Source organism: Rissa tridactyla, chromosome 2, assembly GCF_028500815.1.
Source record: "Rissa tridactyla isolate bRisTri1 chromosome 2, bRisTri1.patW.cur.20221130, whole genome shotgun sequence".
NCBI classification, from domain to species: Eukaryota; Metazoa; Chordata; class Aves; order Charadriiformes; family Laridae; genus Rissa; species Rissa tridactyla.
In genome coordinates this window covers 127,376,587-127,664,944 of record NC_071467.1, presented here as the reverse complement: position 1 = coordinate 127,664,944, position 288,358 = coordinate 127,376,587, and the positions used below count along the sequence as shown (strand labels likewise).

General features: G+C 40.2%; 6 protein-coding genes across 16 annotated transcripts; 3 read left to right on the top strand and 3 right to left on the bottom strand.

Moving 5' to 3' along the window:
• Window positions 1–55,887: 55,887 nt before the first annotated feature.
• On the bottom strand, window positions 55,888–69,027 carry EFHB (EF-hand domain family member B). Its single transcript, XM_054192397.1, is given in 13 exon segments — window positions 55,888–56,052; window positions 59,004–59,185; window positions 59,730–59,911; window positions 60,276–60,508; window positions 61,302–61,456; window positions 62,911–62,978; window positions 63,884–63,967; window positions 64,346–64,475; window positions 66,489–66,599; window positions 67,220–67,400; window positions 67,504–67,647; window positions 68,561–68,623; window positions 68,962–69,027. Coding segments are annotated over 13 exon segments (1,764 nt in total).
• Window positions 69,028–77,121: 8,094 nt separating this feature from the next.
• Window positions 77,122–95,399, top strand: RAB5A (RAB5A, member RAS oncogene family). 6 transcript variants are annotated; one of them, XM_054191260.1, is made up of 7 exons: window positions 77,135–77,217; window positions 80,101–80,127; window positions 84,284–84,534; window positions 88,223–88,374; window positions 89,339–89,461; window positions 90,809–90,902; window positions 91,412–93,416. In XM_054191260.1, exons 3-7 carry the CDS (start codon window positions 84,372–84,374, stop codon window positions 91,477–91,479), a joined length of 600 nt encoding a protein of 199 aa, XP_054047235.1. In that variant the 5' UTR covers window positions 77,135–77,217; window positions 80,101–80,127; window positions 84,284–84,371; the 3' UTR covers window positions 91,480–93,416. The 6 variants fall into 6 exon arrangements, with proteins under 6 accessions (XP_054047232.1, XP_054047235.1, XP_054047236.1 ...); XM_054191261.1 differs by having other exon boundaries at window positions 77,136–77,217; window positions 91,415–93,416; XM_054191256.1 differs by lacking the exon at window positions 91,412–93,416 and adding an exon at window positions 93,909–95,399 and having other exon boundaries at window positions 77,141–77,217.
• A 137-nt stretch (window positions 95,400–95,536) lies between these two features.
• Window positions 95,537–112,399, bottom strand: PP2D1 (protein phosphatase 2C like domain containing 1). The gene is given in 5 exon segments (XM_054191263.1): window positions 95,537–96,791; window positions 100,342–101,366; window positions 109,801–109,815; window positions 109,817–109,949; window positions 111,447–112,399. Coding segments are annotated over 4 exon segments (2,292 nt in total). The 5' UTR covers window positions 109,867–109,949; window positions 111,447–112,399; the 3' UTR covers window positions 95,537–95,589.
• A 247-nt stretch (window positions 112,400–112,646) lies between these two features.
• On the top strand, window positions 112,647–158,021 carry KAT2B (lysine acetyltransferase 2B). Of its 5 annotated transcripts, none has more exons than XM_054190284.1 (18): window positions 112,647–112,868; window positions 121,536–121,662; window positions 126,218–126,363; window positions 126,864–126,953; window positions 128,700–128,881; window positions 131,185–131,376; window positions 133,911–134,017; window positions 135,786–135,911; window positions 138,258–138,394; window positions 139,799–140,007; window positions 143,048–143,174; window positions 146,660–146,770; window positions 148,423–148,566; window positions 151,384–151,498; window positions 152,253–152,289; window positions 152,633–152,696; window positions 152,794–152,878; window positions 155,983–158,021. In XM_054190284.1, exons 1-18 carry the CDS (start codon window positions 112,647–112,649, stop codon window positions 156,174–156,176), a joined length of 2,415 nt encoding a protein of 804 aa, XP_054046259.1. In that variant the 3' UTR covers window positions 156,177–158,021. The 5 variants fall into 5 exon arrangements, with proteins under 5 accessions (XP_054046259.1, XP_054046260.1, XP_054046262.1 ...); XM_054190285.1 differs by having other exon boundaries at window positions 112,730–112,868; window positions 126,195–126,363; XM_054190287.1 differs by having other exon boundaries at window positions 112,730–112,868; window positions 126,195–126,363; window positions 152,768–152,878; window positions 155,983–156,172.
• A 1,228-nt stretch (window positions 158,022–159,249) lies between these two features.
• SGO1 (shugoshin 1) lies at window positions 159,250–164,622 on the bottom strand. Of its 2 annotated transcripts, none has more exons than XM_054190290.1 (9): window positions 164,498–164,622; window positions 163,757–163,899; window positions 163,480–163,676; window positions 163,035–163,139; window positions 162,479–162,543; window positions 162,167–162,318; window positions 160,707–161,573; window positions 160,050–160,221; window positions 159,250–159,808 (listed from the first exon to the last, which is right to left on the bottom strand). In XM_054190290.1, the coding sequence occupies exons 2-9, from the start codon at window positions 163,890–163,892 to the stop codon at window positions 159,667–159,669; spliced, it is 1,836 nt and encodes a 611-aa protein (XP_054046265.1). In that variant the 5' UTR covers window positions 163,893–163,899; window positions 164,498–164,622; the 3' UTR covers window positions 159,250–159,666. The 2 variants fall into 2 exon arrangements, with proteins under 2 accessions (XP_054046265.1, XP_054046264.1); XM_054190289.1 differs by lacking the exon at window positions 164,498–164,622 and adding an exon at window positions 164,037–164,107.
• On the top strand, window positions 164,131–164,925 carry LOC128905105 (translation initiation factor IF-2-like). Its single transcript, XM_054190588.1, has 2 exons — window positions 164,131–164,192; window positions 164,307–164,925. The coding sequence occupies exons 1-2, from the start codon at window positions 164,131–164,133 to the stop codon at window positions 164,923–164,925; spliced, it is 681 nt and encodes a 226-aa protein (XP_054046563.1).
• The last annotated feature ends 123,433 nt before the right edge of the window (window positions 164,926–288,358 follow it).

Here is a 288,358-nt window from a genome sequence, read left to right as displayed (position 1 = left end):
ACTTCTGCAAATTCAGGTAGATGGCACCCAGAAGGTTAGCTTCTACATGGTATACTTAAACCTTTTTACGTGGCCATCCATGGCATATTCTGCATGCATGTAAATTGAGGATAATTTCATATTATATTTTGGCAAAGGGGTTTTTCCTCAGCCTGTTAACAGCTTGGGTTGTAAGTCTTGACAGGCAAATATGCCTCTCCAGACTACAATGAAGGCAGTGTCACTTCATGAACCTAATTTCTGTAAGATGCACTTAATCATACACTGGACACCTGACATCCCAAGGGTATATTAGCAGATATATTCACAAAGAGACTGCAAGAGTAAAGCAAATTTGCTCCCTACATTGGTGATTTTAAAAAACAGCCAATATTACTGTGATGGTTTTATTTTTAAGAAAATCCATAAAGGAACAGCCCATTTTATCATGGAAGTATATACATACAATTAAATAATAAGAATAAAAACAGGAACCCCCTCTCTCTTCCACACAGACATGAAACACTAGAATCTCATCAAGATCTGGAAAAGTTTGGGGAGGAAATAGACTCCCAATTTATCATGATGAATAAAGTAGTTCTGAAAAGACAATGAAGCTTCTATTCTTTCAGCTAGGGAAAAAAAAAATAAAAAATCACACATAACACCTCTTTTGAATGACATACTTCCTCCTGAACCATTTGCATATTTTTCTATTGAATTACAAAAGACTTAAAAGCAAAATTAATGTGCTTCACTGTGAATGCCAAGAACACAATTACAGCCCATCAAAAGCTGCACAAAAGGAGGACAGAAGTGATGTGCACAGTAATGCAAGAACTTTTTATTTTTTTTTAAGACTTTCTTGTAGAAATAGATCCAGCTGAGCACAGAGCTAGGGGTTATATCTTTTTTATTAGTGTTCTAGCCAGCTGTGCTGTATATTCTTACACTGTGTTTACTAGCCTGACTTTCAAAGAGATCTTACATCATATAAAGTGGCCCAATAGGGACACAGAGAAGCGGAGAGCAGCAATCTCTTCTTTAGCCTATCCAGCCTGAAGCAACTATTTCTTTACTTGACATTCCTTTAAAAAAAACATTACAGCCTAAATGCCTTGCCTTCTGTGGATTTTTAGGCTAGCAATACTTTGAGCAGCACTGTATAAACTTGTTCAAGACACCACGCAACTGTAATAGTTCAGGAAAAAGTCATAGAGATTTGACAGTATATTATGTGTATAAGGGCTTCCCACTACTTTGCTGAGGAAGCAACACATTATAAGCTCAGTACAGACAGTCATTCTGTCCACTCGCAGGCTGTGCGTGTGGTATACAGCACCTATGTCCCTAATAACATGCACCCATGTATGTGTACCCACAGAATAATTATTTATTCTTATGTGTAACAGTTACTAATTCACTCCAGAGATAGATAAAGGATATTTTTTTCCATGCTTTTTTTTTTTTAAACAGAGGGACCTGATCCAGCATGGACTCTATAGCAACAGAGTTGTTCACTCTGGGAACCTAGAAGAGTGGGAGAAAGAAAAACACCAGCTTTCTCGTTCCTGTAGGCAAGGGTTTAGGATGCCATTATTACTCTTATTACTGAAAAGCTCATACAGACAACATTAATAGACAGATTCCTACTACCTCAATGCTTTCTTTTATGCCCAACCTGTAAATCGCTGCTGTTGACTTTTATATGCTATGTTAGTATTGATTTGACAAATATTTCTCCAACTGCTTGAAGCCTCTATTGAATCCACAAAGTGTCTCTCACATGACTTATTTGGGGGAAAGGTGTTTGAAAAAAATCTTTTACACAAAATTGAGAGTTCATCATCAGCCAGCCCTCCCTTTACTTAACACAAGGATCTTTTCTTAAATATTGGATCAAATTTCCACTCTGAGCCAGGAAAACTCATCAATTCAGTACATGAAAATTCTGGAATCCTTACAGCTCTTGCTCCAACAGGATCCAGTTGGCACTATTGGAACTATCCTCTGACTGACCAGTATCACACAATCACTTGACAACCTTCATACAGAGGAAGCTCTTCCTAACTTTTCCTCAATTTTTCCCATATGGGTGGATCACAGTAGGGATAATATTTGTCTCCCATTTACCAAGCACCTGACCTCATTTACTATGGTGGTTGTTAAAGATAAAAAGCAAGTCAAAGAACTTGCTGAAAATCACACCTGTTACTGGTCTGAAGTTCTCAACCATTTTTCCTTGTCCCCACATTCGAAAGGGAGATATAATGCCATACGTGTAGGTCATGTTCAGTTCTTTATCTTTATAAAGCATAGCAAAGATTAAACTGAATTCTCTTCTGTCATTGAGCATTATTTAGACTTTTTTTTTTTCTTTACAGGCTAGCACCATGTGATTTGCAATTTTTGCATAAGCTCTGAGTTTCACTGCTGGAAGATCTCTCACGTTGATCTTCAACCCAGTAGCATGAACTGAGACTCCCTGTCTATGAGTAACGTATTCCTCTGTTCACTTCCAAAAAGATTTGGGGGGGCTTTAAATAGTGGGGGATTTGGGGGCCGGGGGGGGGGGGTTGTTGGTTGTTTTTGCCAACATAAATGAAAAGTTTATTGAAAAATTCTGAACAGATAAGATTATTGGGAATACAACACCACTTTTACTTACAACATTTTAAAATGAGTCAATTAAAAGCGAAAGAAATTTGGAGACAAAAATCCATTAAATGCAGACTCATTTTCCATTACTTTCCTAATAGTTAAAACTCTCACTTGGGTCCCCAAAGTTCATGTTTTATTTAGAATAAGCATTTGAAAATTAATTTTCTGCTCTCAGAAGAACTTTCTGTCCTGATTTGGCTTTAAGGTATTTTTGCGGTGGTTCTCTTTCAACATCATGTTTTGAATTTGTTCTTTTCTGTGAAATTATTAAATACTTACAGACCTGTATTCAGTATGTTCCCAATGGCCACTAGGCATCCTATTTCTGTGGCCATTCATAGAGCCATAGAAAGCTACAACTTCAGACAAAAGTCTATCATATCAGTGAAGATATTCTGCAATATGCTTGCTGACGGCAAAAAAGATTCGTGATACTCTTTGGGTTTTGTAAATTACAACTGAGCAAGACGTTATGTAAATCAGAAAAGGCTAAAATAACTTTAACCAAACTTTCCTTGTCAAAATTTCAGGATCAGACTGTAACCTGTCATTCAAATATCTAACCAGTATTAAGAGGAGAGTCAATATGTAGTTATTAAAAGAAAAAGGAAATATGGTTCCCGTAATAAAAGGATTTGGCAATCTTCAAGACTTTTCTAGGCTTTACCCTATGAATTAGGAAAGATTTCAGTCATCACAGCAAGATGAGATATTCATCAGCACAATAACAGGTAAATTCTTGTGGTGCATGACATCAAAAAGTAATAGAGGATGATGAAAACTGCTCAAAATGGTAAAAACCACATCTTCTGCTCTTAATAGGTGTTTAGCTATGTTAGACTGACAGTTAAGTCCATTGCTACACACTACAATAGCCATTGTTTCTATTTTCCAAGCCACTGAAAAAAAACAAAAAAAGCACCATTATCCTTTTCTGATTGCTGCAGCATTAAATATTTGATTAAAGAAAAGCCTTTCCAAAGCCCTAGCAATGACTTTGTTAAAATGCTGGATAGCTTCATTATCCTTGCTATGAAAACTTCAATTCTTAAGTCCCTATGCTCTGGAGCATTTACATAAATAAATAAATAAAACCTGAACGCTGAAGGGCTTTGGGGGTGGGAGGGGGGGGGGTGTGAGTGGTTTGTATTTTGCTTTGAGAGTATGAGAATAATATATACTGCTTATTAGGAGAAAAAACGCAAAGAGAATCTTTTAAATCAAGGCTGAAAAATTAATAATAAGGATACAACTTCTACCCTAGAAGGAGCTTCAAAATACAAATTCTGCTGAGCCATTTCATTAGTTTTATGCAAACCCTTTACCAATAAAACTGCAAAGCATTAAAGGATGCTGTATTCTTTCACAAAAAAGACAGACACATTAGCTCCTTCCCAGAAACATATAGAACTGTTTTTTAATGGCCAAATCTTTGTATAGTGTAGATTAGAACAGATTATTTACAGTGCCTTGAAGTCTGACACACATTGAAATACATGATTTACCCCAAAAAGCGTGTGATCCATTCAACATAATTCCTAAAATAAGAGGCTAGAAATTTATGTTCTTTATAAAAAATAAGATTGTTTTTTTGAACATAAAATTCTGCCAGCACAATTTTTTTTCAGGAAGCAAAAACCGAAATATATATACACACACACACAGAGTTGTTAAGATTGCTGTGAATACATTCTCTTTTTACGTTAGGATTTTCACCAGTCCTATGCTCAGTATGTTGTTTCCTAGTTACTGAAAACATATTCCTCTCCATCATGCCATAAGTCAAAATCAAGCATACAATAAACTTTTCCAAGAGCAGTTTAACACTTTTTACAGAAAAATACAAGCTGGAAAAGTGAAGTTGTGTGTTTCAGGTAGATGATAAAATAAAAATCAAGACATTTACCCAGTTCATTCTGTTCCACTCCCACACAGCACATACAGAGTTGAACAAACTACATGGAATATTGTGGTATCCCAAAACTGCATACACCTAGGAAATTGTACGTTGCCATCCCAGGACTCTGGAAGAATAACTGACATTTAAATACTGAAGTACATAGACACACGGCTCTAAAAAGAGTTATGGTTAAACCATTGCTTTAATGCCATTTAATCCATTTCTATCAAAATAAGATCAGAAGCATTTGAGCCATATTCAAACCTACTCATCCAGGGCTCCAATATGAGTGAATAGCAAAGCAGACTTATTCTGGGATCAAAGGTCTGATTTGCTAGCACCAGACTCAGGCGTGCTGTATGATATCACTGGAGACAGACTTCCCATCTGTGCCAATCCCACTCCATCTTATTTTTCTCTACTCACTGTAAAGTCACAAGTAGCCATGGAAAGGCAGAGCTGGCACTGACTGGTGGGCTGGAGTCCCGGCCACAAGGCACTATCAGCACCTCCACATTTCTCTCCAGAGGAAGCTTTACAATTCCTTGCTGGGATCCAGCTCCTACTGCAGGAACATCTCATCTCTTCCCAGGTAGTAACTAAATGAAATACATGTGTGATCCACCATGGGGAAAGTTGTGATCTCACCACTACCCAGAATTCAGTACTTTTATATGATCACTTAAAAAAAGAACAAAAACAAACACACCACATATACAAAAAAAAAAAAGGAAAAAAAAAATCAAACCAAACTAAAAAACCCCAAACAAACCACAAAACCAGTGGGCAGGCTACTAGAAATTACAGATTTCAGAAAATATTAAGGAAGACAAAATAAAAGGATGGCAATTAAATGACTTCCATTTTGTGATAAAACACTCTGTAACTATATTCTAATTTTTTTCCACCTATGAACTGAACTGCGTAGTTTTTAATATATAAATTCTAGTCCTTCCAAGAGAACGAGTGGACAGTATCAGGCCTGGCAGCCTGAACTAATTTTGATCTTCATCTCTATGGCAGTTTCAAAATCGTATTTGCTACAAAAATAACAGAGAGAAACAGTCCCGCTTCTATGGAAACTATAGAAGGCAAGGAATTTTATAGAAGTAAAATACACTAAGTAAATTAAAAAGTATTTTCCAGTTATTAAGACTTTCAATTTTTCAGAGATTAGTGTTCATGTCTATCATTTATATTGACTATTCCAGTAACTTTTCTCAATAAAAGTCATTAGTTCAACAAATAAAAAAGGAAGCAACTTCAACATTAACTCATTTCAACCTTTTTATTTTTAGCGCAGCTTGACAAGTTGAGTATTTCTTCCCCTCGCTTCTGCTTCATTGGCCTGAAAAGGGGAATGGATGATATGATGCACAACTGCCAAAACACACATAGCAGAACACATTTGTTCCCAGCTGGGTATGAGGCTCTTATTACCTACCACTGTCCCCCTCACCTCCCCCCCCCCAGCTAATCCAGCATTTAGTCTAAATTCAACAGTCAGAAAGAGGTCCGTTTATGAGATAGATGTATTGTTCATGCAGGTGGTACACAAGGAAACCCAACTTGAGCAAGGGATGATTTATTCCAGGAGTCTCAATAAATTAGGGGAATTCCCCAACCTCAACATTTAAATGTTCTGCCACATGGATGCCAAAATAAAGCTATTGTAATACTGTTTAACTTTTAGGATAGTTGTGGGTTGGAAGAGGATGTACATGTAAGCTTCTTTCTTTGTGACCTCTAATCCCCTGCTTGACATCTGTGGTCGGAAGGAAAGGACGAGAGGAGAAAGAGGATGGAATTGTCCTCAGAGTCTTCATTCCCAGAGGCACACTGCTGCCTGAGGCACCTGGATCCCACTCATCCCGTGAAACAAATAGCTCCCTTCTTCCCCCTCTCACCCTGACACAGATCCCACAAGCAGAGCATCTCCCTGCTCTGTCACTTCGCTGTGGTGGTAGGGAGAGGACTACTGGCTGGGCAGGAAACAGGAGGAAGAGGGAAAAGAGGGCGAACAGAGCTCATCTCCAGCTCTTTTCCCTTTGCCTCTCCCTATGGCCAGGGCAGAAGTTTGTGTCTTGTAAAAACGCATTGCCCAGGTACGTAACAGCTCAGAGTAGAACACGAGACTGAAAAGGGCAGAACACCACATAAATACTACAGTAATACTGATGCTTAGTAATGTTTACAGTGTGTGACTCCACAGACATTAGAATTCTGATATGACCGTGTTACACAAATATCATTTAGTATTGCTATAAGCTATACCATATTCTGCCTTTGTGAAGGAGTCTGCAGTGATAATCTCTCTGTACAGTTTTGCTCAACTGTCAAAATGAGCCTTGATGATTAAGTGGACTTTTTTTCCACTTCTGTACCCATTTCTGCACTTGCTTTTGTGTCCTCTTTGACTGTATCAGACAAGCTTTGTTCCTGGTCACTTAGTAGCAATCACTTCACCCGCACACTTTGACTATTTAATAGACCTAACCTGAAGCTGGCTCCTCCTACCTTTCTTTCCTTTGGCTTCTCTTTCTCAGCTTCTCCAATACTCCTTTCCATAGTCATTTATCTTTTTTTTTTCCCCCTCTTTCCAAGCAGTTTGGGTTTTATTCTTTCCCTTAGGAAATTACCTCTTTTCCTCTCCAGGCTCCATTTATTAGGCTTGACTACCTGGTTGTAGTGTGAAGAGTACGTGAGTGATGAAGAGCTGCCAGCTCCCCTCATAGCTTGTGTTCACACGACACCACCACAATCCACCCCTTCCCAGCACTCATATCTAACTGTGTGACACTGAGGAATCCTGGGCACCTATGGATCCCTCATGACAACACAACTGTAGCTTTTATCTTTCTGTTTGAAAGCAGAAAGTTTGAATAATGTTAAATCAAGAAAAATTAATTCAGTGATACTTACGTAAATACGTAAGCAGTCGGAAGCTGAAGGGAACAGAAGTAAAGGCATCCTGAATTGAAGGGTCTAGTGAACACACATTGTTCTCTTTTCTCCCTACAGGCTCCATACATTATTCTCTGCATCAGACAGACACATACTCATTGCAAACAGTGGTCCAATATTTCGTATTCTTATTATTTGGTTAATGTGGAGGTCTAGATTTTCTTTACTTCATTAGTACTCAACTTCAGTCCCAGGACAAACTTAAGGTTCCATTTCTACCAGATTTTTAGTTTATGTTATACATTGTATATCTACAACATTACACATTTCTAGAGCATACATCAATATATTATCCAACATTCACGTACCTATCTCTGCAATCCTCTCAAATTCTAGATCTTCCTGGTTTACAGAAAATGAACGAAGGAGATCAACTTTTCCTCCCATTTATAGAAAATCAGTTTAAGCGGTTTGTTCTAGGTTCCACTGCCAGCACCCCAAGACACATACCCTCTTACAGTCCTGAGACCTTGACTTAAAACAAGCATGGTGATATACCACCATGCTACAGAGTCACTGACCTGATCCACTGGGGCAGCTTACAGCACCCTCTGCTCTCACAGAAAGAAGGGACCAAGTATCATGTAATACAATCTTTCCTAGAATACTGTTTCCTGTAATCATCATCTTATTCTCGTGTGATTAAAACATTTACCAACTTCACACAAAGTTTACAAGTAACTTCTGTTTTAGCTGGCTCTGCTAAACACTTTCCCAGACTTACAACAAGCAAGAAAAAGGCCCTCTAAAAACCCTCCTTCATTAGATCACCCTCTAAATAGTTATATTCAGCCCAACAAATCAAGATGGAGACTTTTGGGAAAATTACCTTGAGGTTTCATTGTGAACTTCAGTATTTCCTACCTTCTGAGACATTACTACATACTCTTTCCTCCTAATAAGAAAAATGCTGTTGCTACAAACACGAAATACAACGTATTTCTAGACATGTCATGCAATTTGTCAATTAATCATTAATATTGACGTGGAGTAAACGATTAAGAGCCCTGAAAAATTACAGCAAACACAGTTGCTTTGTCTCCCTTTCAAACTGTATCTCGAAGGACTTGTATGCCAATAAGATTGAAATTGTGCTTTGCTCAGCTACTCTTAAGTTGTCCTCTGGCTTCAGAGGCTGTTCTTTGTTCAACTGCTATCTTTACTAATTTTTCGTGCCTCTCTGAGAATGCGTGTGCAGGAACAATTTTCCTCCACGGAAACGTAAACATTCCAGATGACCTTGCCACTAAGAAGCAGCCTTTTGATTTCCTCTACTGTTGATGAATATCAGTAACAAAGTTTAAGAATATATTAGGTTAATACTACGTTTAGACTAATTAAGAGACAGAAAAGATCCCATACTCTGCTACATTCACAGGGTCAAGATCAGTTTCCTTACACTGTCATACCACACTGCATCGCCACCCAGCATGTTGCACTTTAAAACAAGAAAAGATCAATTTCTTTGAGTCTTGTCTTCTCAGCATGCCAACTTGTCTCAATTCAGCTTTAAGACACAATCCTCTTGCTCATTGTAAGGTGCACCTGAACCACAGCACTTCCATAACCCCAATGAAGATACCTAACAGATACCTCATGATAACATGGAACAGGAATACCACCTACAAAAAAAAAAAAATCTGATGTATCTGACAACAATTTACTTATGGGATACAAAACTGCTGCACTTCTAGTGGCTGTGCCATGAAAATTTTCAAGTCTAAACCTCTATCAGAAAGCATAATTGCCAAATGTCTAACCTTCAATAATTTCCTCTTTTCACTTTAGCTTTGTGTTTTCCATCAAACACCCTACGTAATGACAGACCATCAATTAAAATAGTCCTCAAAACTATCAACAATTAACGTATCTAGCAAAGCAGCCAGAAATCTCCTTTTTTTTTTTTTTGGATGAATCTATGGTGAGGAAGAACAAATTCAGACTAGTACTTCAATAAATTTGAGCACTGTCAACCATTTGGATCAAGAACTTTCCACTCCGTGTGTCAGCTCCTGCATTACAGATACCGAAACTTCATGGGGGATGTGTAAAGTGGAAAAGGAACATGTGGATCTAGGTGTTATCAGACAGCTTCAAAGGTAATTTTCATACTTCATCGGCAGTTACAGTTGTAAAATAGCTCCTCCACCATTCTCTAGACCATTGATGTATTACTGATGCAGCAACCCAAATGCTGCAAAATTGACTGCAGTGTAGAATGCTGACCTACTATGTTTTATACTAATTTATCACAATGGGCATAATAAAAGGTATCATGTTGTTAAGAATAATTCACACCGCTACAGTAATTAAACCAAACACAGCAAAAAGACAAACATGAGCATTAACCTGGCTGAACAGGAAGAGGAAAAAATATGGATTATATTTTGTAACCAAACAAATATGCAAACATGCAGGTCAGGTAAGAGGAGAGAATTGGGGAAGAAAAATGCCAAATGTTTTCCTTTAAATCCAAAAGCAATTTTTTTTTCACTGAAGCCAAACTGAACCATTTTCATCGTACAATGTTTCAGAAATTATCAAGTTCCTAGCAGATGACCAAACCACCAGGTTAGGGGTTGAAAGGGTATGGCAGACCTGCAGAAATATTCGGATTATACAACCCCCCAAGACGTCAGTTTGGCCTCTTCTATTTATTTTTTCAAGGGACTGAAATAGTTTGAGACCTGGTCTTTTGCAGCAGCATTTCGGGGTGGGATACCTTCAAGTTATTTTAGAGACAGTCTGTAGTGACTTCGTCCCTCTGCCTCTTTCCTTTATTAGGGTCTTTGAATGAAGAGGAGAGCAGCTTAGTGTTAAATTTAGCTTTCTTTACATCTTCCAAGACCTCTGAAAGCAAGACGACACCTAGCAAACAAGAGACACCACAGTTCCTATCAAACTTTTTTGTTAGTTTATATGGTTGCCCGAGAGCACTAGAAGCTTCCAACTTAAAGTTCTCTTCAATCACCACTATGAATGCTGTAAGGTGTTCCTCCTCCAAAGCCATGGGGACTAGCAGAGGAAATGGGAGGGCTTTGAGACAGAGCCATTCCCCATGGACACCCTGAAATGCTGGAATTGTAAACCGAACGTATAAAACTCAGAAGGTTTAGTCTGTCACATAGTACCTTTAAAAAAAGGATTCAAGAGTACTGACAGAGGAAGCTTGACCATGACATTGCCTATTTTCCCCTGCTTGCATGTAGTGAAAGAGTTCTTATTTCTAACACCCTTACTATATCAACATTCACACAAAAAACTTCACTTAAAAAAAAAAGCCACAAAAACTCTATAGAGTACAGAAGAATAGCTGCCACTGTGCACATTATCAGCACAAGAATTTCTTCTTCCATTCAGTGCATTATGCTCCTGACATAGACTTTCTATAGATTCCACTCCGATAGTCTCTCTTTACAGTTATCTTGTCATCACTGCTGAACCTGCATTTCCCAGCATCTTGACTTGGTATTTACTTCCTTTTGGGATTTTTTTTTTTTTTGAAGCAATAGCTTTTTTTTTCCTCTTTTTCTTTTTTTTAATCTTGTGTGTCAAGTAGCTTTGCCTCACAGGAGTCTATCCACACGTAACCAGAGGCATGAAGAGCTTTATGGCACACAATTTTCAATCATGATTAAACCAGGATACGCAACAGAATACGCAAACAATAGATAACGCTAAACTTGCTTAGGTGCTTTGAAAGGTGAAAAGCCTTCAACCACTTAAAGAGATGTTGGCATTGGCTCATGCTCAAGCGATTTTGTACCACTCTACAATTCTGAAACAGTATTACAAGCTACTGTTCATTTTCAGGTAGTAAGGCGTTCTCTTTTCTCCAGAGGCATATTTTTGGAATTAATACGTAACAACAAAGCATTAATACCTGAATCTGTGTGATTCTACAGTAGGATTATGTTTCAGTGAATCATAGACCTTATTAAAATTTAATAGTTTTCTGCAATACAAAATTAATATCATAACAGGGATCCGATTCTGGTTGCAAAATATTTTTATAACCGTTTAAAAAAAAAAAAAGACGTCAACTAGTTTAAAAAGACAACAGAAGGACATTCACAAAACCTTAAAAGTTTCTAATATCACCAACTTGATGAATCGCAATGTCATACTGACATCAGGATGAAAAATCATGCATAATTTTCTTTTTTTGTCACAGTTGAGGAATCCCTGATACTTAACCCAGAACTATTTAGATTGTAAATTAAGACACTTATGGATAGACAACCATTTTAGAAAACAGTTTATCCATCAAAAAACACAGATTGTTGATTCAGAGTTATTTGCAAGAATAATTATCAAGTCCAGTTCAGGAATAATTTTGGTTGAATGGAAATGCAGTGCTGTGGAGATGCCTTCTCATATTCTTTCATTCAGCATTTACAAAATTCACTGAATTAAACTGGGAAATTGATTCACATCTCTATTAACAGGCACATATTTTTGCCATGAAACACACAGTATTCCTGTGCTGAACTTTCTCTAGCTCATTTTGTATGAAATATTTAGCAAACCCAGGAAGAAAATAGGGTTTTAATCCCCATTTAAATGAGTAAATTGGCATTTCGGTCTCTGTTCTACTCAGACAACAAAAAACATGTGAACCAAACTGATCCGTTTCTGATCTTGAATGTCCTTCAATATTGCCTATAAGGGAGAGTACAACACCATTAGCACCATCACAATATGAATCTACTCCTTGCATTTTATTTAAATCTCACAGAACTAATTTTGTTTCATGAGAAAATTGAACAATTTGACTTTCAAGTTTAGGTATGCAGGAGGATTTCCTCGGCCTATTTCACATACACACAGAGCTGCTGAGTGTGGTGCAATCCTGGGGACAACCATGACTCAGAGACTTTATTCTATTAAAGGGTAGCTGAGTAATTTGGCTGAAAACAAACTGAATTCTGCAAGAGTTTCTCCTTATGAGTTGTTATTTATAAAGAAAATAAGGCAAGTTCTGAGAATTAATCTCCTTCTATCCAGGCACACATAAACCCTTGACCTCCATCAAGCATTCTCCCTCTTCAAGCAGCCCACACTGAGGCTTGTTTGATCCAGTGATCATGAAAGCCCTAGAATATGAAGATAAATGCAAACACTGAAGAAAAAAAAAATGCTGCATAAACTGTTAAAAAAACCTGCAATAGCTTTCTTCCTGTACAACATTCCCTTTGCCCTGAAAATTTGCTGGGCACAGTTCAGAGTGAGCAGCAACCAAAGATAACACAAATATCTCTGCTGGTGCTTTTAAGGATGGCATTCAAGTCAGAACACCCTAACAAATGGTGCCAGAAACTGCTGTCCTACTTATTCTGACAACCTCTAGCTTGCAAAAGCCCTTTAATGAGAGAAAACTGTCAAAAATGTGGCCACTTTATATAAAGGTCAGAGGTGAACATGTAAATACTCTATCTCATCATTAGAGAAGCATTATGATGGCTTTGATCATTTCTGACAGAGTCTGGATTTGTGTCAGGTATACTGATTTAGGTGTAGAGTCACACACAAAGACAAGAAGCAGGACAGGGGCTGGTGGAGGTCATTACTTCTCCTTAGGTGGAGTTGTGCCCTATGGCTCAAACGCTCCCAAACGAGCGGGTTGTTGGACAGATGCTAATGAACTGGAGGTGGCAGAATGGTGTGATATAACAGGCAAGGAAGGATGAGCAGTACCAAAGGAGATAAGACAGCAGCAGGAGGGAAGAAATTCAAGTGACAAGCAGAGAAGAGAGAGGGGACAAGTTCTGAACTCTGACCATGACCACAGATGAGGGAAAAACGCAAGCAGCAATAGAAAAAAGAAACAACATGAAGGCTAGCTTTGTCTAAGCATAAGAGGAGGCAGAATCCAGAAATTAAAAAGTGGAAAAGGAGGAATTAGAGGAATTATTGCCTACCTCTGGGGAAGAAATAAGAGCAGAGGATAAGCAAATGGAGAAAAACTAGGATGCGTGAAAAGAAAAACCAGTGTGCTATTCCCTGGCCCGGGGCCGAGAAGAAGAGGTACTGCGAGTAGTGTTCCACAGGCAAAGTAGGACATCATGAGCAAATGAAAAATTCCTTCAGCTGCAGAACACATGCTGGAAACCCTGGCAAAGAGACAGGGGTTAACCTGAAGTTAAATGTTGTCCACAAAATATTTACGTGAGCACACTACAATTTCCAGGAAAAGTCCCCTTCAAAGCATTCCTAGAAGGAAATAAAATCCGAGCAGTATTTTTTGCAGCGCTGTTGCAGATGGGAATTAAATAGAAAAAGAACTTGTCTCCAAAATCTTGTTTGTTAATTACTTGCAACCTGCTTGATGAGGAATAGGTAAAATATAAAGGGGGAAGAGGTTCCTTCATTCCAATTAAAAGATTGTAATTTGAGGACAAAGGGATATTTTGTTCTTATGGAGATCTACCTCAGTCATACTGATAGCTTTCAAACAATACAAAACTGCTTCTATCCTCTTAAAATTTAAAGTTCATACATAACAAAAAAATAAGTCCAAACCTTAGCTTGAGAGGTAAAATACAATTTAAACCTACCTGCAAGCAGAATAGATACAGAAAAGTTATAGATTGAATAATTTCAACTCTGATCTTTAATTCAAACCAACAGACTACAGACAAAATTAGAAAGTTGTGAATAAGAGAGAAAAAAGAAAAAAATCCTTAAGTACACACTTCATTTCAAAGACTCTTAAAGCGTTCTTCAGCAAGTTTGGAAAGTCATTCAAGTGACTTCTCTATTAGAAACCTCAGTATTGAAAAAGTGGATTTAATTTTTCTGTGACTGACAAGACCACAAGTTCTTCACTGGCCCATGCATCACCTAGCACAAAAATAAGTTAGCTGTAACCATACAACAGATATTTCTGAGATTCTGATGCCGCAGTTCATTAGACACGTCATAAAGGACTTTGCTTGCTTGAGTGTTGAATTCCAGTTCCCTCTCCATCAAGAAGGTATGAGTTTGCCTCTACAGAAAGCTGGGTTTTCTGTGGAGTTACTAGAAGCTTGCACATTTATTTGTAAAGACTTAAGTAGCCCCTTTTTCTCATGCAGTGCAAGAGTCTCATCCGCTGACCTTCTCTAGCTCTGGCTAATGAGGTAGGGCAGGACAGTCATGAGACAGAGCTGCAGTGAGCTTGGCAGGGGGAGGGGGACAAAAGGTGCCCCCCCCAGGGCCTCCTCAAATAAAGGGAGCAACAGGCAATGCTAAAAGAACTTGCAGAACAAGGGCTTTCAAGGGTTAGGTAAACAGGAGGGAGGGGGTCCTTGAAGAAAGTTAGGACGCACGATGCATTGGAGAGGAAGGTAACACATTGGGCACTGGGTTTTGGGATGCCTGTGGGAAGCAGAGTCCCAGATCTACTCCAGAGGGAGGGAAAATAGGAAAGTGAAGAGGCTGTCTGAAAGCGTTCAAAAGATAAACTGCCAGACAAATCGCATAGCCTGTAAGCTCCAGATCAATCAGAGTGTTTTGCTCAAACATGTGCAATATTGATTCTTAACCATAAGAATATTTGATTCTTCTAAGCCAAGGAACTGAAACGGATACATAATATATCCTGTCTGTATCCAAAGCAACAGGCTGCAATGCATAAAGTCCCTTGTTCCATGAAGTCTGCAAGTGGGTATTCTGCAAATTATATCCGGTCTTATATAGACTTTTGTCGGGTCTGCCAGCGGAAAAGTACAAGTATGCAAGAAACTCGAGGGCATGCCGACCTTGCAGACCTGAGACAAATAACTCTGAGGAGTCAGGGAACAGCTGGCCTTGCAGGTCCGAGACAAATAACCTTGAGGAAGTAAGGAGTAAGCAACAAGTTATAACTGTAGCTTCTAGCACATAGCAAAACTGTAGCTTCTAGCATGTAGCGAAACCGCAAGTAGGAGGGATTATTGTAATGAAACATTTAGAGCTAAGCCAATCAGAAATGATAGAATTTATGTAACTGTTAAGTAGCTGTATAAAAGGCTTTCCGACGCATCTAATAAACTGACATTTTGCTTGCATCAAGCAGCGTCCTGTCTCTCAATCGCAGCAAATTGATGACCCCAACGTGATGGGGTGGTGAACCACCTAGCTGAGCGGCTTGCTGCGAGTCCCACGGAACATTGAATGAGCTGCTGAAAGGAAGCAGGAACTGGCCAGGAATCCCTCTGGATTTAAGAGGTGAGCTGTGGGAAACATGGGGAATCAGATGTCCCCCGCAGAGAGAGACGTATATGAGGTTATGAAAACGCTCCTCCGGAAACATAAAAAAGATATTTCCGGGCAGGACTTAAAGATTATGCTTAAGTGGGTACAAATGAAGATCCCCACTGTTACGGCCTCCAGTATTTTTACCCGGGAACTTTGGGACGATGTGGGGGTAAAGTTGTGGGACTCAGCGACGTCAGTGAACGCCGAGGCTCAGCGTTTGCTTCCATGGTGGAGAAGTATCTTTGAGGCTATTAAGGCACAGGAAAGGGGCTATAAAGACTCTCCAGATACTAAGGGGGAACCTCCACCAGCTCAGCCTTTGCTTCCCCCTCCGCTACCTCCGCGACGCGCTAAGTCGCCCGGACCCTTAAAGGTCTGTGCCGCAGGCTACCCTCCTGAGGAAGATCCGCTTGACCCGGGGCCCGTTGATCCTGATAAAGAGCCTGACTTGTACCCCCCTGACCCTCATGATACGTGGGCGAATATTAGACGTCAAGCTTTAAAAGAAGGTGACTTGGAAATAGCGCGAACGATAGTCGCCCCTGTTATTTATCAAGGCCGGGGAGCGCAGTGGGAGGCTTTGTCCTTCCCTGTGATTAAAGAGCTGCGCCGTACCGTCACAGAACACGGGCTCTCTTCCCCATATTTTGCGAGCCTGCTGTCTTCTGTCTTTGATACGTACGTTATGACTCCCCATGATTTAAAATCGCTAGCGCAATTGTTATTAACCCCTTCCCAGTATTCCCTCTGGGAGTCGCATTGGAGGGGGGGCCTTCAAACTCTCCTCAACAGCTACGTGGGTCATAATAATGCTGCTCTTGCCGCACTGACCATGGAGCACCTTATGGGTACGGGTCAGCACTCTGATCCAGCGGCACAGGCTCGAGATTGTCCACGAGAGGCCCTGGAAGCGATCCGCGAAGAAGCAAAAAAGGCTTTACTCAAAATACCCGATTCCCGTAAACCTCAAAAGGCATTCACCTCTATTACACAGGAACCTCGGGAGCCGTACATGCAATTCATTGATAGACTTAAGCAAGCTTTAGAACGCCAAATAGATAATACCGAAGCTCGAGAAATTTTGCTATTAAAATTAGCAGTTGAAAATGCTAACGCCGACTGTAAAAAATTACTTAAATCTCTCCCTAACCCAGCTCCGACTTTGGTTGAAATGGTAGAGGCTTGTAATCGTATTGGTACTGTAGACCATAAATTTGAAGCGATGGCAGCTGCTTTCGCAGCTATGAGAGGCATGTCTGGGGGAGGAAATTGCTACGGTTGTGGTAAACCAGGCCATATCAAACGAAATTGTCCCGCTTCTAATGGGGGAGCTAAAGCCCAAGCCCCTGGGATCTGTCCCCGATGCAGTAAGGGGCGTCATTATGCTAATCAATGTCGTTCTAAGTATAATTTGCAAGGGCAGCCGATACAGGGAAACCGCTTGCGGAGCGCGGGGCAGCGACGCGCACAGACACAAGTATCATCGCCGGTGAATCGAGCCATGCAGATGGGTGTGACCCCGCCACAAGTCTTCGCCCAGCAACAGCCGGTAGCGCCGGATTGGACCTGGCAACCTCACACGCAGTAACGTTGCTTGATTCCTCTGTTCATTTATTAGCAACTAATGTTTCAGGTCCTTTACCCCCGAAAACACAAGGGCTACTATTAGGGAGATCATCGGTTACCTTAGCCGGACTTTTTGTATTGCCTGGAGTAATTGATGCGGATACCGTTGGGGAAATTAAAATCATGGCCTGGACCCCATTTCCCCCTTGCACAGTACCCAATTTTTTACCCAATTTTTAGGAGGGGCCATTGGGGTGCACGACACCTTAAAACTGACTTGGAAAACTCAGACGCCCATTTGGGTAGATCAATGGCCCCTACCACTCGAAAAGCTTCGCGCTCTCCAAGAACTGGTTACGGAACAATTAGCAAAAGGACATATAGTACCTACTACTAGTCCTTGGAATTCACCTGTCTTTGTTATTAAGAAGCAATCTGGCAAGTGGCGCCTGCTCCATGATCTCAGAAAAATCAATGATGCTATGGTAGATATGGGAGCTCTGCAGCCAGGGCTCCCTTCTCCAACTACGATCCCCCGCAATTGGCATCTCACCGTTATTGACCTTAAGGATTGCTTTTTTAATATTCCACTACACCCTGATGACGCTGCCAAATTTGCTTTTTCAGTCCCAAGTGTCAATATGCAAGCCCCTGTGCAACGATATCAGTGGGTTGTACTGCCACAGGGAATGAAAAATAGTCCGACAATTTGTCAATGGTATGTCGCTAAGGTACTTAGCCCTGTCAGGGTTGCGTTGCCTCAAGTTCTGTTATATCATTATATGGATGATATCTTGATGGCTGCGCCTCACCTTGAGCTCATGGAAAAGGCCGTAGCCCTTGTCACGGCCGCTGTCAATTCGGCAGGCCTCTGTATTGCGCCCAAAAAAGTCCAGAAAATGCCCCCTTGGACCTACTTGTGTTGCCGCATCAGGACCCAGACGATAGTTCCCCAACCTGTGCATATACAGGCGGACATTAAAAATTTGCACGATGTTCAAAAATTATTAGGGACCATTACTTGGGTCCGACCCTTGCTAGGAATCTCCAATTCAGACTTAAGCCCTTTGTTTGAACTCCTCAAGGGAGATTCCGATTTACGCTCCCCTCGTCGACTGGGTCCTGAAGCCGCTGCCTCATTACAAAAAGTAGCGGAAGCCATCGCCTTACGGCAAGCACACTGCTGTGCGCCTGAATTGCCCTTCAATTTAATTATTTTGAACCCTGCACGTCAGCCATATGCTTTGATTTTTCAATGGGACCCTAACAGTCCTGATCCCTTATTAATCATTGAGTGGGTCTTTTTACCCAACCAGTCCACCAAAACAATTTGGATGCAACATGAAATGTTTGCTTCCTTGATAATTAAAGCACGGCAGCGCTTGCTTGCCCTGTCAGGGATGGACTTTGTTTCTATCTGTTTACCTGTAACTAATATGTACCTACAATGGTTATTCCAACAGTCTGATGCTTTCGTGTTTGCCTTAACAGATTATTCGGGTCAACTAACCTCACATCCTCCGTCCCACAAGCTTCTACATGCTCATTTTAACTTAATATCCATACCAAAGAGATGTCACCAGCCCCTCCAAGGCCTTACTGTGTTCACTGATGGGTCTGGAAAAACACACAAGTCGGTGATTGTCTGGTGGGATGACCGCTCTCAACAATGGGAGTTGGACGTTGAGACAGTCTCCGGGTCCCCTCAAATCGTAGAGCTTGCCGCTGTTGTTCGAGCTTTTCGTAAGTGGTCTACACCACTGAATCTTATTACTGATTCTGCTTATGTTGCAGGCGTCGTCGAACGGGCAGAGGCCTCGGTGCTGCGTCATACTTCGCATGCTGATTTGTTTGCTTTGTTGCAGGAACTTGTTTTCCTTTTAACCTCTCGAACACATCCCTATTTTGTTTTACGTGTTAGGTCGCACACCTCTTTACCTGGGTTTATTGCAGAGGGCAATCGATGGGCCAATATGCTCACTCTGCCGGTACAAGTTTTACCTGACCGTATTGCGCAAGCTAAGCTTAGTCATTCCTTTTTCCATCAGAATGCAGGGGGCCTCAAACGCCAGTTTGGCCTCACTTCTCAGCAAGCAGCGAACATTATCGCTGTCTGCCCTGATTGTCAAAAACATTCCTTTCCTACGGCCCCAGGCGGGGTTAATCCCAGAGGCTTACAAAGCCTGCAATTATGGCAGACGGATGTCACACACTATCCAGAATTTGGGAGATTAAAATACGTCCATTCCTCTATTGACACCTTTTCAGGCGCTCTATTTGCCTCCTGCCACGTGGGGGAGGCGGCAAAAGATGTTCGCAGGCATCTGCTGCGTGCTTTTGCTACCTTAGGCATCCCTGCACAAATCAAAACAGACAATGGCCCTGCTTATATCTCGGCTGCACTTAAAACCTTTTTTATCTCTTGGGGGAATCACTCACATCACTGGGATCCTGCATTCCCCTACGGGCCAGTCCCTGATTGAACGCTCTCATCAGTCTTTAAAGCGCTTGTTAGAGCAACAGAAGGGGGGAGTAGGGACAGCCACCCCTGAAGAACGTCTACAGAAAGCCCTGTATGTTTTTAACTTTTTAAATTGTTCTTTAATAGATAACAACCCTCCGATCGTTCGCCACTTTAACACAAACACTTCTTTCGAAGCCAGTGTAAAAGCTCCAGTCCTGATCCGCGACCCTGAGACAGGTAAGGTCTTGGGGCCATACCCCCTTGTCACATGGGGCAGAGGCTATGCTTGTGTTTCCACAGAACGAGGCCCCAGGTGGATCCCAGCGAAGAGCGTGCGACCTTTCCGTGAACCCCTACCACAGTCGGGCGGCCACAACACCAATCCACAGCTAGATCATTCCCCTGAACAGCATACCGGAGAACATTCGGAGGACTGATGCAGTGCTTTTATGGACAATAGAGCAGAGACTTGCTACTGGCCCACGGACATGGCTGTGAGGACTTTGACGGAATGTGCTGCATGGACTTAGAGGACCACTCTTCTTCGATACATAAGCAAATTACACAACTCCTCGCGCATTCACAAAAGGTGCAATCTGATACGGACTTCTTTGGATTGGGTGCTTTGGGTGATTGGTTTGGGCTAAACAGCTGGCTTAGGAGCCTGGCACAATCTGCTGTACTCATATTAGTTATTATATTGGTAGGCCTTTTGATTCTAAGCTGCGTTCTTTCCTGTGTCAGGTCTATGGTGACTAAAGTTGTTCGACATACATGGTTTATTCAAAACGGCGATATTCCAAAGATTTACGATAGTGTTAGTTCTGTCCAGCTCACTGAGTATGATGACCTTTAAACCCGCGCCTCAGTTCTGCCTTTAAAGAAACAAAAAGGGGGGAGATGTCGGGTCTGCCAGCGGAAAAGTACAAGTATGCAAGAAACTCGAGGGCATGCCGACCTTGCAGACCTGAGACAAATAACTCTGAGGAGTCAGGGAACAGCTGGCCTTGCAGGTCCCAGACAAATAACCTTGAGGAAGTAGGGAGTAAGCAACAAGTTATAACTGTAGCTTCTAGCACATAGCAAAACTGTAGCTTCTAGCATGTAGCGAAACCGCAAGTAGGAGGGATTATTGTAATGAAACATTTAGAGCTAAGCCAATCAGAATTGATAGAATTTATGTAACTGTTAAGTAGCTGTATAAAAGGCTTTCCGACGCGTCTAATAAACTGACATTTTGCTTGCATCAAGCAGCGTCCCGTCTCTCAATCGCGGCAGACTTTGACCCGTGAAGCTCATGATGACATAAGAGAGGTCATTATAAATTTTCAGAAAGACAAATGAAGCTCACAGGAAGGAAGAGATTTTCCTAACATCACAGAGCTGCTGTGTGGCAAGAAACCAAAATTTTCTGCATTTGAGCCAAGTACTCTGCTTTGAAACCATACAGCTCAACAAGAATAGGATTCCTTTGTTGTTTAGACAGTCCCAGCCTTACATTAAGTCACTTATACCCATCACACGGCTCCCGTGGCTTCCAGATTAGAAGTTGTGAACGTAAATCAAAATTTTGCCGAGTGCATTATTTCTATAAGTGAACCATAATTTGTTTCAAAGGTTAAGCACGAAGGGGTTTTGCTATGGATTCACAGCCTTAGGAGACCACTTTCTCCACAGTGCATTTCTCGGTACAGAATGACTATTACAGGGTTACGTGTAGTCCCTTCACTGCTTCAGTAAGGCCTTCCCCTGCCTATCAACAGCTCCCAGAAAAGAACACGTTTATTTACACACATATTTAGAAAAGAGACCCAAAATGGAACCTACAGAACTCTTTGAAGTGTCACAAGTACTACAGATGTACTTTTCTGTCCAATCTGCTGCTTTAACTCATGTCTTTAAGTATCCATCCCGCCCCGCCTCTCCTCTCAAACAGCCTCGAGAACATAAATGGAAAGCATGCCGAATCCACTCTTGGCATAGCTCCACAGTCCATTGGAAGTGCACCAGGGATGAATCTAACCCCTGCCTTTAGTGTGACAGAGTGCTTAACTGCATTCATCTTGGTAAACTTCCAATTAAATTATAATGAATGCTGTTAGAAAGTGTGTGTTTGGTTGGGGGTGTTATTTCTTTTGTTCCTTTTTAATAAAAGCACTCTAAATATTCATTACCACCCACACCGCCACTCTATTCTCACAGCAAAAAGAAAGAAATTGCTTGGATAATTTCGATAGGCAGCTATCCACATTGCTGAACTGTCATTTAATCTAAAGCAATGCTAATAAATTTTTTCAACGAATGATGCCGTTTCAAACAAGTCATGCTATGGGAAATAACGAGCACATAATGGTGGACCTGGTAAGCAGTTAAATCTAATTACATTATTGATGTCTAGTATCAATTAAATTATTGGTGCTTATTCTGGGGGTTACAGAGTTGGTGAAACTCAGCCCATGAGAGACAGCACCACTTATTTGCTTTGTCATAGCAGTGTCCTATCTCCCTATTAGGAATGTCAACAAATCCCTACAGTTTATTAGGAGCTGTAAAATTAGCAGGTAAAACAAGGATTAGAAAGCTGAACAGATGACTTATCCAACTTTTTATTTTCCAATCTGAGAAAAGAGCTAGGGATAACGAAAAGAAACAGAGATCAAACAAATCAGCATTTACCGGCTCTCTGCGAAGCCCACAGGAGAGCAACACCTTTAATCCTAGGGAACTGCCATTGGCAAAGGGGGGTAGGAAATATCCTACCGCACATTTGCAAAGATGAGCTGCCTTTGTTGCAGAAAAACCTTTGACTACAAATAGGCTCCCCAGGATCCTGATCTTAGGACACAGAGTCTTTTCAGGGCTTGACTCTTTACTGAGACAGCTGAGGCTTGTGTTGCAGTGCCAGAAAAGAGATTGAAATGCAGTGTGTACTGAGAGGTGGAATGGGATTCAGATAGTTGCTAACAGGGGGCAGGAACAGTCCTGTACAGTTTGTGCCTCCCACGATTTTCATTTTGGCTCCTTGTGGCTGCAAGGAAACACCAGTTTCACTGGCTACGTTGGGAAAATTTCTGAACAGTAAAAAAAAAAAAAAAATTCTTTCAAATGGCAACTAGGGCACTCTTCTCACTGTCCTTACATGGGCTAGGACAGCCAAATTCTATTCGTCACGGTTTAACCCCAGCCAACAACTAGAACCACAGAGCCACTCACTCACACACACCCCTTCTCCCCAGAAGTGTGGGGAGAAGGGGGGCAAAGGGAGGGAAAAAAAAAATCATGGGGTTGAGATCAAAAAAGTTTAACAGAAACAATAACAGAAAAGGAAAAAACAACAATAATAATTAAAAATAATGACGACTTGGGTCACTCTCACAGCCCGGTGAATTGGCACCTTCCTGAGCAGTGATCACAGATTCCCACCCCCCAGCTAACCCCCATTTATATACCGAGCATGACATCTATGGTGTGGAATATTTGATTGGTCATTCCATCATCCTGTCTATGCTTCTATGGGAAGCTGAAGAAAGTCCTTGAAGAGTATAAATGTCACGTAACAACAACTAAAACCAACGGGTATTTATTGACATTCCTTTCACGGCAATCACTAGAGAGTTAACTCTCTTCCAGCTGAAACCAGGACACTATTTAAAACAGTTCTCTGGATTTGCTGAAAATTAAAAAAACAAAAAACAAAAACAAAACAAACAAAACCAAAAAACAACACAACAACCAACAAAAAACCCCACACCAACCCCCCCCAAAACACACATTAAAACAAAATGTGTAAGTTAACTCAGCCCATCTAACAGATGGCAGTGGGCCTAACCCCGCCTGCCTGATGTTCACTGCCTGAGGGGTCTATGGATGTCAGCAGAAAGCCAGGTTTCTTTCCATCTTCCTCTGAAAAACTTCAATCTGCCCCATTCAGGCAGTTCGTTTTGTTCATTGACCAAATATGGGAACACGCAGGCAGTGACCCCATTCCTCTTGTGATGTTCTAACAGGTTTCTATCCTAAGGAAACAAGGAAGTGATGCCTGCCTCCAGCCAGGTGCTAAGCTGTTAGCTATTATTCCCATACCTGCTGCTCGCTTTTTGCATGAGAGCCTGGAGGGCAGAGCACTCGCCCAGGAAAGCCCCAGCTCCAGCCCTCAAACGCCAGTGAGACTGACGGGATGGAGCCCCTGCCTCCCACAGGCATCCTCCCCACTTCTTTCACGAACCTGCAAGAGACGCCCACCGCAGCTCCACGGTTAGCACCCCTCGGACAGGTACAAGAGATGAGAGGAATTGTTGACCTATTGGTAAGATTTTTCTTGTTGTTTTTGTTTTCAAACCCAGGTGTGGTCCAATGTAAAATACATACCCGTTCCTGGAAGCTGTCTCTGAAATCCCAGTCCTGCTCCCTCCCAGCCCAGAATCTTAGATGCCAAGCACCTGGAAATGTTATCAGGAGAAGGCCAGGCAGGCAGAGGCAGCTTCATCCTGATGGCAGCATCCTCACCAGCAGACCTCCATCCTACTCAGCCAGAAAGGGGAGCAGGATGAGACCACTGGTGCTGCCTGTGCTCGTACTGAGCACTCTGAATGCCTGTCCGCAATCTGTGTGACCACCACAGACACGTGTGTTTGTGCCTGTTGGGAATACATCTTTCGCCTTGCTGCTGGTTGGATCTGGGGACAAGGAGGCTCAGACCGCTGGAACCAGCATCGCATATTTTCCTTTAACGCTTTCCAGACCTTACAAAAGGCAGCCTACAAGGACAAACACCCAAAGTACTTTACAAGTCACACTGGGAGATGCGTGCCACACATTTCATCCATTTCTTTTCTTTCCTGTTGACATCTACTGCTTTTTCCTCCCCAGCAAACAAGTCTTAGCACTTTTAGCCCAGACCTCAGCAACGTGCTTCCCCGTCCTACCAGACCTGCTGCACTACTCGATGCTTGCCGGTGGCTGAGTAGGACTCTGACAACAAGGATACGCTCCCTTCTTTACTTATTTTCTTTTCTTTTTTTTAACCCTCTCCATACAAGTGATTTTTCTGGAGGCAAGTTCAACTGTGAGTCTTGGAATTTCGTTAGGAAGCACGGGTTTATATAACATAGTTTTAAGACTAATATTTTAATACCTTTTACAATACTTCTTAAGAGCAAGGTTTACAGAAAGCTGAGCGATTCTAATCACAGTCTCTACAGAGCACAGGAAGTTACTCCGGTCTTTACTTAGCTCAAAGAGGCTAAACTATGATTAGTTACATCACAGAAAAACAAAGTTGTAATTTAACTGTTCATTCATTACATCACACTTATAATTAGTCACTGCATTTTGGCATAAATTCCAGGCATGAAGAAACCTTGCAGTACCTAAATAAAGCACTAGAAGCAAGCTTTTAAAGAGTTGTAGCATTTACCGGTTGAGAGCAGAGTACAATTAAAAAGTAGGAGAGAGGAAATTTTAAATGGAAATTATGTTGTACATGAATGCTTCTGGACCACTCTGTATTCATTGCTCAGGTCTTTCCTCTCCAGTAACCTTATCTATCGGAACGTCTCATTGAGCTTCATCTGTTCACACAGGGGAGCGAACTTAAGAGCCATGAGGCATCTCCAATCACTCATGTAACATAACTGTATAGATCAACTATTTAGAAAAAAAAAAATGTTTGAACATGCATCTAACTCCTCTGAAGAAGAGAGATCAAGAGGAACTTTCCTCAGTATATAATTTAGATTCTACCACTTTGGGGGGAGGGGGGCAGCGGGGCAGAGGAGAAAAATAAATCACACCCTTAGCTTTAAAGGAAAATAATCTTCCTGGACAATGCAGACTTCCAGGACCAGGATCCCTTAAAGGAACACCACCCTTCTCAAACAAACAAAAACCAATAAAAAAAAAAAACAAACAACAAAAAAGAAAAAACCCACACCCAACAAAAAAAACAAAACAAGCAAACAAAAAAAACCCATACACAAAACCAAACCATCAAAAATAAAACAAACAACTGCAGCCACTGTCCCCACACTTCCTGGGTATAACAACCTCAGCTGGAGGACCAGGAATCAACAGCTGACCTGTTCTTTTTCAAGCTTCAAAACTGAGCCACTGATGGCAGACTATTTTTCAGGAGTAAGCCTGAGGGCTCAGAGTTACCCTTTTATTTTGGCCATTCTTTCTATGGCTTGTTTTCCAAAGACATCTTTCAAGATGACTTCTGTAGAAGGAATGTCGAAAAATAACATCCTGGTAATATTCCCTCAGACCTTAGTTGCATTAATGCAGGCCTCCAGAGCTCAGCATCCTAGCAGAGTTCATAGATCCCCTACTACGCCAGCGTAGGAGGTCATGAAGCCCACCCTCAGGTCCCTCCAAGCCTGGATTCTCAGTAGAGGTTCAATGACCAGAGCCACAGCAAAATGTGAGAGAAGCAGCATTCTTTAGTAAGAGAACTTATTAGCTCTAGCAGCAATTTCTTAACATCTACAATACTTCGTGACAACAGGGAGCTGCAGTCTGAGAACCTTAACCTCCCCCCTAAAACCACCTTGAAATCACAGAATGGTGTGGGTTGGAAGGGACTTAAAGATCATCTAGTTCCAACCCCCCTGCCATGGGCAGGGACACCTTTCACTAGACCAGGCTGCTCAAAGCCCCATCCAGCCTGGCCTTGAACACTTCCAGGGATGGGGCAGCCACAACTTCCCTGGGCAACCTGTTCCAGTGCCTTACCACCCTCAGAGTGATTTTTTTTTCCTGATATCTAATCTAAATCTATCTTGCTTCAGTTCAAAACCATACCCCTTGTCCTATTGCTCCACTCCCTGATAAAGATTCCCTCCCCATCTTTCCTGTAGGCCCACTTTAAGCACTGGAAGGCCGCTATAAGGTCTCCCTGGAGCCTTCTCTTCTCCAGGCTGAACAACGCCAACTCTCAAAAGTACTCTTAAAGTACAGAGAACAAAAGGCAGATAAAAATCATTCTAGTTATAAATATCATAAGAGTAATTATGAATCAGTCGCAAGCCTTTCAATGCCTGAATTATTTTTTTCAGATGAGACAGGAAGCCACATCTGAAGCGATAACAGCCACATTCACAACTGGAAGAAAAATAGTTGGAAAACAAGCCTATTGTACTGCTGATTTTGTAGCTACTCATCCATATCCCACTTCAATGAGTTATTAAAATTAGCCAGACCATTCTCAGCTACTGGAAAAGCATGGTTTAAGCTAGGAACACATGTAATTGCAACACAGAAGAAATTTTTATGGCCCTGGGTTTAGTTTGAGCAGCTGGAGTTTCAACAGTCCATCTTTCCTCTAGAAGTTCCAGATCTTTTACCCATCATGAGGACACTACTGAGTCAATCTTGGGCAAAAGTGATAGATTTAAAGGTTAGCTTTCACAAAAAAAAAAAAGAAACACCAAAACAAAACCAAAAACCATGCAGGCAGCAAATCTTTTTTTTCTTCTTTAAACACATGAAACACACATATAATGTCACTCAAAATCCTGAGCAAGTGGATATTTAAAGCCATTCTAATGAAAGAAAATAAAAATAAGTGTCAGCCAACAGAAAATATCTATTTTGCCTTTTAGGTGCACTTGATGCTTTGCTTCACCTTCTGCACAAATTCTGAATAAGCCATCAAAAGGCAAGGATCATTTCCTTTAAGCACCAGCTCTTTCCTGTTGGCAGCAGTTCCGATCTACAGGATTTCAGAGAGTTTCTTTTACGCAGGTGTGGATTTACTGAGGAAGACGATAGACCAGCCCCCTTCCCTCACCCCTACTTGGTGGTCCCGCTCGGTGCTGTGCGCGGATGCTTCTGTGCCACAGTCAAACCAAAGCCATCCTCGCCTGACTCATTTCATCCAAAGTCAAAAGCAGCCGTACACCTTTCACAGAATGACTAAAACACCCCGCCGGAGGGTAACAGAGCGATACCTCCGTATCCTTAACAGCTAAATCCACCCTGGACATCTGAAGCAATAACTTAACCGATTGCCACGGAGTTCTCACATTTATCCTCACAACAGGTTTGGCCTCTGGTATTTGTTTAAGACCTGAGCTGCAAGAACTCCTGTATATATTTAATCTACCTCAACGTCATGTAGGTATGAATCACCTCCTCAGTATCTCCTGCTCTTTATGCCCTTCTTTTTTAAATATTAAAAAAAAAAACAAAAAACACGAAAAATAAAAAAATAAAAAACCCACAAACAAAAAAAAAACCCCAAACCAAAAAACACACACACACACAAAAATAAAACAAAAACTTCATACTGAATGTTTGGCTTTTTTAGAAAGCATCTTTGGAAAGGAAGCTGATGTTCTGACGATTTTTCTCAATTAAACATCTACTATGTAACTGCGTGCAGGAGGGCTTATGGTCCTCTTAAGCAGTTACCGTGAAAGTTTCTAATTCAGGTTTGTAGCACATTTCTGATATTCACATGTAGTAAAACACCATTTAGGTTTGCAGGTTTAGTTCAGGAAAAAGGAGAGCAGAGGCCTGATGAAATCGGGCCCTTTTTACAAGAAACAGAAGAAGGAAAAAAAAAATTACCAATCTTGTTAAAGCAGTTGAAAAAGGCAGAGATTTGCCTTTAAGTCCGTTTTTTTTTTTTTTGTTTTGGGGTTTGGTTTGTTGGGGTTTTTCCTTGGAAAAGTGACATGGGTCTATTTTTCTAGGACGCTGCATGTTAGGGTAGCCCTGTCATCTGCCGCATCCTGCCTGCCAATCGTCTCTCCTGCCTTACAGAACAGCTGCTCGCCAGTAGCAGCTCCCATTTGGTCCACTGGGCTGTCACCCACCACAAACTGTCACCTGTCATTTTGTCACAGCAGGAGCTGGCACTAGCGCCGGTACGTGCTGCATTCTCGCTTACTGCAGGCGCAGGTTAGAAGGGGAGACAGCGATGGACGCTGCAGCTGCTCTTGCTACCATCTGATGGCCACAGTAGCTTTATAGGTGACAGACCCAGCTGACGAAGCACAGCCTTCTTCACGGCAGTGGAAGGCCTTGGGGTCGTCTTCTTCAGCCAGGTCTTCTCCAGGCAGCAGAACCCTTTGGAAGCGTTCAGGCGGTTTCGTGTTGCTCTGACCACTGGTAGCTGCAATTTATTTCCACGTAATAGTTTATAGCAATACTTCTGGAGATACTAATGATAACAGTAATCACAAATAGTCAACCGAAGATGCATTAAATCAAGTACAAGCAATACCAGCATTTTCCACATCAGCTCTTCTGGGAAAAAAAGATTACAGAAGAAGCTTCTATTTGTTTTCTGTAAAACCAATGTTTTAATCTTTGCAGTTTGTCACCTGCGCTTCACGTTATAATAAAGCAAGTATTTTCAAGGCAGGTTAAACCATGCCTTGTGATGTTCGCATTTTTTGCAAGCTGTCTATATTTTAAGCTGACTCTTGTGGCTCAGTTGTATAACCTGGCTCCATATCTCAGAAATATATAATTAAACTTCACTGATCTCTGTGAAAGCTTAAAACACCAATGCCCAGTTGAAGGTGTTTATGGACATTATATACTGAATAAATCTGGATACATAATGTATTTATTATCCAAAAGTAACTCTTACTTCTCTGAAGTACAAGGTAAGACAATCTTGTTCACCCTTTCTCCTGCAATTTTTGGAAAAGCTCAGCCATATCTGATCTATTTAAGAGCTGTACAAAAGTTTATTTGTATTGTTTTCAGAAAATAATCCCTACCTCCCTCACACCTCTCTCCAGAGGAAGATGTTTATGTACAGGCATTTCCTACATGCAATTCATTCATAAAATATATATATACATGTAACAGAGCCCAAATTCCTCCATTTTCAGGGGAAAAAAAGGCACGCTACAATTTATTTTTCCTTAGTTCCAAGGTGCTTTCCAGATAGCTCTTACCCCCAAAGGCATTCTCAAAAATCTTTTCTGAGGACCGTTTCTACAGTTTGTTTGACTGTACACTTCATTTTCTGCAGCTTCTCTGTGTCACTTATCACCAAAACGAAACACGCATAGGTCTGTTTCTGGCCAGGATTTCAGTCCCCTGTGTTTGACAATATATTTAGAACAAAATGAAACCACTAAAAAAGGGTTTAACGGCTTCTGAAAAGTCCTAACACCTACCACCTCGGGTGAGGCTTTACCCAGTCCCCAGAGAACTGATGCAGCTGATCCAACATGCATCAGCTGACATACATTTTTCAAGAAGTTTCTTTCAGGCACTCCCATTTAGGATACTACCAACCTTCTTCACATGGCTTTTGATGGATTATCATTATTTGGCAGCCTGAAAGTAATAACCACTCAAAAACCAATTTTGAGACAAGACTGAGAATCTGGAAGAAAATTTAAAAAAAACAGAACAAAAAAACAAACCCACAACACACAGACTGGAAGGACTGACAGGTAAATTATAACTGAGACATTTCCCCTCAAACAATGAGTCAACAGTCTCAGTAAGCATGCAGCTTTTCTTTCTCCACAAAGTTATTTTTCGCTCATTCTCCGAGATGGAGAAATGCTATATTTACTATGGCTTCAGTATTTCTGAAAGCTTTTGTACCTCTTAGCATAAATATAACCAAATAAATTAGATCTCCAATTTGCCAGCAGCATATATCAATTTTTGTTGTTGTTTGACAAAAGTCACAAGAAAATAATAGGTTTTGCTCAAAAGGATCAGTTAAAGGCTCTGAAGGTTGGGTTTTTTTTTTTGGGGGGGGGGGATGTTGCTTGTTTTCAAGTCTTTCTAAACACAATAAAAGTTTTTTAAGAAGGTAGTGTTGAATTTTCAGAGGCAGATGAAACACGTGGTGGCAGCTGAAGGTTTTGGAAAGCAAGTAACACTTGCTTCCTTTCTCATTGCTTCTGCGGGAAGGTTGCGTGTGACAATTTCCCAAGGGCTGACAAGCTCCAGAGACAGATGGTCCCACTGAATCTGCAAGGACTGACAAACCCAGGCCACGAGGTTCTGCTCAACGTGTTAAGAGGCCACTAGCGCATACGAGCATCAGCACGGCGATGTGCAAACCAGACCATGTGGAGACGAAGCCACCCGGATCCCTACAGACCTGCCGGAACCGAGGACTCTTTGAGCAGCTGCCTGGCAGCCCCTGGGGCACCAGCACACCACTCCGCACCTCAGCATCCAGCTGGGGCTGGCCCATCAGCTGTGGCTCCACCAAGGGTACTATGAGTGAACGTGTGAGTGAGCTACACGAACAAATAAGTGCATGCTTTGTTTGAAGTTACGTACTAATGACCGTCTAATGAATAAAGGCATTCTAAATAATGCTGGTGATCTGCATCTTACACGCACACACTAGGGAAAAGGCAGTTCACACCGCATACAGTAATAAAACATTGACGTCTTTATAAGGAGAAAATGATCATGTATTTGCCACTGATGATTTTATAAACACATTTACAGACTTATTTACCTAGAGACCTCTATGTTAATGTAGCACATGTATTTAGTATCCAAAAATACTTTCTTAAGCAATGATTACTGCTGATCTGCATTCTAAAACCTCACTGCTTTCAAGTACTCTGCACTCTCCCTTTCACTAACACACAGTACCTGGTTTTGCCATTTTCTTTTTTCCCCCCACTTTAAGCCAGCAATGACTTTATGCTTCCACAACACAACTCCCATTCAAGAAAAACTGGACCAAGTCCAAATTCAGGGAACTCCATTAGAAAATATCTGCATAACTGGATACTTCCACATTTACAGTTATTTTCATATGCATTGACATCATTCTAATTTGTTTCATATCTGCTATCTGATTGTAGGCTGCTTTAAGGAAATTTACACTGTATCTAAGCCCTGTGTCATACGTAAATCTAAGTGAAGACCGTCTTATTTAGCACTTCCAATCTAATTCAAAAGAAAATACAACAGGCAACCTGCTTTCCATAGCACCATGCTGACTGGCATTACCTTTGCTAACATTACTGTCTGATTGCATCCTGTATCCGTCTCAATCATCTTGCCTGGTGTCAGTGTCCAGGCAACCAGCCCAGTTACCTAGGTTATTTTGTCTATTCTGTTAAAGTGTTGAAGCGACCTTAGCTTTTCTTCCCATTTCCTGGAACTCCCCCGGACTTGCAAGGTTCTTATTAAAAAGAAAATCACAACCAATATTAATTTTTGTAGTAGTTCTTAGTAGAATTTCTTTGTGAACGTTCAGAAAAACATTAATAGTAGTGGCTTAAAAGCTTCCAAAGCCCTGTGAAGATCTGTTTGGTATACATTAACATGCATCTACTCTTCCCACTGATTAGTAGAAATATGAATATTACAGATGCAGAAAATTGGTAAATATGGTTGTGGTAGCTTATTGTGTTATTATCTGCAGCTGTTCATCCCATACTTTGCTCCTTGCAGTTACTGACCTCATAGCAGGAGTGAAAAAACAGAATAAGCACTCAGGCCCCAGCTGTCCCAGTTTGTAGTATATTTTCTTAGCCAGAGACGCACAGTCAACATCAATTTACACCGAAGTGCCTCCTCTTTCACCGAGGAGGGCATGGGCATTGCTGAAGGAACGCACTTAAATACTGTAGCTGCTTACTTTGTCAGACATTTGTAAGAGGTCTAGGCAGAGAAACGGTGCTTTGAAACTACCAGCTGCTAAATATGGTCAAAGAGGGTTTTTTGCCCCCTTTTGCTCTCTGGAAGTTGTCCTATATGTCACCTGTTCAGAGCTGGATGTTTTGTTCTCTTAGGTTTCTTTTACAGGAGAAGTTATCAGTGAAACAGTGTTTATTTTCTACTATGAAAATTAAAGTCTGTGTTTTGACTTTAATGAAGTATACTTCAAAATATTAAGAAAAATTCTGGGATTATTTTTTTGTCCTATATTGGCTTAAGGAAGTAACACGAGAAAGTCAAAATGCAGAACTCTTATAAAGAATCTAGATAACTTCATAACACTTAACAGCTATTTGTACAAATCTAAGTTAGAGTGGAGAAGAGTATACTGAGGTTTTTTTTATATCTGCCTCTTTATTTAAAAAAAAAGAACTACAAACAAAAGTGGATCGATTTAATTTCAAAAGGGGCTGTCCAAGTAACAAAAGCCTTTATGATAAAGAAAAAAATATTACTGGCAGCATAGTAAAGCAAACAAAGGCAACTGGAATTCTTCAACACCTTACTCAAAGACTTAACTGGTGATATACTCCAAGAGAAGAAGTACTTAGAAGGATGTCAGTTTTGTCTCCTATTCTTACTCAAACCATTTAATACAAGTAAAAGATTGCATAGTTCTACCAGAGATCTCATTTTTCCACAAAGGACTCCATATTCAACCTTGCCTGTACAGGTGAAATGTGTATTAAAAAAAAAAACCCAAAACACAACACACAAATAAAAAAAAACCCAAAAGCCATTCTTCTGACTTGGAAAAGAACGTCACTAAGCAAATGCTACTGCTTGCATATACTTTAGTTTCAACTGCGTTTTTTTTGTAAAAAATTTGTGGCAGGCTGCCAAAGACTATTTTTTTCTGCTCATAAAAGTTATTTTTTCAGTGACAGATAAAACCACATGAAAGAAAGGAAAATTAATGTAAACTAGAGATAGACCTTCACACTCTGACTCTAGTATTTTGTGATTTCTAGCACCTCTATTCTCTTGGACAAGAGGTGGACTTAGCAGCATTAGGCTTACAGCTGGACTCAATGATTGAAAAAGGTCTTTTCCAACATAAATGATTCTACACCTACCCTCCTGAGGCTCCTGAACAAACCACAAGACTTCTCAAAAATAACTTCTGCATGATATACCTGCTGACCTCCACCCTTACCACACACCTACAATCCTCAAAGAGAACACAGGTACCCGTCCACATCACCGAAAAGAAGGCACAGCCACCAGGGCATGGCCACCACTTCAATACACTGCAAGCTCTTCAAGGAAGCTCCCTCTTCCAATAGCTCTCTAAAGTTCCTAAAGCACTTTGAGGGCCATACAAGCCAAACAAAAAGTACTTTTGTAGCAGATAAATTTAAATGCTCTAAATGAATATTAGAAAGGTTGTCTTGAGAAATGATTGTACGTGTCTAAGGCAAAGTAGATATTAGAAGAAATACAAAATACTACTCTAAATCTCTTTAACATTGCAGCAAATTATTTTATTTCCTCTCCTTTCTTCAAAAGCAAAGATTTAAACAGGTATTGACTAACATATTCTGTGACTTTAAATCATATACCATGGTGCGTGAATCGTAATGATAATTTAGTGGCTTAAGTGTTGATCTAAGTAATGTTCTACTGATTTCTGAATATGTCAGAGGGGAGACAAACTGAGATTATTCAGTTTCTCCTCACTTCCTCAATAGCAGATTATTGCATTGCAGTTGCTCTTTTCTTTGTTAGCAGCTTCAAAACACAAAACTGATTTGTAATTTGCACCAGATCAGTTCATTCTTTTACTACACCGATCTTTAGACGTATGTAGGAAAATGGAGAAAAGGAACAATTTCAGTTCCTTGAAGTATTGCTGATCAACCACCTGGTTAGTCTGAAAACCCCACAGAGAGTTGATAATTTTTTTCAAGGTATATAGTTTTCAGATATCAACACGATGCAGTATAGAACGTAAACATTTCTCAGTATTTTTGCAGCAACATTTTAATTACTGAAAAGCCTTTGAAGCGTTAGGCAGATTTTATTCCCTGAGCATGAGTGTAAGAAGACTGTTTCAATACTTACCTCGTCAGTATTTCTCATTTGTACAATAAAAGAGGATTGCTCAGTAATTTGAACTCCAAGGTGTACTTCAGAAGAAGTTTTTCTTCAGAAGGACTCCCCGGATTACCACCCACTACTCCATGTAACCTTACACGTCACTGGGGGAATGAAGGTCTAGGAAGATTTAGGAGACAGATATCAGCACCTTTGACTCCAGTCTCCGAAGAGAGAATAAATACTTCAAGGAATGTCAGAAGTTCAGTTAGTATTTTAATAGCGACGATTAAACTATCAAAGACATATCTAATTAAAAAAAAAGCACACGTCACAATCCTGTTTAAGCAGTGCATTAGTCCGTAACACTGCTTCCCAGCTGTACAATCTCCTGCATTTTAGAGGAGCAGCACCTTTTGCTAGCTTTTTATTTAGCAAACTTTGGTTACTTTTATCAGAGCTAATTTTCTAAGAGACCAAAGTGCTAGGGGAAAAATACAGCAGTCACGGTGTTCTCTTCACGGCGTCATTCATGCAGGAAACGTTTCTGAAACACGAGGGTCAGCCCCTAGGCACTGAATTGGGTACAAAGACACAGTCCAGAGGTTTAGGAGCCATTGTGCATAACTAACATCTGTAGAACCTGTAGAGAGGACACAGGGAGCATTCCTTGATGGGCAAGGTGCAGCAGCCCTGCCCTCAGAGCAGATTTCTTTGCATGAAGCGACGGCTGCCTGTCTTTCCCGTGCACCTATGTGCAATGAAAGGGGAATAAGCCATTTCATCCTGTTCTCTTCTGCCTCAGGGGACACAAAGGAAGAACTGTCAAATCACAAGTTCTATTGCAGCAGGACAATGCCATTTTTCCTCTGAAGTAGCAAATAAAAACTAGCAATAGCCAAAAATTAAGAACATAATTCAACAAAACAGAATTAGAAGAAAGGTTTTCTAATATTTTTCTTCTGAGCAGGAAAAAAAATAATCAGAATACAAAAATATACAGTTACAGTTATTCGTTTGAGGAAGCTTGTTATAAGAACAGATACAACACTTCAGACTGAATATTTAGGAACCAGTTTCATTCTTTCCTACCCACCTCCCTCCCCCCCTGCTTTTTCGGGGAGGAGGCACAAAAGAACAAAAAATAACTTTTCTATAGTTTTCTTAGCTAGAGAAGCCAAGAATAATACTATTTTTTCGTTTAGACTGAAAGAGGGAAAAATACTCAGTACATGTGAATTTAAAACCTAAGGCAGTTAGTGACATTAGCAAAAACATTTACTCTTGGTGAAAAATGTCTGGTGTTACAAGGACAAAATTAAAATAATTAAGGAACATTCCAGCTGCATTTCTGCAGCCTCATCTACAGAATGCTCTGCAATCCCCTTTTATTCATGTATTTACCATTTCCTCATCATTACTAGCTAAAAAAGAAGTCTGAGCACCTTCTGTTCTGTATACAATTATTCATAGCAAGTTCACTGTTTTCCTGATATGAATGTTTTCAACAGTTTATAAAAAGCCAATGTGGCCATTTGGTTCAAGAATTATAGTCCATTTTCTTAAGCTGAATAACCAGTACTCAAATCTCCTAAACACAGGCACTAAATAGTGAGTTGTCATGCATCCTCCATCTCTAAGGATAGCACTGACAATCACAAACAGTCATCATTCTGTAGAGCTGAATTCCTCATCCAGGATACCACTGAGGACAGCAGTATTGTCAGATTTCGCACCAATCAAGCCATAATAAGCATTTGCACCATGCCTTTGTTTTAAGCTAGGTTTAAAGATTAGCCCTGCTCTCATCTTTTTCACAACTTCCTTAAATCATTTAGCTTAAGATAGTTTACAGCCTGTTTATAACCAGCGTCACTACAAGCAGAAGCAAATTCTTGACATGGGAGAGCACTGAAGCGCAGAAGACTTGTAACCCAGCAGTTGTCACATACCTAAGGTGGATGTCTTATAGATTACAACCGGCATTGTGCTTTTCCATACCAGAAAGTATAGGGCCAATAACTTCTAGTTTGTTATTTGGCTGTCTTCCACCAAGGTACACAAGTCTTTCCTAGAGAGGAAATCCAGAGCAAGGCGACGATGAAGCGACACCACCAACCCTGTACTGCACTTCACTGACAAGTTACTCCTACTGCCCTGTGCCACCTGGAAAGGTAGCTTGCTTCGCTTTCACATGAACAGAAAGCAGCTAACTTTCAGGTACGCACACTAGGAATACCTGTGTAGGTAGTTAAAGCAGAACGCTTGCATATTCCAAGTCCACATAACCTTTGTGATCTGTATATGGTGACTGTTTTATCTAAAGAGGGGCCTTCTCAGCATGGGTCTGAACATCATAAAATAATTCGCACATCTATGAAAATACAAAGCAGATAGAAAAGCGTATGAAATCCAGATGGCAGTGGTTCGCACTGGCACTGAGGAACAAGGTTGTAGACAATGGGTTGCATTGAGAAGAGAGTTTCAGAAACATTGACAGCAAACAAACAAAACTTCTGAGGAGAACAAAAAAATTTTGATAAAGTCTGTTTTGGTGTTTGCTAGGGCAGCTTCTTGGGTCCCAGGGGGAAAGGAGAAACAAAGAAGTACAAACCTTAAGTTGCATGCCGTTACCTCACTTGTACATCCCAGTTTCAAGGCTTATTTGCCCAATTTGAAAAAAGATCATGGTGTATTTTATAAAAACATCAATAAACATTCCTAGGAATTAGGAAAAGTAGTTCCAGCCTCTAGCTATACAGTATATTCCAGTAACCCTTTCAAGTATTTCTTTAAAGCCATAAGAAATAGAAAAGCTTTTATTTAAAGAAAAAGAAAAAGGGAAGAAGTAAAATTTTCATTTAACGCTGGGACTGCAGCTCGAACCAAAGCAAACAAACCACAGAGATACCACAAGAATTAGCAACGCTGAGAAGACCATCACATACCTCTTTTCATTCCATCTCAACATGAAATCATCGCACCACTAGCTGGGATCCCACCACAAAACGGCCAAATCAGCAGACCAAGGGAAAGCGGAGAGCTGGTTCTGCCACACCACACAGATCGGAAGTTCTCCACCCTTTCCCCCACAGAAACAGAATACCAGTAGACATTAGCAGCAACACCTGAATATGATCCCAACCTAATTGTGCAGTGGATGAAACAAGAGGGGCATGGGGGGATAAAAGCTTTTTTTTTTCTTGTATTCATTTTCTTATCTGAGTGTTATTTTCAGTTAATGCAGCAGCTGTGACTCTTCGCAGGTGAAAGACATTACCATATTCCCTTTCAGGCTGAGGGCAGGCTATTGAAACCCTGACACAGTGTCCCAGTGCAATTAAAGCATGCTTATCTGGCAGAATGAACAAAAGAGACTGGAGGGAAATATGGGGGTTTAGAGAAGAGAAAGTAAGATTGGTCTAGAAGAGCAGAAGTATGCGATAATTTCTATTAATCAGACAGGTTGCTTTACAAAAAGACTAAGAAGTCATGCTTTGAAAGTGACCGTTAACTGTAAAAGCACACTAAATAAGCAGTTTTACTTTCCTTTTAGAGTCCTCATCCACCAAAACTGGCCCAACGCTGCCCATTCTTGATCACCATTTCCCTGAACAGGTATACGGAAGAGCGGCACAGCTAGAATATTTTGTGCTCCTTTCACTGTTAGCTCCAGTAAGATATAATTTGTGTGGAAAAGGGAGGACTGAATCAGTTTCTCCACTCCTGCATCTATGCTTTCCTTCTTTCCTGTTTCACTAATACATTTCGCACACAATATAATCTCTCTTTGTATTGTATTACACCGTCACAAGTAATAACTGAACACCATTTTCACTAAGGAAGACACTGTTTCATGGGAAAAAAGACAGTCGTCTCCCAAATTGCCCTCTGAGTCCAGACAAATTTTATGAGAAGGTTATGTATTTATAAATGTAAAGATATATTTACGTGGATATAATAAAAGCCTAAAAATAAAAATCAGTCTTATTACACAAGATTATGCTGAAAATTACTGCTTCATATACATTGTTAGTTTTTGTTCTGTATTTCCTATATTTATTAAATTTGAGTAACTAGAATATAAACTCAGTATACCTTAGCATATTTGAAGTACTATAAGTTTTCCATTTACTTTAAAGGTTTTTTTCACCTCTTGAACATGCATCAACTCCAGACATATAGACCAATAAACTTATTTTTGTTAAGGCTTTAAAACAAGGGGGTAAGTACAGTAAATACAGCTTTGTTTATTATTTAAAATTGCAAAGACTTAGCAGTAACAGCTGTCTTTAAGAATACAAAAAAGCATACTTACAGAGAATATATTTCCTGACAATTTCACTTTATCTAGCAAATAGTGAATGTGTAATTCAGGCACAAAACCATGTGGTATTTGAATTAAAGCACATAGTTTTGACAGTGAAAGAAATAAGAAGAGTATAATAAAAATGGAGGTTAGACACAGCATTAAGTATTGCAGCTAGCCCTTATTTAACTATGGATTTCTAAAAGAAACTTAGAAAAAGTTGATTAGAAAGCTACAAATAAAGAAGCATCACTGCAGTTACGTGTAAAACAAAATGCGTATTAAAGAAATTAAAATAGAAATAGCTTCCTAAGGTTGTCTCAGGAACAGCATTTACACCTGTGGATTAATACTAATCTTAGTCCACTGCATCTGTTGATGCTGCTTGCTGTGTTTGGGTAGTTAAAACCTAAAGGAAATGCACTGCAGAGATCTCAACAGCAGATGTTGCTTAAAAGTTTTTTAATGGAGATGAAACAAGCAAAACAAAATCCAGCAGCTTTCACTGGGTTTCTGGGGTTTCTTTATTTTTTTCTTTGGGGAAATTAGCCACAAATCATTTTGAAAAATAATCATTTTCTCCCTCTTTTTCTTGGGCACAGATGTCTGGGTTATTCAATTTTTATTGTCTGTCAAATCACATACAAAATATGCATTAGGGTATTAGACAAAGCAGATGCATTCTTCACAAAGCAACGTCAATGAGGGCCTCACATGTCCCATAGTTTAACCACTCCCACGACAGAAGCATTGGTCACTCAGCAGTCCCTACAAAAGCACGAGCTCAATTACTTAATTACTTCATTATTTTGGTATGCAGTTTAAGCACTCAAATCCAACATATTTTATTCAACTTCATCATTGTGTTTAGTCCAAAAGCCACAGTAAGTAGGGAGAAATGTATTCAGCACCATCTGCAATTAAGTTCCACTTGACTCAAACTAATAACACCATACACTTAAAATTATATTTTCTCGCATTTCAGCCCAATACCAGTTGCACTTAGTTACACAAATACTTATTTCAGTCTATACATAGGGTCTGTTTTTTCTTGTATTAGTTATTTACTGTTGTATCTATGTGGAGATTCTTCTGCTTTATACCCATGAGAAGTGATGTTAGAGTTAGAGGTCGATGCTCAATGGCAGAACTGTCATAGCCCATAGAATCAACTATTCAAAATGATCCTTAACAAACTGGCAGAGCTTGATTCAGCATTATCAGAATCAGGAAGCCCGGGCAACGAAAGAATCATTTCTGCCCTATCCTGCTTCAGTTTGAAAGGCTGAAGTAGCTGGAAGCAGCAGGTAACAGAAGTAATGATAACTCACAGCAAAGAGTTTAAATTATCTTCGCCAACCTGCATACACACGCACACACACACAAAAACCCGCTGTCACAAGCAGAGAAGAGGAAACATTCTGAAACTGGAAATTTCAGATCAGTACCCTACTATTATTGTAACTTACAACTGGTATTTGTCTTCACTAAACCATATAAAACATCACTCTATTTTGTTCCTTGGTGCTGAAAGTATATACTAATAGTAACGTCAGCTCTGGCAATGAGATAATTATTTCTAAGTTTTTTTTCCTTTGCAGAGGACATACGCATATATCTACTAATTTTTGAAGAAATACCTCACATGAATGTCCTGTACTTTAAAATTTGTCTAAAGAAAACAGTGCCAGAACTCGGCAAATGTTTCAGGGTCACGTGTCTAATTTAACTTTACTTTTCCAAAATCAGCATTAATCACAGAGGTAGATAATAAGAGCTGGAAAATACTGCTTTTTGAAGAAGTGGTTGGCATCATCTCTCACTCTTATTTTCCCCTGAATTTGGGCATTTCTGGTTATTGGGAGCAAGGATTTGCTGCCCCATGTAGCTTAGTAGGCGACTGGAAGTCTCTTAGCACTTTTGAAGTAGGCCTCTTGACTCGCGCCGATTTGGGGATTTAACTGAAAGCATCAATGTAAACATCTGTGAAAGGCAGCAGCTTCCAGCTCTGACCAGCTCTACTGTATGCAACTCAAAACTCTACCTATCCTCACAGTTTTTGAACCCTGTACTACCTGTAGTTTTATGTTAAGACAACATAGTTCAGATCCCAACCTTTTTCGGAACTGACTTTGTCACTTGACTTTCACCACCATCCGTGTCTACCCACAGACAGAGGAAGGTCCAGTTCCCTCCTCAAGGATCTCTCAGCATACGTGACACACACATAGGGTCAGATGCAGCCCACGGAGCACAGGTCTATTTATTAAACTACTTCAGGTACCTTTAAAACATTTCACTGCTGAAAAACAACAGGTGTATTTGCATCTTAAGGAAAAAAGAAAGGATCTAAGTATAGAGAGGGATTTAAGTATAGGGAAGGAATCCATTTGGTACACAGCAAGATAGGTTTTGTGTCAAGAATATGATGGGGAAAGGCACAAAAATAGTAGTGGGAGTAGTTACAGCACTAGACAACGGGCTAACACAAGTAAAGGCAGGAGTAAAAGGAAACAAGGACCAGAGAGGGCAAACTACCAGACTGGGTTAGCCTCACTGACGACACGGTACACTTAAACCTCATGGAAAAGATCAAAGGATTTAGAGATAGACATGAAAAAGAACAATGGGTCATTGTTCAACGTACAGTCATTGTACTATGATTTTATTTGCATCATTTTAAGTGGAACGAAGAGGTGAGGAGATGATACGGTGGAAGATAAAGGAGATTAGGTTAAAGCAGTCAGGGAAGAAGGGCTTTACATTACTTTCAGAGGACGAAAGAAAGGACTGTGATGCAAGATGGACTCAAGGAAAGAAAAGTCTTTAGTAAAACAGTAAGACTGTGGTCCCGGGAGAGAAAGCAAAGTGAAATTACAAGAGCAGTTTGAGAGGGAAGACTTACAAAGAGGAGCCTTCACCATGAGACCATAGTAGGAACTTCAGGACAGGTGTCAGGAATGAGAGTTTGCAGAAAAAGGGAAGAACTAAAATTCAGCATCAATTTGGAGTTTTGAGATTATAGTCAGAGATGAAAGACTTGGCAGTAAATGAACCCAACTTTCACAAAGCAGCGAAAGACATAATTTTTGCTAGTTGCAATAAAATAATTGCCATTTAATCTAATCAGTTATACTTAGGAAAGCATCTGAAATAATTTTCAACTACCCTAAGAAAACAGTGGGTAGCCCTTAATTAAACAACTTCATTTCCACATACGAGCCCACACATTGAACAAAGTAGGGAACACAGCTCAAGTGACTTGCACAATGGTCTGACCACAAACCATTTGTCCCCAGACTAATATGCAGTGTCAGCCTGTCAGCAACTTCTGTGTCACCACCGTCACCCTCTGCAGTGTTGCCGGCGGCAAGAGCTCTTGCTAATATGGAGAATTCTTTGCAAGGGCTGCAATGTTTTGCTGCTGGGTGGCACCGGAGAGGATACGCTTTTGCAAGCAAAGCATGATTCCCATTCAAGCCTAAGGGGCGATTCAATCCGAGTCAAAACACTCTCACAGTTGTAGTTGCTCTTTCAGCTGGAATTTCAGAATTTTCACCAACCGGTAAGAAAATGTTAAGAAAAAAATAAAACATCAGGCAACCTGACAACATCAGGACTAGGACTTAATTTTCCCCTATATGAATCAGGAAAAGTAACACCCAAGTGGAGAATTGAGATGTTGGCTCAATTTCTTTGTCATTAGACAAGAGTGTCATAATCAGTCTTGGACTTGCTTCCTATTCACTTCTTTTAAAGCAGAAGTTAAATTCAGGAACGCTGTAACGAAGTTAAGAGTATGAATCACTGGAAGATTATGGGTAAAGTTATATGAAGATATATTACTTTGCTTCTAATGTCTCCTGCCTGTGAGTGCCTACATTTCTAGTTACTCTGGGAGGAACTTTAATGGCCTTCACATTTAGAAAATGCTGATAGCCTATCCTTTGAAATACCAGACCTCCTAAAAGTAATTCCAGTGGTCCCAGAAAAAAATAGAAAGTGAGCTATAACTCCAGTACTTAAAAAGAAAAAAAAGAAATTAGTCCTATTGAACACAGGAAAGTTTTCATATTTCCTTTCCCCATCTCTGTGACCTTACAGAAAGATGTCTATTGGCTTAGAGTTTAGGTTTTTATTTGAAAAAGAAGTTTATCAGATGAGGATTTAAGAGAAAAAAATTATATACTGTCAGGTTTTGCTTAATACAGGAACAATTTCATTGATTTTCAGCTCAATTTGTTTTGGCTTCATTTTGCTTTCTACAGAGGAAGACTGATAGGTTTTAGTATCGCTCAAACTCAAGAGCTGGAAATGTGACATTCCCCAGCTCTGCTCCCCTGCTCTGCAACAGCTCCTGGGGGCAGATATTTAGAGTGAATCCGTTACTGGGTGAATTGGAGTATATTTTACTCCAAGTAAATTTAGCATTGAGAGGATATGAGAATCAAACATAAAACGCATTACCAGTAAGTGTTTCAGCAACAGAGTAACTAATTCACTGCTGAAACCCCATACTTAAGCATTCCATGTCCAAATGCTTAATTCAAAACATGTTTGTTACCAGGGGTATCGGTAGTAAAATATGAAAAGCCATTTAAAAAATTTTAAAGCAATTTTTCCATCCTTTTAGTCCAAGAGTATTTCATATTATCAAAGCTTTAACAAAAAAAACCAACACCAAAACAAAACAAAATCCACACTTTTTTGGCCTTTTGATAGATGAAAACCTGTATATTAACAGCCAGGACACGAATATTTCTCTAATACATGCACTCACTAATGCCCGTAATTGTTAAGTTATTGTAAATTGTTATTGCAATACTACCATAAAATATCCTGTGGCTTTGGAGATCCTTGAAGGATTTTTCCTTTCTCCCATTTTAATTGTCATTCACCATGGCTGCCACGTACACCTAATCACAAACTTACCATTAAAGGGATAAGAATTTTTTACATCACTTTCCGTTATTCAGTGATAAAATGTGATTTTTCCTGAAGATCTCTGTGGTATAAACTAAGGCAACTACAGATACAGACACGCTAATCCTCAAAAACAAAAACGTGCAGCCTTTCAGCACCTAAAGGGGGCCTATAGGAGAGATGGGGAGGGACTCTTTATCAAGGAGTGCAGCGATAGGACAAGGGGTAACGGTTTTAAACTGAAAGAGGGGAGATTTAGATTAGCTATTAGGAAGAAATTCTGTGAAGGTGGTGAGGCACTGGAACAGGTTGCCCAGAGAAGCTGTGGATGCCCCATCCCTGGAGGTGTTCAAGGTCAGGCTGGATGGGGCTTTGAGCAGCCTGGGCTAGTGGGAGGTGTCCCTGCCCGGGGCAGGGGGGTTGGAACTAGATGATCTTTAAGGTCCTTTCCAACCCGAACCATTCTGTGATTCTGTGATTCCCAGCTTCATCTGCATAAACATTTTCTCGTTGGTTTAATACTTAACTGAACTCGACTGAAAACCTGTTACCTGCTCGAGTGTTGAAACCGAGTCATACAAACACTACAAAAAACCCCCATGATTAATAATAATAGAGACGTGTGGTGGGGAGGAGAGTACGACAAGGTATTTATCTACACCCTACAAGACTCCGGAATTAGTGAATTTCGTTTTTCTCGCAGAACACGGTTACCGGGACCAGAACAAACCCACAGAATTACACATCCCAAAATTAACCTTCCCCCTTAAAATCCCGCACGGAGGAAGGGCCGCCATGTACCCCGTGCTCCGGCACAGGCGACACCCGCCACCGGCACCAGCCACTCTGGGAAAGCCCGTGGGAAACACCCGGCCCCGCCGCCGTCACCCTCGCGCCGCGGAAGCCCTCCTGTGACGTGGGCGGTGGCGCCCGCGCGCGGCCCCGCCCCCCTCCGCGCGCCCGCCAGCCCGCGCGCGCGCTTCCCCCCCCCTGCGGAAATGCTAGAGCGCCCCCTGCCGATGGAGCGGCGCCACCGCTGCGGAGGGAGCCTTCGACGGGGCCGGGGGGGGGTGGGGGGGAATATCTTAAAAAAAAAAATAAAAAAAAAAGATCTTACCTTTTTTGTAAAAGCAACAGCAGCGGATAAATTAATTTAGACTTTTAAATTTTATCTCAGAGACAAGGATTTCTTTCCTCGCTGTCTACTGCCGCCTGGTAAAAATAAATAGCTTTAAATCACATGAATCACAGAATGGTAGGGGTTGGAAGGGACCTCTGGAGATCATCTAGTCCAGCCCCCTGCCAGAGCAGGGTCACCTACAGCAGGTTGCACAGGAACACGTCCAGGCGGGTTTGGAATGTCTCCAGAGATGGAGACTCCACCACCTCTCTGGGCAGCCTGTGCCAGTGCTCTGCCACCCGCAAAGTAAAGAAGTTCCTCCTCATGTTTAGGTGGAACTTCTGTGCTCCAGTTTGTGCCCGTTACCTCTTGTCCTGTCGCTGGGCACCACTGAAAAGAGCCTGGCCCCATCCTCCTGACACCCACCCTTTAAGTATTTATAAGCACTGATGAGATCGTCTCTTCTCCAGGCTAAACGGACCCAGGTCTGTCAGCCTTGCCTCATTAAGAGAGGTGCTCCAGTCCCTTGATCATCTTCACAGCTCTCCACTGGACTGTATCCAGTAGTTCCCTCTCTTTCTTGAACTGGGGAGCCCAGAACTGGATGCAGAATTCCAGAATCATTAACAGCAAATGTTGAGCCAACACTGTGCTACAAACAAGGCCTTTGGTTAAAAAAAAAAAAAAAAAGTAGTAAACAAAACTCACAAGTAAATTCATTTTGAGGAAAACTACTCTCTTCCACATAGTAATCAAATGTATATATACATGGAAGGAACAAGAAGGCTAGGGACTAAAAAAGGTAAATTAAGTGCTGAATCTCGAAACATCTCACCAAGCTCAAGTGCTGAACTGATGTTATCAAAGTGGTTCTAAACCTCCCCTTTGTCTTTGAAAAGGGAGAAACATGTTTGAAAAAACCGAAGTGCCACACAAGCGTACATCTTTTCTTCTGTTTTATATAAAAGAACCTTTAAGCAAGCTGGTGCTTCCATAAACTGTCTACAGTTAAGCAACAGGAATAAAGATTTTGTGCTTAATATCACCAACTACCCTATCTCATAGATGTGTATCTCAATCATCACATTTATAGTTAAAATGAAATATATTCTGGAATGCTAGATGAAAACATTCTGGACAGCTCACAATTCCAGAACAACATTACTGACTTGGAATCCTAGAATTAAGGATGTGAATGACGCCTAGAAACTCAAACAAATGGGCTGCTTTTCAGAAATGCGGAGAGTGCTGTTGCAGCTCTCGCTGCTGCCGGGCAAATGGAGTTGAAGCAATACAACATGTCCTCCCACTTGTATGAAACACTACAAAATATTTAAGGCGAGTGTATTTTCCACATCACCCCACCAGCAGTCACTCACTAATGTCAAAATTACTGATATTTCCACGGTTTCAGTGGAATTAAAGAGTATAATAAAATATCATATTTCTATTGCACGGCTAACAACTTAGTGAAGAACAATGATTTATGAGCATATTTCTATAGTCATTCAAAATAAAGAATCAGCAGAATAAATTATTCTAGTTTATAATGAGCGATATATATAAGAAGTACTGTGGGTCTTGTCAGTGTTTCTTCAGCATGTCAAGAAAAAGAGTAAGAATGGAATTAGGAGACAGTCATCATTTTATTGCTTTTACTTGCCTTTTTCTAACTCATTAGGTGACTGACAGAAAGAAATCCCCTGTATAGAAAATTCTAATGTGATTTAATAAGGGGGGGGGGGAGAGAAAAACACATTCTGTAGAAATTTCTTTGCCCCCACTCTTTTTGCTCCTTCCCTCATTTCCTCCACAAAATAATAATTTGCCTAACAGGGAATGTTTCCTCCCACAGCTCTTGGGATAATAAAGCACTGTCTGAATATCTCATGCGCCCTCTGTATTAGAAATGAGCCCTTTCTATTTGAAAAGGGCTACACAAAAAAAAAAATTAAAAAAAGGGAAAAAAAAACCCACCAAAAAACAAACCCCCAAAAACCTAGGACTTGCTTTTAAGTTTGAAAGCTTACGGGTAACTGAAGTTGTTGTTAAATTTATTTCATTGTTATGTAAGCAATAACCCATTTATAATCTCTAGATAGTTCTAAACTCTGATGTTTATTTTCTGTTTCACTACAGGAATTTATATATAATTAGACTTACAGTCCTAAAAAGTGTAGCTGGACATGAAACAAATATGATACAGCGTATAACCATCCTGTATAAAAGTCTTTCCATAAAAGGTGCTGCATATTGCACACGCTGGGGAGCCAGGCACACATTGTGCTGGCAAACTGCTGTTGTACAATCCAATACACAACCTTTCTCTCAACATTTCAAATCATCTTCTAATACTGAAGAATGACAGCGACTCTACAGACAGGTACAATACGTCTTTTCTCACAAACGTTCTGCTGTATTTCAAGAAAGACTCTGGACTTTCAGGCATTTCCCTTTAGAGAATCACAGCTTTCTTCCATGTAGGCTCTTTTGCAGAAGCGGGTGGAGCTGACTGAAAAGTCCCTCCAGACTTTTGTTCTTCTTATCAAAGAAAAACAAACAAACAAAGTCATTTTGATGCAAGTTTTTCTTCTCTGTGAAAAGAAAAATTGTGACTTTTCGTATGTTACTCATTTCTAATTTCCCCACTTTCTCCAATTTTCTTCGTATCGTGTTTGTTCTACTTGCTTCAGTGGAATAATGAAAAAAGAGGAGAGGCTGTGTTTTTGTACCTTCCCTTTTTTGTACTTAAGAAGGGAATAATCCACAGAAGCTGTGTAACAGCATACAAAACATTAATTTCTTTTCCTTTCATTCCAAACAGGGTCTTTTTCCCCCACCATTTCTGTTAACTGGTTAACCATAGGCAGAACTTGACATGACATTTGACATCTCTCAAGCCCCAGGGCCCAAATCTCTTCAGTTCATGCAAAGCTCTTTTCAGGATAGCACTCTGCTTCCCTAATTCTCCAGTGGAGAAGCAGTAGAAAGGGAAACAATCACCGCTCATCCGAACCATTCCTAGTTTTATGAACAAATGTTTGCCATGCAGCCTTTTATTCAACAATCTCTCGGCTCTTCTTGTTCTCAAATAATAAGACCAATAATGGCGACACCAGAGCATTGTTAGCGCGTCTCTGACCACCTGCAAACACTATTAGGCTGCGTGTTCCTACTGTCCTCAATATTATCCCTCAGTAAATCGTCTGAACTGAAAAGCTGACAAACACAATAAATGGTGGGAAATAGCTTGAAGCAAAAAAATGAGTCAGTAATGAAGTACTAGCACTTTCTGTGACAACGTAGTCAGGCTACTGCTATTGTTTCCAGCAGTAAAAAAAAAAAAAAAAAGGTTTTAAGAAACAATACCTATTATTCAAGTGAGAAATACTTGTTATGATATTTAAGCTTTTGGTCCCAATCTTATCCCTCTGTTACTGGTATTAAGTTTCATGTCAAAGCAAGTTTAGAGGTGAACTGTGTACTAACTTAAGCAAGGATATATTAAACTTTGATGATGGTTTAACAAGGGTTAACTGATGGTTTAACAAGGGTTAACTGGTTTACTTAACCACCTGTGTGATTAAATTAGAAAAGAAAACCAGGTCTGTGACAGACAATTATGTGCCTGCATGTATTCAGTCTCCAGTAGACAGCTGCACAGCTAAAACGCGTTTCGCATTTGTCCTAAAAAATGGCAATATGAGTCTTTGTTTCCCCCCCTGTAGCATAAGGACAAAAGCATACTTAAAAAAATAAATAAAAAAATACGCCTATGCATCGTGTTACTATTTTAACTGTAATTTAAGTCCAGTTCAAATGAGGTAATTAATCATTAGCTTGTTTCTTCCTCAGAAGTTCTTTGTGCTGCTTCGCATTCTAAAGAGAGTGCAAATAAGGACTTCAAAGGAGGTGGTTATTGAGAGATCAGAAGCCTGGAATCCGTTCACATTTGGCTTTCAGCAGTACTGTACTCTGAGTGCTGTTTTGTTACCCATATAAATCCACCGGAATAAGACGACCAGTAAGTACAGAAATAGCATTATTCTACACTCCCGCTGCGACTGAACAGCAAAAAGAACACTGGCAGATAGCATTAGCTTTGGCCCTAGATCAAGAGACCTGGCATTTAAGAAAGCTAACAGATTGAACCTGATTTTTATTTTCACAGGGTTAGCACGAGCTCGTGCACTAATCTAGGCCTATTATAGATGTAAGAGGTAGCTGGATCCCTTTGCTGAATTTATGCAGAGGAAGAATTACATCTCAGTACAATAAACATTTCTCACTAGCAGCTTAACAATTTACCTTGCTATATGTACCATGGCGGCAGTGAAACAGAGTATTTATTAAAGCAAAACCAGTTTAATCTTAGGCTTCATCTTCCATCCAACACCTCCAAAGCATTTTATGAAAGAAAACAATAGACTGTCCCGGTGTATAAACTGAACCAAAATTCTGTTCTCACGACAACATGCAAACTGGACTCAAATCCACTTGACTCGGTGTATTTATTAAGAGCAAAGCAGGTCATGGGGGACTACGTTTGCATTAAGCATATAGCTATGTATCACAAGGTTGTTGCACTCAGCAGTGCCTTACTGACTTGGGCGGTGCCGGCTGCCCTGTAATTGCACAAAACAGCTTTGAAACTACCCCCTCCTCTGTGTTTGAAATACAGTAATCATTCCTAATACTGTTATTAGGGGAAATAAACTGACGGCACAGAGAAGGCTCCTGTCTGCTTTTTTTTTTTTTTTTTTTTAAAATCCATGTTCTCTGTATCTCAGAAAACGTGCTGCAGAATCAGAAAAACTTCAGAGAAAAGTAACATACCAAAGAACACTTCGGAATTATTTCTATACACGCAATCCCCAGGCAAGCAGTCCCTGGCCAGCATTTAGGAGGGATGCGGTAAAGGTCTATAAATATCTGTATCACTGACAGTGCCTAGAAATTGATTTATTTATCTTCCATCATATTAAGCCATCAGAAAGAAGGTTTAAAACAAGCAAAGGAGGTAGTTTTTCTGTTCAGCTTATTGCTAAAGCTATGGAACTCCTTGTCAAAAGACGTTGTAGAGGACAGAGTATCACAAAGTGTCAAGGGCAGCCTGGGTAAGTTCCTGAAGAGAAATGTGTTTAAGATCATTGAATATAAGGAAAACGCATGCTTTTCAGAAGGGTTCAAGTGGTTGAAGCACTGGGAGGCTGCTAGGAAGCACCATCATAATGTTTGCCCTGATCTGCTATTTCTCCCTAATCACATTTTTGGCCAGTGTCGGATGGGACACTGGGCTAGGCAGAATCTTTGGGTTGCCCTGCACAGATACTCTTTACATTCTTATTTTATATTCATTGCTCACTAGCAAAAAATATAGCCCTAAATTCTGTTATGCATTCAGCCTTGTCGCTCGCTGGGGGGGGGACGCACCTTTAGTGTAGTATTCACATGGGATGGCATATGTTTCTATAATCTGTTGAAAACTGCTAGGAAAACAAAATCACCCCATGGTTAACTGGTACCATTTGAAAACCCTTCAGCTCTTATTTCAGTCCTTTGTTCCACCTCAGATTCAAAGAAATACTTGACATTTTCTAGAATCTGCAGAAAATTTCAAGGCTCACAGAAAAGCTATTTCTAGAAGTATGTGTTCTTAAGCTACTCCGTCTGCTTTTGATCTGATTTTGTGGTAGAATCTTATCTAGTAAGTATACACCACACACAACATAATTATTATTATTTTTAAGATGCAGAATGTATGATCCCTATTACTCGAGGAAGAGATACTTCACAAAAGCCACATGAATAAAATCTGCCAGTGATACTCGGACGCTTCTCTTTTTTTCAGATTAGGCCTTAGTTTTGCCATTTCCATTTACATCTAGGCACTGGAATGAGGAGTGAGCTTTGAAAACATGCAGAATACACCAAAGACTTACTATTTAGGTATTATAGAATTTACCACCTAATCTCCGAGAGCATAATTTCAGAACGCAGCTGCACATACTTGCGTCCCAAGGAATATATATTTTCCATGGTTATGACATTTGGAAGTCAGGAATGCAGAGCCGGGGTGCACAAGTTCTCTGTCTACTCCAGCCTGCTCAGAGAGGTTGTGCACATTTGGCAGACATCAAGCAGCACCTACCTTGGCAAATCAGAACACAGCAAAGACTGTTTTAACCACCTTTCCCTTTGCAGATTAATCCCGATCAAAGATGCCAAAATCCTTCCTACAGGTTTGCATAATCTATATTGGCGTTTTCAAAACTAATATAGTAATTAAGAGTAAGAAAAGAGTAATTAAGAAATATAGACCCTATCCCAACTGCGCAACCACGTAGCCTTTAGTGTTTCTTTGGCATGCCTAAACTCGTGCCCATCTGCTAGAACAGCATTCTGGCCATTCAGCACGGTGAAACCACGCAGGCAGATGGTGCCCAGTGATAGACTGTCAAATGCAAATAACCCGTTTCCAAAAAAATACCTCCTAATGGCAAACACCAACTAATTAGGGTGTATAAACCATTCCAAAAACATCCTACCTATTTATATCTGTTGGCAAGATGGAGTCTTAAATCATATTTCTGGGCACTTTGCCCCAATACCTCCTTTTCTGCTTAGACATCCATTTGAAGTATTATTCTTAGTATAAAAGGTTATTAACATTCTATTTAGCACCCAAGTAATTACATACAGTTGTTTAAAAACCAAACCCACCAACCAAGCCAAACTGGCCATTCACTGCTAAGAATGAGTTCCAGGACGAGGAAATTTACTTGAGTCAGGTAAATCACTGAAAACCAGCAATTCTTAATTTACTGAAAACAAAAAATACTTAATCTTTTTAAGACATGTATTAAAGTTATGTAGTAATAATATCAAGGCAAGGTCTACATTTGTTTGTACATACATTTCTGTGGAAGACAGTGGGCTGGATCTTCCAGCGTCTCAAACATAAGTCATTGCACAGACGGTTTTTTCCATTGGATAACAGTAGAAAGAATAATGGAGTCCAACATCTGCTTTACATAGCACAAGTCACTGCCAAGTGAGTCATATTAGTTGTGCACTTCTCTGTGCTAATATTCACCTTCTAAAGACTGAGAGACAGAAATATAGAATGAATAACAAAGAATTTTGCCCATTCAAATCTTCAGCCTTATCTTTTACAGGTGTTTTCAGGTATTGAAAGTCAGTATCCCTGGCATGGCTTTTGGGGAGACGAAAACACCGGCCTCTACCTCTGTAGAAAGGAAGACCTCTCCACTCTGTCCCTGGAAACTGATGTATCTGCTCTAAGATGAACTTAAGAGGAGTTCAATTCATTTGACAGAACCAATTAAAAATGCATCATTATTAAATATGCTATTCTTTGGAATAATCATAGTGAAAAAGGGGTTAATGGAGAAATAGTGCACAAATAACACGCTGTGTCTTTTATCCAGTATCTATTTTTATGTAAATTCAATGAAGAAAATTTGGCCCAAAATGTCTACAACTCACTGGTTTTTACCAAAATACTTACCTTTACCAGGATTTGCTGTTTATTAGTATCTTGGTTTTGTCCAAATTGGCCAATGGCCAGCGACAGATGCTCCCCTCCGACCTCTCGTTCATGGAGAGGAGGAGGAGAGATAAAGAGATTTATGAGTTTAGAAGAAACTAAACTACTTTAATGAAATATTAATAATAAAATAAAAAGGAAAATAATGAAATAGATACAGTATATACAAAACCGTATTAAGCTCCCAGGATGACGTCACCGGCAGGCACTGGGGAAGTCCCAGCTGGACTCAGCGATGGGTGGGAACTGGATTCCAGAGTTGGAGTCAGGAACACAGGGATCGGGATCAAAGGCAGATGAACAGGCGGACATCAGCCACTGAAGGAAGAGAGTTGACCCTTTGATCCCTCAGCTTTTATACTGAGCATGGGGTAGATGGGATGGAATACCCCTGTTGGTCAGTTTTGGGTCACCTGTCCCGTCCGCTCCTCCCTGCAGGTGGGACCCCTCTGCGCTTCTCCGCTTCCAGCCCTCTAACGGGGCAGATAACAGAATTAGCTGACCTTGGTTGTTATAGCAATAAGTATAAGCAAGAGCCTCACTGCTACCATTCCTTGTCACAAACTGTTGGTCTTATCACTCTGAACGAACTGTTTTCGGCACAACATGCTGTTAATTTCAGAGAGTTAGAAGAGGCCTAGCTAAGAAATAAAATTACTGAACAGAAAATTGATTCTGTTTTATCTCAAACCAGGACAATTAGTTTTGTCCACAAAGTCTCAGTCAACGTATTTACAATGTCTGTGATTTGGTAACATAACTGTTGACAGATAAATTCACTCAAGTGCTAAATTTGTATGTTTGCTCCTAGAACACATGGCTTTTCTGTCATAGTGGAGGTTGTTTTGCTAACCTTTTTTCTGGAAAACTTTGCCTAAGGTATGACCCAAAGGTTAGCAAAAGGTAGTCTCTGTCCTGGTTAAATGAACTAGATAAAGAAAATCATGCTGCAATATAGAAGAAAGCAAACTTTTTATTTTCTTTCAATTGGAATATATTAAGGGAACCATAAAAATCACAGAACACAACTTGCAGCTCTAAAGCCTATAAATATGTCATTGAATTCACATGTGTTGGGAAGTCAAACAGAAATGAAATAGAAAAATCTGTACCAAAACTCTGTGGGCATAAAGCATTTAACAAAAGAAAATAAAAGGATTGGGAAACTCCCCAGAAGTAACTAACTGTGTCACAGCAATTCAATCTTTCAGGGGCCTCCTGTGTATATTGTGATTAAAAACAAGCATCTACAAGTAGAATTTAGAGCTCTGTTCAGTGATTAATCCTATAAAGCTTCAGAAGGGGTAAGTGTAGGTAAAAACCACTTCCAGTTAATTTCAAACCCAAGCTGAAAAGGAAACCTGTAGTCTGCGGTTAGAAACATACTGGCAAAAAACTAAACCGTCTTCTTTATTCTGGATTTATTTAGCAGACTGCCCAAGAACAATGTGAATTCCATTGCACTGACAAAGGAGAAGATTATACTGAAAGTAGAGGAATGAAAGTGGGTATCTTTACACTAGGTTCAAAAAATAGAGTACACAGAATTTCCAGCAGCTGAACAAACACAACAGATCTCATATATATATACATACACATACACACATATATACATACACACAGAGATTTGTTTGGGGTTTTTTTTCATTTTTCCCTGAAGTGAGTTTAAATCTTTCATCTAAAACTTTCTATTGAAGGAGAAAAACAGTATATTTTTTTATTCTAAATTAGTATTTTTTAAAGCAATTCTGTCTGATGCTTTTGGAAGCACACTGCAACGAAGGTAAAGGATTCTTCCCTCCCACCTTATATGAGCAGAAGAGGAGCGTTAGAGAATTTCACTGGAGGTAGTAAAATCCTGACATAATAAATTAAATTGAAATTACGAGCACATTCATCTTTCTGTTATGATTTCACTTGGGACAGTCACAGTCTGGTCCCTGCATGCTTCCCAGTGCGTGCACAGAGTTCCAGAAGGATGGGAAGGCAAGGCAACAACAGCATAGAACAACTTTCGTTCACAGCAGGAAGGAAGCTGCCTTCATCAAGCAGCATTTCCACCACCTGCTCCCTGGAGATACCAGAAAGCAAACTCTTTCTACTTGATGTAAGACAGCTACTATTAACGCCACAACAATAATGCACAAAAGGGTCTGGCTTGTGAATCTCATGTAAATTACATGTTCCTAGAACACTGGCAAAAGAGGAATCTTAACAATCACGTGAGTAAACCGTTACAATGAAATTTTAAGCTGGCATTACACATGCATGCCTAGTATTTCAGATATATAGAACCTTGACTTACACTCTAGAACTCAGTAAAACTTTTGGCTGGCAACATCCTCCAAATCTTACTAAGGTATTTAAAGCACCAATAGATGACAAAGTGATATACTTCCTGAAATCCTGTATGTTAAGATTACATTGGGCAAGGATTTTTCTTTTCAACTAATTTGAAAAAGTCTAATAGTAATCATTCGCACTGTCAATACCGAAAAATTTCCATTTGTTTTGCACCAAGCTCAGTACTGTACCTGAAGAGTGAACATTCCAATCCATTCAAAGTTGCAGATTTTAGTATTACTTGCTTTCCATTGTTTATTCTTATAGGACTTCATATATATTCATTGATATTTCCAATTAATATATTGGTTTTCATTTATGAAGATCCCTCTTCCCAAGAAATTGCATTGGTCACAGGTAAACAGTTAGCTCCCTGAAACCCCTCCCAAACTTCTCTGACTCCCTAGCCTGTGTTTTTATGTAATGTGCACGTACACCTCTAAAAATCAATTCTTTTTTCTTCCTTGTGAAAGCTAAATACTGCCACCTAATAGCCATAAGCTTGCATAAAGAATATGAGCCCTCTGCCACACAATTGGGCATTTATTTTTGCACTTCTTAATCCATTGGTTCTTATGGAGTCTATATCATGACAAGACTTTAGATCCCACACCCATGACTATGTAGTTTCCTTAGGATCTTACTGTAAAGCACTTTCTCACACAAATTTTTAAACATGTTAAATAACTTACCACAAGCAGATCTCTATTAGCTACCATTTTGTTGTCAAGATGCCATTCTGTGATATTAATCTTTAAGAGGCCTTGCATATCTGAAACATTTATCTTAAGTACTTTCAAAAGTGTCCTTCCTTTTATAAGAGAAAAAAAAAATTAAAAATGCAAAATGTGTCCATGTTCAAAGTATTATTATTTAGACTCAGAAACACTGTAAAAAACATAAAATACAGAATATGAGATAAGTATTTGCATTCTATTTACAAACATGTTGTATCCTCTTCTCTTCCTATGGATATCAGCGCCTTCTACCTGCAAGGATAGCAGTAAGATTCATATATATGTGGTGAACCCACTATTCAGAAAGACAATAAACGGTGAATTCCAGTTCTGTAAACACACGTTATGGAAGATGTTTATTGTATTCAGCATCCGAATTATGACTGATGTCAACTTAAATAAATGCAATGCCCAGACTAAAATTAGCAACTGGTTTTGGTGTGTGATCCATGTATCTCATCCAGTACACTCCTGATGCTTTCCACACAAACCTCTTCTTTCTGATGTTTTGAACAGGCTTCCTTCCATATCTCTTCAAACCTTTCATCTGAAATGTTCACACCAATGTTGCGGAGAATTTGTGCAATCTACAAAATAATACAATTCATGAAATTCTGGTCAGCATTTTCTTTAAACTGTATAATCTGGCTTTTAACACGTATTAGCAGTCTCTATATGCCAAAGAATATTTTCCCACTCTTTAATAAAATCTACAGACCACATCCTGCATCCTTAACCAAAAAGGTTCCTATTTAAGTAAATCTGCGTCTTGTTGGGATGAAAGCTATGATGTACAAAATTGTCTTCAGTTAATAAAGTAATGTTGATGCAACTTCCACATTTGAAAAATCAAACACAGATGATTCAGGGAAAAGTAAATATTTTTGAAAAGCCCTAAGTCCTGTTTAGCCACTGTATTTTTACTGTTTGTAGTTATTGACATAAATCAGATTATTGTCTGCATTTCACAGCAAGAATACTATAACCAAGACCTTCAATTGGTATAGATAAACAGTTGAAGTGACTAAAATGAAATGTTTCACATCAACTCTGGGTCTTGCGATAGTTTTATACCAAAGTAATCCAACAGAAATATTTTTTTTTCCTGTATTTTCTCACTTGGATGCTTCCTACTGCATGCCTCATTACACTGACCTGTTGACCCATTCGAGGAAGGTGGCTTTAGAAGAATATTGACATGACTCGTGCTTTTGTTAGTATTAGCAAACATTTGGCTTCTTCAATTGTATCATCTGTGTGTGCACGTGTGCTATATTTATGCTCTGGAAATTTTATGCATGCTTGCTTTGTCATCTTTCTCTAAAACTGTCTTTTGTACAAATATAGGCCTGATTCACAGTACAGCAAATCTGCAACTTCATTTTAGCCAATAAATCTGTGGCAGTTTATGCCAGCTGAAATTACAGGAGGAAAAAGCGTGGACTAAATTTTGTTTCTTTAAGCATAGGTGTTTTTTCAGTGCAATCAATAATATTACTCATGAGGAAAAGAAACCAGATTTGATCTAATGTCTTCAACAAGCTAGTGAAATTTAAAAGTTAAACTAAAAGCAATATTCCATTACAGCATACCACTGCAGGGACCACAAAGGACTGCATGCTCTCGTAACTCGGCTTCACCATATTAAAATACAACTCGGTCCTGGCTCATCAACAGCCTTAAAACAATCACTGACTAAAGCACAGACTATCAAGTGTGCAGACAGGGTTAAACTGACCCTTACCTATTATCAACATGATAAAGTTGAATATAAATTACATACTATTACTCAGTTACATAACTTTTATTCTCTTCATAGACTAGGATGAATTCCAGTGAAGAAAATAGCAGGCCCTAGAACTATTTTGTTCTTTTGTAACATGAAGAGTCTCCTCATGAAACTGCTTTATAGTCAGAATTCACATTCATGTCTACAGGCCTATACAAAAACTGTTAGTATTAAATGACTCTGGGCTTTCATATAATAATTTCACTATCTATTACATGTTTGAAAATATTAATGCTCCATATCAAAATAAATCAGAGACCACCACTAAAATACTGAAACAGTCCATTTCATGTGTGTAGGGTGATTTAACACGCTCGGAGCTGGTTCTATATTGAACCCTGTATAGCCTGTATGGTCTACAATGGAGTATGCCATTTCAGGCCACATTATAACTTCAGAAAAAAGTTCTATCTAGCGCTTGACAGGTATAATGGGCTTCTCAATGAAGCATGAATTCTATTTACTGTTAGCTATATTCTGCATGCATGGATTTCCTGCTTCGGAGCTAGATTATAAAATGGTAAATGCTCATGTACACAACATTCTGACAAGCCGTTTTATGGATATGTATAGAACATGACACCACACCTTTTACATCCCCAGTCACTAATTAGCAACATCCTTTTCTGTAAAATATATACTCAAATTCCTGATCCGCTTTCAAATGTGACTGAATATTTAATATAATGGCTAGTAGAGAGGGAGAGATTGTTAAGATTTTTCTCGTTTTAGATTGGAATTTCACATTTTGTAACAATTGTCTCATAAATTGTATGTCAGGCAATGAAGTTATCTCTTAACATTTTTTTCATTAGAAAATGCATACAAATGTAGGAGCAAAAGAGTAAACAATACTGAAGAAGAAGCAAAGTTGTTTTAGTATTTATGTGGGAGGTACTCCGGGCTGTGAGACCACAGAGTGGCAGCAGCGCCCAGAGATACCAGGTAGAAAAATCATGGAGTCCACTAGTAAGTCCCTATAGTCTCACTTCCTGTCTTTCTCTTCAGAAACATGAGATGGCACAGCATTGGTGTGTGATTCCCTATATTCTCTATCACTGTACAAGTCCTTTCTAGATCCAAGCCTACAACCGTCACTCAGCAGAGCACTTATAAGGTATATTCAAGCAGTTTGATGAATTTGCCACTAGCAAAATTCGCAAGTTCGTTTGAGGACAGACACCTTGGGTAAAATTTTCTACTGAACATCCCTCTGTGATAGAAACTAGTTTGACACACCTGTAAAAATATTCTTAGGGGGGCTTTTAAAGACATTTACTCATAGAATCATAGAATACCCAGGTAGGAAGAGATCTCTGGAGACCATCCATCCAACCACATAATCAAAGCAGGGCTAACTTTACCATTAAACCATGTTGCTTGGGATCTTGCTCAGAAATTTGAGTATGTGCAAGGATAGAAATTTCACAACTGCCTTACTCTTCTCACATTACAGAAACAATGAATCATAGACTTAAGCCCTAGGTTAATTACCAACCCTTGTTTGACACAGCATTAAAGTATGTGAGTAGCAAAACCTGACATACTTACTTATATTACTTATCGAAGTTGGACTTCAATAAAATTAATATCTATCACCTTTATGAATAATTATGAATGTGAAGAGTACGTATTTTTCAGATAGTTGAATGGATGTAAAGAAAGATGGTAATGTTGCAACAACAAATTTTACAACCTGTTTATTTGATAATATGACTTTCCACTCCATTCTGCAGAAACGCACTATACCTCTGCCTTTGGTCTTTTTTCAAAAAAGTCTCTTTCATACACTCCCTTTTGACTGAAGACAGAAGGGAACAACAATGCATAAGCATTTCCCTCATCACCATAATTAGTTCTGTCACTGATGCGGCGAATTCGAGGAGCAGGAATATCTGAACGAATAGTTGGAACACCACACACTGGATAATCTGTGGAAATCAATCAACAGGTAGCATGGAAAAGACAGAATGTAAGATAGTGACAGGGAGGATAAAACATTTTGTGTGAAATGAGAACAAATTTGATACTTATCTCACATAGATTCAATAAGAATTTATATAATTTTATTCCTCATCTCTTTTTTTCATATTTTTAGAATTCCTAGCTTCAGCTACATCATGAAGCATGACAACAGGAAATCTTGCAGTAATATTCCAGTATTTGTCCAGTACTTCCAGCTAAAAACATTTTAGGTGATTCCAAGAAGATATTGTTCTCCTAAAATTACTAGCATAATTTCTAAAAGACATCTAAATTAACTTTCATGTTTTGAACTGATTAACCATGCCAAACATCCAAGCCATGCCAACTTCAAAGCCACGCCAACTTCAAAGCCACAATCCTAAACAAATTTGGATTAGATAAATTAATTCACTATTGTACATTAATAGAACCCATAGCAATACTTTTTAAACTTGTTCCAGATTTTGTCTTAAATAATGCTCAGAAGTGAGTACAGTCCACTGTACTTACAGGTTGTTGGGAGACCACCTACTACAGCATTGTACTGAGAAGAAGATGTTTGATAATTTGCAAATACACAATCTCTTGATCTTGTAAGTGTTTTTGGTGTCTTTTCTGAGCTTCCCGGTTCTTTTAACACAAGATCTTCCTGCTTCAGCAGTGGCTCATCATTTATCTTTGTGTCTTCAGACCTAACAGGAGCACCTCGATTTTTCCATATAAACAAAAGTTATGGTACAGCCAGGATTTATAATCAGCACATTATAGACTAAGAGGTAAAAAACATTGCTTGAATCCTTGAAAAACTATAAAGTAGATAAGATAGGATAATTAATCCTATGATTCTACAAGATTTTTTACTTTCTCCTGATTTATGGGACATTCTCAACATGCAACACAGAACTCCAGGGTTCTGAAATACATTTGTATCTGAGGCTCTGCTGTTGGCAGGTGAGGACTAAATCAACTCTCTAAATCCTACCCTTCTAAAGGAGCACCTAGTCTACACTAGCAACGTCCTTTCAATAACTGTTCTAAGTATAAGATTATTTCCACAATTTCCCAGTATTAAGCTATCTACCTTTTGTAATTATTTTTTCTTCAAATTCTTTAACAGCCATTTTGTCTTTCCAGTTGAGAAATTTTGCAAACTCCAGATAATTAATCTGACCATCTTTATCCAAATCACAATAGTCAAACAAGGAATCCAGGAGTTCATCATCTAGATTCAGATTAAGCTGAAAACAGGACTTTCGCAGGTCATCCTTGTCTATCATTCCATCACCATTCTATTATAAATAAAACAAAACAGTTGCTATAACAGCCATTATAAAAAGACTCTACCAAAAGGAACACATACCCATATGTGTTTAGATGTAAAGATATATATATCTGTTATATAGATACAGATATAGTGCCAGGCACACCATTCAGAAGAGTAACATTGCTGAGTACAAAAAGAAATCCTTAGTAATTTAGAAATTAAAAATCTGAATATAAAAGTGTCAATAAATAATTTTGAACAAGTAATACAGTGATTTAAGATTAAAAGAAAGTCAGTGTGACAGGGTATTGTGACCAGATAACAATCTAACCATAAATGTTGAGGCAAAGCCAAGATTTCTTTTGAAAGTGAGCCATCAATCATTGCAACTAATGTTATATATGAAATGTCAATTAGAGAGAAAACCAAAAAAGATATGAATTCTGATGCTTGGTGACTCAGTCAAAAAGTACAGCTTGGAAGAAAATATGAATGTAATCCCTTCAACTGTATTTCTTTTAAGAAGAAACACCAAATTTTGAAGTGCAAAAAATACTAAGATTGTTCCTGCTCACAAGTCCCTAGCTTGCTGTTAATTTGCATACTCCAAACACTGTTGTGAAAGGCTACAAGTATTGTTGTGTTTAATTCCATAGCGTATCACAGTATATTAAACATACAATAACTATGAAGTTACCTCTTGTTCATAGTCTTCATCTATATTTGCCTTGCTATGCTTGTGTTTCTTCATGTCTGCATCTCCATAGCACAGGAGCACTAATGTCACACATTCCTTTACATTTTTTCAAAGCACTAACCTTATCATAATGCCTGAATGCTTCTAGTAACATGTCAAAATTCTCATAGTTAGCTTTCTTCAAACTTTGCCGAACTGCAGCCAAGATAGCTCTCTCTCGGTCTTTACCACGGAGGAACTCACATGGAACCTGGCAGTGAAGAAGATCACCAACTCCTATAATAATAAACACTTTCTCAATTGGTTGCGCATATACAGAAAACAGACATTTTAAAAATTGGTTTACAGTCTTAAGGAAAAGGAGAATTTCAGTTTTGAGATGCTGAATTTCAGCAGTACTGAACATCTGATACGGCCATTTCATTAAAAGATCAAATGGTCCACATGATGATTTCTCTACTCACATGCACTTAATACTAGAAATTTTGAAACATCTTAATATAGCTTCACAAATCCATCCACTGCTTCCAAAAGCTTCTGACAGCAGTAAGAGTTACTTGTTGTCCAGATAGTTGAGAGCCAAAGAACATATATTATTAATCTATCACTTCCAGTCTGTCATATTTCAGGATACTTACAAGAACCAATGGAAAAGTCAATGTAATATTTCAGATAATTATATACCATTGATTTCTAGAAAGACAATGTACTATTTTTGTGTTACTCTTCCCATTTTTTACGTTACCTAACTTCATTAGTATTTGTAAACACTTTGGCACACCGAGCTATGGTCTTCATCCACATCTCCAAGACACCAAGGTCACTTTCTAGAGTGCAAGTTCATTCACAGTCCAGCAACAAGTAGCAGTACCTTATCTAATACCCTTCTAACAGCAATGTAAAAGCATTATTTTTTACTTGTTAAGAATGAATTTTTTTTGTTCAGTTCCTTCTGCCATTCCTTATAGGACAAGCATACCTACACATTTAAAATATTTAACTTGATTACCCTACATAGTAAAGCACATAAAAAAGCTTATGCAGAATTTGAACAAGCATTTTGTGGTCTTGACTAATTAAATAACTTTGAGCCACTTATATTTTTTGCTGCCTAACTATGCACTGTATTTCCCAGTCATTAAACATAATATTAAAACACCACCAATCCCAATATTGGCTATTTGAGTTGACTAGTTTTCAAAATTTTGTCATAATGAGAATTTATAATTTCTTAATTTTATTCTGTTTTCTGTCTCTCTGCTACCTTCAAAAACTTATTATTCTTATTTGTTTCTTGTTATTTTTACTCTTTTTATGTAAGTGCTGGAAAAAGCATTGAGAGAAAAGACACATAAATTATTTAAATAGCCATTTCAACCCTGTCACTTAGATGTCAATGTAAGTTTCTGCCATTTCCCATTTTGTTTACATTCAGACACAGAGGCTTTAATAAAAAAAAAAAACAAAAAAACCCAAAGAAACAAAAAAAACCCCAAACCCCATGAACATCCAAAACCTAAAGTTTTTTTATTTCTGAAATTCTTTTTTTTTTCCTCCAACAAGCAATTTCAATTATTCTCAAATTTTTCCTCCAAAAATTTTACGTCACTGTTAGAGTTTTATATTTTGCCTCCAAGATTTTAGGAAAATTATACACTACACAACCAACAGTGATTACTTCAGCATAGTTTCATCAACAAGATAAGATTTTATTCTGCCCCTGAACTTACCATATTCATCTGGACGCAGTAACATGCCAAATGTATGGCCTGGGGGAACATTCATAGTTTCTGCTATACTGTCAATAAGAACATTTCTTTGTTAATTGTCAAATAGTTTATTAATAGCCAAAATAATCCCTATGCTAAAATAATATGAGATTATCTGTTATATAACTAGGGATGATACACACCGTTCACCTGAAATTTGTTTATCAGTATTTTGCTTCAAAGTTGCCATTCCAGAAAAGCATCCCTTTATAAACCAGTTTTGAACATTTGCTGTTCTTAATATAACACAACCAAATGTAAACATTAACTTTTTGAACATTTATAGTTATTAAAAGGAAAACAGTCCATGCTAAAATATTTTTTTTTCTAAGACAATGACAGAAATGAGTGAGAAAAGTCCTTATAATATACCAGTCAAATAATAGGAATGCTTAGGACAAACCAGATCTCCAACTGAAAGTGTCTCCAAATTTTTGGCTAAAGTGGAAAAATTGAATCACATCTCACATGCTTTTTCACATGTAATTTTGTGTCTACCAAAAACAGCAACCAAGCCAATATCCACCTGGAAAACTTGGCCCAGTTGTATTTACTAGAAAATTAAGATGCTGTTGGTGACACTAAAGAACTGTTTGTTTCTTTCTTAATTTGAAAAAGATGCAATGCTATTTTTATCTTTATGTTTAACAATTAAAACTGTAGTCATTATCTGGTGCAAGCGTGATCAATTCAGATATAGACCAGTCAAACAGTAAGACTTAACTTCATCACATAGAAACAACACAGCCCTCATTAGTAACTTGCATAGTTATCAGCCTAATTAGGGCAAGTAGAAAGTCCCTTTCTGCAAGTGAATGCTGCAGTGGAAGTATTGAGCACACAGTTATAATTTTTACCCAAGACAGAAAAAGATACTGGAGACTCGGCAAATGTGAGTGAATTTTCTTCTTGGAAGGTATCTTTATTTACTTACGGGTCAAGGACTTTTCCAAGCTGAGGTTGAAATTTTTCCTTGAATTCATCACTTCGCTTTGATACAATTTTTGCTGCTCTCTTCCTACAAATTATGAAAATAACTCTCACATGTATTTGCTTAACAATATTCAACACTTTTTCAATAATATTCAAAAACATTTTTATATGTTAGAACGGAACAGCAACTTCTCTGCAAGACAAACACAAATTTAGTAATTGGAAAATCAATTTAATATTTAAAATCAAAGATGTTTTTACGTAACGCTAAAGACATGCCAAGTGCTGTTATACTATGATAGAACTGATTTGGATAAACTATATTCAAAATTACTCCTTGCATTTTCTATTCAGTTCAGTACAGCTAAGGATGGGATTTGGAGATGTAAAATTATCTTCAAATATGAAGACTCTTCTTGAGAACTCACACCACTAATTAACTAGCTCACTCATTGCAACTTACGATTCCAGATCACAGAGCCAATTTAAGGATTGGGATACACTTCGCCCATCTTTAAAGTGAGGGGTTTCTATTCCATAAACAAAAGACTTGCTGAAGTTTGGCGAGTCATACTTCCTATCTATTGCTTCCCCTGTGGAAAAAGTAATTGTTTCAACCTGTATAAAACACCTCAGGAAGTATCTTAATTCTTAAAACAAAACAATGAAGAAACAAAAGCAAATAACTAATTAACAATTCTGTTCAATTAAAGAGAACTAATTTGCATTACCCGTGTTTAGAAGTAGTTAGGAATAATCTCATTATCAACAATGAAGATAAAAGGCAAAATAAAAAGCAAAAACTGCCTCAGTGGTAAAATAGTTGGATGCCTTTTTATGTCTGACTAAAGACAAGCACAACAGAATTAATGAAAAAAAAACCAGATAGCCTAAATAGTGAGGGTCGGGCAAACAGATCACTTCATAATGTCTGTACCTGAGCAGAGAAGTGTACCGTTTAATTTACTATTTTGAAAAAAAAAAGCTAAAAGGAAAAAAAAATGGTTTTGAGGTGCTGCACTTTGAGATATACCCTTGCTATGTTGATGTCAGTGGAAATTTTGTCACTGACTTCACTGTAAACAAGATATTACCATACTTGTTCATGAATTTATTAATCCAGTCTTGCCTGTAAAATTAAGTTTCACATATAAGAATATCCACATAAGTACTCTATGTAAGTGAGCTGCAAGCACATATTTCTTGTCACAGAAAAAAAATGCCATTTTGTTTCTTCCTACTATTTTCAATTACCTTTTGAAAAGAACGGTAATTAGAACTTTCAAAAAATATTTTTCTCTGCATGCTTTCTAATAAAGGCTTCCTCTAGCTGTATGGCAGCATGGAACATTTATGTTATTGTTCAAAAATGGGACACACAGTTGACTTTTTTTTTTTCCTGCCTGTCTGGTTTTGGCCTGCCCTCTCCATGATCTTGTGGATGGAAGTTACCAAAGGAGACAGAAACAGATAATGAGTAATTCCACTAAAACACCTAATAAAGGTGGGGAAAAGGGGAAATAAAATGACAAGTTTATACCAATTTATACCAATAGTTTAAATTTGTATCAATAGTACTTGTAGTAGAATTTCTCAGTCAGAGAATACAGTAGTGTAATTTCACTTCCACGTAAATGCCTCCATGTAAAATTTACATTATTATAACTCATATATCTGTATTGAAGTTTCTTATCTGTTTGGCCTACACCTACAAAACTGTTGGTACTAGCACAATGGGCAATTTTATCATAATACTAATCTTATAGAGCGGCAATGTAAGTCTCTCAGCCTGTGGAAATGATAGAACAGGGAAAAATAGAAGTGTCTGCAAAAGTAATACATGTATTTCATTTCAGAGTGCTATTTGTCACTGTTCCTGTGCAGACCTATGAGATAAAGGGTAACCATCCCTGAGCAGACCACTTCACACAAGTACAGTCCCCAGAAGCTGAAGCAGACGAGGCACAGCCCACTGGCAGGGCAGAGACAGAGGCTGTGGGACAGACTCACGGGCAGGATGCTACAGGCTGAGGAACCTGCATTCCAGAGACCCAGTCAGCAGCCTGAAATTCTTTGTAACCAGAGCTTGATGCTGAGCTCCTCATTAGAATGTCTAGCTGCACTGAAATTATGTTTGGATACTGATAAAAGGGACAAACTTAGAGGTGAAAGCACTGGAATGAGCTGGGCTCAGTCTGTGGCTTTAAGCCTGATACTGCTCTCATTGGCATAAACACCACCAAACTCGATAAGCAACCAGGGCACCTATGAGTTTCTAGTTTCCTGGAAATACTTTGCTTTTCAAATAGCAGCCAACAAAAATCAGGCTTCCAACGCCTTCATTAAGTTATTATACTGCCTAATACACCCACCATGAAGTGATCTACAGTTCTAGAAACAGGTCATGCTCTCTCAATTGCATATGAGGGTTTTTTTCACATCATTACTTTTAAAAAGAATTTACATTATACTAATACAGTAGTAAAAAATAATAGTTTATATCTCAAAAAATAGCATACAATATGTGTTGAAGACACAAAGCAGAATAATTACCTTTATTTATACTAGAACTTTTCATCCGGTTTCTTATCAGCCCTTGAACTTACCCACATAATAATCATTGTGTGACACGATGTACAGATCGTGTCCTTCTCTGGAGTCTTTATCCACTTCCTCAAACGTTTTTGGTGGATTTATGAGCTCTCCAGCTGATGCATCTGCAAAGTAAGGAATAAATATATGGTTGGGGGAGGTAAGGGGGGGTGGGTATTTTGTTTGGTTGTTTCCTAATTTTAAACAATATCTTGTTAGAGAAGGTGCTACTACTGTGGAAGAATGATACTTTTTACCACATTTCTAGTCAATCTATAGGAATCTTACAGCATAATGACATAAGACTAGGGGGAAAAAATAAATCACAGAAACTGAGATGAACATAACTGTTGCAAGAGAGCTACATGGTCAACACGTATGTGATTTGCTCCAATCTATGGAGGGAAGACTCACAGGTCAAGGTAATATCTTTCATTAGACCTATTAGAATAGTTGGGAAAAGGAAGGTTAAGTTATCAGCTACCTGAACAGTTCTCCAGGAAAATCTACAAAGACAGATCTGGAACAGAGCCAAAAGCCCTACTAGTTACCAAACATTCTCAGTTGCTTGTTTGTTCACTGTAACTCAAAAATACTAGTACATTTTTATGCCTTTCAGTAACTGGTATAATAATAATTTTTCTATTAAGCCAGAATTGTTGGAAGCACAGGATATGTGCTAGGTACTAAATTGCAGATTATCTTGTATTTAGAAGAAGAATGTTTTATCACTAGATTTTCCTACCTTGAATGACTTTTGTTCCAAATGTAGTATTAATTATATCCAAGCCCTCAGGTAACATAGAAGATTGATCACGTGATCTGCCCAAGGGTGCTTGACGATTACTAAAGTAGATTGCTTCTTTTTTGTTTTGTACGTTTTGTTGAAAAACAGTTTCAGGAATTGGATTTATCAATGAAGCTGCCTAAAGACATCACAAACAACACAAGAGGCAGGAAAAACAGCAAATTTTAAGACATTCTTAAGCTGTCCATTCTTAAACAAAAGTAAACGAGTCACATTCTTACACTGAGTGAAGAACGTGACTCTATGCCATGGGTTAAGTGAGCTGCAATGTCAGGATCATCTGCTCTGCCGTAGAATATTCTTTCAACACCAGGAGGTGGATTTGTTGTATTTCGAAACTTTCGCACGGTAGTTGGAGTAATGGGCTATATATAAGGCAAAGCAAAAACAATTTTACATCAGATATGCACAAAATATTAATGAAAAGAAAACATACTGCAGCCATTTCAGTGTGATTCCACAGAGGTAAGAACAAAACATGAGGACGTTTTAGGGCTGTAACACACGTACATGCTGATATTCTGAGCATTAGGTCAACATAGCCCAGCCTAAATTTTATCAAACCAGCAACAGAAGTAACGAGAAAGTTGCTAAGTTTCAACTTAGCAACTTTCTCTGGTTCCATCTTTGAGATGGATAACAGCTTCTTCAAGTATACTTCGTGAAAAGTAGATGTTTATCAACTTCAGAAACCTTTAACCTCACAACAATTCCACCATCAATGAAGCAATTTCGGAAATTATTTTAACCAGTCTGGTGTGTTTTTAATTACCCATTTAAAGGGAGAGCTGCTATTTAAGGGATCCATTTGTGTTTCAGTGCCCTCTGATTCTTCAGGGGCATGGGGAAGGGACAGTGGGATGCACAATCCTGAGGTGCATCCTTGATAAGGAAGAAGGGCCTCCATCAGAAGTAATAACAATTCCTAATAATAATCACTGTAATTGTATTATATGAGAAAAACTGTCCAAAACAATTCTATTTAGTCCCATCTAAGCAGGCATAGTTAATTTTGCAAAACATGCAGAGTGAAAAATAACTGCCAGAAGCGTTTTACAGTCCTACCAGCTATTCTTTATGATTCCCTGTGACAAAAACTTAACATTGGGGAAAAAATTGATTTCTAAAGAGAAGGGATGTAGAAAAAATGACCAAGGTTTCACAGATTTTTTTTTTTTTGTTATTTTTTAGGACCTGTCTCAAAGTACTATCACTAACTATCACTAATGGGCAATTATTACAAAAGTTTCACAAGGAGAGTCTGAAAAACCAACTCACCCTGGGTGACACCTCAGTGAGGCAACTTGCAGCCGTCTCGCCAGTGGGAAGCAACTTTCCAGCCTAAATAATACAATCAAAAAATAAGGCATAACTTAACCCATTGTACTAATAAGCACAACCAGTCAAACTGGGATCTTACACCTTTTAAGAGATGTTGTCTAATTGCTCCCCGTTTTGATAAAAGGGGAAAGAAAAGGAGCCAAAGGGCTTTTTGTGGGGAGAGCAGGAGGGACCGCAGGGAGGTAGGCCCGCAGGGAGGTAGGCCCGCCGGCCCCACAGGCTGCCGCTGCTCCAGCCTCTGCCTTCAGCCCGCGGCGACATCCCGGCCGCTGAGAGGTGCAGAGAGCGGGCGAGCGGCTCCGGGGCAGCGGTGGGACCCCTTCGGCAGTGACACTCACGGCCGACAGCTCGGGAAACCTGTCGGTGAACTTCCCCTCGTAGACGGGCCGGAGCTGCTCCGCCATGGCGGCAGGGGGCCGCGGCGGCCGTTTGCCCCGCTCGCTTGGTAACGGCGGCAGAGGCAGCAACGGGAGCAGCCGCCCTCACAGCCAGCCCGCCATCGCCCTCGCACCCGGCATCCACCGCCCTCCTCCCTCACAGCCAGCCTGCCATCGCCCTCGCACCCGGCACCCACCGCCCTCCTCCCTCACAGCCAGCCCGCCATCGCCCTCGCACCCGGCACCCACCGCCCTCCTCCCTCACAGCCAGCCAGCCCGCCATCGCCCTCGCACCCGGCACCCATCCCCAAGCTCCCACCCCTAGAGAAATTGCATTTAGGCTATTTTGTAACCACCATGATCTAAGAAAATAATAAAGGTTCAACAGCATGTGTACGGTTCTTAGACCAATTGTCTAAAGTCCTTTAAAATCCACCAGATTTAAGGCAGGTGGGTTGAGTCATTCTTTGGGTTTGAAAGAAGGTCTTACACGTGGTCAGAAGTCTGGTCGAACTTTAAATCTTTACTAATTGTTCTAATAAAAAATACAGCCCCTTTCACAATTGTCATGTGTATAAACATTAACAAAATATCTTATACTGAGATTTCCTCCAGAGAAAACAGCAACTCCCCTCTAGGCAGCCACACAGACGTGGGTGACAGAAGCCTGTCAGCGCTACCCATATTCCAGGACACGTGAACGCTCTTACTGTTTGTCTTAAATGAGTCAACACATCGTATATCTAAACCACTGTATTTGCCTTTCAGAAACAGATGCGGATTTTTTCAGAAAAGCAAGGTGGGTAAGACTGAACAAGTTTCACCCCTGTTTAAAAGCCCCTCAGCTCTCACAAAGACTTCTCCTCTCAGGTGACATTTAGTCAATGCTCCCCTTCTTCCCAGCAAAACATCTAAATTTAATCACATCCTGCTCCATTCTCTATACTCCTATGCCACCAAAACCAATTTTACATAAACATACAGACCTTAATTGTAATTAATTAACAAACATTACCAGCTGTTGCCATTTTATTCTCAGCTCCAACATTTGTTTGATAAGGATTTAAAATGAAGGAAGCTAAATTAAAACTGAATTCTCTGTGACTCTTCCCTACAAATGGAAGATGAGAGGCTCGGGCAGCGATAGCTCTCTGATGACACGGCCACCAGGCAGTAAGGATGCCTGACTCCCTGCTCCGGCTGCTGCAGGCATCGACGGTGCATGTCAGTACTATCATCAGCAAGCTTCACACGCCTGAACGTAGATTCATCTTCTCCAGGTAACATATGTTATCTTCAGCTATTATCTAGCTGTGGCACTTGCTGGTGTCCTTTTTCAAAAGTAGGTGTGGTTTTCTGCTGCAGACATGGCTGTACAACACCACTAATACAGAACATCCACAACCACTTGGGAACTAAAGAAGCTCTCGTTAACTCTTAACATGTTCAGTTCATTCATACTTCAGTCATATTTGTTGTTACTTGAAGTTTAGAGTGCTCCTGCCAAATAAAGCAATAATTGTTGGTAGTTTAATAAATAAAATTATCAGTTACGTCTTGCCTTGTGATCTGTCTGGTGCAATTTCCATCTAGTAAAGGCTAAATTGTGGTTTCAACAAAACTGCAAGTGTTAGAAATCAGGGATGGATTTGATCTGATGGAGAGGAGTAACTGGGTAAAGATAAAGCTGGCAAAAGAGGGATCTATTTATACTGAGGAAGAACAAAGTATAGTATCACCAAAATTATATGTTAATACTAGGGCACAGGAAACTGGGACTTGAATTTTTGTTTTTGTGTTTATTGTATTTCTAGCTGGCTATCTACCTGTGCTGAAGGTAATACCATTTTTGAACATTCTGTTAGTTATGATTTATTATATTTTTACATTGTTTCTTTCTCCAGTAGGTGGCTGCACTTGCTAAATGGAAGAATACACTGACCACTGACAGAGTGTGTTGTGTCAAAAGTAGAAAAATAGGATTTAGCCATGTAAAAAGTATGCCTACTGCAGAAGCAAGTAGAGCAGAAGCCCTCAGCCTTCTCTGTTTTGCCTCTCTTTTTTTTTTCAGCAGAGATGCAGGTCCCTGTGAATCGATTTGAAACCTGCTAACAATATACATGGCTTCTCATAACTATCTTTCACACACCACTTGGAAGCAGACCCTAAACCTCCTCAGACCAAAAACCTGCTCTTAGAAATGCTCTCATTTGCTAGCCTCTTCGAGGGAAATGCCTCACTGTCTGCTTTCCACAAGAGATGCATCCAGGTGCCAGAGAAAGCAGGAAAACATTTTAGGAGCTGCTTCTATCATAAATTACTATTGCAGGGTGGATACTGTAGAAAACTTGCTAGTAAAAAGGTAGAGAAGAATGCACCTCTCTCATCTATATAAAAAATACTCTACCATTAAGCTGTAAAAATGGCATCCATATTTTGATGCCCTACCTGAGAAAAAAGATATTCTTTAAAATGTAAATCCTGAACTCATAGAAACGAAACTAAAATAGTAGTAGATGAATCTGGAAAGATTTTGCCTTCATATGAATTGCATTAAAAGTAGATAGGATTCAGACTGGTAAAAGCCAGGCTCAGTGCATTCTCAGCATGTTATGGATAGACACGTGATACGATAAAGGGGAGTAAAAGCTAGAGTTCCTTACCTCTGTTCTCTAGGTATTTTTGTAAGCCCACAGTGCAGATACAAAATGTGAACTCAAAGTTCCATGTAGGTATATCCAACAAAAGAGCTGCCCCTTATCCCTACATTTCTGCTCATTTTAGGAATCGGTGTCATATTTATTCCTCCTTAGATTCCAAGTTAGTTGGTGTAAAGGAAGAACATTGGTAGGGTAGGAAGGATCTATAAATTTTAAAGATAAGCCGATGAATTAACAACAACAAAAAAATCCAACTCTATTTTAGGAAAAAACGATCAAGACTTTCTTGACTACAGCATGAATTTGTCATCTCCTATGTTAAAAAATCAGATCTCTAGAGAAATCTGTTTTGGAAAAGTTGAGCAAAATACTGCCTTCTACAGCAGTACTTTTTTACTAAACAGTGCTGTCATTTGAAAGTTACCACTATTTGCTGACATCCAATTCCCACAATATAGTGCCTTTTTCTGTCTTGTTCAGGCTAAAACTGAGGAATAGAAACTTCCTAAAACCCTGCATTTTACTTTCTTTATGAAGGACAAAGATCCCATGTTCTGCAACACAGTTCTCATTCTGACTATGGTGCTGGCATAGATGGCAGTAAAAGCACTAAGTCTGTAAATTCCTTAAGGTCTCTGAAGGCCAGAGAACTTGATGTAAAATGCTGCAAATTTTGTAAAACTCCTAAAGGGTGTTAGCTATGCTGATACACTTTGCTCTTGTTATTGCCTGGTTACTTTCATGTTTTTTATTCAACTCATTAATGGATAGAAAATTACTGCTTTCTATGTGCTGCATACAGTCTATATGCTATGATATGACCAAACCAATGGATGTACAGAGAAAATGTACACAAGGAGAGATAGAAGAAAGACACAAAAAGGGATATTATAGCAGATGGGCACATAAAAAAAAATATTGGGAAGTTCAAACAGAATAAAGAGATTCTGCGCATCCTCTAAAGTCAGCTTCCATTTATTATGACACATCTAGAGTCAGATTTAAACACAAAAAGACTGAACAGAGCATATTATTAAACTCTGCAGAGAGAAATGCTGAAATAGAAATCCATCTGGTGAAATCATGACCCACTAACAAATATTTTTTGTTAACATCATCCAACACAGTTTCAATTCTGGTATTTGACATATGACCCAAGATGACATAAAATATGAAAAGATGATCACTGATAGGGCTATCCGGGTGATTTCAGAGCTTTTCTTAAACAGCTCGTTGCCCAGACTACCACAGAAGGAACCCTTCTTCACCACTAACATTCACAGAGACCTGTCAAGCACAAAATACAGTAACTGGAACTCGCTCATTTGATTACTGCCACACGCTCTTCTGCCTCTATTTCACACATTCACAGTCAACTTTTGCTGTTTGATGACCCTGTATGCCAGCGTCAACGAGCTATAAACAACTTGGGAGTTTCACAAAGTAAAGGAGATACACTCTTGCTCTGTGTTGCAATCAGGGTGCTGGTTAGCCAGTAGGAATCCCATGCATGTAACCCACGCTTTCTAGCAGCACACCAGTGTCCTAGCTCGGCTGTTGTAGCATCTGAGTCTCAGAATGTATCCATCACATGAGCCGAACCTGCATACTTAACAGACAAAAGCATGTGAGATTTGCCTTCATGCTAGTACTTTCACCAAAATGGCCTACTGTGACATAACTTAAGTCTGCTCAATGGATTTTGAAGAGAAAAAAATCTCTCATGTGAAAGTAATGCATTCTTTAATACTTTTGCCCCCTTTTTATTAGCACAACTATATCACATGAATATAATCCCTGCATCAAATATTCCATTCAGCCTTGAATTTCAGATACATTTGATAATCTGTTTTATTATCTAATTATTCTGATTTTAGAAAGTATTTATTTATTTTTTTATTTATATTAGAAGTACAGAATATCTGATCCCTACATACGGAATGTTACAGTTCTCCATTTCTGAACATCGCTGCATTATGTTTTGTATTTTCTCTTATTCTTCCTGTGCAAACTGAGCGTGTGGTTTCACATTACGTCTAACCAAAGCTTACTGACAAAGAGGTGGTTCTTGGCTCTTTGTCTTCTCTGAACTCATACTCCTTTACTCTCATCTGCACCAGATCTAGTCATCCTGCAACCACAGATGAGTTGGTTCGGTCAGCTGAGCCACCACAAAATTATGTCTTTTGGTGAATAGTTTTTGCATGGCATCAGTGGTCGATGCAGCTCACTCTGCAGCTGCAGGGTATCACGACTTACTTAAGAGGTGCAAGCTTGCAGCTGGGAATGGAAATGGACTAGGATCATACCTTTCCTCTGTGGCTCTTCATTTGAGTCGATTAAGTGAAACATGAAATGCCATGTATGACACCAGCGTTTAATCTCTAAACTGAATTTAAGTTCAAGTCATTCTAAAGATTCACCGTGTAATGTTTTTATTTTTTTCATCCAAAATGGTCCATGTATGTATTGGGTCTGGCTGGGATGGAGTTAATTTTCTTCATAGCAGCCTGTATGGTGCTGTGTTTTGGATTTGTGACTAAATCAGTGTTGATAACACAGCAATACTTCAGCTACTGCTGAACAGTCCTTGCACAGGATCAAGGCTTGTTCTTTTTCCCCACTTTGCCATCGCCCCCACCCAGGAGATATGCTGGGGGTCGGCAAGGTGGGCAAGAAACTTGGGAGAGGAACACAGTCAGGACAGCTCACCTGGCAAAGGGATATTCCATATCCCATAGCATCATGCTCAGCAATAAAAACTGGAGGTAGAGCAAGAAAGAGCTGGCTTCCAAGACGGCTGCTGCTTGGAGACTGGTTGGACATTGGTCTGTTTGTGGGAGGTGGTAAGTGATTCCCTTCATATTGCCTTTCCCCCCTCCTCTTTTCTTCATCTATTAAACTGTCTTTATCTTGACCCACAAGTGTTCTTGCTTTTGTTCTTCCTATTCTATTCTCTGTCCCACTGCAGGGAGGTGAGCGAGCGAGCGAGCAAGCAAGCAAGCAAACAGCTGCCAGGTTGGTTGGATGCTGGCTGGTGCTTGGATGTATGCTTATAATGTATATAGTAAAAAAAATCTGTTTATCAGGATTCTGATGTTTTTTTCTCAGCAAATCCTGCAGTCCAGTTGAACATCCTGAAACCAGTCAGAGGGCTATGGCAAATAAGCAGTGCATTACAGCAGGATTACCTGATTTAAAGGGCAACTCTTGGAAATATTCTGAAAGGCGGTCTTTACTGTAAGCTTCAGCAAACTCACAGCTCAGAAAACTTGCATACTTTCAGACACGTTTCTCAGGAGCTAGTCTGGCATTCTACATCACTGGTGAACTCAAAGTGTTCTTCTCTTATTTTAAGTTACATATTGGTCTTACAAAAAGCATTTATGTAAGTGATTAGCTTTTACTTAGTAAATAAGAATGGTGAAATCATTACTCTGAGAACAATCTGCTAACAATGGAAAAGTACATAGACAAGAAAAAAGAACAGTCTGATTTTATTCCATTCAGTTCAGTAATTTTTAAAGTATTGATGTGTCCGTACTAGGGAAGGGAAAAAAAGACAAAGGAAAACACAAAAGCAGACAGATATAAGAACTGTTGATTTCTCTCTCATTCTACAAGGCCATCAGCTATAGTATTTTACAAGTAATGAGATATTTCTAAAGCTGCACTATAGAGATGATAAAAAAAAAAGGCTGTGACATAATTCATTATACCTGTCTTTCATTTCTCGGCATACTTCTAAAGGAGCAGCAACAACAGGAGAAGATAAACCTGCATTGGCTGGAGGATTGACTGGACAACACTAACGTCATATATTTTTTGAATGAATGGCATAATGGAGCCTCAGCTCTAGTGTAACACTGGCTTTCCCTCTCAATTTTTGCTTCAGTTAAATACATGTGGTTGAACTAAAGCATATTTTGAGAAGACAGAAACATCAAATCTTGATTCAGTATTTCCAGTGATGGAGTATCTAAACAATCTTTGTTAAATTGTACCAATCACTAAATACCATTATTGATAAACACATTAAATGTCTTTACCAGCTCTGTTTATTATTTCCTTCAAATGCCAACGATTAGACCTTGTTAAATCTGCTAGACTGAAGAAACACTTACCATCACTGTTTTGTTTTCTATAGAGCCCACTTATAGTCCGCGACCAAGTGATCCTTACCCTTCTCTCTGACAAGGTCAGAAGGTCTTTGCATCTTCCACTATGAGGCAAGTTTTCCAATCTTTTAACTGTTCGTAAAGGCCATCTCTGAATTATCATCATTTTTTTCAGCATTATTACTCAGTTATTGACATAAAAAAGGCACACAGGATGACAAAAGTCTTCAGAAAATACACCAGTAATAAAGAAAACCAACGATGTACATCCAACAGTCTCTATAGCAAGGTGTGTTATTTAATATCTGCATGTATTAAGTCAGATTGTTTGTATCCACCTACTAAGTCATCCCAGAGACTCTTCTCCTTGACATTGAGGAGAGTCATAGAACCATAGAAGGGTTCGGGTTGGAAGGGACTTAAAGACCACCTAGTTCCAACCCCCCTGCCATAGGCAGGGATGCCTCCCACTAGACCAGGCTGCTCAAAGCCCCATCCAGCCTGGCCTTTAACACTTCCAGGGATGGGGCATCCACAGCTTCTCCGGGCAACCTGTTCCGGTGTCTCACCGCCCTCAGTGTCCTGTCACTACACTCTTTAGGTACTGAAAGGCCACTATAAAGTCTCCCCGGAGCCTTCTCTTCTCCATACTGAACAACCCCAACTCTCTCAGCCTGGCTCCATAGCAGAGGTGCTCCACCCCTCTGAGCATCTTCGTGACCCTCCTTCTGGACCTGCTCCAACAGGTCCGTGTCTTATGTTTGCAGGCGGGAGGTGCGGGACGCCCGGCGGATTAAACGGCCCAAAGCTCCCACACCCCGCTGAGGGGCCGCCTTTGTAGTCGCTTCTCGGCTACAAAACACCGCCAGACAAGCGGGGCCGGGGCTCCCCTCACCTCCCTCAGGCTCTGCGTCGCGCGCGCCGCCTCGCGCCTCTCCCTGAGGCCCCCGCGCGGGCTGGCACGTGGCGCCCGTTGCGGAGATGGGGGGTGGGTAGGGAAGGAGTTCTAGGGCGCCCCCCCGCGTTGCCATGGTAACGGCCGGGCCCGCGGGGAAGGGGCGGGGGGGAGAGGAAACAAAAGGAAGGGGGAGAAGGTGGGAAATAAGTCACGTGACGTGCGGGCGAACCGGAAGCGCATGCCGCGTGCGGGCCGTGACGTGGCGGCGGTGGCGGAAGTACGTGTTGTGTGAGTGAGTGTGTGTGTGTTTTGGTCGGGGCAGAGGCGGCGGCGGAAGTCGGCGGCGGGCTGGGTGAGGCACGGCTGCGCCCCCGCCCCTCGCCCCCACCCCTCGCCCTCGCCCGCGCCCCGCCGAGGAGCCGCCCCCACCCCCTTACCCCCCCCCCCCCCCCACCTCCTTCGGCCCACCCGCCGGACGGACGGACAGGCGTCGCTCCGCCGCCCGGCTCCCCCTTCTTCCCCGCCGCCGCGGCCCAGACAGGTGAGGAGGCGGTGGCCGGGTGGGGGGCCGCGCTGGCGGAGCAGGGGGGGGCCCGTCGGCGGTGAGGAGGCCGGGGGGGGCCCGTCGGCGGTGAGGAGGCCGGGGGGAGGTGGGCGTCTGTTGTTCGAGGCTCCCGCCGGCGACCGCCTCCTCTGCCCGCGCTGCCGGGCCTTGCGGGGACAGTGGGCCGCCCGGCGTGCGGGCAGGAGAGGCTGGTCTCTCTCTTCCCGTCTCAAAATGGCGCCCCCGATTTTCCCACTTCCCCTTATTCCTGGGCCTGGAAGGGAGCCGCGGGGGAGGGGAGGTGGTGGTGGTGGCGGCGGCGGCGGCGATTGGAGGGGCTGGGCCCGGGACCGCAGCGAGACGGAGGGAACGGCGATCCTCCCTGTGTGCGGGCTCTCCTGCAGTGGGTTATCGCTGCCCGAGCCCAGCTGCAAAGGCAGGGTTGGTCCCTTCGAGTTGCTTGTGAGGTATGGAAGGGGAGGTTGGGAGATGGATCCCTCGCTTTCCCTTTCACTTGCGGCTGGAGGAGGGACGGCGAATAAGGTGGGAAGTAAAATACTTGGACAACACGTCGCCATCCGGGGGATCACGACAGGCGTAGTATACTGAGTATGCTCTACGTGAGACTTAATTGGAACTAAACATAAAGCTAGAGTATGGTGGAGAAGCAAGCCTGTGCTCTCTTACATTTTAGAGGAGAGCTGAATTGTTTAAGAGCTATCAAAGTGTTGCAAGTAGTAGGGCCATTTCTACCTTATGCCTCTTTCAGAGCCTGGGGATGGAAAAGAGAGGCTGAACAGCTGATTAAGCAGCTAAAATTAATCAGCTTCTTCCACATCACACTCAAACCAAGTAAAAAACATGGCATCTTTGTTTTTTCCAATTTGATAGTGACTTTTCAGAGTTGTGGGCAGGCTAGATTGGCATTTGTGTATTGTTATCCTGTAATAAAAAATGTCAGGAAAAAGGCTGAAGTGAGGTGTCTAAAGACAATGATAGTACAGTCATCATCACTTACATTTCCTGTAGGTAAACCAGTTTATCTGAAAGCAATTGGTACTACACATCATTCATGTGAGCTTATGAGACGGCTATTATCTTTAATTGAAAGGCTATGAATATTTTGCAGTGACTGTTGATTCACTTGTTCAACTTAGTCTTATTATGTTTCAGTATAAACTGGCTTACATGTGGTAAGTGTTTTGAGAGTTGTACATGTCACTGTCTTGAACACTGCAGTAAGATGCCACGCTAATTCTGCCAGACCTATAAGGGAATAACAAAAATGTCAGTTAGTAGGAGTGCCTAATAAAGAAGGCTTTTTAGATACAGCTTTTTAAAACATTCAAGATAGTCCTGCATAAATAAATTTCAAGTAGATAACGATTGCAACCTCAACATTAGTCGATATGTCTCTGTTCATGAAGTGTGAAAAAGTTCATTAGAAATTACTACAATAATAAGTGTATTCATGGTAAGAAGCATTGTCATTTGTTTTGAAATATAAAAGTGGTGGAATGTTCCAGTTTTAAATTTACCATGAATTTTTGTTGTGGTCTTTCTTTGGTAATGCACTTAACAGCATTAATTGTAGGAGCAGTGTTAGCTGTCTTAATCTCTTTAGTAGGCTGGCTTTTGTCACTAGTGTTATTTTGATACTTCTGTATTAGCTTTCTTGTAGTTCAAAATAGGCACAGATCTGAATGCTTACATGACTGAATTATGTCATTACATGGTGAGTTTGTAGTTGTTTAGGACTGGTTTTATTTTGTACACAGACTCAATAAAATTTGTGTGGTGATCTATTAAAATACTTATGACTTTCATAAATAAAACTCATTAAAAAATACTATACTAATATGATATACTATACTATATTATACTGCTAATACTAGCAGAATATAAATTTCTCTTCTGAAGTGGTGAGAATACCCAGCATCTGATAAATTACCTGGTAGGATTAGCTGGAGTACTGTTCTAATAATATGCTCCAAACTTTGTTGTTCTGGCATTTCAGCATGGAGCTGCTGTCCCTTTGGGGGATATTCATGAGAAGAGTGAAAGTTCCTACTTACCAGAAGGACCTATGTATTTGTAGTGCCCAAGACTGCAGTGGGCCTTGCCTTTTAACATATGATGGAGTTCTCACATTAAACTCCATGAAAGTAAGAAAATCTCCCTCATTTCTATCCATATGAAGCCATCCATCTAAGAAACTTTGATAGTATTTTCCTCAGCAGATTTTTATACAAGTAATTCCCTTACATAATATCAGTTGAAGAGCTTGGTTCAAGTCAAACATTTGTGTACTTGCTTTTGTGTAGATGAATGAAAATGCCTTTTCAAGGTGTTTTTTGTCCTTCACATGTTCCAAACTTATCAATAGATTGCAAATTTTACTTAGCATACGAAACTGGGGTGGGGGGTGCATTAGTGGATGTTTTTCTGAAGATTTTCACTGGAGCTAAGGGTAGGAAATAGGCAAGGTTGCTAAGCCCTTGAAGTAAGTGTCCAGAATTGTCTTGAAACTGATTTGTCAAAAACTTGAATTTGCAGTGTATGTGTGTAGGGTACTGAATGTAGCATTCTTGTCTTCTGTGTGGTGCTTTTTTATGGTTCTCAAGGCTAGTATTTTACAGGTAACTTAAGGAACTGGAGAGTGAATGAGGCCTGAGGCCTGGAGCATGTGTGGGGTCTGTAGCATTGACGTCTACTTTTAAATCCTGTGAGGCACTGTGTTCAACACACAACTGTGAAAAGAAGAGGCCAAAAACATTCTGTAATGGTTGTGTCAGACTGTAGTACTGCTTCTCTTCTGATTAAGAATTTTTTTTCTGTTTTCATGTTTGTATGCTGGCATCTTGTGAACTTACTGAACAGTTTCAATATCATCTGGAACTTCAAAAGGTGATGATTTCCATGTACACTTATAGAAGGTGTTGCTGGCTTTTTTAGTATAGCAAAATCATCTGGATGTGCTCTATGAGTTTTCCAGTCTTGTATGGTTTTTTTATCCTGAGCTGTTAAAAAGTGGGTGGTATGGCTGTGTCAGGTTTTATTATTAAATTATTAGATATATTGATATCACTATTGAATGAATGATGTTTGCAGTATGTTTCTGGGACTCGATGGCCTTCCTCGCAGGTACCGCGATCTCTATCAGCTTGACAGCTGGTTATTTTTGTACATGGTATCTGAGTCTCTAGAATGATTTCGGGGGGGGGGAGGTGATGTTATAAAGGTGTAAACAACTTTGAAGTTCTGTGATAACTGCAGCTTCTGTAGCTTGGGCATCTATTAAAATTGAATTAGGTATTTTTCTTGACAACCTGTTTCAGCTCTGGGTCCTGAAGTAATTTTGCAAGGGGTAGTAATTACTGGTTTGTGAGTGATATAAATCTGAATAACTAAAAGCTGTAAATGGCCAGTTGAAACAAATAGGTATTATGCAAGTTAAATCAATCTTGCCTTTTTTTTTTCTATCGTGCCTCCTTTTGCTTTCAATATGGGATGGGAAGCAAATAAGTAGTCATAGCGAGTAACCAGTGTAGTGGGTTGAATTCCTCGCAGTGTGTCATCTAGAAATCACTTGCTCCAAAGAGTACTAACTCACGTGGTCATTAGATGTAGCCCCTCTGTCCTTATTAGTGCTGCAGAGTATAGAAGAACATGGGATAAATTAAGAGTCAAGGGTTTTTAATTATTTCATGGTTATCCAAACACAATAGAACGCTACAGCAAACAGATGCGTTTCATTTTAAAACAGAAATAACTTAATTGTCTTCATTACTTTTCCAAAGGAAAAGATAAACAAATGGCTAACAGTATTCTGAGCTACCTGTATTTTGGCTATGCCTTGCTGTTTTCTCTCTTGTAGTATAATCAGGGAGAGATTAACTGTGTCACTGGTCTGTTTTTATCGAAATTGCTCTGCGACTTCTGAAGTGTATTTCAGCAGCATGAGTTGGGAGGGAGGAGTCTTGCTTGAGAACCAGCACACCAGCTATGCGTAAATTGTTTTATGCTGTAAGGATGAAAGGTCTGGTGTTCTTAAAATAACTGGATCCATTCCTGTGTTCTAAAATATTCAACCAAAATTAATTTAATAAGTAAGAATTTTAATATGTAATTATCATAGTACTTAATAATAATGGTGGTGGGATATGCAGGGGCTTTTTTGCTTCATAAAAACATTCACAGAATCATAGAATCATTTAGGTTGGAAAAGACCCTTGGGACCATCGAGTCCAACCATCAACTCCATTCTACAAAGTTCTCCCTTACACCATATCCCCTAACACCACATCTAAACGACTCTTAAACACATTCAGGAATGGTGACTCCACCACCTCCCTGGGCAGCCTATTCCAGTGTCTGACCACTCTTTCTGTGAAGAATTTTTTCCTAATGTCCAGCCTAAACCTACCCTGCTGCAGCTTGAACCCATTCCCTCTTGTTCTATCACCTGTGAGAAGAGACCAGCACCAACCTCTCTACAATGTCCTTTCAAGTAGTTGTAGAGAGCGATGAGGTCTCCCCTCAGCCTCCTCTTCCTCAAACTAAACAGTCCCAGCTCCTTCAATCGCTCCTCATAAGATTTATTCTCCAGGCCCTTCACCAGCTTTGTTGTCCTCCTCTGCCCTCGCTCCAGCACCTCGATATCTCTCTTATATTGAGGTGCCCAGAACTGGACACAATACTCAAGGTGTGGCCTCACCAGTGCTGAGTACAGGGGGACAATCACCTCCCTCCTTCTGCTGGTCACACTATTTCTAATACAAGCCAGGATGCCATTGGCCCTCTTGGCCACCTGGGCACACTGCTGGCTCATGTTCAGCTGCTTGTCCATTAGAACCCCCAGGTCCTTTTCTGCCAGGCAGCTCTCCAGCCACACTTCCCCAAGCCTGTAGCGATGCATGGGGTTGTTGTGGCCCAAGTGCAGGACCCGGCACTTGGCCTTGTTGAAGCTCATACCGTTAGCATTGGCCCATCAATCCAATCTATCCAAGTCTTTCTGTAGAGCCTCCCTATCCTCATGCAGATCAACACTTCCACTTAGCTTCGTGTCATCTGCAAACTTGCACAGTGAAAATTCTTTCACTGTGGTATACTTTCACATGTCTGTAAAAACATGGATGTAAAATTAGATATTTATTAGATCATGTTGAACAACTAAAATTAAAAAAAGTCAGTTGATTTAAGGATATCATAATAGCCAAACAGGAAACAAACTCAGGACAGAAAAGGATGAATACAGGATTAGAATATCCTACCTGGAAGAAGCTAAGTTATTTTGAGAGGTATGTGGAACGGAGCAACATGACCAAACAGGAGTGTCATTAGGATGTTAAAAATATTTTTTTCTAAGACCTATATTCAAGTCTGTTTAGTATGAGAAATAAAATACCAGTTTTTCAACTGTTATGTTGTTGAAGAAATAACGTTAAGATTTCTTTCTCATTTATGGCATGGAAATTAGTTTGTAAGGGAGTATCTTAGTGGAGGATGGCACTCTGCTAGAGTGCTAGAAGCACTTCCCAGAAAAGAAAATTCTTCAGGACTTGTGTGGAGTTTACAAAAGGGAGAGTTAGGAAGGAGAATGAAGGCTTAGTGTCTGAGCTACGTGTATAGTAAACTGCAATGTCAAGTGCCTGATATATGTGCTAAGTGGTTTGAAGTGGGAAGATGGCTAAGACTACTGCTTGGTTTAAAGTGCAGTTGCTTTACCATAAGGAAGAAAGAGCAAAAAGTAATTTGAAAGTAGTAGGTTTGCTTACCTTTTTGCAACATATGTATTAAAGCCATTTTCTGCATTAGGAGAATGTGCTCCAAACTAACTTGCTTGCATCCTATGTACTAGAAAAGCTGTATCCCCAACAAGTGTGCACAATTCAAGTAAATAATCAACTGGAGTAGGACAAAGTTGTAGGCTGTTTTGGGGGGATTTTTTTCTTTTAGCAGAAGTACAGAAGTAGAAGTTTCTCTCGCGAGAGCTGAGTGACCATCACTTAGGTGTATTTCCTGTGGGCTCACTTGGAATTTTGTTTTGGGAACTGGGAGGAAGAAGAATACAGAAAAGTGTTATGGCACTCTTTCATACAGCAATGCCTACCTGCAAAAAGATTTAATCTCTACAGTTAAGTGTGTAAAAACATAGATCTTAAGCTCAGAAGTGATATCAGCAGTGTCTGAAGGCTTCCCTGTCCATATGAATAAATATTGTGATTTTTATTTTTTAAGGTGTTTGAAAGATGAGTAGGCAGACTAAGGAATACACTGTTCATACTTGTTCTTAACGAAGATCTCTGTTGTGAATATTGATCTGCTAGGACATGTGTTAGTATTGGAGATACTAATTTATCATCATATGATAGTTCCCTGGTGGCTTGAACAAAGTGATCTAGAATTCTTACTGGTCAAGACAGTCCATTTTTCTAGATATGGAAGGCTTTCTATTTTTGCTTCTCAAGGTACAATTGTTAACTAGAGAAGGTATTAATGATTTGTATGTCAAGATCTTCTGTACGTTTATTTAAGGAAATTGCATTTGATATACATGATTGAAGTGAATTGATGACGAAGTATACTTGTGAAGAACTTGATGCGATGATTGAGTTTTCACAATTTGGTCAATTTTTTAGCATCCTTTAGTGGTGCTGACTTTGGAATATTGCTTAGCAATAGCAAAACATTGGGTAAAAATATTATTTCTTGTCACTTGATATTTTACCAATAATGTGAAAGTCTGAATCTGTTGTGTTATACTTCAGTCTTGATATGTTAAGAAAAGAGACTGAAGTCTTAGAAGAAGAAACGTAATTGGATTTTAATGTCCTAATTTGAAGCTTTAGTGGGAAGATGGAGTATAGAAGATGATAACTGGTTCCTTTGTCATAGGTTTTGTCTATAGTTGACATCTTAACAGTGACTGTAGTTGTACTCTGGACTATTGACTTTGGTAAATATTAGAACAAGTTATATGTAATCCGTGTTGCATTAGTGAATTAGATTTTTCTTACTTGGTTTGTAAATCTAATACCACCCACTGTCTTTTCATAAACAGGTTGTTACTGGCAGAAGCACCGCTGAGATCTGAATCCTGGAACTTGCTTTCAAGGGCTTGAAACAAAGGACTTCTTTCTAATTTGGGCATGGCTAATCGAGGAGCAACAAGACCCAATGGGCCAAATGCTGGAAATAAAATTTGCCAGTTCAAACTAGTACTTTTAGGAGAGTCTGCAGTTGGCAAATCAAGTTTGGTGCTTCGTTTTGTAAAAGGACAGTTTCATGAGTTTCAAGAAAGTACGATTGGAGGTGAGAAAGTTACCCTGTTGATTTGTTTCACGCTGAGTTTATATTGCCCTTGACAACCTTGAACGTAACAGCACTTCTAGAGTGGGTCATTGACAGCAAGGATCAAATCTGTGCCCTATCTGTAGTTGAGAACTATAAGTTTCGAAGCTAAAAGCTGTGGTTGGCACAAGGCTGTAGCAAACATCCATGTCAAGTGAGAAAGCAAATGGGTGCTTGAACTGCATAGTTTTGAAAACTGGGCTTGATGTTACATTTTGTTTGTGGGTGGATGTATGTCTGTTTTAATTATGCTGTATGCTTAATGCATGAAATAACTGCTTCATAAGAATTAAGAACTTAGTTTCTGTGAAAAAAAAGAAAAAGTGCTGCATCTTCCAAAAAGGTTGTGTTGTCACTTATGCATCCTGGCTTTGCTTTTGATTTGGGAGAACTTGCTACATTTCTGGATATACCTTTCTTTGTTAGTAATCACAGAATTTAATGTACTGTTTTTATATTTTGTGACTTCAAACAAAACAGCTGCTGGCTACTAGAATTAAAAAAAGAAAATCTGTTTAACTGTGAACAGATTTTATCCACCTTTTTATTTGTTGTTCTTTGAGCTGTATTCCTCCTTAGTTGAATTTAAACTTATCCTAAAACTACCTAATGGCATACAGACTTCAACAAAATATGGATTTTATGGATTGATAAATATTCTCTAGTAGTCCCTGTTGCTGCTTGCATGAATCAGTCTGTTTCATTGTAATATTTATGTGAAGCAGTTTCAGTGGTCTGTATGTGTCTTTACATGTATTGTTGAAATGTAAAAAAATCTACAAAGCTTACAAAAATAAATATAAGCTGGATTTCATTCCACCATTGTTTACCCTATTTCTAGCTGTTACATGTGTTTATTTTGTATATCTGTCAGCATAAATGGAGAATCTCTTTTTTTTTTTTTTTCTCCTTTAGCAGTCTTATTAATGCTCGCTTTTGGCTTTGTATGTTTCATAATGGCTTTAGGATAGGTGTTAGTGTGAAAGGTTTCTGTATTATCTCATACAACTACGTGGTAATGTGGAGGGCCTTCTCAAAGATCTATAGTGAATTAATTTCCCAATATCAATGTGGTTTTTAGTTTAAAAAAAAAAAGTTAAAATTAAGTGAAATCCATTGTTCGATTTCAGCATGCTTCGATTCATTTAACTTCCTTTTTGTTTTTTCTTTATTTAGTGTACAGGTAGAACTAGGGATAACCCAAACGTTTTAACACTGTTTAAAATCTATACAAAAGGTTAAACAAGAGCTTAAGTTAAAGTTCAGGTATATAGAGTTTAGTGTAATCTCTGTATTAACTTGTGTGTCTTCTATATAAAATAGAAACAAGGAAATGCCATATAATACAGCTGAGAGATCCTAAATGCAGCAATGTTGGGATTCAGAAAAACTTTTCTATAGAGAAAGCTAACTCTGTAGCTTGCAGTTGCCTAAGGCATAATTTTTTTTGTATATAGAAGGGCCTTTTAACAAAGAGAGGCTTATGTGCATTGTGAATCTGAATAAAAACATCTGAAAGAGAGTGCTGTTAAAGGCAGGCATGTTGGATGGTAGTGGTGTGGTTTTGCCACTTCAGACTAGCGTAGCAATGCCTGTTCATTGCTTAAGACAAAAGTATGGCTGTTAAGGAAGATAGGCTTTCAGATAATTAACACAGCTGATTAATTGTCAATTTACTATGGCCTTGCTGTAGTAAGATAGAAGAAAGTTACCTTGTTTGCAGAAATTAACTGGCGTTTGACGGTGGTTGAAATGTCTGTTTCAACAAAAACAAGGTGTCTTAAAATAAACCCCTTGTTTTAATTCTCTTTGAGTACATCCCTTCATGTATGGAATGTAGGTAAATTCTTCTGTTGAAGAGAGTAATGCCTGTATGAACTTCAGATTCCACTTGTTTAACATGTTGTCTCTGCCTTGGAGAAATGTAATATTGAGCTGGTTCTGAGGATGAAACCTTTAGCCTGGTGCAGGATGTTTTTTTTTTTTTTCTCTTTATTTTGGTTCTGGGCTGCTTAGGGAGCTACCAAGAGGAGCCTGTTTTACCAGTGCTTGGATATTTAGCATTTAGAGAGATTTATGGTGATTGAACATTGGAACATCAAAGCCCTTACCATCTCCAACCTGCCTGTTCATCTGTGATGGATGCTAATACCCCTGAAGCAGGAACACCTGACAACTTAACTAGTCAGCTTCTGTATGTTAGTTACAATGTCCTTTATAAAGCAAGATTGACTTGCTTTTGGTTTGCTGTAATAACCTGAGTTGAAAGTTGCAACAGTTTTGGAATGATTCATAGGCTGTGATGTCTTGGAGTATGCGGGACAGGGCAATATCCTTGGTATGCAAGGGTTATTTATGGGTCAGTGCCTCTTCAGACATTTGATTTAAATTGGTCACGTTCTGTCAGTATGCTTGGTGATGGAAGTCTCCAGTTTCACCAAGTAGGGGGCCTCCTTTAGCATTTCATCAAGCAGAAGGTTTTAAATGTTTTTTGTTGTTGTTGTTCTTAGTGGAAGGAGCAAGGGCAAGCCAGTCTAAAGTATTTCATTAATGTCTGTCATGACTGGGAAAACAACTCCAAGCATTTATGCTTGATTGCTCAAACTTTCATCTAAATTCTTGGGATTGTTGCATCTTCTCCTGTGTATGTACTATAACTGGGCAAACAACGTGACTATAAAGCAGGTAATCAAGACAGCTTGTCAGACCACTGTAATAGCTGTGTGCTTATTTTTAAACTTCAAAAGCTACGGTAAAACAGATGGCTGAGTTAAAACTCAAAGGGTTAAGAGAACTCAGTAGAAGGAAATTTTGCTTTTCAGTGTTTGGTTGTGTGTGGTTTTTTTTTCTTCCCCAAGATATTATTCTAGCTTAGTTTTGTAATATGGGTTTCTATGATGTGTGGGTACTCACTTCCATGTTGCTATTAAGTACCTTAATCTGAATGGAAAGTCTTTAATAGGAGTGTTTGCAGACTTGGAATAAGATACTGTTTTCTGCACTTAGAAGACCATTATTTATGGTGGTACTTTCAGCTGTAGTTGCAATGGATGCAAGTTTCCCTGAAACTGCAGGCTGTTGGGGTTATGCTAAAACTAATTATTGAGATCACTTGCAAAGTCAAAAATATGTCTGCTTTAAAAACAAGGACTCTTGAGAAGTGATTCTTTCTTCCGTACCCGTTAGCTAAGGTGGAGTTGTCAGGAGCTGAAACTCAAGGCTTTAAAATACTGTTCAAGTAATATAAATGTGTGTAGAACTGTAAATATCTGAACTGTTGGATTATAGCCTGATGGGATGCTGTTACTGGTACTCTGTACAGTCTGTTGAAGCAGGATGAAGTGTATGTAGAAGGCTTAAGAAAAGGCTTGTTGTTACTCAGATTAACTATTACTGAAAAAAAAAGGGAATTCTTTCCAATTACTGCATTCTTGTGTCTTTAACTTAAGGAAAGATTGGTTGTTTAAATAGCTGTTCTGTGTTAAACAGAGTTATGGTCGATCAGGTAGTGCTTGCTTCAGACCTGCTATATTTTAATAATAGGCTTAAATTGTTTAAGGAAATCATATTTGCATCTCTGAATATAATTTTATGTGAATATAGAGATATAAGCAGACTTCTGGTTTCAGCACCTCTATCTTTTTTGTAGCTGCTTTTCTAACCCAGACTGTATGTCTCGACGATACAACAGTAAAATTTGAAATTTGGGATACAGCTGGGCAAGAGCGATACCACAGTTTAGCACCCATGTACTACAGAGGAGCGCAAGCAGCTATAGTGGTATACGACATTACAAATGAGGTAAGTAATATATTAGGGAGGCACAAGGGAGACTTGTAAGTTAGCAGTCTTGCATTGATTTTTTTTTTTTCCTTAATTTTTCTTGCTGACTTGTGTGAATCAGCTCATCATTTCATAGAATCATAGAATGGGTTGGAAGGGACCTTTAAAGGTCACCTAGTCCAGTGCCTCTGCCATGGGCAGGGACACCTCCCACTAGATCAGGTTGCTTATTGCATATTGGACTATGTAATGTTAAATAGTGTTTGTAAACTTACCGTGTGAAAAGACTGTTTCTAGGGTTTTTGTCTTTAAAAAAAAAAAAAAAGAGAAAGAAAGCAAATTTCATTGTAGAAGTGTTTCAAACCCACCTATAAATCAGTTCACCAGAACTGAGCTGTTACTCTTACTACGTTGCTGATGGCAATTTATTTCTGATAGTGAAAGACATTATTTTAATATTGTATTACTGCAAGTTACGGGTAAGGATTGGAAAGGTAGCAAGACCAAAACCTGAGGTTTTTTGATTTCTTTTTATTTGAACTTAGATTGGATAAACTTCATTTGTTTTTGGTAAAATGAGACTTAAAAACCCTCAAAAAAACCAGAAACCCTGTACCATAATGAACAGTGCTCAGTAATTAGAAAATGTTTTGAGGCCTTTTCAATATAGCTTGATTCCTCTAGAGGAAAAAATAAAAATCCCATTTACTCTCTTAACCACTTCTCTTTCCTTACTCTGTCTACAAAAAGATCTTCCTATCTCTACTTACTTACTTCAGCATTATCTCAACTAAGCACATTTGAGAACTAAGCTTGGAATGTTTAATTTTGAAAGCTCAGTTGACAAGTTGGAATGCCTTTGGACAAAGGTAGCAGCCTCGTGTTGGCCTCTTGCTTGAAGTATCGATAACAGAGATTGGGATAATAGATGAGTACAAAAGGATGATAAAACTCAGTTGCATCATTTTGCAATCATTAACAGGAGTCCTTTGCCAGAGCGAAAAATTGGGTCAAAGAACTTCAGCGGCAAGCAAGTCCTAACATTGTAATAGCTTTAGCAGGAAACAAAGCTGATCTAGCTAACAAAAGAGCTGTGGATTTCCAGGTATGTACATAACTTCTATTTATAGAAATAACATTTTGTTGGAATAGAAAGTAAATAAACCTACAAGGAGCTTCTATGCATAGCCTAGCTAGTTATAGAGGTCATGCTGTTAAATACAAACATCAACTGAGAGTAATTAAATTACACATGCTACTGAAAAATTATTTCTGTACAAGTGATATGTAGCAGTAGACTTTTTTGAATAATTAAGTTTGACTTTGAGGAATAACTAATTTATTTGCATATCTTTAAGGCTAATTGAATTTCTGTTCTTTGATCTGACCTCTTCCTGTCTTCTGCCTGAAATTATGGGTAACTAGGGTTTCAGTGCATGAGAGAGCAGTAACTCTCAGTGCAAACCATTTGTTGTGACTTGTCAGCAGGAGAATTTTGGTTATTGTATGATACGAAGCTGATTGATGCGTTTAACTTGCTGGGCTATACTCTTGAAGTGGTGTTCAAGTTTTAGTTGTGCTTTTCATGGCATTCTTTTTGGTTTAGTGGATGTATCTGTGCTCTTGCTGCCATGTTTTGTCTTCTAGAAAGTTTAACCAAGTCATTGGAACATAGCTTCCAAAGCAAATAAAACTTACTGCAGATGGTTCTGGTCCATTCATGATTGGTTGAATTTGAATTAAGATCATATTTATTAGTCATTAATTCTCCTACGGTTTTAATCTGTATTTGGTGTCACTGTGTGAGATACTGCTGTATATAGTAATATATATATATAGGTTTGTAACTGTAAGAGTCAGACTATGAAGGTTAGCAGTGTTTTAGGTATTTTTCTGCCACGATTCAACAACTTGATTTTCTGATTTTTATATTTCCGTGTCCATTGTAACATAAAGTTGTGTGACAGAAAACCTTCGTGTTTTGTGAAAAATTGTGTTAGTTAACAAATTTCATACATGTGTGCAGTCAAAAACTTAATCAAATTTAATTACCAAAGTAGAACTATGTTTACTATGTTTACTGGTTTTTGTACAATTACAATATTAACATTGTTCAAATGTTCATTTTTTGTTCATGTGGATTCATGGGCTTCTTGCAGGCTTGACAATCCTCATTGCAAAGCACATTTTAGATTTCTGGGTATTTGATAATGTGTTATTTCACATATAGTTACATAGATCGTAGAAGATGTCACTTAAATGAATGTAGAATGCTGTAGATTTTTTTCATCAGATATTCTGTAGTTTGGCGTTTTTCAGATTTCCTATTGAATGCAAAGGCAGTTAATGTAATCATAAGAAGCTGAATTGGCTAACAGGAAGTGTACAATGTGTAATGATTGGGTGATTTTTTTTTTTAAGTGAAGTAATGCATTCTTATTTTAATTTTCAGGAAGCACAGGCTTATGCAGATGACAACAGCTTATTGTTCATGGAGACGTCTGCCAAAACATCTATGAACGTAAATGAAATATTCATGGCAATTGGTGAGTTTACAAACAAACAGAGAATTTAAGGGAATTGTTTTCATGAGATTCATACCATCACAATCTTCCTAACCCAAGATCTTTGTTTTTCACCTAAATTATTTCTGACACTGAAGTTTCCTTAGGCCTTTTCAGATCCCTTTTGATGTTCAGAAGTCAGATAAACTTACTTGAAGCACAATTGCACAAGTCTTCTGTCAAGCGCAAAAACACTTGGATTAATTTGGAATAGCTAAGATATAGGTTACTTTTGAATTCTATCAGCAAGTTGTGTATACCTGCTTTGATTTCATGGTCAAAACTTGTACTGCTTTAAGTTCAAGCAAAATAAAGCTTTAGTTGTTATATATAAAACCCCCAACTTTCCCATGGTATAGGTTAACCATAAAAAAAGGTTTACACAGCTTTTCTTAATTGTAAGATGTACTTGGCTTTGTTTATCAAATTAGTATAAGAATGTAAGTGAAAAGTGCATAAATGTGTGCCTTCTGATGGTATGTTCTTTGCAGCAGATTCCACACTGCATCAAATAGGTGCAGAACCTGGAATGATGTTCCTTTTTATGAGACAATGGTAATTGAAGCTGGAAACATTTCAAAGTGGGAGAATGATAAAGGACTTAAAAAAAAAAAAGTCAAGTATTCATTTTAGTCTAAGCAAAATATTTGCTAAATACACTTTGTGTTAAAATTTTGTTTGAATTCCAAATGTAGCTATCCAAAAGTTGTGCCAAAGATGACAATGTGTGCTTAAATTCAATGTCCGAGTATAAGTAAAGGACACTTCATGTGAAAAGTAAATTTACTAACATATTTTTAGCCCCAGCAATCTTCAGGATTTCTATAGAGATGCTAACATGTAATAGTAAGTATAAATTACTAAGAAATTTTGTGAATTCCACTGATACAGAAGTGTATTCCATTGTTAATAAACAAATTGAAAGTGGAAGAAAAAGAAAGTATACATTTTTAGGTGGGTCACCAACCTATATATTAATAACCTTAATCACAGTAGTAGTTCTGCTACTGGGAAATAGTAATGTATACTGTCAAATAACATTATTAAATCTGTTTCGTATTTTGCACTGCAGTGACTTCTGTCCCACTTCTTTTTGTGAAAAAACAGTATTACTATCAAAATTACATGTTTCTAAAGAGCTCTTATCTTCTGCTTTCCAAATCAGTAAAGCAGAAGGTAATTTACGGTGTGGTTCAAACTTCCAGCAGATGCAAATTAAATTATCACTATAGCAACACTTTATAACAAGTACTTGCTTCATATTAACTATAAATACTTGGGGGGAAAAAAACATTTAACTGTGTGAGTAGAAAGTATATTTTTCTCATAAATGCTTAAGATAGGCCTGCATTTAATGATACAGAAATGCTCAATTACACCATTCTGGTGAAATTTTAAAATTAACTTGCTTAAAGGTGCATTTTACATCCTGTTCAAAAAAAGAAAATTGAATCCCCAAAGTCTGATAACTTTCTTGGTAATTTGTTATATCAACAATAATTTTTACCTCTCCGTATTTTAATGAAGTATACAAAGTAAATCTGAGAAATCAATGCCCATTTAGTACCTGGGTATTTTGTCTGCAAGGTTGGTTGTCCGTGTGAGTGTTCTTTCACATTGATGGGTGAAATTCAGCTTTGTTGGTGCATCAGAACAAAATCTGTGCGGCAGTGGTCCCTGAAAGGAAATCTAGACAAGGATACAAGGATATAAGTATTGCATGGAACTGGGAATGGCCTTCTGCACAACATGGATGTGGTTCTAAGGACCATGAGTAAATATGATCGTCAAAAATGGGAGAAAATGAAAAATGAGAACATGAACAGAATTGTGGGATGAAAGCTACAGCTGCTTGTAAATGGACTGCTTTGCAGCTCATTCAGAACTACCAGTTGAAAAAATTCATAGTAATTTACAATTCTAGAATGTATCTAGAATCCAAAATGACACTGCTCTGAAGACTTTTTTTTCTTTTAATGGTGCTTTGTCCCTTTGTACTGTCTCAGCAACTTAGTATTGTGTGAATTCTTGTGTTTTGTCACAGAATTGTGGAACAGCCCAGGTTGGAAGGAACCTCAAAATATAGTCTGGTCGAGCCTTCCATTGGAAAGGGAGCCTAGATGAGATTATCTAGCATCCTGAGATCTTCCAGCACCACAACACATCTTGTTGATGTGTACTCTGATGGATTTCTGGCTGTGATACTTGCGTGTCATTCCTTTTATGAAAACTCGTTCTTTTAAAAGCTGGCCAAAGTAATTACTTTGGAGTCGAAGCATGCAGCCAAACTGTAAAACAGGAATGGCTGTTGGCTCCCAGTAACATGAGCAGGACAGCCCCATGGAAGTCCTTTTACGTAGAATTTAGCAATTTTCTGATGATGAGAAAGCTAGGGGGAGCTACTGCTCAGAAGGGTAACAAGAAGGTGCCTTGTACCTAGAAGGACAACAAAGAAATTATCACAGTCAATTGACTAATACAAGCTGAAGAGCAAGAGACAGCTTGGGCGGGGGGGGGGGGGAAGAGGAGAGACTTGATCTAGTGCTGAGGGCCATTTTGTATGTTGTATGCAAATACTTATTCTGGAGAGAAAGCTGGGCAGCAGTTTGATCCATTTCTGTCTGTGTTTTGTCCCTTTTTTATTCTTTGTATATGTTTCAGCAGTAACAGCCTGATCTTAAAGCCTGTTCTGTGTAGGTGGATTCCCAGAAGAGCTGTCATTTACTGGCATAGCATACCTGTGCAGATACATTTTAAGTGCTCAAGTTACTAATGCATTTCAAAAATGCTCTTGAAAATCATAGATAAGGTAGTTAATCATTAAGAAGTTAAGTGTCAACTTCTTTTATTACCAACACACTGAATCAAACCAGGTTTTGGAGTGATTACATTGATATGCTTATAGAGTAGTAGTGTTGACTGTGTACTCAGGTCATTTAATCTTAATTCAGTTTTAGCTTTAACTCTTATTTCTGGTTGAATTTGTAGCAAAAAAATTGCCCAAGAATGAACCACAGAATGCAGGAGCCAACTCTGCCAGAGGAAGAGGAGTAGACCTTACTGAACCCACGCAATCACCCAAGAGTCAATGTTGTAGTAACTAAAACATCAATTGCTTTAAACTGTTCTGAATATTCTTCTGCTTCCTAACTGTTAATAACCATGGAATTGGAGTGCTTAACCTGGCCCAGTACAGCTTCCAAACAGCGAAGAGACTTATGATAATAGCCAAGTTCATGATACAGAGTTTTCTTTTGACCTAAAATTTTAACAACATGCATGTATCCACCACTGGCTGTAATGTTTCAGCAGTAGAGGAGAGATGGAATCGGAATAAACTTCCTTCAGTTGAAAGGTTTTAAAAATCACTTACCATTAGAGGTGTAGAAGAACTACTTTCCGTGGACCTAATTGGCCAGTTCCTGTAGCCTCAATACTGATTGCTGTTATAATAAATAGAATTGGGACTCTTCATAATTCTCAATTGTGCTTTAAAACCTTTTTAGAAACAGGGTCTAAAAATTACTTAAACTTAGTCACAGTATTGATGCAACCAGTTGTTTCTGCAGGTATCTACTGTTTAGTTATACATTCCATAGTTTAATAATTTAATTACAAATAATACTTGCATTAACAATTTTAAGAATTCTGTGCTTGCAGGAAAGTGGAGTTTTAGTTGGTACACTGTATGTAAATTATATCAACCCAGTTAGTTATCTAAAGGAATTAGTGATAAATCAAGTTTAACTTCATTTCTAATCTGTTCAGAGGGTACAGACCAGTAAATTCAACTTTATGACTTAGGATTTTTTTTTTTCTTCTACAAACTGTAAGAGCTCTTCAAGTAAAACAACAACAAACTTGGTGTCTGTGAGTCCTTTCTTGGTTTTGATCATTGCTGGCCATTACAGTTTTTGTTTTTCCCCTAAGGAAAAAAATAGTGCACTAACGATTATGTACATCCAACTTGATTTTAAATTTGGATATTAATGTACTGTAAATAGGTACTCTGCATTGTAGTCTACATTTGTTTAATACTTTCTGTAATATTTAAGAGTTGCTTAAAGGTATACAGAATGTACAGTTACTTAAGGCTAATTTTTTTCCTCTCTAATCAAAGGGGGTTCTGAGTTCTTCCTTTACGGCTAGAACAGTAATAAATGATGCTCCTGTATCTGTAACATGAGTACTGCTGTCTGTCAGTAATGAACTTTGCAACTTTGTTTTCCAAAGTACATTTTATTTTGATCTGTCCAGTATATTGCACTAATTCTTTTAGTTATTTTCATTATATGAAATCTACCAAGTGTGTCAGAAGAGATGAATTAGTCTATTAAATGTTGAACTGATAGCAGAAACTTACTTGTGCAGATTTAAAATTTGCAGTAATCTGGGTTTAGCAAGGAAAATGACAGTTCACCAGTGTTTAGTTTTATATTGAGGTGCTCAGGTTTGAATAAAGTGGTTTAAAAAAAAAAAAGATATTTTTGATTACTGTTTATTATTGAGAGTTTCAGAAGGTCTTATTGCATTTGCACAGTTCCAGACAAGATGTCTGATTTACTATATGGGTCAGCATTTGAGATGATTACAAGTAAATTCATGACATGGCTAAATATAAGCTTGTACTATATGTACTGTGGCACCCCAGTAATCCTGTGATGAATTTTTAGGTGTTGAGGTAATTGGGTATCTTATCGCATCCATTTAGAAGTACAATCAAAATAGTAATATTATCTCTTGAACCAGCAGCTAATGCAGTCTTTACCAGTTGTTCACTAATGTAGCTTGCTGCGTTGTCGTAGAGTGTCTCAGAGGTGACTCTGCCTCTTCCTGCAGATTGTGGTTTGCAACGGGACGAGTATGTTTTTGTGTCCTCTTCAAACTGCGATGGTGGTTTAGAACCCACTGGTGATACAGTCTTCAGCAGTTCTTGCGCAGCATAACTTGCAAGTTGGTCACGAAATATCTCGGAATCCATTTTTTCTGCCACTGGTGGACCTGAGCCATAATTAGATAGGCATGCTTTTATGTCTTTTGGGGGCTGTTCCACGTCTTCAGACCCTGTTGCCAGTACATTCTTTTGCAGCTGTTTATGGGTGCAGCTTGGACCTGTCGTGCAGGACACGTCACTGTCTGTTTCTTCTTGCACTGCAGTCTGTGGCTGAAAACTGTTACACGGATAAAGATTTCTGTCCTCAAACTGTTTCAGCTCTTCAGAGCCACCTTGTGTGCTAGAATCAGACTGCTTTCTCTCTCTGTTCTGTGAACTTACTTCATCATTACTGAAAAGAGACGGTTCTGGGTCAGCTTGATTTTTGTGGTCATCACTTTCCTTAGGAACTCCCTCTTCACTTTGCAAATGTTTCCTCCGAGAACATTTTGGCTTATTGGAATACAGTCTCTCTATTCCATCTTGCAGATCTTCAATAGCCTTTGAGTCATTTAAGTTGTCTTCAGTGAGGGGCATCAAATGCTGACACTTATATGGAGAAGTTCTGTTTTGTTGAACGCATTCATATCTCTTCAAATAATGAGTGAATGTTTTTAGAGTTAATGCAAGTACTTCATTGTAATCCAAAACCTCCCAAAGCCCATTAGAAGCTAAAATAAGAAACTGACAAGTATCATCAATAGGGACAGATATGGTGTGAGGTACAGGTATCACAGATCTCTTCAGTACCGGATCTCCGTGATGTCCAAGACCCCTTGTAGTTCTCAGGTACCCCTCCACTAATCCATCTGGTTCATTAGCGCTGATGTTTCCACCATTCTGAAGTATGCGTTTTCTCTCGCTTGCATTAGAAGTGCTGTGCTCTTTCGAGAGGCAGTGACTCTTTCCATTTTTACATAAGACTGCATGTGCATTACCTAAAGTTGAAATAAGATAGTATTTTGAATTACAGCATACTGATTCTATTTTTTGTAATATACTGCTGTTATGTTAACAGCCTTTTGCGAAGGACTGGGGAAAAAACCTGAGGTCATAGTTCAATTATCTACTGCCACAGGCAACAATATGTCCATCAATGAGTCTGTTGCTATTTTACTGCAGTTTTCTGTGGGTTTCTTTCCTCCCCTTATTCAGAAGACTATCTCAGAACCTTATTCTTCTGACTGCAACTAAACTCTTGTGAGGAGTCTTAAGTGACGTTTCATTCAGCTTAAAATGCAGTCAGATAGAAATGTTGCACCTTGACTGTTTATTGGGTTTTTTTTAAGCAAGAGTGCTTATTTTTCTCAAATACTTTTTTTTTTATCTCCTAAGAGAGTGTGTGCTTTCAAATTATTATTGCTGAATGAACTCATCAAGGAGTTTCAGGTTCAGACTATTTTTAGCAGTATAAAATTTCTAGTACCTGAAAATAATTTGGACATCATGTAGAATTTACAGTTTACTAACACGATGCCTTAAATCTCTTCCTCAGTTAAGGGACCCAAGGGAGCAAGAGTTCTCACAGTCAGCATGAGAAATCGAGGACTGACTTCTTTCCTTTAGCAAGAATAGGTGCTTTACCTTTCCCTCAACACTTGAAATCTGCTGGGTGAGAATGAAGTGTGTTAGAAATCGCAACACTGCATGTCTTTTTCAAGTCTTTTCAGACTTGAATGCAGAGCGTAAAGGAAAGCAGCTCTGAAACAGTGGTGTATTGTTTGAGGTCCTCTGTGGCTACACTGGGAGAAGACAATTTTTTGCGTTAGGGAGGTGATTGGTCTGCTCCCAAGTGTTGGCATAAGGGCAAAAGTGATGTCTTACAGAAGGAACTTGAGTGGGATGATTGCTTTCCAGACACTGCTGTGTGTTCATTTATATTGTATTTTTAATATCATCTGGCTACACTAGGCCACAGATCCCTGAGAAGTGTTTATAAGTAGGCACTGCTTATACGGTAGTTGTATTTCTTGGGCAGTCAATGTATTTCTTGGCATTGTCTAGTGTAGGAGACAGCTAAGTGTAGTCTGTGTGAAGGCAGATTTCTCTAGAAGGTGATTCAGAATATCAAACGGAAGGACACACTTTTTTTTTTTTATTGATTACAGAATGTAGATGCCTTAAGTTATGCTGTGTGAATTTTTCCTTGTGCTTGCTCCCTCCTCCTTCTTCTGATTTCCATGGAGAGCTAGAAGATTGTCTAGAATTTCCTTTGAACCCTCGGAGCAAGACCACCAGCTGTAAGCCTGACAAAGGGCATAGTATAACCCATGTGGAACAATCTGACTGCAAGAAAGAGTAAAATCTGCTTGGTTTTGGACGCAAGTTTCTTGTCTGCAAGCCAGAGACAGGGCAAGAGAGTCAACAAAAGCTGGCCTATCAATGTGGGACTAAATGAAGAAGACAAAGCTGGCCAGTGCCACCATCTCCTGCTCCACATATCTGACCATCCTCTTCAGTTGCTTACCTGGTGCTGAAGGAACATGTCTATACCTCTGTAAGAACACATTCCTGGGGGGAAAATGAAGCTTGATGTTGTGCAAATCTTTTTTTCTTTGATGTGATACGTTTGGTGGAAAATTAAGTGTATTAGATTAAATAAATGTGTATTTAGAAGTGGTTCAGAAATGTGGACTTTAATCATAAAAGGCTTAAAGTATCTCTGACCAACTTCAAGCCTTAACTCACTAGCAGAGCTTGGCTTTACAGTATCTTTAATTGCAGCCAGCATAAAACCTCAGCTGGGAGGGAAGGATGGAAGCAAGTAACTAGAAAACTTAGGCTGGGTGAATTCTCTACCACATTCTCTTACCTTCATCCTACTTCTCCAGCTTATTGTAATAAAAACGCGTTTCTTCCCCAATAAGGTGAAATCAAATGCAATTACTAGCTCTGGAAACGTGACAACCTTTATGTGAGTTACTGCTGTATTCCATTGAAGGTGTGACTGCATCTCCTGCAAAAATACCTGAGCTAGCGCTAAACTACCAATTTTGATACCAGTAACAGTGAAGTTCTGGTGGCTGCAAAAATGCTTGTTGGAGGTAGAGAAAGTGTGGATACAGCAACAAGCGTTGGGAGAATAGAGGAGAGGAAAGGGAGGGGTTAGACCATGGTTACTTACTTCAATGTCAGTGCATATTCAAGTTGGTTTATAGTGTGCCTCAGACTGGCAGAGGATTATTGTTAACCAAAAACATATATATATATATAGGTGTGTGGTTTGTTTTTTTTTTAATTTGGGATCTGTTTTCCCAAGTGTGGAATATGTTTTGGGTTTGGGGTTGGTTTTGGGGGGTTTTTTTGTTTGGTTGGTTTTTTTTCCGCCTGAAGAAATGAAGTCTCTCAAACGGTTTTCCCTTTTCCTACTGATCTTTGACCCTCTTGATTCGTTTCAGTCAAACTTCATATGAAGAAGTCTTACAAGTTTTGTGAACGCACTCGTCTGAGGAGGATAGAGTGCCCCTGTTGATGGAGAGTTGCAGTGTTAGCACACTCCTTACTGATGCTGGGGCGAGTGAGAGAAAAGCAGTATAGTGCTGGGTATGCGCTTCGAGCAGAGACTGGAAGACACTGAAGAAAATAACTAGCACAAATCCATTTGAAACTATTCGCCCAACAGCTTTTTTTTTTTTTTTAAAATATAATTCTGCTTGTGTTCTTTATGGGAAAACGCGTCTTGCTTGTAATCTTGCAGCTGTCTTACGTATGCAAGAGAACTCAACTGGTAACAAAAATCACCAAGGGGGAAGATCTAATGACTATATGAGTTGCTAAGAACTGCAAGAGCTTTGTCTAGTGTTGCCTGCAGCAGGCCTGGGTGAAAAAGCATTAGGAACGTATCACTGTTCCTGATTGTAATTAATAACCGATTTTCTGCACTAGAAAGGCAAAGCAGGGTTCTCCTTCCTAAGGAAACGGGTCTGAATACATCTTCCATAACAACAGTAAATAACAGCCAATTCTTACTTCAGAAACTAATAATTCAGATGATCCCCAGAGATCTTGCTTCCAGTTTGCTGGTAGCGAAATGTGGTGGCACTTAGTCTCAATGAAACAAATTAATAATATCTTAAGCATGTTTCATTGACACAAGGGATTTATCAGATCTAAATTCAGAAGAGTTATGGTTGTCTGCCCTAAAATCATGACACCTTAAACTTCCTGATTTAAAAAAAAAAAAAAAAAATGTTGTTCTTACAGAGGTGTACTATGTGTTGTGTATTATAGAATGTTTCTTAACTGTGTCTTTTGCATTAGTAAATTTACTGCTGTAACTCAAATATCGTACTGAAGGTACTTACTAGGTAAGCTTAGTACTAATACCATTTGCAAGGGAATTTTTCTCCTTCACATTGTCAAGTTAAAGCAATTGTAGCCTTTTATCTCCCAAATATCTGCTGCCGACAAATCTCTAGATTAGCTTTGTTTTTCTCTTCTTATTGGGGGGAGGAAAAAAAAAAATATCCTGGTGTGGAACGTACGTACCTACGTTAGCAACGTGCAGTACCCCAGCAGCACCTCTGGCCGTGCTGGTTAATGGGCTGCGTGTGGCAGCTTCAGAATGTTTTTTTCCTTCGTCCTCGGTGCCATTTGTCTCTTCACTGGGGATTCTTTCCACCAAACAGGTAACGGCTGAACAGCCACTCCAGCGAACTTTGGAAACCTCATTCCTTCCTAGTCGTAGAAGTCTATCCATTCTCCAAAAGGACTTTGCGTATGCTTTGTGAATCCATTCGTAAGTATTGGTCTTGTCGGTCTTCTCGTTGCCTGGTTTACCAGAGAAAAGCTGCTCTTTTTCCCTGTAATCTGCCCTGATGACTGTGGCAAAAGAATCTAGAACTTGCTGTTCGTCCTTACTCTTCTTGTAGGAGGGATCTGTTTGAGCAAGCTGGTCAAGAAATAGAAGGGGAAGCTCTGCTGCAACTGTTTCTGCAGCTGTCGCACCGTGAGAGCCATCAACTAACCCCAGAAAACATGTGTCTGACCTACTTCCATAGCGGTCGAGCACAATAAATCTGTCTTCCATGTCTGCCTGCCACGTGGAGTTTTTATCTTGGCAAATTGATAATGCTTTTATTAAAGAATTATTTACTTTCTTAAAAGTACTAGGATTGTTAGTGTCAGCAAGATCACAATATGGTGTAGGGGCGTTGTTATCCATAAGGAATTCAAATGAATAATCAATCTTCTGCCTGCATGCCTCAGAATACTTGGGAATCTTGGTCAATTTGGAAATTAGCTTCTGTCTCTGAGCTAAAAGTGTTTTGTTGTCAGTCTTTATTTGTGGGCTATCAAAGCCCAGCAAAATTAGGGCTTTGTGGGTTTTTTTATGATAAAGAAGGCGGTGTGGATGTATTGTTTGTTGACACGCCGAGCAAAAAATTGAAATGTGCTTGGAGTCGCGGTTCTCAGGTGCAATTGTGGCTGCCTCCAGCTCATCTTCCTCATCTCTGGAATGTTCAAAATCAGGTGGGTTTGTTCCGTCTTGTGACATTTCTTCCCATGTCATTCTATAAAGGAGTTGAGTATGTTAAGAGTTTTCATATTTCAATATTTTAATATTAGGTAGCACTACGTTTACCTAAGCCTTGTTCTCGCTCCCTTACAAACTCTGAATTGCATCACTGTGTACTAATGTATACGTGGTCAAGAAACTGCAAACCTCGTGTGAGATTATATAAAAATGGTAACTAATAACTACGTTAAAAATCATCAATACAGCAAATTCAAGAAGTGAAAAGTTTGGAAATACAGAATTCATAACACAATTTAGATTATTCTTGTACCTAATGAGGTCTCAGTTGTTTCCTCCTTGTGATTCAATGCGTAGCCCTGTGCCTTCACACTGTTAGAACTGGAAACATGAAGCAGTTCCTCATCAGCTTTTCTGTCTTTTTTCATCACTTTCCAGACATGGTAGTGGAGTGTAATTCCTACTTTAAAAAAAAAAATAAATAAAAATAGGCATATTCAAGATTAAGATTAAAAAAAAAATCTGCCGATCTTGCATGGGAGATACGAAACAGGGCCAGAAGCATTGGTGTATCTCTTTCATCAAATCTCACTCTCACTGCCACCAGTTTTAGTTATGAGGCCTTCAGGAGACAGCTGGAAAAAAGTTGTATTATTTTATACTATTGTATTTAGGCACACAGAAGATAAATTACACTTATGTGGACAATATTCCATTGTTTTTTCCTTGCTTATGAGAGCTAGATTTTGCAATGTTCATGTTCCTTTAATGTAGGGTGGATTTTGAATACGTCAGTTTCTCAACCCAGAAAATATAATGAAGAACAAAAGTATTATCAAATGGGCCAAGCAGCGTTTGAGCTTTTAGGGAAACAGCCCTGCTCCTTCAGCTGCGAGACTTGCCAGCAGCAGCGGGCGCCCTCTGTGTTCGCCAGCCATCAGGGTGGAAGGAGAAGACAGACACGCTCTGCAACAGAGCTCGCGGAAAAGCAAGGAGGCTGGAAATGGGGAATCAAGGCCAGGTACTGCAAGGACGCGGGGTCTGATCCGCACAAGCCTCTCTGCCTGTTCCCCAACACAAGCAAATCTCTTCCTGCTGTCCCCATGCACCTCCTTTCTCCCACTTCGGCTCCTTGTTCCAGTCTCTCTCTCCTCATTCTTGTTCCTCGATGCTGAGGAACCTCCTGAGTCCTGGGAATCTCCGCACTCCTGCACATAACGTTCTCTTGAATATCTACTTCCACATACCGCTCCTACAGCTAGTGATGGGGATGTGTGCATATACAGACACCTTCAGCCTTTTCCCGGTATTAGCAAAGGGAGCACTGAGAGCTGGGACAAAAAATGAGACTATTCGTGGGTCTGGCACCTGGTGCTACAAACCCAAGGGTCAGAGGTGTAGAGTAAGTCCCAGCGGGGCACTTGCTCTGTCCCTGGCAGAGGCCAGGCGGTGCAGAGGGGGCTGCCTGAATGCAGCACCTGCATGCTGGAATGCCTCGGCAAGCTCATGCTTCTTTATAAATATCACAACTTGCTCTGATTTGGGTAAATCTACAAGAATAACAACAGATGCGCTATTGACGCCATCTCAGCCAAATTTCCAAGCCCTGGCTTAAAACCTGACAATCTTAGAGCGTCTCCATAAAAGAGTTATTAGAATTTCGGTTTCATGCAAGAAAAGCTAAGATATTTTTCAAATCATGTTCTCAGAAACAGACAAACCGTATTGCCTGGAACTTTTTCAAATGGTTCTGCTTCAGGCTTGGAGAACTTCAGTATGAACAGTTAATATCTGTCAGAGCTTTAAGTTGTTGAAAACATGAGGCGACCCTATTGGTAGCAGCACTAATAATCCTGCCTATAATTTGAAATGGTTAAGAAAACATATATAACATACAGAGGAAATATCAATGTTGCTTAGGCGGCAGATGAAATTAGAATAGTCCGAAGGGCTGCTGTGTCCCATAGAGTGCCGTGCAGCTAAGCCTTACAGCTGCTTGCGTAACCTCCTCTCCCCCTGGATCAGCACAGAACACGCACGTACAGACACCGTAACAGCCCAAAATCCTGACAGCATCTTGAGAAGCTCAGCTTGCCAGCCTATACATCATCTGCCTACTAAGTATGAAAACTGTTTATATTTATTAAGCTTATTTATTTAGCATTTAGTATTGATGTGTGTACAGGTGAGAAGTCTCAGCCAAAAATGCATCTGTTACAGGTTTTTATTCTATTCTCTCTTCTGAGATTTCTGACTTTCAGTGACCAATGTTAACCGCTGTTAGTCCACCGCCAGGGCAAGCAGCGATGGTTTAGCAGCGGTACTGTCCCACAGCATCATTACAAGAGTAGCCTTTGGTAATTTCATCCTGCTTCAGCCTCATCCATTTTCTGGGGCTCTCTCTTCAGACTTGATACAGCCACACCTTAAAGTAGCTATTTTGCAACTGTTGTCTCTTCTAGAATTTGATCTGGGAAGTACATTTTCTTCTCTCTCGTTATTTCTGTTCATCACGTCTGAGTTATAAGCATTTCCATGATTTGTTTTTCAAGGCGTGCACTTTTTTTCCTGTAGTGACAGTTTGACAAAATTCCTTCGACTGAGAATTACAGCGGCGTTGAAAGACAAAGCCCCAGCCTCCTCCAGCTCCAATTAGTCTTAATGTCTTAAAGAATCAAATGCCTCTGATCAGCTGGGGTAGACTTTCTTTTTAAAATTTTATAACTGATCTCTTCAGTAGAGGGTGATGGCACTTAAAAAAACCCCTTATGACACCGTAGTATACCTCGTCCTGGCAGAGTTGAGCTTGCTCTCAATCTGTGACTACAGCTCTCAATCCGCTGTAGGAGCGGTTTATGGGAAAGTCCATCCAAGAGGTGAGCACCAGCCTCCCCTAGAAACGCTGCGCCACTTTGGTGGGGCGAGATAAGGAGGCACGTGATTAAAACAGCGGGGAAAGGTGTGCTTGCACGCATCCTTTTTCCTTTATTCTGCGTAGTTTGAACTTGAGACTGGGAGATCACACAAGCCTTTTCACCGCTGTCATCATGATGATGCATTCAGGCGTGAGAAAAATGAGGACTAATATATACAGAAAATCTGGCAAGCTGCTTTTCGACAGCCTTTTAAATATGAACCCCTTTTATGTTTAGTGTATGTAAAAGCCCCTTGGGTTAGAGACAGGAAATTGAAAACTTTCAACAAAATGTTAGTTTGATGTCAGTAATCTTAATTTGTAACAAACATACTTTATAGGTGTTTATATCTCTGTGAGTTTAAGTGCTAACAAATCACAATTTCGGAGCACAAGAACAGTTCCACTTTATTACAATTTATTACAATGTGTAAATAACCAGGATAATATACATAATAATTCATGTATATAATTCAGAACAAGACATGCTGTAACTCTTCCGTTGCAATCATGTTGCTCATAATTATTGAAAGGGCTGCCCTGATGTCAAAATTTTTATAGCATTGCATACACTGCCTATGTTAAAAGCTGAAGACCTTGTGAAAATGGAAGAAAAAGCGAAACATTTCCTTTGTTGATTGCTTATGAAGTAAAAAGATTAGCCTGTATTTCCTTCTCTCCTTGCATTTCCCTCATCAGGAATAAATACGGGCTTGCAAGTTTTTTTGCTGTCAGGTTAAAGGATAACAGTGAGATACCGACAACACAATACATGAAGCTAAAGCACTCTCAGCCTCAGCGAAAGATAAAATTCAGCTTTCTAGCTCACAGCCGTTTCCCTGTGCCTATTTAGGGAGCCAAAACTCAGCGCTGTTTAATGTTCTGAGCTGAAAATAGAAGCAGATTAAAAAAAAAAAAAAAAAAAGGAAGATGTAGAAGAATGAGGAGTGAACCGCAGTTTGGGGTTTTACGTGTTTTCAAGGGCAAAAATCATATTTATTGTTTGTGTCACTACAGAGAACCTCTTGATGGGTGCTCGGTCCTGCTCGTAGGAAGGGCAGGAGGGGGGCTGCTTCACCTCCGCCGGCCGCTGCCCTGTCTGAGAGGGGCAGAGCCCACGGCTGCAGGCCGGGGACGCGCACGGCAGAGGATGCCATCATCCCAGTAAACCTCGTATTTCTGGCAGCCCTCTCCAGCTGCGGCACTTGGAGCTGCTTGCCGTTCATAGAGCGAGGCGAGGTTATTTTCTCTTTCTGCAGTTCACTGCGACAGTCTCATTTTTTTAATTAGCGAAGGTGTCACTAATCGAGCTTCGAGGACGCAGCATTTGATTCGTACCCAAACGGAAGAGTCCCGCGCGCAGTCATCCCCCTCTGACGCATGTCGTTCCTATCTCCACCCAGAACCTGCTTCTTCCTTGCTTACCTTCGTCATACTCAGCACTTGACTTACACAATCTCTAGTCCTGAACTCCTTCCTCTGTGATAGTTGTTATTTTATCGTTATTTATTACTATTTGCTACGTACTTGTGGTCTTAGAGAAACGGTGACTATTATTGATGCTGAAAGCAGCACGGGGAAGATGCCTGCCTGCCTGCCTGCGGGTGATGGGGGGAGGCAGAGAAGGGCTGTGTCATGTAAAATGGAGGTCACAGTCTCGTCAGGCTGTTACCAGCTAATACGTATAAACAGGCCTCACCGCTGCGAATTCTTGCTGAATGAGCACCGGCTCCCTTGCCTGTCTCTTCTCCTTCCCTGCTTTACTTCTTGCTACGCCTTTCCTCTGCTCATGCCTCAGCCAGTGCTTTCCTCTCCATCCCCTCTTCCCCACGTCCCTGTGATGCCCCGATATGGCTCCCGTTGCCTCCGTGCCTTCAGCCCTGCTCCTCTCCTCCCGGCTGATTTCCTTTCCCTCCCCCTGTCACACGGTTCGGTAGTGGCACCTCCCCTGGAAATTTGTTTGTGAATGCATCACACCCGCACACAGAAACTATGACGGGGACTCTCGGCATAGCCAGGACTGGCACCTGCCCAGGAGCCACCACGGGTGGCCAGGGGGGCTGTCGCAGTGCCCTGTGGCACAGCCCCAGCCAGGGCGCGGGCAAGCACCGTCACCTGAGCAGGGGCTGCCTGCCAGGCCCCAGTTTTACATGGTCACCTTTAGCCAAAGCAGCAAAGAGCTAGTATCTTATGTAAAAACCCTTATGCAGCCTTAACGTCACAACTCAAACTTAAAAACCCTTAAACTCTCATAAGACCTCTGAAAAACTCTCCACCTGAAAAGCCAAACTCATTTGCTAACCCAGCGGCCATGCCCCGCACCTCCCACCAGTTTTAGCGCGGCTGGCCCTCTCGTTCTCCAAAACAGTCTGCAGAGAAAATGATGCAGAAGGAACAGGACATCTTCTCCCAAGTGAGTCAGCTCAGGTGTGCGTAGTAGCCTAATTACTGTATCCCCAGAAGCCATGATGCAGCTTCAGGAAAGTCTTGTTATGAAAGGTGTGGGAAGAGATAAAGATGAACCTGGTGAGTCACAGGAGCATCCCGGGGGCAGAGCCTGCCTTCAGGACTTGGGAACACTCCCACCTCTAGATGTGATAATAGGTAAGAAAGAGGGAAGTGATTAATAATTAAAATAATTATGGAATAAATTAAGATAATTGGTCTCCTGATTTATCTTCCTAAGTGTTGTCCAAAACTGGAATCTTGGGATTCCAGGCCCACCGGTTTTGTGTCATCCTACGAAGAGGAAACATTCCCCATCGTTAGGTCTTCTTGGGTGAGAATTATAATTTGTGACACCGTCTGCTTGGGCAGAGGTGCAGCTCCTCAGCTGGGGCAAAGCATCAAACCGGGAAACAGGAGTAGCAAAAAAAATGGCAAAACCAGGTCTTCCCACACACCAGGTGTTTTCTACCTGATCCTGGTAGCTGGGTCTGTCTTGCTGGGGTGGAAATGGCAGCTTGTAGCCCACCGAGTGCCTGCGTGGGGCAGAGCAAGGGGATGCAGAGAGGCTGTGAAGCATCGAGAGGGAACAGCGAGCCTGCGGGGCTCAGCGTGGCGGGGGAGGCACAGTGGACGCGTGAGGTTTTGGCGATCCACAAGGAGAAAGCTGTGGCAGAAGGTGGAAGATGGGTGAAAATAGGGTAACTGTGCCACCTGCACTCTCCTCCCAGCGACACACTGCCTCCCCCACCCCACAAACCCACATCTGGGGTTACTGCTTGTATTCCCGGGCTTCATGGTCGCGTGTGCTTAGGCCAGTGTAAATTCGTTTTACAGAAGTAAAAGGGACTTTCCATGTGGAGTTTTATTATCTAAATCAGTGTCACACCAAGGGTGCTGGTCGGCAGCTACTTGAGTGCAGGCAGCAGAAAGGAGGCCCCCTCCCTCCCAGTCGCCTGGGGGGCTGTCAAGCTGCCAGCACCGACCCCCCTGCCCTACGTGGGGCCGGGGTGGTCAGCAAAACTGTCAAAGCACAGGCAGGCAAAGCACACGTGGCGTCCCAGAGAATCGCGGGGACCTCTGCCACATAGTAAGTAGGAGGAAGAAGACAAAAAGATGTTAGAGAAAGGAATAAACAAACAAAAAAAAAATGCGGGGAGGCAGAAGAAAGAGAAGGTAAGGGAAAAATAGAGAGTACATCCCACGTTTGCGCGAAGCAATCTACAGCTCTCACTACCACGAAATAACACAGTGTAAGCTTACGTAGTGACTGCGGATGGCTAAATAACTTTAACAAGCAGCTTCTGAACTTGGCACGCACAGCACGCATTGTACTGGCAAAGGCAGTGAATGTCCTGTGCTGCGGGAACCCAGCCCTTAGTTTTCTCGCTTGGCTTGTGTTAAATCAAAACCCTGACTGCTGTCAAGAAGAGCGTCCTCTGGGTAAGAAGTGAATAAAAACTGCTAAGTGCTCCATCACTAACAAGAAGTTTGTGTTACTGAAACAGGCACGAGCGTTGCAGTGACTTTTTCTCCTTTTTTATTTTCCCCGCATTTTTTTCCTTTAAAGACGGGGTAATTGGGGTGCGAGGTTCCCTATAACAGACAAAGGCCTAGTGGGAAGGCCATCTGCATTATTAAAGTCACATGTAAGCACCATGGGAAGCTGACAAGATGCTAGAGACAGCATAATGAACAAAACTTTTGTACTGTTAATACTTCCAGTGATTCATAAAATATTGATAGCAGCCCTGAATGCACAGTGGCCAAGAGGGAGGCCACTTCACCCACAAGGAATGCGCTAATGAAAGGACACAATAGGATTTTATACCCGGAGAAATTTCCCGGAGGGGCAAGAGCTCCGCTTTTTACATTTGCATTGAATGGCAAGAATAAAAACAGGTGGGAGAGCAGGAAGAAAGTCCCATCTTGAACAAAAGGAGAGGGAGAGCGGGCTGGGTTGGGCACACTCGCTCCGGCTAGGCTGGGAGACGGGGATGAGGGGTAGCGGTGGGCTCCCAGGGCTCGGCCACAGGCTGGGAGGTCCCTCTCAGAGAGGCAGCGTTCAGCATGAGGCTGGTATTAGTTGAGTCATTCTTTAACTTCTGCCACCGAGATAGGCCCCAAGCGACACGTGGGTAGTAAGCAGGGACCAGGCACACCCTAAACTGCGTTTTGATTTCCCCTTTTGTCATTCTGGCATCAAGAGTGCAACCGCCTCCCTTGCTGGAATAACGTTTAAGCCTGTCGGGTGTTCGCAGTGAACTTCGGGCGAGAGCGACAAAGGCGAGGCGCGGATCTCCCAGGAGCACAGACTCCGAGCAGGCACCACCAGCAGCCTGAGAGGGACCTGGGAATCACAGGAGCTGGCGCTGGTGGCTCATCCATCTCCCGGCTGGCTTAATTCGGTGCAGATGAGTAGCCTTCCCGAAGCCGTCCGGCTGCTCACCCGAGTTTGGGAGCTGCAGAGAGCAGGCAGGCAGCCCGGCTCCCTCGGCTCCCACCAGCGTGGCCAAACACGGGCCTTGGAGTCGGTTCGGCTTGTGCAAACCCATCGATGTGCCCCCAAGGACAGGAACTGAAAAACGCGGCGAGGGTTTTTTTCAGGCAACGCTTTGAGGTTGAAGCTAATTTAATATCCTCATAGTGCATGTTTAATGATGAGAAATAAGCACCGGTGTGATTCTGTTGTGCTCAAATGGAGTTATGCATGCATTACAATTAGAAAATTAACATGTACTTGCTTGTAAATTCAGTCAACAGAAAAAGCCAGCTCGGAGATATGAAATTGAGAATGACATGTGTACACTCATATGTCAAAGCAAAATTTTTTTTTTCCTAATGTAGCGTAATCTCTCATGGCCAAATTACATTCACTGAAGCCACCACAAGTCAACACAGCCCAAGTTATAGCCCCATGTTTCCAGTCAGCAAATGACGTTTTCATTCCTTATTCTTGCCAAAATTGTGAATGTATTATTTTACCTGTCACTGGAACAGTTAAGACAAAGTCAAGCTTTTTTCTTTTTGTTTTAAACAATATATTTGCACAAAGTTAGAATGTAAGCAATGATTTAAGTCAGGCTTAAAGTTAAAAAAGAGAAAGATTTACCTATTTGCAGTTAGAGTGATTTCTTTCCAAGCTGCTCCTCTGCAGTAGCAGGCAGTAGTTCTGCATGTGTAGTGAAATTAGTGTTTATAAATGTTACTATAGTAACTGTATCCGTAGCCACAGGCTGGTAGACTTGCTGTTCTGGTTATCTAGTGAGTAGCAAGGTAAAAAGAGGAAAAAAAAAAAGAGTCATAGTATCGTAAGGCAGCCGTGCTTTTGAGGATTCAAGAAGGAACTGCAGTAAAAGTGTATTTTGCCTTTATACAAACCAGTGCCTTACTGTATGCATACAGCAGGTTTTTTTTTCCGTTAGACCCTCATAAGCACACCATGAAATGTAAACAAATATGCGGGCATTTAACCAAAGTCAGTATCTGCTTCATAACAACTTTCATCTTTGATGTTACTTTAATGGAAGTAAAAACTTTTCAGGCTTTTAAGGACCTTGAAGAATAAGGTGAAGGAATAAGGTTGTTTTCCTCGGCTGTGATCCTGTGAACACTCGCCTGTGCAGCTTCGGACATAAACGCACGCTGAGCGGCCTTAATAAATATCAGTGGAGTTACCCACCCGCGTGAAAATAGTAAACGTATTTTCAGAATTGAAACTCGTAATTCATTTATATGGGGGTGTGCAAACTTCACGCTGGGTTAAATGTCATTAGCTTACCACTTAAAGGAGAAGTTGGTGGTCTGGGAAAAAAAAAAAAAAAAAAGAGAGAAAAAAGAAAAAAAACCAAAACATATCGGGGGGATGTAAAAGCTATAGCAGCTCCCAGCAAAACTAGGAGCCTATGTTCAGGCATGGACATTAAGGGGTCCGTAAGAGCCGGTGTGTTGGTCCAGCTGCGCTCTGCGCTTGTAGCATTCGCTACCGAGGAAGAGAAGTGGGAAAGCTGAAAGTGAAACTAAGCAATGACACTTTCATTTTCAAGTCCGAGGGGAGAGAAGCAGAAACCTAACCGGCATTAAAAAAAAAAAAAAAAAAAAAAAGGCAAGTAAAGAAAGAGGTTCTTAGGTGGCTGTTACCAAACAGCGGCTATTTGTTATTTTAAAACACCGCTCATACACTTATAATAAAAAATAATAAAAGCTCATTCTCTCCTAAATTTAAGAGAAACGGCGTTTTTTATTTTTTTTTTTATTATTATTATTATTATTTCCCCTCCCCCCCCCCCTTTAATTTGCTGCAAAGCTTGGGGCAGCCATCGCGCCGAGAGCGGCGGCTCCTCCACCTTAACCAGCCCGTCTTTAAAGCACCGGGGATGGCAGCAGCCATCTTAACGGGTCGCTGTCACAGCTGCTGGGAAGCCCTAAGCCACCCCCGGCCACCGCCGCGGGCTCCCCGGGGCCGGGGTCCCCCGGCCCCGGGGAGCCCGCGGCGGTGGCCGGGGTGCAGGTCCCGACCCCTTCCCCAGCCCCCCTTTTTTCACGAAAACGATAACAACGTTTTATTCCATTTTTTCCCCCTTCCCCATCACTTAATTGTAAACGCCAACCCGCCGCAGAACCTTTATGGTTAAAAATATTCCCAGCAGAGGGAATTCCCAGGGGGGAGGGAAGAGGGAGGCCACAGGGGAAAGTGTTTTTTTCTCACTCCTCTCCCCCCCATCCCCCCCCCCCCCAAAAAAAACCCCTACTCCTAACTTTGCAGAAGTCTTGGAGTCGTCTTCGCTCGCCCCGTGAGAGGCCCTGTGTGTCTTGCGGGCACTGAGGGATTCCCTTCCAAACTAATATTGCCGCCCCAGGTTTACACATCAAAGAGCCCCAGCTCCCACGCAAAAAAACAAACAAAAAAAACCCAACAAACAAACAAAAAAACCCCCCAAAAAACCCAAACCACAAAAAAAACACGCCTCAGCCTCATATCCCAACCTTTTAAACCCTGGTGCCGTACTATAGAATTGCCATTTGTGGTTTCCTTACAGCTCAACCGCGTTTTTTACATACGTGCAGCAGAGCGTAAACCGCCTCAAAACCGAAGCACTTGCTCCTGCGCACAGCGCGCACTTTCTGTGGCGGGACCATTTATTTAATTTTAGCTTTCCATTAAACGGTAATCCCTGTAAGGCCTGAAGTTGACCTGCTGTCAACATTGTTCCCGTACCAAAAAAAAAAACCCAAAACCCCCAAAACCAACCAAAAAACCCCAACCAAACCCCAAAATAAACACAACACAAAACAAAAAAAATAAAAACCCCAAACAAGTCCCAAAACCATGACACAAGGAACTGAGCAGAGAGTCTTTGAATTCTCCTGGTATTTAAAACTGGTTGAAATTGGCTGAAATAGAAATTATCTGTGGGGGAAAAACCCAAACGAATCGTTTAAAAGCGGCTGAAAAGTGCATAACGTGGAAACGCAACGGTTAAGTCAAGACAAAGTAGTGCCACTACGAAGGGGATCGGTGCCCGTGGCCCCACCGCGGCCTCGCCGGGGCTCGGGGGCGCGGACCGCGCAACCCAGGCGACACCCCCTCCTTCTGGGGCAACTTTCCCCGCAGCCTCCCGGGATGGCTCCGTAGCGGCTTCCCGCACGCAGCGGGCGGTGCCGCCCCCCCCCCCTCGGCTTTCCGCGGGGGCGCAGGGCACCGCCCGCCCCCGCGCAGGGACGCGGGCGCGCGCCCCCCGCGGTGCGCAGCGGCGGGAGGCGGGGAGCCTCCCCCCCCCCCCCGGCACCTCCGCCCGGCGGGGCAGGAGCCGCCCGCGGAGCGGCGGGTCCCTCCTCCCGCCCCCCCCGGGGAGCAGCCGGCGGCGGCGCGGCGGCGAAGGGGAGGGTCTAGGGCCGGGCGCACCGCACCGCACCGCGCCGGCCGGCCGGACGGGCGGCTGCCGCCGCGCCGCGGGCATGGCGGAGCCTGGCGGGGCCGGGGCCGGGGCGGCGGGCGGCGGCGGGCCGCAGCAAGGCTCCCCGGCCGCCGGGGGGGTGGCCGCCGGGGGACCGGCCCGCAACGCCGCCGAGAGCCCCGGGGGACCCGGCTCGGCGCGGACGGCGGGGAAGAAGGCGCAGCTGCGCGCCGCGCCGCGGGCCAAGAAGCTGGAGAAGCTGGGCGTCTACTCCGCTTGCAAGGTACCCGGCCGCGGGCGCCCACCCGCCCACGGAGGGTGGGGATTGACGGGAGGGAGGGAGGGAGGGAGGGAGGCGGTGGGGAAGGGCAGGGCCGTGCCGGGCGGGGGAGGCGGCCCGGCTGCAGCCCGGCGCTCCCCGCGGAAGTGGCGGTGCCGGTGGATGCCGCTCCCCCCAGAGCTTTCCGGCCGGCGAAAATAAACCCCAAACGCGCCGAAGACCGGGGGGGGGGGGGGTTGGACACAGCGCCGCCCTCCTCCTGCCTGAGCCCGGGGAGGCAGCGGAGGTGCCCGGCGTCCCTCCGTCCTTCCGCGGGAGGCGGCGGCGGGCGGGGCGGCTCCTGGTGCCGGCGGTGAGCGCCGGGTGAATCGCGCTGCCGCGGCTGCCCGGCGCGTAAACATCCCGGCGGGCAGCGGGGACACCCCCCTGCCCGGGCTGCTGCGGCGTCCTCCGGCCCCGCTCCGGGGGCTGCCGGTGGGACGGGGCGCGGCGGCGGCGGCCTCGCAGCCCCGGAGCTTGTTGACATGGCAAAAGCCGCCGGCCGGAGCTGGCACCGTCGCCAGCCGCTTTCGGGCGCGGCCTCTCGGCTTGGGAAAGTTGTGTCCCCGCCGGTCACAGAGCGCCGGGCCGGTGTCCGGGGGTCTCCTCTCCAGCGCCTGCCCTGCGCTCCCCTCTCCGATTCGGGAGAGCTGCCCTGGGTCTCCCTTCGCAAGCGCCTTCCCTCCACCTGCGCTTTTCCCCTCGGTGGGAGAAGCAGGGCTTGCCTGTTTGTCGGAGGGAGCCAGGTCAGAGCTGTTGCTCTGGGGCAAGGACTGGGACAACTGGTGTTGCGATGGGGTGCGCAGAGGAGGACCAGCGCTGGGCTGGCAGCGTGGGCCACTGGCTGCGCAGGTGCTGTCAGGGCAATTCCTGGATGCACAGCGGGTCTGACATGTTCAGGTTGGCAGTGCTGATGTCAAATCCCCCAGGAGCACTTTCAGCGTTGAAAATAGCTGCTTGTGAGAAATGTCCATTTTATTTTCTCTGTTGCCTTACTTTGGAGCCTCAAAAGGCCAAATAATGAGTGAAAGGCCAAACTAAATGCTAACGTACATGAGGAAGCACCACAGCATGGCTTGGCAGCCCTGTCTGCTGGTGTGAGGATCTTTAACTGTGTGCTGAAGGCATGGCGCAATGCTGTCATGTGAGGGCAAGTTAAGGAAGCTGCACACATTTCGATTTCTTAGCTGCCTCCAAATGCGCACGTGCCTCCATTTCAGCCTTGGTTGCGTACGCAGGACATCGCAAGATGACACAGGTGTCCATAAGTTAAAAGAGCAACTACTGTACTTGAAATTTGCGGCCCTCACGGCAGGCTGGGTGACACGGTTTGAAGCTTTCCCAGTGCTGAGTCCTCTTCACACCTCCACATTTTAATGTTACCAAGGCTGGCTGTTAAATGATACTGGATGTGGCGTGGGTACGATTTTCATGGGCTGTTAGGAGGGTGTGCGTGTGTGTGAATTGCTTTTTTCATCCCTGGTCAGTTCTTTATTCTTCCCCTGATGTATGTCCAGATGATCTTTGTGAGGGCAAAAGCCTTCTCCTGAGGTGCTTTGTCCCACAGAGGTAGCTGTGCTGTGAACAAGTGCAGGCAGCCTTGTCTCTTCACAAACCTTTTGCTTTTTTTGGGGACTCGCCAGCCCTACGTGTGCACTGCCGCAGGTGTGTTGTTGGAAGGGGGACGGGTGCCATTTGGGAGGGCAGGAGTGCACGCCGTGGCCTGCCTTCAGCCCTTCTTTCCCTCTCACAGGGCTCCCGGTGGTGGGGTATGGTGTGGTGACAGCTCGTACTGCCAGTGCTCCGCTGGGGTGTCCTTGGTGTCCCTCTTCTGTGGGAAGTCCTGGGTGCGTGCCCCGTTGACACTCCAGTGATGGATGGGAGCTGGACCCATGGCCAAGGGCATCCCCGGGCCTCTTCTTCCTGCCAGGATCTGGGACAGCCGCAGCGCTAAATGCTGCTCTGTGTTCAGATTAAAATGCAAAACCTACCTTTGCTACTCCTCTTCAGTAATTCAGCGGCAGGCAGCTTGCTTTCAGGTCTCAAAACAGAAGCAAGTAGGCAGACGGGAAGCTCCTTGTAAACTAATCAAGAGGCTTCTCCTGTGGGATAAAGGGGGAAGGATGGAGCGGGGTGGAAGAATGTGTTATTTTTCTTCCTGAACACCTGGCAGGTGCTCCAAAACGATGCTGCTTGGCTTGTAACATTAGCGGTTTGCAATAAAATGTAGCAGTGCAGAGTGTTAACTTTGAACTTTTTCTTACTTCGGGTTGCAATTTCTCTCTATTCCATTTATTTTGTGTTTCTGGGCGTGAGTGCGGGGGAGTGAGAGAAGGCAAACACACTCACACCATCTCCAAAGGGGACGTCCGTGTTCATTCAGGTAGTGGCCATACATGAATCTTGTGTAGGTCCGCATAGAGCTCTACAAGTTGGAGTGCAGAAAATACCTAACGGCATCCTTAGCCTTGATCGCCTTCTCCCACGTAAAATTCATTGCAAAATTCACCGTGCAGGACTTGTTAGGAACAGGTGGGAGTAGCAGGGGCAGGGAGCCTGCGTTCGCTGGGGATGAAGAGCAGCAACGCAAGAAGATGGAGCAGTCAGTGGCCGTGTAAAGGGCGAGTCTCACTGGTGACAGCAGAAAGGCCGAGCAGAAAAGGGTGGAAGCCGCTGCTCTGGGGTAGGGTGCTCAGTCACCAAGAGGGACCTCCTGGTCCTTCTTCAGCAATCCCTTTTCTTCGCGGGAAACTCGTACAAAGGCTGCTGGCAAAGACATCTTCGGTGTGAGCGTATTCTGAGGCGAAAGAGTGAAGTTCAGGAAGCTAAAAGAGAAATGTGGGATTTGTTCCTTTTTTCCTGATAAAGGATTGGGACAGGAGAGTTGTAGCTGTTGAGCTGCTCTGCTTGACTTTTTCCCCTGTGAGAAAAGGTCAGGGTGGAAGGGAGAGAACAGGCTCCTCTGTGGAAAAAAACAAATCAAAACAAAAAAAAAAAAACCCACAAACAAAAAAAAACCACACCAAAAACCAACCAAAAAAAAATCCCCCAACCCAAAACCTCATTAAATGCCCAAGTTTGGGGGGGGGGGAGGGGGGGGGAGAAGCATGTACTGAACAATAAGATATATATTAGGAACTGGCACGGTGTTCACGACTTTTGGAAGTGCGCAGTAGTGCTGTGTGGGGTTTTGTATTTGGCAATTGGCGGTATCTGTGCACATATGAATGGCCGCATACATGGTTTTGGTTTTGTCCAGTGTGAAACTGAGCATTTAGCCATGCGAGCCTGCAGCACTTTTTATATAAAGCAACACTGTGTGACTTACACACATAAATATATTTAATGAAGATGTAGGAGGAAGTCTCCTCGGCTTTTTTTCCCTATTGGTTTACAGTATGTGAAAATACAGCGCTCTCTCTAGTCTCACTGGGAGTTTTTCTTATAAACAAGCTGAAATATGTACTGTTTTAGTACACCAAGTTTTCTGTAAAATTGGTTATTTCTCATTATATATCTTACAGTAATGTCTGGATGCTTATAAATATAATTAGAGCCCGGTAGCCTAAGGCGTTTGCACAAGTGACAGGGAATAAGTCCTCCTTCGAGAAAGACCTTGTGCTTTAGATCCACAACATGGACAGGGAGTGAGGAGGGTTATGATGAGATGACGTGGCCGAGGCCCTGCGGCAGGTGAGCGAGTGGCAGAGGTTGAAGTAAAATCTGGGTCCCGGGCTCCAGACCAGCTGCTGACCCTTGGTAGAGGCACTTCTTGCCACGTCTCATCCTGGAGTGACCTCTGTGGAGTTTTCCTGCTCCTACACGTCAAAAAAGAGTTCATAGGGTAAATATGTCCCACCATTTCCATAATGAAGTATTTTTTTCCCTGACAAAATTTTATAAGGCAGATTAAGATGAGGCAGACTCGGCCCTATTACTGCTGGACTCTGCGTAGTGCGAATGCAGCTCCTTGAAGCTCAACTGGAAATGTATTAAAGTTATTTTCTGCAGAAGCGTATAGGAGACATAGAAGACGTCTAAAGCTTTCTTATCACCATTTTTGTAATGGTGTGAATCTGTTTTACAGTGTCTTACAGGCCAAATTAGAGCATCTTCCTTTAAATTAATCAGGAAATCTACTATTCCCTTTACAAGGTAGGAATCAGGCCCCTATTATAAATAAAAGCTTTATATGGTAGCCTACATCTATTCTCTAAGCGAAACTGGAAAATACAGGCAATAAAATACTTGGATTGATCAATAAATGAAGAACATGCCCTTAGAGCTGAACATTGAACTGATTATTTTGTATTTAGTTAAAGACAAACGCGTCAGCAAATTTCCTGATGCGTATGAGCGTCTCTCCAAGCAGTGTCCAATTGTCTGGTTGCTGGGGACTGGATATTTGAGTAGGAAAAACATGTATTTTAAGTTCACCAATGTATTTGTTGTGGTTTCTGTGATGCCGTTTGTTAAAAGCATCAATTTGAGATTATTGCTTGCGGGAAGAAACATACAGGGTATTTTACACGGCTTCGGTGTTGGGAGGAAGAATATTTTTTCTAGAGTAATTACACTTGCTGGAAATAGAAAGACCTGTAATGTTGTGTATATATCATCTGTTGAGTCTGCTTTGCATCTCCGATAGCAGGCAGGGCAACCTGTAGGATTTTGAGTTGGAACGAGAGCCCAGCACAACAGCTGTTTTGAAACTCAGTTTTAAGACTGTTGGGTTTTTTTACTTCGTGGTTAAGTTAGTTTGAAGTTTGCACGTTCCTGTGCTCATCTCACTATCCAAAAAGGGGAGGAATGCTTTGGTCCGTAAGTTACTGTGACATTCTTTGTTTGTTTGTTATTATTTAGACATCTGAAACCCACTTAAAAAGGGGACGAGATGTGCAATGTTGTAACTCTCAGGTGCTTCCTTTTTAAATAAAAATGCTAACAATGCATGCTGTATTTTTTTCACGGTCCATTTTTGATCTGCTATCAGTATATTCAGTATTTTAAAGGAAATAGTAACTTTAGTTTGTCCAGAGTTGCAGTTTTCACTGCCCAGAGCTACCAGACAATTTGATTTCTCACATTGTAACACTCCACCAAACATGGAAGGGGTCAAAAAAATGATTGGAATTATATTGTACAGCGCAAAATGTACATAATTTCTGAACTGTTGTTTGTTTTTTTTTTTGGGGGGGGGGGGACAGGCAACAGTGTGCAATTGTTGTGTTTTATTATGCTGCACTCATCCAATTTTATTAAAAACCACCAAGGAAGATGCAGTGTTTGTGATCCCCGGGCCTTCAAAGATGAGCCTTCAAGTAAGGCAGAAGTCCCCAGCTTTCTCCAGGGGCTTTATCAAGGCTCAGCAGATGTCCCAGAAAACAAGGCTCAAAGGACTGGATGTACTAGTTCAAATGCTTCTTTTCCTTCCTCCCCTCCAAACAATTTTTGATCTTAAATTAAGTTTTTGCAGAGGTGAAGTCATACTTTATTTTCTAATGAAAAGCAGATGTTAAAAAAGTGATGTTAAAAAAAAAAAAAAAAAAAAAAAGGAGCAAGAAAGGAAAAAGCTGAAGATAGTCAAAAAAAGGATTGAATGAAAAAAACACACTGTGGAAGACTGAAAACAACTCAGCAATTTAAGCCACTGAGGAATGCACATTGCGTATTCACTGCAAAATACTTGCACTGTCAACACCTACAATGAAAGCTTAGTTTTAAAGAGGACCTTTTCGGGTTGTGTTTCCCCTTGGCTAACAGAACATTTATGCTGATTCTGGTGTTTTATCGAGAGATTAATGGGGGAAAAAAAAAGCCACCCTAATAGTTGTTTGAGAAAGGTCTCTGGAATAATTTGAACAATATAAATTAACAGCTGCTTCAGAAAGATCTGGCGAGGAAATACTACCGAGGGCAGAAAAAATCTGCCGTTGAACACGCTGTTTTTATTCTTCTGTGGGTGGGTTGATATTTATTTTTGGCAGTTTAACTGAGCTGTTACCACGATTTGTACATCTGTTTGTTTGCATCTTTGCTGTTAATTATTGTGTGACACTAAAGTTTGTGTAGTTACTCACTGTTTATAGTTTTTAGGCTTGATAGTAAACATCGTGTGGTGAGCTTCTGTGAAATACTGCTTCCAATTGGGGAAAAAATTCTCAGAAAGCTTGTGCCTAGTTGAGGGGTGGGTTTTTTTGGACATGTTAAATTGTAGCATGATTTAAGGCAATTAATGATAAGCATGATGATATGTCGGTAATTTACAGTGTTGAACATTTGTCCAGACAGCTGCATGGGAAGGATCAAATCTTGCTTCCCTAATATAATATTCAGTCAGTTTTTGTTTGAGGACTTCTTTATGATTGTCTCTTGAATTTTCTTTGGCAATAGTCTTATTTTCTGACAGTTTTTTTTTTTTTTTTCCTGTGGCAGTTTCTCTATCCTTGTCATAACTGCAAAAACTTTCATGGCAACGTTGCCTCTCCCACAAAGCAAATATGCATAGCTTATTTGGCGTTGGTTTTGTCTAGCTCGAGACGCTAATTGTAAGTGGGGTTTCACATCATCTCACCGATGTCCAAAGTCCCTGCAGCAGGGCAGTCCTTGGTTCGCAGGTGTCACTCAATCACTGACTTCTCTTTCTGGTCATTAAACTTTAAGAGGTCCCGTAGGTTTGGATAACGAACAAAAGTAAACTGTCGCAGTGCCTGTGAACGTGTAAGAGGCGGTTTCTGCTGTAAAATGACACTGGGCCTTCTTCATTTTTTGTGGTAGAAAAGTAATATAAAATTCACTGTAAATCTATCCAGATTACGTTTTATGAGACTTAATAAAAATAATGTTTTAATTTTCTCCACATACCGTACTGAAACCTCCCTGATGCCACCCTGATGCCACGTGCGGTGGCAGGGAGTCTGTGCCCCTGCAGTGGGTTTGCAGAGCCAGGGGCTTCAGGCAGCGCAGGTTGTCCCCCTTCCAAGGGACATATGTGGAAGTGGATTCGCTGGGCACTCGCAGGTGGATTTCTGAGTCATCCTGGTGGCTTTGGCTGCTGAAAACACCACTCGCGCCCCTTCGTACCTGCCAGAGCCCAGGAGCCCAGCCGGATAAAGACTTAAGCATTAGAGATGGTAAAACCATCACGTGGTGCTCAGCAAACTGCAGGCAGCAGTTTTCTTGGTGCTCAGATTGCTGAATATTGAAATTAGTTTGGAAGCACGATTTACCATCAGTCGACAAAGCTGTCAGTCTTAGGACCTGTCAAGCTGTGATCCTTTCTGCTTCTCCTGGGTGCTCCTTCCTTAGGTAAGATGGGATTTAGAAACATAAAAGGAAAACGAAATAGGTTCCTGAAATAGATTGCACTAAATATATTCAGAATCGGGTTTGAAAAATGACACGTTAGTGCTGGATGTATTAACATCACAATTTTTCCTACTAAGGTTGTTTCACTCATAAATATTATGCAGCAGTTGGCATACTTTCCTCAGCGAGGTCTTGGCATGGCAAATTCTGAGTATCTTGTTACAGCCCAGGGCACAGATCTCTCTGAACAGTAGGAAAGCACGCTTTTCTTCTGATTAGATCTTCACATAGGGATATGAATGCTGTTAGAAGAGCTTTACCATCAAAATAACTAAGATCTTTTTTGGATATGGCAAAGAAAATCCCCTCCTATAAAGCTGCTCTTTGGATAACGTGAATCAGGACTTCGAACTTCTGAGTGATTTGAAACATGATTACCCAAGTCGTGGCCTCTGCCTTCATGGTCACCCCTTTTAGCTGCAGTCCGTTGGTGGTGTTTCACAGTCAGAGAGCGTAAATAAACTTTCCAGGGTGAGCAGGAGGTTCCGTTGGTAGGGAGGTTGTGGATGCCCCATCCCTGGAGGTGTTCAAGGCCAGGCTGGATGGGGCTTTGAGCAGCCTGGTCTAGTGGGAGGTGTCCCTGCCCATGGCAGGGGGGTTGGAACTAGATGATCTTTAAGGTCCTTTCCAACCCGAACCATTCTGTGATCCCTTGCTTTTGCGGCCAAGCCTTGCTTTAGGCTGCATTCTCCAGTAGTGCAACTATGGCTTGCTTATGTCAGTATATTGTTAACCTTACTTGGGTTGTCATGGGCTTGGATTTAATTGTGTGATTCCTTGTTGGTGTAGCTGAGAAGGCAGTGATAAACATGTTTCCCATTAGATAACCTGTTTGTGTTTAAATCGTTAAAACTGTCTTGGTGGCAGGATCCGTACATGTTGAGGTACCAGTAAATGTTTGAATATTTCTTTCATATAGGAGCTAGAGTGAGGGCTGTCTGTAAAGGAATTAGCCAGAGTTTGCCTATGTATTTTTCTGAGCCGTTTGCTTACCAGAACTATGTTAGTCTCTCTATTTGGGGTGCTGTTCTATTTCTGATTATTTCTTGAAAATAAGGTCTATCTGTGTGGTAGATAAAAAACTAAAACCAAAGCAAAACAACAAAACACACTGAAAATCCTGCCGAAACATAAAAATATAACAAAAAACCCACCAACTTACAATAATGTTACTTTTAATCGCTTTTGAAATAACGCAGCTGCAGCAAGTTCCTGTGTTTTTTCCCAGGTCTTGATCGATCTATCCCTTTGCTTTGATTTCAGGCTGAGGAATCGTGTAAATGCAATGGCTGGAAGAACCCCAACCCGCCTCCCACGCCGCCCCGGGCAGAGCTGCAGCAGGCGGCTGTCAGCCTGGCCGAGCCCTGCCGCAGCTGCAGCCACCCCCTGGGTAAGACTTTGCCCTTCTCCTGCAGCCCACCTACCCGGGAGACCCCGCTCTGGCGAGACGAAAGTCAAGGTGCCATGCCAAGACCTAGAAAGGGGAGGTTACGATCGGACATAAGCGTCCGTAACTTAGATTAAAATATAGGGCTTAAAATTGGATGTCAATAACAAACACTAAAATATGCTGGAAATATCCTAAAATGAGTTTTGAAGAAATTGAACCAAGGTACAACTTCTAACAACCCCGACATCTTAAGTTGTTGAAGTGCAAAAGCGCTTTTAAGCTACCGATAACAATTTTAATACTTTGGGTAACATACGCGTTAACCTCACATCATCTTATATGTCAGCCGCCTTAGTTACAACGTGAATGACTCTCTCCTGTAGACTGTATTATATTTTCTTACTACAGAATAAACTATTTTTCAACATTGCTAAAGCAGGTACTCTTCTCTACAAAAAGAACTGTGCCTTTTCTGTGTCACAGAGAACAACACCGGGCTTGTACAACTTGGCATTGCCTAAATTATTGTGCAGACAGCTTGCATATCTTGGAAGCATCTGCTCAAAATCCACTGTTAAATGCTGTTGTGGGGATTTGGTTTGTTCTTTTTTTTTTCCTTCTTCAAACAAATAATAAATAATGATTTGTTACCCACATAGCCAGAAAGAGTGGTGAATCACTGTAGTATTTTTTTTTAAGAATTTGTGCTTATCCAAAATAAAAGCTGATGACTCTGCATACATTAGCAAATATTGATTAAAAATTGAGCTAAAATAAAATTCAGAATTAATTGAAAAGAAGCAGTCGCTATTTAATTTTTGTTGATAGCGAAAACTTAGGACAGTGAAATAAGAAAAAGGAAATCTAAAGCCTTCATAATGGAATTGCTTTTGAAAATAATATTATACTTTATGTGGAATACTTTTTTTCCTTTTTTAATCGGGATTTATTTCTGTTTCTGCTCTCTTTTCTTTTTATGCTCCCATTACTTTTGATCTATTTCTGGGCTTTTCAGCAGATTCCTTTCCTTTCCTGATATCCCGAATCTCTGGGTTTGCTTGCAGGAGAAGACTAACAAATGCACAGTATCACAGAAAGTTCGGTGGCTTTAGCCAAGTTAGTTTCAACCTTTCATCACGCAGCTTCTCTGTGCTGCTTTTGGTTTTGCAGTCGGGGTAGCTTGTGTTACCCGTCCCTTTCATTCCTGGCCTTTTTTTTCTTTTTTTTTTTTTCCCTTTTTTTCTTTTTTTTTTTTTTTTCTTGTTGTCTCTGTCCATTCCCTATTCTTCAGCAGAATTTTGCTCTGTATTTTGTAGAAAAACTCAGCTCTTAAGGCTGAGACTGTTTTGCAATAAGCAAAAACCTTATATTGCTCATTAGCTAGGGAACCAGGGAAAACCAGTACTGTAAAACCAGTACCAGTGAAATGCACCTTATGGAACAGACTGTATTTTTATTCATTGCTGTTTTTAGAAAAGGTAAAGTTTCTTGTTCTGCTGGCTGCAGCTAATGAGGATGATGTGTCATTTGAAATAACTGGAATGAGTTGCTGTCTGTTTCCCCATACTACTGGCAAAAATATGTCTTTCAGTGGTGTTTTCCAAGATAATTTTCCTATTCATCTCCTCTAAATTAGTGTGTTCCTCCTGAATGCCTTTAAAGCCAGACTGACCACAAGGTGTGCAGGCTTCAGATTATCATCTGTGCTGCATTTTCTATTCCTCCGAGAGCCATTTAAATAGCGATGTAGAAATTCTTGTACTGGTTAAAGCCATCCCTGGTATAAAATGTAGGATGCTTGGGGTTTTTGCCTTTTAAAAATTCATTATTTTCTTCCAAAGGTAATTCCAGACATTAGTCTTTCTTGAGACATCTCTTTTTGGGGGTATGGTTCGATCTTCAAGCCAGTGCGGTTTTTGGTGCATAAATTTGATTGGCTTATTTCTGTCTACTTACTTACAACTTATTCTTTTCTTGCATTCCTTTTTGTATTCTTTTCTTGTATTCTGTCTACTTACCTATAACTTGTATTCTTCTATTTGTGGCTCAGCCCCACAGCTTGTCTCTACAGCAGGCTTTTAATGAATATTTATTTTATTTGGGTGATATATTGGGTCACTGCCATAACACTGGGAAGTGGACACTGAATTGTGAGCCGGGAGAATTCCCTCTCCACCAGCCTCAAGACCAGGTGTTACTCAGTCAGAGGCTCTTTTCTCTTTTATATTTAATTGGTTTGTCCTGTGTTACAGGGTGCATTTTCCTGTTGGTAAACCTTTTCGGTCTTGAGTCTAGTGCACTTTTAAAACTCGTTAATTAATGTGCTAGTACATTAAGTACACACTCAGGCTCTTTTTTCCACCCCCGGCACTCTCTTCAGTTCCTGCTATGCACTGTTAGGTAGCGTATCTGCGTATTTCTTGATTTGCCTGTCCCATATACATTACTAGTGTTTTTACGTTCACGCTGATTTTGAGATAGACCGTGGCCACGTTCCTTATGAGTCTGTTTTCTAACTGCTCCTAATTCATACACTCAACTACTTGCTTATTGAAGTTGCACAACAAAATAATTAACTTGCTGTTTTTCAGGTCTTCATATCATTGCCTTGGCCTTGCTCTATCTGCTTGCTTTCTTCTTCTGGATGCTGTAGCAACCTGTACTTGTCATTTATTTTTTTAAACATTACTATTTTGCAAACACAACAGCAGCTGAGGAAGGATGTCCCAGTTGGGCAATGCAGTTGCGTGGGACTGTGTAGCTCTAGTCAAGAGTAACTGAATAGTTGATGTCAGGGTACTAAAGCTTTGATTTTAATAGAACATTTACTAATGGCCACAAGAATCTGGGAATGGGCTGTGAACATCTGAAAAAAGATTGTTGGGCTGATGTACAAACATTGGTGACTCTATAGTAAATGGTAACCAGTAGTAAATATGTGGTGGTAATACATTTATGTTACTTTTAGATTCGCCTTATGTGTAATAATTCTCTAGTTTAATAAAACATTTAAATACAGCCACTAAGTAGTCAAGGTAACTTCAGCATTGTTATGGAAACTGTGCGGAAATGGCTTGTTATGCAGATGTTTTATTCATTTGTTAGCTGAGTGCAAGGTTTCTTTAGTATATTATCGATTTCTCATGCAATGCTCATCTAGGATGGAATTTATTACTTTTACAAGATCAGAACAGACAGCTGGGCATATTAAACCTTCATATCTGGCTCAAGGACAAAAATGAAGTTGTTTTATTCTGCCCTGAATGCTGAATATTTGTCTTTAAAGAAAGCCGATGGTGACCATCCCTCTTTCAGTTCTCATCGTGTGCTCAGAACTTAAGACACCGTATTGTAAGAGTTCATTTCCATGGAAATGATTGCTGACACTTTCTAATGTTCTGAGCCACGGTGTCCCTTTTACTTGAAGCTGCGCAAATTTATTGCACTTAAATGGCAGGTGTCGTGCCAAACTTTCTGAAACAAAATGTCTTTGCTGAATGAACAATAAATATGATTGATTGTTTTCAAGTTGAGTTTTATTTATTATTTACATTAGTATATCTAAGATAATAATTATCTAAGACGTAAAAATTAATACAAGTTATTAAAAGATATAAAAACTAATATGCCCAACCTTTTAAATAATTTTCCTTTTCTTGTAGAGGGTATTTTCTTGTCCTTTCAGAGGAAAGGATATGCATTCCACGTACATTGACCCGGAGTCAGTGAAGATCATTGCTTTCTGTAATGCAAATATCTTCTTTCTGGGAATTGACTTTTTGTTTTAAATTGCCTTCTTTCTTCCTGGGGCCAGTTACTCAAACCAGCTTGAAGTGAATGCCCTGCTTCAGCTGTACAAACCTCAAGCTTTTGAAAATGACAAACGTGGAACTGTATTTGCCTTTGAAGATCATAAAAGGACGTTTGCCACTTGGAAATTATGATACATTGGAAGATGCTTTTTTGTAAACTTCTGAACAAATGAGCATGTACAGTCTTCATAAGCTTTGTTAATACAGTGCGCACAAAGCTTTGTTTGACTTTACATGATATGAAATTATGAGACTTAGCCAGTAATGCCCAGTTAAAAACAAAAAGCCTATTTACAGAGCTTTTTTTTTTTTCTTTTTTTAATCTTCATGGAATAAGACACAACTTGTATCAACTGGAATACCTAATTTATGGGAATTCTGGATTTATTTTCTTTAGTTGAGAAACCTTGTCTCAAAAGCATAGCTCTTGGACAAAAATACATGTAGTTTTTTTATATATTGCAACATATTAGTACAGATAGGACTTGCGTGTTAACAGATACTGTGATTCAACCAGCCATCGTTCCTCTCCTGTGGGAATTAGCACCCCTAGACTACCTTTACAAGTTGCTCCGATGTGACACATATTTCAGTTACCTCTGATAAAATATTCTGATTAGGTAGGTTATTACAGGATCAGTGCCTTTACCGTTAGGGCTTAGTTTGAGATATCCTGGGGAATATCTGTGCTATCGGTTCTCTCAATAGGTTTTTTTACAGGTTCGGATTTTTATTTCGTTTAGCTGCTCATGTTTCTCACCTGGAGAATGTGTCTGAAGAAGAAATGAATAGGCTCCTGGGGATTGTGTTGGATGTGGAGTATCTGTTCACCTGTGTCCACAAAGAAGAAGATGCAGACACCAAGCAAGTTTATTTCTACCTGTTCAAAGTAAGCTGAAGTGAGGTTTTTCACTCTCCCACACACAAGCTGATTTCACTGCCCCTCCTCACGCATGTGTTGACTTCACGTGGTGCGAGGTTTTCTTTTCTCTAGCGTGATGCTCTAGCGTGGGCGAGAGGTTGTGGTACTTGCAGTGTACCGTACCGTATTCCAGAAGACATCCAGATGGTTCAGGAGCTGACCCTGAGTCCCGTCCATAACCACGACATGCAGCCACCTGCAAGCCTTACCCTTTTCCCTTACACAGGGGGAAAAGTCAGTTGACAGAGATGCTGCCTACACATTCTCAGAGAAGCCTCTTGTACACATTTCAAAGAAGATATAAAGAAATTCACAGTAAAGTAGTTATAAATTTAGACGACTAAGCAAGCAGATATCTAGCCCAGGAGTTTTTCAACACTGCTTGCAGTGTGTTGCGCACCTGTGACTTCCATTGACCCTATGTATGCAAATGGGCTAATTCTTACAAATTTGTGTATTTTTAACAGCTTTTGAGGAAGTGCATTTTACAGATGGGAAAACCTGTGGTAGAAGGATCTTTGGAATGTCCCCCATTTGAGAAACCTAGCATTGAACAGGTAAGCAACCAACACGTGTGTTTGACTGGTGTGGTTTTTGTTTTTTTTTTTTATTTGGTGGGGGTTTTGGGGGGTTTTGTTTGTTTTGGATTTTGCTTTTTCCCATTTTTTTTTAGGTCAACGTAGGCACTGGTTTTGAAAACGTGGCGTTATAGGCAGTTTGGAAATGTTTCTATATATTACTTAGGACAGCGTAGGAGATCGTAGGATGCTTCTGCTGCTGCTTCTCCTTTAGCATTGGTAGAATGGTTACATTATTTGATTTCTCTCATCATTCATCTTATGCTTTAATGAAACAGACTTTTTTTTGTGGTTTTAGAAAACGAACTTAAAATGCTACTTTTATTATTGGTAATTCTAATCTTTCTTTGTTTGAGGTGATGAAAAATGCTGCTGAAGTTTTGAAACCCAATATCAAAATGACACTTGTCTTCTGTAAATCAGTGAAAATGTTACGGTCCAATTCAGTGAGATCATAGCCTTCTCTTTCAAAGGGTGCACACCGGAAAACAAAGCTGAAACCAAAGAGTAACTGAGGCTTTTGTGACTCTCAGTGGATAAAGAACATATGACAGAGGCAGATTTTGGTTAAGCAAGCTCCTGAGAACGCACTTCTGGCACACAAGTGGGCCCATTAGCTGCAGTGAGACTATGCAGAGGCTCACATACCTTGGAGAAACAGGAGCTCGATGTTTTCCCACCAGTGTGTGAATGGATACTGTATTGTTAAGCTGGATATTTTAAATATGAAGACTGTTACATGTAGTAATTATTTCCTTACAACTCTCACTTCTTGTAATTTAGGAAAATCAAAACACTTTGTTGCTGAATTTCTGTGAAGTTTTCACCTTAAGTTCTCCTTTAGTTTGAGTCTGAACAAAGAATGAGTGTGTGTAATCCCCATACACTCCTAGCCCTTAAAGTATACTGTTAAAAAGGTTTTATACAGTATGATTTTTTTGTCACATTCTTCATGCAGTTTAATTTGCTTCAGAAAGTAAAATGTAGAGATGAAACAGTAGTTCTTGCAGTTTATTTTGAAATAATTTTCCCTAAAAATAGACGACTATTTTCAACTCTGTTTTTAGCACTTCAGCAACTCAATCACACAAAATTATTTGCTAAGCAGCATTATTAAAATTGACTTATATATGTATTGCAGCACTTTTAGTCATACATTTTAACTATCTTCAGTAGTTTGTTGTTTTTTTTTTTTTAAAGTAGGCAGTATACGAAGCACAATGAAGTGACGTACTTGTGAAATACTGGCACTTCTTGAAGAAATATGATGTGTAGCCATAGTCTACTATTGAAAAGTGGCTGGAGAGGATTTTTGGTGATGCTTGATTACAGAGGAAATATGTCATGCAGCATGGTTATCAGCAAAATTGTGCATATTTGAGCATATAGAAGGAGTCCCCCTGGATCTTTCTCTATTCCCTGACAAAGTTTTTTACTTTGAAAAGCAAGGAAAAATAAAGAATTTTGCTTCTCTCCCTTTAAGTCAGCTGCTGGAGGTGGATAGAATAAGAACATCTGGATGTACCTGCTGCTGTGTACAGGGGAACCGGCTTGTGGCAGCTACACGAGTAGCTGAGCAAGGAGTTCATGGTCTCTGGTATTTGTTTTCTTTCCCGTGTAATGCAAGTTCAGGGTTAATAAACATAAAGTGCGGAATGTCTGAGGACAGACAGTCCTGCAAAAATGATGGCTAACTAACTGAACATCCTTCTCTTCTGTTTTAAGGGTGTGAATAATTTTGTGCAGTACAAATTCAGCCACTTACCCTCAAAGGAAAGGCAAACGATAGTGGAACTGGCTAAAATGTTTCTGAACCGCATTAACTACTGGCACCTGGAGACGCCTTCTCAGCGAAGACTAAGGTCACCCAATGACGATATCGCGGGGTATAAAGTGAATTACACCAGGTAATGCTGCTTGTCGCTTGTTACAAGGCTTGCTTACAAATATGGTGTGTACGTGCTTCAGGAGTACACCAGTGCCTGTGTGCCGTAGGTGCACCTTGTGAATTCTTGTAGTCATGGAGTTTATATGAAAACCTGAGGATTTTCATGAGACCGTGCCAGAGTTTCACAGGCATCCTTGTGTCTTGAGAGGTGTGCTTTATCAGCCAAGAACAGGGTGTAGAGGTCGTGAACATCTGTATCTAACAACACTGCTGCACGTCCTGTGTTTGCAAAGTTGCTCTTAGTCTTCTTAAGGTATAAGCCTCCTGTAAGATCCTTATTTCATGTACTAAAAATTCAGGCAATTTGTTATGCAATTTAAAAAAAAAAAATAAGGAAGATAACATTAAGCATTGTAAAGCGTCACAGTTTGAAACCAAATCATGAAAGATTTGAAAAATTAGAATAACTTTGTAAGTGCTTGAATGCTAAAAGGTGAATAGATATTATTAGGTTCCTTAAAATGATAGTTCTTGTTATGACCTTTTAAAAAGTTGTCAGAATTCGAAGGAATAACTTAGTCACTGGGGGAAGAAGAGCTAGGAGAAAAAGCCGCGTCTCTCTTAATTCTGCTTTTCTCATAGCAGGAGTGCAGTGCCTGTTTCAATTAGCACAGCGACAGCAGTTGAGGTTCCTGCAGGCAACAGTTAACGTGCCACCTGTGAGCGCAGGCAGCAGTTAGCCAGCGTCCCTGTTGGCCCGCCTGCCCCCAGGAACGGCCAGGGACACTTTTCCCTGCTGAGGATGAGCACCGCCTTCTGCCTACTTTCCTGGTGGCCTTACCTCTGACAAACCTCAGCTCCATGAAGGAGAAGAGCAAACCCTGGTGTGAGTTGAGGCTGTGGCTGGTGACACAGCAGACTGCGCTGTGTCTGCGTCCTGCCGGGATGCTCTCAGGTGACCTGTGCCCTTGAATAACAGCCTGGTGTAAGGAACAGGTACTGGGCTTCTAACACCATGTTTGGTGGGTCTTTGACCTCTGTTTATTTGTGATACAGATGTCAGATAGCCCGGGCTGGTTGGAGTCAATTTTTATTAGGAATCAATAGTTAGCATTGGCTCTGCTTGGTGACTTTTGTTGCTAATCATTTCGTCGTTTGTGGTTTCTCAAACCTTCCTGCCCGCAGTCCCTAAGGTTCCCTCTGATCCTTTGCATCTGATCTAACCTGTCATTGCAAGCTTCTGCCCTCGGCAGTATCCGAGGCACTGCTCGGGAGTCAGAGGAAGCCTCTGTGTGCCACGGGTGCACCTCGTGAATTCTTGCAGTCTCCAACTTCGTTTGAAAGCCTGATGATTTGGGTGAAACTATATCAGGGTTTCACATGCATCCTTGTGTTTCGAGAGGTGTGCTTTATCAGCCAAGAACAGGGAGTAGAGGGCTACGAACAACTGTATCTCACAACTCTTTTGCAATTCTTGTGTTTGCGAAGATTAAGAGACAAGAGTTCGGGAGAGCATTTTGAGACAGGCTGTGCTTTGGATGTGGATGAGAAAACCCATGCAGGATCCAGAACAGGCTGTTTGCAGCCAATTCTTAACATTTTCTTTTAATTGTTGGAGCTTTCGTAATGTTCGTGGCCTGATTCTGCTAAAGCTACAGATACCACATCGTGACCTACATAGTCAGCGTACTCCTAATTTACCTCTTCAGTACCGTGGTCCCTTTTTCAAGAGGAGTAACACCACATGCTATGTTTTAATTTCTTGATGCAAAACTCATTACAGAGGGAGCTACTGGTAAACGAGAGCGTATCGAGTCAGAGTGTGGTGGGACGAAGCCAGCTGATGGGGGAGCAGGGTGAGGAGTCCAGTAGGATCGGGGTGGAGAGAGTTAGAAGCGTCGCCCCTTTTGCATCTATGTGGGGAAATGCAGAAGTTGAAAGAGGGGGAAATGTGCCAGGCGAAGGGTCTGGGGAGTCGCAGGCAGGAGATGTGGGAGGCTGAATGAATGAGCTGTGGAGAGAATCCCTGACATCGACACGAATTCTATGTGATCTATGATTACTGTCTGGAACCAAGAGCACTTTGTGGAAACTAGACTGCAGAGAGAAAGAATATATGGAGACTTAAAGGTACTTGGCTGTCATTTCTTTAAAAAACGGGGCAATATAAGCGCTGCTTGACTCTGTCCAGACTTGATATGGAACTGATTTATATGGTCATATAGCTCTCAGCTGCGTTATAAATGATGTAGGTAGTGGTTTTATTGCATTAATTCATGTATTAGGTGGTGAATAATTATCTGGCTTTTTTCCCCTTTACAGGTGGCTTTGTTATTGCAATGTCCCTCAGTTCTGTGACAGTCTACCTCGGTATGAAACCACCCAGGTTTTCGGTAGGACATTGCTTCGCTCCGTTTTCACTGTGATGAGACGGCAGCTACTGGAGCAGGCCAGGCAAGAAAAAGACAAGCTTCCTCAAGAGAAACGAACGCTAATCCTCACCCATTTTCCAAAGTAAGGAGTTGCAATGTGCCTGCATTCAAGGTTAACCAGTAGTATGCAAATTTGACATGCAAATGGAAAAATTACCCACAGCTGAAAATCTTTCCTCCTTTTATTCAGTAGCAAGTAGATACTGCAGGTTTCATTTCTGACATAGTTCGAACGAGTGTATTTTATGTACACAGACACTTGTTATGCTTTGTCCTAGGACTTGGCTTTACAAAAAGGATTATTCGTCTTGCTGGGGGATTGTGCATATTGCCTGTTAGCATGTATTGTTGGTCACTTACTTTCTTTTCTGTAGTCCTTGGAAGCAACATAGGTCCAGATCTCCAAAAACATGCTTGCTTTTGCTTTTGTGATGGCGCAGGAAAAAGGGAGTGTTGTACTGGAGTTTATATACACCTAAGAATTTCAGTTTAATTCAACGTTGTAATAGGGAACAAAGTAGTCACCCCACCCCCAGAAGGAATATGTTCATTTGACAAAGAAGAGAGTAGTTAGAATAAAGCTGCATCAGTGAATCCTAAACTCATGAATTTCATATCGACTGCCTGTTCCAGTACTGGAATATTGATGATGATCGCTCACAATTAAACAACAATAATTACATCTTGGGGTATGTGGGAGAATGACGTGTTGCGAAACATGCTCATCTTTGACAGTCCTTAATTTCAAACATTTTACTGGTGGTTATGGGTGGTGGTGGTGACAGGATCATTCATCGTATGTTTCTTGTTGAGATAGTGTCTCACTTCAAAAATACCCCTATTTTGTGAGTGCAGCTTGGCTCTCTATCCCATGTTTTAAAAGTCAGTCCCTCCTAACAAAAAAGGAACTGAACCTACAGGAGAGCTGGTGTCACTGATGCTACGCAAGCTGCTGTCTGAGGCGAGAGTTGGGTTTAGTGCTCAGGGGAATGAAAAACAACATGAGCTTTCCAAAGCTGGGTAGAGCCAGGAGTTGTTGCTCCTACTAATATTAATGGTGCCTTTTACCACTTTGAAGAATGTAAACTGTCTCTAGGGTAGACTGTTATGGATACAGAAATGTTTGTGTATATCTGGGAATAAGATCATGATCTGGCCCTGAAATAGGTATAAAAAAGGATTTAACACCGCATTGATCCAAGGAGCAGATTTGCGGAGGAAGGAGGTGTGCATATGCCCCTATGTTTCCACTGCATTTTGCAGCCTAGATAAGTAATTTTAAAAGCATTATTATTCACTGCAATTCCTCTTAATATTCGCCTGGGAAAAAAAACAAACAGACAGACATGCACTGTTTGCTGGTGATCGGTGGGGAAATACGAATAGCGTTTTAAATCTCTTATGGGCTGTACTTGTCTGAAGCATCTGTCGCTCTGCTGGCGCTGGGCAGAGGGAACCCTGTGGAGGAGCCGAGGCTTGGAGCACGGAGCCGGTGCCGGGCTTCAAGCAGGGGTCCTGGCTGCCCCGGCTGCCCCTTCCTGGGCAAAGGGAGCACCCACAGGTTGTGTCTGTGTCTACCTAGGAAGTAGTCACCGAGGGGTCTGAACGCAGAGTCTCTGTGCTGCCTGTAAAGGTGGTCATGGCTAAAGTGTCATTTGTGCTTCAAGTAGCTGTTACAAACATTTTTGGCCGTTATCACAGATAGCAGGAAGCACCGTGCATTGCTGCGCTCAGGTATAAATGTCCTATGTATAAAATGCAAGATCCTGAAAAACCTTACCCTGTTCAAGAAAGGCTTACTCAGCAGTCCCGTTGGTTTCAGCTAGACGGTTTCTATACATACCCACGACCCTGGACAGCAAAAATGTGCTGTGTCAACTTCTGGTCTGAAAACCTCTTCTGTGCAGTATAGGATATGCAGCTGTCTGGCTTCTGAAAGGGAATCGATGTATTAGCCCCATGAAGGGAAGCCTGCTGCACAGTCTGATCTGTGGAATTTCTCGCGCATATAATAGTACCAAGAGAGGTTTAAAATCACGCTGTTTCTCTGATTGTACCAAAATAAGATTAAAAACACTCTTATGCAAGCCCAAACATGCCATTAAGTGTTACAGTAGCACGCTTAAAGAAATGAAAATATCTTCCTAAGAGCATTGTTCATAACTAACAGTGTGATTTTATAAATCTGTAAGAGGCAAAAAGCAAGTGCATCTGCAAAACACCAGTTTATCAAAATAGACATTTTTTGTCATCGTTGTATGACATGAGTACCTTGGCATCTGTCAATTCATAGCTTTCTTATTAGTGCAGTTTTGTTCTGTAAAAGTAGTTTGTAACTGTTTCTACGTTTTCAAATGAGATAAATGTTGCTTATAACCAAAGATAAATCTTCATAGTTGAAAGCACTCTACTGAATTAAGGTACTTAATGCCTACTCTAACTTGTGATTGTGTGTGTGTTTGTTTTTTTTTTTTTTTAAAGGAATTGGCCAACAGCATTTTCTTACCATATCATTAAATATTTTTAAATTAATAAAAGTTGCAAATACTTATTCTGAAAAAGAAGCTGGTTTGAATGATTCTATTAAGTTAATATTTCACCTGTTTTTGTGCCTAGGTTTCTGTCGATGCTGGAAGAAGAAGTGTACAGCCAGAATTCTCCCATCTGGGATCAAGATTTCATGGTGTCTAGTTCCCGAACTGGCCAGCTGGGAATCCAGACAGGTAATTTGCATTTAGTTACGGGTAAGGGAGCACCTGAATATAAAGATAAACCTGTACAAGTGATGAATTCTAATTCTCTAATGAGACTTAGATATGCAGCTTTATAAATAGCAGGCTATACCAGAATCAGTCTACCTCGAGTAAGCATGGCCGTCCGACACTCTGGTGCTTCCTTATGTAAAGATCCCGTTTTAACGATGAAATCCAGCTAATGGAAGGTGCCAGTGGAGCAGGCTGGGTGCTGAGGCAAATCGCCCGAGTATTCAAGCAGCAGAAGTGCACTCAGTGTGGGCAAGTGAGGATGGCCAGTGGGTAAATGGCCGCGGTGGGTCGCCTACCGGACAGTGGTCCCCTCGCGTGAGGAGCCACGCCAGTCCTCCGACTCCCTAGCAGTAGGGATGTAGGGACCTTCCACATCACACGTCCCATTGCCTTTGCACACGTGCCTTTTTCTTGGTTACGTACAGCTTTTCCTTGCTTTGTTTCTTATTCATGTGCCTCATTGGCTATGCTGCAGCTTTATTCACTTTTCCTCAGTCAGGGCACTGAGGTATAAGTCATCCCTAAAATTGTAGGGAGATGCCGATGATGGTTTTCTTTCACTTACACCTTCCCCTCTTCCTTTCTGCTCAGAAGTATTTAAAATCCGTTTACGCAGCTCAGGGCTTGACTTAAATTTTCAGTATTTTAGGAAGTGAAGACTGGAGGTATTTAGTTCAATATTTTGTAACAATACAGTATTTTGGAACAATTGTTGATTGTCAGTTGACAAAACCATCATGTCAGCACTTTATCTGATAGTGAATTTCCTATAGAGTAGTAGGGAAATTCTACTGTGTCAGGCTTTTTTTTTTTTTTTTTTTTTTTTTTTTTTTTTTTTGAGAAATTTCTGGTCTGCACCATGAACTAGCGAATTATGCCTTAGGCACAAGTTCATTGTGACTCTAAAATCACGTTGCTCTCAGAGTTCCCTCTATCATGTACATTTCTGCAGCGCTTCATTTTAATGTGTGCCTCTGAAACACTGTGTTCTTGGCATGAATATGGCACAAAAGAGCTGGTGCTGGCGATGACACCAGGATAAAGGCATGCAAGGAGAAAGGCTGCAGGTGTCCAGACTGCGAGCTGTCGCCTCAGCCCCCTACCTGCCTGCCAAAAGTCCTGACGCAAATGAAAAGTGGATGATTTGGGATGAGTGTTTTGGTTTTTTTAAAAGAGAGAGAGAAAGGTTAGCCTGTGGCTTTTTAAAATAATAATTTAATCCTCTTGACTGGTGCAGCAGCTTCTTCTCCCTTTATTGAGTTTGATTTGTCCGGCCAGTCTTTGAACACTGTTAAAGTGGACAGCTGAAGCTGAATGATGAGATTTTGCTTTTCAGTAGAACCCTACAAAAAGCCTTTTCATGAGGTTGAACGCCAGCAGGCTTGGCAGGTGTGTGAAGGAAGTTTTGTTTTCTTAGCTTGTGCTCAGCACTGCAGAATAATAAAGCCTGATATTTGCAATGAAGTAAAGCTAACTCTGTGGCCCAGCAGCAATACAGTCCCTCATTAGGTAGAAATTTAGGAAAATATGTTGAGATAAGGCTCTAATGTCTGCTTGTGAACTGGAGGCATTGCTCACTTGCACAACATTAGGTCTTACTTCTCAGGTGGCGGGTCTGAAGTTGGGTCCCTCGTTGTGACAGTCCTTCAGTCAGCACCATTCCACGTCCTTCAGTCACAGGTTCCATGTCCTGATTTTTGTGTGTTTGTCTTTTATGTCATTGCAGTTATCAGTCCTCCTCCTGTTGCAAGATCTGTTTCATACAGCGCAAGTCCTTCGTCTCTGGAGCAACCCAACAGTGGAAATATGAGTCCTGCTTGCAAAGTTTCTTCTGCCCTTGACCCAAATTTAGGTAACGAAGAGGGAGACTTGCTTTTGGTCCTCTGTCGATGTTATCAGTAGTTGCAGTATACGGTGACCATTGCCTTCCTTCTGCAATAGCGACCTTGAGGTGTTTTTGCTAAAAGATGTGCACGCACACGTGTTTCTTCTCCACTATGGTAATGTTTAACTAGCTGAAACGGCAACTGTATTTGAAGAAAAAATATTGGTTTGTTTAAATTCAATTAAAATAGGGAAAGGTCTGCTGGTGTTAGAGGTTGTTGAAAACCGCTTTACTTGGAGTACATGTATTATGAGCCATGAAAAAAGGTTTCGTTTAAATAAAGAGCAAGTGGAAGGGGCCATTGCATTTATCTTCTTTTAATCTTTCAGGGTACTGAAAGGCACAAACACACCAACCACGTTAAATTTAAAACCTGAATGAGGTCAGGTAAAAAAAAAAAAAAAGTTTTTTGGGAAAAAGAAGTTTTTGAATGCATAAGTTATCCTAATAAATCCTTTTCCAAACACCTCAGGATTAATGAGCCTGTCAAGAGAGTTTGTAGGTCAGAGAGATGATCACAAGCTCATGTAAAGTAAATCCTCCAGGAAGCAGAAAAAGCTAAATGAATTCTTACCCTCGTGTTCGCTACAGATGAACTTAAAGTGGCTCCAATAAACTGTAGTTTTCTTTGAGGGACAAGTTGGGAAATGGTCTTAAAAATGGGAATGAGTAGAAGATTTTATTTTTTTTTTTTATACAGATCAGCAAAATGACTAGGAAGTAGTCACTAGATGATCTGTATTGTTTTGAAAGTGTGAAAGGAAATATGGACTTGATGAACTTATTATTTAGTTGTGCAGCTGAGCTGTCATTGGAATTGCTCTCAGGGCTGCGGAATTGAAATAGATGCAAAACTAGTTTTTAAAGGGGTTTTAAGAGAATTCAGGAAACTGTCAATTTTAAGTATTTCAGACAATTAGAAGAAACAGTAATAAAGTGATTAAGAATGGAATGAATAAATGTGTGAGTAATGTGATGTGTGGGAATTCAGTGTGCCTTTTCTAGAACTCTCAAATTTTAAGTATCTGCGAAAGAAGCGGTGAGCATTTGGAAAGGGTTTTGTGTACCTCGATTTCCAGAAAGGTTTTGACAAATTGCTTCAAAAAAAATCTGTTTTAAAAGAGGAAGTTAATCCCTTGGGAAACATGAAGGAAGGTTCGTTCATGTATGAATAACTGTTTAACACATACGAAATAAAGAGTAGGAATAAACTATTTCCACAATGAAGGGAGGTGTACAATAAAATTCTGTTGTTAAAAGACCAATTGTACCGCTTGAAAGTCTGACAAGGGGAATGAACAGTTTGATCCTCATATATTTAAAGCGCGATAGCTGTGGAAAAACCATCTGTACAATATATGTAAAACAGTGGGCACAGTGGGCCCTAAACTACCTGTTTGTTTCAAAAAGATGATCTTAAAGCTATTGTGGATTTTCCTTGGGGGGGTGGGGGGGACGATGGACCCAAGCAAAACCAAACCAACTTATCTCACTGCTAAGTGCTGATGACAAAGGCAAAATTCTGCATCCTGCCTCTGACAATGACCCATAGCAGATCTTTAGGGAAAGAATACGGGAACATGGTAACCATGGAGTGATATTCTTGTTTGTATGCTTTCCTAGTGTTTGGCAGTTTGCTGCTTGGATAAATCCTGAGCTAGCAGCTGGCTCTATCAGTGTTATTGTACCCACTAGTCCTTGGTGGGCTTTCCTTTCATGAATTTGTTTAACTAGTTGCTTTTGCTGTATTACATGTCGGTCTGCAGTTAGAAGGGCAGTTAATAATTAACATGGTATATTTTGATTTGGAAACATCATATGGATTTTCTAAGTCAAATGCGTGTGACGTGTCAGACTGTACGTACTGGTTCATTTACAAAAAAGGGTGAAAGAAATCTATAATGGATACTTAATTCTAGTGAATCCCAAAATGGGATTTCATGCTATCCAAAAGTACGTACTATAATTTGTGTATTGAGCACTGACCTTCCAAGACAGCAGCCCAGATGTTCACTGCAGAGGATGCTGAAGCAGAAAGAAAAGCAAATAGTTTCACTGTGAATTTGCAGAGGTATAGGAGAAGGAGAGGTATATTCGTCCTGCTTCATGCTAATATTCCAGCACAAAGACAAAATTGCAGCAATGATAAGTATTGTTCAGATTGCATTCCTTTCTCTCTTTCCCTAGGGATTAAAAAAAAATAAATCCCCAAACTTGGCATACAAATTAAAGAATGTAGCAGCAGTGCTAGACTTCACAGTGCTAGTCTGTGACAGTTTGGTTGTTCTAATTTGTCCTCGTTTTGTTTTATAGGGGAAAAGAGAAAAAATAATGAACCCTATTCTCTGGAGGATTCAAAAAGACCAAGGGTTATAGGAGATATTCCTATTGAGTTAATCAATGAAGTAATGTCAACAATTACAGATCCTGCAGCAATGCTTGGGCCAGAGGTGAGAAATATAGGGGCCTGGTCTGTTTTCAATAGATGTTCCACATGGATAGAGTAGGATAAGCTGAGTCCACAAAACTTACCATGCTGTCAGTAAGAAAAGTAGAGACTTTCAAAGAGTATGATTAGGTAAGTAAAAAAACCACAGATGAGATGCATCATTAACATGAAGAGTAGTTCTGCAGTTTTTTAATGTGTTTTGTACTGTTTGCAAAGAGACTTGGAAACTACTGGTAATAAAAAAAGTAGATCCCAGGTTATTTTGCAAGGTACTTTTGTTACAGAACAGTTCCAGAGTATGCTTTTTATTGTTAATTATAGATGTAGCTCATAAGACAAGGTAAATGGGGTTCAAATATTGCAGCAGAATGAAGGATCCAAAGTTAAAACCTCTGTTTAGTGCAGAAGGGCTGATCTAAACAGTTATTTGCTCTGTTTTCCACAGTTGCTCTTTTTTCCTGCTGGAAGAGGAAAACAAACAGAATTGCAGAATGGTGCCATGTACAGAATTGCACTTTTTTTTTTTTTTGGGCTGGCTTTTCCTCCTTCTGTTCCCTTCGCCAGGCTATGTTTTGCCAGCAGCTCTTGTTTGCCAAGGTTTAGCTTGCTGAAGATTTGGAATCACGTACATTTCTTACTCAAACTATATACTGTGACTGATGGCTCTGCGTATTACAAATGCTGTGCCAGCCTGGCTGTTGGGGCTGGCAGCGACTAGAAACCCAGCAGCCAAACTTTGCTCTAAAAAGTAAACAGTATGTGCATGCAGAGTTGTTTTGGCATTGTAAAATCATCTTGGAAAAAAAAAAAAAGTTAAATAAATTGTCTGTATTAATTTCATCTCCATTGAAATGTATGTATGCAATTGCTAGATACATAACAGCAAAATCAGTAGGAATTAAAATGTTCTTTTTAGGCTCTTACAATGGTGGCATAGATAGTGGAAAGCAATACTAAAATGAAAAAAATATGACTTTGCCTGCACCACCATTAAAATATGTGATTTGTAGTACATATAGTACTACTAGCGTACGTAGTAGGTTACTTTTGTCCAAGCTGGCTCAACTAAAGAAAATATGAAGACTTAGTGGCATAGGCTTCTACTGGATGAGTGCTGTCCCGTGAGAGATTTTGGAACTTGTTGAGTCATAACCATTGCTGTTGTTACCTAATCTTTACCAAAAAAAAGTTTGAATAAGCCTTTGTACGCTGTAGTGTAGAATTATATCCAGCTTATTTGACAGCGTCACTTCTGCTAAAAAAAGATCAACGTTGTCAGCGCTGTTTTTGTAAAAAGATGGCTTGGAAAAAAGAGGGGGTTTCGTTTGTTTGTTCCTTAAGGCTGTTATGTCTGAGGATGTGAAATCTCCAAAATGTGATTTTGTTCCTCTCTTGTGCGGTACAGACCAACTTCCTCTCGGCGCACTCGGCCCGGGACGAGGCGGCAAGGCTGGAGGAGCGCAGGGGGGTGATCGAATTCCATGTGGTCGGCAACTCCCTGAACCAGAAGCCCAACAAGAAGATCATGATGTGGCTGGTTGGTTTGCAGAACGTGTTCTCCCATCAGCTGCCTCGGATGCCAAAGGAGTACATCACACGCTTGGTCTTTGATCCGTGAGTGCCGCTGGAGAGGGTTTTGGTGGGTGAGACCGAGAGACCCTGGTGCTGGTTGCAGGCAGTGGTGTAGGAAGGGGCCAGCTGTGGTGGCGTGGAGGGCAGCTCTGCCCGTGCTACCCTTTTCCCATCTTTTAAAGCCCCCATAGCTTCTGGCCGGTCTAATTGGATTGTACCCAAATTCCGTCTTGGTGGCGGTATTAATGACAAGTGGCTTTAGTTGTGGGAAGCGGGCCTGCAGGGAAGGCACCAAACTGTCTTGTACTTTCGGATGTTAGAACTGAAAGTCGAAAGTTATTATGGTGCTTATTAGTGGTTTCCAGGCCCACACTAACTTGCAGGCTGCTCCATGTGCGGAGACTGTGAACGAAATAGCAGCAGAGGCTGAAGTTTTTCAATCAGAAGAACTTGTGGGATTTATAAAGAGCAGCAGCATTTCAGTCAGTGTGGAACAAATCACTCCTCACCCAAACACATTGTTTTTCTGTTTATCAGTGCGAGTTTCCTGTCTTGCTTTGGGTGCACCTCTACGCTGCAGGCACTTGAAAAGAGACACATTGGCTATAGCAGCATCCACAGGTTGCATGTGGTCCTCCACTACCCTAGTGTCCTGACTGAATTGTGCCTTAGCTGCTAAAGCACGAAGGGAGGTTCTCCTCAGAAGTGTCCACTTTTCTACCATTATGTTTTCCTGCAGAACCTGCTTCTTCTTGACCAAGATGTCCCTCCCAAATTTCTGCCTCTGAATGATCCATGCCCAAGAATAGCCTAGGGGCCCACCATACTGACTGCAGCACATCACAGTGGAGCATGCCTGTGGGCTCATTGCATGTCAATGGAGACCTTGAGGAGCTCTGACTGAGCTGACCGCAGCCAACTGCCCGGCTTGGTTTGTGGAAGAACCTTCCTCCACCACCAGTGATAGAATAGTTTGGGTTGGAAGGGACCTTTAAAAGGCCGTCTAGTCCAGTCCCCCTGCAATGAGCAGGGACACCTTCAACTAGATCAAGTTGCTCAGAGCCCCATCCAACCTGACTTTGAATGTTTCCAGAGATGGGGCATCTACCACCTCTCTGGGCAACCTGTTCCAGTGTCTCACCACTCTCATTGAAAAAAATTTCTTCCTTACGTCTAGTCTAAATCTGCCCTCTTTTAGTTTAAAACCATTACCCCTTGTCCTATCGCAACAGGCCCTGCTAAAACGTTTATCCCCATCTTTCTTATAAGCTCTCTTTAAGTCCTGAAAGGCTGCAAGCTCTCCCTGGAGCCCTCTCTTCTCCAGGCTGAACAACCCCAGTTCTCTCAGCCTTTCCTCATAGGAGAGGTGCTCCATCCCTCTGATCGTTTCTGTGGCTCTCTTATGGACTCAGATACCAGCTTCTGTCTTTGTGCTCGGTATTGCAGCTGCAGCCGTTGCGAAAACATTTCTGGAACTGTTTTCTCTGCTTTTAGGCTCACTGGCTTTCCCTCGGCAATACACTCTCGGTGCCAGCAAACACCGCTGCTGCTGGGTCTGTGTGAAGCACAAAGAGCCCAGTGCTGGGAACTGTTGGGCAGGACTTCAGTATCCTGCCCAGAAGTCTGATCTTGGGGCCTTCTGTGTTCTCCAGAGGGGAAACAGCACTGTTCTCACGAGGGACAGCACCAGTCTTTTACATCTCTACGTGGCGCAAAAAACACTTCATTGGGAGAGAGAGGCAGCACCAGGATTCTGTCTGAGTTTAGGAGCCTTAGCAGCGCTGTGATTGCAAACAAGGCCACTGGTTGAAGAATACAGGTTCCCTCATAACCAAACGTCAAAGCAAGATTGTGAAGTAGTGGTGTTGAGTCATGGCCTTCTCCCATATTTCTTTAGGTCCTCCCTTATTGGGAAAGACTCTTCTAGTAGGCTGAGAGGAACTGCTGGTGATTTAAGTGCCTTTTAGTATAGATATCCATCTAGAGAGCAGGCTGTGCTTGAGAAAGAGGTATGGGTATTGCTACAGGAGGAAAGTTCCCTCCTTTATGTGCCTGTGGCAAACGGTTGACCCAAAGGAAGCGAAGTGTGTCGCCTGGACAGCTCAGAGAACCTCAGCATCTGCTGTGAATCACTGAATTACTGAATCTTGTTGCTTAAACAACTCAAACACGAGTAAACAAAATGAAAAGCTCAAGCTTCTACATTGCTGTTGTCATTCTGCAAATAAAAGCACCAAAATAAGTACGAGAAAAATAAGACTATATAAAGTGTATAAAATCTCCTTCCATGATGGCACATAAAATATAACTACTCTTCAGACTACCCTTTTTTGGAAGGAGCTCACTTTTGGCACCAACCTCCCCCTCCCCCAAGATGTGTTCTGTAAATTTGAGGTGGTGTTTATACAATTTATATGATACCATGTGTTGAGTAATCTAGGGAGCAGGTGCAGTGCAAATCTTTGCAGACCTTGGGGATTACACTAAAATTCTTAATCCTTGACACAAGAGTTCAGATTGCTTCTCATTATATCTTTCCTGGCAGTCAATGTAAGTGCAACAGAAATGGGTATTTATTCTGGTCTTGATTCCATTAGGAGTGGATAATTAGAAATACAGAATATCATTTCTTGCTTCATCAGCTGCATTTGAAACTGATAGCTCAGCTATAGAGGGTGCATGCAGGGAAACAGGAATCCCTTAGAAAGGACTTGCTGTCCTGTAACTCCATTAATTTCTAATTTAGTCAGGGTAAAATCACCCTGAGAACTGTGCAATGGCATAATTGTCAGCAGTAGAGTCAATGAAAGCAATACGACTCTTATTTATTGGGCATTACCCTAGTGTCTAGGAGTACTTGGCAAGGCCAGGACCTTGCTGAGTGAATGATGAATTTATGGTAAATTCAAAGCATAATGTTAAAATAGCAACTCTTCTATAGATACAAGCAGCTAACTTAACAGAGGCATATACAATTGCATTAGCATCATGGAAAGAAGTGAATCAAGTTTCTGAAAAAAGGAAAGTAATGGCACTTTATGTACTATGTACATGAATTAAAGTGACATTTTTGTCTACTCAGGAAACACAAGACCCTTGCATTAATAAAAGATGGTCGTGTTATCGGTGGTATCTGTTTCCGGATGTTCCCCTCCCAAGGATTTACGGAGATTGTTTTCTGTGCTGTGACTTCTAATGAGCAAGTCAAGGTAAAAATAATTCTCTACTAGAGTTTATTAAATGTATTTGAGTCCCATTCACTACTGGGTATGTTCCTAATTTTATTAGTCACGTTGAATATATTGCTGAGTTGCCAAACAGAAATAGAATTTGAAAAATACAGTGATTCTGAATATAATACACAAAACCTAAAGAAACGTGCAGATTTGGAATCATCGGCATAATAGTAAGATTACTTGTAACTAATGAAATAAAAAAAAAAAAATTCTCGACATAACAATAGTGGCCAGTAGTTCCCCCTTCTTGGACTATTGACTCCTCTGTCGTCAGCAGTTGCCTCTCTGTGTAGTGTACTGCCTCATGGGTGACTGAAATCAGTATTGCTTGTGCGTGACAGTAATTTGCGTTCAATCACTTTGTGGCGTTACGTGACTTCAATCAGAGTGAGATACATCAAAAAAATGAGGTATAGTTTTGCGTCTCAAGATAAGCACGTGGTCTATTCTATACATCCTTTTTTGAGTTAATCTCACAAGATGTTCTCCGAGTGTTGAGAATTAGCGGCTGTATTGAAAGAATATAGAGCCCTATGAATACAGGAGGTTCCTCCTGCTTTCCTGGGGATTACAGGTGGATCGAACTATGACCGTTTGATTCAGGATTTTGCCTTTAGATGGTGCTGTAGCTTCGTTTTTCAGTTGAAACTGCTAGAGCTGAGATGAGGGTTAATTCGGAGTTTGTAGCAGTTGACTGTGCAGAAATTGTGTGCCCTGTTTTGAAGGGAAGAGCTCTGGCTGTGGAAGGGTAAGACGGTGGGACTGACAGCCTGCGACGGCTGTTAGGACTTGGGTTACATTTGATTTTAGTCAACTCTGGTGTTCGAGGGGAGCGTTCCCCTGCACTTTGCGGTGGCCTGTCATAAAAGTATCCAAAGTGTTTTAGCAAATGCGAACGATAACGGAATTTGCTTAAGTCACGTCTATTCTAAGCTTGACTAATTCATAAAAGGTGTTTTCATTTTACTAAACCAACCGACTGCCCTATATGAATTAGGCTGCCAAAAGTGTATGTTGTGATTCGCTAGGAGTAACCTTTCAGAATATAACAGAGCAAACAAATCTGACCTCTCAGAGTGCCTCCTAGGATGCATATGCACACATAACGCACAGTTTCTTCTGTTACCCTCTGGGTGCCTCGCTGTATTACTTGACTATTTCTGAAAATTTGCCTTCCCACATTTCTATCTGACTAAGGTAACCCCTACCAGCAGATAACTGAGGAAAAACTAAATGTTCACACGTGTGCAAACTGCCTGCTCTTGGGAAAGATAAATTCCTATTTTAATTCAATTTGCAGGTAGAGTAAGAAATATGGGTACTGTTTTCCTTTATATGTCATATTTAGAAGTTGGATTGTTTTTGAGATAGTTTGATACCATGTTACAAAATTATTTGAAATTTTACTGTACATGGCTTAGTTTCCTTTTAGGATTGTTAGGCTTTGGCAAGTGTTCGTGAAAATTAATAAATCCGTTGAAGGTTATAAAAATAATAGGTCAGTAGAAAATGTTTGTGGTAATCGCCATCATCATTGCTGGAATTTCTTCGAGACACAAAGTTGACATTTTTTCTCGGAGATGAGATGCTTTAGAATTACTGGAATGAATTGCAATGTTTCAGGTGTAAGTAAAATGTCAGTCCCTCATACCCTGTTCCCTTCACCCTGCTGATGAGAAGGGAAGCGAGGAGCTTGGCTAGCTGACGTACTGCTAGCTTGCATTTAAGGAATACATTTTTCATTCAAATTTTTGGTTCAGGATTTTCATCCTCTTCAAAGAATTTGAGAACTCAAACTTGCAATTAGAAAGTATCTTCATTATCTTGAGCACTTCTGAGTTCTAAGAAATGCAGCACCCCTTAACATGTTGTCAGTGGTCAAACCCCTTTGTATTTGATGCCGTGCATGATGTGTGCCACTTTAACAAGTGAACATACGGCTTTAAGAGCTTCCTCAAATTCAGAAGTACTTATTTTTTACATATGAGGCCTTAATTTCAAATATGAGGTCTGAATATGAGGTGCTTCAAACATTCATTAGCTGGAAAGAAAGGACTAACGCACAAAATTTTGTACCTAGAGAGGTAGTTTTTTAAAGAAAACGTGCCACTACAAAATTTTTTGTATCGAGCTTTGGCAATAACCTAACTTGCTTTCGTCTGGCTATTTCCGTGTTTGAGCCTATTAAATTGTGAATTAAATCAGAACTATCTATTTTCTAATTTATTTTTCTGACTTATGTATATAACTAGAAATTCCCCCAGTTTCCAAGAACAGAGTACCCAAAACCATTCCCTGTCTATTTCTGTAAGCGTCCAGTTATTCTGCATGCTGTTAAAACTGGAAAATATGCTGGAGCAACACATTATTATTGGCTTTCCTGTCTGTTTTATATTTCTTCATTTCACAGCAGAAGGGGAAGCTTACTTGGAACTGTGAATAAATGGTACCTTTTGTTTACTTTGGGGTTGAATGAAAATGGAAATTATTCCTGTGTGCAGTCAGAAGGCGTAGCTGTTTATTTGATTGGGGACTCAGTAGTTTTCTGATGCTTATTATGGTAATAACTTTCACTATTCCCTTTTATGCCCTATGATAAGTTCAGATTATAAATCCCTCGAGGCAGAGGCTGTTTCTGCTCCAGGTGCACAGAGTGCAGTAAAACAGAGATCTCGTCTCAGAATGGGTTCCTCTAGATGGAGTCATTTTGGCATTGCTACTGCTTTGCAGTTTTGAAGTGATATGGCTAAGAAAGGATGCCCTATTATTACAATATATGTAGTTTTATTATTGGGGAAATATGTGACTATTAATAGTTAATATCTAACTTAAAAGGAAGAAAATAATGGGTGCACCTTGAATTACAACTTCCAGGACAATGTACCTCTTTAGAGCTATGCATTACCCCTAGAGAGAGTCTAGGTGTTGGTCACTTTTAGATTAAAAGTCAATCAGACGCTAGAAGCCTCAAGGCAATGGCCTCAAATTGCGAGAGGGGAGGTTTAGATTGGATATTAGGAAAAATTTCTTCAGCAAAAGGGTCATCAAGCATTGGAACAGGCTGCTCAGGGAAGAAGTGGTTGAGTCTCCATCCCTGGAGATATTTAGAAGACGTGTAGATGTGCTGAGGGACGTGGTTTGGTGGTGGTCGTGGCAGTGTTAGGTTAACAGTTGGACTTGATGATCTTAAAGGTCTTTTCCAACCTAAATGATTATATGAGTCTAAGCTGTGATATTTTGTGTTCCCTGATGGGTCACAAAGATACCCTTAAAAGGCTGAAAAAAGTTTGGTCTTGAGTACACCTCACCAAGTTTGTTATGAGAAAATCTTTAAAACAGGATCTAGATCAAAGACTGCATTTTGAAAAACAGTCTGTAATAACCCTTGGTCCACAGTTTCTAGTACGTGCAGTCCCCAGAGGCTTTGTAATGGCTTTTTCCTTGTATGTCTCACACAGGGTTATGGGACTCACCTAATGAACCATCTGAAGGAGTATCACATCAAACACAACATTCTCAACTTTCTCACATATGCAGATGAATATGCTATCGGCTACTTCAAAAAACAAGTAAGTTGATGTAAGAAATTACTTGGTGCAAGAAGTTAACATCTAGCAGGGATGAACTAAACAACTAGACTTGATAAAGTGGTTGGATAAAATGTATACTGCAGTTTTATGTGTATATCTACAGAATGTGCTCTGTCTTCATCTTGTGTGATGATATTGGCTTATAATGCATTTTACTTCGAGGGAATCATCTCGGTATAGGTGCATAGCCTATAATTTGTCAAGTCTAAAAACCAGTTGAATATGGGTTGGTTGCTCCTTCATTCATTCACTTCCTTCACTGATTCTAGAAGAAGTACCAGAAGAAGGTAGAAGGTCCAGAAGAAGGACCAGACATACCTTCAGCAGACTAGAACTTACCTGACCTGTGGTCAACAGCTCCTCCTGATTTGAAGCATGAGGTTCAAGTTCAGGAAAGATTGTGATGTCTAATCTGTAAAATAGATGTGATAAACAGTTGTTAACTATCTGGTCAAGATAACGTAGTGAAGATAGAATTGGACTCTTCTCAGAGTTGTACAACAATAGGACTAGAGGCAATGGACACAAGTTGGATCATGGAAAATAATAACTAGATATAAGGAGATTTTTTTAAAAAATTATTTTTTTTTAACCATAAGGCTGGTGAGATACTGGCAAATGTTGCCCAGAGAGGCTGTGGAACCTCTGTCCTTGGCAGTCTTCAAGAGCAAACGTGGCCTTGAGCAACCAGATCTGATGAGACCTGCTCTGAGCAAGGACAGAGTTAGATGAATTTCCTTAGTCCTTCCAGCCTCAGCTTTTCTATGATTCCAAATACAAAACTGGTACAATTTGCTCTTTGCGCATTCAAAATGAATAAAACGTGGGCTTGAGATATTGCTGTCAGATCTGTGCAGACAGTCCCTTTTCACTTCTGAAATCACCCTTCCCCGATTTGAAGGTGCGGTTCTCCATGTGAGCCTTCTCTCTCAAGCCTTTGACTGTAAATTGTGAAGCAGAAGTCCTGGTTGGGTTCCTTATTTTTACTGAGGTTTCATAGATACCACTGTAACAGAAGAATGAAACAGTGGGAGTCCTGCACTGCTTTTTATTGTCTTCGTTAATACGTTTGTGGGTTTGTTTTTCACTTAACTTCTGAACTGTATGAAGGCTCTAATGTAACTTTGGAACTTTTAATAGGACTTGTTATCTTTTTTTTTTTTTTTTTCACCTGAAATATGGAAATAAAAGAACCAACAAGAAACATTGGTTTTTTTGGCTATAAAATTACTGTTATCTTTGGACAAAGGCCTCCTAAACTTGAACAGTAATTTTCCTTCACTAATGACTAAAGGACTGGCATGCATTAATGTTAAAATATATTTTTTTTTTGAAAAATAACCAAACAAACCCAGTCAGTTTGACTACAGTAAAAATCTTTTCCTCCATCTCTTTGTCTCCCTTATCTCCCTTCTCTTCCTATACATATAACGAGTTAACTATTCTTGTGTTAAGTGACTGCCATCAGAAGGTGTTTGTAACACAATGAACCATGATCTGTTACTCTTTCCATTGTATTGCCTGTGTTTTAACATGCTGGTGAATTTGGTCATAAATCGTCATCCCATTTCATTTAAAACAAATGTAAAAGCAAAATGGTGTCATGGCAACTTGGGTTTTTTCTTTTTTAGGGTTTCTCCAAAGATATTAAAGTACCAAAAGCAAAATATGTTGGCTACATCAAGGATTATGAGGGTGCCACGTTAATGGGATGTGAATTAAATCCAAGGATCCCCTACACGGAATTTTCTGTCATCATTAAAAAGCAAAAGGAGGTAAAGGCTGAACATTACAATTCATTCAGATATTTAGAAACACAGTTCAGTAAGTGCAGGTTGGCTTTCTTCCTTGCTTTGGAGCTTAAAACATTGGAATTTATATTTTTATTAGTTGGAATTGTTCTTTCCTGCAATTCTCAGTGCCATAATATTGCAGTTGGGGCATTCAATTCTAACTTAATAACTTTATGATAAAAGACGTGTTGAGAAGTACTGATATTTTGAGCAGTATTTCATAGATAAATTTTATCATTGTAGATGATAACTAAGCAAAATTTTGTGAGATTGATTTGTTCTGCAGCGTTCTCTCCACCCACCCTTCCAAGACAGTAGTGTTCGTTAGGTTGAATTTTCAATGTGGTGTTTGTACTGCATGTCCTGTATTTACTTGAGAGAGAGATTATTCCTTTTTCTGCCAGTGTTTTAATGTACAAATCAAGGGTGGGCTGTCTTAAATTCCAGCCTGTGCGTTTTTGGAGTTTGTGGGATGTTCTTTACTTAATCCATCATAATATTCCATATAATAAGGCGGTTTATTAGCAAAATAATTAAGATGTTTCCAGTTGTGTTTAAATACCTTCCTGGGTTCTTAAATAGAAATTACAAGGATGATTTGTTCTTTCAAGGTTGGTCAAATCTCATGACTTCTTGTTTTGTTAAAACGCTTCTTTATGGAACAATCATTTTCTTTCCAGTAGAACTATTTGGCCCATGCTTGCAGAAAGACAGACAATACCTGAGTGCTATATATTTAGTTTACAAGGTTTCTTAACTTATTGGGAAAGTTTTGATATGTCCATACAGCATAGATCATCATTTTTTTCCCTTTCATTTGTGCTTGGCTGGGCTACTCTTCAGATCACAGTCTACCTTCCCCCCAGGGATGGGCTATTGTCAGGGTGGGCAGATAATGGACGTGTCTCTTGTAGCCTGTTACATCTCAGGCGTGCTTAACTGCAGTAATGCAGTTCTCGGCCCAAACCGTCGACATGTCATTTCCAAAAACTTAAGTTAGATTTTAACATAGTCATTTTGGGACTGCTTTATTAACATATGTTATTTTGCGTTCTTCACTCTCTGATTTGGTGTGCTGTCCATTTTGTTCCAAAGCACTTAGAGATGCTCCTCTTGGAAGTGAAGTACCTTGGTCCTCCAGACATCCCATATATATATAACCATATATCCCCATATATATAACCCCTTGTTATAAAGCAAGCTGTTACTACACACTGATCTATGATTACTGGTGTATCTTCTCTGAGAACAAATATGTACACTTTTGGAAGTGCCTCTTAGGATTGCCTGTTCGGCACTCGGAACACGGGTCAGGCTTTTCATTCTCCCTGTTCCAAGTAAATATAGAAATAGCCCTCACAGTCTGCAGTTCTTTGAAGACTGTTCACCTGTCTGCTCAAATCAAAAGCAATGAAGATGATACCTGGACATAATTAGAATTTTGCATGTTGACAGTATGGGTTATGTACTGATTTGTTTTGCTGCTGGTATTGGCCAGACTGGACTATTCTAGTCCTGTCTTTTTAGAAGTGAAGCTTTTCATGGGATCTAAACTTTTATTTAAAGAATTAGGGTATGTGCCTATAGCTGCTAAGACCATGTCACCCAAGACTGGGCACGAGTCACACAGACCACCGTTTCTGAGTTTGCACTGCCTGATTGGTAGCTAATTTACAGTCATTCTGAAAAATATGAAAAATCCCTTTATGCAAACTTTGTGACCTGCTGACTTGTGAGTAGTCAGTGTTACTGATTGAACAGCTTGTTTTAATCAGGAAGAGCCACTAGTTCCTAAATTATAAGAAGGGTTTAAGCTGGATTTCACAATTAGTTTGAAAGTACCTGGAATCTCACCATGGTACTGTCGTGTACTGTATTTCTCTTAACATTTGTAACCTCTATTGAAAGTCTGATTTTCTTCTTTTCCTCTTCTTTGAGAGAAAGTACTATGTGTGGGGGAGTGAAAGTCCTTAAAGATAAAAATATATCCATCTTTATTATTTCCAAAGAAAGTAGCCTCTCAAACTGTGGTGATCTGAGTGGCTGCACATTTGTTTACTCCCGGTAATGAAGTAAGCCATTTTGAAAATGACATATTCAGGACACGCAAAGCTTAGGTAAGCGTCTAAGTGTGTATCAAAAGCACCAGAGAAAATTACTTAGAATTGAGGTAATGAGATTGCAAAGCAGAAGAGAATGTACCTCAGAACTGGGAAAGCCTTTTCTGGCATTTACAAGCAGAGCAGACTATCAGTTCCAGAGTGGTGTCATTCCGACTTCCTTGAGGGAAAATCTTCAGTGAGAGCAGCTCTGACTGATATCTGAGCAACTCCTACGTCTCCTGTGGAGACCTCAAAGTGAACAGATATTTCTAAAATTTTGGAATATGAACATATACGTGCATTGAAATATGTGCATTTAATATATGCCTTGAAATATCTGACCCGCTGTGCTGAAGCAGTTCGGAAACACCAGCTATTGGAATTAGAGTCAGTTCCCAAACCTACTTCCATGGATTTTCCTTCCCTACCTCCGCTGCCATCTTCCCAGGAGCTGTGCAGCTTGTGATGACTCTTTTCTTCCAGATTTGTGCCTAAATAGGCAGCTGAGAGACTTGGTAGCCTCATCCGCAGAGTCTGTGCTTGGCCAGGTAGCTCACCCCTCTTACCAGCTTCAGTGGATCTATAAGGACCATAAGATTAGGAAGCGAGAGTGTTTCTGTTCATCACAGTTTTGCATTCATTCTCTGCGTTACTTTTAAGAAAGTCAGTTATTGTTTTCTCTGCTGCTTTATTACAGATCATTAAAAAGCTCATTGAGAGGAAACAAGCTCAGATACGTAAAGTTTATCCTGGCCTTTCTTGCTTCAAAGATGGAGTACGGCAGATTCCTATAGAAAGCATTCCTGGAATTAGTACGTATCAACCTCTTTTAATGTAGAACAGAAGCAGAACAGCCCAAGAGAGGTCCAAGACCTGAAATGCTAATGTAGTCACATATTTCTTTTTGATTAAAATGTAATTGTTTTGGTCTGCTGATTAGATTTTTGTGAAGATTGTTGTGCTTCTATTACAATTACTGTCTTCAAGACTTCCCCAAGGCATACTACGCCGATCCTCTTTTATGTACATGTGTGTAATTTTATTTATATGTGATCCCTCTTTGATTTGTATCATGGTGTAGTCGGCAATTACCCTCTGGCACCACTGTCGTGCACTGCACTCCTGTACAAGGATGAGTTCCGTGCTCAACATGGACTTAGAGGACACAAAACAGAATTAGAACGTTTGCCATCTTTTGGGGGCTTTTTTTTCAACTGTGCTTTTCTGCAATTTATTCTCTGTCCCTAGGGTGTCAAATTGGATGACTTCAACATCATAATTCTTTACAGAGGTTGTGGTAAAATATGTATTGAATTATGGAAAAAATGTGTATTTCATGTAGGAACATTTTAGAATCTTTTCGGCAGTCTGGAGGGAGGCATGTAGGAATTTGAATGGGGCTGTAGGCTAGATGGTTGTGTTATTTATTAGGAGCAGCTTTTATTAAAACAAACCCATTTTGCCGCAGCAGTGCTGAAATGGCTTATCTTTTAGAGTTGCAATAACTCAGTTAATGTTTTGACCTGCTGTAGTTCCCATGTAATCTCTCATCTTGTTGGTGTGCAGGAGAGACTGGCTGGAAACCAAGTGGAAAAGAAAGAGGGTAAGTGCTGCACAAAGCAAAATGACGAAGCAGTCTGGAGATTCCTTTGAGAAAAGTCTTAAAGCAATGTCATTTGATATTTCCTTCCATCCATTGGAAAACATAAATAATCTGCAAAGGATGGTTCTTAAGTGGATTTGCTTGGGTTTTTTTGGGTTTTTTTTTTTGGAGGGGTGGGAGGTGTTGGGGTTTGGTTGGGTTTGTTTTTTTGTTTATTTGTTTTAATTTTGTTTCTTCCATAAAATGCTTGAAACTTTGGAGTTGCTTTTAGGTAAGAAGCACGTCATAGGAATGAAGATACGGGATTCAAGCTAATCTTTTTGTATTCGTATTTTCTTTCAAGTAAGGAGCCCAAGGATCCAGATCAACTTTACAGCACGTTAAAAACCATCCTGCAACAGGTGAAGGTGAGTGCTAGTTCTAGTTTACCTTCTGTAAAGATTTTAAAATGATTTCTGATATAGAGTTTCCATATTAGATACCTTACTTTTTTCTTTACCAAAGAGCCATCAAAGCGCTTGGCCCTTCATGGAACCTGTGAAGAGAACAGAAGCTCCTGGATATTATGAAGTTATAAGGTTTCCCATGGGTAATGCCATTAACATTTTTTAAGTATAGAGTTTAAAAATCTTTATAGCTGGAGACATAGCAGATAAATTGTAATTGGGTTGTTTTATGTTAAAAGGTAGATATTACTTGCAGCTGAATAGCTTGCAGCTCTGAAGTGCCAAGAGTATGATGCTGTCGTTTGAAATTTATGACTGCTTTGTGACCTTTGCGAAGCATCTACAGTGTGTACATGTGAAATCTTAGTATGCCCTAGGGAGCCCTAGCGAGCTCTTAAACGGCGCAGTCAGCTGGAAACGTTCTGGGACCGAGCTGGTTTATGTGAGTTGTGCCAATGCGTTCTTGTGTGTGGTACCCGGTCATTGCAGATCCTACTGCTATGTTTAAAAAAAAAAAAAAAAAATCTCAAGGCAAACTTTCAGGAACGCCTGAGCATTTTAATTGCTTTGAAAAAGAGGTCTAAGCTTTCTAAATCATACAGAGAAAACCTTTTCAAAAGTACCAGGGTTTTCTAATTAAGTTTTAACGGTTTGCTCCAATTTAAGTTTAGGAAAATGCTTCGTGCAACTGATTGTAAGATAACTTTTATCTTTGTATTTTAGATCTGCCAAAGTTGTCAGAGGTGGTTTTTATTTATTTATTTATTTATTTTTATTTTTAAGTCAGGCAGGATTACTTGCAAAGGGAAGTACGCAACTACTAATAATGTTTTTCTTTGCTTGTGACTGCTGGGTCTTATAATTTCAATGATGATTCAGTGCTGTTCCAAATAGATGCTTGTTTTGATTTGTATTGCAGCAGATTTGAACCTGAATCCTGCTTACTACTTCATTGTTTATGCAATACCCACCTCCATCTTTCTGATTACAGTTTCCGTACCTTTTAATGTTATTAGAGAATGAAGTACAAGTTCACTGCAGGCTACGATCAATCAGTTTCTCAGAGAATAAGAGACTTTGCATAGGCTCCTAGCCTGTGCGTACCAATTTGGCTTAATGATTTTTTTTTATAAACAATTTATAATTTCCAAATAGTAAATATACTTGTACTTTATAAAACAGCAGACGGCTTCCTGTATCCGTGACACAAATGTATTTTCTAGCAATGAAGAAAAAGAATTTTGACATCCTCCCGTGGAGTTTTCTCTGCTTTTCTGAGCAGAGGCTGGATCTAGATGGCTATTTAATCTGAACTGTGGTTACAAAGAACTTAGTGTCTGGGTTGGCAAACCCGAAGTAGGAATGTTGCCTGTCCTTTCCTTGTTCAGATGTGTTCCATTGGAGGTGGGGGCGGCAGCTCTCATTTTAGGATTAAGCTGAGGTCTTTGGTTTAGTTTTGCTTTGTTTTTTCAGCTCCGGAACCCAGCACAACTAAACTGCGTTTTGGTTCATGGCCAACTTCTCTCTTCCTCCAGCACGCTGATACTGTACAAAAATCGCTCAGATGTAATTTCAATTAAAAAGAAACAGCATTGTCTTTTCTTATGCTGTCACATGCAAAATACAACATTTTTCTTTACGTTTGCACACAGCCTAAATTGTACAATATTTTAGAGGTGTGGCTGTAGGTTTTTTTGGCTACGGCTCAAGGTCAGTTCTGATGTGTAACAACTTTTTTCTTGGTTTAAGTGCTCTTTCAGCTGCTTATTTTCAAGAAATACTGTTTGGGTTTTTTTTTTTCCCTTTTCATCTGCAATACAAAAGCTGTACAGCTGAGTGACAGACGGAGCCAAGCTTTCACTGTAGTTAGAGGAGAGCAGTTTAACTGACCAGCCGGGCGATGTTTGCTTTAGGGTGAGCTGAACAACTTTCTCAGTTGGATAATATAATTAGGCTATGGACATCTAGTGTAGAGGTAGCACCTAAATTGCGGATTTAATGGGAGCTGAACGAGCTTTTGCTTTTGGAAAATATTGTGCAACGTTAGTGAATGACAAGCTATATATCATTGGAAGAGGTATTTGAGAGCATCCATCAAAGGTTTCTTAAATAGTCCCCTCTTGGCAGTTTGGCAGGTATTTTCTCTGTTTTACCAAAGTCAAATCTCCATTAAAAAAACTAAAATAAAACCCCCAAACCAAACCAAAACAAAAATACCCATAGCTGTATTTTTAAATCTTAATTTTTAAGGTTTAATGCCTTTGCATTGGAGGTCTGTGGTCTGTGCTTTCCTTGCAATACTTGTTGGCAGTAAGTCTTCTCTGTTTCAGCTGTTTCTGTTACACAAAGGTGCTGCTGAAGCCTGGCTCAAGCAGTGCTTAAAAAAAAAAATAGTTGTTAGAGCATCTGAGGTGAGAAAAGTCAAGGCACCCAGCACCCCTCCCACTACTTCTGTTCCTGTACTCACTCCTGGAACACTTGTAATGCAGACAGAAGTTTTAAATGCCTGATAAGAATTACTGGGAAAGTGACTGTGTGGAGAACACTGAGGTGATTTATGTATTTTATGGATGATTGATTTTAGTATAAAGGAAGGCATTTCTTAGACAATGTTCTTGTAAGTAAATGTTTTGTGTGATGCACTGAAAGCAGGAGAGATCTGTTCTCACGTGACTTAAAAAGGGATACATAACTATAAACTTTGAAGATGTAATTAAAATATATGTAGAGTGTGGAACAAATTTAGTCTTTTTTCAAAGCTGCAAGTACTGCTTGTAGTATAGACAGATGTCTCTGCTCTGCTCTGCTCGCACAGAAGTGGAGTTTTTAGATTAACGTACGTGTTTTGTGATGTTTGAATCCTTTGCTTCTACACCCCTAAGGCCCCCTCCAGCAGAGCTGACAACAGCTTTGCCTCACGGAGCGGTGAGAGGAGAGTTAGGGACACCTGATTGATACCCACAGAAAATTCAAAGTACCATAAGAACACAAAACAATGATGCTTTAGTCTTTTAAAGGAGAAAAAATAAACTCTACACAAAATCATTCTTACAGCGAAATATTTCTTAGTTCCAGGGGCTCAGTTGCTGTTGAAGCTAAAAAAGGGACTGCGCCTTAGAGGAAGGCAATTAGGAATTCCAAATCCTGGCTTTGCCAGTTCGTGTTAGACGACAAATCAGTCTAAAAGGATATTGCATACAAAAAGTATTTGAATCAAACGCTGTTAATCTATTTTTCTTCTGTACAGATCTCAAAACAATGAGCGAGCGTCTCAAGAATAGGTACTACGTGTCTAAGAAATTATTCATGGCAGACTTGCAGCGAGTCTTTACAAATTGCAGAGAGTACAACCCCCCCGAGAGTGAATACTACAAATGTGCCAATATACTGGAGAAATTCTTCTACACCAAAATTAAAGAAGCTGGATTAATTGACAAGTGACACTGTCTTTTTTTACAACCAAACAGTGTGCCTACTTTACGGGCAGGGGAAGCTGTTATATATCTGAGTTGTGGGACTTTGAGGTTTCAAGAAACTTCTGTTTAATACTTAGCACTTTTAAAAACCCTTTTAGTTTTGCAAACTTGTATTATACTGAAGTTACAAAAATTATTTTATTAAAATGCTTTATAATGTATTTAATTACTGAAAACTTCTTTGGTGTGCCCATTACCGTATGTTCATGGTAAGTTTATCAGCTACAGCCTCAGAAACCCCACACAAAACATGTGGGAAATTGCACATGTTTGGGAATATGAAAAAAATTCCCAGACAACGGATGTTATAGCTTACTTAATGCAGTACCTATTTGATAAAGTTTTATTATTTTTTTTTTCCAGTAAAAAAGAAAACAGTAAGGGAAAACAACAGTTGGGGAGGGGGGTTCTGAAACACTTGTTTCTTTGTAGAATCTTTTTATAAGATATTATTTTTTAAAAGAAACACTCAGCTGGTTGAGAAGCTGTGAGAGCGCAGCCAGTTCTGAAAAAGGACTGCCTGTAATCTTTGCTAGATGCAAGTTTTTCTATTCCTTTTGGGTTTTGATAAATATTTTACCTGCAAATTGTAATCTCATAACCACTATTTAAAAAAAAAAAAAAAAAAAAAACCTGGCTAGATGTGTAACGTCATAGTGACTTGGCTTATGCAGGACATAAGTACCCAAAATACCTTCAGAGAATCTAATTTGCCTATACTAGACAATTTTAATTGGCTTAGTAGAGTTAAGGTTTTGATGCACTTCATGATCCACCCTATTTACTACTCTTCCCTGAAAAATTCTTTAGATTATTCAGCAGAGATAAGACTATCATATGCAAAAGAAATCAACATATGACAGCTTCTAGCTTTATATACTTGGCTCTGTGGTAAACTGGATTTTCTACCAAGCTTTATTGTAAATGCTTATTATTAACTGTGATTATTTAGACCCAGGAACATATTAACATTTTACAACTCGTGTTAGTATATCTTCAAATTGAGCATTTATATATATATATATATAAAATATATATATTTTGCTGCTTACACTACATTTAAGAGGTACACCTAACTTCCTAATGGAGAACAGAACAGGCCAAAAAGTTGTCACTTGACATTTTCTAATTAGTTTGTAACTGTAACTTATAATTGCTTTTGTGAAAAACAGATTTAACTTTCATTCCTGGTGTTTTATATTTACAGATGTTACACTGGTAAAATTCAATAGTTATAAGACTGAAAAAATAAAACCCAACCCAATCCTGTGCTGTGTCAAAGAATATTTTCCTGCAGAAATGCCTGTGCAACGTTAATTCACAAGTCGATTCAGCAAGTAGATGTCAGGAACTACCTGGAAATAGTAAATGTGGTACACAAAGTATTCAAAATGTTAACACTAGACTTGCCATAGTGTTTTGTATGAGATTAGTCTGACCTACATTTGGATCTATAACAAAGGTACAGTGAGTATTATTTTTTTTTTTTAAATAGCCAGTACTGGATGCTATAATCCTGTTTTGTAGATTGGGCCGACAGATGCGCCTGTTAAGCTTGGTATCCTGTGAAATTTTGTTATTTTTCAGAGTAGATTTTCTTATCGTCTTTCAATCAGATTGTCTCTTCTATATTGAAACATTTGTTTTCTAATTTAAGAATTAATATTTTCATAGATACTGTGCAATAAAGTTATGGTAGGATATGTGGTTTTGCAAATGCTTTAACAGCTGATGAACTTTACATTTGTAAAATTAATATATTGTACTGGTACAGAATAGTTTTAAATTATATTGTACAAAATCCTACTTATTTCGGTCTCTTTTGTCATTAATTAGTTCTTGCACTATAAATATATACACTGAAGCAATTTCACAACGGAGCACAGTGAAGGTACAAGGATGCTGTCAGCGCATCTTCCAGGCACACTAGAAAATATGCAAAAAAGCCTTGGGAGTTCACAGGGAACATGGTGTGCGGAGCTGAGAATTCAACATGGAAAGCTGCGACCATTCCAAATAGCATTCCCAGCTCCATACTAACTGAGCTACAGTGCTGTTACTCCCATCTCCTCAACAGCTCAAACAATTCTTTGATTTAGCTGTTCAAGTTTTGATTTATCACCTCAAAGCACGCTCGTGCTGTTTTCTCTTTTTTGTCTAGTGGAGTCCCTTATTCACAAGACACCATGTAGATAGATAGGAGCAAACTACAGTCCACGTTGAGCTTGTACGTACCTACTGTCACCATGAGGTTACTTAGATGAAGGCAATTGGGAATTCCAAATCCTTTTATTATTACTGTTGAGAGAGCCATGTAAGAAATTATCAGTAAAACTGTAATTACACTATACATTTTTATTACAGAAAGGGAGAGGTCTTACACCTATTGAAGTGAGACAGGCAATCTCGCAAGACAATGAACCTGTATTTTTGTAATTTCCCGTTATTTATTTTCAATATAGCTTTACTTTTTGTATTCATGTATCCATTATTAGTACTTCTTAAATGTTTGTCTAGCAAAGAAAAGCGAGCTTGAGTGCTCTACAACCTTGAAATATTGCTGGACCATTTATAACAGGATTCTTCCAGCATACTGCCCATTGTGGTACCAGTTCAGAAGCGGCAGAATACTTCCCCTGGTAAAGATACTTGACAAAGCAGAGCCAAAATAATTATGAGGTCCTGTAATAGTGGTTTATTTTACACTCCACCAAAGCAGAGCACTCTTTGCAACCTTCACTGATAACCAGATAGGAACAAAGGAAATGTAAGTTTAGTACCAACCAACCCTAAATTGCTACTTCTAAGAGCTCCAGCTACATAATCAAATTACAACTGGCAATCTTGCCTCTAAGCAATGCTTATGCTACATAAGGTGGGGGAAGGAGTACAGTGGCTTACAGTATGGCCACAGCTGACACTACTACCCTTGAAGCAAACATGGAAACTGTGCAAAAAATAACAGCCAACTCCAAGCTGTTTCCAAACACCAAGACATTTATTATGAGCTTCAATATGAAACTACAACCATTACATAAACAAGATCTGTACAAACATTGTTACTAAAAAAGCCACAAAAACATTTCATCCTAAGTGCCTGGAGTTCACCTTTGCCAAACACTGTGAGATCGAGCAGGGTATAAGTCATAAAATTACATCCACCACCTTTTTCATCAGGTATTTCTGATATACTCACAGATTCATGATGTAGGGATGTCTCCTCTCAAAAGAGCTTGTATGAATCACCTTAGTTATAAAAGTAGTCCTGTGTCTTCCTTATCATTAATAACAAGTCACTGGATTAAAACCAAGACACCTTAATTTTATATCCTTAATATTAGACATGTAGAAATAATTGCACATTTGTATAAGATACTGTGCAACACTGATTTCCTGGATGAAAGATTTCCTTTCTTCACAGCATGAGCATGGTTCTGCTATCATGGCTGGAAATCTCAACGACAACCAACAAATTTCTCATTGTATTTTGACAGAGATTCTTTCTTAAGAGAACAGCGCCTAGTATCCTTTTTCTGCTTGAAAATTGGAGAGCTCAGAAAATTCATATCTGTAAATGGATCTCCTCTCCTGAGTTTCCTGTTAAAAAAACACCAACAAAAAAAAAGGCAAAATTGAGTTTTCTTCCCCACATCACTTAAAACATTAACTTTCACCTAGTAAATTGAATTTCACATGAACTATCTTGTATTACCAACATCAGACCCCTCTTTGAATGTTTTGCTAAAAACTTATTTCCAGTATTTAAATAAACCCCTCAAATCCTACATTTGATTGAATATCATGAACTTGATATCAAACTGGAGAGTAAGACACCTACCCTGCGATACTTGGTTCTTTATAGCTCACAGTAAGAGTACAGCGTCGCTTGCGTTTAGGAGATTGTGGTCCTTCACCTTCTGGTACAGTAGTTGCATTCCCAGTGCTGGGGAGCAATGAGGCAGTATTGGTAACATCACTAAGATGACCACGAGATGGCTCAGAAGGCTGCCCTGGGAAGAAATTAGGCACACTTAAGACAATTCAGGCAAGCTAGCTTAAAAGAGAATGTCAATAAACATACTAGGTGTGAAGTAACTCTCAGATATAACTATTATCTTCATCTTTCCACTTAAGAATACGTAAGAGGGTCAACATGTAGTCAGGATTTTAATTTGGAAAACTAAATTAACACTAAGCAGTGCCAGGCAAAGTGTGATTTGTTATTCCACTTCTCTATTTCTACTCTTGTTCTCTTTTTTTCTCAGCTTTAGTACATCATTAAACACACCTAAAATACAGTATTAATTCATTGTTGTCTTTAAATTCCAACTTCTGCTGCAGAAAAAAAGGCAGACAGAAGAATTAATCTAATGATTTTTATAACATTATTCTGCCTGTATTTATTAAAAACACGAAAATAAAAAAGCCTAAATGCCTTAAACAGTGCTATCTCTCGAGGAAACAAAACCAATTACAGAACACTTTCTACACTTACTAATAGACTTGTCACTTGATTTATTGCTTTCAGTCTCTTTTTCATTATGGAGTTTCTGCTCACGCTGTGCCAAACATCTTTTAGACCTTGGCCTTGCATGGACTGGTGATGTATCTTTGTTGTCCACTGAACTTTTCCTTTTTTTCGATTTACTCTTGTAAGGCTCGTAGAGGCTATCATCTGAATCTTCAGTAGCACTTGATTCGTCAGTATTAGTTTCAGATAAGTCATCTTTGTCATCCACATGGGTATCTGTGTCATTCACTGGGTCATTCACCTTATTTTGTCGAAAAGGTGTAAGATGGATACTCTCTTCAAAGTGAAAGTCATAAGCATCACTGGAGCCACCCAAGAACTCCAAGTTTTCTTTGGAAGCCTCTTTACCCTGTCTTTTTTTTGGTCTTTGTTGTCTGGAAGAATTTTTAGGCCATTCCAGTTTTCCCTTCTGATGCTTCTTTTTCCTTGCTTGAGAGTTTTCTCTGCTTTTACGCTCATGTTGTTTAAGATCAGAATTATTGCTTAAGTTGAACTGTGCAGTTTCAGAATCCATCCGCCTGAACACCAGCTCTAAGCCTAACTTGTTTTCATTCAACTGAGAAATATCTGAATTTATGTTTTCTACAGTACACTTCTCTAGACTTTCCTCAAGTCTAACTTCATCCTGTTTAGAAAGCTCTCGTGTTGAATCAGGTGCTTCCGAATGGTCCAAGACACCAGTGCAAAGTTCATCGTGATTTCTCATCTTTGAATAGCGACGCCTTGTGGACACACTTTTTGGTAACACTTTACCAAATCCATTGTCTCCACTTAAAGAAACATTTTCCAGCTCTGACCCTGTGTTGTCCAGACGAAAATCAGATGTTTGCCCTTGTAATTGAAGAGGAAAAAGTCATATTAAAGCTAAACAGTAACAATCTAGAAAGGTTTTAAGCAAATTCTGAACATGTCAGAAATTAAGACTATTCTTAGAATTTTCTCCAGATTTGTATAGACCAGTATTTAGCAATGAAGATTAAAGATAAGCTCTTTTCAATACAGCTTCCAGACAGAAAGCAGTTAAGTATACTATATGAGGATTTTCCTCTAAACTGTTCTATTTGGAAAGTTATCTTCAGGTCATTTATTTTTCTGAGTATTTTTCTTTGTTAACAATTGTTGATTTAATAAACGATAATAAACAACTGAAGATGACTTTACTCTGTTGAACCTTTTGGTAGATAATGAAACTAGATTGCAGGTATATAGAAGATAAAGCATTTTCAAATTCCTCCCCCATTTTGCTAGGCATCTTCATCCAAAAAGTTTACCAGTTATCAACTTTAATTATCTAACCTTTCTGATAATAAGTGGAAAATTACTTGACAGTTACTTCAAAAGTAGTAATTACATTTTAAACTTATACTCACACTTTTTTTCCCCTGATTCAGACTAAAGCAACATCTGATAACTGATTCAGTTACCTTTATCTGGAACTATTTTGATTAAGGAAACGGCATTGTCAGATTCCTCGCAGATCTCTGACACAGAATGTGCCAACTCATTTCTATCGCTATCAGCCTCCATCCCACTTGGAAGTACTTGATCATCTCGGTCAGCACACTGTAGAAGTCCTCTAGAGAAAATACCAAAGGTAGTATTTACTGAATAGCAATATATTTTATGACAATGAACTACTTCATTACATTGTATTTCTTACCTTTTTCCAGACAGAAAATTAAGCTTACTATAAAAGAAGTTTCAGATATAAATAGGTATTAATAAAAGATACTTACAATGAACGTATTTGTCCTACGATAGTGGAACTATTTTCAAGAACTGAAGAAAGCACACTCCAATTCTGTCAACAAAATAAATCTTACTGTGACTAAATAGCTGAAACAGTCTTGCACCATATATAAGTTTTAGACATCAGCCAAGTTACCCACAGAAAGGCAAAAGAGGCCCTTGACTGAGGGAGACACAGAGAGGCTGGCTAACACAAAGTGCTGTAGGATCTCACATACTCAGCTCCTGCAAGTCAGCACATTCATCCACCAGCCCAATTTTACAGAGAGCAGACGGGGGAAGGAACGGCAAGGATGGTACAGGGAACAAGACACATATCCATAAAAAATCAGGTTGCCCCTACCACCTCGTACTAGAGCCTCAGTCCCACTAACAACCTACTACACACCCCCAGAGTGGGACCCCGTGTCATACTGACAACTATGGGACTAGTCACACCCCCAAATTAAGGCTCAAATCTCAAAAGCTACATGCATCTCTGTTGGAAAGAGTAAGGGAAAGAATTAATAGAAATCCTGATCCCCAAGAGAAAAAGGTACTTACTACACTTGTGGAACACAAATTCTTTGCTGGGGCAAGGAGATCAATTGAGTTCAGTAAATTCTCAGAAACTTTTGAAATTATCTCATTCAAGGCTGATAGTCGATTCTAATGGACAAAAGAAGAAAAATACTGTTGCTGTTATATTCTGGTATCAACTACCAGTATAATAGCTTCTCAACAGCATTATGAGATGAATAAATTCTGAGGATACCTGTGTCAGGTACCTTCAACTGTGATTAAAACACATAAAAATCACAGAATATAGATTTTAATTAAAGAAGAAAGAGTAGCCAGAAAAAAACAGATTAGGTGAAAATATGAGACAATTTGTTCTATATCTTGAGTTATTTTTTTGTGAAACATTTAAGATCATAAAGAGATCAGTGGATTGGCACAGATTCTGATGTTCAGCTTCACTAAAAAATAAAGTTATTATTAAAAATACCTCAATAAATCCTTGTGCTTGCTTGAACCTAAGATTTCTTTGCAAGTCAAACATCTGAACCTTCAGATCTTGATACTCTTTCTTTAATTGAAGAATGGTAACCTCAGCATCCCTCAGTTTGAGCTTTTCTTCTTGCAAAGCCTGAGCTAGAGCTTTGTTGTTTGCTTGGATGCTCTTCATTTGCATGGAGCTGTTGGCTGCAACATAACAGTGAGTATTTCAACATGGTTTTAAAAAAAAATATTCTGAAAAATATTAAGATACTTAGTCATCTTACTTGCTATTTTGCACTTTGCAGTGGAGATCTGGCTAATTTTACCCAACCTTGTCCATTTCTGATTTCTTTTTTCTTTCATTCGTTCTTTTATATCATCCAGAGTGTCTTTGAAGGGCTTTTTAAGGTATTTAGCCATCTTCTACCTTTTGAAATATAAACGGTGAAGAACTCATTAAGCTAGTGTTGCACAACGCTCCCCAATGCAAGAAAAGGCACAGAGAAACAGGAGTAAAGCTTATGGCATTTTTAAGTTGCATATACACACACAGAAGAGACTTACAAATAGCAAAAGACATACAGCTGTAGCCATTTTCAAAACAGTTTTTGCAGCGTGGCTACCATCGCTATTTCCCATTACGTGAACCGCAAAACACATGGTGTCCACGGCGAAGACCAGGCCAAGGCCTCCAAGCGCTGGCATCGGGGCAGTGCGGCGGTTAGCGGGAGGGTCCCTGAGGCCTCAAGGAACGGGAGGGTCCCTGAGGCCTCAAGGAACGGGTCCCCAGCTCCTCTAACTCTGAAGACCCTCAGGACACCCACCCCTTCCCAGCTCTGCCGCCCCCCCCACGCCCCGCATCGACCAGCGGTCCCTCCTCAGAAAGGCGTACGCACCCCCGGGCACCTCCCACAGACGGCCGCGGCTAGCCCCAAGCGGAGGCGATACCGCCCCGGCCGCCCCCCCAGGCCCCACCGGCAGCAGCCGGCTCTCACCCGGCGCCCCCCGACAGAGCCCCGGCTTACCTGATAACGGCAGCAACGGCTGCTTGCGCGCTCAGCCTCAGGACGGGGGTCGGGAGGGTGGGCCGCGGCAGAGCGACCCCGCGCGCGGCCGGGTGGTTGGCACCTCTCCGCCGGCGTTCAAAATCCACCGCTGCGCCCGCCCATTGGTGGGGCCGGCGCGTGGCGTCACGTCCCGGCCTCCGCGCTCATCCGGGCCTCGCGCCTGGCCCCGCCCCCCTCCGGGTGGCACCGGAGGCCCCTCCCCGCCCCCGGCAGAGCCAACAGCTGAGGCGGCGGCTACGCTGAGTTGGGGCAGCTTTTCGGGGGTTGTTGCGGCTGTTAGCGGTCACGGCTCAGGGCAGAGGCGCCTGCTGGGCCCTGTCGTGTCTCCCCCGGCCAGACCCTCGCCCCGGGGAGTGCGTTCGCCGGCACCACCTCAGCTGCTGTAGTAGAAGGGCATAGAGGAGCCGATTACTAAACAGCAAAATGAGGAAAGAAAACCCGTTCATTTTAGGTATTGTACATCCAGCAGTTGCCCGTGCAGCAGGCAGCAAGATGAGTCTTTCCAATTCCTCCTGGAAAATGCTTCTCATAGAGTGTTCCTAACCCCTTCTGTTGAGGGAGCTGGGGATGTTTAGCTTAGAGAAAAGGAGGCCAAGGGGAGACTTTATCGCTCTCTACGACTACCTGAAAGGAGGCCGTAGTGAGGTGGGGATCAGCCTCTTCTCCCAAGTAACAGGCAATAGGAAATGGCCTCCATTTGTGTCAGGGGAGGTTTAGATGGGATATTAGGAAAAATCTCTATACCAAAAGGATTATCAAGCACTGTAACAGGCTGCCCAGAGCAGCGGTAGAATTGCCATCCCCTGGAGGCATTTAAAAGATGGGTAGATGTGGTGCCGAGGGACATGGTTTAGTGGTGATTTTCGTCAGTATTAGGTTGATGGTTGCACTTGATGATCTGAAAGGTCCCTTCCAACCTAGATGGTTCTATGAAATGCAAATTCTATAAAGGCTGCAGGGTTAAACCTATTTTCCAAAGTGTTCCAAAAATCTCATCAATGAGATGGTGGCGACTACTGCTCTGTGCAGTTTACGTGGCCAGGCCATGAGGCATAGGACAAGCATGACTGAGGTGAGGCTCGTGGCCTGGCTGCGAGGGAAGCTCCCTCCCTGCGGAGTGCCAGGCTTGAGGCCACTGTCCACCTCCCTGCCACCCCATGAGCGTTTTCTTTGATTATGTAATTTTTGTAACAACTGTAACTGATTAGTATATGCTAATATCTATGCATATTGAATACAGAGTGCTGAACTTTGATTAAACACTGCTTTATGATGGGAGAAGAAAAAAAAATCGGCTAAGCAATATCTTATTAACAGTAGAATAAATAGTATTCTTGTGTCTGAGAAATTAGCCTTTTGTAGCTGCTACATTTTTTCTCCTCTAACAGCTACTCCTGCCTACTTGATTTTGTTCATTACAGCTTGGATGTGGTGTGGCAAGCTGATTTCAAACTTGAAAAATTCTCATAGATCGTGACAGAAACTGTAGTCTGTGATATGTGTGCATTTATCCTTTCCCACTCCTTGACAGATTATATATATTTTGTTTCTACAGTTCAGAATAGCTGGTCTCATTTATGTAGTTTTTACAGTAGCGTAAGTAACTATCGTTTAACTTACTCTATTACTTCATCAATGGATACTGATAAAATTGGGGTTGCGTTTCCTCTCAGCAAATAAGTTGCACTGCAAATACAGTTTAATTTGCAGTGTGAAGATCCCTTTTGAAACAGGAGATCATGTCAGAAAGAATCACAATTCCTTTAGGATTTGGCATGAGAAGTTATGAGCAAATTAATATGCAAGACCTTACTTAGTAAGTAAGGTCCTCCTTAGTTAGTAGTGCTACACAAAATGAGAACAACACAATTTTAATTTCTCTTCACATTTTTTTTACTTCTTTCTGTCTGCTTGCTGAGTCTACCAAACACCTACTAACTCATCCTTCCAGCCCCCAAACAACCCTCCCAAAACCAAATAAAAAATGCCATAGGCCTGAGGAAAAAAAGAAGAAAAAGAAAAAAGTACTGGCGATTAAAAATCACATACCCAGTAGAAATACTGGTTTTCTGATATTGTACAATTAACCTCCTATCCACTTCCTATAGGCCTCTCACTGTTTTACAGGGAATAATTGGGCACACTCCTCCACTCGACAGCAGCTAACAGCCTCATCTGGACCCTTGCAAACAGCTCTCTCTAAACATTAGATGACATTATCTCATTGAACTCAACTTCTGGGAGCTTGAGGGGTTGTTGTTTTGTTTTTTTTTTTTCAGCTAAGCACCAGCTGTTCTAACCAAAAGTAATACCTCTCCTTACAAACTTTGTCTCCCTTGGAGCTAGCAGGTGTTTTGCATTTGGCCAAGTAGCAATTGGTAGTTCCCAGCAATGCTGGTAAGGTCTTTTAGACATTAGCCATTCATTTGCTTGACACAAATACACTGATTGTGATTAAATGAACCATGCTTTGATTGAAAAAGAATGCTTTCCTTATTGCTATCTAAGTGCTACTGTTAATTACTTGTTTTCCCTGAGTATATCTATATCAAGATTAAAAAAACTCTCATTACCTTTTTTCTTTCTTTTGTATTTAATGTTACCTACCAATTTTGTTACACCTCTCTCAGAAGCACTTAGGGATGTTTTTGCAGATTATCTTTTGTTTTCTAATGTTGAATTTCTATATCCTGATAATCTCATTTTCACTGTTACCAAGGCGCGCTCATTTCTGCATTATTCTCATCTCAAGACAGTCGTATTTCTATTAGGTTATTGCAGGTTACACCCTCTGCATTACTTTATTTACTTATAGTGTGGGATTCCAACTAGTGGATTTTTTAGCTCGACTGACTCTTTGCTGTAAGCAATTTCACATTTTCCTCTATGAAGATTGATGCTGTGATTGATGCCAGAGGTGCTCTAGATTATTAGTTTATTTCTAGCGGGTGTGCTTGTGTGGCAAGACAGCTGCTACTGTGACTGGAGTTGGTGGCATATTAAAAGATTTGCTCTCATCTTAGATTTACTGACATATTACGTGGAAAGAGTTGCTTCATATAATTACAGCAAATTACAGGAACTGGAGCTGTGATTCTGGGAGCATTTGCGATATTGAACATTGAGCATTTGAGATTCAAGTCTGAGTGTGATGTTACACGCTGATGTCCAGTGCATTCTGTTGGTGGTGTATGTAAAGGGCACAAAGTTAGTAAGTTGTTTTTCCCAACTAAGCAAGCCAGTCAGATATGAAATATCTTACAGAATGTTAATTAGTTACTTTTATTGCTACCAATGTCAAAGTCTTCAAATAAATGGAACATTAGCTAGCTTTTTTAGTGGATGCTCATGAGAGGTCTCGATAATCCAGTCCTTGCTGGAAAATGTTTTTAAAACTCCCATTGGTTTCAATAACAGGATAAATTTATATGTCTCTATAAGGACAGATGATTAAACTCCCTTTACCTACTTCTTCACTCATTTTTGCTGATCACCAGTAGGGGACAGGAGAGCAGCCATGATGTGGTGACCGATGGCAAGCTTTTGTTGATGCAGGCAGCTGGATAACCTCCAGATACCCAACTTAAATACCCCACCCATCTTTTCAACTGCCTCATGTCCAGCCCTACATCAGGTAATGGTAGTGATGATGTTTATACCATCCGGTTTTAACCGTCAAAGTAGCTCAGTTAGGTTAAGTAGTAGATGTGACTCATATTTCACTACCTCTGTCAAAACAAGATACTGAGGTGGAAACTCAAACATTTGCAATGCATTGCATGCTGTGAGGACAAAGAAAAAGTATTTACGATATGTGTAATACCAAATTAACACTGCAAAGTGTTCTCTGTTAGAGGACATCCTTAGAAGTGGCTCTTATGCACTGCCAGTATTTCCTTCCTTTAACTGGAGAGCGAGACTGGTGAGTGACACACAGGACTGTCGTTCTTTCCATTACCTCTGGACGTGGGGAAGATCATTTACGCTCCTATGGCTTGCTGAGTCAGCTTTGTTCTAATTTCTTGTGACTTGCACACTCATGCTGCCTTGCAGTGCTTTTCTCCTTGACTATCAGGTGTCTCATTTATGAGCTGCCTTCAAACTGTTCAGTTCTAATCAGTTTTGAGTAGGATGTGTGTACCTATCATCAGCTTGGAAGTGTCATATCAGAAGTCTAGGAATATTTGGTAGGTGAGAGCTGTGGGGACTATAAGATGCTGGTGCACCCACTGCTTCCCCAAGAAACAGAAAAGCAGCAAATATTTTTTGGAGAAGCTGGCACAGACTTACCTGAGCAAAAAGGTCATGTACTAACTTGACCAAGTTTGGCTGAAAATCCTGTAAAAATAATGAGCTGAAAAGATTTTCACAACCAGCCAATTGATGTTTGTCCGTCAGGCCCACAAGCTGCTAAATTTCAGGCCACTTTTATTTTGGAATATATTATTAGTAGTGTATTCTCTATTCTAAGTTATCAATAAACACTTTCTAATTACAATTTTTATATTTTTCTTTCTCAAAAATACTTTGTTCTACTTATAACTAAAACCACATACATAAGAGGAAAACAAGCATGAGTTAATTGAAGCGTGAGACAACATGTGTTTCATTAAGCTAAAATTAATAAGCTATAAATCGGCATACCTACATTAATTGCATCAGCGTCTTTTTGATGTACATGTATATTCTAAAATGTTTTCAATTATTAATCAGTTTAATATAAGTAAGGAGGTGAAAGGTTAATAAGTATCTTGATCTGTTCATGAGAGAGATTCCAGAGAGGAAAATATATGCAATGATTTTTATATGGGTCAGATAACAGCTGTCTTTTCCACTACAGACATAATTTATTCTACGTAATGTGATATATACTCGTCTCAAGTTGCTACAAAATCTTTCCTTTCAGTGCTAGGGAAGATCCTGAATCCCAGAAGGGTGTCTTGATCCCATGGCACTTTTACAACAGTATAAGTAGCAATCTGAAATATTGAAACTACATGGATATAATAAGCAAAGGAGGAATCATGAGTCAATAAAGTGTATATCAACATTTAATGTTTTATCAATGTTTCCATTGAGTATGTATCTTAATTTCATTATACCATCTGTCAGTTGACTGGAATCCTGACTTTCTCCACTATGCAGCAGTTACAGAGCATGCAGTCAGAAGCAACCTCCTCCCCCTCAAATTTTCTACCTCAAAATCTCATACCAGCCTCTGTCTCACATTACTGAAGTGAGACTTAGAATCATAGAATCATAGAATTGCTGAGGCTGGAAGGGACCTTTAAGATCATCGAGTCCAACCTTTAACCTACCCTGACAAAAGCCACTTCTAAACCATGTCCCTAAGTGCCCCATCTACCCTTTTTTTAAACACTTCCAGGGATGGTGAATCCACCACCTCCCTGGACAGCCTATTCCAATGTTTAATAACCCTTTCAGTGAAAAAATGTTTCCTAATATCCAATCTAAACCTCCCCTGACGTAACTTGAACCCGTTTCCTCTCGTCCTATCACTTGTCACCAGGGAGAAGAGGTCAGCCCCCATCTCTCTACAACCTCCTTTCAGGTAGTTGTAGAGGGTGATAAGGTCTCACCTCAGCCTCCTCTTCTCCAAGCTAAACAACCCCAGCTCCCTCAGTCGTTCTTCATAAGGTTTGTCCTCCAGACCCCTCACCAGCTTTGTAGCCCTTCTCTGGACACGCTCCAACACCTCAATGTCCCTCTTGTAGCGAGGGGCCCAAAACTGAACGCAGTACTCGAGGTGGGGCCTCACCAGTACCGAGTACAGGGGGATGATCACTTCCCTAGTCCGGCTCACCACACTATTCCTGATACAGGCTAGGATGCTGTTGGCCTTCTTGGCCACCTGGGCACACTGCTGGCTCATATTCAGCCGGCTGTCAACCAACATCCCCAGGTCCTTTTCTGCCGGGCTGCTTTCGAGCCACTCTGCCCCAATCCTGTAGCGCTGCATGGGGTTGTTGTGACCCAAGTGCAGGACCCGGCACTTGGCCTTGTTGAACCTCATACCATTGGTCTCAGCCCATCGGTCCACTTATCACTGATTCTGGGTTTCCAGGTAGTTTTAAGTAAGTAAACTTTTTTTTTTTAAAAAAAAAAAAAGCTTTAAAGTTTGTTTAACTATTGAATGGCATATTTACTGACATATTTACTTTCCTTATAGTGTTTGCATAAATATGTGGCTTTCCACTAATTATTACCCATGTTTTCCTGATAGATAAGTAGCTCAGAGACACACTAGTAGAACAGTGGCATAAAGAGACAAAGGGAAAAATGTGCTCTCTTATCTGCGTAGTGGATCTTGATGATGATGATGATACTGACATAATGGAAAGAAACTCATTCATGGATACAAGAGCATATCTTAGTGTAGCTTTTTTAATGCTAAAACACCTGTTATAATCTGAGAGGTCAATATTAACCATATAATGATATGCGCAGAAACCCTGGATCCTGATGGAGCAGAGTGCCACCAACTTCCTGCTCTTATATACCTCCCCTCTATAGATTTTGCGATGTCAGTGGAGAGGGTCTTGGTTTATTTGGGCAAACCTAGGATTAGAACTGATCTCTTTTCTTTTACTTTTCTTTAAACACGACTATTCTATATGTACATGTTAAATACAAGTATTTATTTGAGGCCTTAGAGCAGTAGGTACGGTACAATCTTTACTGGCTCCTAAAGCCACTGCTAAAACACAATGAAGGATGGAAGGACAGAAGAAATTACTAGCAACATTCTGCATGCACATTGTCTAGAACACACTGGCATTGGGCAGGGAAAAAATGTCTAGACACCATCTCTGCTTCTAGATCAGAATATTCGGTGAAGGAGGATTTTTATGAAGTGTGGAAAAGCAATTTTCCTTCCTGCTGGGGTTGTATTGCTGCAGTCAGCTCTCAGGGGTTTGGGTCATGGGTGAATGACTTTCAAAGAGCTAATCATTGCTCACACGTAGAAGACATAGATACAGATTGACTATTTATTCTCTCACAACAGGCCCCGCGCAAGCACTTTTTAATGACTTCAGTCCACCACAGAGAACAAGGGAGAGAAGGTAGGGTATAATTTATAACCAGGGATACACAGAGAAGCAAACATCGTTACCCAGTAGTAGTTCATTCGGTTCTGCTCTAGGTACTCTGCCCATATGAAAATAAGTGGGGTCATTTTATTACTTAAACACTTTGTGGGAAATGGTGTGGGTAATACCAGGCAGAAAACAGAGGCAAAAAATGAGTGGTCAGTGCTTTAACAAAGCAATGCACCCCAACCATCATTCGGTACTTCTGTTGATAATTTATCTCAGCTCACGCTAAGGCTCCTGCTTCTTTATAAGAAGTGAGGGACTTGAAAGAGTAGCACTCATGAGAACACTACTATGGCCAAATAGCTATATGGCCAAAATGACATTACAAGGTTTGACATTAAAATGGCTTATAAGAGTTGGAGTTGTTTAGTTTCTGTAACTTACCCTGCCACTAACATTCTGATGTTTATTTGAAGAGTTGAAGCAAATCTGTCACCAGAGAAAGCTGTAAGTGGCATGGCAGTGGTAGAGAGAGATGGAAAGGCAACTGAACTGCAGCTGATGTGAACTTCAAACATGACAAGCAAGATTTTTGACTGACAGAAAAGCATAACAGTGGCAGAATTCTCCAAGTGCTGTTATCTTTGCACTTTTCTCTACTTCTGCTGCTCTGTATCTCGCTACCTTTTATCATTCTATTATCTTACTTTGCAACTGTATTATAGTGTCCAGCGTTACAGCTTTTCATTCCCACAATTTTGTCTGGTTTTCTCTCCTTTCAGAATACTCTCGCACAATTTTATTGGAGAAATCAGAATAAAAAGATATTTTCTATTTATATGCAGATACGCTAGTAAGAACTAAAGATTGTATTAACAAAGAGGAGGCACAGAAGCAGTATGTTGAAAAAGACTGTTTTAAATGGATGTTCCATGGGTCTTTTAGTTTATTTTGTGTGACTTAAGTATTTTAAAATTTAAGAACGTTTGAAAAATGAGATATTGTGACCAAATTTCCTTCAATCTTAACAATATTTAAATCAATAGAAATAGAGCATAGGCTGTGTCATGATAAAATCATTGTGAAATGCTTGAATATTAGTGAAAAAAAGTAATTAAGCTTTTATGTCACAAATTTTGACATAATCAGTATGTTCCCAGAAAGGTTTTCACTGTAGTTAAGACGACAATTTCTGATATAAACAGGTTGGGAGAAGACCCAATAGGAAACTTTCAAAATGCTTTAGTAACAAAGCAATTTTGTAGAAATTTCATGAGAGAAATTAGAATGAAGTAATTGTTTGCTGAGAAATAAGCACAAATCTAAACAGAGTTGCTCAAATGACAGTTTTCTGTGCTTATGATGTAGAGAAAATGAAAGTGCAGACACTGAGCCCACTCAACATTCAGTCACCTTCCTACACATCTCTCCTGGCTTTTTTATTTTGGAAAGAGTAGGTGCAGGACTGTCACAGGACAGACAGTCTGCCTGGGTTCCTGTTATGTACATCTAGATAAAACTACTTATTTCTGGCTTTCCTAGTTTCATTCCTATGGATACTGTCTCTCCTCATCAGATATGCTGGCTGTTGCCCCAGTCAGAAGAGGAAATACAAAGCCACACGCGCACACACACTCTCTCGGTCAAGTTAGGCCAGCTGAGAAATGATAGGTAACCTGGGCCTTTTTTGGTTTTGGTTTTTTTTTTTTTTTTTTGTAAAATAGATGTAGAAATGGAAGTTATAGAACATGGAAGTTATAGAAATAGGAGAAAGGTACTGCTACACATAAAATAGAAGCTCAATGTGCACATCATATTTTATCTGATTGCCCATAGGCTGAATTACCCCATTTTACCCAGCTGCCAATCAATTTTAATTCTGTTATTTTTATTTAATATATCAAACTATGCATTATTTGATGGTGAAGAAGCTCGGGTCTTAGTCCATGGTCTTCTGTAGTCAACCAGAAAGTAATTACTAGTCAGGAAGTAGTGAGTAAGTCTGCATTCGCCGTATTTTTTTTGCTAAAGATGATGTTTTGATGTGTCTGCTTTGGTACTGGCTTATTGTGGCTTCTTTGTTGCCTCATGAAAAAAAAAACAACCCACTCTGGCTTTTTTCATCTTGAAATCTTGCACCAAAATACAACCTTAATGCAAAATTACCAGCTTACTCCCCAAACATTTCAACTGAGTATTTCTTTACTTCAGTGGATCCTTCAGCACAGATTTTATCAGGATCTACACTTTCTTCTTTTTATTTGTATTGTATTCTACCTACCTGCTCCCTTCCTTTCTGTTCCCTGATTAAGCTGCTATTTGCTGGACAGTCAGTTTACAGTTTGGGGTAAATATGATTTTAACCCTAGGGTGGGTGTCTTCTTAGGGGCTAGTGGAATTTGGTGTTGCTAGTGTTTGTTAGAGACAGTAACACTAACACTTATTGTTCAACATTCCAAGTGTTCTTTTCCCACTAACTGATAGTTAAGTCCATATATCAAAAGTCCGTAAATCACAGTCTATAACTCCAAAAGAATAAAGTCCCAGAATGCTAAGGACAGAATCCTGGTCTGAATCTGGGAAAAACCCAAGACTTTTATTTTTCCCCGATCTTCAGCAAGGAGAGTAAGAGTTGTCCTTTTTTTTTTTTTCTTTTTAAACTTTATGTGCAGTGACAGATTAACACAATATGACAAAGAACCCGAGTAAAAATCTGGCTTCAGGAAGCACCTCAATATGTTCTTCAAAAGGAATCAGTTCAGATTCAAAGGTGATTTCCCCTGTTATTTTATTCACAACCCCCTGCCCTTCCTCAGAATAATACCAGGATCTAGGACGCTGCCAGCTTCTATTGGTCTGCAAGGTTGTCTGTTCCCTCCTGTGAAAAGATGCAGAGTGGAATACAGCTTTGATGTGGAAATGCCTCAGACTTTCATCTTATAATGAGCTCCCCCAAAAGACCAAAAAAAAAATCTAAACTAAAAAGAAGACACGCTCAATTTAAATGAAAAGTTGCACTTCTACTTTTTTATGTAAAGAAAACTTAAGGCAGCTTGAGGCAACAGAACAGAAGTAAGATTTATGCACTCTTCTCCTCTTGCTGACCATCACTTTGCAGACAGATCCTGGGTTTCAGCTGCTGAGTGCCCACAATTTCTCTCTTGTCCTGATCGGGAAGTTCTTTCCAGTCTTCCTGGAGCCAGGCTGTTCTTTTTTGGAGAATCTCCTGTTCTATTCCTTCTCGTGATCCCTCTGACTTTCTCTCCCTGGAGCATGCTGAGTTATCTCTCATTGTCTTGAGGGGGCTTCCTCCTCACCCAGTCTTTTCGAAGGAACAGAACATGAAGCTGGGAACACAGAAGTAGAACAAATGCTGTCTGTGTTGTTCTATAGCCCATGTACTCTATAGCTAGGGACAATGGCAGAAAGAACTAGAATGCCGAAGACATTGATTTCCTTTCTGTACGCCCCATATGTGTGCGCACACATGCGTATCTCTGTGCATGAGTTTATGATAGTTTCCGATAGCTGCTGACCCATTTTACTGGTATTTCTGCTAATAATTAATTGAAGTAGAACTCTGAGCTAGCAACAGATAGCTTGCTCACCCTTTCCATAGTCTTCCTCACTGAAAATAACAAAACTGCAAGGAATAATGATGATAAAGGAAATCCTACTGTTTATGGTAAAATTTACAACTTTCTAACAATGATATTTAAAATGTATCAACTGCCTCATGGTAGTTTCAAGTTTCAGCAGATCTAATTTTTAGTGCTTCTGTGAACTTGCAAAAGCTAAGCCTGGGATCTTTGAGTGGGTTCACAAAGCCTATGCAGGCAGAATCCAAAACAATATCACTTTCACTGTCTGGCTGTGCGTGGTTTGTCCCTGGCCTTCAGCCTTCTTGCTCTTGAGTGCTTTAAAAAGCTTGCAGAATATCAGGTCATTCAAAAACAGTCTGCAGAAAACATATTAGAATAGCCTTCTTTATACCTGTGATTTTCAGTGAGATTCTCCACTTTGTTTTGGGCCATCTGAAGCATGTTCTTTCAGACCTTATATTAAAGACTGCATAGTAACTTCATTCACACGCGTTCCTCATATTCCAGCAAACTTTCTCTAGTTGTCTACCTGCACAGCACCTGGAAGCTGTGGAATGAATTTGAGGGAGATAATTTACTCTCCTGCCGCCCTTCTACCCTACTACAGTTACTCTCACAGGTATTATTGTTGGAGTTACTAATAGTATGGGTACTTTTTTAAGATAAAATTTCAGCATCATCCAGGAGAAGCGGGGCACATAAGTTCTTTACAATACTTTGGTGTTTTTATTTACTTACCATCTACACTACAGCAAAATAATCTGTTTAAAATGTATGAATTACTGAAGCTCAAAGCTCTCCAACAGAAACCAAATGTTACCAAATTAGTTTAATATTTAATGGCCATTTGTGTTATCTTAGGTCCAGGTGTTGACTAGCAATCACAGCAATCGTCACTTGGTGGAGCCAGATTACTCTGCAAATTGAATGTGCTTTGCAAATAGCTCGCATAAAAGGTCTCAAAGGCAGGATTTATAAATAGTATGTTGGAGAAAGATAATAAAAAAATATGTGGGATTTCAATAAATCCTTGGAGGAATTAGAAGTTTTACGGCTTTGCTTTTAATTACTCTAGCACAGGAGAACTAAAGGACTTGCTGGCTGAAGCAAAGGCTATCTCCTTTTGCTGGAATAAAATGGGAATACACTGTAGCTATATTTGGGAATGTACATGCAAACCTGTGAGGTTGAAGCGATAGCTGTCAATCTTGGTACAATTTAAAGAAATTCAGGTTGTTAATGCTAAGCTTATTAACAGTTTACACACTGTAGGGTTTTTTTTATGCCATTTTTGTATTTCTCTTTTAAATATTCTTCATAAAATGCAGAAAGGCACCTAATTTATTTCTGGTGTTGAGAATAGAGAATTCTTAGAGGGGAAAAAAGGAGAGGATACCAAACTGTAAATACCTTCTCTATACTCTGCTGAATATAGAGAACTCCCAGCAACTTTTCCTCAGTTTGTTTATTTTCTATATGTATGCGTGGGACAGTATTTAAAGAAGTGTCAACAGTAGAAGCACATAGTGATTCTTACTCTGTGTTGTATTTAGTGTGCACACTGTAACAAAGAACTCGGGGAATATAGGGCGCTCTGCCATCATGATACTCAATGATCAGAGGTTATTACTGGGAGTGTGTGTGTACTCGCTGGCATTTTTTTTCCTTCTCGTTATTTAGTGTTTGTTTGCATTGAATTGCTTTAAGACAGATGGATAAGGATAGATACTTTTGAGGAGTTGCTCTGACTAGCATATGAATAAAGTCTTACACTTCCAATACATTCTTTAGACTCGTCAAATCTCATTTACTGGGAACAGATAGTCATTTAAGCTCCAGCCTCGTATTTTATTTCTATATTGAGCACATGGCTCTTTCTTGGTTGGTGACCCCATGTGCCAGAAGAAGCCAGTTGTCCCAATCAGCCAGCTGTTGACAGATGAATCTGGCAACCAGGGTTATAGAATAGAAGAGAAGCCACAGCACTGGGGGAGTGGAGTTTAAGATTAGGCAGGTAGAGGGGTCTGTGCTTTAAAAATGAAGTTAGAAGACAAAATGCCCAGTGACAGAATAGCATTAGAGTCCCAGACATTGTATGTCTTTACTCACAGCTCTCTCGTGTCCATTTAGAAGTGCATCTCCTCCCATGACCCACTGAATCAGATGTTGGTTGAAATTTTCAAGCCCTTGAGACACTGGCAAACCTGTCCCAGAGTCTTCCTGTAACTGTTCTATCCTGGTATGAAAAAGTCAGAACAATGAGGAAATTCTGGTGTTACAGCTTCCTAGATTTTACATACAAAATCATATTAGGGACATTATTCAGAACTACTAAGATTTTTCTAAATAATTGCATTTCCTCAATTATTTCTGCATAGAACCCACACTTTCCAAGTGAATGAAAACATACATTGTGAAAACAAACCATATTTCTAGAATATCTGAATTTATAACCATGGGCAGCAACAAGACTTACATATTTTGTAGAATTAGAAACTACAGTATTCTTCCCCTGCAAGAGAAAAAAAAAGAAAAAAGAGGAGTATGTTAAACCTGCATGTAAAGAACAGATCACAGTTTATGGAAAGACCGGGATGAAATTACTGGTGAAAAAGAACAAAGGTCAAACAGAAGAAAATACCTGAAATACAGAAGTGACTTTCCTACCTACAGAAGGGCAGGGTGGGCTCTGTTTAATGCTGGAAGATGGAGTAGAGGCAGGATGGAAATGGAGCGTTGGTTCTGCGTACCCAGAATAGTTGGAAAGAGCCCTTGTGGTGGCCTCTTTCTGGATGATTATCCAGAACTGCCATTGTTTGGCCAAAATGATGGAAAGGGTTAAGTTTTGGATTTTTTTTTGCAGACACTAAAGGCTGTGGAGGTGTTTTGGTTTTGTTTTTTGCTTTTAACTGGGTGGCATTATTGCATTTTGTACTTTTGTTGGTGCTCTAGCAATTTGCATTTGGTTTCACGCCTTTTTCTTAAGATAAGCAGTACTTACCTCACATTACACAGAATGTTTGACCTGCATGAACAGTGGAGACAAATTTTTCGTTACTTTCTTTTTATGATTTTCTGCTTTTTTTTTAGCTTTCTCTCTGTGATACCATTTGAACAGCTGTATCTAACTCTGGCAACAGGGAGAGTTCTCAGCTGAGGGGTTTTAAAAGTTCATTGATCTAATTTATTCTGCCTCTCCAAAGGAGATTTACATTGTCATTGGAATAGTAATTCTGTTCGTTTTTTTCTTTTTCTTTTTTTTTTTTCCAAGTTGAATTGAAGATTTACAAATAAAATCCCTGATTTAATGCATTTTCTAACTGGTATGCCTTGTTTCCCTCCTTCTGTATAAGCTACTTGATTTTATGTGCTCTTATTTCTATTCAATTTATTGTTCTCCTCTTTTTTACTATTCTCCCTGTGGTTTTGTATCATCAGGAAATATCACTTCTTACTGAACGCATCTTCATCCAGGTTAAAAGGGAGAGACAGTCGATCAGTCAGTAAATCCCTACTCTCTGAAAACACAGTCAGCACCAGCTGTAGCTCAATTAAACTCAACACTTGAATAGTTCACAAGAGAACCCACACTTGTATACACACATTAATCAAATAAATCCATTTTCATCTGTAGTTGTATTCCAAATTTTCAGTTAATAGCTTGGACAGTAAAGTGTGGAATGGAGATATGTGATGGAAGTAACAGATAATTAAACTTCTCAGCATAATGTTTAAATTTATAGTGTCCTAATATGCACGCTAAACAAAGTATGCTGATAGAACCTAAAATATATGGGGGTTTTATGCTTAAATGTTGACAATCACTTCTGCTGATAGAAGCAATGCAGTTGTTCAGAATTGCTTGATGTGTTCCTTGTTTGAAAATACAGAAAAAATTATTTTAGATTTTACTTTTTTTTCTAGGGTGGTGAATGGAAGAGCATGTAGAAAGAAGGCCATTTCTGTATGTATTCTTAAGTCAGCTTTAAAACCGTTGCAAATGAAGTTATACAGTGCTATTTGGACTAAAGCCCCACAGAACCTCTTCCTGCATTTCTTAATTCTACACGTATTAATTCCCAAGGAACAATGATTTCTTAATCCATAGTTAGGACAACCTGTATATAATAATATGTGCTTAAGTCCCACTCATTTCATGTTAACGACACAATTAAGTGCTGCCCTGATCATGGGACTGTATTATATGGGCATCAGACCCCTAGTAAAGAACACTTTAGCTAAAAAAACAGTCTGTGGAGAACACGGGCCATGTCAGGCTGTATTCTAGTTTTCTAGTCATGTTAATTAAATCGATTCCAAGCAGATTTCAGACAAGGTCAGGCTGGCCATGCTGATTGCTATTTAGAACCTGTTCCAAAAGAAGCATTACTGCCACTGGTTGGGAATATTTTATGAAATTACTTTTATCATAAAATGACTAGTTGTCAAACTGAAGTATATTTAGCTTAGTATGGGACAACTATCGTGGCCACATGCTGAAGAATGATAAAGATGGACAAGTAGATGTAGTCCCAAATCACAACAATCAAGTTCATCGACTCTGCTGGGATCAAGTCCTGGCTGCAGTAAAATGCTTGAGTGTTTATAGATAGCATATATATGTAACAGCTCAAACGGTACAGATTAATATCTGCCCCATGACAGCCTGGTTCTCTTCATAGTTAGAAAAAGGCTTAGCCATACATCCCTTGTTTAGTCCAGGTTGTGCAACATGTTGAACCTGATCTGGGAGTGCCAGGGAAAGCATGCTTTCTCTTTGTGAAAACCTTCAAGAAGTTTTGGTTTCACAGCAACATGGGGTGAAAAATGTTTGAAAACTGGAATTACATGGAATGAGAAAATACTTTTTTCATTGCTGTAGTTGAAATACCTTGTTCTCTGAAGTGGTGAGGAACATTTTTGGTGATAGACTAGTATAGACACAGCTGGGAAAATGTTTTGCTTGTCACAGGCCATCAGCAATGATCCTCCCTCGGGCTGACAGCAATGATACGCACAGATCACTTCCCACACCCTCTGCAGTAATTGAGTTAGATTGCTTGAAATGAAATCATGTGCTCTTTCCCTGGCTGTTTCACCTTGCACCCAAACATTCTCAGTTCCAAGTAGGAAAGGTCCTAACCTGGGAACCTGTTAGTGACATCCTTTGGTATTGATGGCACCCTTCATTCTGTTGCCTTGTGGCCTGAGTGCGTTTGCTGGGTAAGACACTGAAGTTTGTTCTAGAGCTTAACTAAATGAGTACGATCCTTTATACTGGCTTTAATGTCTATGGATCAAGTCCTACCAGAACTTTGAGAAGAAAACCTTAATGCTTTATGCAACGTTATTAATTTAGTGATGAAAAGATTGGCTATATAATCGGTAAATAACCAACAGAATATATTCCAACACTACCTTAAATCTTTACCGATACTTTGCTGTGTGCTCTTCCTAGCTCCAAAATAATTTTTATAGAGCATTATAAAATCTCCTGTGGTTGCTCTAGGCTTTGAAAGCACCAGTGCATTCTCTCTGACATGCCTAGATATCTGCTTGCATTTGAAAGGCATAGAGAGTTCTGAACTCTGATTTAGGCATGATTTACAGCATGAAAATCTCGAACATCCTTAGGTATAAGGGAAAACTTTATAAAACCTGGCTTCAAAAGCTGTAGTTCCAGTTCTGAAACTTTAATAGATATATTACTTGGTTTTATTCAATTTAACTCTAAATAGAAGCACTGAAAACAGTGTTATAGGGTACAGGGTGGCACTGCTTTGGGGTGGCAGTGAAATAACTTGTGGATATTTAGAAGTGCTCAATAAAGCATAAATTACAACAAGAATCAGAAGACAGGAAAAACTCAGATGCCTACAAATAACTGAATGTTTCCCTCGGGCATAAACATTAATGACTTTAATTAGATTATAATTGCTCATGGAAGCATGGTCTTGCACAAGATAAAAATACCTGACATTGCATTTGCAACTAGGCAACTGCATCAGAAGCACAAGAAGGTTTAATGTTAAACACAAATTATTTACTAAATATAAGGTATCTGGCTGTGCAGTATATGCTCGGTTCTCAAGACGTGCATGTGTATTTGTAAGCTGGCAGCACTGCTTCAGACATTTGGCACTGAGTTGTAGTTGTTAAGGGTTAAATTAACTGAATGGGTAACAGATGGAAACCTTGTATGTTTAATTGAGGGTCTGTGGGGCCCTATGTTTGTTTTCTATTTTCATCTTTGCGCTTGTGAAAAGACACCTCAGTGAGGATATTTAGAATACCCTATCCTTGTGTTGAGTGAGGATCTAGATATGCACGCAATATTTATAGCTCCACAAATTAAAATCCCAATTTAGATTAATGAACTGCATTTTGGCTAAAGCAGTCCTGTCCCATTCCAGGAGGTTTGATGCACCAGGTTATCAGCCACGGGTGCTGCCTGGTGACACCACGAGTATGTCCTTACTCCAGTGTTGGGATCCATACACTGGGTGATGCACCAGAGCGCAGCCAGCTTTTGCCCATTCTAGAAGCCTGTAAGAGTCACAGTGGGGAAGTAAAGGTCATTTAAAAAAAGTGACTTTATTCTTCATGTGGGAACTGGCAATCTGGCTAATTGATAAGGCAAACTGAGAAGATTTAAGCCTTAGCAACAGTGTCTTACTGAAACATTGCCTCTCAAGGAATCTATGTTCTCTTGGCTGCGCAGTGGCACAATCACACCGAGAAGAGTGCAGAGCATCTCCTTTACCCTTAACTTATAGTCAAGTGATAAAGTTTCCTTGCAAAGTAAGTTTTAATCCCCCAAGGTAAAGGAAAATTGGGTCCTGCTCTCTTCCACCCTATTTGAGCAGACTAGCTGCTAAGGAATTACCGAGAGAAGAACAGGGCCATAACAAAAACACTTAAATTGAAGAGAGGCAGTTGGTGTGAAATCCCGTGCAAATCAGAGAATCCCTGCTAAACCAAGTCATACGGGGAAGATATATGTCAGGTGTCCTACCTCTGGTTTCTCATGTAGCACACGGATCTTCTGTCCAGTAATGTCTGCTCTGCTAGAGGCAGAAGGATTCACCATTATTCGCATCTCTTCACAGTATGAACAAGATGGAATTTTTTTGGTATTGATTTTCAGAGGAAGTAGTTACTTGACATGATGACTTCAAAATTACGCAAAAATATCGAAATGGTTCAAAATATGAATCTCTCATTTATTTTTGTTGGTGTTAAGAACTTTCAGGAAGAGTAAAAATATACTATCCTAAAAACCTAATACTGGATCTGATTTTAAATTGTCTGAAACGTAGCCTGAGGCAGCAAACATTTTCTCATTGAGAAACATTTCATGACTGACTAACAAGATATTAGCTCTGTAGCATACAGACGCAAATCACGACCAAGATCAACTATTACGTGAATGTTGCAAAAGCATTTGGACGCTGTTTGAGGGAGAGCACCTATGCTGTGGTCAGATTCAATAGACTTGTGAACAGACCTGCATGGAAAGGTCACGGAGCGTTGCATGCAGTGTAAACATGGAGCTGTGAAACACTTGGATATTTAGTGCAGTCGAACACATGCAACTCCAATAAACAAAGGAAATACAAAGGAATAAATGTAGGTCATAATGCACCATTGGAAGTACTGATCCCATGATGCTGATTCTACAGTGGCTTGATAGTTATTTAAATGTTATTATGCTAAAATATTATTGTAGGGTGGTGTTTTTTGTTGAGGTGTGTTTGGTTTTTTTTCAGTCTTCATCTTTGACAGCAACAAGATTATTTCTCTGCCAAGATCGTTACCTTTCATATCATTGCTTCCCAGATTAGGTTAGTGACATTGACCATCAGGTCTCAGGAGTAGCTGCAGGTGTTTCCAACTAGGACAAACCCTACTACAATTAATTTACTTGTGCAAGTCTTTGACCTCGCTGCTATGGCAAATAAAGTGTTTCAAACAATTGTAAAAACATTAGTTACTCTTAATGAGAACACTATTGACTACTACCACACAGATGCTTTACCTTTCTAACATAAAGCTGTAGCTGGCTAGGGATGATGTGAAAAATAGGTCAGGTGAAAATACTAGAGGCCAAATTCTAAGATCTTTATTTAATTTTTATCCATTTTTTGCTCCTTTTAATTCTAGATGAATCAAGCTTTCAGCAGAGAGATCAGTTAGGAAATTGGGAGAGAAAAATGGTCTTTTGATCAATACTCTCCACTGATTTGCATTTTAGGTAGTGGTATTTCCTTAAAGGATTATAGGTCTTTTAATCTTCCCATATGCTCTGCACTATAGTTCTTTTAATTTGTTTCATCTAAATAGTTTTACTCTACTTACTTTTTTATACTTCTTTGACTGTTTTAACCCTATATCTGCTGTAAGTCCTGACTTTACCTCCCCAGCCTTCAATTAAATACATCCAAGAGGACAGGCACTATCACGCATTTAATGGTCCACTTACATGAAATCTCACTTTCCTTTGCCCTCAATTATCTTCAAAGATGAAAGTTCTTAAAGCAGGATTTGTCTCCTTCTATTTGATTCTATGGAGTCCCAAGGAATTTTTGCCCCTTGCATTGTATGAGCAAATGCCAGTTTACGGGGGAGGGGTCCAAAGGCTCAAAGCTTCCTCCCCTTTTCTCCATAATCAGTGACTCACAAGCTTGCTGTACCCTGACCTGTAGGTAATGCAGTCCTTCTTCCTCCCTCCCCATTAAGACTGGGGCTTTCCCTGTCCCTGATGCATGATCAGTAACATCATTCAGTTGTTTTGGCCACTGTATTTTTTCTGTATGTTGTATGCAAGATAACATTTTAAATAACAGAAAATTAACATCAAGATTCACGCAGTGCAGGAAAGTGAGTGTAAGCACTGTATATGTTGAATAAGGTAGAGTTGATACCGGAGGAAGAACATATTTTTAGGGATATCTTAGAATTATAGATCTGATTCATTAATGTTGTGACAGTGTTATTTATTGTATTTTTTTTAAAGAAAACATACTTTAAAAATGGGATGCAGCCACGCTTTAATCGTATGCTAAAACAGACTTCACCAAGGAGCATAACTGGTAATTGATTAGCTCTAAACTTGAGCAGCATTAACTCATCCCTTATTTCAGGGAAGATTTAAACAAATGTGTGACTTTAAATGCTCATGAGTTTACAATTACTGAACCATTTTTCATTAGCCATGAATAATTTTTCCTTCCTCTGCAAGGATTTATAAAACAACCTGGACTGACGTGTGGAGAATTAGCCATTTTTAAGATTTCCATGCTTGAAAATTTCAATCAGGACATATGGCGAAAGCACAGTTTATTTTTCACGCTGGCTTAACTCAAGTGACTGAATTGATTTTACTCATGCTTTCCAAAATAATTCAGCACTGGGCTGAGAACAATCACAGACATTTTTGGCTTGATAGATTTTGTCTAAGAAAGTCAGGAGCCACTGACGAAGAGGAGGGCTGAGCAGTGGTTGGAATTCTTCTTTAATGACAGCGGTCACTACCAGCTGGATCCGGAAGAAGCTTGGGCTGCACACTCAAGTGAGCAATAACGGAGGATTCCAGTGGAAAGTTAATAGACTGACAAATACTTTTTATGCTTGATGAACTGTAATTGCATAGGAAGGCCAAATGCTAATGGTAAAACATAGCCTAACAAAAAAGATTTATGCCATGGTTATGGGGATCATTATTTGACTTCTCAAAGCAACGGTTATAACCAGGGAAAAAAAAACCTCTGACGATCCCTACCAAAAGAAGTAACAATGGTGGAAAACTTAACCACTACTCCTGTCCTCTTTTGCCTTTCGTCCCAACGTGTAGTAAGCTACAAATAGAAAATTACAACCAGTAAAAGTAAAGCAAGTAAGACCTTAGGAGTTTCATTTCTGGAGAGAATTCAGTCATGCAACTCTACCTTGAAACAGTACACAGTCCAATACATCAGTACCTCAAATTTTAGAAAGTATCTTGGCTTATCTGGTTTTAATTTCTGCTCCCGTTCTGTCCTTTATACAGTTTCTCAGACATGTGATGGTTTTCCTGCTGGATCAGTTAGCCAGATTTTTGGCATGCTCTGTGGAAAGTATGTTATACAAAATGAAACTAGGGACCTGTTGGCAGACCCCAGAAACAGCCAAAACAAAATCGTCCATCACAGCAGTGTGCAGAGTGGTCCCGATCCCAAAGGCAGTGTCAATGCTAGCTCAAGGCTCTGCATCATTGTAGACTAAATTTAATTTTGTCACTTGAAGGCCGAGAGCAAAAGGCTTAAGTTGCTTTTGCTACAGGGATGCCAACCAGAGGAGGGAATGGCAGAGGAACAACCATGCTAATCTAACGTGCTGGCCCAACCAATAGTTTACATTTTCCCAACCTTTCCCTCAGAGAAAGTAGTCAGCTTGGTTTTCCAGGTGCCTGGCATAAACAAAATAGGTAGAGGATCATGCCTGGTTTGCAGCTTTCAGTAACTGCCCGCTTTGCCAATGATCAGAGCCTGTCTCAGGCAGCACGGGTGCGTTAACTGAATTCCTGGGCTAATGAGCGGTGTTTCTCAGCAGGGCTAATTGCTTCAGCTGTAATACCACCTTGATGCAGTTATATTGTTTGTGGTCAGCTGTTACCAAGATAATGACTTTTGTATCTCAGAGAATCTTCTGTTTTAGTTTAGTAGAACAAACAAGAAGTGGAGACAAAACTTCTGAGTCCAGATACACCACAGAGAAAAAAGGAAAAAGAAAAAAGAATGGTAAGTGCTAACCTTGATACAAAGGCAAATGAGTAAGATCTGACCACAAGGAAAAGTGGGCTTTGACTTTTAACTCTTGCTACAAGCGGGTTTTGGAACAGAGTGCTTATGACAGTGGGGCAAACAAAACTCTGCAGGTGCCTGGAAGGGGAGCTCTGTAGGTCTGAAAAAAAAATATTGTATGATGCTCCCTAATCATCTAGACTTTGAGGATCCCATCCAGAAAAGCTTCCTAACTTTTTGTAGTATTTCTCTAGGTGTAGGTAAGGCAAGCGGTTGTAACTCAGACAATTTTCGTTGCTTGCTGTTCCCTACTCCTTCTTCCTTTCTCTAGCTGATAAGTAATCAGAGCCTTGCTTAGTTCTTTCCTTTACTCTTTAAGAGCAGTTAATTCAGTTTCATACCTTCTGCTTATTTGTACAGGAAATAAAGCAAAACTCTTGCTGGTTTGCACTGCAAAAAAAAAAAATCCCCCTGAAATTCAGTTAATGAACAGATTAATTGAAGACTCTTCACTGTCTACTGACACATAATTATCACTGGAATAGTTAGGGCCAGTTATGAGAGTTCACCTTGCCCCTGAATGGAGTGGAAGCTCTCTTTTCTGAAGTCTTCTGGGTTTAGCCCTTAGCTATATCATTGTTACAGGATAGAAAAATTAGAGGAGATTGAGAAATGAGCAATATAGGTAAAGTATATTGTTCTTTTTGGGTTATGGATTGTTCTTCTATATCCTGTCTTTTTTTTTTCCTAATCCACCATAAATGTGCCAAAGTATATGAAATGGTGTGGTTTTTTTCCTTTTCTGAGAACAGTGAAACCTGCTTGAATTAATAAATGATTCAAAGGTAAATGAACTCTGAAAGCGAATAATGAGAAAAATCTCTCTATATAACAAAACCTTTTTATATGCCCATCAAGAAGACCTGCAACTTTTAAATGAATTGCCTTTAAATTAATGCAATGTATCAAAGACATTTTAACACCTACTTTATTCCTTAAAACATTTTAGTGCCTCGTTAATACACTTCAGATTAGCTAGGTTGTTAAGCGTCCATCACCAAGTAATGACAGAGTGCAAGAAATTGCCTCCTGTACCAGTAACGTGTCATCTAAACCCAGTTAGAAACTTGTATGTTGTTACGGCTATATTGGCAAGATAGAAATTGCCAAACAAGTTGTGCTTTTGTTAAATGCTGTTAATTTTTATTCTGTCTGAGCTCCAGAAGTTGTTAAAGTGGTTAATATGTCTCAGATTACATGTCCAAAACAGTGTTTAAGTATTTCCTTCTCCGTTCTGAAAGAAAACCTGACGTTTTTAGGAAGATTCTTAAGACTTGGTTTGTTCATATTTTCCATACGGACATCAAACATGCAAGTTGTTTTTGGCTTCCAAGCACCATAACACGTGTTTTGATCTTGTCTATGCAAGCAGGACCGAAATAAGTTATGCTGCCCCGTGGACTGCTGTGTCGAGTTTCTTCTGAGCTGGTGAAATAGCCTGTTTGGTTGGGCTTGCAAACTTTGTCTCAACTACCCAGTGGATGGTTTGTGCCAACTCAAGAGTGCAATTAAATCAGTGCACAACCATGTTTTATTCTCAAGGTCGCTGACCAGGAATTTTTTGGCATCACGTTAGAAACCGGAGCTTAAATTTGAAATTATGGCTGAATCACATGCTTCAAGAAGTAGACACATCTTGGTGTTTGTAGAATTCATCACCTCATAGAAAGAATGTGTTTTATGACAACTCAAAATAATTTATGTGGTGTGTAAATTGTGTTCTAATTGATTTGAAACAAGGTATTTCAGTATAGATTTGAATGCTGGTAATTTCTGTCGGGTTGAACTGTACTCAGGTGATTCTTACACACTGTTCTGTTCTGGCTGGTCTCTTCTTTCTGAAGTACACTCTGTATTTATTCAGTATGGTATTAGGGCACTTCCGTCACGGAATGGCTGTTTCAGCTCCACTGACAACAGCTTGGCAATTCAAAATCTGCATGTAGTTTTCCTCATGAGATTTGTTGATAATTCTGCACTTCTGTATGCCTCTACTTTGTCCAGGCCTTCATTTTCAAGTGTCTCATGTTCTTTTAATTGGTAAATACACGTTTTAGATGGCTGCTTGACTAGCCAGGTAGTTTATTTTTTTTAAAGTGAGCTTTTCTTTGATTAATTTTTACTTTTATTAGTAGTCCATTGCTCCACAAAGAGATTCTGTGATCACTCTCCTCGCTGCTGTAAGAAACAGGATGTAAATCAGAAGCATCCTGATGATGTCCATGGTTGATGCTTGAGGGACTGTGGGCAGAGCATAGTCTGAGAGTGTGACAAAAAGGTGATTTCATATTGGTGTAGATGAGTGATACCCATCTTGCTGTAAGGTTGAATATGAGTTGGAACATGTGTAAAGAGGCTGGGAAAGGGGAAAGGCTTGGCTAGTCTGCTGTCTCCGGTGCTTGGTTATCTGCTTACAGAGTCAGATTTTTGAAAACTATTTTACAGGTCTTTTCTGCTAAATGACTTTTGCTTTTTTTTTTTCCACGAAGACTTGCACTGATATCCATTTTAATAGACTTGATCAAATATTTAATATTCATTGTATTGACCTGGAAGGCTTATGATCTTTCTGCTGTGTTCCCACTTTATTGTTATTAGGACTGCGCCTCCACTAGGGGAAAAAAACCCTCTACAGTAGCATTTTATGCTAACAGCCTCCAGACTTCGATCTGTGGTGAAGAGGACTAAAGTGTCTTTAATGTCTCCATTAGTTTGTGTCTTCTGCTCCCCTCTCACAGCACAGAGAAGAAAAGCAGCTTTGAGAGGCCACTTGCTCCGCCTTGCTACCTCCATGCTCTGCAGACAAACTGCTATCAGACAGTCTGGCCTGAGCTGAAGGTCTTCCCCTATATGACAGAGGAAACTCCTCCCCTTGCCCCCAACTGCGTCAGGACTATATTCATGTTCATAGGTGGTTGCTACATCAATCCATATAATAGAAAAAAGACTAAAATCCAACTGGAACAAAGACACGTAAATTAACAATACAGTGGCATTCTGGAGACTGCAGATTTACCAGGGACAGTTTAATTCATCTAATTACGCTTTATGAAAAGCCTGCTGAAACTGAACTTTTCTACTTGGACATCAGCATCTTCAGCATAGTGGTTACTGACGATTGTGCATGAAGATGAGTATGCGGTCTCTTTTACTAATAGCATCGATCTTTCTTGGATCTTCTCACTGTTTTCAAATTCCAGGATAGGCATCTAGGGACTACTAATTGGCCTGTTACACAGAAATCTCTTAGGAAGACTCTGATGGCACTTGATGTGCTCAGGACTTAGATAATTATATCTTAAGTAGAGAATGGCATACTTACACTCATAAAAAGAGAGCAGCTTCCATTCCTCAATGTTTACCTACTTTTAAAGGAAAGTTTGTACTTCTAGAGGATCTATGGAGGTTATATTCCTAAGGAACATCTGCCTTAGCACAACAAGATCCTGATCCTTCATATGTCTAAATATTATGGCAATTCGAGGAATAATTAAAGCTGGTGCCAGAGCGGGAGGTTAAATGTCGCTTCTCTAGAGGCCCAGTCCAAGCAAGGAAAGTGCAATCCAGCAGGCAGTCTGCTTGCAATATAAGCCACCGTTCTTGGTCAGGTACCATCAGTGGTGAGCTTGCTCCATACTTTGTACTGATGGAGTGTAAGCTCTTTCTGACTAGATACTGTTTAGATGCACAAATCAAGCTGATAAATCCTTCCTTTTAGGAAGAGTTTCCTTGCTGCCTTCAGCATTCTTCTTCCCCACCTGGATCTGTTGATGTAACCTCATTAGGGTCCCCATACAGCCCTCCCTCTAACCAAGAAACTTTTGAAATAAACGGATGAATCAGCTTGAAAAGAAGCGTAAAAGAAGCATATCAATCTGCAACAGGAGGGGAGAGAGAAGCGGGAACAGAGCAGCAGTCAAAGTCTAGTTCGATACTGCCACAAGTCACCCACTGGCATGGTGACCTCTGTCTGGGCCTAGCAGAGCACCCTCCCCATTGCAGCCCAGCCACTGCACTGGCAGGACAGGGTGCAAAAAGTAAGGACCTATGTATGTGAACTTGTGGGGTGGTTTCTCAGCCCCATGGGCATTTGTAGAGGGCAGCATGCGTACACACAAAGCAAGGGCACCCACACTTCCAGCAAGATGTGGGCGCGAGTGGAGGAATTTGCACTCCCAGGAGAGAGTGGTGAGGCCTCGTTACCCTCAAGCCCTGCGAGAGGGTGGCATGTGCATGTGACTCTTGGGATTGGTTATAGTGTGCTTAGAAATTCAGAGGTATTTATTAACGTTTTGGAAGTTCCTAGTATTGTGGTTTACGTGTCGTATCCTGGACACTGATCCAGTTTACTGTTGCCAGTTAATTACATCATTATTAAGTGAATGGATTGCTTTGTGCCTGGTTTGATTTAAAGCATGTGAATTGAGCAGTTTTGCCTTGTAACGTACCCTAAGACGACATCCATTGTGCAGCAGCGAGATGGTTGTTCCACAGTTCCTGCCTTCTGCAGGCTGTTGCCAGCTTTCAGCAGGGAGTGGGGTGTCTTGAAATGTTCAAGTTCTAAGGAAAAGGACGAGCCCTCCTTCGGTCTCCCTGTGGTAGTTTTCTATTTATATGTGAATGGCGCAGACTTAAGTGAATGCAAGATATGCTGTGCAAATAGTTGTTCGGACTCCTTATGCAGTCATCTACTTTGGATTTTAGTCTTACAGAAAATCTCTGTCTTCAAGTAGCCTAGACTAGCAAAGAAAGCAGGTTTTGAAAGCAACAATCTTAGTTAAGTAGACTTAAAACCAAACAAAAATGTAAAATGGCTTCCCCTAAACTATACGGGCCAGAAAGGTCCAATAAATTAATCTTCCATGGTATGAAATATTGTTTTATTTCTAACTTTGTTATTGTTTTTAAAATTCTTTGAAGGTAATTGAAATTGTGCGGTTTTTAAATTTATTTTTTTCAACCTCCTTTCCACAATGAACAAGTGCAGGAAGTTAGTATTACAGGTGGGGTGTGCTAGAGGTTTAAATACAGATGAAGGATGCCCCTGCATAGGTATGAAATGGGAAGCAAAGAAGAATGTCAGTAATTGTCCCTGGGTGGTTTTGTGTTTTTCCCCTTGGTATGCTCTCCAGGATGATGCCTGGGTTTCAGGATGGTCTGTGGCAGAGCAATCAAATACATGGATCATAACTGTAATAAGCAGGTGGAGGACATCAAATTAAAATAAGCCAGGCAGGCCATGTGATACTGTCTCTATTTTCAGGCCTAATATTAACAGGAGATGAATAGTCTAATTACATACTCCCTACTGGTCTCCTAAAATACTGTTTCATCCTACACAACAGTGTAGTTGCAGCTACCTCCTTTTAAAAAGGAGGTAAATACAAATAATCTTTGGAAAAATGGTCTTGGGAGGAATTGTTTCCTTGCCACTTAGTATTCTGCAAAGTTTGATCAGGAAGGCTTGGTGCACTCCAAGAGCTTGGTTGTCAGCTGCTGAGTTGATCCACATCAGTGTGCCTAACATGGGTTAGAGCTCTCACAGATGAGGAGGAAGCGTATGAATGAAACTCTGATTTCTAATGGTAGCAGCGCCACATGTGATGAGTAGGCAAAGCTTGAAAATATTTACTGGGAAAACCTGCATCATGGTGCATGTTTTTGTTCTACCGAGTTTCAGCCAACCTGGTAATTAATCAACACATACTTAATGTTTACACTCCATTAAATGTAGCAGTACTCAGTGCTTTTGTTTCATGTAGACCCTGACATATCATTTGGTGGAAGTCTAATGTAACTCACTTCATGGCTCTTTTCTTTTCCTTTTTAAATTTCCAATGGAATTTCTAGTGAATAATTTAGTAAATTTATCATTTTCTCTATAATAGTGTCACATGGACAGTTTGATGAAATAGCTCATTACAGTCAATGAAGTGAAATATGAGTTCCATCAGCACATTTTCATCAAACAGAGTTATAGAAATTAGTTTGCTGTTATCAAAGACTGTGGAATACAAAAATAAAATTAAGCAAGCTATTAGAGGATAGATTTAGGGAGGGTCCCAATTGAGTTGGAACAAAACTGCCACTGTGAAAAACAGAGGACTGCTGTATGCTTAAATGAATTGTGAAGCATCAGTATTAATTGTTAATTATGTACATTAGGGACAAAATTAAATTTGGAACCACCTGAGTGTACATGAATACTGCACACTGCTCAACCACTCAACCAGGAAAGAACAAAAAGCGAGTGCTTGCTGTTCTGCCATCGCTATCAAAGTTTGAAACTGTGCTAACTAACCTGTCTTCAGCATCATTACTTTTATCACCCCGTAACAGAACCCAAACTGATGGAAATCCTGGACCACTGAAGTTATCCATTTCCGCCAGTACTTTCCAAAGTCAGAAAGAGTCCAGCTCCATTGTGCCCAGCCTGTGAGGAGTGAGTAAGTACTCAAACCGTGCCCTTGCATAGTGGGGTGCAGCTATCTCCTGCCAAACGGAGAAGCTGTCGACAGACAACGATTTGATTCTTTACGAGCTGTTTCTTATTTCAGCAACAGTCAATAATTTGCGACCAAGAGCGATGTAGTCAAGGCTTTTCATTCTTGAAATAGCACTCCCAATATTTAACTTTAGCCTTAGATCTTCAACTGACATTTAACATTTTGTTTTAATAAATTATTATTAGACTTTATTTGCTGTGTGCAGAGGGAATTACTTCAGCTGTTTCCACTTATTCATGTTATTTTTGTATGTGGTCCCTTTCTAATTTTACTCCTTAACTAGTTTGGGAATGAATTCTTAGTGTCTTGATAATGATGTTATGCAGACTAAACACCGCAGGCAGCCAAATGCCAATTTCATGTGACATTTTTTTGCAGGTATCATATGTGGTAAAGTTCTTGTGTATGAAAGTAGAGGAGGCAGCCTAAATCCTGCCAGGCAGGAACTTTCAGGGATTACCACAGTGAAGGAAGCTTGAAGGCTGCCTGGCGTTTTATTGAAATGAGAACTGGCTCGCTGTCATACTTATTTTCACTTGAAGGTTATTGTCCTAAGTAAATTCAGTTTCACAATCATGACTCAGTCTCTAATGAATTCTAATAGACTAAACTGCCCGCCCCATTTAGAAGCGTGCATGTGTAACATTCTCTCCTCCACTGAGTCATAGGACTCGCCTAATTTTGGAGACTAAAATTAAGTTTAATTTTGGGATGGCATTTCCCAAAAGGGACATGAAGCTATAAATAATGGAAAGCCGTAACCAGTAAAAACTGTTTGCATTTTGATTGCTCCGTCGTTTCTATTATGTAAGAGTTTCAAAGTGCAGAAACTCAGGCAGATTTCTGGTTGGGGAATATTGCATGGTCTGCCAGACTTACCAAAAGACCAAATTTACCTGCAAATGTAGCATCACCATCATACCATGCAGGATGGTATTTTGTCATTTTCAGAGGCCTGCTTTAGCTGTCCACAGAAAGCATCGGCACAGCCATTTCTCGGATTCTCTTTCCGTCCTAATGATGGACTAGAAAAGCAAGAGAGGATACAGGAGATCTGATATCAGTTGCGCTCTTCCCCCACCACACCAAAGGAAATGTTACTGTCCCTTTCAAATAGGTCTGATTTCATCCTGGAGGGAAAGTGTGGAAGGAGTCAAGACAGAGAGGGATTAAGACATGCCGTCATTCGGCTAAGGTGTAATCAGCAACAGATCCAAATGTTTCTACCTGGAAACTTTTTTTTTCCCATCCGATTTAGTGCCAAATTTTTAGGAACGGCTTAAGTAAGGTAGGAGTTAGAACTTGGCAACAAGATTTTAAAAGTCTGTTGCAAGGATACAGGTCTAGAAAACAGAGATCCCTTTTTTATTCTGACATAAATGTCATTAGTACATGAGGCGGGCCACAGGATTGGGCAGGAAGTGAAGGTAGGGTCAGGTAGAGGAAAAATCTGTCCTACGGTAGCAAAGTGTGACCCGTGGTAGGTGAGTAACTGAGTAATTTTGTTGTCACAGTCGTTGCCTCTTCAGAACCCTGTACCTGGAGATGGCACGGAGGAGTCTTCCACCCTAGCTATTGCCCTCACGCGTGCAAAACCACTTATATATTTATTTGTACTTGTCACTTTCTCCACCTTACATGTAACATGAGATAAAGCTAATGACTTTCTGGGTAAGGACATGTAAAGAGTGTATACTTAATATCTGTAAGCAAAATGCAATTTAGCGTTTTAAAATTCTGAGAATATCTGTCAAATTCACATTTTTGTCCCTATTAAAGCTGCTGGTGTCACGGATCTGCATTATAGTTCCCTGAAGGTTACTGTAATGAACAAATCTAGATTCAATTATTCAAAAGTGCTGGAATTCTGCCTGTACAATTTTCATGTCACTAATGGGCTGGACAGATTCTGATTTTTCTCAAACAGTTCACAAATGAAGCTTAACATCATGTTGTTAACTGCTTTTATTACATTTCCCATACATGAAGCAAAGCATAAATTTTAAATGCAGGAAAATGAGAAAACAGAACAAATGCAAGTCTGAGGTTCTGGTCAAAATATTCTGGTGTCATCACTGACTTTTTTTAATTTCAGTTTAACAGGTTTGCATTTCTGTGTGTCTATTTAACTGATGGGCTAGGAGAATGCAGGCTAAGAGTTAACCTGACCGACTTCCATTGTCGTCAGTTTGCTGAGCTCTGGTGAGTGAATCCCGTGTGACCGTGCAGAAGTTCTGGTTCTCAACTAATTTGCATCTTGCGTTGCTACCTATCTCAAAGCACAGTATGCAGAAAGACACGATACCATATCGTCATTGTTTTACACTTCCATTTCATGGGTATTAATGGCTTTGCAGACTTCAACACGGACAGTCGGGCCCAAGTGGCGTGCTCTGTGTGTCGCAGCCTTGTGCACTCTGCTCCGTCACCCTTTTTTGCAGCTCAAACTCTCCACCAGGCCAGGAGAACTTTGAAGAAGGATGCCTAAACTTAAACATTTCTCTTTGGTTTGCACAGCCTCAATTTACAATTTCATTTTCGCGTCTTTCAGACCAACTGCTCCACTCTTGTCCTCTATGACAGAGGATTTTTGACAACCTGTCAGTACGCTGAAATCGTAGCAGACCTTCAACCTTGATCCTGCAAACACAGCAGCCTGTGATCTAAGTTCAGTAAGACCTCTTTTGGATAATTCACTCGCCCGCTGCAGTAACGTGTCAGGACCTGGGGCAAGTTTTAGAAGCATGCGCTTCCTGATGTATCAAGCATGTAAGGCACTAGTAAAACTGAAAAGTAACCTTTTAAAGAGCTGCAGTAAATTGTTTAAGTCTCACTGGCTTAATCCCTCAAGTATTAAGCAAACAGTTATGAATTGGGACATGAGGAAGAATCTGAACAAGCCGAGGGTTAGGGTAAATGTTCATAAAATTAGGGTAGTAAAATTAGAATAAAAAAACAAATCCAAACTGTTAAGTGGGCTGGTTAAACAGGAAGAGCTCATTTTTCCTCCTCTGCTGTTCTGGTAAAGTGCCTAATGCGATGTTCATTTTAATGACATTCTTATATCTTTCGGGCCCGTAGAAAGTTCTGTACATCTTCCTGTTAGTGATAAAAAGCTAAGTGGATGCAGCAGAGTCCTCAATGACCCTATGATCAATTGAAGCAAGTCTAGACCTGCTAGACTGGTGAGGCACGACTCGGGGCTGGGAAGCCAGTGCCACAGCTGGAGGACGGCAGCCAGGGCAGGTACCTCGCTGCTCTTACTCTGCGCCCTGGGAAAAAGGGTGACCACAAGATTGTACCAAAGGGTAATTAAAATTGTGAGTTCATTTTGGATGTTGTGGATTTCATGTAGAAAGCATATGATATCCATTAGGACTGAGTAATGTGAATGCATTTGTGGAGTGACATATGACTATAATTCCAGTGGGGGCTTTAAAGGTTTGGAGAGCCCAGTCGCTATTCTGGTTTACCATATCCGAGTACAACTTAGAGGTCATTACACTAGCCAACCACATACAGTAATCTCTGTGGAAGGACCCGTCAGGTGTTTGTATGGCGCGCGTTTAAAGCGAGACATGGTATTTTTGTGATGAGTTTGTGATGCAGCCACAGGAGTCTGGTTTTACAACTCATGGGTTTCCTGATCTATCATTTCAAAGCAATCATTTTTGGAAATGTCTATAAAATATGACTAATGTCTGGACTGAATCTAATTTTGTAGAGTTTGGGATCTGTCCATATCAAAACAGAAGTTACAGCTGGTTTGCAGGCTCAGGACTGTCTTTGGGATTCCATGTCAGTACAGCTGATTTCTGAACAGAAGGACAGGCTAAGCCCTCTTTGCTATCATTCTACAAAATCTCGGCTTGATCTTATTCTAATTTTGATGTCTAGCTTGACCTTGAGCCTTCTTTCTTATCCTAAATTTATGTCTCTCTAAATATACCTGTTTGCAGTTCTACCCATGTATCCCAATGCCAAAAGTGTTAATAAGATCTTTCGTGCAAGACTATTGAAGACATTTACTGTGATGTTCTTAAATCTCAGCTGTTCTTTAAATTATGAATGTTACGTGGCTGTTCATCTTACAGAAAGGATAATGTGACGCCGGCACTCAAATAGCTCAGTTTTTCCTCTTGTAATTTCAGGAACTAATTGCAATTTCTTTTCTTTTAAATCCTCCTTGAACACTTAAATTGCTCTATTTATACACATTTGTAACAATATGTTTAATAAATTAAACATGTTAATTAATTCAACAGCATGGTTATTCAACCTGTTAATTTGGAAGCGCAATTGTCCAAAGAAAGAGCTATGGCCAGGGAGATAGCCAAGGAGCAATCCAGCATCATGAATAGGATTAGTTCTTTCCTGAGAGTTATGGCTGGAAAAAAAACAACCCAAACCCTGCAAAAATTAAAAAAAACCACTCCCCTCCCCCGCCCCACCCCCCCCACCTTAACTGGTGCTTACAAAAATCTTGCTATTGTCTCAGGCTTTCTGAGAACTGTTCTTAGAACATTAACGTGACCACAAAAATATTTGTCAAAAAAAGAGAAAATCATTGAGTAATGAGGACTTACTGAGTGGAGATGGGTAAGAGTGAGGGAGAGGAACCTAAAAGGATATTAAGGGCATTAAAGATACATACTTCCTACCTAAAAAGCTATAATGTGCACAAGGAGCATATTAGTTTTTCCTGAGAGTTAGGAAAACAACTGTTTGGGAAGATGGATGTGGTAAAATGTTCTGGAGGACCTATGAAAAACCCACTAGATTTCACTAGCAGGCTTCAATCTTATGATCGTAACTTCTTCAATATCTTTAAAACAAAACATCTCAAAAGCAATGGCTTGAAATAAACTTGTTGAAATAGAAGTTGGCTGTTTTTTCCCTTATAGAAATTGCTGATTCCCCCAGGATACATCTTCCTTATTCTGTCTTTCTTGTGAGTCTGGGGTAGACACACATGCCATTCTGGCAAGGAATCCCTTTGGCTTTGCTGAACTTTGCCTTCTCTTTTAGCAAACCTGAAAAGTTTTTATTTTCCTAAAACCCGAAACCAAATAAATGTTGTTGTCTGATTTGGTGTTTCGTCAAGAAATATCCTTGAATTTTGAAACAGCCAGGTGGGATTTGGCCCAGAGCAAACATAATTAGGTATTTATGCATCGTCTGTTGGTGGCCTTTCTTACAGGTTAGGAGCTAGCAAATGCTATGTTTCCACCAGAAACAAAATTAAAACCCCAGCAGATCATTTGACATAAATTTGGTCAATACAAAAATATGCAGATCTTGAACTACTCTGTTTAGGAATGAAATGATCTCGTGACCAGTCTTGTGAATCTCCTGCTCTGTTCTGCTTTGTATTTAGCTGGTCTTACTTTTGAAATACATGCAAAAATAAATCAAAGATTCACAAAACAGAGAAAGAACTGGTTATGTATGACACTTGGGATTGATTCTTAAATTTCATTGGGGCATAAATAATTGAGTATTCAATGTATCAGGGAGGGTAGGGATGATGGGTAGCATATTCTTTCAATGGAGATAGGAGTATTGCTGTCCTATTTGCATATGATATTAAGTAATATTGATTGTAACAGCTACAACAGGAGAGAATGGATATCCTGGGACAGAATATTCTCACGGTGTACTAATTAGGCCACTCCACTGGTAGGTATGGGTGTCTTGAATAGAATACCTGCTATGATTTGGCAACTGGGAAATGAGAATTTTATTTCATCTCTGAGGAAATAGCTATTATGAAAACTGAGTTACAGGATCTCTCAGAAAGTACAAGGGCAAGAGGAAGGGGATGGAAATGGATAGATGTATTCTCTACGTAAATATGTTTTTTAACTTAACTGAAAGTATTTGCCAGTTCCTATGCATGTCCGTGAATAATGTCAGGTCAACTAAATAAGCACTCTTGGGAAATAAATTAGTTACTAAAAAACCAGTTCCTCTGGTACCCAAACCAGACCAAGTTTACTGACAGCACTGTCAATAGACTGGTCCCATTCTATATATGAAGTTGCCTTTCTAGAAAATCTTACATAGTTTTATATCCGCAATCTCAACTGATATCCCATATTTATTTATTTATATACTTATTTTTATTATAGTGAAATATTTGTAAGCTTCTCATGATGTGGCTCTACAACTAAACACCAAATGTCAGGGCTTTTAGTTAAGTGTCAGTAAGCAGATCAGAAAGTATCAAGAAAGGTTAGATTCATTAAACAGAAGATATTGAAGTACTGCGTCCAGCTCCAGGGTCCCCAACACAAGAAGGATATAGACCTGTTGGAGCAAGTCCAGCGGAGGGCCACAAAGACAATCAGAGGGCTGGAGCACCTCTCCTACGAGGACAGGCTGAGAGAGTTGGGATTGTTCAGCCTGGAGAAGAGAAGGCTCTGGAGAGACCTTACAGCGACCTTCCAGTACCTAAAGGGCCTACAGGAAAGCTGGGGAGGGGCTGTTTGCAAGGGCATGTAGTGATAGCACAAGGGGCAATGACTTCAAACTAGAAGATTTAGATTAGATATTAGGAAGAAATTCTTTACTCTGAGGGTGGTGAGGCACTGGAACAGGTTGCCCAGAGAAGCTGTGGATGCCCCATCCCTGGAAGTGTTCAAGGCCAGGCTGGATGGGGCTTTAAGCAACCTGGTCTAGTGGGAGATGTCCCTGCCCATGGCAGGAGGGTTGGAACTAGGTGATCTTTAAGGTCCCTTCCAACCTAAACTCTTCTATGATTCACAACTAAATACTTAGAATCCTGGAGTGATGGAAAAGCTTAGGTTGGAAAGGCCCTCCGGAGATCATCTGGTGCAAGCTCCAGTTGAAAGCAGAGCATTGGACTAGGTTAACCAGGGTCCTGTCAAGCCAAGTCTTGAATATTTCTAGCAAGAGAGATCCCACTGCTTCTCTGGGCAATCTCTTCCAGTGCTTTCTGGTCTCACAGTAAAGAACTCTTATGGAGTTCCCCAGGTTCTGCACGTTGCTTCTTGCTCTGTCACTGTGCTTCCTTCTGGCACGAGTACCTCCGTCTTCTCTGTAACTACCTCTTAGCTACTGGAAGGCTAATTTGTACTGGTACTGCCCTAGTCCCATTTCAGCTCTTGGCTTTTTAATGTTTTGTTTTAACATCTGGCATATTTTAATCTTAATAGAGCATATTATTAATGATTGCGATGCTCACTAAACCCAAAACTATTAAATGGAGGGGAGAGTCAGTATCCCCTTTGCTACTTATGGGGATAATTCATTTCCTATGGCAGGGAGTAAAACCTCAGGTGAACAGAAAGATGTGCTCCGCCCTAGCATCTGCTTTCCAGAAGGAACAGTTCCTTGTAAGGCACCCTTACCTCCACCTCTGAATTTAAGCAAATTCTAGTTCATATAAATTCTTACTGCAGACACAACAGCGTGACAAGTGACTCTGGCTTAGTGCTGCCCATGTCACTTTGCATTAGGAAATACAGTGTGACTGACACGAGTGATATAAAATGTCAAGTAAGACACTTGTCAAAAGCGGTACCTTTCCTGTATAAATGTAGTGGAAGAAACTGTGGCTTAAAACCAAACCAGGTGCCCTGGGTTTGGTTTGTTTCTCCTTTCTTTTTTTTTTAATATTTCTTTTTATATTCCTTCCCCTGCCCCCCCGCAAGGGTGACCTGGGAATACTTACCTCTAAATAGTTACAATGATTTTATGAAGTTATACTGACAAGCTCTTTTAGTGGTGATCAAGGAGGAGTCTTCCTGGGGAGACTTCAGTCCTGTTTCTTGCTCTGTGTAGACCTGAAATCCCACTTTCCTGCTCTGAAGATGACAATTCCTGCATTCCTAATGCAGCGCTGCAGGTTGTCTCCACCTCTCCAATACATCATTCCCACGTGGAAAGCCACAAGAAAGCAACGGGACTGTGCAGCTGCCTTCATTTCCCGTTTTTCTCTCTCATCGCTTCTCTTCCCATCAGCAGGAATGCCTCCAACACTTGGATATGATGCATAATGGAGCTTCTGTGCCTTACACTGGGATTCTCTGTATAAACCCTTGGACCAGTTCCAGCTGTGTAAGGAGATAAGGATGCTCAGCAAGTGACAGCACTGGGTCTTACATGGTGTCGTAGTCATAGTTTACGATCTCAGGTCCCAGTTCTGTCGGGTGCACTTTTATCCCTGTAGGAGAAGATTTGTGTCCTAGAGTTTGGGGTATATAACAAATAGATGATGTAAAAATAAGTTAAAATCACAGTTACAAAATACAAATAGAAGAAAGGATTTGAAGTGATGCACAAGTAAGTTTATTATTATTATTATTTGGGAAATATGTATTGTCTAAACAACAGCTCTTACGGAGTTTTACTGTTGACTTTGGGGAAGCTTGGCTATGGTGCAGGTGCATGTCTGTAGAGAACGTTCTGTTTAGATATTCTGGAAAGAGCTCTCCATGGCTGCCCCCGCTCTGCAGGGCAGATGTGTTCTTCAGTGTATCCTGCAGTTTTGTTCTAGTTTGCTCTGAGAGATCAAGCCCAGACACACAACTTCTTCCATAAACCCTAGTTTTGATGGATTCATGGACACAGTTGTTCCAAAGCAGCAGCAGAAATGGTTACTGTGCCACATGCACTCCTCTTCACAGGAAAACACATTTTACCATTTAAAATCGTGAATAATTTTTATACTACAAAAATGAAGACTAGACCCTGAATTTTTGAAGAATATCTTGTGTTTGTTAGCTGAGCGCAAACCAAAATGAAGCCACCTGCTTCTCCCTGATGCTATGAACACAAATGCAAATAAATTAATTGAATTGCAATTTGTAATTCCACAGCCTGCACCCAAACGACAGAACCAAAAGAATCTCTTTATAATTACAATTAATTTCTGGAGTGCTTTCTGGGTAGTAAGATCTTTGTGCTGTGCTGTGGCTACATAGAATTGGATCAAAAATTTAGTGGGAGGGAGGGTGATCCATGACAGAAGGGCACTTGAACTATTTTGTATAATCCTACAGCAGATACCACTTGACTATAGGGAAGACTTGCACACCTTGACTCTCCCTCTAATATTTCTTCTAACTGCTAAAAACTGATTCCAAAAAAGACCAGGAAGCCAGATTTCTCAAAATCAGTAAAATAAGACATAGTATTAACTATGCTGCCATTCCAAAGCTTATTACTAGCACAGCACAGGTTGGCTCATCGTGCTTAAAGGCAAAATGGACAAGTGCAAACTAGGAGGAGATTGTGGCCAACGGTGGTCTAAGTTAGGAGGCAGAACTGTTTCAGCTGGGAAATCCAAACTTTGCATTATATTTTTATTTCTGGCTCAAAATAAAACAAATCTTGAAGGAGAAGGTTTTGGTAATACAAGCACTGCTACCTCCTTCATTTGGCTCGCAGCTGTTGACTGACATGGACATCCTTATCCATTTCATCTACTAGACTTCGAAGCTTCACTCTTTGCAGCTCCTTTCTTTCTTGTGCCTCTTACCTCATGGATATTACAATGTTCAGCAAGCGTTCACTTGTCTTTTTTGCTCTTCCCCACTTCCTCTGCCCAGGGGTGTTTTTTATAGGTCAAACAACATAACGTATTATGGTGCTTCGACAAACCCAGCTGTGGCTCCATGTGTTACATAGCCTAAATAAAGCATGTAAGGCAAGTGCTCAGGTCATGCAGTTGAATATCTGCAATCAATCTTCACCGAGCTGGGGTGTATCAGTCATGTATAGCATTACAGACCGTGGTAATAGCCAGCATCTTTCAGCTAGGATTATGCAGCAAGAGTAATAAAATGAAGAAATACATAATGTTTACACTTGCCACAAACGCATAAATCTTTTAAGGGCAATAACACAACATTTGTACAACCTGATGTATGAACTAACTTGTGAAGTATGATATTTAGGGAGGAAAAAAAAAATTTTTTTCTCTTAACACGGGAATGGATGCTGTTGCTAACAACTTCACAGAGAAATGACAAATCTGCTCAGCACTGGAGCAAAAAGACCCAGTGTTCTGGGCTGCAGCATCTTCATTCTGCATGAAGGCATTTTGTTAGAAGAGATTGTGGGATGGTAAAGGGGGTGGCAGTGAAAAGGTTATTTAGGGAAAGGGGAGGAAAATGTAAGTAATTTACATTCTGTCATAGAATAAGCTTGTCTCTAAATCCCACATTACAAGCAGCTGTTTGTCAGCTAGAACAGTTCAAGAAATTAAATAGTGCTCATGCAATCAGATTCATCAACTCGCAATAACTGTTCACTAACCATGAGCAAAAAAGAGAAAGATACTCAGTTGAAGAAAAATACCAATAAATTCCTCAGTTATTTCAGATGTTGAATAATTATACTGTTTTGCAGCATGTGTTCCCTTGACCTTTATAGCATGAATTGAAGAGTATTTTCATCAGATGTCAGAACGCTCCTCATAAAGGAAGAAATGATGTATTTCCTGTCCCACCTTCTGAGGTGTGGAGCAGCATATCGTTGCCTGGCAAGCAACACAAGATGCACCCTATGCATAACAGAAGTACAAACCCTATTTGTCCTGAGCCTCTTCACCATGGAAAACAGGTCACCCTTAAGTATTGCAACGAGGGTTCTGTAGATCTGATTTTATCCTCGATTCTGAACCTGAATTAATCCTTACTTTTCAGCAACTCATTTTTATTTCTCTGTCTTCAGAAGTCTGTGCCCATGCCATTTGGTCGTCCCTTACTGTAGTTCAAACTGGTGGCCATCTTCCGCTATTTGCAGAGGATCTAGCACAGCGTGCCCCTGATTTTGTTTCAGTCATGTACACGCTACAGTGTCCGTCCCATTACTTTACATTACATTACATTATTTTTGCATCTGTCTTTGCTAAAAGGACAGGCATTAGTTGAAGGCGTGCATGTTAAGCTTCTGTATATAAAAAAGGGGGGGGCCTTCTTTCTAGATGTGAAAATAATTATGCAGTTATGTGCGAAAAATGAGGAATATACAGGAGAATGAATAAAGGAGGCCGGAGCTTGAGGGCACAGACATATGAGTTATTCTTTGACTTAACCAGTACCCGTGCACCAGCTGAGCTTCAGTAGCTGGCCACGTGCATGTGGTTGGCTCTTGATATTCGAGAGGTAAATCCTTCTTTTGGCTTTTAGGATTCTTCCTAACAATACAATGGAGTTACACCTGATCTTAAGTCACCAGATCAATAAAAAAAGTAGAAGTATTTAACTTAACAAATAAAAATATCCTTCTTTATTTAGGTTAGAATTCAGAAGTGGAGACCCTCAAGTTGAAACTGTGTTTTAAATTAATAACCTGTTCATCAGGAAAGTTTTTGCTAAGCTCTAGCTTTGGTGCATGCTACAGTGAGCACATGCAAACATCGGCTTTATATTAATATGTTGAACAAGAGCGTAGCCCATATCATGCTAGTAAAGAAAATCAAGAACGCACATTTGGTGGAAGAATAAAAGAAGCAATTTTGATCTGGACTAGACAAATACATTTTTTTTTCTAATATCAACCTAAAGATAAATAGTGTTCTTATGGAAGGGGAAGGAGAAACAGGATGTATTCAGTGGTTTACTTCTGACCAAAACTTCAGCATATCCCACTTAAGGCAATATAATGGCTTATGTCTTCAGAATCAGGCCGGCAATAAACTGTGATTAATGGACACTTTATGTCACATGTGGCAAGGCAAGACTCTAATCCTTCACTTTGAAAACTAAGGGCCTACAGATGGGCTGGCCATCTGAAATACAGTCTCCTCACAGCTCTCTGTTTTGCTCATCTTTTCCCTGACTTTTTTGATTTATACCTTTTTTTTTTCCTTTAAATGACATGGGGTTTTAATTTATTTTGTAATCATATAAAATAGCATTAAAAAAGAGAAAAACAGGAAAAAAAGAATGATGATGTATGAGGGAAATGCTTTTTTTTGAAAATTCCTAGAAAAAATTGTGTCTGTCTCAGCTATGTGCATTGTGGCTACCTGAACTTCGTTCTCTACAGAACACCTTGCTATAAAGTGAAATTCAACTGCACTCAATCTAGTGGACAATGTTTGGAAAAAAAAAATCACAAGAGTCAATTGTATATACTTTCTCAGGTACTGTTAGTAGAGTAGCTTAGATGCTTTCCAGTAAGTGTAGGACATGTCTTCAGGTAGAATCCTGATTTTTTTTTTTTTTTTCCTATGATAGACAAAGTCAAGAAACCGATTTGGTGATGAGGCTGTTCTTTTCTTCTCGGAGTGTCCTAACAGTTTATTCTAGTCTTTTGCTTGTATCTACGGGTAATACATATAAACCTGTACTGAGTGGGAAAATTTCTTGATCATCTGAGAGTTATTCAGAAGCTAAACAAGCTGCAGGTTTATTTTGAGGTATCTTGCAACATTTCACTTTGGAGTAGAGTTTATTTTTTGTTTTTTTACATGCACGTTAATTTGGAAATAGTGTTAATCTCAAATGTCACCGGACTTGTTTTGTAATTAGATAAAAGCTTGTAAAAACAGTGTGAAATTGTGCTGCTGTTACTTCCGTAAATGAGAATGTTCTGACTATTATCCAGTTGAATATTAAAGCTAATTTTAGTCTTTTAATCCTAGTCAGGACTCTACCAGAACTATCTTCTGTAGTTACTTTCTTCTTTCTTTTTAAGTCAGGTGGGTCTGCTTTTCCAGATAACATCTGGGGCCCAACTACTTCTTTCCTTTTTTTTTTCTTTAGTGGAAGCGTGGCCTCACTGGAAGGCTGGCTGAGTAGGTGCCTATCTGTAGGGTTGGAGTCCAGAAGAAGTATCTTTTCTGTGTTACTTTCCAAAAAGGTGTGGTTTCTAATTACAATGATGTGCATGTTCTCACAGTATTTTTCATGGTGTCTCTGAGTTTCCAGTGAAAATCATTTTTGCAGTCAGTGTTTCTTGCTAGAAGTAGGCTTGCAGATAGTTCTTACAGTTAGTCAGAGGGTAATCACCACTGTATGCGAGGTAGCAGTTACGGACAACTCAAAGACTGGTTTTCTGAGGGGAAAAAAACCCCTAATTTTAAACTAGGTGCATCACAAGATCACAATGTGTTTGGTCTTTTCAGTGTCTGACTTGCAATTTTTGTGCAAGTCTGGGATACTGAGAGATACTTTGTGCCAATACCAAAAAAGCAGATCTGTGAATGAGAAGGATTTATGCCCAGTATGGAGTCACTAGTTTCTAAAGTCTTTCCAAGATTAATTTTACACTTCATAATTTCTTGTGGAAGAGTTGTCCAGAAAAGGTTGAATCAATGCAGTAGGAACAGGCTGTTAGGTTGAATAGGAACTCTGTTCTTACTCTGGACCAAAATGAACCAACATCTGCTTTGCTGTAGTCTTGCTGACTTCTACAATGATGTGTGTAGCTCCCCATGAAATTAGATTGGGCTAAAGCTGGCCCTTACGAGGTTTCTGTGTAGAAGGTTTGCACCTTCCCATATTTTAAAAAAATGGGCAGAAGTCCATCTTCTTAACTCCTAGCATTAATTGCTCGGTCATCACCTTATTTCAAAATAAAATGTCTACTAAAACCATCTGGTAGTACCTTATGCACTAATAGAGGAAAAAAGTAGTTTCAATAGTAAAACTGCATAAAAGACATCTAGGTTCCTTTTATTACCAGATATGACTGCCATCATTTCGCCCTGGTTTTTACAGCTATCACACCTGGCTAAAGCTGTGATTTCTGTTAGAACATTGATCGTGATGAGAGACCAGGCAATAGTTGGCAAACGGCTGTGACCCAATTACTCTGGTGCCTCTTGACGACCACATTCAACTTCCTCCAGCGGCAGCCAGATGCGCAGGCTGCTCCATGTTTGCATGGATAATAAAGTGGGAGAGCAATAAGCATCCAGTGGAGAGGACATGTTAGAGGCTGTAAACTTTTAAGACTGACTCAAGAGAAGACCCAAGATCATAAGTGAAGGCAGATATTGAGCTTGTTCCTCATTTCTTTGTTCTGTATAATTTTTTTTTCTTAGTGAGTGCTGAGGATAACTCTTCAAAGCCCGGTGCAGTCATGCCGTGATTCCCAGGCTAGTTCTGCACAATCTAGCTTACACCTGAGGCAATACAGCTATATTAATGCAATGCTCTGTCCCAGCTAATTAACTCTGAGCTAGCTCACGTTTCTCAAAATAGCACTATAAGGCATCTGAATATATACTCGGGAGGAAGAATCTGGTAGACTGAAGGGCCATGGCCCCACTTTCCACTTCTCCCATTAGCACCATCCAATTTACATACGTTTGCCTGGGCACCTGACGAGGTTCAAGCTACTTAGGTGGCTTCATTCACTTGGAAACCATGAGGATGAGTTTTGGGTAAACACTGTTATAAACAGCGAGCTAGAGACAATTTGCAGTGTAGACAGACACATAGCATATGGATAGACAAAACAGATGGCGGGTGAGGGAGGAGGAGAGTTAGGAACAGAAGCACAGAACAGTGAACAGCTTTCCTGCCAGTTGTCCTAGAGTTTAGTACGGGGTCAAAATAAAAGCCCAAATTCCTTGGCCTGGAGGCTGGTGTCTTATCGGTGTTGCCTTAAGTCAGGGAGTACTTTTTAAAATTTTTTTTTTATTCCCTTAACTCACCTGCTCACTTTGAGTATAGCTGTTACCTTCCAGAGAATTTGAACTGGAGTTTGTCTTTATGTCCGAACAATTTAGAGATTTTTCTAATCGCACTGGTTTTCATCGGGAAAGGTCAGGAGGAATGACATTTTTCATAGTCGGTCTAGTTTAAAACCTGGCTATGGTTCATGCATAACAGCAGCAACAATTTGCATTTATATAGCACCTTTCATCCCTTAGGATCTCAGAGTGCTTTATAAACCATATGTGGGAATAACTGCACTGAAATAACAGTTAAAAATCCCCTTTGAAGCGCCTCAGTCTGTGGAATGGCTGAGGGGCAGCATGCCGTCCAGCACTGCTGCACAGCCCGCAGAGAAGGGCATTGAGAAGATCCTGTTTCTTACTGGGCAAAGTGGTAGCTGAAGGGAGAACAGAGGGAAATTACATGGGAGAAAATTTGGCTTGAATGAACTTTGATGGCATTACCCCTACAAAAAAGTTGTAATAAAATTTCAAGATCAGTAGTAATCAGGCCTTTGTTTTCATGCTGTTTCTGCAGGATGACACCTCCGACAGTACAACACGTTATTGTGCTGGCTCAAGGTGAAATGATTCATATACTTAATTATTCACCCTATCCAGAATCATTATACATATTTGGGTTAGGTGATTGGTAGTAAACTCTATCTGGTAATATTCCTGTCCAAATATCATCTGAACCTGTCCCTGCTCAATCTGACAATATTAGTATGCAGTTTTGTGGTTAAATAGTGCATTTTCCTCCAAGAAAAAAACACCCACAACCAAAGTTGTATAGTTGTACACATTCTACTTGCTTAGAAAGCAATAACGACGCTACTTGATTAGCACAGAATGAGATGAAAGTGATATCTACCAGAAGATTTAGAATAAATGGAGAAAATTCAGTTAAGTGGGCTTGACTTAATCAGATAAAAATGCGTGTGTTGTTCTCATGACTAAATTAATCACTTCAGTTACTGACAAGTAAGTTCTATACATCCCCAGACTGTCCTTTGGAAGTGCCTCGCAGTGAGAGAGCAACGGATACGGTGACAGAGAGGCTTTCTGCCATCTCAACTTGTCCCACTGCTTTCCAAGGTGAGCGTGAGGTTATGCTTTTGTTTTTTTTTTTTTCACTGAGTCATAGGAAAAATTTAATTTACAGATGAATGTAGCCTACCAAATGTGCTATTAGGTTTGTTTTTCTGAAGCACTGGACATATAATTCTTACTAGGGAGCAGGCAGAGTGTTAATATATGGCTTGAAAGAAGCCCATACTGTACAGCAACCAGTGAAACTAGTGGTAGTACAGCTCTTTGTGAACATCCTAATCATCTCGGGAGGGGGCTTCTTCCACTGTCCTCAAGGGCATCTGTGACAGCGTCTGACTGGCTTCAGCGGGAATTGGTCGTGCTCACCTTCATCTAAGCTTAGTGCTGCACGGGCCACCGAAGCAGTGGTTATTAATCACTGCCGTCTTTGGCGTGGCACTCATAAAGTTGAGGACCAACATTTCTGCAGGGAACTTTGTGCTGAAGAACTGCGTAGATGGTAGAGCTAACTTTAGAGGCCGATCCTGAAGAAAATGGAATTATTAATGCCCAGAGAGATGATACAAAAATAATATTCCCCCGAGGACATAATTTGTCTTACGTGAGAGGAGGGCTGACAAATGCCCCTGATAAAGCCTATTATTGTTACTGTTAAAGTGCAAAACGTTGTAATAACAGGCTGAGAACAAACTGACTGCTTAAATGACAAGTTACCTCAAACCTTCCCCCAGTCATGAAGTGCCTTCTTTTTTCCTAGTATTTTATATTTCACTTCTAGGACCAGGGGAACTCTTTGTAATAAGGTGTTTAGTTCTTGTGACTAATATGCTCAAAGAGGAAAAAAATGCCCACGATCTATAGTTATTCAGCACTGCTTTACTTAAACTATATTTTACTTAAGAAACACCTGGAAGGCTTCCTTTTTTTTTTTTTTCCCCAACCCCACCTTCAACTAAATATTTGTTAGCAGAGATGTGTGTTTAGTTCCCCAAGTTGCGTGGGATTGTTTCAGTTACTTCGCTGGATGACTAAAAATGAGGAAAGTGTAAAAGGGGAAGACTTTGGCCTGGAAAAGTGATGGCTGATAAGGGAGAAGATACACGTCTATGAAGTTGTAAGTGGCACAGAGAGAAATAGAGAATAAAGTAGTAGAACTCCTCACTGAAAATTCATATGGGTCCCTAAAATAAATGAGGAAGCTCATGGGGGTAACCCCCCCCGCCCCAAAATAAGGGTCTCTATGTACAGATATGCTGCCTTTGGTTCCTGAGGTCTCTGAGCAACAAATCACTGGTGGGTGTGGGAGCAGTCCGAAGGGCCATCACCACAAACTTGTGTTGTTCTTGCCCTCTTCCCTTGACTTTGGAGACAGGTTACTGGGCCAGCTGGTGTGACCTAGTGCGTTGTTCTTCACTTCCTGGATTTCAAGTTGCCCAGACAGATCATTCCAGCCTGTTGAATTTACAGGCGCACGTTGTATGAAGGAGTGCAGGACTTTCCAGAAATGTTAAAAGTAAAGGGGAAAAAAAATTATTTGTTTGTATGTTTCACAGAGGGAGATTGAAAGATAAGGGACTCCTGATAACCTGGTCTAACTGCGTCATGGTCCCTTGTGCTGCCTTCTTCAGTGCAGGTGAGCTGAACCTGGTGTCAATTATGGATGGCACCAGAGTCCTCCCACACTGAACTGCCTTTGAGCAAAAGTCACAGTCAGAGTGGGAGGAGTGGGTGTCCCTAGGCTGGATCCTGACCGGGGAAGCACCTCTGCTTCTATTTCTGGCTGTGGAATAGAGGCAGAGCCCCCAGATAAACCAGTGTTTCAGAAAATGATTAGGAAGAAACTTCCCTTCTGCTTCCTTGCCACCTACCCAAGGGATCTAAATGCTTTGACTAGCTCAAGGGATACCTTGGGGCAAAGCATTGTTTCCGATTCTTGGACTTGGTGGGACGGACCTCCAGATTTCTCTGGGTTTGGAGGTGTTTTGAGTTGTTGTATATAATGAAATTCTCCGTATAGGCCTCTTTCTTTCTCCCTTTTCTCCCCTGCCTCTCTCTGTTTAACAAACTGAGCCTTTGGGGCCCCTGTAGCTCTCTGTGGCTGTTTTATTCATAGCTTTAGACCCTTCTTAGTGCAGCAGCTTCATCAAATATTTTTCAAGGACAACTTTTCTCCCTAAAGGTTTGCTCAGCAGCAATGACTGTCGCATCTAGGGAATCTATTCTGATTAATTTGACTTTAGCTTTCTTACTGCTCCAGTGGAGTCCAAATTTGTCAAGGACTTAAATGTATATACACACACACCAGGGAAGTTTTACAAAAAGCCAGAATACAATGAGCTGCCACCTAATTTTATTAAGAGGCTCACTGTTTTGAAAGGGACTGCTGTTATCAGCCTGACCAGAGCGGAATGCAGCAAAAATTAAGATTGAAGCGACAAACTAAATAGTTTCTGGCATAACCACAAAATATTCGGGGTCATGAGATTTATTTTATTTTTTTTTTAAATTTTTTTAATGTGTGGGTGTGTTGCTAGGTTTCTCCTGGGTGCCGGGGCCCGGTGCTTGCTCAGCTGGGCTGTCAGTCGCAGCCTTCTGCTCACAGCGTCCTGACAGCATGCCTTTGTCCTCTTGCAAAACGTTCATTAACACGGAAGGGCGCTGGCTATTTTTCACTTCCAGCCTAAGTCAGGATGTGCAGCCTCTTGGTGTTATCCCAGGCTCTTCTCCCTCTCACTATTTGCTTCGGTTTCTGCTAGAAACGTGCCTATTTCTTGTAATCCATTTTGTTAGAGGAACCTAGTTTTTATAGATCCATATGTATTCTTATACAGGTCTTTTTTAGCTGTACTCCTTTATCATAAAATACAGCTTCTTAAGAAATACTTGACCACTTCCTTGCCTTAGTTTAGCTTATTTAAATGGGAATTGAGAATGGCATTCATATAGAAAAGAGCTAGAAGTTTTCCTTCTATCATAAGCCAATAGAGGCATCACTTTCTTGCAGGACTAAAAGAAAAGCTGAGGGGAAAATGAAAGGAAGAGCAATCAGACATCTAGCTAAGAGCATCCCTTGAGATGCTGACAGGGTCTCTGATGATATCAGAAACCGAAGGTTAGCGTGACCGGAAAACACCTTTAATGATGGGCCATGATAAATTTCTAACCCCCAAAGAAAATAAATCAATCTGTCCTTCAGCTGTGGTTTCCCTGCTTCTCTTCCCATAGTGAATGCCTGTTTCAATAAGTGCCTATTTTAAAAAAGAAACATAAAAGAGGAGGCGAAGATAAGCCTAGTCTTCATCCCACATGTGGAATTAATATCGCAACAGCTGTGAGTTAACTATAGTACTTGCAGGCATCTTTGTGAAATTCTTGAGCTGCCTGTGAAAAGAAATTTCTCTTCCCGTCCCTTCCTGGGAAGATGTTGTGGAGGCCTTTGTACGACATTCAGAGAAGGTGTCTATAGTACACATGCCTGGCTACACAGTGTGCTTCAGCTGGCCCTGTGATTCAAATCCAGTCTGTGGGATACTTTCACCTGACCAGCTGCCTTTGCCACAAAGGCTGTTAAAGTACGGTACAGTTGCTCAGCAGGCTGATACCTTCCCTTGATCCTGCCACGTGAAGTGCTTGCTGCCCTGAGCTGCCATACAATCCATGTGGGGCTGAAAACATCCTTTACACAACGCCTGAGAAACGTGAGCTGCAACGGGTGACTCTCAAGAAGGATCCCAAAGCTGGGATTAGAACAAGTCACTGAAATTGGGCTGATTCCCCAGAGCTCAGGAGTGCTGAGCCTCCGTGGTACTGTTCCTCTTGGTTGGCACAGAAAGGCAAATGAGCTCCCCAGCGCTCTGATCTACAGAGCTTTTCTAATTTACCATACGGTTGCTTCCCTCCCTTTTGTTCTAGGGTTGCTGTAACTTTGGAGGGTCTCCTCTCGGGAACTATGTCTCATTTCCAGGGGTGTACTAGAGATGGGACTGCTGTGCCTTTTAGGTCACTTGGTGCTTTTGGTATCAGCCCTTTACTGCAAACAAGATCATGAGAATTGATTCTAGCTGATACAGCACAAGTAGACAGGGGCTGTTTGGAGGAGCAGACTCCAGATGCTTGCCTGCATGGTGCATGACCTTTCCTTAGTTGTTCAAGGGTAGCGTGAAAGGTGGATGCATTTGAAAGCATTAGCATTCCTCCACGCCTTCTGAATAATTTTACTATTTTATAGGAGTTAATTTTGTTTGAATTTCTTCCTGTTGTTTTTTTTCCCAATCCCCACCACTTAGGAGGTCAGCAGAAAGCTACAGCCTGCCTCATATTTATTCAGTGACTTTCTCAGGTGAGCATCTGCCTCTTCAGACTTCTCACATTTAACCCCTTACTTTGGGTAGACCTTTGCTTCTAGGTTGGAGATAATTCACTGTTAGTGTCCTCTGCAGTCTGCTTATGACATTGAATTTGGAGGAAGATTTCTGCCTCACAGGGTTGAAAATTATTCAAGTGAATGTTGTGTCGTTGCTTTCTTTTCTATTAGACCTCTTGTAGTTCCCACAGAGGTATAACTTTAAAAACAATATGTTCTGTGTTAACATATCTAAAAATAAATGCATTAAAAATATCTACACCAGAGCACTGGTAGATTAAACCCAGGTTGCTCCCAAAGGAATAAAATAATCAAATCAATACTTCTCTCCAGGCCACCTTTCTTATTTTTAAGCAGCTTTTTATTGTTTAAAAAAAGCGTGTATCTAGCAGCAGTTACCAGCCAGAGCTGTGTCTTAGGCAATAAACAAACATTCAGCAGAAAGTTGCCTAACAGTTTTACCTCCCAAATTTTTGTGGGGTAGGAAGTTTTGGTTTTACTTCCTGTTTGAACGCAGCCTTTTAAGAAGACTCTCCTGTTGTTTGGCACGTACTTTTGTCTTCACAGAGTGACTTGTGGGTGGGAGGGGGGCAGACTTCAGGCAGCCTTATTCCAAGGCGCACCCAGCTCTGAGTAGCTGCCGTCTGGATTTAGGCTGTGAGTAAAAACCATTCCGTGGCCTCCTTGGTTTTCCTGGGGGATGCTAAATGGAAGGGAAAGCGACAAGAGAGATGTAGCCGAGGTGCTGGATCTTGGGGGATCCTTGTGAGCAGTAGGGTTCGTGCGCTGCGTTGCCACAGACGGTGTCTTCAGGAGGAGGAGGAGGCAGCAGCCAATTCTCGGTGCCAATGCATGTGCCGAAAGGAGCCCTGCCACGGGAATTCCCGGTGACTTCTGCCCCTTGGTCCCCCTTTGTCTGAACAGACCCGATAAAGCCCCTTTATGAACAATGCGCAGGTCTTTACATTTGTGTTGTGTGCTCGGGAGAACGGACAGATATAGTACAGCTAGAACTGTAGATGCCGGTGGTTATTTTTCAGACAAAAGATTTTTTTCCCACTGAAGAACAAATCTGCATTTATCAAAGATTTCAGTGAAGAGTTACTGATTTATCTTCCAGAAAAATGGACGATGTAAACATTTAATTTTAATTTTTTTTCTCTGAATTTTGTTTTTTGAAACAACGCCTCAGTTAGGAATTTTCTTGATTTTTTTAAACAAAGTAAAGTAAACATTGAAATTAAGTTAAGCACTTCTTGATACCCCCCAAAATGTTATTCTTGTTTTAAAAAGGACTCATGAACAAAACCCCCAAAACCTGAATTTCTCTAATTTTAAGAATTGACCTACAACGGGTCTTTTAATACACAGCAAACTTGTAAACTAAGAGGAAGCAGCTTTTATTCCTTCTAGTGCTTCTGTAGAGTGATTGTCCAAAATGCACATTTAAGTCCTTTGTGAACATCTGAAAACACTTTCCATGAGAGCAAATTCAAATTTTATTTCTAAAATTATGAATTGGAAAATTTATTTAGAAATTTGAAATTCATACTTATTGGGACATTTGTTTCAATGTAAAACAAAAAAATAATTAATTTAAACCTCCTTTATTTTACGAGAGCAAATGCAACAGCAAGCCATAGAGGGATCCTACATTTTGGTTAAAGAAAACTTTTATTGGTTTTAAGGCACAGGAAGAATCTAGTGCTGAGCAATATTTATTGGTAGTGTCATTTGGTATTAGGGCTAATATATAAGTGTGTCATCTAGGTAACTAGATGAGTGCTAGATAAAGAGTGCTAAAGAATTACGGTCTTGATTTTCAGAGCAGTCTATTGAATTAACAACTTTGTTTATTGTGCTTGCAAACTCTGCCTTTCTTTGTTTAATCAGAGTGAATATTTCTACAGATGTAAGCACATGTCCCATTGCACGGTGATAGAATTCAGATGAATACCTTCCCTGGACTATATTAAAATATCTGTATTATTTTTCATGATCGTTTCCTTCCAAGGATCACACAGCATGTAATGTATGCACTTGCGAACCGTGCTGCTTTGGCCAGGAAATCTGCAACTTCCTTTCACAGTTTCCATTCTCATTTGTAATGAGGCACATGCTTTGTTTTAGAAATTATCGCAGCTAAATGACTGAGAAGCAAAAGTTAACGACCTCGTCACCATGTCTGGCACCGCCTGGAGAAAAAAAATCCTACGCTACGCCATCCTCATCTTTATTACGTTTAGCGGAGTCCCAGGGAAGCAATGCTGGCTCAGGATGAGAGGTGGGGTGGGTACAGCCAAGACCTCTGTGTGGAAGGAGTGCGGAGGAGATGCTCTGCAGATGTCTCCACTCATTTCCAGTGGGAGCATGCGCCGCAACAGGCAATGCTAATGGGCGGGCCACGACCCGCATTGGTCTCTTAATAAATCTATACCTAAAAGGAGAAATCTGGGAGTGTCTTTGTGTTGAGATGCTAATCTTAGAGAAACTGGCCCCGTTAACGACAAACTATTATCGTTTTTGACTTTCTGCAAGAAGTACGGTACAACCATACATGCGTACTGTTGCAGCAGAGGTTGCCGTGACCTGGTGAGCTGTGCCTCTCTCTCTAAATGCTGCTGTTAGAATTAGCTGTCAATCAGGCCAGTAGCTACAGTAACCTGAGAAATACTATTTTTTAAAAAGGGCCTAGTCTGTCTTTTCTTCTGTCAGTTTGATCCCCATGTTACTCACCCTGAAAGTTTTAAACTGACATCAGCAAATATCTGTCTGATTTTTATCTTATATGTGCCATGGGTATCAATCATTTCAGTTCTGAAAAATTAATTCCAAACTTGTTGCTATCATTCTTTTGATCTCAAAGTGAAACACATTTTTATGATTGCTTGATGCCGGTAAGCTACTCTCTTTTCAATTGTTTTAAAGACTGAATCTTGAAATACGCAGAACAACAGCAGTCAGCCAGCTAATTCAGAGCCTGAGTAAGAACCTAGTGTGAGCTGAAGTAATCTGCTTCTCAAGGCTGCAACTTCCCTAAACATTTTTTTTATTTTGTATCTAAGGTTGCTTGAAAAAATAACTGGACCCAAACACCATTTATACCATTTAGACAAGAGGAGAGGGCTTTGTTGTTGTTTCTTTGTTTGTTTGTTTGTGTTTTTTTTTTTTTTTTGAAGTACTGACCTCTAAATCTTGCTTGGAGCTCTGCATTTATCCAAGTCTGGCCTTGAATAATAGTATATGATTATCTCAGATAGGAAGTTTGGAACTTGATTTGAAGAAAATGATGGAAAAAAGACGACAACTCTGTGAAGGAAAGCAGAAAAGACCGCTTCTGTGTGATGGTCTGTTCACTCTGTGCTTTCAGGTAGACTACAAAGACTAGCTAAGACATTTCAGCCATGTCGCATCTCCACCAAATTGCTTCATATGGCACCACTCAAGCTCAAATGTTCTGGTAACCCAAAGAGGAGATCGATCTAACTGGTTACTTTGACACTTGAAGTACTTTTGTCTGCTTGGATCCATGTTGTGCACCAGACGTTTGCTGCGAATGCTGTAAGTTTGAATCTAGAAAAGGCCAGAGAGCAGATTGCCAAGAGAGATGCTCGTATATTGTGGATGAAGTCAGTATAAAAATCCCAGACAGATAAAGGAACTAAATCCCATTATGCAAATTTTATATTGTCACAGCTGAGTTGTCACAACTGGCATTATTCCTTAAGTACACCAATAAATGACAGCAAACTCAGTGGCAGAGTTTGTACACGATTTGTGAAATTTCACAGATTAAACAGACTTTTGTGGTGGTTTAAGTTGTTTTGTACTGCAGCTGCATGCATTTGTAGAATTGGTTGACATTTTGTATAGCCCTGTGTTTTGTTTTGTTTTGTTTTATTTCCAAGTATACCTTGAACCCTGACTATCTTAACCCTGTTGGCTTTTGACAAAAGAGTTTCCTACCACTCAAAGACAGACCAAGAAAAGAATTTGTTTGTGAGAGCACGACATCTGACATGAAGACAAGACCACATTCTTCTGAAGATGGTACACTGTCAGGACTGTGATCCCGGTGCATGGCTGTACATTTTCTCCAAGAAAGAATTGCTGTTTTACCTTCTAGAGAAAGAGTTAAACCAAAATTTTCTAGGAGGAGGATGAAGACTAATATTAACTGCTTTTATGGTAACATGCAGCCTAAGAGGAGCATGACTGCTGGAAAATTAGTAGATATAAGATGAATATATGACCTTATGTCCTAAAGACAAATTCTTGCCCATTATCACTTGATCATATGAACTATCTGGAGATAAGCAGTCGGAGCTCTGAGATAGCTAAAAGTCTTTCCGATGCACTTTTGTGCTTGACACTTGGCAAAGCACCTTCTCCCACTCTATTTCTTAAGCCCACCTTGCAGGATGCAACAACGCAAAAGCTCCGTCTTTTTCCTTACACCCTTCCTTCACTTATGGGAGGGGAAAAACCCCTTTATTCCCTTGCCTGGGGAAACATGGCAAGATTTACCCTGTAGAATGCAAGCTCTATGGAGTCTTTTTTCTCTGCCTGCTTTTTTTTAATTGAACGCTAAGAGTGATTTCTCTACGAATGCAGAGTGCAACCAGTCTGGAATACCAAAAAAATGGCACCTTTTTAATTAACCAAGCCATCGTCCACTTGATCAAATCTCTTTGAAGTTTTCCAGCGACTACGTGCACACCTTGTGCAAAGAGATTAGTAATGTGGGAATGCCAGCGTTGGCAGTGAGGTCAGCTTCTCGATCAATAATAACTCAGCCTGAGCAGACATTTAATCTAAAAGAAAGAGGTCATCTCCAATCAGGTCCTTTAAAGAGATCGACCAACAAAATCTAATCACTGATTACTGTATATTTAGTCAAGCAGTGACCTTGCTTAATCATACATTATTAGCTAATTCCTCCATTCAGCTCCAGCTTGTGAATTAGATTTTGTCCAAATTAATATTATAACTGTTAAAGACATTACAGTTTACATGACACTGACTTCATAAGCCAGGGCCAGCAAAATGAAATCCAAAGCCTTTCTGCAAGGCTGAATCTTTCTGTCTCCATATCATTCCTAAGAAATGTTTCTTCAGCCTGTTCTTAGGGACTTCTAACGATGGAGAGTCCACAGCTTCACAACGTAGCAGAACGTTGTAACGTATCTTTATCTCATGTGCTGGGGCAAAGCAAGGAAGGAATACGTCCTTTCATAGGTATGTTGAAGCACAGCATCTCGCTAGCAAATCTGTCATCAGTGTTAACAATGAGCAGATCACAGTCCCACTAGAAGTCGGGTAAAATACTAGAGAAATCACGTGTTCACATTATGTTTGTATTATTGATATCTCGTTTAATTTTAAGAGCCTGGTGTAAGGGGACCAGTTCACACTGGGTAGGAGTAAAACAGCCAGCAGGCTGAATAACAATGAGGGGGAAATAGTCTTCAGCCCCAGTGTCCCCTTGCTGTTATAAGGTGACTTACCTCCCTCAATCCTGACTGAGCAGGGACGATTAAGGGTAGGAAATCACTTTGAGTTTCCTAAACATTGTCTCCAGAAGAAACCATTGAGAATACCTGTATCTTTATGCCTAGAATTAATGAAGTTGCAAGGCATTCGGGCTGCATCTATATTGGAAAAAAACCCACTCAAACCAAAAAAACACCCACATCCAGACTTGGATAACTATACTCTATTGGCTCACAGAGGGAGAGTGCATTTTAAGGCCAACATTACATCCAGGATTGTGAAAATAGATTTTGCTGTGAATATGGAATCCCCAGCTCTAGCATCCAGGACGTGTGTTAGGTGCTAACCTGCAATAAAACTACCTGTTTGTTTTTTTTTTTTTTTTTTTAATTTAGGCTAGGATTGTGCTTTGTGGTTCACTTTCTTGTACCCCATGGGTTCTGAAATGCATAAAAGCATGATATAGAAATACAGAAATCACTGCTTTGGTTCATATTTAAGCCTATGAGGAGTTGGAAACCTGGGCTGCTCTACTTCTCCCTGAATGCAGTAAATCCGCACAAATCAGCCCTCCTGTGAGGTGTGTTTTGGCAAGCCCAGCTGCCTCACCTGCACAAGGACAAGTGGCCTGTTCTCTGTCAAGTGCCAAAATGATACAGGGATGCTTTTACTCATTGCCAAGTTTTGGAAGGAGTTACCTCAGCAGACCCAAACCAGCGGTTCCCATGGCTAAGCACGGACAATTGAGAGCAGGCACTGAAATGCCACAGCATCCCAAGTGGCTCCTGACTGTGCTTGTCCTTTGAGACGCGATAGGCGAGCTGTACCTGACACAGTGCCCACGCCAGAGCGCTCGGTGTGGTACAAAACACGCAGACGACGGCTATGTGCCAAGCGCGTTCAGAGGCTCTTGTGCCAGGACCAGGCTCGGTGGTGGTCCGCAGCGGGAGGCTCTGTGTGCTCTTCATGTTCTTACAGGGAAATCTTCTTTCCTGCCAGCTTCACCTGCACTTGCTTATTTCTTACACACTATACGAATACTTTCTTATGGGACTCTGAGCCCGAAAATGTGTTTGGATATTTTTCTGAGCATATCAATGGCTCTCACCAAATATGCTACCTAACTCTGCGCGCTTTGCCTCTGTGTCCTTTGACCACCTCAGTTACAATAGTGCTGTACTGACATTGGCTTCCTCTTAAGGGCAGTACTAACCTATTTCATGTCTTAAAATTCAGCAGTGATCCATGAAATGCTGCACCGGGCACTAAATCAGAATTTTCTTCTTTCTTTTAAAGAAAAAAATGAGAGAGAGATATATGAACTTGATCTTGTTCAATTATAGTTGTTACTTGGTAACTAATTTTTTTGTTTTAAAGTCTTAATATCAGATTTCTTTTGTATTGCAGTAACTTCTTATGGGGGAAATTTTTAATGGTTTGTATTTATTGGCCTCAGACTTTTGATTTTGGACTGAGAGTTTCTGGAATTGAGTTTCTCACACAAATTTAGAACTGGACTCTGATGTGATGTCTCCCAGCTCAGAGTCATACAGTCTGCGTTGGAGCTAAGGAAAGACAAAGATTTCAGGTTCTGCTTGGTGATCTTGAGAGACATCACTTTACTATTTTGTACCTCAGCCATCCAACCAAGAAAGCTAGATATAAATCAAAATCACAAGCAAAACTAAATGATGCCTCAATGGGTATATTCAGTGCAAAAACATATTTTCTGTGTTATTTCTTTCCTTCAAATGGCTGTCCTAGTAGGCAGTCGTACTGGGACTTCATTTCACGTCAAAAGCAAAAGTAGCTTTCTCTGAAGGAGCCATTGTAACTTAGCCTTCCAAATCTGCAAATATTAGACCTAAAATCTACTGAAATCTGGAAGACACTGATCTTACAGAAGCCAATGTTATAACCTCACACAATTTAATATGCTGCTTGCTGTGTCCTCCGGTCAGGGGCTAAAATTAGTCAAATGTTTGTTTCAATACATCTTTTAAATATTTTAACATGGTTATTGAACTCATCTTTATAAGTTTTTATAAACAAAGATTTTAGGAATACTTTAAATATTAATCACATAACTGATAACCAATTTTAGGAAGGATTTTAATTTTCAGATGGGGTAACTGCTATAAGTAGAGACGGTAAGTCAGAATTGGTTAAATTTATCCCTTAAGGTTTTCAACCATTTGGCTGAAATGAAAACTAGGAGGAAAGGGAGGAGTTGAGCCATAGCAAGCTATGCGAAGTTAGTTTTGTTTTATTGTCAGGTAAATACCATAAACTTCATGTCGTGTCTGATGCCACAAAAAGATTTCTGAAATTTTCTTTTCTGTCATTCCATACGGTATGTTTTCTTTATGTTGGGTTAATGCCTTCATTCCCTTATCGTGAACAGAACTGAATCCTCAGTTCTCAGTATAGTTAAGGGATGTTGTGGGTGCTCAGAAGGATGGGTGCTTTTGAGGTGTAGGATCTATTGGCTTCCGAGTGCCATTAGTCTCCTGATTCAGCACAGCTTGATGTCAACGATAGCCTCCTGGGAAAAGGAAAAATAGCCTTTCTGCTTAGCTGGTGCTGTTCGAGTGTCTGATTTCCTTTTATATTTATTGTATATCACAACGCCGCAACATTTCAGGCATAGGTACATAATGAGAGTGGATATGAGTAGGAATTTTGTGTGCGTGTTTGCACATCCTCGAGTGTGCATTGAATAGGAATTTTTCCCAGAAATAAATTAATTTACATTAAAGTAAAATATTGGCAGGGAAAAAACAACACAGGCTTTAACCCTCTAAGGTGCTGTGCTGCTGTGATAGAGTAGCCTGTCTACATATGCAATCTCCCTCTGAAATGCCCTGGGCTAAGCAGAGCACATCATAGCAGGAGAAGCTAGAGAAGGCGTCAGAACTTGTTCCTGTGCAGAAACCTGAGATTTTATGTCCCAGATGGTAGTTTTATGGGCCATTATGATACCTATTGAGTCAATAGGTAAAACGAAATAATGAAAATCATCCTCTTGCTGAAAAAGAATAAAAAAAAAAAAAAAAAAAAAGAAAGGCTGATTTGGGATCTCAAGATCTTGCCCTCACTAGGGCTGAGTAAGTCACAGACCAACTGCTGTGATTTATGTGATGGTACGGTGTGATTAACTTTCCCCTGGATCATTAGAGAGTCTCTGTGGGTGGTGATGCGCCAGTTACAGTTCTCAGCTGGAAGGAAAGTCAGCAATAAACAGCCAGATGGGGGGAAAAATGGAGAAGGAAATTCTTCATCAGAGCTGAATTTTTAGATTAAAACTGCCCAGATTGTAGGTCAACTAAAAAAGTACTTGCATTGTTAACCTCAGAGACTTCAGCTGTATTTCTCTGTAAGAGCAGGGTATGGGAGATCTGTCACCTGGCTTTAAGTCCTTGTCTGCAGTTTCCAGAGGTCTCGAGTGAGCCCCAGCAGTGCCAGGTACAGCTGTACGTAGCCCATTTCCAGAACCTGCACGAAAACATTCGCAGCAGAGGGGTGGGGATGTGTGTGTGTCACGTTGTTTTGTGGGGTGGTGGAACAAGTGCGTTGGTAGGACAGCACCCCAATCCTTGGCCTTTTCAGTGATGGACTTTTTTTTTTTTTAAATAGATGAATTTCACTGTGACAGGACTGTAATTTGTATTTGGCACTGACTTGCATCATCTGCTACTGTTTTACTGCTCCATTGAACTATTTTTGTTCAGCCACAACGTTTCACAAAGGTGTATTTGGTTTAAAAGAAAAACTGATGAGAGGTAAAGGTTCAAATCTCTGTTCATCCCAGTTCAGAGGCATTAATAGGAAAGTTGGCTGGAAACACATGCTTCTAGATTTTGAGAAAAAAACCAAACGAACAAACAAAAAACATGCAAATTTTTGCAACATAATTTTAGTCTAATGCAGAATAAAAATGGAACTTTTTAAAATATCTGAAAGAGAGGGGGCACTTGTCCTTGAGAAACATTCTTCCACTGCACGGAATAACAGAACCACAGAATGGCTGACATTGGAAGGGCCCCTGAAGGTCATCTGGTCCAACGCCCCACTCAAGCAGGGCCACCTACAGCCAGTTGCCCAGGACCATGTCCAGATAGCTTTTGAATATCTCCAAAGACAGAAACTCCGTAACTTCCCTGGGCAACCTGTGCCAGTGCTCAGTCACCTTCACAATAAAAGTGTTTCCCAACGTGCAGATTGTGTTTCAGCTTTTCACGTTGTGCTGAAACACAATCTGTGTTTCAGTTTGTGCCCATTGCTTCACTGGGCACCACTGAAAAGAGCAAGGCACCATCTTGTTTACACTGTTTAGGTGTAAAGGGTGTCCTCTTTGCACCCTCCCTTCAGGTATTTGTAGGCTTTGGTGAGATCCCCCTGTGTCTTCTCTTCTCCAGGCTGAACAATCCCAGTTCTCTCAGCCTTTCCTCATAGGAGAGATGCTCTAGTCCCTTCATCTTTTTAGTGGCCCTTTGTTGGACCTTCTCCAGTATGTCCATGTCTATCTTGTACTGGGGAGCCCAGAATTGAACACAGGACTCCAGGTGTGACCTCACCAGCGCTGCGAAGAGGGGAAGGATCACCGCCCTTGACCTGCCAGCATTGCTTTGCCTAATGCAGCCCAGGATACCATTCACCATTGTTGTGGTAAGGGCACTTTCCAAGATGAGTCGTGCTTTTAGTTTACTTTTCTTTTGTTTTTGAAGTTCACAGTCATGTGGTGGTAGTCTGTGCTCCAGAGGTCTGCGGTGTGCTGAGCTTGCTGAAAGCAGACCTTGTAGCTTTGAACACTTTTAATTGCTTCAATCTACTCCCCTACCCCTGGGTTTGCCCGGTCCTATTGTGTCTTTTGCAAAGCCTCGCTGTATATCGCGTATCACTGACAAAAAGGCTGTGGCATGGTGTAGCGGATTTTTACATTCAGACAATCAGGATGAGTTTAGGGAGGATCAATGCAGGGGCAGCAAACTGTGAAATCACTATTACAAAGGACTCGTTCTGTAAAAGAATACAGCAAATCATGTTAAAACATCTCCTCTTGAGAGGGCTGAGGCACCTCAGTTTTGCAAGTGGGGTAATGTTTCAGAATGCATTGTCACGTTTTACACCAGACTCTAAGGCTGTAAACTGTAAGGCTGCGTGCAGTAGTGAATGATAAACAGCGCTGAGCCCTGTTTCCTAAATTCTTGTGGTTACTTTACAAAATATCTTAGATTTTAATATTTCTCTGCACAAAGATAATGTGCTTTTGAAAAATCACTGTTATAAGAGCATACGGCATAATAGCCAGTCATACATGCCTTTGTGATACCTCTGCCATCCAATTAAGCTTATGAACCTCTTTACTAATATATCTCCATCAGAGATGCGTCCCTCTCAAATAGGCATCATTGCAATAAATCATGGTTAAAACACCAGACCACAAAAAAACATTTCTCGTGCTCATCCAAGTGTGGAATTTCATTTGTATGTGGTTTCTTCTATAGCATCATTCATAGTGATGTCAACATGTCCAGTTTTCCCTCCCAAAGGCCCAGAACTGAAAATACCTGCATGTGAATCAGTGACAGGTCTGAAATTTACTGTCTTGTGAACCATCAGAGCTAGACACTGCAGCTTGCTGTCATTCAAAAGTCATGACTCACTACTTCCCAACAAGATAAGGCTTTGGTTTCAAAGTCCCTATATTCAGGAAATGTGAATCTTAGCATACCTGAATTATTGCATGTGGAATATGGAAAGCTCTACAACTTATTAATTGTTGTTTCCCTCCATCTGAGGCTTTTATAATTGTCTGTTACTATAGTAATAGTTCTTGACTTTACACAATGAGAATTTAAGGAGAAAAAAGACAGAAATCTTTCTGCAGGACACACAGCTATTCTGAATGGTATTCTTGTTCTTAGGTTGTGTTTCTCCCTCTTCCACAGATAATATTTACACATAAATTTTCCATTTCTGGATAATTTTATCTTTTCTCATAATATGTCACATCTTTAACTGGCTTCTTGTGAATTTGGTATGCTTTGTGTGTTGTTGTTAGGTCAATAAAGCTTTAGTATTTAGAGTTTAAGGTAACTCAAAAGTCACAAGACCAAGTGCAGGAAATGGAAAAACTGCATGGATGCTCTCGATAATTTAGGGGGGGAAAAGCCCTTTCATTGTAAAGTTGCTTTAATTAGGAGGGAGGCCAAGCTGGGCACAGTGGACTGGGGACACTGAGCAGCCGTTACTACTCCAATCATTATTAAATTATTTACACAAAGTAGAACTTTGTAAGAAGAGAGGATCAAGGCTCACTTCCCTTCCTTGCTTCCTCTTTCCCACCCTGTTCTGTAACCTGGTGGCTTATCCACGTTTGCATCAGCAGGAGCTTTCACTTAGGTCTCTTCAGGCAGGAGAAAAAACTGAGCCAAATCCTCCTTCCCTGTGAGTGGAAGGGCAAGGCATTTTCTTGCTCTTCTCTGTAAACATTGCTGTGTACTTCCTTTGCCTTTTACACTGTTTATCTAAGTCAGCACATTTAGTTTTAGACCTCGTGAACTATTCCATTTAATATACTGATTTTTCTTTCTAGGCTTTTAATTTCAGCAACGAAAACAAAAAATGCAAACAAAAAAAATCTGATTTAAAGACTAAAGTGTGTTGCTTGGTTGTCTCTCTTTTGCAGTTGGATAGCCCTCTGGAAAATCAGTTACTTGCACAGCCCTCACAGTGGCAGACAAATTGTCTTTCCGAACAGACCTTGCTGAAGAGTTCTGCATCACTCTGAACTGAAAGCTGTCTCAGTTGTCTGAGTGACACTATCACTCAAATTTTTGACCTAAGTCAAGCAGAGTCTTCCTTGAATGACTATCTCCTCAGTGCTGTGTTTGCCTTATGCAGTGCAAACAGGTGCATGGCATGAGTGAGAGTTAAAATGATGTTTATATATCAGCGTAAGCCTTTTAGACAACATATGTTCAGGACCTGATCCTGAACTATCAGTGATTGCAGAGGGATTCTTACCTAGACAAGAAACGCAGATGTTGAGTCTTAAATGGAGCTGCTCGATCCATTCCCCACTTACAGCTGAGCTTTACAGAGTACCATTGCTGGTTATCATGGACCTTCACAATTTGCTGGGTATTACTTAGTTCTGCTTTTTAACACACCTTGTAACACTATGCAGACAGTTTTCAACCCCAAATCTCATCTTCTGTCTTTTAAAAATCATTGTTCTATCTTTATAGTGAGAGAGGTCTAGCAGGGAATAGGACATTATATCACTTTGCACAGTAATGGGGGAAAGAAAAAGGAACCGTCTATAATTTGTTTCTCCATCCAGACAAGTCAAGCTAAGTTATGATGAGAGCAGTGCAGCAGTCATGATCACCTACCGTTTTATAGCTGATGTGATTGTTTTTATGAAGCCTATAACATTTTTAACAGTGCTGTTGTGCTGATCATCGTTCTTGTCTCAGCAGAACAATATTACTACAGTCAAGTCAATTCGGCTTGCAAGCAGGGCTTGCTGCTGGCAGGGTGTGAGAAGAAATCGCGCAGAGTCTCTTTTGTTACTCAGATGCGGGCAGGGGACAAGAGAGAGCAGGGACACTGGTCAGTTGGTCAAACCCATCAATGAATTATTCAAAGATTTTTTTCTTTTCCTTTTGGCAAGGTGACGAACAATTCTGCCACATTTCAAATAGATAGCAACCTGCCATTTAGTATGACTCTTCAACTGTTATTATTCACGCAGCAGTTGGGTGAAGGGCACAAGCATGGCTAAAAATAAAGACTGGAAGAAAGGGTCAGGTTTTTTTCATTGATCGTTTTGAATTCTTCAAGGTGCTGCTGTGCGGAGGGTCACACAAGAGTCAACACAGGGCTGGCTACAGCAGCCCCACAGCAGAAGGCAGGTGGTGGGTGGGTGAAGAGGGGGGCAGACAGTACATCCCCTGTTCTCCCAGCTCCTTAGTACTTGATTCTGCTGCCTGCATGCTAGTGGCACCCATTTAACTGCTTACCTGATTGCTCCCGTTTCTTGTCTGAATTGCAGCAGAACATGACTCGTAAACAGATGAGTACCATCTCCCTAGCATGTGGTGAGGTCAAGTGCTGTGCTTGCTCCTCTGCTGTGTTGGTGGCCTTGCTGAAAAATCTTTCTTACCCTCTACAACTCCCTACAACAGTCCAGCAGTCTTTACCGCTGTGATAAGAGGAAAGATAAACTCAGCCTACCTCTCCAGTCCTTGGATATTCCTCATGTCATCTGACTGTCTCCCTGCTTATTCCCTCCCATTTACCTTGATGGCAGGTACCTTGGAACTTTTGGTTCAAAGTCAGTGAATTTACACAGTTTAAAAAAAGATTCTCATTTCCCCTATTCCTTTTTCTACAGTGTGTCCTCCACTATTTTTGCTTTCCGTCATCTGCCTGCTGCTGGTCTGATGTCAGGACTTCTATCAGAGTCCACTGTATGGTTTGACAGTTGTCCTGGTGTTTTGGGCTCAGGAGGCATTTTTAAATCCATCTTTCTCTTTAAGCAGAGTGTTATTTAGCCTAATAAAGGATATTAATTCTGAAAGAATGGGAAAAAACAAACAAGCCATAAGAACCCTGACGTAGATGAAATTGTATGTTCTGGAGGCAGGTGAAGAGGTAACTCTACCGTGCTTTTGTCTTGCCATTCAGCTTATGGAAATTATTCCTGGGAAAACTTGCAACTTTCTGAAATACATCTAGGTTTAATGTTTGCTGCTCCTGCTCTCTTTTCTATAACAGTTGTTTGGAAATGGATATTTAGACAGACTGAGAACTCTGACCTACAAATAAAAGCACTAGATTTTGCACAGCTAGAGGAAACTATTTAGAAAAATGGCGAGAATCCAGAACAGGTTTTATGTACACAGGTGTAACTCCTGTGGAAGTTACTGGGAGTTGCAAATAGTTCCTGCAGGCAAAAGTGCCTGAGGAATTAGTATTTCTTAGTCTAGGCTAAAACAGCAGGCAGAAGCCCAAGACACTGACCTGAAGTCTGGTGACTTTTTGCTATGAAGTGGAATTGCCACTAGCTGGACACATAGAGAGTTGAAAGTCTCCTGGGGACAGATTCTTGTAATCTTGTTCCCTAAGTGAGCATTACACTTTTGACCAGGAGAGTAAATTTATCTGGTCTTGTAGTGGAAGTTCAAGTGTGGAAATGTTTGAACTGATTTGCTTTGTAAAAATTGGGGTGTATAGAAGTGTCTGTGAGCATCTCTGTGCACATGGTTTAAAAGATTTTTTAAACCAGTGGCGAATAACTGGCAACACAAGATACCAGCCTGAACTCTTCCAGGTGAAATTTAAAGACCTAATGGACACTGTGGAAAGAACGAGGAGGAAACTTCTGGTTTTGGCTAGTACTTTCCTCCTTTTACCAAAATAAGTTCTGACATCCAGGTCTGAGTTTGAACTAACAACTGCTGCATGACTGCACTAGCAGTTTCCAAGTCATTTATTTTCAAGTGCTCTAGGATACTTGGGCTACGAAAGGTGTCATAGGAAAAACAAGTTTCATTTCATTCTGTCTGACACTTTGTTTTTGAGCCTTCCATGTTATAATGGGTACATAGACATTTTAAAGTTTACAGAAGATCTTCTGTGTATGCATGTGTTTATGCCAAAAAACCCTGTGGTATACTAGGGAAGACTTAAAATAAATGTATTATGCATCTCAAAGCAACAGGTCCCTACTACTCCTTTATAAAACTCAAAATTTCCTAGTTATGATCCCTTTACCTCCCATTAAAACATAATGATCCGTTTAAACTTGAAGACTGTATGTGCATTTATGTAATGTGTTCTCCTATAAGATTACTGCCTAACAATTTAATAAACAGAGACCATATTGGAGGGTAAAATTGCTGCATTTCATGATATGAGAGCTTTGCTTTCTTTTTCCATTCACATAGTTGTGTTCTGGAACACATTTTAAAGGTACTTACATAAAGTACTTGTAGGTATGTGTTGCACATGCATGGACCTAGCGGTTGGACACACAAGAAGTATGCCTTGGATAAAGTATATTAATGGTGCTAGAGATCTCACTCTCACACTTTTGTTTTGCCAGGTCACAGAGAGCCTGAAGCTATGGATTTAACACTCAAGCGCATGGTTCTAGGAAACTGTTCAGCACTCTCACCTCTGGTTGGTTTTGCTGGCAATCCATATCAGCAACATCTGGTCCCTAATTGGCTTTGATGTGGGTTTTCCCAAGCTTTCAATATATGGCCTTGGAAAGACCATTGTTCTCTTTATTAAAATAACCTGGCTAAAACAAAGGCTCACGTCTGCCATAGATTCAGAACGAAGAGAGGGAGAAGAAAAAGTTGTATCCAGCCTGTGAGCCAGATGAGTAAGTGTTTTAGCATGGAGGGTCTGGCACCTCAAGGTTTGCAGAGACCTGTGGAAGTCGGAGGTGAGCGGGGGTTCTGGCTTCTAGCCCCATGGAGCTACGGGCGCCTCTGTGACCACAGGCAGCTAGTTAAATCTCCCTGCCCCTTGCCTGGTCCAACAAGAAAACTGGATGAGAGACAAGACCTCGTTAGATACCAGATGCTGTCTCTGAATGGAATTTTCCTAGGAGAGATAAATGCAAACAACCGTGCTTTTACCGAAGGCCTCGTGCACGCCTATCAGAACATTTGCAAGTGAAATGTGAGACCAACAGCTATATCTTGTAATTGTTTAGTGTGCTGCCATTGGAAATAGTTTTTTTGATCTCGGAAATATGGTGCTAGATAGATTTTTGTCGTAGTGCTTGCTGTGTTTCTCCTTTATGTGAGGATTGCTCAGAGGTTATTTGATATGGAGGAAGGGGCAGAATTTATTCATAAGACTCGTAGAACAAATTTTGTGTCTTTTTCCTTCTTTGTTTCTAAAGTGGGTGTCATGGCTTGACATCTGCAGAGGAAGAGATCTAGGTGATGTAAATATTGCATTGTCTAAGATTCTGTTTCTGATGACTGCGTGACACAAAGGAAGAGCAGGGGTGGGGAGATTCAGCGATACAATTTAGATGGTAGAGCACACCTGCCCTAGCGAACAGGAAGGAAAACCGGGGGGGAGAACCACTTTTTGTGTGGCAATGTTACACCCTTCCAGCAATTCCACCACCGAGGAGTCACATCTGTGCACCACCTGAGTACCTCAGATGTGCACAGCTAGCAACATGAACTGGTTGTGGGTCTGTACCCAGAAGCACATTCTCTTCACCGTGCGTCCATGCGTGTGGTAGGGGTGGCCTAATTGTTTTCAGCATGTCTAGGAATTTTTATGGTTTCCAGGAGGTTTTTATGATACATGGAAATCCACGTTAAAGAGAATTAACAGGTGGATGGGAATTGCTCTTTTGCTCATTGGAGAGAAGTCAGAAATGGAAAATACAACATGAAACATGCTCTGAGAGATGGGAAAGGGCTGCCTTTTGCAAAAGGGCGTTCAGCAGGTGTGTGGGAGGTCTTGATTTCACTGATGCTGTGAATTTTATTTAGACTTCTTGTGGGCTTACCTCCCTCCTCCTCCTTTAGAAGGAGTCCTGGTGTGATAAAGCTTGACATGGCATAAAGTGAATTGTGGCAAAGCGAATAATCCTTCCTAAAGGGAAGAATATTAAAAATAACCTATTTCCATGCTGGATCTGAGATCCCTCAAGCATTTGTGTGGATGAGGAGGTGAGTTCACCACTCTAGAAATGCAAGGGGAAATTCTGGCTATTTGTACCAAATAGTTTAGAGCAGGCACGAGGAGTGCCCTCTTGAGGAGCTGCTTTCCTTTATTTCTGAAAGTGGATCAGGATTCCTGATGCAGCTCTTTCACAACACAGTTGAAACACGGGTGGGTTTTTTTTTCACGTTTCTCTCACAATTTATCATGGTTCTGACTTACAGGAGGTTTTTTTTTTTGGTAACATTTACTTTGGAGAAATACAATTTCCAAACAGAAGCTGGCAATGTTTTCCATCCTTCCTGTCTTTCTTTACTCACCTCCCAGGACTTTCTTTGGTTTCTCAGCTGGCTGTCTCTCCATGTTGCCTTTTGGTTTACAGGAAAAACAAGCATCAATACCTGAAGTGTGATATCTACTCATTATAAGCATACTCTCTTTGATTACATAGTGTATATGACATATAATAGATCATATGCTATTTTATTTAAGCAACTGTGACAAGATATTCTGAGGGAGTCTCCCACTTAAAAACAATCTAAAATTTTATCGAAACACAGGTTCTTTAACATTCTGCGTCACAGCAGCTTTTGTTAGGTTGCTTCCTGATGCTTCAGATATCCCAGTCAAAACTCTCACCATGCTGCATGCTAGCATGACAATTTCTTCTAGAGCAACTATTAAATTCAGGGCAGCAGATCTACCATCTGCAGCCCATCTGCTGGCCCTAACATCTAAGATGCAAACGTCAACCATGAACAGCTAAACCTCACAAATTGTCAGTAATGAAGAGTCCATCATAATCACTTAATGTGTCAAACACCTGTGTGAGCAAAACAGTGAAGGAATGACTTTTTCAGGAGGGTGGATGTAGGATTAGATGGAGCGTTACTTGGTGCCTGGATGGAAATATTTGTGATGAATGTTTAGAATGGAAAGCACAGTCATTGTACCACTTTGTAATGAAAGGATGACACATCAGTATGACTACCTACGTAATGCATATGGTAACAAACGGTTAACATGCCTGCCCATCTATTGCTATTGCTTGCAGCAAATAATCAATCTGGGAAGTCATAAAGCAGCACACATCCCATTTGGCAGCAGTTTTCTAAAAGAACTGAGGCTGATGCTTAAAACCCAGCAGTTTTTTCACAGGCTTGCCCACAGCCATGCCACACGTATAGGCAAACTCACACAGAGGTCCCACTTTGTTGAATGTCCCCAGTTGTTTACAACCCAAACTGGAGAGATGGTGCACCACAGCTGCTGCTGCACAATCTATCCCTGATAAGCAGGATACCCTCAAAGCATTGTGGGATTCTTGTAAATAACCTGCTGTGTCTGTTGTGCATATTTTCCTTCGCTTGAGCTGGCTGATAGGGCACGTGGCTACCCACTTCATTGCTCTGCCAGAGAGGACTCCATTATCTGCGTGATGCTACAAAGAGAGGGAATGAGCTGCGACCACAGGGTACCTTCTATTTCTGGCGCAGGAGTGGAATCCTGGATAACTAAAGCTACAAGCATGTCCATTAAAGACCCTGTCACGTGCCATAGAATGTGTAGTTTCTGTTTCCATGGGCTACTTCTAGCCAGCCATGGTGAAGCGTGCCCGGTACTTGTGGCAGTGTCCTGCAATGGGGCCAGGTAAAATGCCATTGCAGATACATTGCTGGAAGGTTCAATGAAAAATGTCTTGAGAATGGTACAGAAAGAAGAAAGTAATTGACATAAAAATGAAAATTGCAAGACAAAATGGTAAAGGAGGACTGTTTGTTGTGGAAGGAAGGTAAAATACACGGAGAAAGAATGAGAACTTAGAAGTTAGCAGATTGTAGCTTGTGCCCTGGGCATGAGGACTGTGAACTTGATGCGATGGGAAGTCGCAGAAGGGTGATGACTAGAAGAATGACCTACACTAAACTTCTGACTTAGGAAGCAAGACAGAAATGGAGCTGCTTAAAGAAATGGAAAATGCCCCTGGGAAATGATCAAAATGTTTAGCAGTTCAAGCAGTAATATTACAGAGTTGATATCGAGAAAAGAAATAGTTTTTCTCCCCTTCCCCGTTAGGGATTTTCCTTTTACTTTTTTTTTTTTGTTGTTTTTTTTTGTTTGTTTTTTTTTTTTAAATTTAAATTGAAAAAGATATATACATACACACACAAATATATTTTGTATTCATTATATGAAAACATATGTATAATATAGCATATATTGTACACACACACACACTTACAAACATAAAATTTCCCACAGACTATCAGATCCCCACATCTGCTGAGGAAAAATGATACTCTTGTCACTTTCAAAACTGAGAGTGGTAGTGAAGTTGAGCAGGATGTTGATGGCAGTGAGGAGATGCAGAAGCCATCCGTGTCTCTGATTCTGAACAGACCTGATGGAAATATCGTCCTTGTACTGGGATGGCAGGAGACGTTGGTCCATGCAGGAGTTCAGCAGGACCCCAAGCACAGTTCCTTCAAAACCACACTGTGGATTCAGCAACACATTGCTGAAACCAAGGTGTTCCAAATAAAAATAGAAATTTTTGGATGGATTTTCTTTTAAATTTCCAAACAGATTTGGAAACTCGCAGCTGCAAAGATCAAGGAATCTGGGAAAACTGGAAATGTAAAGAATGCTTTCATTTTCCTTCTCTGTAATGAAGAAAAATGAAAACCTTTTCCATCTTCTCTGCAAGGATATTGTTGAAATCAAGTTAATTTCAACTGACTGGCAGGTTTGAAAAGAGTCACCAGCTGGACAGCATTTCAGCAGCAGACATCTGTAGAGATGAGACACCGGTGTCAAGATTTGTGAGACTCCAAAGCCTATATTAATATTATTGTAATACATTTGTTGTCAGTCTATTTTCACCTGCAGAACTTTAAGTATTTTCTGAAGCAGGTGTCAGACCTTATACAGAGAATTCAGTCCTATTGACAACAATTTTCCTTTTCTTGGTTGTCCTTCACTGACTCTGTAGAAGTGGACAGAGGTCGTCAGGGTTTGTGGAGTATATGCTGAGAGTGACTGATCTAACGTAAAACGAGTCAGATGTGTGTAGCGTGTCCCCCAAAAAATTATTTCACCATCCTTTTCTAATGACCATAGATCAGCCTCCAGCCTTGTGATATGTCATGGTAGTCAAATTTCTAAAATTTTACATGAGACTGGTAAATTGAATGACCTTGAAGTGCTGGCGTTTGCACTGCACATTTTTTCACAGAATGGTTCGGGTTGGAAGGGACCTTAAAGATCATCTAGTTCCAACCCCCCTGCCATGGACAGGGACACCTCCCACTAGACCAGGCTGCTCAAAGCCCCATCCGGCCTGGCCTTGAACACTTCCAGGGATGGGGCGTCCACAGCTTCCCTGGACAACATGTTCCAGTGCCTCACCACCCTTACAGTAAACAATTTCTTCCTGATATTCAATCTAAATCTACCCTCTTTCACTTTGAGGCTGTTACCCCATGTCTTGCCTTTACCCCTGACGTACCTACAGAAGTTTTTCTTGTTATCCTTGATGCCCCTAGCCAGATTTAATTCTATCTGGGCTTTAGCTTGCCTAATCTGGTTCCTGGTTGCTCGGACAGTTTCTTTGTATTCCACCCAGTCAACCCATCTTTGCTTCCACCCTCCGTAGGCCTCCTTTTTGCTTTTGAGCTTGTTCAGGAGCTCTTTGTTAATCCACATAGGCCTCCTGGCATTTTTGCCTGACTTCTTCATTCTTGGGATGCACCATTCCTGAGCTTGGAGGAGGTGATCCTTGACTACTAACCACCCCTCTTGGGCCCCTCGTCCCTCCAGTACTTTTTCCCATGTTACCCTGCCAAGCAGGTCCCTCAGGAGGCCAAAGTCTGCTCTCTTGAAGTCCAGGGTAGTGAGCTTGCTGCATGCTCTCCTCACTGCCCAAAGGATCTTGAATTCTACCATTTCATGATCACTGCAGCTGAGGCTACCCTTGAGCTTGACACTTGCCACCAGCCCTCCTTGTTGGTAAGGACAAGGTCCAGCATAGTTCCTCTTCTTGTTGGCTCCTCTACCATTTGATGAAGAAAGTTGTCATCGACACATTCCAAGAACTTCCTGGATTTCTTATGCCCCGCTGTGTTGTCCTTCCAACAGATATCGGGGTGGCTGAAGTCCCCCATGATGGCCAGGGCCTGTGAACGCAATGCCGCTCCTATCTGTCATCAGCTCTGTCATCCTGGTCAGGTGGCCTGTGGCAGACCCCTAGTGTAATGTCCCCTGTCCCTTTGTTCCCTTTAATCTTGACCCATAAGCTCTCCGTTGGGTCTTCATCCATGCCTAGGTGGAGCTCCATGGACTCCAGCTGTTCATTGACATAGAGGGCAACACTCCCTCCTTGTCTTCCCAGCGTGTCCTTCCTGAAGAGTCGGTATCTGTCCATTCCAATACTCCAGTCATAAGAGCCATCCCACCACATCTCTGTGATGCCAATAACATAGTAGCCCTGGAGGTGTGCGCACATCTCCAACTCGTCTTGCTTATTTCCCATGCTGTGTGCATTTGCATAAAGGGATTTCAGCTGGGCGCCCAATGAAGCTGTCTCACTGGCTGGAGCGTTTGCTTTTCCTTCATGCTGCTCTTCAGGTGGTCTCCCTCTGGGGTGTTTTATCTGTGACTCCCCGGTTCCTATCTCCTCAGGAGACCCTGGCTCATCCCCCTAAGACTTAGAGTGTGCTGCAGCGTACCCAGCACATCTCAGAGCAACAGGTTGAGGGCCTTCACTAGTAAGCCACCCCTCAGATCTTGGAGCATCGTCCCTTGGCTTGTCATGAGCGCGCCAGGTAGCATCCCCCTCCCCCAACAAGCCTAGTTTAAAGCCTGGTCAATAAACCCCGCTAGCTCATGAGCAAACACCCTCTTCCCCCTTTCAGACAGATGAGCCCCATCCGATGCCAACAAGCCTGGTGCTGTGTAGGCCATCCCATTGTCAAAAAACCCCAAACTGTGGCGGTGACACCAGCCACAGAGCCACGCATTGATAGATTGCACACGTCTGCTTCTTACAGTGTCCCTGCCTGTAACTGGGAGAACAGAAGAAAAGACAACCTGTGCCCCAGACTGCCTTATTAACCTTCCCAAGGCCCTGAAGTTTCTCTTGATTGTTCTTGGGCTATGTTTTGCCACCTTGTCACCACCCACATGAAGGAGCAACAGCGGGTAGTAGTCTGAGGGCCGAACCAGGCTGGGAAGTTTTTGAGTGATGTCCCTGACCCAGGCCCCAGGGAGGCAGCATACCTCCCTGTCAAGAGGGTCTGCCTGGCAGATTGGGTCTTCTGTTCCCTAAGAAGGGAGTCTTCTACTACTACAACCTGCCTCCTCTTCCTTGTAGAGGCAGTTTTTAAACTGGGGGTAGGCCTTGCTGGTCCTGGCATCTCTTCTGGTGTAGCCAAACCATCTTCCATGCCATCCATGGGTTGGCCTACCTCCTCAAGAGCCTCATACCTGTTGTGCAGAGGCACCTGGTTAGGGGATATGGGCAAGGAGGGGGTTTGCTCGCCTCCTCTAGTGCGGACTAGTCTCCATTCACTAGCCTCCTTTGGTCCACTACCTTCAGTCTGGCAGGGGGAAGGTATCAGATCTCCTTCAGCTCAGGGCTTTTTTGGTGGCTCTTCTGTTTTTTCACTCGGGGAGGTCAGAGTCTACTTCCACCAATCAATTTCTTTCTAACTCTCCCTGATGCTCCTCAGCCTTTCTACTTCCTCTTTTAGCTCTGCTACCAGGCTGAGCAGATCATCTACCTGCTCACACAGCTGTCACCTCTTCTACCATCCACTAGCCCTGAGAGGTGAAGGCACTGCCTGCAGCCGGCGACCTGGGTGGCTGCACGCTTCCACGGGAGCTCAGTTTGTATGGCCACATCTGCTTTGGCAAGCGCAGAAGGCTCAGGAAGCTGCATCCTTCGGGTAGAGACCACGGCTGGGCTTCCCTCACGGGCTTCCCTCACGGGCTTCCCTCACGGGCTTCCCGCGCAAACTGCCGCGCCACGCCCTGTTTGCCCGTCCTGGTCTCTCGCGCTCCCTCGGGCCGCTTTTAAGGGGGTGGGTCTGGCCGCCGGTGCTGCAGGCCCTGCCTCGTCAGCCGCTCTCGGGCGAGCTGCGGGCTCCCTGCCCGTCCCCGCCGCTGCCCGGCCTTGTCCCGGCCTCAGAAAAAGTCGGGAAAAGCCCCTTTTGGCCGCGGTTGCCCGGCTCCGCTGCCGACGTGCCGGCACCGGAACTGTTTGTCTCGGCGAGTGACCCGTTTGTCTCGGCGAGTGACCAACAGGGTAGCCAAAGGGGATGAAAGTAGAAATAAAAAAAAGTTCTTTTCTTATTTGCTACCTCCAACTCGGGGTATTTGTGTGCACTTAGCCAAAAAGTTGATTTACCTAAAGGCGTTAGGATGGATTAGTCAACACAGTGATTATCCTGTATCCAGTGGTATCATTGCAGTTAGGAGCCTGTCACTGTTTTTGTTGTTAGCCTCCTATCTAAAGGTTTTAAATGTGGACGAAAGGTTTCGTTTAGACTGGAGATTGGTAGTCAAAGATGGATGGTCACATTTTAAGGGCCTGAGCAGGTTTTTGGAACTCCCGGCTTACTGTAACTTTGAATTTTTTTCTTCAGATTATCAATCTGTGCTAGTTCACGCAAGTACATGCGTCGTGGTCTTAAATCTGTTGACAACAGAAAGTTGCCTACCAATTCAAGTTATTTGGTCTCTATAAAATACAGAACTATGGTCACTTTTTCTGTTGAGTACGTATGAATGACACCAACATTAGATACAGGAAGATCTATTTCCTTAAATTCTGTTGTTCTGTTTTGATTATTTTTACTTCCAGAAGACCTCAAAATCAAAGCAAAATTGTCAAATTTCACATAGGATTGAGTGAAAGCAATCTATCCTTCACTAGTACTTAAGTAATTTCATTATTAGTTTGGGAAGGTGCTGAACCTTGACTGAATTTCAGGGTCATTAAATAAAGTTCACAGATATCTACCGAGGGTATTCCACTGGTAATGACTTTTAGTCTTTACCAGCCTGAGCTGAATTAAAACCAATAACACAGCAATTTATAGAGGAAAGGTTTACGTGCCCCTTAAAAGCCATGAGCATTCATTCTTTTTAAACTTGTTTTTAAGTTAAATTTTAAAAATAGAGCCTTTAGAAATCACAAAAAACTAGTCCATAGCTTCAGTAAGCCACTTATCACAATTTATTGTGCTGATGTCTAAATATTGTGCTTTTTTATTTTGGTGGGGTTTTTTTGGTGTTGGTTTAGTTTTTTTGATGCTATTGTTTTTTTCATGAGATTTTATTTTAATGATGACTTTTGGTTCAGAATGGAGGTTTTTACTCTTTTGGCTTTTGACATAGTTTTTGAAGCTAATTGAAGAGCAACGCCTTGTTCCCTTTTGTGCTTTCAGATATTCTCCAAAGAAAATGTCATCCTGTAACATGACTACAGTATGAACTTAAAGTACAGATTCATTAGGCTTCTGGAATAATGTGTAAGATTATAGGGATAAAGTGCTGAGTCTTTGCAGCTGGAATGGTTGGATTTATTTCTTTTGACTTTGGAAGTGAGTAGAGGAAAGTTAAGTACAGAGTAATATAAAGAGTAAAATCTCTGTAAATGATTGGGGTAGAAAAGAGGAATGAAGCATACTAGCAACCGTGGTCTCTTGGTTATGGCTGGAGCTCTGTGAGACTTGGAATTTCTCCCTAGAAGTTCCAGTGAGCATGGCCAAGATTTTTGCTATATTTTCTATCAATCAGATAAGTTGTCTTTTCTCTCAAGAAAAATGCTATTCATGGAAATTTTCCAATTGCAAAACTTGAAAAACCCACACTTTAGCGTAGAATGGGTGGATGATCAGAGTCATCTGGGTTGTGTCTCTTTTCCTGAAAGCACTGGTAGGATTCTGTAGAGTAATGTCTAATGTTTTGTTTTCCCCTGCTCCTCTCTTGCACTATTCCTGACACAAAATCTGTAACATATCCTGGGATTGAACAATCCTGAGACACAGAACAAGAGAAAATGTGACTTCCGAAACTACTCATCAAGATTAGCAGGAAAAAACAGCAGCTCCTGCACCACTTCAACACAAGAGAGGTCAAGTTAGCAAAACTTTGTCATTCAGAGCTCCAGCCTGACGAGTGGGAAGGAAACATATAGCACTGTTATTTGTAAAATGAGGTACCTCCACAGGACATACCACTGCGGTTTTGCCAGTCCTCCTTTTCTGTCAACGAAGCAGTTAACAATGCTAATATTTAAGCCATCATCTGTGGTTATGCAAGCTGATGCCCCAGAGAAACAGACAAGGACTCATAGTTGCCATTTTAGGTTTTCTGCTGCAAGCATTATATTAGTTGCAACTGATTTTGAAGATTTCAGTGGCAGCCTGTGACACGTAAAGATTTCTTTATAGGAGAGACAAGGCCTTGTATACAGAAGAACATGGCGCTGACTTCATTAAGTCAGCTCTTCTGGCTACAGCATAGCAGAAAATAGCACAAGAAAATAGCACATCAGCCTTCCTTCCTATCACATGGTAATGGGACCCCAACTCCAAACAGTCTAAGAGGTATACAAAGGAAGGATCAGAGAATCATAGAATGGTTTAGGTAGATAAGAAGTGTTTCATCTAGGATAGATACATATTGAATTCTCTACTTTTCCAAGCTTTGTGTGTCTGAGTATGTATATGACGTGATCTTTGAGTCAATTTGTTTACCTTCTAGTGCTGCTCCCATAACATCTGGTACTTTGAATAAAGAAATCCCTTCATGCCAATGGACCGTATAGTAGGATATAAATATTCACCAGACTAGTAGCGTGTATTTTCCTCTCCTGTTCTCAGTAATGCAGTTGAATTAAAAAAGACAGCCTTAAATGACATGTCCCTACTAACTTAGTGCTGTTCTACTTTGTATTCATAGCTCTTCTGCAATTGCACCTGCTCTGATGCAGTATTGTGTCAAGAAAGTAATATTAACCAATTGCTTCTTCTCCCTGCATATTAAGTAGAGTTAATAGAGCAATGTTATGGTAATGAGATAAGGAATTCCCTATTCTGGGAACTAGCAATGTATTTATAAGGTGGCAGACAGAACTAACTGTTTCTAAAAATACAGTACTTATGATTTTTTAAAATCCACCCCAGTGTTTCATTTATGCTACAGGATTTGGCAGATGTTAAACTCTGGAGCTTCAGTGGATTCAAATTAAACATGTCAGTTTTAGGTCGGGAATTGTATTTATCACAGACATATGACAAATATTTTGGAGTCAATAGTAAAAATCCCGTTCACTTCAGGAGTGTAGCGGCCACCCCTTCTGGTAATTTGTAAATAGGAAAATTCAAGGCTTGTTGGAGTCTGTCATCAGGCCCATTCGCCTTTTTTATCCACTTACACTAGTTGTGCAAGGGCCTTTCCTCAGCTTCATCATGGCTTCAGCTGTAAGCTACATTACTTGGATTCAGTTGCAATGAAGATGTCAAACCTGAGGAGATGCTAGGCTTTCTGTTTTCTTTCAAGCACAGAGATATCTTCAGCTGCACTCTGTGATGCCTAACCCTGGCAATTTTACATGCTTCATATGCTATTCTGTTATACCTGGCATGTGGGGCAAATAAACAGGAAAATGGCTGGAAAGTCACCTTCCTTTGGTATCTTCTGCCTTTTGGCCTTACTCCCCAAAATGCAGGAAGGTAAATTTATCTATTTTCTCTGATGGGGCCTTCATGTATTTAAAATTCTATTTCTGAGGAAGGCCCTTCAGTGAGATTGCTTGTTTTAATGTATCTTGTGTCATGAACTAATTTTTGGCACATGTAGGATACTCAATTAAAGGACAGACCAGTCCATAACTTAGAGCCAGTTATGGTTATTTCATACTTTTTCTTCAATGATATAACACAGGCAAGATGAAAACCTTTGGGGAAAGCAGCTCTTTCACAGCCTAGAAGAATCTGAAATATCTTTCCTATTTATTTGATCCAGACTACTAAATCCAAACTTTCAAGACAGTGGCATTCTCTAGTGTTTAAAAAAAACTTTTTTTCACCCTTTGAACTTCCTGACATCCAAAAGGCAGAAAAGTCATGGACAGCAGCAGAATCTCAGCTTCTGGTTTTGTGTTGGTTTTTTTTTTGTTTGGTTGGGTTTTTTTTGGTTGTTTTTTTTTTTGTTGGGTTAGGTTTTTTTCTTTCTCCCCAGAAACCGCAAAGGATCTCTCACACTGTTTCAACCTTTGATTTTTTCTCATATTATCAGACTGAGCCTGTTTCAGTAAGTCCATAAGAATGGGAAAACTTCATTTCAGATAAATAGTTTCTGCTGGCTAGTGTTGAATCAGTTTCTTGATGACTGATTTTTAACACTGATTTTAATTTTAGGGAAATAATCTCTAAAAAGTAAATGAGTTTCAATTATAGACTGTTAAATAAAGTACTAAACATATTTCTTAGACTCTTGATATGTGCTTCTGAATAATTGGCCCCTGGCATCCTCTTTGTGTTTGCAACCTTGCTTTATTTTTAATACAGAATATAAATATTACTACTTCACCTGAAAAGGCAAATAGCTAAACTTCTTCTGATGCTATAAAATAAGTTGCAGTCAATCTATTTGTTTCATTCAAGCCCTTGAACTACCCACGTATTATTTCTGTATTTCATTGCCGTATTGTTTTGGTAGAACTAAAGCCAGAAGTGTCACTTCAAAGCTATAAGATTTAAATACAATTCCAATGGTGTTTTTGAACAACAAATATTTTTTTTTCTTTTTGCTGAGGACTAATCAGAAACCTGGACTTTTTGAAAATAACAATATTTTATACTTGTCTAGAAAATACTCACCCAGAACGATCTTGAAGGAACTTTTAAGGTAATAGTATACATAAATCAGAGAATAGGATTATAACATTCATCACTCACTTTTGGGAAGTAATTAGAGAACTTTAATGATTTCCGTAGCATTGCATATGATTGAATTTTGTGTATTAATGGAAAAAATGCCCTTTCATCAGCATTGTAAGAATTTTAATGAATCCGAGTAGCCAAGACCTTTCAGTATCCCTATGTCCTTAACCTCATGCCCTAATAACAGTTCAACTCTGACCTGGTAATGAGTCCACACCAAAGCCCTCGGTCACAACACTCCCAAGCGCTTGGAAGTTCAGGTCTCAGCTGAATGACTTTGTTGCAGACCCACCTTTAATAGCGACTCAAGGGAAGGACCCTGACTGTAGTTGCTTGGATCTCACGTCTAACCAATGACCCAAGCTAACCTCCGTTAGTTTGTGAAGTCTTGCAAGATCACAGTCCAAGATAAAGGAATAAGAAATCAGGAGAGGCAAGTTAAAAAAAGGTAGCTTGTTCTTTTGGGGTCAGCCTCAGCGTAAAAGGTTAACTCCGCTGGTCTGCTTGTAGTATTGATAACCTTGAGAGAAATGTTGATGGAGTGAAACGACTGTGTGAAGAGATCTTTTGTGTTACCCTGCACCTGGGCTGGCGTTAATACTAATTCCAGCCTGACAGAAGTTATTCTGAAGATTTCATATGGACTATACTGGCTGGCTGCCACCCACTGCAGTTATTAAGCTGAGCTCTGCAATTTGTTTCTTTATCGCAGGCTGCGTGCGCTCAAGCTTTCCTTGAGCTATTGTTGTCAGTTTGCGTACATTAATATATCGCGGCCTCAGGACCACTAATACACAATGCCATGGTATAAGTTCTTGTCTTGTTGAACACTTCATAATTCACCAGCGCTTGTATCTATCTAGCTCGTGAATTTCAAAGACAGTACATCACGCTGTGCCTTAGGAGACTGCATCCTTCCTTTGAGGTTATAAGCGAATACAGCTCTGATGTCACACGGACACTGAAATATCTCTTGGGTTCAGGCCTCATTCATCTCCCTTTACATTATCTCAGTGCAGCCCTGTACAACAAAAAGAAAAAGAAAAAGAAGTGTTGTAATTGCGCTTGATGCTTTACTGCTTGTGAAAGGGCATTCAGGTTTTAGACGGAAAGGTCTTTGGGACGTGCAGAAAATCAGCAGGCTTGGGCAGGGGGCAGGCATCCTCGCCTCTGGGCAGAAAGGCTGCAGGGTGTCCTTCTGCCCGGCACTGTCAGGATCCAGCTCTCCTGTCAGCCAGTGTCTGCTGCTAAGAGCTGGGCGGGTAATAAGTCAGTGAGTGCTTTTTAACATTTTGAACAAAAATAATTTTTTTTGGCTATTTTGCTTTCCCAAGTTTATTTTCCTTTGGATTGTCTTTCCAAAGGGTTCTTGTTTGGTCAGTGATGGAAAGGGAATTTGCTGACTTACATGGTTAAAGCTTCTCTCTCTCTCTCTCATAACCATCATGTGATGCTACCCTGTCCTTTTCAAAGGCAAAGAATTGCTCTTCAGAAAAAGCTGTAACTTCAACAAGCTGTAACCTCAAAGACAAGAGCTTGCCGACAGGGATAACTTAGTAACACCATGGTCAGGACAAGTGACTCCCTCAGATGAAATACAAGTAACAGAAATGAAGCTTTCTGCTTGCTGTGAGAACAACGCCAACAGCACCAGGCTTTCCAGAGCATTGCTCTGTAAAAACAAGGAAGAAGAAATCAAATCTCTGTCCTCAAATTCTGAAGTCGTTTTTAAAAATACGTGGGAAGAAGCTGGGACTGAGCAGCTCCAGGGTTTCCTTCAGTCCAGATGGCCTGACAAAGAGATACATGGTTGGATGGATGGGTGCTAGTGAGCATTTCTGAAGGGCCTGGGAATTATGTGCTCTCATGACTGGAGAAAAAGCTGCTTTTTAACGTTTTAACCATGCAAATTTATCTACTTCAAGGTAACACATAACCCATGCTAATTAAGCAATATCATGGCTCCCGGTCTGCAGGCAGTTGTCTACAGGAGTTCTGCTGAGCTTGCTGTTTGTGAGGGAGATAATACTTTATCCATTAACTGCTACCTGGAAGTGACATTGAAACTTTAAAAAATATTTTAAATGTATTATTTTTTTGGATCTTGTTTCTTCCCTGCCACTAAATAAAAATGCATTTTCTGACATTAAAAAAAAAAAATAGTGCAGATATAGTTGTGGCAGATGTCCCAGAAATCAACAGTAGAATAAAAGATTAAAGGTGCTCATTTGATTTAGAGACCTCCCAGATCATGGGGGGAAAAAAGCTTAGGACCTAGTTTTGCCAGATGCTAAGTGCATGTGGTGGTTTAACCCCAGCCGTCAACTGGGACCACACAGCCATTCACTCACTCCTCCTGCCCCCCACCAAGTGGGACAGGGAGAAGAGGGAGGAAAAAAACACCCCAAAACTCATGGGTTGAGACAAAGGCAGTTTAACAGAACAGTAAGAGAAGATAAAATAATAATAATGGTGAAAGAATATACAAAATGAGTGATGCAATACAATTTCTCACCACCTCGTGATCGATTGCCCAGCCTGTCCTGCCCCCCAGCCCACCCCCGTTTATATACTGAGCATGATGTCTGTGGTATGGAATATTCCTTTGACCAGCTTGGGTCAGTTGTCCTGTCTATGGTCCCTCTCAGCGTTCATGGGAAGCTGAGAAAGTTCTCGGCTGTTTAGCAACAGCTAAAAACATTAGTGTGTTATCAACATTATTCTTATCCTAAATCCAAACCATAGTACTATGCCAGCTGCTAGTAAGAAAACTAACTCTCTCCCAGCCAAAACCAGGACAGTGCATTTCAGTTTTCAGTGAAGTCACACATCAGAGAAGCTCGGCCCCAGTGGCCCACACTTAAAGGACGATTATAGGTTTCACCATCCCATTCCATGACCTTTTTCCACCCCCTCTTCCCATTCCTGAGCATTAAGTTTGTAGCCTGTATCAGCCAGAAGGCCAGTGTGACCAGCAAGAGGAAATGGAGATTTCGTTAGCTCTGGGCAGTGTCACCAGGAATTTCAGCTGAGGGGAGTGTGTTAACCCTCGTGAACTTGGTTTTAGGGTGAATGAACAGACACTTCCCATCTAACTGCTTGGCAGTTGTGTTGAGGTCACCCATCTTGAACGACTCAGAACAGTGGGTTCTGAGAACTGGGCACTCAGAAGAGTAGGTCGCTGGAAGGATGGTAATAAATTGAATGTAAATAGAAAGGGCAAATAATGCTTTGAAAATAAAATGACTCCACCCTCTCCCATGTTCCTGCCAGTACCTTACATAGTTTATGTGCTACTGAAACAGGATGTTAAGGCAGAGATGCCTGAGTGGTACAATGGCATTTTAATAGCTTTCTGTGGAAATTTAATTTAATATTTCTTCATTTTCTCTCTGTTAAAGTACCATTGCAGGAACAGAGAGAGGATGGTTTACACTTGTGGAAGGTGCCAAAGGCAGAGAAGAAATATGGTGTTCTGTACAGTAGAGGAAAAGAAGAGAAAGCGAGAAAAATAGACTCTATTGCTCCAGCTATAAGACACTATGTATTTCAATTCAAGCCTCTGTCGTCTCATGTGCTGAATCCTCCCTGATGGGTTGTTCTGTAATCTTCTCCTCTCTAACAGCCATTTTTCTTATCAATACATCACTTCAGAATGAAGGCAGCAGAGATTTTAGCTAAAGTTGTGGTTGCATGATAAGATAAATCTGCCCTTGCAGATCCTAGCACTGGATGAAAAACATTATGGTCCTGTGGCACAGAGTCCTGATCTGCCTCCTTCTTCTGGTTCAAGTGCATTTAGAAAACATTAGCAGATGAACCTGGAGGCTTTATAGCAGATCAGCCTTGCCTGTGCCACTCCTGTCTCCCACCGGATTGGCACCATCTGCTCTCTTCACTCAGTTCAAATCCGGTATAAAGCTGACATAAGCTGTATGTTGTGTGAGCTATCTTACTTGGCAGAATTTGGCAATTATTAGGCATGTCATCTGTGCAGCCATGCTTAAACAAGACTAAACTTGTGTACTATGTTAGCACAAAGATCTGGCATTGACGTTGACATTGATGGGCATGTAGACAGGAGAAAAATGGTGGGACTGGGTGTGTTCAGGATGATGTCTGCTTCTCGCACAGGCTTATCAAAGCCTTCTTACTCTCTGCGCAGAACTGCTAACCGTATAGGATTGTTTGTCTTTTGGTGAATGATTCTTCTCTTGTATTGCGCACTTTTGATGTCACATAGTAGAGACGTGAGCTCAACTGTCAGCTTCTTCTGTGATGTAATTGATTTAAAAGAAAACAAAAACGTGCTCATCGGTAAGGCTTTGCTTGGCTGATATATAGATATGTTTAAATGATGTATAGTGGAGCATAAGTAACAGCTAAAGGGCTTTCATCTGAGATGAAAGATGTACCGGTTTTTGTTCAGGACCTTGTCCAAGTAGACAAACTTATAACAGACTTTTATGCTGTTTTTCCACTTCTGTGCTTGATATAAGGTATTAACAAATGCCAGTCTATGCTGGGGACTTATAATAGTGCTGCAGATTTCTGTCCTTTGCATATTAATGTGTGGGCATGTATTTGCTAATATCACACATTTTTAGTCCAATATTAATTTAACCAGTGTTATATTTGTCAATAGCACATTCCTAAATTGCTAATAAAGACAAATAAGTGTAACTACAGGAAAGCAAAGTCATAAAGGAGTCACTGATGGTTTCCAAATAGGAGTTATGATAGCAAACCAGTCCACAAGCTCTGAAGACCTTGGTTTGTGGTTGGAGGTGATATACTGTTACTCATATGAATTTGTGAGGAGTAGTACCTTAAATTGGGCAGCAGGTTATTAAAATTAATACATGTTGGCTTTTGTGACTTGTCCATGGTTGCCTACCACCATCTCACTGGTAAAACAAGGACCAAAGCTGACTCTCAGCTACATGTTTTAATCTTATACACTAACATGTCACTACACAGTTTGAGGTCAAATGTCGCAAATATTAGGTCAGTGCATGAAGTCACTAGCAATTACCAAGGTAGTCAGAGGTCTTTTCAGAGCACATGTGAAAAGTGCTCCTGGAGGTCATTTAATCTGTTGGTTATGCTTTAATTTCCTGTTCATATGTGTGTCTGTGCCTGTTGTTTCACTGTATGAAGCTATTTTTAGCATGAGAATTTTTCAGTGTCAAAAACGTGCTAAATCACTTCCTTTCAAATTTGCAAGATGTAAAGGGGCAGCCTGGGCCTCTCACTTTTGATTTAATAGGGGCCAAGGGGTTATTTTATGGACTCAGGTTGTAGCAGCTTTTCTTCTGCTGAATAATTTCTCTTCTGCAATCAGAATTTGGAGATTCATATTTTCTAGTTACATTTAAAGAAGAACGTCATAGGAACAGGTTTCATAATTTAATGTTGCATTTTCAAGTTCAATCTGACTTCACAACAAAAAGCTCTTATTTCATACCTTTGTGCTCTTCACTCCAAGTTTCATTATATGAAAATGATTTTATCTTTACTTATAGCTGTTTCTCTAATATGCATTATAAAATCCCCAAACCAAAGCAAAACTAGTGGGGGAAAAAAAAGACAACCAACCAATCAAGTAAAGCTTTCAGCTGAAAAGCTGTTCATGCTGTCATGATTCCAGCATAAAACTCCAACTATAAAAATGAATGTTTCAAGATCATTTTCCAATAAACTCAGATTCTGGACGGGCTTAAAAAAATGTCAATTGAAGACCTTTTTTTTCATTTTATACCTATTTCACAGAGCTTCTAGAGTTAGATAATTAATAATGGCTAACTACTATGCAGTGTAATCCCAAGTAGCTTGTTGTTTTGCATTTTTTATTACATTTTAATATCCTATGCAGCTTCTTTCTTAATGCTGTATGTGCTCTTCTCACACTGCCTAGTCAAGAAATTTGAATAGGCTAGGTGAAAGAGTATGGGTTTGCTAATTTGTACCATAAATATTTTAAAATCTTGACAGTAAATTTTGGTAACTTTCTCAGTTTTATCTGACAATTAGACACCTCTTTTTAAACAATACATTAGCACTTCTTCCTAGCATTTTGTGCTCGAAGAGCAATGTATTAATTGTTCTTTTTACTAACCTGTTGTAATGTAATGGGGCCGGGGGGGGGTGGGTGGGGATAGTTACTATAAATGTTACTCCTGGCTCAATTATGACTTACTTATTTCTTCAAAGGAAAGCGCAGGTATACTATATTTTTTCCTTGCTATTGCTAGCAGCATACAACACAAGTCTTCCCGTTCTGTCTGTCTGCTGCAAAACTCTCAGGACTATGAGATCCAAAGCATCAATTTAAGAGCCACATACATTTTGTAATCTTTGTGCAATATCACTTTTAGTAATTCCAACAATTAACTTCAAAGTAATCTTTGGTAAGAGTTCTTACCATAGATTAGCATGAACATTTTTAGTTTTACGTTAATTTGGAATCATGGAACTCCTACAAAAGGGGAAAAAAGGAGGTTGAACTAACTTTTACTTTATAGAATTTTAAAATTTGTCTCAACAGAGAATCAAAACCTCAATAAGTTCAGATGTATAGGAAATTAGTTATAACCTCTATTTTAGGCGTCAAGCCTAGGTGTCCTGAATCACCTTCTGTGGAGATTGCTTACCTCTTTTTGCTGATACAGAAAAGTTAGATTTCCGCTATGCCTGAAGTAAGTGTCTATCCTCTTTTGGATATTTGGTTCAGTGAAGGCAACAGAATACTAAAAATTAGGCTTCCAGGGGAAAATGTCATAAGCTTTTAATTAAGCAGAGATGTTATCCACATTACTGATAATATTTTAAACAAATCATAGATGGACTTGCAAAACTTTGTGGGTGTGTAACTGTGTTTTTGAGATTGCATAGCTACAAGACAGATGGCTGATGCTGTTGTTTTGCTGTTTTGTTTGATATCAGTGAAAAGGGATTTAAGAATATGTAAGTTGGGAAATCACTCTGGATTTCATAATTCACGTATAATTTACATATCAATGTAATGCTACTTTTTTGCTCTCTGTCGAGTCTAGTTCACAGATATAGGGGTGACAAACATTAATAGTGTCATTATTGCCAGTTAACGTAGCTCATTAGTGTGTTCTAGTAGTCATTAACTTTGCAAGGAAATATTGATTCCTATGGAAACAAAAGCTGCAAGTTAAAAATAAATAAATGAAGAAACGTCTCCAGGAATGATCTGTGCACTGCTTATGCATTTATTTCTTATCATCATTGTACTTTCATGCTATTCACAAGACTGATTCCTTATAGTAAAAATTTTAATGGAGCAATCAACATGCATTGTATTCAGTTCTAATCTGATATTTGTTGCTTTCATAATTGTAATGCTGTTTCATGAGGAAATATTTTCCCTGTGATCAGAATCTTCTTGCAGTAAGATGGGGAAGTGACTTTTGTTTATCCATGGCATATCTATAAATCCTAGGTATAATTCTTGCAGATTGTGAGGCCTGTTTCATCATTATTACATTTTTCTAAGTGTCTTAAAGAGCTCAGAGGCATAGCCACTCATACCTGTTTTGGGTGTAAATAAAAGTAAGTAATTTTTTTGTGTAACTTCACTGTGTTAGTATATAAATCAAGTGTATTGTAGCTGTGCTTTCATCTCAGTATTCAAGTGAGCATGCCCAGTTGATTGTGAACAAAATGGGCTTCTCACACTCTTCTCAGGGCTTTCATACATTGTGAATACAAACCAAGTTTCTGCAGACTTAGAGGCTGGCTTTTATTCCACCTCAACAGCACCATGTGTCTGACTTGTCTCTTCTGGTTCTTTCTTGTTCACCAGTGATATTGAATCCCTAAGATAGATCTGAAGCATTGTGGGAGATTTTTTTCTGAGTTATTTGATTTCCTTTCCTTACCACATTGTTATGATCTGGCGACATTTGAGATGATTGTAAAATTTGCTTGTTATTTTTTACGTTGTTTTTCTTTTCTGGAAATCTTCAAGTCAGTGGTCTTCATGTATGTTTGCAGATTTTTCCAGGTCAAGTAGACTGCTACTCAGAAGTGCCTTTCTGGATGTCTGATGGCTTCATATATAATTTTTCCTCATTAGCTTCAAGACATGGTTTTATGGATTACACAATGTTAGAAATTCGCCATAAATCTTAATTTTCATTTGTATGCTGAGTTAAAACTTATCTAGTAGTTGGTCTAAAATGCAGCAGTATTTTACTTGAGATAATGTGGCCTACCTGGGATGCTCCAAAAAGTTTGACCTTGTTCACGCCATCCTGAATGGCATACTGTTGGTTATTACTTATGAACTGATCTATGTTGTTCTGTCTCAATGACTTGCTATCTTCCCTTAATTTTTGGGTCAGTTTGATTCCTTCCCCACAACTGATTTATTAAAAAAATATTAAATAGTTAGCACAACTGTGCTCTGTGGCAATGCCCTTGGAAATACAGTGCGTTGATTTCCAGTGAGATCAACAAGACCTATCGTTGACTGTTTTTAATCCTTTTAATGTATGCAATGCTGATTTTGTGTTCTAGTTTATTAATCAGAATATTGTGCGGAGTGCAGTTAGTTGTGCCTTATAGAGATCAAGTGTATTGTATAACATTATTAACCTTTATCAATCAAAAATGTAATCTCATAAAAATATTGAATTAGACTGAGACCTATTATATATAAGAGCATTTAGATTAGTACTTCATTGTACTGCTGTCTTTTAATTGAGTCCCATATCAGCTATTCCATAATTTTCTTTGGGATCAACGCAGGATGACAAAGTCTGTAATTACTTCAGGTGTTGCCTCACTTACCCTTTTCTAAGTCTTGGCAGAAGATTATTTTCTTAGCTTGGTCCTCTGGAAATTACCATTAAGTATTGGAAGTGAGCCTTTGGTCTCATTGAAAATCCACGTCAACAATTCAAGCATCTCCTATACCAGTCCTTTTCTAGCTGTTAGTTGAGAGTTGTCTGGATTTGCTGAGTCAAAAATGTTTATGAGTTAAATGAACTTAAAATAGCTTCAATTTTAACATCCTGCTTTGCTACTAACAAAATGGGTTCATCATGACCGCTATGTATACACATAATTTACTTTTAACAAGCAAAATAACGTAGCAGAAATACTTACCGAAAATCTCTGTGTTATTAACACTTGCCCCTTGTTTATTGAACAATGTCCCAGTACAGTGGCTGCGCTTCCCACTGCCTAATTCATATTCATTGCTATTACCATCCCATTTTCTAAATGATATTTTTCAAGAGTTTTGTTTGTTTTCCTATGTTTCATCTGCTTTCTTAGTTAATGTGTCCTCTTGTCTTGACCATAGGTTTGGAAATTTTGTGGCCTCTAGGGAAATGTTCCAAATCATAATCCACTTTTTTTTTTAATTTTATTATTTTTTTTTTTCACAGAAAATCCAGCTTATGTTTGTTTCCATTTTTCTTAAAATCAGTATTTGAAAACACCAAATACATGTTATTGATATGGACTCAATTGGTTTTGTATGCAATAGGTATAATGAAGGCACGAACTCCTGTAGTCAAGCAACTGCTTTTACTTCTGGAGTCAATTCCAGTTTCTGTCAATATGATGTAAACTTTAGATTTATTTTTTTTTTTTAGTTGGAGCTGGTGCTTTTTGAGCCAGGAAACTGTCATCTGTTGCTTGTGTATTCTCTGGTGGCTCTAACACAGGCAGCATGAGAATTCCCTTCTGACTTCTGCCTTTGTGGTGATTTAAGAGTTCTTCCAGTCAAGATAGATACTGAAGGAGCTGCAAATGATATTCTTAGATGAGTCATCTGAGTATCACCTAGTCACGGGCGATTCTGTTTGAACCTCTGAAGATACTGATAGTCCCAAAATTAACTATTTAACCTTTTGGATAGAGGATGAGTGGGACTTCAGAGGGATGTGAGGAGGTTAAGGATCTGTCTTTCTCTCTGTCTTAGGGCTTAGAGATTTACTTTGATTTAGGTCTTCCCTCTCTCCTAAGAATATTATTTGAAAAATCTGTGGTTCACTCTAGATTTTGGGCATTGTGACTGGAATATTTATGTTCTTCAATAGAATATTCTTGGAATAACCAGGAGTTATTTCTGCTGTAATATGAGCCATGCTTTTGCAATATTTTCTCTACTTGCTCCCTTCAGTCATGTCTCTAGTGAATTCTCAGAATTCTGGCTGCAGCCACAGAAAAAAGAACATTTTTTATTAGGTGGGCATGAAAGTAAAATCAAGGTTTTAAAGTCCCCTCAAGTTCTTTCCCCTTCTACCATTTATCATTTTGCAGCCAGACAGGTTTCCTGTATGCTTAAATAAATTGTTTCCCTCTTACATGAAATTCAGTACAATCCCATGTAGTTCAGACATCTCCACAGCAATGGTTGTTGCTGTAACTTCTTATGAGAAATATTCTTGTAAACTAAAACCTCAGATTAGATAAGTTACTTTTTATTGCACTAGATGTAGAAATCAATAACTAACTAATCAGTGCAAGGGATTTTTCAGCAGCAGTGCTCCAGAGTAGCGTACTGAAAATTAGAATGGTGTCATTGGTTTAGTAATGATCATACCAAAAGATATATTGACCCACTTCCACTAAGAATCCATCAGTCACTAGAGCAAGACAAATCTAGCAATATCAGTAATACTTCCAGCTGAAAACCTTTAGCGTCAAGCCATGTAGGCTATGTTATTGTTTTAGGAATCATTCAAATGTAACTTTGCATTTTTCTTTGCCAGCAACTGGCTACTGTACTACAAAAGTACAATTATTCATTGCGGTGGAAATGATTTCTGAAAATGCCCAGCCTACAAACTGTCCGTCTTCCTCAGTGTGTGCATTGTGAAGCATTGCTTTATTTCTGTTTTATTACAGGAAAGAAAAACATTCTTGAGCTCTATATGATTGGGTCTTTTTGTTGTGGTTTTGGATTTTTTGGTTTGTTTTTTTTTTTTTTTAAGGTTTGGGGCTTTTTTTTTGGTGTTTTGGTTTGTTTTGGTTTTGGTTTTGTTTTTTGCACTTTATGTGAGAGTCTGCATGTCTTCCTTCAAATCTAGATTAAGCAAGATGAGTTTGGGGCTTGCAGATTTTGTTAATTGTTTCTCAGATAGTGGACAGTTTCAGATCAGAAAGAGGTTCCACCTGCCAACAGTCACTGTCCCCTCTCAGAGCATGTTGGCAGTAAACCTGGGTTTAGTCATTTAGTGCTGGTTTTCAGAATCACTCACAAATTAAAGGCTGTAAAGACACTCTGTATAAAGACTGTGTGGACACTTACAGGAAATATGGGTTAGTCGAATGGACAGTGAGGTGGACTGAGAACTGTCTGAATGGCAAAGCTCAGAGGGTTGTGGTTAGAGGTGCAGAGTCTACTTGGAGGTCTGTAACTAGCGTTTTTCCCCAGGGATCAGCACTGGGTCCAGCCTTGTTCAGCATATTCATCAATGACCAGGATGAGGGAACGGAGTGTACCCTCAGCAAGTTTGCTGATGACACAAGACTGGGAGGAGTAGCTGACACACCAGAAGGCTGTGCTGCCTTTCAGCGAGACCTGGGCAAGCTGGAGAGTTGGGTGGAGAGGAGCATAATGAAGTTCAACAAGGAAGGGCAAGTGTGGGGTCCTGTACCTAGGGAGGAATAACCCATGCACCAGTACAGGTTAGAGGTTGACATGCTGGAAGGCCGCTCTGTGGAGAAGGACCTGGGAATCCTGGTGGACAAGTTGACCGTAAGCCAGTAACCAAGAAGGCCAGTGGTATCTGGGGTGCATAAAAAAGAGTGTGGCTAGCAGGTTAAGGGAGATCATCGTCCCCCTCTACTCTGCCCTGGTGAGGCCACATCTGGAGTACTGTGTCCAGTTCTGGGCTCCCCAGTTCAAGAAAGACAAGGAGCTACTGGAGACAGTCCAGCAGAGGGCTACAAAGATGATCAAGGGACTTGGAGCATTTCTCTTATGAGGAAAGGCTGAGAGACCTGGGTCTGTTTAGCCTGGAGAGGAGAAGACTGAGAGGGGATCTCATCAATGCTTATAAATATCTAAAGGGCGGGTGTCAAGAGGATGGGGCCAGACTCTTCTCAGTGGTGCCCAGAAACAGGACAATGGACACAAACTGGAACACAGGAAGTTCCATCTGAACATGAGGGAAAATCTTTACTTTGAGGGTGACAGAGCACTGGAATAGGCTGCCCAGGGAGGTTGTGGAGTCTCCTTCTCTGGAGATATTCAAAACCTTCCTGGACATGATCCTGTGCAACTCCCTGCATACAATCTAGGTGAACCTGTTTTGGCAGGGAGTTTAGACTAGATAATCTCCGAAGGTCCCTTCCAACCCCTACCATTCTGCGATTCTGTGATTTAGCAAGCATATCAAAGAGAGTGCTTTCCAGAACACTGCCTTGGCTCTTTGAACACTGGTTTTACAGCAAAAAATACAAATGCAGCTCAAATATTTAAAAATAAAACAGCAAAAGAAATTAAACATAACAGGAAAGAATCTAAACAAGTCCTCCATTTAACCTCACTTGTTTCTCATTGATTATGCATTTGCTGTAGTAAGAGGCTATCTGTCTCTCCCCACTTATCCCATGTATTTTTAAAACACATAGGAAAGGAGTAGCACCATACAGTTTTAGTTCTTTTCTGTAGGAGAAATATTGAAAGAACAAGTTCTTACTTTGCAGGAAATTATGTAAACTATATTCAAATCAGAAACTGGAGTTCTAGGGAGGTAGGCTTCTTCATGAAATGGGGAGCTATCATCGTTCCTAGTGCCTTGTAAAAGCATAAAAGGAGTATCTGTTAACAATGATTCTGAAGAGCAGATACGTATGTGGTTCTAAAATGTTCATTCAGACAGTATCATAGTGCAAATGCAGATCATAAAACGTGCCTGGTTTCACTTGACCCAAACTACTAGCCTTACCTTCTGATTTTTAGACCTTACTGTGGGAAGTTTTCTGGCTTCGGAATGGGGAGCTTGGCAACCTAGATTGTAATGTTTGCAGTCTAGTTACATGATGTGTCACCCTGGCTGTTTGGATCAACGCCAGACGTGGTTAGATCAAACCTTAGATTTATCCGGCAAGTCAAAGACAGATTTCCTAAGTTTTCTTTCTACTTTTGACCACCTACTGCCCCTTCCCATTTATTTAAGGTCAAATATAATTTATTTTTTGAACACTGTATGGGAAAGGATGACTTCTGTCCAGTAGAGAAGGCTGATAAGAAAGCTTTTGGATGTATTGATCAAGGCCTATCATGTCAATGCAACAGTGGTGCGTTCTTCACACAAAAGTGGTCAGATTTATTTGCCTCTGAAGGATGAGTAATATATGATTTGGCAGTCTCAGGTTCTGACCTACAAATCCGTATTTTTAAAGGATTTTTTTTTTGCAGTGATTTCCTTTTATACTCCTTCTCAGAAATGTCTTTCTGAAAGTGAATCAAAATCTGGAATTTCTATTCAATTTGGTTGTGTTTGAAAAAATGTTTTAACTTCTTAATTTAAAATCTACTAATATGCCTACCTGTTTACTTATGCTTACACTTATCAAACACAGCACAAAGACCTTAGTCCTCAGAAGATTCATTGATTATTCCAGGGGAAAAAAAAATAAAAGGAAAAAGAAAATTGAGCTAAAGCTATCAGGAAGAACTGGGAGGGGGGAGTGGGTGGGAAGAAAAGAAAAAGCAGCCAGTTTGGCACCTCTGAGGGCCTACATCTGGAACTGATTGAGAATAAATTGTTTTAAAAAGCCTGTGGTATCACATAAAAGATGGGAAACTCATTCTGAGGCAAAGCTGGAAAGCTTTTATCCGGAAAAAAGAGAGAGGGGGGAAAAAAAGAGACATCCCTCCAGACCTGTAGTTTTCCATCAGACTTGTGAGATTACTGCAGATGCTTCAAATACAAATTATTAAATATATATGTATGTATGCTGTTTGTTATTTTTTGATTGATCAAGGTTTTTTCTATGCTTATTGAAAGCCACACAGAGGACATACTACCAAGCCAATTATGTCATTAGCAAGAACTGCACATCCAGTATGCCAGATGAATCTCCTCTGGAGACACCATTTTACTTTTTGATGCAGAAAGCTGTGATTTATGTCTAGAATACCAAAGCTAAAACCCAATGTCCAAGGCCTGTATAAAAATTCCCATTATCTCAGGCAGAGCAATTATTCTCTGATGTAAATTACAGTACTGTCTTGGAATGGCAAAAAGGCTAAAGTAAGATCAAAATGCTATTCTAAACTAATTCAGCTGAGAAGAGACATTAAGAAATAATTACCATAAACAATGTTCAATTATTATATTTGAATAGTACTTTTTATTACAGCCTCATGCAAATACATTTGTTTATCCCAGTAGCATATCTCTATGCTAGGAGTTTTCATATTATGCTTCACAAATTTGGAACCATTAAAAAGCAAACAAACTACTGTGGATCACATGCTTATAACTACAAATCTGAATATTCATGACTGCAAGTGTGATATTTCACCCTGACTTCTGTTGACAATGGGTGATGGCATAGAAGAAGGGGTTGGCGTTCACAAGTGGAGTTATTTCTGGATTTTATGATATTACTTAAAGGTCCAGAAAGCATATTTTGTACTTTAGTTTAACACCCATAATCTAGTAACAGTTTTTTGACTGATCTGTTTTGATAACTGCATTTTGCTCCTGTTTGCTCACACCTGTTTTAAGAGACAGGTGTAGCTCAAGGGAAGAAATACCCACCATTAAAGTTGAATTCTGGTAGCAGCATATTGTTTTATCTGGACTGCTAAAGGGGATCAGCAGAACATGTACTTTAATGAGAATGAGGTGAAGTGTATATCTAAGATAAGTCATCCTGAAGCAGTACCTTTGCCTGATCAGAGAAGAGAGATTAGTCATTTGAATCCAGACTACATCCTTTGATTTGAGACAGAAATATAATTTAACATGGTTAATTAAAATTGGCAACTTTTTTTTTCTTTCTTTCCTTAAAAATAAAATAATGTATTTCAAAATTCAGTCGATGTTTCCAGGAAGAATTTTTTTTTTTTAACAAACAAGAATCTACTGACTAACAAATAAGAATCCACAAACTCTGAATGTGCAACTGAAGGACTTCACGCAACGTCCTAAAAAAGAGTTTATCTAACCTGGCTCCAATAGAGGTCAATATACATTTAGCTGTCAGCCTGAAAATCTCAGATGGTGTCTGGAGATTGAATTCTGTTCTTTAGGTGCATTTGATAAAAATAAATGTACATCTCCGTAATGGGAGTTAAGAGGCCTTCAAAAGAAAAATCTTTCTGCTGTCTGATGATCAGTTTGATGTTAGGGAAGGTAAGGTCTGGCTGAGCATAAGGTTATTTGATGATAATTCAATGTAAGAGAACCTCTTGTCCAATTTCCAGATTTTCTTATTTGTGTCCATTGTATCTTTTAATGTAGCAAACTGTTATTTCTTTATTTAAACTTATAATCCTACATACAAATATTTCACATTAGTAAATAGAAATGCTTAAGTGGGAGTCCTTGTTCAATGGAAGGGATATTGATACATTATACTTTATATGGCTACATAGAAAGACTATATACTGTACTCCAGAAGGCAAAACAGATATATCCTGTCTCTGATTTAGCTGATACTGTGCATAGCAAGACGCTGGCATTAAGGAGAGAACTGTAGGGGAATAAAGTTTTGACTTACCAGTATTACAATGCCATAGGTTATCGGATATTCTCTACCGTTCATTCCTAGATTGAGCTCTCAATGCATTTGAAATGAATGTTGTCTGTGCCGTAGGCTGAAGATAACATGCCTAGAGAATAGCAAGAGGGCTATAATAGTCACCAAGGCTGTTGAGTCTTAACTTTGTCATTTCACTGCATCAGCACATAGGAAGCCTTCTATCTAGATAAGGAGTGGGAGAGCTGGACTAGTCTTATTTTGAATTTAATTTGGTTGTACATACATCAAACATTGTATTTAAAAAAAAATATCTACTGCCATTTGAACTATCCCTGTTATTTTGCAGAGTTTAGTTATTCCTTTCTTTAGAAAAAATGCTATCAAACAGGTTTATGCAAGTGCTAAGATGACTCAGCCTCCCATTATTATTTATAGATAAACAAATAAAAAAGGACATAACCAGATATATCTTTATTTTTTTTAAAAAAAGCCTTATCAATAAATGATATTGTTGCTATGAGAATCATGCAGTGTAAATGCATTTTCTGCTAGCTATACATTAAAATCTTGCAAGGGCATGAGGAATTGAAACTGTCTTTCTAATGGATCATAAATCTTAGAAATGATTTGAATTCATGGATTAAATGTCAGCTTTGAAAGCTTTTGGTGATTTATTTTGGATCTTAGAAGAAAGAACGTTTCTACTGCAAATCAAATTATTGCATTTTCATATTCTGCATTATTTGTTTCCAGAAAAATATTCTTCAAAGGAATAACCTGGGGATGCTTTTTTCCCCTCTCTTTGAAAGTTTCTAGCATTCCATGTTGTGTTCGTAATTAATACAATTGCCAAGACCAAAAGTGGAAAAGGGCTAGGGAGAGTGCTTTATGTGAATAATGTGCACCATATGTTGAAAAGAAGATGGCAGTAGCTGGGTATACTGATATGGTTTCTCAGGTGCCAGTACACAGAACTCAGACAGAGTTTAGCATGCTGTAGCTGGAGGAAAGGGTATTAGTTGGGTAGAAAAATGAATTCAAGTATTGTAGCAAACTTTTACAGTTCTTGCAATAGAAGGGAAATACCAAAAGTATTTATTATTTTGACATGGTAGTTTCAAAATGGGGTAGAGAGAAGGCTGCCCCCCTTCAGACAAAGTGAGAAGTATTGACAGAGAGATGATCTACAGTCAGTAAAAGCAATAGAGGGTCCTTTGGCCTTGTCAGTGATTTAAATCAGATTTGGAAACACATTAAAGACAATTAACTTCAGACGTTTAATTGTAATGCCTACGTTAAGAGCTGAGTTACTTTAAGCACCTCTATAATTGAGGAAGATTGATAGATGTGTCTGAAGGCAATTCAGCCTACTTAGCATCTGGACTGTCCCTCTGGTATTATCTCATCGTCTTCTCCATGATTCTTCAAGTGAGTGGCTAAAATGAGACAGGATGAATCCAGGTTTAAGAAGCCAAAATCATTTTGTACTGATGAAGAGAAACACGGACAAAATTATTTGTGGAGCTAGCTTTACATGGACTGAACATAGTGTATCTCTGTTTATTTGTCTTAGTTTACATGTAGTTTGATAGCATTTGTTGCTGTAGTGTCTGAAGAATTTTTTCTCCAATGATTTCTTCTACTGTTCTGCTGAAAAGAAAAAAAAGTCCATAAAAAAGTAAAGGATGCTGATCTATTCTTCAAGTGCCTGCAAAGTTGTTCTAGAAGACGAGCTTATAGGTGAAGATGCAGTCTGCTTATTCCAATAATCAGGAAAAGTATCAATATGGCAGTGTGCAGTGTTCCCTTTTACTTGTTCAATGCAAAAGTACTGGATCTCATGTCTTCTTTAAATATACCTCTGGGAAAGCACTGACTATAAACTAAGTTTAAGATGTAATAAGTACAGGGTTAAGAGAGCGCTCGTACAAGAGTTAAATTTAGATTATCGGAGAGAAAATGTAGATGAATGAATTGAAATCTTTCTGAATGTTACAAGGAGAAGTTATAGAGAACTTCAAGATCTTTATGCAACACTAAGGTTAAGGACTAAATTTTAATGAATTAAGTATTATAAAACAATTTCAGAAAAAGATTGCCAAACAAGCAAGGAAGGTTTTGTTTTAAGAGAAAGAGGGGTTTAGGTAAGAAGAATTGCACATTTTGTGTTATGGACTAAGGGAAAGCCTTAAGATTTTACTAATCTGTGCCTAAAGGCTCAATAAAAGCCTCTGTTAAGTGTACAGCAATAGGCAGAACAACAACAGACAGGATGTACTGTGAACAGGGTAGGAAAAAAACCCTAGAAATGCTTTAAAGTCATTATACACATTTGAGAAAAGACTTTCATTCTGAATACTGTGGTCAAGTCTGGTCATTCTTCCTAGCAGGAGTTATGGAAAGAGAAGTGATCTAAATATAGGAGATAAAAGTGATTGAGACTCATGGAAATAACTTTGTATAAAAATAGACTGAAAATGTTAGTACTATAATCAAGAAAAAGAAGGAAAATGAAAGGACGTGACAGAAACTGGTGAATTAAGAAGATAATTTGGGTTTTCCCTTTTCATTATTGAAGATCAAAAGGAATTCAGCTGAACTGAAAGTAATGCATATAAATCTGATAAGAGAGTCTTTCAGGTTGCTATGTTTTCAGTTGCTATCCACCTCATTACTTACTTGTGCTTTCCTTTGCTATCAGTGCTGTTCACTACCGGCAGAAGCCCATTTCTGATCTAGTAGGGCATTTTGTATCAACAGCAGAAACCCGAATCTCGATTACAATAATAATGTGTCACTGTTACCTGATGGCTATGGCTTAGACTATGTGACATGAGTTAATGCCTTCCAGCCATTTTCCAGAGGAGAGAGGACTGCACCACCACTGTTACCTTTCTTAGCAGTCTCTGGGGGAAGACTAACAACTGCTGAAATTCCTGAGGGCAACAGTGCAAGTCTTTTTCTTTTACCTGGGCATGCCATTCCTTTGCTGTAGGATAGAAATCCTCTATTAGATATTAGTTTCCAGAGTAGCCACCCAACTAAATTCATGCTGACTACATCCCATGGGGAGAAAAAAAATGAAGGTAAAACCCAAGTGAACATACAGATCTGCTAGCAAGAATAGCTGCCTCCATTTTTTTTTGCTTCAGTGGAGTTTAACCTCCATTTGGTGGTATTGAGCAGAACAGTCTTGTTAAGCATAGTGGAAACAGGCTAAAAGTATGTGGCAAATACATGGCCCAAAATATCAGTGCTGGTTTGTTGCCTTTACAATACTCAAAAACATATTCTGGGAAAGTGCAGAATGTCTGAGGAAGAAGTTTGCCATTAGAAAGGAGGAAACAGGAAAACATAAGGATGTGGAAAAACACAACAGCGATTAAAAGTGCACTCGCAGCCCAGAAGGCCAGTTGCATCCTGGGTTGCATCAGAAGAACCATGGCCAGCAGATCGAGCGAGGTGATTCTCTCCCTCTACTTTGCTCTTGTGAGACCCCACCCAAAGTCCTGTGTGTGGCTCTGGAGCCCTCAGCACAAGAAGGACACGGACCTGCTGGAGCGGGTCCAGAGGAGGGCCATGAGGATGATCAGAGGGCTGGAGCACCTCTCTTGTGAAGACAGGCTGAGAGAGTTGGGGTTGTTTAGCCTGGAGAAGAGAAGGCTCCAGGGAGACCTTATAGCAGCCTTCCAGTACCTGAAGGGGGCCTACAGGAAGGATGGGGAGGGGCTGTTTGCAAGGGCATGTAGCGATAGGACGAGGGGCAATGGCTTTAAACTAGAGCAGGGGAAGGTTCAGATTAGACATTAGGAAGAAGTTCTTTACAATGAGGGTGGTGAAACACTGGAACAAGTTGCCCAGAGAGGTGGTGGAGGCCCCGTGCCTGGAGACATTCAAGGCCAGGCTTGATGAGGCTCTGAGCAACCTGATCTAGTTGAAGATGTCCCTGCTTACTGCAGGGGGGTTGGACTAGATGACCTTTAAAGGTCCCTTCCAACCCAACACATTCCATGATTCTATGATTGTATGAAAAGGATTTCCATTCTCTTTTAAAATGCATGGTAAGGCGTTAAAAAGGCTGGATGCAAAGCACTCCTGCAAACGAAGGGCTGTGGGCTGTCACTGTGTAGCAGATACATAAAAAGCCTCTATGGCTGAGTAGGAAATGGCTTTCTTAGCCATATAGATGAACAAAACCCCCCAAGTTTGTGAACAGTAAATGAAAAATGTTCCATATGTGTTCAAAGTAAATAATATTCAGAGTCTGAATAAGTGTTTATACATGCTGGCTTGTTGTGTTAATGGATAGTTATTGTACCATACATAGTGCTGCTAGAGAAGATAAATACCTGAAATTGAAACATTCTTCTATGCCAATTTAGTTTCAGAGATACTTAGAAACAGCAATGGAATATGTTTAAAACAAGATATCATGTAACTTCATATTTATATAACTTCATTGAAAGACACGGTCTTTCTCCCCTTGGGAAAAATGAAATTTGAAAACTCAATTCAAATTATACTGGAGATATAGTTAACCCAGAGATTAATATTCTGAAATGTTGCTGCAATAGCCTACATGGGTGAAAATGCATTAAAGATTACTGAGCTTTACTTTGGCCAGAAAGTAGGATGGAGGAGTGGGAAGGAAATAATTCGGTTCTGGGTGAAAAAGGAAGACAGGAATTTTGGTGAATAGCTGTTTAAAAAGCTTTGATGGCTAAAAGACATATTTTCAAGTACAAAAGAAATAACATTTAAGTGAGATGAGTATTAGTTATAGCTATTTTAGGATGAACTAATGCAGTCCTGAGTTTTTGAAGTGGACAGGACTGCTGTTTGCGTGTTGCTTTTTAAAGAGGAAAGAACTTGAAAGGAAGCTTCAGCGTCTGCCTCAATGGAAAATGCTCAGGACCATGCTGCGTGTGAGCACTCTGTTTGCCTTCCCCATTGTTTGTCTGAAAGCCAAGTGTTTTCTGCATGTTTTAGTCTGAATGGTTTGACTGCAGGAGGTACAGAAATGCGTGGTTGCTGGTGAGTGAGTGATGTTCTTCCTGAGGTAAGGTGAAAGGTTAGTTGTACATGCTTTTCTCTGCCAGTCCCTGCCTACCAGAGACTCTGAAATGAACACGGCATCCGCCTCCCACATAAGTCTACTAGTCTGTCTGATTTTATCCAAACTGATTTCTCAGTAGTTCATGTGGGGTGTTGGTGCTGGAGGTCACGTAAAATCAAACTCTGAGGAGAAAATGAAGTTTTGTAGCTTGATTCTTTACTCTATTACTTTCCCATTAGTTTGATTTTTAACTCAACATCTTGTCTTCATGTTTTTTGTTATTACATTCTGAGGAAAAGAATTATATTGAACTAAAAAATCAGGATCAGAATATGGTGTGAAAAGTAATAGAGGTGTTCTATGGGAGTGGATGATGCAATTAAATACCAAACTCTCACACTTTTACTGTCTCCTGATTGGGGTGCCTGACATTTAAAGTAAAATACACAAGAAAGCTGCTTCACTTACCAAATATATGAAGCACCATGTCTCACCTTTTAAATGTTGACGCTGGCACTTTAGACACCTATTATCCTGTTCCATCTCTATGTAAAATGTGCACTCGCACCACATCTAAGGCTAAGGATCTCTGGAGCAACAAATGCCTCATTGTGGGATTATACCTGATTATTTGTACAGAATATTAGCCTAGGAAAGCAGTTCAGATTTAAGTGTAATGGGTGGGATGAACAGCTTGATACCCTGTTTTCACAACCGTGTTAATTTTCTTAACCGGTTTGGTTCATTGCAGTCCCCCATTTGTGCCTATATTGACTTTTGAGATAATCAAATACATTATTTTACAAACTCCAGAAGCCTTTAAGACAGAATAACGAATGGATCATTGACTAAACTGCAGTCAATAGGCTATTATAATTTCCCTTAATACAGCAATATTGAAGAGTTCTACTTCATTTGAAAGATTACAGTTACTGAGAAGTAACTGCAAAAGTAAAAGAGAAAGAAAGCCACACAGAGCATCTTACAATAAGGAGACGACATGAAAAATGATAGTTATGAAAAGAGTAAGAAAGTAGTTTTCAAAGTCAGTTTAAGTTAAAAGGTAGTTGACTTTCTCATCCAAAAGTAACACTGATCCTGCTGCCATTTATTTGGGATGGGTGAACTCCTCTTGCCTAATTTTGTATGCTCTCAAACACTGTGAATTCAGAAGTTAACTTCTGAGGCCAGCACCACTGTATTAACATTTCAGTTAACATCCTCTGTGACCAAGAGTAGAAGGTGGGGATAGCGTGTCTAACATGGACACTAACAATGTCATTAAAATGGAACCCTGAGGAACTGCTGTTCTGCAAACTTGCTTTCCAAATAACCCCCACTGAGCCATCATTTGACGTATTATGTGGACTTTTCAATATGTTTGAACAAGTACTGAGACTCTTGACAGAAAAAAGAAAAACCTATTATGGCCCACTGGAATGATGCAAAAAACCCTGTTAGTGTAGCTATTGTAGGTTAGATAAAATCAGATCTCATTTTGTAAAGACTCTCCTTTTGGAAAAACTCTGAATAGTCACAGAGAAATGATACATGAAATGGAGGAAGTTATTAAAGGGCTTCCACATACAGAGGAACTTGTTAAAGAAGGTGGTTATTGATTTTGTGATTACTGGGGAGCATTCAGACTAAATGACTCCTGTGAGTGTAGTCAGATAGATGAATGTCTATATGCCATCAGTTGCACCTGCCATTAACTGAGTTTGCAATTAATGGAAGGCCACTTTTTGAAACCAGGTCTGTAGAGGATTGCATGGGAACATAAAAAACCAGGAAAGTATCATAGTTTTAATCTGATAAAGTAAAAATAAAGTGTTTACAAAGTACGTAGTTGTAGGTATGTGGGAACATTTGGGTGTTCTGCTTTATAAAATATTCCAAATTTTTTTTTTTTTTTTTTGTGGTGAGTTTTATGGGTAGTGAATGCAGTAGCAGCGAGATAGTTACAGAAGCAGGTGCAACTTCAGATAAAAGGTAAAGTTGATAAGTAACGTGAGCGGGTGAGAAGAAAACGGAAGTGATCTAGAGGCAGAAACGTAGCTGACCCCGAGGGTCTCGGGGTACCTTGGACAGCTGCTCCTCCAGCCAGGGAGGAGCCCCGGCCAGTGGAGGTGGCCAAGGGTGGAAGTGCTGTGGCACGCTCGAGGAGATGAATGATGCGCTCACTGAGCTGGAAGCAGTGAGCTTTCCATTAGTGGATACATAGCTTCCGACTCGTGATGGATGGCTTCACGCTATCCATCAAAATGGTGCAGAGAAAAAAAAAACCCACAAACCCTCGGGAAGGATAATTTACAAGATGGTGCTAAGAAAAAGAACCGAGGGATATGTTAAATTAAGACAATATCAGTGAGCAAATGTATCAAAGCTCAGTAAGCTATTTGGCATCCCTTTTGTCCCACCATGAGATAAATGACAAGACAGTGGCAAAATATAAGATTTATTTTAATGAGATGTTCTTTGAGACAACCTTCATCCCCTAGCAAATGGAATGTAAGGATGAAGGGCCAAGTTCCTCAGTGTTTAACTAGCATTCACTTTAGACTAATGTTAAGCAGATGTCCATGAGGTAGAATTTAACCAAAGTTCTAAAACATTAGCTATCAAATGATGGTAGGTAAGTTTTGTGTGGTATTTCAGCATTTATAATACAAACAATTATGAAATGCAAACTCCTCAGGAAGCAGCTGCAAAACTCGTGTTTCAACATGTCTGTCAGATTTCCTCTTGAGGGTACTTTCAGGGTAAGAATGAATAGAATCGATAATGACTTTGAAGATATGACAATAGCCTTCAGAGGATAATGTATTCTTCAACCATCAAGATTATAGGAGTGGTTATTTTAGAGGGACTGAGGAGTTAGGCTTCCAGTTGCTATTGAATGAGACTCAGGGACTTCATTTCCTTTAAGTGCACTTTCAGCACAGAAGTATATGGAAACATACCTTCAGGGTTCTTTATGCCCCCCAAAATAAATGCAAATGGCTGCAGATGTGGCTGGAATAGTTACCTTTTTACATGCAGACTTGTTTTATGCTGTTCCGAAAATAAATGCCTCCAGATGGCCCACCAGATTTTATATATGTTAGTAAACTCAGTATTGCACCGAGTGAATATTTTTAATGCATGCATTTTGCTGAATCTCAGAGGTACCTCAGGTTTTTGCTTCTCTTGCATTTCAGGAATGTTTATCTTTCAAAATGGCTTATCAGGTCCAGAAGCAGCTGTGTTCCCTTGCCTGGCAATGCTGACTTCTTTCCTCCTTTTCCCCCTTGCTTTATTTTTGTGTTTACATGAACTAAATATTCTATCTGAGATACATTTCATACTATCACTGACTCTTCAGGGTTAAGGTGTATCATTTGATATTCAGCCATATGTGGAAAAAACATGTAAATAAATATACCTGTCTTCATGCATACTATCTAAACATTGTACCTCAGGCACAATTTTGGCTATTTCCCTTTAATTACCTTAAGACATGTCCACACATTTACATGTATATAGTCCTATATTTACACCAATAAAACCTTCTTCAGATATTAGCCATCTCTGGTCTAAGTAATAAATAAAGCCTGTTCAGGCACAGTTGAGATAAGTTTACATATATCATGTCACTAGTGAATCTGCATGGCTTCTGCACTAGAATTGTTCTGGCTAATTCAGAGCGTAGGAAATTAAGGGTGTAATTGTCTGTAACCATCTAAGCAGCTGCGCTTCAGAAAGCCAGAGTGAATCTACTGCTGTAAAGAATTTTTCAAGAATCTTCCGGTAAAAAAATCTTCTGAGTAACCTTTTGAATTCACAGTTGAGGTACTCCTGAAGGCTGCTTCCCATAGAAGACAAAAAATAGCTCTGGCTAGACCTGTTCCCTACAGTGTGCTTTTCTCATAGTCTGTGTGTGTGTGCAAATCAGATTAGATTTCAAAAATAGAATAGTTTAGAAGAAGCAGCAGTCTAGTGCTTTCATGCACTTTTTGTATCACCAACATCGACTGTGTTGTTGGTGTGGCGCAGGTGCATATCTACAGGACACGGAGCCTGCCTCATTCAGAGGACTGTTGTATGTTTCTATTGTTTATGGCAGCAAGAGCTGAGGAAGGCTAAAAGAGAAATGGTTGCCCTGTTAACTAATATCATAATAAATAAGGAACCTGGCTAGAGCTTCAGAAACTAGTAATTGTTATTAATGAGGTGCTTATAATCCATGTTTGTAACACCGTTTTGAATCAATGAGAGTAGTTTCTAAACCAGATCATGTGCTGCCTTGAAGGGAATTCTGGTGTAACAAGGAAATGAGGTACAAATTTAGAAAGCTTTTTTTTTTTTCTTTTCTCCCCAAGTCAAACTACTCTTCTCAACCTGAAATAAAGAACTTGGAAATTTAATGTAACTTTTTGTGCAGCACAGCATGTTTTTCATCCTCCTTCCTTCTTTTCATCTGTTGCTATTCACCCATTCAGTTTTCATTGTCCTTTTTCTCTTTTTCCTTCTCCTCTCCAGTTCATGGCTAGTCTTTCATTCATCTTTACTAAGTTTAACGTTCATGTTGAATGGCCTACCTACGTGAAATAAATCTGTAACCTTATCCCCTTACTGAGTCTAGCAACCCTAGCTGAACCTGAGTTCAGCTTTTCCAAAAACCAAAAGGACTGCCCAGTCATTTTGAGTCTGACTTCACCTGTCATTGCAGTAAACGAGGCTGAAGCAGTGTGATCACAGCACTTAAAGATTTCCAATGGGAGGAAGTACTGTTGACTCCTTAATTCTTTCTTTATCCACCAGAGTAGGGATTCACAAGTGCCTGGCTGGTATTTAAAACCATGCAAATTCACAGTGGAATTAAGTCACAATGTTCTTACAGTGAAGATGACTAAGCACTGGATAAAAACATCCAAGGGAATAGTGATTTCTTCATGTACTGTCTCCAGTTCAACTTTGGACATTTTTCTAGGAGATGAGCACAATTTTTTATCTTAGTATGTGGGTTCTAAGCAAAATATAAAATCTTGGGACATAAGGGTGGTCGGGTTGTCACAGTGGATGACTTAATCATCTCCTCTGGCCCTAAACTCTGTACCAGTTGTTAAAGTCTATGAATTCTGAATTGATCACTAGTTTTTTGTGTGTCTTCATTAGCCTTTGCTGTACCTTAACATAAATCTTCAAATTCATTATATAGACATTTCCTCCTCTCTTGGAATTCAGTTATAGTCAATGGCTGTGTTCACAGTATAAATATTAGCTTCTCTGATCACCTGGTATGAAAACCCACACTCTTGTCAATAATGCAGCTTGCAACAGCAGAAAGTTTAAATAGCGTAGGGGACATTTTATGGCAGCATGTTCAATTTCTTCTAAGGCTGCTGTTGTCCTCTGGGCAATCTCTTTGAGGAATCTCAGACATAAAGTAGCTTTTCAGTTGTTTGGTATTTTTTGATGGCAAGAGATATCCAAGGTACTCATATTGTTTCCTTGAGTGATTTAACAGCGGTGAAATGAAGGAAAATTTGTGATGATCTTCTTTAACAGTGAAAAAAAGTACCAGTCAAGAGCACTCCAACTGGTTGAGACTGGGCGAGAGGGATGTTACAGTTGACAGTGACATTATTCTTTTGCATGCAGTTCTGTGAAGGCCCATGCATGCCACACTTTTGCACGCTAGCATTTTCAGATGCTGATTTATTAGGACTTCCTAGATCTGACACAGGGGCTCTTCATCAAGAGCTGCTTCTGGAACACAGTCTGCAAAGAATTAACCAGATCATTTGCCAGGAAAAAAGCAGGCAGTGTTCAAACAGAAAAACTGGACAGAAAATTGCATACTTTTTTCCCAACTGTTCATCTATTTTTCTGAATACTTTAAACTGTAGTGTATGAAAACCACAGGAAGAGCCATAGAATGATATAAATATCATGCGTGACTAATAAAATAAACCCTCAGAAATCCCTGCGCAGACATTCATGCATTGGAAGAAGGAAGTCAAAAACTTAGAGACTAATACCTTCACAGTCAAAACAATCTAGTGTACGTTCTTGCCCCAGAGAAGGAATAATAGAAAAGCAGGCTGCAAAAGGGCTAGGGGAGGGATCCCATACTGTGAATTAGGATATTCATGCAGAGGTTAAATGTGGTAAAGGAAACAGTTGGGGAACAAGGTGTGGAGACTGATGACCTATGTGAATGGCCATAATGAGGTCTCTGCAGCCAGGGTGTACCCACGCTGAAAGTTTCTCATGACTTTGCTACAGATTTTCTAAGGGATCCTGGAATGTTCTGCAGAACCTCCTCCTTGCCTGCTGTGTTTAATATGATAATGTTGCAAGGAGACTGTGAACTGTTCCTATTAGCAAGTCCTATAGTATGCTTATTATAGTAATGGAAATTACTCTTGAAATGCAGTCAGCAGTGGAGTATAAATGACTGTGTGAGAATGAGTTAATCAGCTGTCTTTGTTAAATGTTTTTCCATGTGTGGGAGGCCTTGGCAGTTAATGCACTTTCCCCTGATTTGCAGCTACTGTCATCATTGCTGTATGTGATTGATATGTCTGCCTTCACAGATTTGGAACCTGACACTGACACTAATAAACAGCTTAAAGTCACTGATAATAATTTCAGAAGGGACTCCAGAAATTGAAGGGGACTATTTTTTTATCCCAAATCGCAGCATTGTATCCTGGGAAGGATGACACAGCTTTGACGGTTTGCATTTTTTTTTGGCGTACAAGCGTTGTGGGCAGGTCTGTTAACCGGAGTCAGCTGTAGAAATCAGGAAAAAAAAATAAACAAACTGCTCCCCCTTAATAACTCCCAGCTACTAAGTATAAAATGAAATGTGCTGCATTGGAGCATCCTCAGTGCAACACTTAAGCTGATTTCACAAGGCTTGTTACACATTTACTGGTCATTATTGATTTAAACACATGATGCAAAATATAGCTGTCTTATAATTTCATTGTTCTGAAGGGATACGGACTAGGTATGGAATCACTCCATCATTTATGTTCCTTTCTTGCTATTTTCTGGGGGACCTTCAGGACATGAGAAGCGGGTTAGCCTTGTATTAACCGAGAAGCAGCAGAACGAATTGGCAGGTTAGGGATGAGTTACACCTGCCACCTCTATCTATCTGCTTCATTTTGCTGTGTTGTGTGGTGCTTTGGAAAAAGAAGGTGGTAATCAGATTTGCTTTTTAAAAAAAGGATCAGTACAAATCAGCATAGAAAGTAAAGCAGTAGCAGGGTTGACATTTTACAGGATATCTCTTCTCTCTTTAGATAGTTTCACAGAAAAAGTGCAAGTGAGATGTGAAAACACTTGTTAGTGAGGATAACTTGTATTGCTCAGCTATTCAAAATGGTTGAGGTTGGCAAGGACCTCTGGAGATCATCTGGTCCAACCTCCCTGCTCAAGCAAGGACACCTAGAACATGCTGTCCAGAACCGTGTCCAGCCGGCTTCTGAATATCTCCAAGGATGGAGACTCCACAACATCCCTGTGCAACCTGTGCCAGTGCTTGGTCACCCTCACAGTAACAAAGTGTTCTCTGATGTTCAGATGGAGCCTCCTGTGTTTCAGTTTGTGCCCATTACCTCTTCTCCTGTCATTGGGCACCACTGAAAAGAGCCTGTGTCTGTGTTTACACCCTTTAGGTATCTATACGCATTGATGAGATCCCCCTGAGCCCTCTCTTCTCCAGGCTGAACAGTCCCAGCTCTTTCAGCCTCTTCTCATAGGAGGGATGCTCCAGTCCCTTCATCATCTTCGTGGTCCTTCATTGAACTCTCTCCAGTCTGTCCATGTCTCTCTTGTACTGTTTGTACCAATATTTACAGACATGTTTTTGCTGTCAGTTCCCAGAGTGGACAATGACTGCCCTAGTGTGGAATTGGTTTTACTGAGAAGTGGAAATTTTTATAAATATCTGCTGTGGCTCTTTTTATTTAATCTATACAGGAATATCACTGTACACTGTTAAACTGTATGTTCAGTCATATAAGCTATTAAGTAGAGTGTGTGTCTCCATGCCATGGATAAACTAAGTAGTTTGGCAGAGTGTGAAGTGAGATGCTATTGCAACAGCGTTGGCATGATATATATATGTTCCTGAAAACTGTTTCAAAAATGACCTTTTCTAGGCAGGAGGTGAAGTTTATCATGTTCTATTATTTCAAAGCCTTTTTTTTATCTATCATATGTCTACTAATATACTTGAAGATGTCAGGATCTTATTTACAGACGACCAAAAGGTATTTCCCCAGAGATACTGAACCTTTAGGACAACACAGTCCATTGTTTTATGTTTTAAAAGTAGTTAATATATGAAGGCTTCTTTTGTATACATGGGCATAGTGTCTTGAATCTGGAATTTAACAAGATATCCAGAATTACAATTTACCGCAGTGGGCTATAACATAAAACAAACTGCCCCAAAAACTACAGCTGCGAATTAATGAAATGAGGATGGAAATATATGTTTAGGAAATCATAAAAGGTCATTCTGACTTTCATAGAAACACGGTTATCATCAACGTCTATTAAATCAGGCCAATACCTGTGTGCTTTCATAGGGCATGTAAGGCCCTTCTTTACCTTAACTTTTTAAAGATTGGGCTGTTGACACCATGTGAAGAAAGAACTTGTTTGACCTTGACAGCTGGTATTTTATATGTTTTGTGGTCTAAGAGAAAGAATTTCATGATCTACTTTGTCTACTTTTCCTTCAGACTGAGCTGGATAAAAACATGGTTTGTCAGGGATATGCCACAACTATTCAGCATATCTCTTCTCAGACATGACTATTAGGCCTTTTAATACCAAATGGAGTTCATAACTATCTCAGTGTTGTGAAAGATTTCTTTATGCACTGCAGCATCATTCTCAAGAGAAAAAATTGATTTTAAAAAACACTGAAATTAAAATATTTTTTTAGCTCCCACTACCTGCAAGACAAATGATTTCTAAATCAGAACTTTCCAAGGGCAATTGCCATGTTCTAAAATGTATGTTTTGATTAGCGTATGTGGGATTAGAGACAGAGGAAGAAAGGGTAATGGAACTAATAATCTATTGGATTATACTTTTGTGTCTTTAAAATAAAAATTTGTCACTGCAAAGAACTGGATAGTACACTCGGTGTGTGACTAGACCTTCTGATGCTTTTCTAATACTAATAAAGTAATTGTACTTGCTTATCTTGAGGCTACCGTAATTTGTTATGCATTGAACTTGGAGAATGTGCTCAGCACTCTATGAGCAAAAAGGTGGTTTGAAAAGTACATGGATTATTTACACAATTAATGAGGAAAGTCTGTTTGAGGGAAAGGTCTATTTATGAGGCATTTCCATTAAGAGGGAGATGAAGTGATGGCCTCCACCTCCTGTGATTTTAACAAGACATTCTCTTCAGTTTTTTGCATCCATTGACAACGCATTCACTAGAGATACCTGCTCTTACTTCCTCTTCCTCCCAGACTAAGAATATTTTGTTCAACATAATCCACGAACTTTTCAACATCCATCTCTCTATCCCATGATTTTGCCTTTTGTGGCATTTTAAGAAGCTTGTTGAGGCACTTTCTTTGTCCAAAGCTTTTTCTTATAGCTGTAGCTATGAGAAGAGTTTCCAGGGGGCTTATTCTTGTCAGGCTTCATTAAGTTACACCCCTTCATCAAGTCTCATAAGGCTCTCCAGTAGTGATTATGTGATATCTGTTAGCAGTGGATGCAGTTGTCAACTGGACAGTAACTTCTTTTGAAGATTTTACTGTCTTTGGCTTTCTTCTAGCTAATGTAGTGATCTTTGGGGGAAATAGCTCTGTCCTAATTGTGGTAAATTGTATCAGTGGATTTCCCATAGAGAGTAAGGAAGTAGAATGAGTGAAGACAAAGTGAATAAGGTTAGGCTTTCCTTTCCAGTAGAAACACTTCACAGCTTGAGTAGGCCATCAAGTGCTATCAGAAAGGCAAATGGACAGCAGAACTTACGTGGTGTCTATTGTAATTATATGCATGAATGCAAGATACATATATCTGTCTTCTTCTAATATAATTCTGTATGCATGACCATCTCTTTGTTGCAGATGAATTTGAATTATTAAATTGCTGCCTATTAATATAACCTGCTGTGTAGGTACTTCAAGGTATCTAAAAAGCTCTATTGTTCTGCTAAAATCTTAAAGGCTCAACAAGTAGCAAAAAAATCCTCTCTGACAGATAGGTAGTTATTTTTTAGTGGAATTATCCATGCAATCGGCTTTTCTGCCTATCCAGGAGATTTCTTCATGCTATCATCTTTCCATAAGTGCCAGCTGTATACTGTTAAAACCAAAAGTATATTGTGTCTTAAACAATAGGCACAGATATGTCGTATTAGCAATTGCAGCAGGAAAAGTGACATATGTCTAATTTTATTGTTATAATATCATTAAAAAGTACCCATACTTTCCAACTGAGAACATTTATGTCATTAAGGCAAATAAAATATGTCTTTTATTCTTCCATTCCAACGTGATTTTGCCAGGAACTACATGAGAGACTTGAAAAATTAAGACATTTGGTTGAATAAAACTGTCTACCTTTTCAAACATTCTATTATATGAATAATTGCTGAGGTTGTGGTGAAACTACGAAGTCATTTGGAAATGTGGGAACGTAGTGGTGCAGTCTAACAAGCAAAGAATTGTGTGTTGTTGCTTTATTTTTAAAGCGATACAGTTCTACATCCCAGGCATCCTGTTTTCTTCATTGCATCCATGATGCAATTCACCCCAAAGAAGTCTGAATACATTTTTTATGTGACACAATGGATACAGCAGAGGAAAAATAATTAAAATGATTGAGGAAAGTTTGCACTTATGAACCCAATTTTGGGCTCGATTAGGTCAGTGCAGTTTTCAAGTCTAGTGGCAGATAAAAGAGGATAATGCCATTTAAGTCAGCAGAAAGGTTCTTCTGACTTCACTGGACTTTGCTCAGGCACCAAGTGCACTAAAAAGGTCAGTTATCTCAATGCAGTGTGAATTGTACCAGGTTCTCTCAAGTATTTCACTCCGTGTTAATTTCAGTTAATTAAGAAAATTTTCATTCCTTTTAATTAATCGATCCTAGCTGTGAGTGGAAGGTGGCACTTCGTGCCTCATTGGCTGGCTGGACTTACAGACTGTCACTTCTTTCTGGTTGAGAAATACTATATTAACTATCTTAAGTTGTTTAGTCTTCTAAGGGAAGTGCTAGAAGTATGAATAATTAGTTATGAATAAGTACTTGCAAATCTTAAAAATGCCAATCTTTCTCTGACAGAAGATGAAGAAAATCAGCGATCTTCTGCATTTTCCAGGCTGTATCTTTTTCTCCATATCTGAATGACCTAAGATCTTACCGCCATTTCCTCTGCTTGGTTGGGATAGGGAATGGCAAACTGATTGTACTTCCATATTTCCAGCAAAATGCTGAGGCTGAAAAAGAGCTATAAGCCATTTTTCTATTTAATTCCTATTATTATTTGTGTGTGTCCAAATCTTGGCCTGGCTTTTGGGAAATGAATCTCTAAGAATTTGTAGGAGTTGATACCCTTTACTCATAAAACTGAATTATAAGACTATATGGCTTTGGCAGGTCCTTAAATAAGCTCCTTCCATACTTCTCTGCCAATGCATTTCAGCCCTGACTTTTAACATCTCCAGTTTTCCTCTCTTGGGCTATGTACAAACTGAGGCTGCCAATTAAATTATAACTTAATAAAACGATTATAATTTGAAACACACTCTTTCAATAAAAGTAGAAGGCTTCAATAACAGTGCAATAATGATGGAATAAGCCAAAGGCTTTTAGTTGCATCCATGTACAGATACTCAGCTCAGTGCAACACTGTTACAGCAGACCTCTTTTTCTATAAGGTAAACTTTTTGGAGGCATATACTGTATATACTATTAAGTCACTCATAAGTTCTTCTTTGCTGTGGTAAGTCAATGCAATAGTCCATGCATGCTCTGCATTTTTGCTGTTTCTGGAGACTTGTATTTACAATATTTTGTCTTTTGTGCTTCATAATTTGCAAATATTTACATGATGGACTACCATACAGTTCATAGGCAAAAAGAGATGCTGCAAGGACAGCATTCAAAAGAGTTTCTTTGTAAGACCCAAATCCTATAATTTCTCTTTCATACTTCAGGGAATCAACAGCCAAACATTATTGCTTCCCCTCTTTGCTTAAACTCATAAAAATACAATCAATTCATGGTAAGAAAAAGAAAATCAGGACCTTTCAGCCTCAGAAAAAAAATGGATTTTTAGTTCCTTTTACAATTCAAGATGATGCTGTTTATATGATTTAGAATGCAGCTAAAGTTTACATTTGAAAGGGTGCCACCATTCAGATGTTGTGGGGAAGTCCTGTCTGTCACATCTTTGCAGAGACAGGGCCTTGTTATTTGGCCTTTACCGGGTATGTAGTATAATCAGTATAGTATAATAAAACAGTATAATAAAGCATATAATCTTTTTCCTGATGAGAATTCTCAGGGACCACAATAAAACAGGATCGTATATATACATGTACATATCTCAAGGGTTCATTGCCAAGTAGCCAGTAGATGTACTCTAGAATATAGAAAATATCTTCAGAATAATTTTTCCTGCAGACTTATGCCAAGAGGATTGTAGATGCCTTCTTTTGTGTAGTTCCTCACACTTCATACTTGAGAGTGGACACTACATGCTAGCATATTTGTTTACAGTATTGGAAGAAGAGCAAAGAAACCTTAATAGGTCACTTTTTAGGTGTCACGTCTTTGTTAGTTTTGGTTACAGAATTGCAAGACCAAGATAACATTGCTCATGCCCTGAAGACCACTTTCTGTCCAAAGCGCAAAGGACAGCTAGTGTTATTCTAGATGGAGGCCTTGCTATTGCCTGCTTAGCTCACTTCAGCAGCCCAAGTGTTCAGCCCCCGACAATGAACTTATGAAATCCTTGGTGCAGTTGTAGAGCACCTTTGGAACACTATCAGTGCAAGTCCTGCTGAGCCACTTCTGTTTCTGGCAAACAGCTGTATTGCAATTAAATTGATTAGGGATGTGTTAGGACAAGTGAGAGGAGGGGATTGTTTCTCATGACCAGGGGCTTAGTGATGAGTGGAGCAGCAGCAAGTACATTGCAGCTCTGATCCCAGAAATAGTATCCTTTATCTCAGTTCTAGACTGATAATAAATGAAAGCTTTTCTAACAGACATTTCTGCTCACCTTTAAAGATTTTGACTAGATGTTTTGGTAGCATGGGAAATAGGAACTACAGAAGGTCATTTGGTAATCAATACACCTTAAGCAGATCTCAGCAGTGCAATGAGCATGTTATTGTACAGATCAAATGAAGATGATCTGTTCAGCCACACAACCAGCTCTGGACAACCACCACAGAGACAATGCCTGAGATTTATACAATGCTTAAATGAGAAGAAAGTGAGTCAAAACACTAGGGTCTTTTCAACACGTTATTAGTCAATTCACTAGTCAGATCGTATTCAATCTAGATGAAAGGAATCAATGATACATTTAATTAGAAGGTTATTGCTTTTGTGAGAGGACTTGCAGAAGGAATTACAATTCTCAAAAGGGGTGTTCAAAGTGTTTTTCATAGGGCACACTGTGACACTTTATATACCTAAACCATACAAATGAAAATGTTTCCTTCAAATGTTGTTAAGTGCATGTCTGTGCAGCTAAGTAAGTGACCTGATTTTCAGAGGTGCTGGGTGCTGACTTCTTTTGAAGTTCACAGGTCTTCACTGCCTGCAAAAAGTAGGCCACTTATATAAATGCCTAAATATAGATTTTGGTGCTTGACTTTATGATGCCAAGCTTGGCAATTTTGGCTTTAATAAATAAAACAGACCTTCTAAGCTGAAAGTGTGTCAGTAAACTTGGCTCTAGCTAGGCAAACATTGACTGGATTACAGCAACAAAACGTGCATCTTTTGGGTCCATTCCACAAACACTAAGCGCATTGAAAAAAATCCCAGCAGAAACAGGAGAGTGAATTCTGAAACTAAACTCTAGGCACAAACAAACACTGGCTTTTGTATGATTTCTTTCATCACATTGGCCATTATACAGAAAAATGTTTTGACAGACTATCAATGGAAATATGCTCATATCATATTTGTGTATATGTACCTCAGAGCATAATAATCAGAGACTCCCATGCAGTCAAATATGTAGCTTTAGAAACTATATCCTTGCTAAATTTACCACTTTTTTTTATACCTGGTAGGTTACTCAAAGTTAAAAACTCAAACAAACAATTCCAGACTAGACCTACAGCTGCTGTAAATCCATGTGCTTCATGCACTTCAAAGAAGGGAGTATGCTGATATAATCCAGCTGAGTATTTGGCCTCTAGACATGAGTTTACTTTACATTCAGCACCCAGAGCGAGATCTGCAGGTGGTATAAGTCAAAGCAGGTCAAATGCAAGTTAGTGGAGCAATGCTGATTTGTGGCAGCTGAGCAGCAAGAAGTGGATTATGATGACAAAGATGTTTCTCATTACCTTCCTAAGCACTTTTTTTTTTTTTAAACAGGCAAACAAATCCACATACCAAAGTAGAACAGTATGGATTTGCAGTTCCTGTTTTAAGGGTGGCTTCTTTAAGACTACTGTATGGCTGTGACTCTTCAGTTGTAGATGAGGGAGCTGGTTCTGCTGGAGAAACACAGTCTTTCATAGCGCAGAGAAGAATGTGGGAGTATTGTGAAATGGCTTGATCCTGGGGGAAGAGAAGTTGTGGAATTTCTTCCTATAAGGTAGTGGCCAGCATTATCCAGAGGGACATCCTTGTTGGTCTCTTTCTTTGGTGTGGAGTCATGGTTTCCAAGTGGTGGATCCCTGACTGATCTAAATTAGGTTAGAACTGTTGAAAATGAGAGTGCTTTGTTAATTCAAGTTCACTGTAATGCTGGTCTGAAATGTGCTTGTTTTAGTGCTTTGTGTAAGACTCCTGTAAAGGTACAGTATATAGTCTTATAAGGAGTACACTAACTAGAGGGAGATAGGAAGAAGTACCTAACAACTTTTGAATTAGAAGTCTGTTATTTTCTTGGTTTTATACTAAGGAAATAATAGGATTGGGTGCTTTAATACCTGACATTTGTATTAGGCTACGTAGGTAAAATTTCAGGATTTACAGGTCTATATAGGCGTATCAGCTCTGAGGCTTGTGAACAAGGTAAACCATGGGAAGATTCAGAGCTTCCTGAGGGGGGTAGAAAATATCATTTGGAAAACTGACTTTGATTTAAGTTGTGCATAATTGCTGTCTAGAATTGAACAGGAATTACCTTTGATTTGTCTGGAAGTACAGTAGTTAGGGTTGGTAGGCTTGTGTGTTTGCAGCCTTTGGGAACTGTGACCTGTTGCACTGTGAGGTGTTCAGGGGCCCAGCATGTTGGACTGGAGGTCCAGCTCCCAAGATCTAGAGCCAGGCTGTTGCACCCTGGCTAGGAGACCTTGGCTTGAGAAACCATTTCAGGTTTTATTAAGGCCCAGGTGACAGGTGGAAGTGTGAAAAGGCTTCTTCTTACAACTTAGTGAAACAACATAATTCAAAAAGTGTGTTTTCCAGGCAAAAAACCTGTGACGTTCCTATAGCTTGCTCATCTGTTTATTGCACATAAGTGCATGGGGGGGATTCAGGGAGTTTCCATGGCTGTATCCTCTACCCCTGCCTGCAGGATAGTATCTGCTGCCAGTGCAGAGCCCACGGCGGTCCTGAACTTTGGAAGACATTGGTAAAGCACAAAAAACCTCTCACAAACAGGAGAAAATGTTGCCCTTCCTGATTATTTGCCTCACACTAATTTTTAACAAAAAGTAGTTGTCTGTGAAGTCTGAGTCTAGCCTAAATAGAGAGCTTTTTGGTGTAGAGAGCAGGAAGCAGAGGGGAGGCATGCTTCTGCAGTACTTGATACATGTTTATGTACAAAATTCCAGGTGCTGGGACTCCAGCAGCTTCAAAAGGTTTTATTCCTTTTACTTAAATGCAGACACTTGGTTTTGTGGCTACAAATATTCTCGTATCTGCTTTCTTTTTAAGCTGATGGCAGCTGTACATACAGCCAGTGGATAAGGGACTACATGTTAATCCTGAATCCAAAGAAGCTCTGATTTCTTTTGGGAAGCTCTGAGACTTCTAATACACTGTCCCCAAACACTTGGCCAGAAAACTCAGTAATATTTTCGGTGGGATTTTGGATACCTATTTTGCAATGTGGTCGCATCCTTATGAATCTGAGGAAAAAACTATCAGCTAACAACAGCACTGCATTATGTTGATCTGACCTATTCTTTAAGAAAGAAGCAGGGGGCGATACCAAATGGATGTTCAGGCCAAAAATTCATCCACGGTGATACTTACCTAGCAGCTAGGAGTTTACATGCAGATCTGGTACAAGTGCTTTGGAAAATCCTGTGCTTTGAGATATTCCTGATGTTTATTTAAAATATCTAGTTTTTCGTGTGCACTTTTTTTTTTTAAATGCAGATGAAGAATTTTAGAAGAGGTTTGAGAGGCTTTGAAGATCTGGCTTTGGGGTTGATTGTACAGAGGCTTGTTTCTTTTCTAGATGTTAGACTTTATTTTTGTCACCTCCAAGAATGGAAAACGTGCACATATACACGTGCAATTTAGATGGCATGACTCTTCAAAATCCGTTCTCTTCTCTGAATATTACTTATTGGGGGGGAGGAAATTGGTGATCTCTTCTTCTTACATTGCTAATAATAAGTTGTGGAAATGATTCTAGTAGTACCAAGAAAGGTACTTGTCATAAGTTTCCTGCAAAAGCAGTATTCGGTTGTTCTGTATTCAGGGGTTTTGGTATGTGTCTTGCTCGGAGTAACCAAACTTATATCTTGTCTCAGAGCAGTGTGACAGCCCTTGGAGGTGGTATAACAAAATACAACTGACCTTCCAAGGCTAATGAGCCCTGCCTGTTAATGAAGCTTGTCAGTCTTAGGAGCAATGCTTTGCTGATGTGGTGAAACATATGCCATGTTTTCACACGTGTGGCTTGCAGCTTTTCTGTTTTTTGTTTGGTGTTTTTTTTTTTTTTAAAAAAAAGGGGGGGGTGTGTGGAAAGCAAAACAGACAAAAAACATCTGTTAATTGAGTGCAGGGTAACTAATATAAATAGTTTCTTCCTTTTCTGTGTCTAGAGTCTCTCTTTCCTTTCCAGAGAAAATGAGATGCCCATGACTTAACAGTGCAGACATTGCAGCATAGTACTGCCTCTAGATCTGGAGCAGCTTTATGGACTCTCCGACAGCGTCTCTCATTCATGCCTTGGCATCACTGCATAAGCACTTAGCGTTCATGGAAACTCCCATGAATGTTCCTTCCAGAGCAAGAGACAGAGAACAAACAGTGAATTGTTCTATTAATAAGTCTGTGATTTTTAGAAAATGTCTTTCATAATTAAGGCTAAGTACCTGATTCAGTGTTGTTCGGAAGGATGGACTTAAGAACATCGTTAAATACTTTCTTGAATTGATTCTACAGTGGCCAATCCAACTATTATTTTCATAATCAGATATGACATTGTTGAGGCAAGTACAACATAAATAGCCTCTGCAAATTCACTATCCATGAAAAAAGTCATAACCTGCAAAATAGCATGTGTTGTTACAGAAATAGGCCTGGAACTGAGATGGAGAGGTAATCTACCCCATTTTGCAGCATTGCATATAAAATCCTGTTGCAGAGTGAAGGCAGATCGTGCCTCCTGCCAGCTGGGACAGCAAGAGTCACAACCACTCTGCTGTAAATTTTCTTCATCAGTCCTAATTTTCAGTTCTGGGGAAGAACTTGATTTCACATGCTTGAGGGAGAAGGAAGCAAAGCAGCATCTCTGCCCCATTTTACAGCAGGCAGTAGTCCTTTCTCACACTTTGTGGGGAACATCTTTGTGTCTTTGCTGCCTCTCGGGTGCAGAAGTGTTATTGTTTGAAGAACCCACAACAACTTATTGTTGTTCAGACAATCATTCTATCACCTGATGACCCCTCCCCAACCTGGGAAGGGGAATCGGGGCGGGGGGGGGGAAACAAGGAACCCTGAGGGTTGAAATACGAACAGATTTAATAGAATGAGACTAGATAATTAACACTAATAACAATAAAGAACCAATATTGCTACTAATATAAAATATACAAGGATTATACTCAGCCAATTCTATCAGCAGGAAGCTGTGCACTCCCAGCAGTGGACAACAAATGTGGGACACTGTGAGCGCTACAGCTTTGGGAAGAAGGGAAGGGCTCAGGGGCCTGGCACAGGGGCAAGGAGTTGTCAGGATTGCAGTCGTAGAAGAGAGAGAACTCCTTTGCAAACTTTCTAATTTATATTGAATATGGCGTTCATGGTATGAAATAACCCTCTTGGCCAGCTTGGGTCAAGTGCCGGGTTCTCGTTCCTCCTCATCCCTGTACATGGCTGACTCAAAAACACTGAGACCCTGAAACCCACATACCATAGCTGGCTAGAAAGCAAATATTTCCATAAATTCAGACACTAGAGTCTTCTGAAAGTGCAGTTTTCCCAGACGTTAGAAGAGAACTCAAACCAGGACAGGAAGCCTGAAATATAACCTCTACTGTTTTTTCTGCTCTTCTTTAAATCTGACAGCTGGGAATGAAGTCCTAATACTGATACCTACCACCTCACCTAGTTTTCTTATGCAGGTTTTGTCTTTTTTTTTTTCCTCTGCATTAAATTATATTGATCTTTTCTAGAGAGAAGATCTGTACTATTGATTCACTTATCTATTTCTGCTGTGTACAAGTGCTGAATTTGTCTTATATAGCTATTTTTTGCTGTTCATAAAGTATTTGAGTTTGGATGAGATGTTCTTTGAACTCTTTTGAATTAACCATATGTTGCAGGTCCTACCTATGAATGCTAACCAGTCATTTCACAAAAAAGCATCTTCTCCATCTCTTTTGATCTAAACCAAGGTGACTTGTGTTATAAGCAGTTTTACAGAACTGCAGATGAGGCTAAGCTGGTTTGCCGTTTTTAAAGTGAGCAGCTGCAAGCCTCTTCTTTGTGGTTGTCAATCTCAAGTAGCATCTTAACATAAATACTCTACTTTTGTTGATCTCTAAAAGGCCCAAAAATATTTGGGACGAGCAAGGAGAAAAAAATGTCTTGGGGACAGGAATAGCAAGAGCTCCTTTCCTGAGTTTAGCTGTCAGAAGAAATCATAATGGGACCTGCTATCATTTTAGTTGATAAAACACCAAAAGAAAGTACATTCTTTACCACTTGTGTCACTTTAAAAAAAAAAAAACAACAAAAAACACCAAAAAAACCCAACCCAAAAAACAAACAAAGAATTAAGAAAGTAATATAGAGTTCATTAAATACTGATTTAGCTTAAAACAAATAAAAACCCAGCAGTCTTGCTCTTGCCTTGTCACAGATCCACAATAATTCCTAGCCTGTTTGGTTTCTACAAAGGGAAAAGTTTTTCTACTGAAGTCACTCTGAGTTGATCTGACTATTGGTCATCTTGCTGTTGGGGTCCAGTGTAGATCAAATCCTGAATGCTTTCTTCTCATTCTGTATCATCTGTTCCTCTTGGCTACTTGAGAAAACAAGAACTTTATGACTGGAAAATAATTTTTAGCTCTTTAAGATGATCTGTCAAGTTTAAGTTATCAGCTAATAGTATTTTTAATTGTCATTTATTTGAGAAATAAACCTTTCTCCCCAAAACCTCAAGTTTGCTGAGATTTGTGGGTTGAAATGTTCTTCAACGTTGTTATTCTAGAGCTTCTCTGAGTTCAGATAGACCATTTCCTGTCTTTAGGACATAAGTATCCTCTCTGTTTTTAGAGGAGCTGATGGTGACGTACAGTGGGAAGAGCAGGTACCCTTGGTTAAGTAGCATAATCCAATCATGAGGAAGCGAGGAACTGCATTTTACTTCTGGGTCACAGTCCTAGCTGTGCTTGTGTCTTAGTACCTGACAAGTACAAAATAATTTCAGCCTAGTTAAGCCAAACTTCGTTACCTTGCACGAGCCAGGGGGCAAAGATACCAACAGGTAGTTATCCTGGTTCAGTTGATACAAAGTGATTTAAGCTACAAGAACTTGATTCAACGGATTTGGAGCATGCTTCATGTATTAAAATAGATATGCTGGTGGTTGGGAGGAGAGGAAAGGGATTTTCTTATCATTGTAGGAGAACACGTTATGTGAGGTGGAATTTCTAGGCTGTATTAATGCACAGCTCTTCCCCTTTTACACCAGGGAGATTATGAGTGGTGCAAATCATAGAAGAGCGAGGCCCAGGGATGAGGACAAAAAGTCCTCCCACCTTCCCTTCTCTAAAACCAGAGTTGCAACAACTTCCCAGCATCCTCTCTTTTTTTTTTTCCTTTTCTTTTCTTCCTTCTCTACCCTTTCTCTTAAATTCTTAGAGCAGTTGGACACTTGTGATTTTCAGTCACTTTGTCAGGCCTAGCTCATAAAAGCTTTTCCCCAGAAGTATAGATAACACAATTATCTCCCTTAATTTTTGCATTAGTCATGGAACGCTAATTAGGAAAAGTTTGACTAAAATGTACACTGAATGTGTGCAAGAAATGTTCTTAGTCATGCTTTCCTGGCCTTACGCCACTGTCACCCAATAGATAATGGAACACTTGAGTAATGTTGCTGTACTTGTCTGATTTTGAGAGCAAAAAACTATAGTTTTTAACCGTCTCTTTTCCAGGAATTACATATATCAGCTTTCTATGAGTTATACTGGGACAGCTGACACTGACCCTGTTGAACAGGTGATGCTTGGGTAGTCCTGCAGAAGCCTTGGAGCACTTGTGGGGATCCGTGGGATGAGGTGGGTTGGTGTGGCTCAGCAGCGAGGGCAGCGCTTGCCCAATGGGGCTGCAGTCCATGTGGACCTTAGGTTTAGCAATCTGGAAGCTTGTTCTGAAAACCCTGTGTGAGAGTTGAGAGTAATTTAGCGGTGTTACTGATTCAGCTACTTCTATTAAAAAAAAAAAAAAAGGCAAATGAGATTAAAGTCCATTAGTTCAGCTAGTTTACAATTGAACGAATTCATTGAGGGGTCAGTAATGTGTTATTATACATGATTTTCTTGTCACAAGTCCAATGTTAATTGTCTGGTCCAAACTGTTTAAAAATTTTCATTACCTGATCTGTTCATCATATCAGCCTCTCAAACGGATTCTCACCTGCTTATGTCTTCCCAGAATGCTCATTTATTGCTTCCCTGGTTGCACGCTTTGTTTTGCTGAGACTTAATTTCTATTTGGTCTCTTAAAATAGAGACACAGAGAAGATGCAGCACAATTTGTACTGTAAAAATCTAAAATAGAAACCCGGAAAATCTTATTTCTTAGTCTAAGCTCAGCTTTATACAATGCGTATTTATACTTTACAGGAAGTAATTTGGCTTTATTCTGGATCTAGAGCAATCTTTTTTTTTTTAAGTGAAAGTATAAACAAATATTTGCCTCGGAAGTTGCCAGATGGAAAGGGAGATTTATTTTGGTTTTTTTTTTTCTTTTTTTTTCCTTGAAGCTTTCACTCAATAAGTAATATCATGATTTTATCTGTGTGATTCTATAATAGTGATTAATGAAGGCTGCTATAGTAGGATGGAGGATGGTTTTGCTATAATATCTTTGAATCCAAAACAATCTAAATTTTATAAAAATAAAAGCTGATTTTTTTTTTTAAACTGTCTGCTGATAGTTTACAGGCAAAACTACCTCTGTTTTGGCCGAGCCATGCCAGATGAACATTCCTAGAATATCTGGGCCATCAGTCTTTCTGCTGAAAATACCGCTGTAAATTTGGAAAAGCAAGGCGAAATCAGTCGAGCTGAGTTACAATGTGTAATGAGATCAGAACTGGGGCCAAAATGTAAAACCATTGAGTTTAACCTCTGTGGTGATTCTGATGCACTCTCTCTCTGCGTGGTTTGTTTTGTGGGTTGTTTTTTTTTTCTTCCTCTTTTTTTTTCCTGGTTTTTTTTTTTTTGTGTGTGTTTGTTTTTGTGGGGTTTTGTTTTGGTTTTCCTTTTTTTAAATCTGGAAAATTTAGACCCCAATTTTTCATCTTGCTGTGGATATTCCTGTTTGTAGAAAATCTCTAGCAGTGTGTTGGCTACAGTGACCTGCAGTGGATCTGTCTTTTAAAAGCTTTAATTTGTATTCATTTCCTACAATTATCATGCTGTAAACTCTCCATGCAAGACACTATTTTTTGATTACGTTCACCTTAATGGTTCGCTGAGCGGGATGATAGGAAATTGCACGTCAGACTAGTCATTCAAGGTACAACTGCCTGCCCGTCTCTTAATCAAGACTCAGCCTCCTTGTAGATTTATAATTTAAAAGCAGGCACTAAAAGTATTTCAACCCTGTTTTTAGTCGAAAGACTGCTGAACCAGCAAATCCAACTGGCTGAGAAAGTCTGATCGTATTCCTTAAAATAATGTGACATGCTGTCTGGGTATTGGATGGATGTACATCATGTTGAATCAACCACCTTACCTTTCAGAGAGCATAGTGACCTCCAGTGAGAGACATTTTCCTTGCAGTTGCTTTTACTAAGTGGCAAGTTCCTGTTTTAAATAGTAGATGTTGCAGTGGAACCGATCTTTCTCTCATGTTTTGTATCACCTGTCCGTTAGACCCACACAGCACAAAAAATTACTGAATTTTACTTTTTTTTTTTTTTTAATATAGAAGAGTTATTTTTTAATTGGTGTCCATTGTTGGAGGATCGCAGCATCCTTTTCTGAAATGCTGATGGTGCTATTTTTGTGGCTCTTAAGCAATACAGTGCCAAGCAGTCCAGCCTCAGAGGGCCGTCAGTGGTCCCCGGCATTTGTCAGGGAAGTGAGTGATGTTGGCTAATGGGCTGGGAGGAGGAGGTGGCTTACAGCTTCCTTAAGCAATCCCCTTGGTAGTTCTGCCTCCTTAGCTGTGGTATAAATGCAAAATGAAGTGGCATTGCCTGCCCCAAGCAGCTTACAGCTTCAGTAATGAATTACAGCGTCATATGGCTTTATAAACTGCTGTTAGCCAAATTTACAGATGAGGGAAGTGGATGCCTGGATAAACTTATAACTTATTCTGTGGTTCCTCACAAAACAAATGGCAGATTCAGGAGGAAAAAAACCTTTAAAGTGCAAGATTTACTTCTTTAAAAATAGTTACTTGAAATACATCCTCAGACACTGAATGTAGTGAGAAGGAGATGCAGAGAGCCTGTTGTGGAAGGAACTCCTGTAGATCAGAGGTAGTGGCATTGCCTGTGTGTATCTATAACTCATTCTAATACTTAATCATAGATTTTATTTGTTTAATTTTAAGCCATGAGTTAGATGCTTGTGAATTCCAAAGAAAGCAACGCTACAAGAAGTATTCACAGAGTGAGAGTCCCAGATTAGGATCAAAACCACACTGCGCTGGGTGCTGTACAAATGCATAAACACTGTAGTGTGCAACAGATCTTGCAGTCTATGTGACGGAGACCACATTTGCTGGTAATAAACAGCAGAAGGGAGGGAGGGAAAGAAAAAAGAAATAAACTAGGAAATTGAGTTCCATTGTGTGTTTGATGGTGAGGATCATTAACTGAAAACAAATTGTTTGTTCGCACAGCATGAGTGCCATGCTTGTGAACTTTATAAAAGAATGACTCTGAGACACTTGAAGAGGGGTCAGGAGATGCACATGATGTCTGTGAAATCCAGCCTGGCCCACGCTACCGTCTTGAATTTTCATGGGAGAGTCTATGAGCACCCTGCCTAACTCCCAGGATGCTCAGAAAGAGAACTTCCAGGGAGTTCAGTGAAGTTTCTGTCAAGTTCTAGAACAGAGGAATATCAGGAGTAGTCAGTCTGTTGATACCAGTAGATTGTATGGGAGTTAAAACTCAAGTTAGGAGCATCAGTCCATGCGTTGCTTATTATCAAAGCTATAATAAGTACCATGCAAGGGTGGGAAAATATATACATCTATGCACTTAACATAAGACTTTGGCATCTCTCTCACATTTCAGTGTTCATGTTACGGTATTTTATTTTAAAAGAGGTTTTCCATGTTCTTATGTCATCCATGTTACCTCAGATGTCTGCTGGGAGGTTTTAATTTATTTTTAAAGGGTTTCAAAGCGTGAGAGGTTGGATTAAATATGATAGTGTACGCTGCCATTACTCTTGATTATTAGAAGGTCTGTAAAATCTTCTTAATGGATGTGAAAAGACAGGTGGTATTGCTAATAATGCACAGCTGTAGCTATACCACAATGAACGGTGGACCAGAAGGAAAAAAAGCTCAGTACTTTTAGGCCAAAGTAGGTGGAATAACTTGCGCTTTCCAGCATCCACACACGTGCAATCATTTGGGACTTGTCTAACTTCATGAATTTTCTCACATCTGTCAGATGAATCAGGAATCCAAATGCAAAAATGTGGCATTCATATACACCATGTGTGTCTCTGAATGAATCATATTCCTCTTGTGAGGGTATGCTCATGAAATGGTTGTGTAGTTTCTGAAGTACAGAGACGAATTCTTTTTCTAAGCTTGCCTCAGTAGGGAAACTAATCTAATGTGTTGTGGTTATTTTATTGATAACAGTAACAATGCTATTTCTACTTGTATTGTAACAGCTAGCCATTCCTAGTTGCGGACCATGACACATCTGCTTACAGTCTAAAACAGGCATGCAGATGGAGGATGCCTGGAAACAAGATGGTGTTGGTTAATACAAAAGGATATTTGGGTCGGAACATTGGAAGCCTAATCTTTTCAGCTTGTTAGTAGCTGTCGTGACAAAATACAATCTAAGGAAGGATTTAAAGGACTATAATGAGGTACTGTTCAGATGGTTTTGAAAGGCGAATGTATCATACAGCATAGGAGGAAGCACAAGGATGCTTGTTTGCATATTTAACAGATGGACTTTAATTGTTGTAATCATACTACTCATATCAATTGCGTGTTTCTAATTCTTATGAATCCTCTACATAATCTTAACTTTTAAAAAATTGGGACCCTGCAGTGGGGGCCCATGCATTTTCAAAATTATATGGCAGGAGCACAGGTCTGAAGTGCTCCTGTGAAAGTTTAAAACACTATTATTTCTTGTTGCACAGCCTGCCTATTCTTTGTCAAAATGTCATCTAGGAAACAGGCTTTTACTGTAGTGCTCATGGTGTTCTCCTGTCACATAAATTTCTTCAACCAGTAGGATTAGTAAACCAATATTTCTTACTTTCTGTACAATACATTACTGGTTCTCTATGACAATGCTCTTAAAAGAATTATCTATGGTAGAGAAGGGATAATAACTCTAATATTTCTGATAGGCCATGGTTAGTGATACTAGCTACCAGATAGTGTCTGTTTGCCAACAAAATTTCCAGTATTCCCTCATTGAAAGTTCCTTGGTTGCTATATAATCAAAATGGACTGGTCTGTATTACTGATATCTCTGATAATGGCTCAGGTGAATTTAGTACAGCTTAGTGAACTATGATTGAACTTATAGTAATAACTAAGGGCAATTCTTCTTAAAAATTCCCTGGAGGAGATCAAGTTTGGCTGATCAGTCAGGCAGGTACACGGCGAAATGTGGTGAATGTTTTCAAAGGGAGCTAAGATAAATGAGGTTTTGCCATTTGCCTTTTACCTCAGAAGCCTACATTTTTTCTATGGCGTGGTGTCAGTTTGAGTGTCTCGGTTTGGGGTTGATCAAGGAGTGCAGACAGTTAGGAGGGTGGGTGGGGATGCAGGAAGGTGGAAGCTGTCCGGATGCATGGTTACTCTTCCATCACCCAATACAATATACATCACTGCCTTCTTTTGAAGACACGGGCCACAGTCTGGCTTGTGTTTGGTGAGCTAATGTTTCCTTGGGTCCCTAATGCTGAACAACATGATTTAATATGTAGACTTTGGTTTCCCGTTCCCCTACTCCAATGATAATTCTAGCAGCTGGTCTGCCTCTATTGTTTTTCCTTCATGAATATTCATGCCTATTGATTTCAATATTTTCAGTGCTTTTATAGGAACAAAAATGTTAATATAGTTCTAAAAGAATTTTAGTAATGCCCAATGGAAACTTGCTCTGCTGCATAAACTGTTACAAGGCTTTCTGTTTTTCCTGTAGATGCTTTTGGGAAGGAGCTCAGGAATGATGGAAGAGTGCTGCACTTCACTCAGTGAGCTGGAGGTCTACATGTGAGCCAGCTGGAAACAGCTTTGTTGCAAAAATAATCTAAAACTCACAATGTTGTAAATTACTAGGAACAAACTATCTAACGTGGACTTCACAGAATCTGGGTTTCTTGTGCATCAGATGCTTGCTTTTTTCTTTTTTTTAAATCTGCTCTGGACACCAGTTACTGTTTAAAATCTCTCTAATATAGAGATAAAGGAAACAAAATGAACAGAAATCCTCGTAAAAGAACCTTCTCAAGTGCGAACTCTTCATCAAGTTTAGAAAGGTGGGCACAAAGTTCAAGAGCTTGTTTCTATTTTCTCTCTCTTTTTTTTTCTTTTTTTTTTTTTTGTACGGCCTTGCACTTCTACTGTGTAAAATCTGAATACGGCAATGTCTACCTCAGTAGGGTATTAGGGAAGTGTTGCCTGGCAGAAGCTGCCATCCCTTAGGGTGTGCTGTATGTGATGTGGAAGCCCTGATGAGCCAAACAGTGGCATAGCTTTTGGATTTAAATTGGAGTCCCATCTGGAAATGACTT

Bases quoted from the DNA above. Each gene is read 5' to 3' on its own strand.
- KAT2B (XM_054190284.1), top strand. From the start codon at position 112,647: ATGGCGGAGCCTGGCGGGGCCGGGGCCGGGGCGGCGGGCGGCGGCGGG. The intron at 146,771-148,422 runs GTAAGTTGATGT...TTTCTTTTTTAG, and splicing joins TCGGCTACTTCAAAAAACAA to GGTTTCTCCAAAGATATTAA. The intron at 152,290-152,632 runs GTAAGTGCTGCA...TTTTCTTTCAAG, and splicing joins CCAAGTGGAAAAGAAAGAGG to TAAGGAGCCCAAGGATCCAG.
- RAB5A (XM_054191257.1), top strand. From the start codon at position 84,372: ATGGCTAATCGAGGAGCAACAAGACCCAATGGGCCAAATGCTGGAAAT. The intron at 88,375-89,338 runs GTAAGTAATATA...AATCATTAACAG, and splicing joins TATACGACATTACAAATGAG to GAGTCCTTTGCCAGAGCGAA. The intron at 89,462-90,808 runs GTATGTACATAA...TTTAATTTTCAG, and splicing joins AAAGAGCTGTGGATTTCCAG to GAAGCACAGGCTTATGCAGA.
- SGO1 (XM_054190290.1), bottom strand. From the start codon at position 163,892: ATGGCTAAATACCTTAAAAAGCCCTTCAAAGACACTCTGGATGATATA. The intron at 163,677-163,756 runs GTAAGATGACTA...GTTATGTTGCAG, and splicing joins TGCAAAGTGCAAAATAGCAA to CCAACAGCTCCATGCAAATG. The intron at 161,574-162,166 runs GTAACTGAATCA...TTCAATTACAAG, and splicing joins CAAAATAGTTCCAGATAAAG to GGCAAACATCTGATTTTCGT.
- LOC128905105 (XM_054190588.1), top strand. From the start codon at position 164,131: ATGGTGTCCACGGCGAAGACCAGGCCAAGGCCTCCAAGCGCTGGCATC. The intron at 164,193-164,306 runs GTTAGCGGGAGG...ACCCCTTCCCAG, and splicing joins GGCATCGGGGCAGTGCGGCG to CTCTGCCGCCCCCCCCACGC.